The sequence below is a fragment of the Leucopleurus acutus genome (assembly GCF_964270905.1).
Source record: "Leucopleurus acutus genome assembly, chromosome: 14".
In the NCBI taxonomy this organism is placed as follows: Eukaryota; Metazoa; Chordata; class Mammalia; order Artiodactyla; family Delphinidae; genus Leucopleurus; species Leucopleurus acutus.
In genome coordinates, this window is record NC_139156.1 from 7418137 (window position 1) to 7653769 (window position 235633).

The window sequence follows — 235633 nt, forward strand, 5'->3', positions numbered from 1 at the left end:
TCCACTTACTGTACATGATTATACATGATTCCTCCGTGGAAAAACCTCTTTGCAGCAGAAAACGCAATATGATAATGTTGCAGGCTTCCCTGGTGGTGCAGTGGTTAAGAATCCACCTGCCAATGCAGGGGACACAGGTTCGAGGCCTGATCCGGGAAGATCCCACATGCCACGGAGCAACTAAGCCCATGCGCCACAACTACTGAGCCCACATGCCTAGAGCCTGTGATCCGCAACAAGAGAAGCCACCGCACTGCAATGAAGAGTAGCCCCCGCTCGCTGCAACTAGAGAAAGCCCGCGCACAGCAACGAAGACCCATCACAGCCAAAAAAAAAAAAAAAAATGATAATGTTGCCTGATCCATTCTTGTGCATAAATGCCACTGTTTTGTGGAATATAGGATCCTCCTGTGACCCCCATTGAGGCCAACCCAACCGCAAACCTGCCCGGGACAAAATCTGACGGAAGGGCAAAGTATGGGTGTTAAGGCATCAGACAGAATACAGCTTGCTTGACTTACACAAGTCCTGGTCTGTTCTAGGACAGTCTTGCCTGGATGGGTAAGAATTTATGCTCATAGTAACAAGATCATATAGATTAAGACATTGTCACAAAACTTCAACAAGATATCCCCATAAAGTAGACTTGCTGAGTTATGAGAGAATTGTTGAAATTCTACTGAGTCTTTTTAAGAAGTTTGGAGACAACAACTATCTGAAATAACCTCATCTGTGTTATTCTCTGGACCCAGACAAGTCTGTAAGAGGCAACAATATGAGGTGGAAACGACGCGGACTTTGGAGTCAAACAGACCTGAGTTTAAATTCTGCTCTGCCGCATAGCTATCCTCTGAGTCCCAGTTTCCTCGTCTGAGAAAGGTAATATTTCCCTGGCAGTTACCTGAAGATTCACTGAGATAAGAGGTGACGAGCCCTGGCAATAATCCCAAGTTGGTTTCCTTGCTTTGCGTTTCACTTAATTCAGATGTTTGTTGAGGAATTATTCTATGTCGGACACTGTGCTAAGTGCTGGCTGTGCAGGGACAAAAACAAAAGCCTGTCTCTGCATCAGGGGGCTTGCAGTCTAGTGGGGGACAGTACTTAATCTGGGGTCTCCATACCCTCTAGGGGTCTGTGAACTTAGATAGGAAAAACTACGTCTTTATTTCCACTAACTTTTAACTGAAATATAGCATTTACATCAATTATCAACAAAGTCAACAAACCGCAGAAGTATTAACAGACCTGGTGGCTTTGGCACCCACAGAAATCACAGATTTATTAGAACACATTACAGTTGTAGCTATCTCAAAATATGGCTTATCTTCATCATGCCTACAAAATCATTGTGGCCGTTAGACCTGCCACTAAGTTGTTATTTCATGTGTTATTTTGAAAGTACTTAAATGAATATTATAGATTTTTAAATATTTTGAGAACTATATTTCAATTTAATTGGTGTCCTTATAATCTCATTCATTTTATGCACTTAAAAAATTATTCCAAAGCGACTACAACACACACACAAAGATTGAGACCCTAATCTAATTAGTGGAAGGTTGGATTTTGTTCATTTCTCAGGACAAAAAGGCAAATTTCATGTAAGAAAATCAGATTACTAATGTTGCAATACAGAACACAGGGTAGCAAGTGATGCAATTCCCTTGGAAAGTAGGAATGGGAAATAAGGGTGCGTTTTGCAGGTAAATATGATTAGCTGAGCAAGGAGAGAAGAAGAAAAGAGGCAGGAGGTAGTGGGAAAGATGGGTGACTCAGTGAGAGAGAAAATGTCTCAACTAGGAAACCCTGAAAAAGTGAAAAGTAGGGCTGATACCCAGTCAACCCCAAGTATTCTTTAAACCTAACCCCATGTGAACAACCTCAAAAGGGATATTTACTCCATTTATTGTTTTTAATAAATACACCTCTTCCCATTTCAGTGCTGACAAGGTGACACCTCCACTACTACCCCCAACACACGCACATACACCCACACACACATACACAAACTCTCACACACAGGAAAAAAAACATTCTGACCTAGTTTCTAATACTTTACTACATGTCTTATTATATAATGCTCATGGAATTGAAAATATTCTGCCTTTTTGCCAAACACTAAAATGATAAATAACCCACAAAGTTAGGAAGGCCACAATACTTTTCATTCCTTTCCTTCCAGTCATTTCAGAGACACATAGTCTAAAAATATTTCAAAATATTTGAAAGTATTCATGTCATTCAGGTATTTCTCAAGTTAATTAGAGTGATTCATGCAAATGATTTCATTTGCTTCAAAAACAATATGTAAATTCTAACTGTGGACCAAAGACAGTAATCTGTGTGGTAGCTTCAAACCTGGGATAAAACCATTAAGTTCACAATATTTTGTTACCTTCAATGTGGAAGATTTATAGTAGCTATAAATTTATTTTTTTAATTTTTATTTAATTTTTATTTATTTATTTTTGGCTGCATAGGGTCTTCGTTGCTGCGCACAGGCTTTCTCTAGTTGCAGTGAGCAGGGGCTACTCTATGTCGCAGAGTAGCTTCTCATTGTGGTGGCTTCTCTTGTTGCAGAGCACGGGCTCTAGGCGCATGGGCTCAGTAGTTGTGGTGCACGGGCTTAGTTGCTCCGCGGCATGTGAGATCTTCCCGGACCAGGAGTCAAACCCGTGTCCCCTGTATTGGCAGGCAGATTCTTAATCACTGCACCACCAGGGAAGTCCCAAGCTATAAATTTAAAACATGCAAATTAAATGTTAAGAGAGGGCTGACCAGACAGAAATGTAGTTTTATGACCAATACAAAATTATTCAGTTGTTCCACACAAGGAGTAAAGCATGAATTGTGTAACTAATGAACTCATTAGCTGCCAGGATTCATACATTACCTGGAGTTTTAACAGCTTTAGCAATGAACAGAAGATACCACCTCTGTATTTTAGATATCCTGACTGTGTGATTCACTAGGGTATCCTGAGCACTTAGAATGTCCCTTGACACATACAGGTGCTCAAGAAATATTTATTGAATGAATTAATTAACTTAGCTTTCTTGATTTTATACTTCAGGATCTTTTCAACCATCATTATTCTAGTTCAATAACCTAATGCATTTAAATTTTGTTCAAGAACTAAGAATAGTTTGATACTTCCTTTTGATTCTTTTTCTTTTGGTTTGTAATTTTTATATATCTTGTGAAGAATTTTAAATGTCAAGTGTTATAAATGAATGCTGATGAAAATCATATCTAACACATTAACTTTTGCATTTAGCAATCTTTAAAAAGAAAATAAGATGTATTTTATGAAATTTTTCCAAGGATTGATGGGCTTCAGAAGATCCATAGATGCCTTGAAATCGTAAAAGAAAATCCTCTGATGGCTTGTACTTTTCTGGAGAGAGGGTCTGTAGCTTTCATCAAGTCTCTAAAGGCATTAATCACCCAAAAAGGTTAAAAACCACTGTTTTAGACTATATATTTTAAGACAACAACAATAATTGGTGTTTTTAGAATCTTTAAATTTTCAAAGCACTTTACTATCCTCTATCTCATTGTATTCTTATCAGTTTTGTCAGGTAGGTGTTACCTCCAATGATTGAAGGGAAAGCCAAGGAACAGAGAAGTTACAGGACTTTCTTTTTAGGAATCAGGACACAGGCTCTCAATGTCAATGTAACCCAGTGACCCTTTCCCCAGGTTTTTCCATCTATCTATCTGGGACCCAGAATACACACAACTTACTGATGTTTCTATAAAAAGATGCGTGGAATAAGCCTAAATATCAATGCCTTCTCTAATTTTATGATTTGTTTTTTCAAGAAGTGGTCTTTGCTAATAGAATTTATCAGAAGATCACAATTTACTGACCTCATCACACTCACAAAATAAGAGTCATCCATCCCAATTATGGGGAAAAAGAGAAATAGCGTAAGTAACCAACTTGAAGCCAAACTCTTTCGGTGATGAACCTGAAAAAAGACTGTGCTCAAAATGAGTGAATTTCTCACCCCACCTTTTAGGATAGGTGATTAGCATCAGCTTCAGAGCACTTTGTTTCAGGAACTTTGCCTGAGTTCTCTTGAAGTGTTAGAGTCAGCACTCAGGAGGGTAATGGGGTAAGGAAGCAAGCAGGTAAGGGAATTAGCAGGCGTCCATGCTCCCTGCAGCACAGGTGGGTCCAGGAAAGAAGATACTGCCAAGATGAGGGCCCACTCGGTACCACATTCATCTGATCCTGGGCCACGGTGGTGAAACCATCACTTGACAAGCCTCTGGGAGTTCTAGCAAGATGTCAGCAGCCCGGCTTGAGAACTGGTTGAATTGTACATATACCTTGCAAAACTGCATCCTTCCTCTTTTACGTTCTGTGAGAATGTAAAAATTTACAACTCTAGTAGTGAAAAACAAACAGCAGGGAGTGCTTAAATGGCCCACAGCCTTGCTGTAAATTCTATTCATGATGAAAACATTTCCAAAAACAAGTCTGAGGCCAAATAACCACTCTCGCCATAGAGGTTGTCATAGGAAGACTTGCATATCGGTGTCCCAGGCAGAAATACATAGCACACACAAATGGGAACATTGCAATTCTTTACACAGGCGTGGGCAGAAGAAAACCAACAAGGATGGCGAAACAGCCCTGAGCTGGCAATAACTGACAGCCATTACCAAATCCTGGAGAGAGAGGAGTTGTTGTAGGGAGGGCCACCTGGCAGGAGCTAGAGAACAAGCCAGAGTAAACATCCTGAGCCCTCTGTCCTCCCTCCAGTCTCTGCCAGGATCTCCCACTGGCCAAACCAAGCTGGCGACCATAGGCTAGGCAGGCACTGAAGCAGTCCCTATAGGTCAGTCTGCCCCAGGGGCACAGAGCAAGGGGATAACAGGTCTGGAGGGACAAATGGAGGTTCTCCAGCCAACAGAAATTCCAGTAGAACAAAAGTAAAAGAATGCATATTTCCAGAGCTTTACTTGGAGGCAACAACTATTGCCGTTTTGAATCCTTTTGCCTAAGTAAAGACTACGCCACCCAAAGATAATGTATTTTGAGAAAATCTGAATTTTCCTTTGTCTACTACAACATGTTTTTATGCCAATAAAAAGGAATTACACTAATCCATTCTATAGCAAAACTCAGAAAAGATGGATGTCAGAGGTGGTACAGAAACATTCCAGTGAAATAATGGAGCATCATCAAGAAAAGTCTTCTTAAAGCGACAGGAAAAAAGTTTAAGTCCATAAACTGATAGGTTATCTCTTTCACAGTGTCTCTTTGGAATGAAGTGGTTTATTACAAAAGGGAAGATTTGTTGGAGCCTAGATTGAATCTAATGCCAGTCATCCTCATACGTTAAACAATTAAACTATATTTCCCCAGCTGGGAGATATAATAGACTTTTCTTTTATGATTTTGTCAGATGGGATAGTTTTGAGTCTGCAAGATTTCCAGCACTGAAATCAGGATTAGAGACAAGGAATCTTTTATATTATTAAGTAGGAAAGAATTATGTTAAGAAGCCAGCTCTAACTCAATGATAAATACATTTCAATAAAGCAGAGAGATTCACAAATGACATGTAGCTTTGTGTTAACACAATATTCCTGAAAGCTTCTCTAATTATAAAGGAAACCCCCCCACACGAATGAAATATTAGCGGTCTAATCCCTGCGTCACCATGCACAAAGGAAAACTGACATCGTAGTGGCCTAGAGTCATTGGAACTGAAACATCACGTTTTTCTTGTGTGGCTGTGCTGGCAGACAACGTCTGTCACCATTAGAAGGAAAGAAATGAATCTTCAAGAGGAAGGCATATTTTTGCTTAAGGGCTCACAAAATAGACCTCCTTTATTTTTTTAAGCAAAAATACATTAGCTTTCCATCAGAAAGCCACTCATACTGTATAAAAAGTGCCTGAGCCGATACTGCATTTTGGCATTTGGTCAACAAGAGGAAGATGTTTTCTTTGTTGGCAATCATTTTCAACAGAAAAAAAAGAAAAAAACATAAGATGTCCACTTGGAAAGATTTTCTTTATAGTGCAGAACTTAAACTCATACCACGACAATCGACCCAGTACTATTATTTTCGTTCTCAAATGCAAGTTTTTAAAAATTATTTTGTCCTATAAAGCACAACAGTGAAATCTTCTTTCATTTGACTGCTTATCTGTGCAATTCCAAAGCAGGTGAAATGGTAGACTATTGAAGTACACACACAAAAATAATAAAGATGACAGAATCTAATTCCCCATTGGAGTTTTTCATCTGAATTTTAAAAAGTTAGGGTGAGAACACCCAAGAATGTAGCTCTTCAAGGCCCTGGGACTTAGGTATTGATTTATTTTCCTGAGAGTTATAGCCTTCATTAACTTAAAAAGAAAATGAAGCTGGTGAGTGTGGCAGAACTTGCTAGAAACTTTCCCCAACATCTATTCTCTTCTCCCTCCCAAGCAACAAAACGTCAGTTTCTAACAAAACTGTTACCCAACTCGATATTTTTATTGATTTTCCAAGTCTCCATTATAGTTGGATGTGGCCATGTGACTAAGTTCCAGCCCATAATGTTATAATGTTATATACGGATAGAACATTATATATATATATATATATATATATATATATATATATATATATATATATATATATATAAAGTGTTGTGAGGGATTTTATGGCAATTTTCCTTAAAAGGCAGGGAATGGGTCATTCTGCTCCTCTATCTTCCTTCCTAGGGTACGGATGTGATGGCTGAATCTCCTATGGCCATCCTGAACCACGAGGTGATTTTGAGGATGGTAGGGCAGAAGGTTGGGAGCCTGAAGCCCTGATGATGGCCTGGAGCCATTACACAGGCCGTGCATGGACTGCCTTACCCCGGACCTCTTGTACATGGGAAAGATACATCTGTCTTATTTCAGCCATTGTTGTTTGGGAATTTTCTTTTTCAAATACCCTGTTAAAGGAACACTTCACTTCCTGGCGTGGAGGCATTGCTTTTTCTTTCTCCTCATCCTGTGGCTTTACATTTTTATTACTTAACACTCTGCTTTTGTGAGAAGAAACCCTGCTGAGCAACCAAAAGAATGAGGGGGAAAATATCATTGCAGGATGATGCTAATCCTCATCGTCAGGAGATGCCAAAGATAACTTGCCCAAGTCTCTAAAAATATGACAGTCAATGAAGTATCTGCTTCAAAGAAAACTGAGTTCCTGAAGATTACAGGGAAAAAAAGGGTTTCTAACCAGCATATTTCTTTTTAATTAATTTATTTATTTTCGGCTGCATTGGGTCTTCATTGCTGCACATGGGCTTTCTCTAATTGTGGCGGGCGGGGGCTACTCTTCGTTAAGGTGTGCGAGTTTCTCATTGTGGTGGCTTCTCTTGCTGCGGAGCACAGGCTCTAGGCGTGCAGGCTCAGTAGTTGTGGCTCGCAGGCTCAGTAGTTGTGGGGCACGGGCTTACTTGCTCCGCAGCATGTGGGATCTTCCCAGGCCAGGACTCGAACCCGTGTCCCCTGCATTGGCAGGCGGATTCTTAACCACTGCACCACCAAGGAAGTCCCAGCATATTTTTAATATGACATTTCCAATGTTTAAAACGACTTTTACTAAAATTGAATGTTATGCAAGCAAATTCTGACTGAAAAGATGGTGTTGCAAAACACTTACAAATCCTTAGGACCCTGATTGGTCCTTAGGTAGTATTTATAAGGAAGAGAACACAGAGTGAAGGACAAGTGTATTACCTAGTCTCTCCCTCCCTCACCTCAGGTGAGGTAACCTGCTCACTTTCCCAAACCCCAGCATCTAAAATTCTAACTAATTCATCCATCCTCTGTCTGTGCCACCCCTACTGACACTTTGTTTCCCTCTTCAATCTCTCTTCTTACCACCTACCACTAACATTCCATACTTTTTTTTTTTTCTTTTGCGGTACGCGGGCCTCTCACTGTTGTGGCCTCTCCCGTTGCGGAGCACAGGCTCCGGACGCACAGGCTCAGTGGCGATGGCTCGCGGGCCCAGCCGCTCCGCGGCATGTGGGATCTTCCCGGACCGAGGCACGAACCCGCGTCCCCTGCATCGGCAGGCAGACTCTCAACCACTGCGCCACCAGGGAAGCCCATATTTTTTTAATTTATGCCTCTTATTAGTTGCCTATGTCCTGTGCCAGATGGTAAGCTCCATGAGGGCAGGGAGCTTTTTTTGTGTTTGTAATCCTTATATGTAGCAGAGTGCCCGGCCCATAGCATTTGCTCAATAAATATACAGTGTACTATAAAAAGGAGGACTATGAAAACAAACCTGCTCTCTAACTGGATTGCAAGTGGATTGTAATCCCCATGGTGGGTAGAACATCTAGGTTCATACAGCTCCAGCCCAGGGAGGCTTCAGCTGCAAAGGGACTTGGTGGCCTGGGTGCTGCCTGGCCTCAGGGTGAGCTTCAGAGAGTGCAGCCGAGGCATCACCAAGGGCCACACACTCAGCAGGTCCCATACTTGGGGTCCAGTGCTCCACGGTTGCTTGCTCTCTTGAATTTATTTCTTAGTAATTTTATCTTTGAATTTCTGTTTTGTAAGTGAAGTTTGATGGGTCAATGGAGCATATGCACCAGGGCATCAGAGCCTGGGTTCACCCAGGCTGTCACCACCCACCACCTCCCTGCCCCCACCCCAGAATGGGGGCTCAGCTGCCCACTCCGGTGCTGCGATGCAGTGACCACAGTTGCCCTTGCTCCAGGAGGCATCCTGGGCACAGGCATCTGGGTGGGTCACGCACACCCATGTGCCAAGTCACCAGGCAAGATCCCAGGCGACACTGGGATATTGCATTCACCCCGCAAATATCCTCAAGTCCGAGAGAACATGACATTAAATAGCAAATAAAGAACACCATGACAGATGGAGAAATCTCAGGTGAAGAAAGAAAAGGCTTTTTTTCTTGCTTTTGAACAAGGATCCCCATATTTTCATGTTACACTGGGTCCCACACCTGACACAGAAATGAAGGAGGCCAAGGAAGAGACTCTACCCCAGGACCTGTGTCCAAGCCTACCTCGCCTTGCTGCAGGAGTGCCAGGTTCTCCTAGATGCCCTTGAGGCACTGCCCACCCCACCCCTGCCTATGTCCACCAAGGGATGCTGAGTACTGGAAACAGAGCCATTAAGCCCTTTCTGGTCCCAGTTTCAAGTCAAGGGACCCCTCCATCACCCATGCCTCAGGTTCACCCTGATGCTCTTTTGAACCAGGCCATGTGTAGATGTAAATGCTTGGAGGCAGTAGTGATCAGGTAACAACAAATTCTCTGGGGATGGGTGCCCTGCTGTGTAATGTTTGCTGATTGCCGTGGTGTGCACATTCCCACCAGGGCCAATGCTGAGCTGCCAATATTTGGTAACCAGTTGGCAAAATTCTAGAAAATGGAACAGTTGGCTCTCATAGGCAAACGCAAGCAGGCCGCTGCGTATTACTGCTTGGAGGGAAGAAGAAAGAGAAATCTCTGTGATTTCATCTGTCATCTGGAACAACAGGAAACACTCAATTCACAGGAAAAACCTGAAGAACCAGAAAATGTGGAAAATATGCTCAAAGTGATTAGGATAATATAAATGAAAGCAAAGAGGAGATATATCACTTAAAAAAAATCAGATTGATAAAAATGTTAATTCTCAAGTTTTGGTGAGACTGGGGGGAATGTCACTTTGTTCAGGCACTTGGCAGATCAATTTGATAGTATTCAGTAAAACTGTAAGTGGATATAAGCCCAGCAGTTCCTCTTGTGGGTAGTTGAGGGCAGTTCCCACGTGTGTACAGGATGTTCCCTGCAGGATTATGATCATGAGCTCCAGGACCCATCCCCAGCTTCAACAATTACCAACTCATGGCCAGTCTTATTTCAATTTTATCCCTATCTGCTTCTCTACTTCCCATATTACTTTGAAGTAAATCCCAGACATCATATCATTTCATCCATAAATATTTCTGTATCTCTGAAAGTTAAAAAACAAAACAAAGAAAAAGCCTGGAGTAGGCTTTTGTTGGGTATGGGGAGAGAAATCCCAGCGGGGTAACCAAGGAAGGGCAGATAAAAAGGCAAACGTACTTTTATGAGCCCTCTGGAGTCTGGTTAGTTTAAAAGTAATGTTTCAAGTGCGTTCCCCGAGGAAATTGTCCCTGTTCCCTACCAGAAACAGCAGGCTGAAGGGACAGCCTTCTGGTGCTTGGCAGATTTTGAGGTCAAATTGAATCTGTACTAGCTAATCAGCTTACTGGATAATAAACTAAGAACTGACATTGGCATCATACTTACAAAAATCTCCAGTGCAGGGGGTTGGTTCATATTACGCTAGTGGCTCCCTTGAATATTCACTTTATCATCATTATTTAAAAATATGTGCCTGATTAGTTATACCCAGTAAATAAAAATATCAAATGTGTAAATAACCACATGAGAGATCTTTAAAATGACAGTGGCCTTGCTAAATTCACTCTCAGCTCTAAAGTTTTGTCTCAGTGTATTATTTCAGAATGACAAAAAGTCATGCTAATAGCAATGATTTTTCCAGGTTGTTTACCAATATTAATCAAAATAATTCCCCTTTCCAAGTTGCTGCTTTGGTCTGTGCTTTGTAGAAGGACCTTTAGAATTTTGTTTTAATCTGAAAATAAATCGGCCAGAGATTGAAAAGTAGAAAAGGAAAAATAGGAGAGACTTTTACATTTTAAGAGATGCTGTATCAAAATCTTAGTAAAATGCTCTGTACATAGTTTCAGTTAAGGGCTGGAATATGGTTTTATAATTCCTACACACTACAGGTACTTCCCCCAAATTGTTTCCTTACTCACTTTCACTCAGTAAGAATCATTACTCATTAGATTTGACTCATTAGATTTTAAGCAGTAAGCAACTGGCAGGGAGGGCAGAAGAAAGTTAGAAAGTGCAAAAGAACACTGTGATTGATTGGATTTTTTTTTTTTTTCCTGAATTCTGATTAGGACATTCTGAAAGCCCAGGGATCTGGTTAGTTTTTCAGTAACAGTAAGTCAGCACCTCGTGCTGGTACCAGATTGAACCTCCATCTAGTGCAATGGCAAGGCTGAAATGAAAGCCTGGGATGCAACATTGTTAGATGATAAAAATCAGCTACTCTGAGAGCAAGAAGGGCAGAACTGTGGCATCCACATTGACAGAACGAGAGGCATTATCCTCATGGAACTGTCCCAATCATGCCTCCAGCCCTTAACATCGTAACTTTCCTCTTGATAATCTGTGATGCCCACCCCAGTCCTGTAAGTCCACAAACATTCTCTTTATTTTTAAATTTTTTATCTTTCGACCACACCACGCAGCTTGCAGGATCTTAGTTCTCCGACCAGGGAGAACTGGGTCCCCGCAGTGAAAGCTCGGAGTCCTAACGACTGGACCGCCAGGGAATTCCCAACATGCTCTTGATTGATTCATTTAGTTTACTTACAAAGACGTTGTTTCATTTCAAATTTTTAACATGACATTTAAAGCCAGGATAAAAATCATATACTTTATGGAAATAGATGTTTGTCATGTAGCCTGGTTCATCTCTTAGGAGTAGGGAATGGGACTGCTGTTGACTCTCCCTTCACGGTTTCTGCCTGGACAACAGGACAGTGTGATGGTCAAGAGCCTGGGCTCTGGATCACCTAACACCAGCTTATGATATGCAGCCAGACGTTGCATCAAGCAGCCTCTGTTTACTCGTCTGTAAAATGGAATAGTAAGGCACCTACCTTGTAGGGTTGTTGTGAAGACTACATGGGAGAATGCATGTCAGCCTTACCTTAGCAGCATGATGGAGAAGCTAAACACGAGAGGGGCTGTCCCTCAGAGAAGCTGCTTCAATTCCTCTTCAAGCCTAAACTCCACCTCCAACTCCTCTGCCCAAGGGCCAACCAGCCACTTTTCTCTAAGCTTCTTTTATAAAATAAGTGGGTAAGACAAGATCATATATAAATTCCCTTCCAGACATAAAATTCTATCAACTCCTTTTGAAATGATTGACTCACCAGTCCTTTGTTTTTAACAAAACAATATGCAAAATCCTATATCAGAGTCCCTCTTTCCTTACATGAAACCTACACATGGGAAGCCCACTCCAAGGGCTCTAAAATGAATTAACCCAGAAGGGGCTGCTGGATCTCTTGATGAAAAACAGAGTTTCTGTTCATGAAGCCAGGAGGAATCATCCTTTGTTTTATCCAGTGAAAAAGGATTTTTTTCAGGAAATTGCCATCGTGACCTGTGAAAATCCACTTGTTATCAAATGTGGGCGTGGAATGGACAGTTTTCCCAAGAGGCGTAAAGTGGGTAAACCCATGTATCCATCAGCTGTTACTTGTACCACATTTGACTGTTTGCAAAGCATTTTCACAACCATTATCTGACATAGGAAATTCATCCTGAGTAAACCCTTTTCCAGAAACTCAGCTGTCCCGGAGAATATGAGGTCCTCTAGTCCATCAAAGTTGAAGCCCCTCAACTGGGGGTTCCACCAAAAGATGATCACGACAGTTTTTTTTTTTTGGTACGCGGGCCTCTCACTGCTGTGGCCCCTCCCGTTGCGGAGCACAGGCTCCAGATGCGCAGGCTCAGCGGCCATGGCTCACGGGCCCAGATGCTCCGCGGCATGTGGGATCCTCCCGGACCGGGGCACGAACCCGTGTCCCCTGCATCAGCAGGCGGACTCTCAACCACTGCGCCACCAGGGAAGCCCCGATCACGACAGTTTTTTTAATTTGTGATTTTTATTTTTGGCTGCGTTGAGTCTTCGTTGCTGCGCGCGGGCTTTCTCTAGTTGCAGCGACTGGGGGCTACTCTTCGTTCCGGTGCACAGGCTTCTTACTGCGGTGGCTTCTCTTGTTGCAGAGCACGGGCTCTAGGCGAATGGGCTTCAGTAGTTGTGGCTCGCGTGCTCTAGAGCGCAGCCTCAGTAGCTGTGGCGCACGGGCTTAGTTACTCTGCAGCATGTGGGATCCTCCCAGACCAGGGCTCGAACCCGTGTCCTCTGCGTTGGCAGGTGGATTTTTAACCACTGCGCCACCAGGGAAGTCCGATCATGGCAGTTTTTGAGAATGCAATTTCCATCTACATCGTTGAATCTTTTATGTGTGTGTGTGTGTCTGTGTGTGTGTGTGTGTACGTAAGATGCCATATTTCATGGAGTTTAAGATGTGCTTTTTTTCACATTTAATGTCTTTGAATTCGGATGCATCTCGCAATGGAATCTTAGCTTTCTGTCTTAACCCTGTGTATTCGGCTCAATAATGTCCCCCCAAAATTCACATCCATCTGGAAACTAGGAATGTGACTTTATTTGGAAATAAAATATTTGTAGATTCAATCAGTTACGATGCGGTCATACTGTATTAGGATGGCCCTAAAGCCTACATGACTGGTGTCCTTATAAGGAGAAGAGAGGACACAACGAAGACAGAGGAGACACAAGGAAGAAGACCATGTGACAACAGAGGCAGAGATTAGTGCTATGTCTGCAAGCCAAGCAACACCAAGGATCGCAGGCAACCACCAAAGGCTAGGAAGAGGCAAGGACTAGAGCCACTGTAGGAAGCACGGTCCTGCCAGCACCTTGGTTTCCAACTGTCTGCCTCCAGAATAACGAGAGAAGACATTCCTGCTGCGTTAAACCAGTGTGTGGTGATTTGTTACGGAAGCTTTAGGAAACTCATATAGGCTGCAAAGTATGTACACTTATGCATGTATGCACACCCATACACACACACAATATGAACATAGGTTTGGTTGGGTTTCACTTTTTTCCCTCATTTACATGAGAAGGAGGAAATGAAGGAACAGCCTCTGAGCTGCCAGGTGTATGCTGTGTGAGCCGCCCTCGCAGAGGCCAGGCCAGCTCGTGGAACCTCTGCAGCCCCCTGCCATCATCACCCATTTACAGACAAGGAATCTGCACACAGGGAGGCTATGCTGGGCCTGACCACTAGGAGAAGCTGGCACGGAGAAAGTTACGTATCGTGAAACAAAAGGGCATACTAGGCAATCACAACATCCGTCTTCTCCTACAAGGCAAATGGTTAGTGTCCCAGAAATTTTTCTTAAATTCAATTTGTTCACTGCTCTGAAATTGTCTTAAATGATAAACCTTTGCCTCCTCTGCCCCAGCAGTCCGAGGGAAGAGTCAAGAGTGTGGGCAGCAGTAGCAACAGGAACAAACCATCCTTGGATCTGAGCTTCAGACAAAGGCCAAATGCCCCCAGGTCTCTCTTGCTAACAAGATCCCAGGAGCCTGGTTCTCCTGAGGCTGACCCTTCTCCTGCCGGTCAGGGTACCCCTCTCCAGTGCTGTCCTGGTGGCCTTAGGGCACAGCGGTTGCAATCTGTTACTATTTGCATGTGGTTCCTTTTCAAAGAAGGAAGGAGGGAGGGAGGGAGGGAGGAAGGACTTAGCAGGTGGAACCTGGAACCTGGCAGGTGCTCCCTTGTATCTGTCACTCCACTCTCTGCAGGAAACAGAGCTGCTTCTACATCACCAGAGAGGGGTCTTTCCCGGACAGCACCATGTTTACACCCAGGCAAGAAAGGTCCCTTCCATGTGCCTCATACCTGACAAACACACACACAAAGCCCGCGGATAAAGAGCACATGGGTGTTTGGCCACCTGGGGTCCTGTGCTCAGCACTGGAAACACCCACACGCAGGACTAATACTTGTCAAGGCTCAAGGGAAGCTTTTTCCACAATTCTTGCCCTCTGTTCTTGAACAGAAGGTGTCTGTGTCTGATCAATCAGGAGATTTGTGGTTGTGCTGCCACCAACATTGGAGATGGACAGGATTTGGCCTGGGGGAGGTCTTAGGTAAGAGAAGCACAGATTGATCAATTTGCCAAATCCTCAAAAAGCATAATAGATGCTTGCATAGAGAAGCATCATTTTCTGGTAGCTCTATGTGCCTTTTTTTCCTTCCCTTCATGTTCTAATTCACGACTGGAAAATATTCACAGATAAGTATGGTTTTCACAGTAGTTGCACATGGTGGCCAAGGAACACTGTGCAACATTACATGATTCATATTATACTTAAATGTGTCCATAAGTAGGTCTCGATGTAATATGTGTGAAGCATGATGCCAGTTATTTGCTGTGTTACTCTACGGATCTAGATATTGCTTTAAGAGATGGGGAACATTGCAATTCAAGTGATAGTAATCTATATGGTAAAATTCAGTATGTTGTAATATTTCCTGCAATAAAGATAATTTGTCATATATCAGAAGCAAACATTGTAATGGGGTTGTGTATGAAATCCATGGTTCGTTTTTGAATCTAAATATTGCTTTAATAATTTTACTGACAATTCCATTTGCTATCGCTTCAATTGACTGAAGTTTGGCTGAATTGAAATTAATAAGAAAAAACTATCTAAGAATTACAGTGACTCAGTAAAAGTCATCTAATTTGGCATTGCTGTCAACAGGACACAAGTTATGCCAAAATGTTGCCTATAACAACATAAATAGTGACTTTGCCATAATGCAAGAAAGAAAAATAAATATTGGGGTACAAATATAGAATAATTTATGAATTTTATATGCCTTTACTATTTACACAAACATCACCAGCGCATTAACAAAGCACCGAGACATTTACAATAATCATTAAAGTCAGCTGTCTTTGATATTTTGCTATCACAAGTTCACAAATAGATGTATTTTGTTGTTTTCTCATTACGAAGATATCTTCGTCGAGGTAGGAGGATAGAACATATTTTTATGTATCACTTGGGGGATTTGATTAATGATTTGTAAACATTGTGACACATGGCATGTGGGCCTCCATCCCCACTCCCACCCTGGGCCCTGCCTGTGGTTAGGGAGGGCCTGTGTCCAGACCTCCATTCTCAGCACATGTATGACGTGAGTGGTGGACAGCTCCATTCTGAATCATAAGAGCTCTGATGGCATCTCCACTGGAGCCACCCCTTTCTTTGGTCATGAATAGGAAGAGCTAGAAGAACCCAGCCAGGGGGCACAGTGGGTAGAAGCCATTCCCCAGAGGATGCATTTTTTTCTGTTGGTCCCTCTCCTCCCTCTGGGTCTTTGTACAAGTCACTCCAAGGCCCTGGTTACTGGCCCTTAGGCCTTAAGAAAGAGTAGGGCCAGGAGTTGGCTAATGAGAGCTGACCAGAGCTAGGATGAGCATCCTGGAGGGGGTGAGGGTGGCACAGTACCATGGAGGGCCAAAGTGGAGTAAGTGGATGGGGCAAGTCCCTTGGAACGTACTCGGAGCCCTGCCCAAAGCAGATGCTAGGAGGACCTGGCATACCCTTCAAGCCCCAGGGGCACGAGCAAGGGTGTAATGGGTGTGGGGGAGGGGTGTCAAGAGTGGACCTGAGTGGAGAGGCTCCACAAGAGTGCTAACCCCTGACACAGCACTGGGGCCATTTAACTCAAGCTCTGGATGGAACGCTAGGGGGTCCGATCCGCTCAGCAGGGGTGAGGCATCTCATTCAATCACCCTGGACTAGGGGTGAGGTCACTTAATGCAAACGACGAGCTTGTCATCTAAATGCTGCACCACTTCTTCTTCTTTAGGCCTCAGGCTCGGGGTTTAGAATCCTCAGATGCCGTCCCATGTGGTGCAGGATGGGTTGCCAATTGCAACCCCTATATACCAATATAAAGCCACCTAGTTCCACACCCTTGACCATGGCTTTGTGAGCACAGCCAGAGAAGGACGCATGAGGGTGCCGCCAACGTGTCCATACAAGCATGTCTATGACAGGGACTTCCCTGGTGGTCCAGCTGTTAAGACTCCACGCTCCCAACCCAGGTGGCCCGAGTTCGATACTTGGTCAGGGAACTAGATCCCGTATGCCGCAACTATGACCCAGCGCAGCCAAATAAATAAATATTAAAACACACACACACACACACACACACACACGTCTATGACAAGCGGTTGTCCAGTCGGCTTAGAGGTTGGAGAGGGGGTATTTTGTCGTCTAGTACTCCTTTCCTGAGGCTGCTTAGCTGCCCCCTGTCTGAGGGGGAGGTGTGCTGAGCGGGGCTGACAATGGCGTCAAGAGCAGAAGCAGAAGAGCTGGGGGAGCAGAACAAGAGCTTAGCAGGTGGAAATGAGTTCCTGGAGATTTACAGTCACCAGCCCGAAATCCAGAGGGACTTCTCAGCTCACTCTCCAGCGGCAGCAGAGTTTGTAAATGCAATGAATGACCAGGCCAGAAAAGGGCATCGCCCAGCAACTTAGAATTCGGCTGCTTTAATAATTGCTTATATCTCAGTCAATTGACAGAGTCAAGAGGGTGATCAGATTAGGATCTGAAGCTGATACAAACAACCAAATCACAACTTAGATGTCACCGAGCAGCTTAATCAACACGTGACTCAAATCTACGCATAACGTAACACCCTCTCTCTCAGGCACCAGGGAAATAGCAGGATTTCATCATTTACAAGCCATTTCCAGCTCCATGGCAACCCAGATTACACAACACAGGACGGCAGCTGGAGATTCCAAACCCCGAGCCTGAGGCCTAAAGAAGAAGCGGCCGCAGCATTTGGATGACGAGCTCGTTCACTGAAAGATGAAAATTAAGAATTTAAGACACAAAGGCTTGATAAATAATTGTCTTGACAATTCTCTCTCATGTATTCTAGAAGAGGAGACAAAAGGGAACTAACTCTGGTCTCCATTTTGACCAACAGGAGGGACTAACCAGTGGCAGAGAAGAAATAGCAGCATCATGCATGTGCGAGAGAGGTCCCTTCAGGGTGGCCGAAGATACAAAGTCACGACCCAGATGTGAATCCTGGACCCTTAAGAAAGTGGCTTTCAGGCTCCCCTGGTGGCGCAGTGGTTGAGAACCTGCCGGCTAATGCAGGGGACACAGGTTCAAGCCCTGGTCTGGGAAGATCCCGCATGCCGCGGAGCAACTAAGCCCGTGAGCCACAACTACTGAGCCTGCGCGTCTGGAGCCTGTGCTCCACAAAAAGAGAGGCCGCGATAGTGAGAGGCCCGCGCACCGCGATGAAGAGTGGCCCCTGCTTGCCGGCAACTAGAGAAAGCCCTCGCACAGAAACGAAGACCCAACACAGCCAAAAATAAATAAATAAATAAATAAATAAATTAAAAGAAAGTGACTTTCAAAAGGTGTAGAGAAGGGACTTCTCTGGTGGCGCAGTGGTTAAGACTCTGTGCTCCCAATGCAGGGGGCCTGGGTTTGATCCCTGGGCAGGGACCTAGATCCCATATGCGTGCCGCAACTAAGGAACTGGCTTGCCTCAACTAAGGAGCCCTCGAGCTGCAGCTAAGGAGCCCAGCTGCCAGAACTAAGACCCAACGCAACCAAATAAGTAAATAAATAATTTTTTTTTTTAAAGGTGTAGAGAAAAGGTGCATGTGTCTCCAAGGTCTGGAAAATTCTGACTCTGCTCTTACATCATCCTCATGAGGAATGGTGGAGTCCAGCAGCAACAAGGCCACACTGGGACTTAAGGATGAGAGCCGTTGCCAGGAGGAGGGGGGCCAAGGAGGTCAGAGGGGTTGTGACATGGCCCTATGTGCCTGGGCCACATCAGTCTTGGGCCACCACGGGGCAGAGGGAAACTGCAGCAGTCCGACTCCGAGCTGCCAGCTGGAAGATGCCCACTCCCCAGATCATCTCTCTTCCTCGGCCCTGGGTGGCTCATGCCTTTCCCTTGCAGCTACTGCCTCTGCCTTCCCCTTCTCTGCCGGTGACTTGGTGACCTTGAACTTGTGCTTCCTGGATCCCTCCAGGCTGTGGCTCTTTGAGGCTCTGGCTTCTGCTGTTCTCACTATTGTGGGTCCCAGGGGTTACAGAAGGGTTTGCCAAGACGATTGTATACGGCCCTGTATAAGGCAGCAGGCAGAGGAGCCTGTCGTGCTGAGAGAGGCAACAGAGACATACATAGAGAAGGTGACCCAAGGCAATGTTATCACTACCGTGACTGTGTTTTCCAGTGTGTCTGTGATTGTAAAGCTTGACCCCGTGGGATTGGCACACTAATGACTCCAATCCTGTCCGTACATGAGGCTCAGGCTCTCTCAATAAAGCCCTGCTGCTTCCCTCTTGTCTGCCCACGGCACTGCTACAACCTCCACCCCCGATGTTTAGACCTCATCTGGTTCTTTGAATTTGCCCCATTGTCTCTCTTGCTGGCCTCTTCTGGCATTGGAAAGATTATCTGGCTTTCCGCTGTGACATTTCCCTACCATCCTGCCTTTCAGATTGCTTTTTGGGGTCCAGGTGGACAGCCCACCGAGCCCTGGCTTCTCAGGGAGCACCCCCTGGTTCTCTAGGAAGAGCAAATCAAACAGAGCTAATATTTATTTCTTACAGAAGACATGGAAAATACAGGAAGGAATAAAGAAAAAAATTAAAATCACCCATATACCCCAAACCAAGAGAGCTAATCACAGATAACATTTTAAAGAATTGCCAGAAATATATAATTTGAATATATCATTACTGAATTCGGTGTATATGTATGTGTGCATATTTAAGTATATATATATATATATATACACATATATTCTTTACTAACATTTATCATTCTCCCTCTGTAATTATATATGTATATGTGAGTGTGCACACAACATCACATAGCATACAAATTCTTAGAAGACGTTTTATTAAATAACTATATAAGATTCTGTTTTATAAACATACTGTAAGCTAGCTGTTCCCCTGCTGCTGGACTTTGGTCGTTTCTGAATGCTGCCACGTGTAGGAAGAAAGAACATCTACGTCCTCTCCCGTGTTCTTGCCTCAACAGCGCAGGAGGGTGCCCCCCACCCCGAGCTCTCCCTCCACTCCCGGCACCTCCACAGGGAGACCAAGTGGCTAATCCCGCCACCAGATTTTGACCCTAACCTGGATGAGCGTTTTACTAATGGTCAGGGTTACCATGCCTCCCAAGTGGGCAATTCCTCTTTCACAGCCTGGTTCAAACATAGGGGGTCATCTTGCCTGTGCTGCCCCACCCCGTCCCCTGATGGAAAGACACCAGCAACTGTCATCTATGTAGTAGCGGCGAGAGTGGACACCAAGTCGGTTCTACCTTATCGTTCTGCACAGCGTGCCTGAGCCTGCAGAGCTCCGCACCTGGATTTGACATAGTGGGAAGGAAGAGGCCTCCTCCGCCGCAGGTCTAGACAAGATATTAGCAGAAAGCTCTGCTTTGGGGTTACGGGCTGACTCCCTAGGGTAGTTATTTAATAAGATGGTGAATGCATGGAGAGACCGGCAGCACCCGCCGCCCCCGGCTGGCAGCCCTTCCCGGCGCATCCTCTCTCTGGGGGTGGGGTGGGCGGGCGGTGGTGGCAGGACAAGCTGGCCGAGCCAGCTGGCCCCTCTCTTCGCTGCTGCTGTGATGCATCCCATTCCTTCCTCTAGAATGTGGGGACACTTGTCACTCACCAACCTCACTTCCTAGACAGAAAAATCTGTACAAGCACATGCGACTACGTATCGATCAACGGCTGAGAATCACTTGCTAGAATGCGTCCCAGAAAGAGGCTTTGTTTTGGTGTTGCTGTTGAGGTTATTTTAATAGCTGGATAAATAAAACGCAGAGGAAAGTGGCCCAAAGTGGAGATTGCACATAAGCTTCTGTGACTACAGAATTCTGTTCTCAGCAGCAAGGGAGGGGAAGGAGTCAAGTGGGCAAAGCTGAGTGGGAGACCTGTCCCACAGGTCCAGCTGGACGGGAGGGCTGGCTGGAAGTGGCCAGGAAGCTTTGTGCCAGGACTTCCTGGAGCAGGGAGCTGCAGTGAGGCCCTGCTGGGCCTGTCCCAGGACTGAGGTGGCAAGTGGAAGTGCTCTGTCTGTGCTGAAACCTCACTGGACAGTCCTGGGTCAGGCCTGGTATACAGCAGGTGCTGGAGAATTCTTTGAGCCCCACATTAACATTACTTTTCAGACAAGAGAAATTTCTGTACTATGTGTTGTTTCTAAGAAACTTCATACAATCACTATGACGACAAAGCAAGACTTTTTTTCGACACTCAACATGAATTTTGAAGCAAGAGCGTTAAAAATTCAGCAGTGTTGGGATAATATTTTACAACTCAGGGGGCAAACTTTATGTTTTAAAATTCTGCTAGGTTTGCCATATAAGCATAGAAGAAGAATCGGGACATCATTTTATTCAGTTCTTCATTAAATAAGTAAAAGAGGGACTTCCCTGGTGGCGCAGTGGTTAAGACTCCCCACTCCCAATGCAGGGGGCTCAGGTTCGATCCCTGGTTGGGGAACTAGATCCCACATGCCTGCCGCAACTAAGAGTTCGCATGCCACAACTAAGGAGCCTGTGAGCCACAACTAAGGAGACTGTGAGCCACAACTAAGGAGCCTGCCTGCTGCAACTAAGACGTGATGCAACTAAATAAATAAATAAATATTTTTTTAAAAAACAAGTAAAAGATATTAGAAGCACTTGTGGGTTGAGATGGTGGATTGAACTCATGCATCTAACTTCACTTCCTCCTGAAATATACAATGAAATGATGAAACAAACACAAAAATAGAAACGAACAAGGACAGAGGGAACCAGAGAGGAAAATACCAACAACATTTTGGAAACTGGAAATCACATGAACTGGTGGTAACTGATTAGGAGACCCAGGAAAGTCAGTTCCTACACCAGCAGTGAGGAAAGCTGGGAGACCTTGGTTTACATTGCAGAACCTTGAAAAGACACAGGAGCTGGCAACACCCAGGGCTCCCTTGTACACTCAGTCACAAAACTACAGGTCACCATGGATGAATAAAGTGTGGTACAACCAGACAATGGAATATTATTCGGCACTAATAAGAAATGAGCTCTCAAGCCCTGAAAAGACTTGGAGGAAACTTAAATGCATATTACTAAGTGAAAGAAGCCAGTCTGACAAGGCCACATACTGTATGGTTCCAACTAATGTGACATCCTGGAAAAGGCAAAACTATGGAGGCATTAAAAAGATCAGTGGTTGCCCAGGGTTGTGAGGGAGGGTAAGAATGAAAATGGGGCACACAGGAGATTTTTAGAGTGGTGAAACTACTCTGAATGATACTGTAATTGTGGAGACGTGTCATGACACATTTGTTCCACCCCACAGAATGCACAACACTAAGAGTGAACCCTGACATAAACTATGGACTTTGGTTGATATGGACTTTGGCTGATGTGTCAGTGCTGGTTCATTGATTGTAATGAATGTACCACACTGCTGCAGGGTTGTTGATGGTGAGGAAGGGTAGGGAGGGGAGAGAGGGAGCAGGGAGGAGAGGTTTATCGGAAACTGTACTTTTTTCTCAGGTTTTCTGTGAACCTAAGACTGATCTAAAAAATAAAGTGTATTAGTTTAAAAAAATGCTATAATATGTTCTATTTAAGCAGTCCTTTCCCCACTTTGAATGTCCTCCTAGTATTTTTATGGTTTTAATTTTTACACGGTAATCTTTTAGGAATTTATTTTGGTTAATAGAAATCAGAACAGTGATTCTGTAAGGGATTCTGTAAGGGAGAGGGGAGGGGCAGGAGATCAGCTAGAAAGGGGCAGTAAGAATTTACTAGGATGATGGAAATGTATACACATCTTCTAGGGTGGTGGATATACACCTTTATAAAAATTTATCAAGGGGCTTCCCTGGTGGCGCAGTGGTTGAGGGTCCGCCTGCCGATGCAGGGGACACGGGTTCGTGCCCCGGTCTGGGAAGATCCCATATGCCATGGAGCGGCTGGGCCTGTGGGGCATGGCCACTGGGCCTGCGCATCCGGAGCCTGTGCTCCGCAGGGGGAGAGGCCACAGCAATGAGAGGCCCACGTACCGCAAAAAAACCCCAAGAAAACAAAACAAAACAAAACAAATTTATCAAGCTGTACATTTAAAATCTATGCATTTTATTTTATGTAAATTATACTTTAAAAATTACGTTAAAGACGTTTCATAGGTTTAGAAGATAAAATTGAAATAATTTTCTAGAAAGTCAAGTAAAAGACAAAGAAATAAAGCCTAGTCAAAAAAGGATTGGTAAATCAGAGGACCAGTCCAAGAGGTACCACTTACAAATAACACAGGTTCCCCCAGAAAAAGAGAAGCAAGAAGATAAAGGGGACAGAATCACCAGATAAATAATTTAAGAAAAATTTCCTGAAAATATTCTATATATGCATTGTAAATCTTGACTTTTTACTTAACTTCACTGCGTGGGGATCATCCCTAATGTCAGTACTTACAAACCTGCCTCATTATAACCACCACGTGGTGTTCCCTTATGGGAGAGCTCATAATTACTAACGGTCTTCTAATGGCTGTCAGTTTTGCAGCTTCCAATCTTTTGACATTATAAGCAATGTTGCTAATACCATCCTTGTACCTTCATAATTTCCTATGTAAGAGTGTATCTCTAGGAGAAATTCCTGGAAGTGAAATTGCTCAGCCTAAGGATATATGCACTTTAATTCTAATTGGTGTTGCCAGACTGCCCTCCCTAGAAGTGGTACAATCCCACCTTGATATGAGCACCATTTCCCTTAATCTCACTATTATCCTGTATGTTAGCTTTTTCATCTTAGTCAGTCTAATTGGTGAAAAACACTATATCCCACTGTATTTTAATTTTCATTTCCAAATTGAAGTTTTTAAAAGGTGTTTAATATTTGGAAACAACATGAGCAATAAACTAATTAATATTGGATTATAATCCAAAGAATGAAATAAATAGCCATGAGTCCATATGGATAGAAATGACTAACGGGATAAGTAAATACGTGGGAGAGAAGTGACCGCAATTCCTTACAGAAGAATCCCAGTTAATCAATGTAGAAGGAATGGGAGACTGGTGATAGACGACCACCATGAAAACATCAGAGTAACAACTGCTGCAGGCAAAATTCATTCATGGATGTTAAAATTGGTGGGTAAAAGTTTAAGAGCAGGGGGCTTCCCTGGTGGCGCAGTGGTTGAGAGTCCGCCTGCCGATGCAGGGGACACGGGTTCGTGCCCCGGTCCGGGAAGATCCCACATGCCGCAGAGCAGCTGGGCCCGTGAGCCGTGGCCGCTGAGCCTGCGCGTCTGGAGCCTGTGCTCCGCAACGGGAGAGGCCGCAACAGTGAGAGGCCCGCGTACCGCAAAAAAAAGAGGTGATTAAATTAAAATAAGGTTATTAGCATGGGCCCTAATACAATCTGACTGGTATCCTCATAAGAAGAGATTAGGGCACGCAGATGCATGCACACAGGAATAACCATGTGAGGACACAGCAAGAAGGTGGCCATCTGCAAGCCAAGGAGAGAGGCCTCAGAAGAAACCCGCACTGCCAGCATGTTGATCGTGGACTGGTAGCCTCCAGAACTGTGAGCAAACAGATTTCTGCTGTGGAGCCCGCAGTGCGTGGCATTTGGTCTGGGCGGGCCTAGGGGACCAAGACACCGTCAAAGCCTCCTCTCCGGCCCCTCTTGGTGCTGATCACTGAGGGCTCCTCCCTGTCTAGCGACCTCCCCGTCATCCTTCCAATAAATCTCTGCAAGTCTGACCCGGTCCTGGGTCTGCTTCTGGTGTCTGGCACAACCTGGCTCAGGTGCTACCCACATTTTGGGGAGGTCGGGGAGCGAGGTAGTGCCTGGCACACAGTGGGTCCTCTGTGTGGTCTGCCACATAGAGGGGATTCTGGTCCAGCAGGGCAGGGAGGGGGTCCACGATGTTCCTCTGCAGCCGGAGGGGAGCCCAGATCCTTCCTCTCCTGCTGAGGCAATGCCACCCAGGAAGGAGCAGGAAAGCCCCGATTCGGGGAGTTCTCCTTCCCTCAGCCCAGGACTTGCCCCAGCAGTAGGGCAAGGGCAGCAGTTCCAGATCGGGGAAGGGCCTCAGGGGAGTCTCTGAAACGTGGGCAAACCGGGGCCAGGGTGGTGGCTCTGTGATCCAGGTGCCTCAGCCGCCCCAGCCTTGGCCGACACAGGGACAGAAGCCACACCCCCAGCAGCACCTCCCGCCTGCCTTTGAGGTGGCCCTGCGGGGATGTTCTGCCCCCGCCAGGCTGCCTGAGCGGGGCCTCACCCCACCCGCCGGCCGCGACCCCGAAGCCTCGGGGGGCTGGTCCCCAAGCAGGAAGGCGCTGCCGTGGGTGAGCCATGATCAGCCGACTGCAGTGCTGGCTCAGGGCTTCTCCGAGCTGCCATTGGGAGAGAAAGGTGGCGAAGCAGAGGCCTCTCCCAGCGGGGGTCAGAGGCGCTGCTCTCAAGAGGGCGGGGCGGGCAGGCGGGGCGAGGTCTGAGGGGATTTAATGGAAGCGAGAAGGAAGGAGGACGGGAGGAGGAAGGAGGGAGGGCGGAAACGCTGACAAATCGTCTGCTCTTTACAGGTTATAAAACGCTTTCCCACACGTTCGCTTTTTGATCTCACAAGCACCCCATGAAGAAGGCAGATAATTATCCCTGTTTAGCAGGTGGGAAGCTGAGGCTCTGCGGCGAAAGGTTTGGCAGCCTGTGCGGATCACACGGCCTCACCTCAGCCTTCGGACTCGGGCCTCTGGCCTGTCCTGGCTCTGACCTGGCCTCTGTCACCCATACCCCGCCCCCCACCCCACGCTGGCTTTTCCCACCGCTGTGGGCTCGCCGGGAGCCCCTAGCCCCCACTGTCCACGTTCACCGGCCTTGCTTCAGAACCTTCGTGTTCTGGGCTGGCCCCAGCTTTACAGAGGAGCCCGGACACCGTGGGCGCTGAGGCAGCTCTGAGCAACAGCGATTTGCTCCCAGCATCCCGCAGACCCCTTCCGGGGGACTGCGGTTTCCAGGGCTGTGGCCCAACGTCTCACCCTGGCCATTCGTTCAGTCGTTCCTCTCGAGTTCTCACTGTGCACCAGGCATTTTGCTTGGCCCTCGGAACCTGTGGTGACCAAGGTCCTGCTGGACAGGAGGAGGGAGCTGGGCCCGCCGCCCAGGACCCAGAGGCAGCACCACACAGTTGCCTCCCCCTGGTCAGCCTTCTCCAGACAGACTGTACCGTCGACCCTTGCACAACACGGGTTTGAACTGCAAGCACCCACTAAGAGGCAGATTTTTTCCAAGAGATATGAAAATTTTCTGGAGATGTGTGACAATTTGAAAAGACTCTGACAAACAGCACTGCCTAGAAATATCAAAAAAAAAAAAAAAAGAAAATATGTGGAATCTAGAAAAATGGTATATACTTTAATTGCCAAGCAGAAATAGAGACGCAGACATAGAGAACAAACGTATGGATACCAAGAGGGAACGGGGTAGGGTGGGAGAAATTGGGAGATGGGGACTGACACATATACACTTTTTTTTATAACTAAAAAAATTTTTTTTTAATTTTTATTTTTTGGCTGGGTTTTCGTTGCTGCGTGCGGGCTTTCTCTAGTTGCGGCGAGCAGGGGCTACTCTTTGTTGCGGTGCGTGGGCTTCTCATCGCGGTGGCCTCTCTTGTTGCGGGGCGTGGGCTCTTGGCGCGTGGGCTTCAGTCGTTGCAGCGTGAGGGCTCAGTAGTTGTGTCTCCCGGGCTCTAGAGCGCAAGCTCGGTAGTTGTGGTGCACGGGCTTAGTTGCTTCACAGAATGTGGGATCTTCCCAGACCAGGACTCGAACTCGTGTCCCCAGCATTGGCAGGCAGATTCTTAACCACTGCGCCACCAGGGAAGTCCTATATACACTATTGATACTATGTATAAAATAGACAACTGATGGGAACATACTGTATAGCACAGGGAACTGGACTTAATGCACTGTAGTGTTCTAAATGGAGGGGATATATGTATATGTGTGGCTGATTCATTTTGCAGTGCAGTAGAAGCTAACGCAACATTGTAAAGCAACTATACTCCAATAAAAATAAATTTAAAAAAATAAAGAAAAAGTTAGACATGTCATGAATGCATAAAATACATGTAGATACTAGTCTATCCTTACATAGGCATAAGGTAGGTGACATTTGATATAAGATTAATATTGTGTTAGTTTTCTTACTGCATTATAACTTGACTTTCCAAGAATTACCTTATCATGCAATATGCCTCTCTTGTAATTGGAGAAACTGTTTACCAGCCTATTGTCTCAAATAAGTAGTTTTTTAAAAAATGTCACAATGTTTCCAATAGTGTATTATGAATATCACTGTAATACTGTATGCTGTAAAAATTTTGTAACAATTCATTCGTTAGTGTATAGTCTAGGCTACCATGAAGCAATCATATTGCTGCATCTTCATTATCAATGCAGGAATCGTTGTACCTCTAAATAAGTATGAATTTCTTTTTCACAGTATCTTTTCATTTTTGAGGTCTAGTATTAGTAACATGTATATCATCTACCGTGTTTTGTGTCATATAAGATGATATTTTGATGTAGGTACTGACAGAGAATCCATCTGATAGACAGATGACATAAATTTACGGTGTCGATAAATACACTACAGTGCTGCAAATGTATTTTCTCCTCCTCATGATTTTCTTAATATTCTCCTTTCTCTAGCTTACTTTATTGTAAGAATACAGTATATAATATATGTAACATACAAAATATGTGTTAATCGGCTGTTTATGCTATCAGTAAGATTTCAACAGCGTGCTATTAGTTAAGTTTGGGAGAGTTCAAAGTTATATGTGGATTTTCGACTGCAGGGGTGGGGGAAGGATCAGTGCCCCTAAGCCCTGCATTTTTCTTTTCTTTTTTTCTTAATTATTTTGTTTTTGGCTGCTTTGGGTCTTGGTTGCTGTGCATGGGCTTTCTCTGGTTGCGGCGCGCAGAGGCTACTCTTCGTTGTGGTTCGCGGGCTTCTCATTGCGGTGGCCTCTCTCGTTGTGGAGCATGGGCTCCAGGCGCATGGGCTTCAGTAGTTGTGGCACGCCAGCTCGGTAGTTGTGGCTCACAGGCTCCAGAGCGCAGGTTCAGTAGTCGTGGCTCACGGGCTTAGTTGCTCCGCAGCATGTGGAATCTTCCCAGACCAGGGCTCGAACCCGTGTCCTCTGCCTTGGCAGGAGGATTCTTAACCACTGCACCACCAGGGAAGTCCCTAATTGATATAATTTTTTAACCAACTAATCATACCGCATTTGTTTCGTTTGCTGGTATTCTTAAGGAAGTGTCCATAAAGTCCTGGGCTTTTATTTAGCAATTTTTAAAAGCTTCATTTATCAAAATGACACATGTCTGTTATAAAAAAATAAAGAAACATTCCAAGAAAAATGTGGAAATTATCCAAAATTCCATACCCAGTGATAACCTCAATGATCATTTTGGCAAATATCTTTGGTTTGCACAAACCCAGTTATTTTTTAATTGACTTTATTATATTTTTAGTGAATTATTTTTTGAATTGGCTATATAGTCACAAGGTTCAAAATCAAATTTCAAAATATGCAAAAGGATATATGTGTAAAAACTGAAAAGTGCCTCTTCGCTAATAATCGATCTTGCTGCTTTTCTGTAAATATGTAAATATGCTTAGTTCTTTAGAAAGGTGGGACCATATTCCATGGTACAGAGGTTCCATAATTTATTTAATGCATCCTGGCTGAAGGACATTTTGTAGAAGTAGTTACACTACTCTCACTCTGTGAAAGTACACAGCCCATGAGGAGCTCTCCAAAGTACACGACCGAGACCTTTGCTTTTAAACTTTCCTGAAAGGGAAGCTCTCCCTGTCCACTTTCAGTCCCCCTTTGCTTCATCAAGCCTGGCTTCGTGCATTTTAGTGAAATGCCATCTTTTGTAGGACCTTGATACCTGCTTTCGAATTTAGTACAATGTTTGAGAAATAAGTTGACAAGAAAGAAAAGTGCAGGTCTACACATTTCAAAGGGTTTTTTTTTCTCTCAACGTCTTGCCTCCCCATGAGGTCAAGACCCTTACAGTGTAAGTCCCAGTGAGCAGCCTCTCACTGGCCTTACAGACGGTAAGACACACACTTGCATCTTGCAAGCTCATGACAAGTTGGATGGGGAAAAATCCAGTTGGGCCTGGGTGTGCCTGAAATTGTTCAGACATCTAGCACCTTAGTAATGATCTTTTCCGGAATGTTGGCTTCCCTGGTTCAAAAGAGCAAATCACTGGCATGTGTGTTGTGGTTTTGCCCTTTCTTTGCCACCCCCTTCCCCGAAGCAGCAATCTTGTCTGTTTCCTTGACTAAATATTTCTTCCTGTCTTCCTCAAGGGCACACGTGTCCACACACATTTGTATTTGCGGGCCACTCCTATGCCCAGGCTGGATTGATTGGGGTTTGGAAAGATCCAATAAAAAAAAATAATGTGCACATCAAAGATTCCTTGAACTTTCTGGAGCTGATGGAAGAGCTGAAGGGGCCTTGGATAACAGATACGGCCTCCTGTGTGGCTGGCACAGGAGAGGTGCCCTAAAGCCCATGTGTAGGACCAAGGGCAGGGATAGAGCTGAGCAACAAGTGCCCGGCTGAGAGACAGGAGATGACAGCTACTCATCCATGGCTGCTGACACTGGTGATGTGCCCACGCTCCCATCACTCACGTTTTCCACCCACACAGCGGACGCTTTCCAGAACAATCTCTTCCAGAGTCACGGGAGAAGGACAGCTCATGGGTGATCCACCCATTTCAGAAGGAACTGGGTGTTCAGGGAATTAGTCATTGCACCCCTTTTAGGAAGGTGGTAAAACAGAAGTCGGGGGACACCTGGGCCTCGGGAGGGCCCAGCGCGCTGCTTCGGGGAAGGCCGCTTCCCAGCTTGGTTCACCTTGTATTTCTCGGGGCGGCCCCATGACTTGGATTGAACGACAGAGCGGTTAAGGCCACAGGCTTGGAGCCAAGCTGCCCGAGTCAGCTGCCTGACTCCACCCTCCACTTAGAAGTCCTATAGCCTAAATTCACGCCAGTTACCTAATCTCTTGGTTTCCTTAGCTGTACAGAGAGCTAATGATAGTAGCTGCCTCCTAGGCTGTTCTGAGTGTTAAATGAGAAAACCACGTGCAGCCGGTGTCCAGCTCTCCATAAGGGCTTGACAGATGTCAGCAGTGGTTATCATCCCGAGAGCACCACCAGGGACTGGCCAGACCTGTCATCATCACAGTATGCCAGGCATAAGGGAGCAAGAGATCTCAGGTCAGGTGTGTGCTGTGCAGCCCAGGGCACTGCTGCTGTCCCTCCAGACGCAGAACGTCAGAGCCAGAGGGCCTTGGCGGTCAGCTGGCCAGGAGTTCAGAAGAGACTGAAGAACTTAAAAGGCCAACAGACCCAGAAGCTCTCCAGGTGCCCCTGATGGGTGGCCAGGCTTGTGGACAGCAAAGCTAGTTCAATCGCCTCCCTTCACAGCTGGGGGACTGGAGACTCAGGGTGGGGAAGTAGCCAGTCCAAGGTCCTGCAGCCAATCAGTGGCCAGGCTGGGGCTGTGATCTGGTCCTCAGAGCCCTCAGTTCTCTCCTTTCCCACAGGGGTCCCTGCAGCCATGAGGCCACATGGGAAAACCAATCAGGATGCCTCATGTTCTTTGAAGCATTTTTTCTTAACCCAAAAGAAAGACAAGTGCATTCCCTGCCAATATACTTAAACACTTTCCTTTCAAAGAAAGCAGACTCCATGATGTTCAGATGTACCTGAATCTGAGTGGGAGGCTTCATCTCACTAGTGGACAGAGGATCCGCTGGTGGGTGGGCTGTGGAGAGACCTGTTTAATTTAGAGAACCCTTTCTCTGCAAATCAGGTTGTGTACTCAGCTGTCTGTTTAAGAATTCACTCTTTTCAGAAGATAAATTTCAGTCTGTCGTTTTGAAAGGGAGCATCTGGGCATCAAATGACCACCATTATCTTTTAATGGCAGACATGTGTTAATGAATATGTAAACGTCCAGAGGTGAGGCTGGGAAAGCTTGGCCGCCACTGGGCAGGATTTTGTAGAAACATTTTTTGCGTGAGGACCAGATGGTGTTTGGGCTTCCAGAGACTACGGGTCAGAGGAGCAGTCTTCACTCCTCTCTCCTCAGCCTCCGGGGGGCAGCCTCAGGGAGGGGGCTCATTATCCAACTTCTGTGCTCGTGGGCCTCCTGGGGAGGGGTGTTAAGGGGACACACGCAGGCCTCCATGTTGGGATGATTCCTTCCCCCGTGGCCTCAGCCAAGTGGACCTCGCTTTCATCACCACGGAGCGTGGATGATGCCACCGGTGTGATGTGTAAAGTGTCCAGAGCCTGGCAGACAGTGGGCGTGCCGTGGGTGACAGTGACTATGGTCACCCAGGCCTGGACTCCACCCACCGGCCTGAGCTGGTTTGGGCCGAGGTGCTGGCTCACTGCCATGCTGTGCTCTAAAAAGGGAATGTAGGGCTTCCCTGGTGGCGCAGTGGTTGAGAGTCCGCCTGCCGATGCAGGGGACGCGGGTTCGTGCCCCGGTCCGGGAAGATCCCACATGCCGCAGAGCGGCTGGGCCTGTGAGCCATGGCCGCTGAGCCTGCGCGTCCAGAGGCTGTGCTCCGCAGCGGGAGAGGCCACAGCGGTGAGAGGCCCGCGTACCGCAAAAAAAAAAAAAAGGGAATGTAGTCAGGCCACACCGCATTGTGCCCAGGGCAGGAAATGGAGCCTCTTGGCCGCCCTGTCATTACCAGTCCAGGAACTCCTCCCAGGCCTGAACCGAGGTGCCCTGGGGCCCCTCCTGCCTCAGTGGGCTCACAGATGGATGGCTGTGCAGACTGCTTGTTACAATCACCAGGTGAGCTCTTTAACTCTACCAGTGGCCCCAGTTCAGACCAGTTAGATGAGAGCCCCAGCAGTGGGGCCTGGGTGTTGATACTGCTAACACTGCCCAGGGGATTATAAAGTGTAGCCAGGGTGGAGAACCACTGATAGAACTGATAGTTTGACTCACAGATCCAAGGCCAATGGTGTTCAGGTGTGAATTCGGCACAGCTGAGCCAACTAGCCCCATCCCTGCCATGGGGCCAAGTTACAGGCTGTTACACTAAGGCAGGACTTCAAAGCCCAGCCAGCAGGACCTGCCCTGCTACCCTAGTCTGGACGAGGTGGGACACTTGCCCGGGTGTCTATTGAGGTCAGAGGTCGAGCATAGCCCGGGCTGTGATCCTGGTGGGGCTGCCTTGCACATGCCCACAGGCTGCCCCGAAAGGGTTGCGGTCCAACAGCACACCTACCTATGGTCTGGGAAGGGCAGCCCATTGCGGGATGGGCCCAGCCTCTTTCTGGCATCTGGGCCAGCCAGGCAGCAGCCTTACCCCTTCCAGATCCTTGGTGGTTTGCAAAATGCTAAGGACTGAGGTTCAGTGATTGGAACAATAACAACTTCATTACCATCTGTTTCTTGAGGACTGCTCCAGGTTAGTCCTACTTCACATGCATTAGCCAAATTCTAATCCCCACAGCATCCCAGTGGGGAAGGGGGTATGGTCCCAGTTTCACAGATAAAGAAGAAAGTTTGGTAACTAGCTCAAGGTCTTACCAAGAGTAAGCTTGCTACCTGGAATTCACTCCCTCGTCTGATGGGCCCAATTGCCCCTGATCCTTCCGCCAAACCACCCTGCCCCCCTGCTCCCAGGCGGGCCTGAGACTGCGGGGTAGGCAAGCCCATTGCCCAGACTTGCATCTTGTCAGTACATGTCAAGCTGGGGTTCAGGCTCCTCACATTTCATTCTTTCAGCCGCCTGTAGCAAAGCTCGGTTTAAGAGACTGTCAGAGAATTCTGCTTCCAGCTATAAGGCATTAGCGTTTTCTCCACTGAGAACAACTAGAAAAACTGGGTAAAATTCTCTCTCTCTCTCTCCAGGTACATATGGCTTCATCAGACAATTCTTTCAAACAATTTAGGAAAAAGTAATTCCAGTCTTACACAAACTCTTCCAGAAAATAGAAATAAATGGAACACTGCCCAACTCATCTTGTAAACTCAACATAACCTTGATTTCAAAACCAGATAAGGACTTACAAGAAAGGAAAATTACAAGTGAATCTCCTGCATGAATGCTGATGCAAAATCCCTTAGCAAACTATTAGCAAATTAAATCCAGTGATATATGAAAAGGATAATACCACACAAGAAAGTTTATTCTACAAACGATTGTTTTAGCATTCAAAAAAATCAATGTATTTTACTATCACATTTAATAAGGGTTAAAATCATATGCTTTTGATCAAATCCAATATTCATTCATAGTAATAAAAAGAAACTCTCAGAAAACTAGGAAAGAAGATTACAGAAAGGTAACAAAACTTCCTTAATCTGATAGAATATCTGCAAAAAAGCTTCTTACTAAATGTGAAATATTGAAAGCTTTCTCCCTGAGATCAGGAATGAGACAGGATGTGTCGTATCAACACTTCTATTTAACATTATATGGAGGTACCAGCAAGGACAAAAGGTCAAAAGAGGAGTAGCAGGTATAAAGAATGGAAGGGAAGAAATAAGGCTGTCATTATCCATAGGAAACATGATTGTATGCATAGAACATCAAAATAATTTGTAGTTAAACTCTTAGAATTAAATGATTTAGCATGATTGCTGAGTACAAGGTCAATAGCACCAAAAATTAATTGTATTTCAATATACTACTGACAAATCAGTAAAAAATGAAGTTTATAACTATTAATATTTATAATATTATATGTGTGCTTGCACACACCTCCCACACACACACACTTGAACACACACCCCCCCCATTAAATGCCTTGGAATAAAACTAATGAAAGATATGAGAGATCTCTACACAAAACACAAGTCAGTATTGCAAGAAATTAATAAAGCCTTAAATAAATGGACAGATATATCTGGTTTATGGATTAGAAGACTCAATATTGTAAAGATGTCAATCCTTCCCAATTGATCTATGGAGTCAATGCAATTGAAATCCCAGGAAGATTATTTGGGGAATGTGGAAATTGACAAATTGATTCTGAAGTTTGTATGGAAATGCAAAGCGCCAAGAATGGCCAAGAACAAAGCTTGAAGATTTACACTGCCAGATATCAGTAGTTATTATATACTTACATTACAGTAAATAGGTCACTGGAACAAAAGAATTCAGAAACAGACCTGCATTTGATTCATGACAAATGTGACAATGGGGTGCTATGGGGGAAAGGATTATCTTTCATAACTGGTGCTGAGTCAACTGGATATTCATAGAGAAAAGACAAATCTTGACCCTCAGGTCATATAACATACAAAAATTTTGACCCTTATTTCACAACATAGGCAAAAATCAAAATATGAAAAGACAATAAAGCTTCTAGAAAAAAAACTCAGCAGAAAATTTTCACGACATTGTAACAGGTTAAGATTTCTTGAGAATTCCCTGGCAGTCCAGTGGTTAGGAATCTGCGCTTTCACTGCCGAGGCCCGGGTTCAATCCCTGGTGGGAGAACTAAGATCCTGCAAGTCATGTGACACAGCCAAAAATGAAAAAAAAATACTTCTTAAACCAAATGCAAAAAGCCTTAACCATAAAGGAAAACAATTGGTAAGTTATATTAGATGAAAAATTTAAATTTCTATTCAGCAAAAAACAACTTTAAGAGAATAAAAAAAGATAAGCCATTGAACTGGGAAAAGAATATCTTTTGGGCTACATATATATGAGTATATGCATACATACAACACACATAGATATGCACATACACACATATATATTTTTATTACTGTCCAGAATATATATGAACTCTTACAAAGAAAAAGGCAGGGATTTCCCTGGTGGTGTAATTGGGGTTTTTTTGTTTTTTTAAATAATATTCTTTTTTCTTTAAACCCCACATTTGTTTACTTATTTATTTTTGGCTGTGTTGGGTCTTCGTTTCTGTGCGAGGGCTTTCTCTACTTGTGGCAAGCGGGGGCCACTCTTCATCGCGGTGCGCGGGCCTCTCACTATCGTGACCTCTCTTGTTGCGGAGCACAGGCTCCAGACGCGCAGGCTCAGTAGTTGTGGCTCACAGGCCTAGTTGCCCTGCGGCATGTGGGATCCTCCCAGACCAGGGCTCGAACCCGTGTCCCCTGCATTAGCAGGCAGATTCTCAACCACTGCACCACCAGGGAAGCTCAGGTGGCATAATTGTTAAGAATCCACCTGCCAGTGGATTCTCCGCAACAAGAGAAGCCACCGCAATGAGAAGCCCATGCACCCCAATGAAGGGTAGCCCCTGCTCGCTGCAACTAGAGAAAGCCCATGCACAGAAACGAAGACCCAATGCAGCCAAAAATAAATTTAAAAATCTATTTTAAAAAAGTGTTTCTGTATCTATTGAATGATCATGTATTTCAAGTATTTTTTTTAAAAAAAGAAAAAGGAAAAAGCAGACAACATAACAGAAAAATGAGCTCAAAAAAAACTTCACAAAAGAAGTTATTCAAATGGCCAATAAACACAGAGAAAAGTGCTCAACATCTCTAGTTTGCAGGCAAGTGGAACTTCAAACCACAGTGATTGCCACTCACACTAACCACAATGGCTAAAACATGTTACACTGACTATACCAGGTGTGGGTAAGGATGGAGCTCCTGCAACTATTATATCCGGCTATTGGGAGTATGAATTGGGGTGACAACAATGGAAAAGTGTTGGCTGTATCTACCAAAGCTGAACAATTACACACCGTATGACCAGCAATGCACTCAGATATGTACCCAAAAGAAACATAGACATAGGTTTAGCAAAACACATGATGAAAATATTCCGACCTGCGTTATTTGCTGCCCCACTCCCAGAAAAGTCTCAAACACCCATCCACAGTTAGACAATCGCTGCCCTCAACAACATGGATGAATCTCACAAACATAATGTTGAGTGAAAAAAGCAGACACGTTTGTAAACAGGCAAAATTAATTTGTGGTGAGTGTCTTAGCTTGGGCTGCTATTAAAGAATGCCATAGACTGGGGGATTTATAAACAACAGAAATGTATTCCTCACAGTTCTGGATCCTGACATCTGAGATCAGGGCTCTGCTGAGGATCCTCTTCCTGGTCTGCAAGATCTCTCCTGTCTGCTCATATAAAGACCCTAATTCCATCGTGAGCTTTCCACCCTTATGACCTAATCTAATCCTAATGCCTCTTAAAGAGCCCACCTCCAAATACCATCTCACTGGGGATTAGCGTCTCAACATATGAGTTTTGAGAGGACACAAATATTCAGTCTACAACAATGAGAAGTCAGGGGAGTGGGAGTAATATGGAGAGGGGACATGAAGGGGTGTTCTAAGGCACATTTTCTTAATTGAGATAAAATTGACATATAACATTATATTAGTTTCAGCTGTACACATCATGATTCGATATATGTATATGTATATTGGGAAATGATCACCACAATCTGAGTACTTCTTGACCTTTGTGCTGATTTCATAGGTACGTTTGCTTTGTCAAATATTCAACAATCTATGCATTTATAATTGTGTCCTTTTCTGTATATATGTTACGCTTTGATTAAAAATTTAGTCAAACAGGGCTTCCCCGGCGGCGCAGTGGTTGAGAGTCCGCCTGCCGATGCCGGGGACATGGGTTCGTGCCCCGGTCCGGGAAGGTCCCACATGCCGCAGAGCGGCTGGGCCCGTGAGCCATGGCCGCTGAGCCTGCGCGTCTGGAGCCTGTGCTCCGCAACAGGAGAGACCACAACAGTGAGAGGCCCGCGTACCGCAAAAAAAAAAAAAAAAAAAATTTAGTTAAACAATAGAGAAGGGAAGGGGAAAGTGTGAGGGGAGTGTAGAATAGAAAAAGAGGGAGGGAGGGAGGAGAGAAGATGCCACATCCTCCCCAAGGAAATGGGGCTGACAGTTGGTCCCGCCAGGTCTCCAGGAGCCCAGAGCACAATTTCCCAGCATTGGCTGTGGCGAAGCGCGCTCAGGCTGGATTTGGTAGGGAACAGATGGCTAGAGAAAGGCGCCAGCGATCTTGCGCCATCCTCCTCCTCCTGAGGGCTTGGATGTCACGCAGCCTCAGTCATCACTCTGTGCCCACTCTCCCTAGGTGGGTGGAGATTTGAGTGCCAAACTCTGGATAAAGAACAGGGATTAATTTGATCCTCCACCTGGGTACCTCTGAGCGGGCAGGCCTAGGGAATGGGGAGGCGGGGTGTGTGCGTGGCCTGCGATCTGGCTGACCTCCACCTTGGTTCCACTCTAACAGTCTGAGCTGGGGCAGGGGAGGGTGTGTGAGGATCAGGAAAGGGGTCGCTGAGATTGCAGCTGCCCAGGAGAGGTCTCCTGACCCCTGCCCGGCTCTGGCCAGGACACCACAAGGGGCATTGCCGGCTGAGCCAAAGACAGCCAAGCCTCCTGAGCTGGGTGCCAAGCTCCACAGAGGCTCCAGAGTGAATGCTCCAGCCTGTTCTTTGTTTCCTTCTATCTGGGACATATGTTGCCCGAGATGATCCCTACTGGGCTGACGTTCTGAGTCTGCGATGGTCTGGAGCAGACCAGCTGAAGGAGAAGGCAGGAGGCCTGGGCTCTGGTTCTTTTACTGGCTTTGTGGCCGGGGGCACATCACAAGGCTGCCCTTGCCTCGGTTCCCTCCACATAATGGGTGAGCGTCCCGTGCCGCCCATTATGGTAGCCACTGATCACATAGCATGTGGCTATTTAAATCTAGATTCAAATTAGTTAAAATTGAATAAAATGAAAAACTCAGTTTTTCCACCGTGATAGCCCACAACGTGGCTAGTGGCTACTGTATTGGACAATGCAGGTGTAGAACATTTTCATCATTACAGAAAGTTATAGGGGGCAGGGCTGGGCTAGACCAATCTGTGGTTTCATGACCTTTTTATTACCCAAAGACCACTGTAGTCAACAGATACACTGAGGAGGAGGCAACCAGAGCCCCCAAGGCTCTTCACATCTCACAGTGGCTCCCAGGCTCTTGCATGGGGCCCCATCTGTGGGAAAGCTCCCAGCACCAGTGTTTGCTGTTCTATTAGCTATAAAACTGTGTGTCTGGGATGAAGACGTAATTTGAGACAATAGTAGCCACAGGTTCTCAGTTTTGGCTTCTTTCCAGGCTTTGTTTTCAGGACTTCATGTACTCTATTTCACTTAATCCTCACAAAAACCCTATGAAAGGTATTACCCTTCATCTCCACCTACAGATGAGGCTCAGAGGCGTTGAATAACTTGCCCTAGGGCACACCATTAAGGAATTCAAACACCAGGAGATCCTGATTCCAAAGATGACCTCATAGCGCTGTTTTAAGCCACTTTCCAGGCCTAGCAGATGTGGCCAGAAAGGCCCTGCCGTCACTGCTCCATGGAGGTGGGGGGTCTCCATCACCAGCGGACAGGGAGCAAGTTGGTGCAGAAAGCCTCAGTGCTTCCCTGAGACAGCTGGTGCGCTGGGGGAGGGGGCTCAGGAGAGAAGCCGGGACTGAATGGATGGGGAATCCTTCCAGCTGGACCAGAGCTGATGGCCTGGACAGGTGGCGGGGGAGCGGGGAAGGGGCGTGGGTGGTGCAGAGATAGTGCCTCCGCTCTGAAAGGAACGAGAAAGTAGGGGTCACTCCTAGAGAGGAGCACGCGGCAGGTGAGGTGGCCCTGATTATTTGGAGGACGCTGACTGGTGTGAGGCGTCTCATGGAGGCCAGGACTGCTCTATTCACTCTTCTCCCACCCCACCCCCAGTGGACTTCTCACTTTGGTTTTTCTTTAACCTGAGGTCACTCTTCATCCAGGTATGTTCGTTTCTTCTCATTTATACAGCCTACAAGTGAATACATTCAACCTAGAGTTTTACTAGCCCTGACTTGCCCAGGATGCAATCAGGTTTGCCGATTTTGCCCCCAGGAGGGTCAGGCTGTTAAAGCAGGCTGGGAAGATCACGAGGGGTTTGTCGGGCTGGTGATCCTGCAAAATCACCAGCTCTTAAAATGCCATTTGGATCCTTGAGTTCAGTTTAGAGACTAGTGGTCGGGTGACCAGTCATCTTGAGGAGTTTCCACCATGTGAGAATTTCAGTGCTAAAACTGAGAAGTCCCTGGCATGCCAGGATGAGTCAGTCAATTAGTGGCTTCTCTCCAGGAAACTCACCTTCTCTTTTAAAGGCTGCTGGTCCCGTGGGACTTCAGCCCCTGATGTCACTCTGAGAATTGTCAGTGATGGGAGCTTTGGCTTGGCATGCAGGCTGTACTGCCAGAAACGTCCATGCCATCAATGTACGTGAAAATGCTCACTTGGGAGCTTGGAACCTTTCAGTCAAAAATGAGCAGTTGTTGAAACAGGAGGGGAAGGGTGGCATCGCCAGCCACGGAGCAAGCCAACCGGCCAAGGCTCACGCCCACCCGGTCAGAACTGGAGGGACGATTCTGGGGCAAAAAGAGCCAAGGGCCAGAGTACTGTTTATTCTCGGGCAGCCGAGAGGCAGACACACTCCTCTTGGCCTCCTGCTGGGCCTCACGTGTTCAAAGCCACCTTCTTCAGGAAGACACAAGCCTCACCCTTCTGCCTCCCCCAGGTAGCAGGGGACATGCTGTCACCTCCCGTCTCACACTGGACAAAGTGGAATGGGGGATTCGACCTGGGCAAAGATCAGGATTTGGGTTGCAGCTTCCCATTTATTTGTAATGCAAATAATACCCCAAGATATGTGCAATGGGCACCTGAAAGGATGATCGACATCACGTGTCACTAGGGAAATGCAAGTCAAAACTGTAGTGGAGGGACTTCCCTTGTGGTGCAGTGGTTAACAATCCGCCTGCCAATGCAGGGGACACGGGTTCAAGCCCTGATCCGGGAAGATCCCACATGCCGCGGAGCAACTAAGCCCGTGCACCACAACTACTGAGCCTGCGGTCTAGAGCCCGTGCTCCACATCAAGAGGATCCACCACAAGGAGAAGCTCGTGCACCACAATGAAGAGTAGTCCCCGCTCACCACAACTAGAGAAACCCCACGTGAAACAACGAAGACCCAATGCAGCCAAAAATAAATTAATTAATTAAAATAAATAAATAAAATTAATTTTTTTTAAAAAGAGAATAAGTTAATAGATTAAAAAAAAAAACATTGGAGGAAACTTAAACATATGTTACTAACTGAAAGAAGCCAGTCTGAAAACGCTACAAAGTGTATGATTCCAACTATGTGACATTCTGAAAAAGGTAAAACTATAGAGACAGTAGGGAGATCAGTGGACACATTACTGATTGCTCAGGCAGAGCACAGAGGGTTTTTAGGGCAGTGAAACTACTCTGTATGATACTGTAATAGTGGATACATGTTGTTATACATTTATCAAAGCCCATAGGATGTACAACACCACGAGTAAACCCTAAGGTAAACTACGGGCTCCGGATGAAAATGATGTGTTAACATAGGTTCATCGATTGTAAGAAATGTACCACTTTGGGGGACTTCCCTGGTGGCACAGTGGTTAAGAATCAGCCTGCCAATGCAGGGGACACAGGTTCAAGCCCTGGTCCGGGAAGATCCCACACGCCACAGAGCAACTAAGCCGTGTACCAGAACTACTGAGCCTGCGCTCTAGAGCCCATGAGCCACAACTACTGAGCCCACGAGCCACAACTACTGAAGCGCACACACCTAGAGCCCGTGCTCCCCAACAAGAGAAGTCACCGCAATTAGAAGCCCGCACAACGCAACGAAGAGTAGCCCCCGCTCGCCGCAACCAGAGAAAGCCCATGTGCAGCAACGAAGACCCAACGCGGCCATAAATAAATAAATGAATAAAATTAAAAAAATAAAGAAAGGTACCTCTTTGGTGCGGGATATTGATAGCGGGGGAGGTTATGCATGTATAGGAGCAGGGGGCCTGTGGAAACTGTATTTTCCACTCAGTTTTATTGTGAACCTAAAACTGCTCTCAAAAATAAAGTTTGTTAATTAAAAAATAAAATAAAATAAAACAACTGCTGGACACCCACTGAGCAAACAAGCCATTTTCCTGTCTCCTAGGCTTTGTACATGCCACCCCTCCCCTCTTGTTGGCCTGGAAATCTCCTCTCCCAACTTTCAAGCCTTGCCTGGATGTACTTCCTCCCAAAAGCCTTTCCTGACCCACCTTTGTGCTATTCCCATACTTTGAAGATGTGTTTATTATTTCACATATCGCACTGTATTCTGATAATTGATTTCACAGCCATTGTCTCGTGTGCTCACCCTCAGGGCCTAGACTAATGCCCAATGCACTGGAGTCCCTCAGGGTTTGTCTGCGGGTGTCCTAAACCATGCTGCCTCTCCCTAGACACTTGGAAGATCTTCTGAAACCTCCCTCTGCACCCCCTCCCCATCCCAATTATTCACTGATTTATCCTTTACATTCCTACCAATAATTAACCAAGTGACTAACGTTTATTTACCACGCGGGTTTTGGGGGGCCTGTGATAGGTGCTTTTTGGAATTCTAGACCGGAAACTCCTTGAAAGTTGTGTATCAGCAAGGGTTCTATAGTCGCAAGGAATAAAAACTAACCTTTTCTAACTTCGGCAAGAAGTCAGGATTTCCTGGGAGGCTTCAGGGCCAGGCTGGGCAGGAACTAGGACATCTCCGGGGATCTCGGGAGAAGCAACACCTTGAGGCCTCTCTCCAGCTACAGCCACCAGGTGACTTAGCTCCAGCCACCTTCCAACTCTGCATGTCTCCTCCCAAGATTCAAATTTCTAGACTGGCCTAGCTTCGGTCACATGCCCATCACCGTGACCGGGGTGACTGGGGGCTCAGGGTCCTCTGAGAGCCCTTCTAGAACCACATGGAAGGGGAGTTAGGGCCTTCCACTAACACAGAGAGCATGAATTGTGCACTTAACACATCCTGACAGCAGGTGCTCAAGTGTTCGTGATGAATGAATGTGTGAATGCAGGAACTTGCCTCCAAGGAGACACACCATCTTCCCAACCCATGCCAGGCTGGCCTAGGACTATCTCCTTCCGAAGATAGCGCAGGACCTGCCCTGCTGAGGAGGGCCCGGTGTGTTGGATCCACTGGGTTAGCAGGTCCACAGGGCCTGGAGGGGCAGCTCAGACCCAGATGCTTGCAGGCATGGCCAGGATAGGAAAGCCCAGACTTAGACACAAGATCAAGCCAGAGGAGGAGCCAGATTCTGTAATCCACCAGATTCTGTGCTCTGTGAGAGTCCACTCAGTAGTGGAATACTGAGAACAAGTAGATTTAAGAACATTGACTTCAACTGAAATCTTCTAGGAAGATGGATTCATCAAAGCTTGGTGGTAATGGGACCTCAGAAGTTATCTACTGCCACCCCTTACTTTTACAGGTCAGGAAACTGAGATCCAGGGAGGTGTAGTGTTTTGTTCAAGGTCATAGCATATTCATGCAGGTCTCTTCCATCACAGTTCAAGGCTCTTTATACTGTGCAGCCATGGCCCTCTGGGGTGATGATGGGATCTGGGGACCCTTTTCCTTGGTCATCTAGATGTCAACTGGCTTGTTCCATTTGGGGTCCACTTTATTCCACTCTTCCTGCCTTTTTGGTCCATAGAACCTGGATGGTGGCAATTCTTCAGTGCTGATGGGGTGAACTGCACCATGCCTCATGAGATTTCCTCACCTTTATCAAATGTTCAACATTAACACCCAGGCCCGTTCCCACCTGCATCAGCTAGCTATTGCTGCTTAAGAAATCATTCCAAAAAGGTAGTAGCTTATAACAACAACATTTTATTTAGCTCACAGTCTGCAGGTTGGCAATTTAGGCTGGGCTCAGCTGATCCATTCTTCTGGTCCTGGCTCAGCTCCCTCATTTATCAGCAGTCAGCTTTGGGACGGATAGGCAGGCCTGCTATCTTGGCTGGGCTCTCTCACATGTTTTGGGGTCAACTGATTGTAGATCTCGTCTAGGATGGTTTTGACTTGGACTACTGGACTGTCCTCCATAATGTCTCTCATGATCCAGCAGACCTTCCTGGGCCTGTTCACATGGTGGAGGAAAGGATGAAGAGGGCCAGCAGAAGCCCTCAGGCCTCTGTTACATTCTATTGGCCAAAGCAAATCATAAAGCCAGCTCTGGGGAGTTCCCTGGCCGTCCAATGGTTAGGGTTTGGCGCTTTCACTGCTGTGGGCCCAGAGTTTGATCCCTGGTCGGGGAACTAAGATCTCACAAGCCACATGGTGTGGCCAATAAATAAATAAATAAATAAACAAATAAAAGTCAGCTCAGATTCAAGAAGCAGGGAAATAGACTCCACCTATTAATGGGAGGAGTTATGTATTACTGCAAAACTCATTGCAAAACATTATTTATAATTGCCAAAAAGCGGAAGCAACCCAAATGTCCACCAACTGATGAATGGATAAACAAAATGTGGTATATCCATATAATATAATATTATTGGTCATAGACAGTAAAGAAGAATGAATATATGCTACAACATGTATGAACCTTGAAATATGATTAGTGAAAGAAGCCAGACACAAAAGACCACATTTTGTATAATTCCATTTATATGATATGTCCAGTGTAGGCAGATCTATAGGGACAGAAAGTAGATTAGTGGTTTCCTGGGGCTGGGATAAGGGGGGGAATGGAGTTTCTTTTTAGGGGTGATGAAAATGGTACAAAACTAGATAGTGATGCAGGTGCATAACTGTGAATACACTAGTAACCACTGAATTGTACAATTTTAAAGGGAGAATTTTATGATATGTGAATTATATCTCAATAAAGCTATTAGTTAAAAAGTAAACAAGTGGAAAAAAAACTTGTTGCAAAACAAATCTACCAAAATAAGAAAATACCGTTTTGGAACATTTATAAATGAAGGAAATAAAGTTGTAATCCTTATTGATGAACCTTCATCTTTTATGTATAGAAATATCTTGATAGTTTAACTAAAAGTGAAATTTAAGACTTCGGTGATATTTAATGGTTTTCCTTGTCCTCCTGTAACAATATTTGAAGTAGCATTTTAAGCTTTATTGTTGGTACTCAAGAAAAATTATTCCACTGAGAAGACTTTACAAGTAAACATGATTGATTTTGTGTGGATAGTGTCCATGTAATGCTAGTAAGAAGGTCTAAAGTTCTGGCCAAAGATTAGAAGATTTTCTGGATGTTTTGATACTTAATGGATATATTCAATTATCTTGTGAATGATGCATTAAAAGATGTAAATCAATTAAATAACTTTAAATCTCTTCTTTAAAAAGCATTTATTTACTACTACATCAAATAAATATCAGATAAAATTAAATAATATATCTTACAAGCTGAGAACCTAAAAATGGAAAATCAGAAGAATAGTTGTATCTCAGTGAGGTGTTAGAGCTACAAAAGTAGTTTGGAAATTGAACTGAGCCTTCAATATTATCTTTAATAGAAATTATAAAATCGTAGTAGCTAATATTTAGAAAATGAAAACACTTAAAGAGACTTTAGTAAATGGCATTCTAACAGAGATGTCAGTACTTTCTTTAGTTCTACAAGAAAGACATGTTTTGGTTCTTGAAGCTGATAAAATAATAAAAGTGATTGAGCATATAAAACTGATAATGGACACCATGAAAAGGAGCAGAAAGTATTAGAAAAACAAAGAAATATGATATACCTTATGAAAAAACAAAGTGGCAATTCCTAGGAAAAAAACCTATTTATCTAATAAATTACATGAGAACATGTTTGCTGTTTTATGATGAAAGTAAATAAACATAGTAAACTTTGATGTCTTTTCATTTATTTGATCCTGAAATTAGGCCAGCTGACATTTGCAAAGCTCTGTAGATGTTGAGTAAACAAAAATTAATAAAATTTAGCCACCTTATATGACATTCTAACAAAATATTTTCAAGATAGTTGATAATAGAGAAATTGGCTATATAAAAACCTTTCTACGATAAAAGCTAGAAAAATTCCATACGTAAATGCTTTGGGTTTAGCTGAGAGAAATTCCAGTGTCCAGAGCGAGCTGTTGACAATAAAAGTGATTCTCTACCTAGACTGTGTCACTCGATGCTGTTGGTTTAATGAGAAAGCGGTTGGAAAAGTTTGATGTAATTCCTGAGTCAGATCATGGCCCAGACAGGGGGCGCCATTTAGCTAGTGACAGCTGTGCTGAACAAAAGATCACACTAACAGTGTCTAAATATCAAAAAATAATTTGGAAATTCTTAGAATAATGGGGTGAATTATTTATATGACAATATGTACCCTTTCATTTTATATATATGAAATATATATATTTTTAGGTTATCTCAAGAATAAAAGAAATATATTAATTTTTAATTTCTATGTTAATTTATATTCCATATCAGTCATTGAATATTTTTAATATCATCCTGCCTGTGAAACAGTGAAGTAGAAATCAGCCCTGTTTTATTTTTATTTTCCCCCAGCTTTTTGTTATGTAAATTTTCAAACACACAGAAGAGTAGAAAGAATAGTACAATGAACACCTAGATTCAGCAGTTGTTAACATTTGCCATATTGTCTTTCTCTGTATATGTGGTTTCTGAGCCATTTGAATGCGAGCTGTAGACGTCATGACTTTTCACCCCAAACATACAGCCTGTATTTCCTAAAATCCAGGCGATTCTCTCACATAACAATAATATAATTATTGTGCCTAAGAAAACTCACTAGAATTATCTTTCTTTTTAAGAGTTGGCCATCTCTCTTTTTAAAAATATTTATTTATTTATTATTTATTTGGTTGCGCTGGGTCTTAGTTCTGGCAGGCAGGCTCCTTAGTCGTGGCATGCGAACTCTTAGTTGCGGCATGCATGCGGGATCTAGTTCCCTGACCAGGGGTCGAGCCCAGGCCCCCTGCATTGGAAGCATGGAGTCTTAACCAATGTGCCACCAGGGAATTCCCAATAATTTTCTAATATCATCTAACCTAGTCCTTATTCAAATTTCCCCTAATGTACAGTTTTTTAATTTAATTTTTATTTTATATTGGAGTGTAGTTGATTTACAATGTTGTCTTAAGTTTCAGGTGTACAGCAAAGGGATTCAGTTATACATATACATATATCCATTCTTTTCAGATTCTTATCCTATATAGGTTATTACAGAGTATTGAGTAGAGTTTCCCGTGCTATACAGTAGGTCCTTGTTGATTATCTATTTTATATATAGTTGTGTGTATATGTTCATCCCAAGCTCCTAATTTATCCCTCCTGCCTCCCCACGTTTCCCCTTTGGTAAACATAAGTTTGTTTTTGAAGTCTGTGAGCCGGTCCTAACGCATAGTTTTTTTCAAAGTCAAAGCCAATCAAGCTTGTTGCATTTCTATAATCTCTTTTAGTCAGAACGGTCCCTGTACTTTTTCCTCCCCCATGACAATGACTTTTTGAAGACATTAGGCCAGTTATCTCATAGAATGTCCCATGTTCTGGATTTGTCTGATTGTTTGGTCATGATATTGTTTACCTTGTCCTTGTCTATTTCTTGTAAACTGGAAGTTAGGCTTAAAGACTTGATTAGATTCAGGTTAGAAAATGGGTAAAAATACTTCACAGTGCACTCATAATGGCATCACATCAGAAGGCCCATGATGTCATTCTGTGTCCCTGTTAGTGATGCTAAGACTGATCACTTGATTAAGGGGTGACAGTGAGATCTTGCCACTGTAAACAGAGATTTTGGAGACATCCAAGGGCATTGGAACATGGACAAAGCAATAGATAATACAAAGGAATTATTCATTTCATTAGGGGTGATAATGGGGTTGTGGTTGTATAAGGAAATGTCCTTAGTTTTCAGATATACACACAGAAGTATTTAAAAATAGGCAAAAGGCTGGGATGTCGGGACTTCCCTGGTGGTCCAGTGGGTAAGACTCCACACTCCCAATGCAGGGGGCCCTGGTCGGGGAACTATATCCTGCGCGCATGCCACAACTGAGAGTTCACATGCCGCAACTAAGAAGTCCACATGCCGCAACTAAGAAGTCCACATGCCGCAGCAAAGACCCAGGGCAGCCAAATTAATAAATAAATTTTTTTTTTAAAAAAAGAAAGAAAATCATCATTAAAAAAAAAGGCTGGGATGTTGGAGGTATATTTTAAAAGAACGTAGCAATAATTTTTTAAAGGAAAAGAGGTAGATTAAGCAAAGGTGTCAAACTGATAATCCTTGAAGATAGGGGAGGAAAAAGAATGGTTCTTCATATTAATTTCTTTACTTTTGTGTATCTTTAAAAACTTTCACATTAAAAAAATAGAGAGGAAAAAAAGAATGAGTGAATGATTTGGAGATGGTGAAGTCAAACACAGCTGGACCCTGAATACGCATTGGCAACTAGCCCAAACCCAAACCCCATGGATCACTGATTGTGACCTTGGTCACTGTCAAATTTTTTTCTTGCTCTCACAGAATACCAATCACATGCCAAGGCAGCCAACTTTATAAAACAGATCAGAATATTTTCATCCCTTTTTTAAAGGGTAAAATATCTTTCACCAATCTTACCTTTCTAGGGTTCACTCATACTTGTTTGCCCAAGTGAAAGGTCACAGATTGTTCTCCAAAAATGGCCAGAGGGTGAAGTTGAAAACAACGGCTGTTTCTAAGTGGCAGATCTTGCTCTTTGAACAGTTCTCTGTCCTATGTCTTGGCACAGAGTGGGTGTCAATAAATATTTGTTGCCTGAATGTTGAATGAAAAGAGGATACAGCTCTGGGAGACACACAAGGCTTTCCCTCACATGTGGTTGGAGAACCCCATCCTGGCCTTGGAAGAAAACCCAATCAGTGGAAGAAACTGTACTCATGGGACTACTTTCCGGGCCCTTCTGGGTTTCTCCAGGGGACTGCATGTAATGCTCTTCGAGATGGCCTTGCCTTCCCAGGGCACTTTACCTAGGAAGACGTCCAAATGGGCTCTGGCCAGCTGTCAGGTAATTGCTTCTTTGATGCTTTACAGTTTACAAAGGCATTTTTATGTTTCTGAGCAATTCCCTCCACCACCCCGCAGGGCAAGCAGCATCACCCTCAAGCCCATTTTACAAATGAGATCACGGAGGTCCTGAGTGGAAATCTGATTCTCCATCTTGCTCAACACTCTACTGAATTTGTGCACACCCTTGTGCGCTGGATAATGGCCCCAACAGGCCTGGGGAGGAAACTGTCTATCAGTAAGTTCTTCATAACAAGAGCAGTTTAAGGAAGTCAAAAATTTTACTCGTAACCTCTCTGGATGATAATCCCTGTCTTCTCGCCTAATTCTTCAGGAAATAGTATATCTATAGGCACCTTTATTTGGGTCCCTCTCTTTTCATTCGACATTCAGGCAACAAATATTTATTGACACCCACTCTGTACCAAGCCTGTGCTGGTGCTAGGAATTCTGAGATGCCTCAGTCCTTTTCCTGCCCTTGAGGGCCTCACGTCCTGCTGGGGCGTCAGACACATGACTGAAAACTCCATACAACGTGCTGAGTGCTATCCCAAGACATGTGCAAGGTGGCAGACAGAGGTTTGAACAAGGTACTCAGATTGCACAGTCTTTCCAGGTGAGTCAGAAAGGTTTCCTGAAGGTGGCGACATCTGAACTGGGCCTTAAACAATGAGTAGGATTGTGACAGATTGAGAAGATGCAGAACTTTTTAAGGATTCACATTGCATAAAATTGGTCTCAACTTTCCATCTCACACGTGCCAGGGATCTACCTTGGACTTACTACAGCCATCCCTCGGTATCCACAGGGGGATGGCTTGGTATCCCCCCAACCCCGCTCCACAGATCCCAAAACCCGAAGATGCTCAAGTCTCTTATATAAAATGGAGGGGGGGGGTATTCGTATATAGCCTACACATATCCTCCTCTGTACTTTAAATCATCTCTAGATTACTCATAATACCTAATACAACATAAAGGCTAAGTAAATAGTTGCCAGTGCATGGCAAATTCAAGTGTTGTCTTTATTTTATTATTATTATTTTTTTGCGGTACGCGGGCCTCTCACTGTTGTGGCCTCTCCCGTTGCGGAGCACAGGCTCCGGACGCGCAGGCTCAGCGGCCATGGCTCACGGGCCCAGCTGCTCCGCGGCATGTGGGACCTTCCCGGACCGGGGCACGAACCCGTGTCCCCCGCATCGGCAGGCGGACTCTCAACCACTGCACCATCAGGGAAGCCCCAAGTGTTGTCTTTTCGAATTTTCTAGAATTTTTTTCTGAATATTTTAAATCCGAGGTTGGTTGAATCCACAGATGCAGAACCCGCAGATGCAGAACCCACAGATATGGAGGGCTGACTGTATTTCTAGAGAAGGGTAATTGCCCCCAAATTTCTCCAACAAACCCACCATCTGAAACTGTCTGAAAGGTGTTTTGGATGACCCACATCTTAGTACAGCTAAACCACAGCTGTTTCTAATCAGTCAAGATAAATGACTAATGGCCCTGAGCTCTATAAAGCAATGCCCACAATTGGTTGGCCACAGCAAACGTCCCAAGCAAGCATATATTTGCTTTGGAATCAAACACCTCACAGGCTCGTTTGTATGTGGATTGGACTATCGGCGGCCTACACCTCCTAACACATAACACAATCTAAGGCTCCTGGAGCAGGAAAGGCACCGTACTAAAGAATAAACATGGGAATTCCCTGGCAGTCCAGTGGTCAGTACTCTGCGCTTTCACTGCTGAGGGTCAGGGTTCAGTCCCTGGTTGGTGAAGTAAGATCTTGTAAGCTGAGTGGAATGGCCAAAAAAAAAAAAGAAAAAAGAGAATAACCACAAGCAGAACACACGAATCCTGCAGAGAGTTACCTGCAAGATCAAGGAAATCATTCTGACATATTAAGACTCCAAAACTCCATCTTGTAGTGAGCACTTATGCCTTAGAGAAATATCATTAGTAATTGCTCCAGTTTTGAATCACTTTCAGTCTCAGAAAGCATTTCTTAAATGCTTCTTGGAAATTTAGGAAATGGATTCTGAACTAAGACAAGTGGAACTGGCTCTAGATTTATTAGAAAAAAGAATCAGTGTCAATGCAAAACAAAGTGTAATCAGTGTCAATGCAAAAACATGGTATCATCTGGAAATAAAAGTTGAATGCAGGGAAGTTAGCAGCATCAACAAGGCTGATCTTACTCTGGCCACAAATCTAAAACATTGAAGTGTGGTGGTGAAGAGATGCAGTCAAGAATGTTTCCAGAATCACCTCTGTAGGGTGGTGTGCATGAAATAATTCATGTAGCCAATGACCCAACATTTCTGAAGTCTTTTATTATACACTTACTGCAGAAATATTAGAAAACGCAATAAGTGAAGGATGGAAGAACTGCCATGATCTAGGGTCAACACTGTTACCACTTTGGTGAATATCCTTCTAGATTGTTTTCTTTCAACAGGAATATTACATAAAAACTTTTCCCCCACAAAAGTCAGATCATACCTTCCATACTATTTGGAAACCTGGCTTTCTTCATTGGGTATCTAGAGGCAATCCTTCCATGTCAAGAAATCTTTTTGATTTCTACCTCAATACACTTAGTAGCTGCAGCCTATATCTTCTGTGGGTGCACCAAAACTTAACCATTCCACTATCATTAGCATTAATTTCTAGTTTTTTTGCTATTGAAAAATGCTGAGATGAACTACCTTTTGCTAAATCTGCACAAACAGAAGGCCACTTCCAAGTTCTACATTCTAGACCATGTGTAGCATACGGCATTCAAGGGCACATCTCCCTGTTGATGTTCCAAAACCTCACTGCTAGAGGGTGCCCCTCCCCCAATCTCCAGGGATCAGAACGAACCCAGAGTAACCCAATTTGGATGGACTCTATGTCCTGACTCCCCTGCCTTATTTAGGACATCACAAAAACCACTGTAAAAAAGAAGGCAGTTAAGCTAAATCCCAGAACTTTCCCCAAATCTGTTTGTCATAAAGTTGAAAAGTAAACATTTTCCATCATTTATTAGCACCACATTTGCAGAACAAGTTGCCTTCAGGCTCCCTGTCCAGCAGAACTAAGGCTTGCCGTGGGAAAGAATGAAGCAGAACCTTGTAACAGAGTGAAGATCTTTTAGTAACTGAGATGAAACCTACAGTCAAGGCAAATCAGACCCAGAACACAATTAATAACCATTACTTCTATTGTATTTAAATTTTATATTCCCCAACTCTTTTCTTACCTCCTTAAAATATGAGTTCACAAGGTGGTCAATTTAAATCTTTTTATTAAAGCAGTTATGGTCATTGCCCCACAGTGTCTAGACTTTTAAATTAGGATTTGAATGTTTGGAGATGAGATTTCTGTTTCTACGTTTTGATCCTTCTCCAGAAAAGCCAATTACAACATGTTAATAAGCATTTCCAGACTTTCAAGTAAGTTAAAAGAATCCAGTCTTCTTTTCTCTAAATTAGTTGGAGGAGACATAGAGTAGAATCCTAAAAGGCTACAATCCCCATTTTAAAATCCTGATGAAAGAAGCCTATCACCTTGGACTCTGGAAGAGATACAGCACTAACCTGGCATGGCCCCCACAGAACCCAGAAGATACTTGTTAGCCAGCAGACACTCATTCTAAGGCGATTCCGAAATTCCAAAGACCCTCTAGGAGCACCAAATTCTATAACATCTCAATCAGTAGGTGATTCGGCTGAGCAGCCTCTTCAAACAAGATCGGTTCTTACATGAAAGGTGCCTTTTGGGAACTAAGGTCCAATTTTCTACTCAACTGATAGTCCTCTGGATAACTTGATATGCAACACATTCTTGAAATCCATAGGAACCTTTTAGTAAATTTTATTCTTGGATTTCCCCCGAAACCAGTCAGATTTAAAAAAAAAATCTGTATGGAGGTGAGTTTTCATGCCTTTTAAAAAACTGTATGATGTCGACTAAGAACAGCTAGAATGAGTAAACTAAGCAAGACCTTGCCGGGTGTTGAGACAGACATTACAACAATAGTACCACGATTAAATAAGTTTTTATTGTCACATTTAACTGCTTTGTCAGATATACATTGTAGGTTTCGGAATGGCATAAAAATAAAAATATTTTCCTGAATGTCAAAATCTGAACAGAGATGGTGATGGCACTTAAAAAAAAATTAAATTCACACTGGTGCTGAAGCCGCTAGAAGGGAGCTGATAAACACTGGAACACATTTGCAGATACAGCGGTCTGCAACATTTCAAATCAAATGGCAGTCGTATAAGGCCAACAAAACTGGAGAGTAGGAAGATACAGACCCCATACAGTAGATATCTGAAGAGTGGCAGTTTTAGCATTTCATTTCCAGTCAGACTAGAGTAAACTTCTCTCCTACAAAATGAAACTGCTTTTCCAGAACCTGGAGCTTAAGCCTCTTTAACAACTTCCTTATTCTGACAGGTTTTAACTAGTCCAAAGGAAAGGCAGCTATAATCCATGGCATTAGCTTCACGGGCTAACCCCGCCATAAATGGGGGGAGGGGGTCTTGTCATTTCCAAACCAGGAGCCTATCATTCTCATGAATGTCTTTAGTGGTTTCACACATTCTGGGCCTAAGACTAGAAAACAAGCAGTAATTAAATAAAAATGTAAGTGCATCCCAACGGAAAGTCTCTACACATTCCACAGCTATCTTCCAAATGTCAACTCAAAAAAGTATGGTTATTCAGACTGAAAATGAATCTTTATTCAATAATCGAAGATTCCCAAACAGTTTATTAAATGTCTTTCTTCCACAAATAAAACTAACACTAGGATTTATCAGAAGATCTAAACGAGTTATTTCCTTACGTATGAACTTGGCTAAATCCACTGTGTCTGGAATCTGTTCATCATAAAACTCAGGTCTGGAACATAACTCCTTTCTGTTATACTGCTGTGTGTCCTTCATTTAAGACTCTAGAACAGAGACCATAAATGTGGCTAGTGCAACATAGCAGTCACTGTAATTCCCCAAAAGAAAAATAAGTAATTTATTTCATGTCATACTTATTTGGATGATTACTTACTGGTAATTAGTATTTCTACATTTTTTTTTAAAGGCAACCATTTTAAGTGACAATACATATCAGGCTAGTAGAAAAAAGTTGAAACAAAGCCCTCTCTTTTGATCTCACAAAGTCATGCAGACAAAAGAAGGTACACGTCTGATTTGTTCCAATCAGGCTTCTTGGAATTATCAAAATTTCTTTTCTGGCAGAGATGAATTTGGCTCATCATAGAAAGAAGGTTCTTTGAAGGTTGCTGCTAAACTAGTTTCCCTTTGAAAAAGTAAATTTCAAGGCATGATAGTGCAAGAGGTAAGGTTTTGATTTATAGAACATTTATAGACTAATTGTGCTTAGTCTCTAATTTCCAATTTATTTTAAAGAACAGAAACTACGTTGATAAGTTTCTCTTTGCCTATATTTACCAGTACATCCATGAATCGCACCAGAATTAGGACAATTTGATTATCTTAATGGTTCTGTCGTGAAACCTGCACACTGAGTCCGCAGGCGAGGACCCGTGGACGTGAGGCTCCTACAAGTTCTGTGCCCAAAAGCGCTTGTCCTGGGGAGTCCAGGGGTCTGAGGAAGAAGTTCTCTCCCAAGATTAAGTCCTCAAAAAAACTCTCTCAATGAGCAATTAACACCGCTAAGTGGAGAGTTTCCTCTGTTTAGTTAAATTGGGGAGGTCTGAGTGTTCCTGGAGCCCCCGTCGGGATGCGTCATGGGTCGAGAATCCCTCGAATGTGAGTATTCGCTATTAGAGGGCTCTGTAGGGTCAATCAAATTTTCGTAATCACTGTCGTCTGATTCCTCAGCACTGTCTCCGGCTGCTCCTTGAGGAGGAGGAGGGTCTGCCCCACTTCCAGGATATTTCAGTCCAGCACTGGTGGAGGCATAACTGGAGGAGCCCACGGCTTGAGGTCGAGGCATAAAGACGCTAGTTTCCATGCGAGAATGGCTCAGAGTACTTTCTTGATTATTTGGGTGAATATCAGAATAAGGGGGAGGAGGATCCGAGGCCTCTGCGTCTCCAAGTGCACTTCTGCCTTCAGCTGCAAACCCAGGATAGGGCATCCGAGGGCTGAACGCAGGGTCCAAACTTTCAGATGACATCTGTCTGCTTATCATTGCCTGTTGCAATCCTGGATGAAAAGAGGAAGAAAACTGTAACACTCTGTATTTTCACAGCTTTGCATTTCAATACGTTAAATGTTCAACCTGATTGTTCTGGAAAATAGCAACAAAGAAGTGAAATTTATTATTACTATGAATTATTTTACATTTGCATAGTATTTCACAATTTACAAAAGATTTTTCTATACATTAAGTCATTTAAGCCTCCAAACAGCTCTCTGAAGTACTACTGTCATCACTAATGTTACTGTTTCCATTACACAGGCAAAGAACCGGAGCTCTGAAAGGTTAAGTGACTTCACTAAGAGAACAGCTAGAAGTGGGGCCCTGATACTCATAACACAGGTCTCTTAATTCCAGATCTGGTGCTGCTTCCCTCACCTGTTGCTTACTGTACTCAGAGACTGGGGGACAGAGGATAAAATCAACAGTCCTCGCCATCCTCGGCAGTCATCTGAACGTTAACTTTTCCTTAACAGGCCTCACGTCAAAAAAAATACTTCTTGACAACAACTTGTCACAATACTCTTAAACATCTCTTTCTCCTTAAAAGTTCAAAGCCCTGGGTTAGGTGCCCAGTTTTCTACATAATAGGCCATAATTTTACTGCATTTTTATGGTGGTAAAACAGAAACAGCCCTACATCTATGAGCCTATGGCCTTTAAATTGTTTTTAAGTACATTTAAAAAATATTATAAAAATGATCTGTACAAAATTTAGAAAAGAAAAACAAAAAATCACCCACAATTCTATCACCCAGATAATACTGTTAAAATTTTGGTGAAAATAGCACAAGATTTGGGGTTAAAAGACAGAAACTTTAGATGTCAGGCACCCCAACTTTTCTGAATTCTAGTTTTATTATTGAGCTTTGTGTGTGTATGTCTGTTTGTTTGACACAGCATGTGGGATCTTAGTTCCCTCACCAGGGATCGAACCTGCACTCCCTGCAGTGGAAGCGCAAAGTCTTAACCATTGGACCGCCAGGAAAGTCCCTGTATACATGTATTTAAAATAGAGCTGAGAGGGCTTCCCTGGTGGTGCAGTGGTTGAGAGTCCGCCTGCCGATGCAGCAGACATGGGTTCGCTCCCCAGTCCGGGAAGATCCCACATGCCGCGGAGCGGCTGGGCCTGTGAGCCATGGCCGCTGAGCCTGCGCATCCGGAGCCTGTGCTCTGCAACAGGAGAGGCCACAACAGTGAGAGGCCCGTGTACCACAAAAAAAAAAAAAAAAAAAAAAAGAGCTGAGATAATATGTTTATACTGTTTTATATCCTAGCATTTTCATATAAGATTATATATTATCTTATGTCATTAAAAATTCGCTTCAATGGCTGTACAATATTCCATTATATAGATATACCAAAATGTATTCAACTATTCTACTGTTGTTTATTCAATTACTGTAACAGGTTGTTTCCGAGATTTTGTAATTATAAAGTTGTGATTAATGCTCTTGTGCAGAAATCCCTGTCTGCATTTCTGATTATTTCTAGAATAATGTAACAGTAGAAATGAATCAGACATCATTTACCTGGAAATATAAATTATATTTTAATTTGTTTACAAATATTCTTATTAAATTAGAAAAGGCTAGTTATACCCTTATCTCTTTTACACTTGATATTATTTGCCATACATTTTATAGATTTTACTTACAAATGTTAAATTTGGTGGCATTCCCTTCTGGAAAAGTCTAAAGACAAGTGAATGCCCTCTTCCAAGCAGCCTAACTTGGAACTTGATGAGTATAGAAGAATGCATGTAATTTGATGTTTAAAACCAGACACTTCCCTGATTCTGAATGGTAAAATTAATAGGAGGCTCACTTCTTTCTTGTTCCTTTTCATTCTTCCTCTGAGTGATTTGTCTTCTTAATTTGTTCACTTCTGCCTGACAAGATTCAACAATTCGCTCACTTTTTTCTACGTCTGCACACACTGCCTGAGGGAAAAATGAAAACAAGAACAATTAGTTTCAAATCCAAGCACAAGGCATTTCATAAAGACAGCATCGATTATAACCCTGGGAAGAGTCCAGACACTTTATCGAGTTAAAAAGCAGACACCTAAGGTAGAACAAAATCATGAAGGTTCCAGAGACCAATACTGTTGTTTTCCACTGAACTGCTTTCTTAATTATGTTAAGATGATTATGCTATTTAGCTTATACATTCTTAAAGAAGAAGGGTAAGAAGGGAAAGAGTTCATCTCTTCCCTTTCTTACTCATCTTTATGGATATGAAAAGGGAATTTCCGATACCAGTCTGGCATACAAGGATGGACAAAAGACAGGAATGAGATACTTTCAACTCTTATTTATAATCAACAATCAAACATCAGATGACACATAGATTTATTTAACAGAAACTACTTATAATTAGGGAAAGTTGAAAAAGAAAATAAGTTTCAAAGTCAAGATTTAATAAAAGGTAAGTATTTGAGACCATATCAATGTAATGTAACCACTCCTATCAGGGCACTGGACGTGATACTGGTGTTTGCAGGGCAGGCCTTAATCAACAGTCAATGAAATGTATGACAGCCAGTTTGAAGTCCATTAGACAGTGCTGATAGCCTGAAAAGAGCATGGTCATGAATTCAGGACACAAAGCTGTTTTTCACCACATGTTCCTTCCATAGCAGAAATACCAGAAACTGCCTGAAAGTGGGCTGGTCACCAGTGAGTGAGGCTGTATTAAGTTCCCTATGCTGCTATGGGTAACCGTGACCCGAATTTGGAGAACTGACACTGGAAACTGCCCGTTGCATGCATTCTTCTTTGCCCCAGGCTGAACTCAGTCTGCCTTCCTCTTTTTCAGCAGCTGCCTTCATTCCTCTCTCTATGCCACGGGGCCTTCCTCCTCAAAGCTAGGCTTTCTCCAGACCCGGAACAGCTTCTTCAGCCCTACCACTCTCCTTGTCCTCAAAGGCTCTTTTGTTCTTAGGGTTTTAGAACAAATTACTCCTAAGAACACTTTGGGGATGATGAAAAGAACGTGGGAAAGTATTCTTAGCACCTAGCTCAGGATCTGGCTTGTAGGAGATGTTTCCATAAATATTTGCTGCATGATTGCCGAGGAATGAACAGGCTCCACTGCATCTTCCCACACAGTGGAGGCAGCTGCGGGCAGAGTGAGTGAACTAGAATTAGGAAGCAGAGCTGTCCTGAGTTACGGGTGCCTTTGGGTGAGTCTCAACTTACAGTACAAGTGATGGGACAGCTGTGTTCTTAGCAATACTTCTTTAAATTCGGAATACATTTCCCCAGGAAAAAAGCTGTCATTAAAGAGGTCATGAGTATTTAAAAGAGTGATATTAATTCTGTACTTCAGAGTTTCCACTGAAGGCACATAATGAGTGAGACCAGCTTTCATAGACTGACATGAGCAACTACTCCATACATCTTATATCACTTTGGGAGAGCACATTCTGATTTTTGGACCACAATTCATTTGTCAGTTGGGAGATTATTAAAAATTAAAGTAGAATTAAAAGATTTGGGCAATATAAATAAGATGAATATAGTAAATAAACAGTTACCTGCACTTTCTCCTGAAGTGCATTATAAACCTGATAAATCGCCCTGATGTCTTTCATTACTCCATCCTTGTCAAAAAAGTCAGTACTAGAAGACAAACAGAAAAAAGATTCACCAAGTGATTAGAACTGCCGTGAACTAGAAGGCACTTTCCCATCACTTCTACCTCTATCTATAACGTAAATGCTACAAGTTCACAGTGACAATGTTTAAGCAATAATGCCCATACCCCTAGAATTACAGGAGAAAGAAAAGAGAATCCATGTTACCGAGACAACTGAAAAATAATAGTGTTATTTTTTCCTAGATCACTCTATATATTTTTCAGTGACCACAGTTAGCTCTCAGAACCTCAGAAATACACATACTCTATCCAAACTTTTGTATCAGTTGCAAAAAAAAAATCGTGGTAAATGATTAAAAAAATAAATATTGATAAAAGTAAACTATCTTTTCAATAAGCATAAGATTTTGATATACAGTAGTGGTGGTCTAGAGAATTACCTTACTGGATTTTTCAATGTTATATCAAACGATGTCACACTTCTCCATAAACATATTGGGTTTTTTTTTAAATATTTATTTATTCATTTATTTATTTATTTGGTTGCATCGGGTCTTTGTTGTGGCACCAGGGATCTTCGTTGTGGTACCAGGGATCTTCGTTGTGGCATGTGAGATCTTTCGTTGCGGACTCTTCATTGTAACGTGCGGGCTCCTTGTTGCGGTGCGCGGGCTTCTCTCTAGTTGTGGCGCGCGGGCTCCAGAGCGCGTGGGCTCTGTAGTTTGCGGCACGCGGGCTCTCCAGTTGAGGCGTGCAAGCTCAGCAGTTGTGGCGCGCGGGCTTAGTTGCCCTGCGGCATGTGGAATCTTAGTTCCCCAACCAGGGATCGAACCCACGTTCCCTGCATTGGAAGGCGGATTCTTTACCACTGGACCTCCAGGGAAGTCCCCATAAACACATTGTTAACAAAAGAAAGGAAAAAACATTCATTTTACCTTTCGACTTACCCATGTTCTTTAATAACTTTGGCATAACTCTGAGAAGTATTTGGCACTGAAGACACTTTATACTCTTGCTGGCTAGTGTTGCCTAGATTGGGAATAGCAAGGGATAGCCTTTGATTATACCTGCAGGGAAGATTGAGAGAGATCATGTTGAAAGCACTGCTCTACTTGAAGAATGGGTCCTGCCAATAGGAGCCTGAGTCTCTGCACTGGGAACTAACTTAAGGTCTCACAGAGAACCTACTTCCACAGACAACCTAGGGTTAGTTGAATTAGCAATTTTTTCCCTTCCCTTAAAGTAGAAACTCAATTGTAAACTCCTCAAGGGCAGAGGTGACGTCTTATACATCTTTTGCCTCTCCGCAGCAACTGACAGAGTGCTGAGGAGGTTTTAAGTGCTCAAGAACCTGATTAATTAATGAAATCTTGCAAATGGCTATTTAACAATTAATAATTATTTTCACTGATATTGATCTAATTTATTCTACTACAAGTGAAATTCTGGAGGGAACCCTTTCTGTTGTTTACAGACACACACCATGATCATATGATTTTTTTTTTTTTCTTGCTTTAGCAAGTTCACAATGCAGAACCCTCATTAACCAGTAGGTGGATCAATTTTACAATTTTGTCTTTGAAATCTGTGTTTTAAAATTACAGTCAGACTTACAGTGCAATAAAACTGTATTTCTACAAAATGGATTATGGAGAAGCAAATGATGATTTCTAGCTGTTTATTCCTATATGAATTGATGCATAATTAATGTCTTGCTAATGCTTCTTGATTCAAAAACAATTTTAATTTATATAACTAACTGAAAGGAAAATACCTTCTCTAACCACAAAGAAAACTAGCTAAAGGAGAGTTATAAACACTTTTCTTTAAAGATGCTATAAAATGCATATTTTCAAAGTCATAAATCTCAATTACTTGTATCAACATCTTTCCTATTTATGCGAGGCTGGTGGGAACGCTTTATTTACCTCCGATTTGGTCTAAAGAGAACATATTCTAAAGCATGAGTGGAATTGTTGGCGGTGGAGATGAAGCTGAAGAGAAGGAAGACGAGGTCAGGCACCCCAAGGATGCGGGTGAGCTGCTTATGAATAACCTGCTCTCTGTACGACATCTGCTGCTGTGTGTTTCGCCGGAATCTGTACCACCCAATAACTTTCTGCAACAAAAACAGAAGAAAAAAAGTATTAAAAGTTGCATGAAATCTTACAAATTTAATTCTGAATGCATCCACACAAATGCTTGTACACAAATGTTCACAGCAGATTTATGCACAATAGCTCAAAACTGAAAACAACCGAATTGTCCATCAGCAGGTCAACGGCTAAATAAACTGTGGTGTATCCACACACTGGAATCCTACTCAGTAAGAAAAAGGAACAAACTACCAACAAATACAACACAGATGAATTCCAAAATAATTAGGCTGAGTGAAAGACGCCAGACCCAAATTATAATAGCATATGCTATTATTAAATAATAATAATAATAGCATATGCTATAGGATTCCATTTCATATAAAATTCTAGAAAATAAAAAGTAATCTATAGTGACATAAAGCAGATCAGTGGGTGACCTGGGAGGGGTGAGAAGGAGGGATCAGAAAAGGGCATGAGGAGACTTTTGCAGTGATAGGTATGTTCATCATCTTATTTTGATAATGGTTTCATGCATGTATACATATATCAAAACTTATCAAAGTATATGCTCTAAATATACAGTTTATTACATGTCAATTATACCTCAATACAACAATTTAAAAAGTTTAGCTTTGTCAGTTTTGACTACACTGTAACTTAAATTGGTAAGTGAATTAAACTTATAGGCTCTTTGGAAGCATATTCTTCATAATGTGATCTGCTGGACATCTGGGAGACACATGGCCTAAGAGACATCTGGCAGCTCCCTAAAATGCTCCTGGGCCCCACCCAAACCTGGAGAATCACAACCTCTAAGGGTAGACCCAGGAACCTGAATTTAAGATAAGTTCTTAAGTTTTTTCTTATGCATACTACAGTTTGAAAATCTCTGTTGTAGAGACAATTAAGTTAATTCTTTATAAGAATAATCATCTTCATAAGCTTCTTTTTAAAAAACAAACTCTTGGGCTTCCCTGGTGGCGCAGTGGTTGACGGTCGGCCTGCCGATGCAGGGGACACGGGTTCGTGCCCTGGTCCGGGAAGATCCCACATGCTGCGGAGCGGCTGGGCCCGTAAGCCATGGCCGCTGAGCCTGCGCATCCGGAGCCTGTGCTCTGCAGCGGGAGAGGCCGCAACGGTGAGAGGCCCGCGTACCGCAAAAAAAAAAAAAACCAAACTCTTTGAGTGAAAATCCTGTTTTGAGAAATCAAAGTAATTTAAAATTGTTAGTGTCATATTAAAACTAACAGTAAATTTAGATTATGTTTTGGCACTTTCATAAACGAAGGAAGTCAACCAACCTTTACTGAGCCCCTGCTCCAGACCTTCAGCTAGCTACGTTACAAATATTTTCACTAACTATCACAACAACCCTGGGAGGTGAGTAAAGTTTTCTGCACTGAGCTCGTATCACATGCAAGGAACTACAGGCAGCAAAGAAATAGTTCCTGCCCTTAAGGAGTACCGCTCAAAATAAAGCATAATTCCAATTATATTAAAGCAATTAATTCTGATATTCTTTAAATATAAAGAAAACCCAAACACTTCTGACAGTGCAAATCTTATAAAAGAGATGTTTTGTCCAAAGTCACAGAGCTAATGAGTGACAGCCAAGATCTGGAACCTCTTTGCCTGTCTTTTTCCACTGTACTACACTAACTTTAAAATTCCACATTATTCACACAATGTTGCTCATAAAAGAGTGAAAAGTAGTTTTCCTTAAAAAAAAAAAAGTGGGTAACAAAAATTATCAACTGGCTAGAGCTACTAACGCCAAAGAGCATGGCACATTTCACTCTGAGTCTCGGCACTCTGTATTTAATGTAGGACTAGCTTCTCTGCAGGACTCGGGTGCATCTCACACACCCCTGCATTCCTGCAGAGGCCTAAGCAGTGCTCAGCCATGGATTCTTCTTATGAAATACTCGCTGACTAAAGAATCTTGCAAGTGGCTACTGGATGGGTACTAATGCTTTTCACTTATACTGACTGTAATTGTTTTATTCCATTTGTATTTTCAGAGAAGCGGGAAGCCTTATACATTTATTTTGGATATCAACTTATTCATTTGATATTTGCTAAAAAGATAACCCCCTTCATCCTGATCAATGAAAGATGACACGCCAAAATAATTCACATTGGCGACGTCTACAGTTCTACCTTTTAGAGCTAACAAGCTGGTTGCAATGCTGTTAAGAAATGAGGTCACTGATGTGGAAGAGAACACTATGTTTGGGCCATGATAAAAAATAATGAATATCTTTCACTAAAACCTTATCTCTGCTAAAGTTTCAGACAATATTTCACAAAGACTCTCCTCTCTACTCTCTGTGCTAGACATTCACTTACATCTTCTGGATCCAAAGCAATTATCTCCAATACTGGGCACACTTGTCATCTTTAAGTTCTGTTCTTTTTGGCCTTACGATGATATTAAGACAACAGTTATGTTTATCATTATCTATTTCGGAGCAGGTGCTTTCAAGAAGGCAGAAGTCCTCCTCTCACTTGCTTTCTTGGTCTGAGCCCAAAACCTGAGACTGGTCAAAACTTTGCAAATACAATATGGATTCTGCCAGAGCAGTAACTGAGCACACCAACGCAACCTTGCTGCACCTATTGGGGGATTTTTCGTACCAAAAACATTAGCCTCTATCTTAAACCCAACCTTTTTTTTTTTTTTTTTTTTAATGTTTTAGCAATGTTGTGGAGTTTCTATATTTAGAGGCACACTTTTTTTAGTAAACATATTTCTATGTATTTTATACATTAATTGCTATTGTGACAAAAATCTTTATTAGCTTGTGTTTTCTAATGGGTAATTTTAGGACCCATTAGGGAACTTTTAAAATTATTACGTACTTATTTTATATGAGTTCAACTTACTGAACTTGCGTCCAATTCTTAGGATTTTTCTTTCTTTCATTTTTTATTTGGCCTCCCTGCACAACTTGTGGGATTTTAGTTCCCCAACCAGGGACTGAACCCAGCTGGGCCTTCAGGGTCCTCGGCAGTGAGAGCACAGAGTCCCAACCACTGGATCACCAGGGAACTCCCAGGGTTTTTCAATTATACATTAGGTTTGAAGCCTGCCTAGCAAAGAGTCAGTTTTTGAAACAGTTCCATCAGCACTTTCTTGAAGAGCTGATATTAATTAAAAATATTTTTTGTATGTCAGATACTGTTTAAGGTACATATGTATTTTTAAGCCTAACTTTTAAATGTACCTTTGTAACTACTACTGTAACCCTTTTGAGGTGAAGATATAACTTTGTACCATTTCTGGAGGAAAAAAAAAAATCAAACTAGAGTCAACTCTAAAGATTTTCAGTCTAAACATTATGTATCATCTTGTTTTGGGGCTATAAATTTGGATTTTTGAAAAAAAATCCTTAAAGAGTTTATATTATGTATAAGGTGCCATAGGAAATACAATGAACATAAAATATGGTCCCTGCCTTTAACAAATTCCATGGAAAATAAAACATAATTTCCAAGTAAATTGAAGCAACAAATTCCTGTCTTTAATTGCAAAAGAAAATACAAACATCAGTTTTAGCACAAAGTTCTACAAAATCAAAACTGAAGATCAGCTTTTTTCGGAATCTTGGCCCCAGGAAAAGCGAAGTTAACTCCGGTTAACAACCTATGATTGGTCTTCTGTGTCTCAAAACAGCAAATCCAATTTTACTTATTTATTTATTTATTTGTTTGTTTGTTTTTATTTTTAAAAATACATGATTATATTTTAATACACAACCAAAATACAAAACAGCATAGTAAATTAGCAAATCCAATTTTAAAACCCCCAAATTAATTTGGAAATGTGTCCCTATTTGCTACTGAAAAAACTACATGGTAGAGCTCCTTTCTTTATTTATTTTCAATGTAAAATACAATTTAAAAAACCTTATCACATAAAGTCTCCCTTCCTCAGCAGCATCTCTGCTCCCTTTCTCAAAGTAACTACTTTTAGGTTTGGTTGGCTTCCTTCCAGATCTTTTTCTGTACATTTAAACATTCAAACTTTTGTTTTTATAAAAAACAGGCTCAAATTATTTCATTTAACTTCGAGATCTTTCTATGTCATTCATGAGAACCTCCCTCATTCTTTTTAATGGCTGCTTCATATCCCATAGCATGGAGGTACCAACATAATTTACTTAACCATTCCTCCTGGTGGACCCTTAGATTGCTTTCAAAATTCTCACTATTAAGCAAAGATACAACAAACATCTTCGTATGCTGGATTAAAAGGCCAAACTGCTGCGTTTAAACCTTGGCGCCAACATTTCCTGCTCGCAACCTTAAGTAAGTTATTTACCTTTAGTTGTCTCAACTATAAAATGGGGGTGATGATAACAGCCTCACAGCGCTGTTACAAGGATTAAATGTGTCAGTACATGGAAAGTGCTTAGAATACTGCCTGGCACAGAGTTAAAATGTTCAATAACGCCAGCTTTTCATACCTTTGTGCCTAGATGCTTTTGTTTACTTGGGCCAGATTCCTAGAGGTGGAACTCCATATTTAAAATTCTGTTATTGCGAAACTCTCCCCCTAAATGTCTATATCAACTTACATTCCCACCAACTACAGCTTCCCCATTTCCCACCATCTTGCCAACACTGGATATTAGCAATCCTTTTATACTTCTGCCAATTGGATGGACAAAAACCCAGCATTACGTGCTTCAATTTGTATTTCCTAATTGAGAATGAACAACTTTCCATTTACTTCTTGGACATTTGTGGATTTCTTTTTTCTTTTGTGAATTTCCTGTTTATATTCTTTATTCATTTTTTTCAGTTTAAATTTTTTTCATCTATTAAAAAAATTTCTTGGTAATTTAATATATAGTGAGTGCTCTAGGCAACTGTGCTTCAATAGGAATTTTCAGGGAATAAATTTTAGTTTTAGAAAGTGTAATAAAGCTTCATTATCTAAAATACGAAAATAAATGGAATGAGGAAGTAAGGTGGTGGCTGGGGGATGAATATGGACTGCTAAGAGATCCCAGAATGTATGCTTCAGGCAAGTCACTGAAAATGGGGGAGCTGGACCGTGATGCCTGTGGTGCTCTAACCCACTTTCCCACTTGGGCAGGGGACTGTGTTAGACTCTCTGCTAATACCGAGCACTTCCTGAGTTTGTTATCACCCTCAAAACCACTGCCCTTTTTTCAGACCTATCCCTCACACTTCCCATTTTTCCTGTGATCTTACCTGCTTTCCTTTCTGCCTGTACATCCAACAGTGGTACTGAGAGAGTCCATACATTGGAAAGGCTGTTGATCTACTCTTACTGTTATTTCTTTTTTTTTAAATTTATTTATTTTTTATTTTAGGCTGCGTTGGGTCTTCGCTGCTGGGCGTGGGCTCTCTCTAGTTGCGGCGAGCAGGGGCCACTCCTCATTGCGGTGCGCGGGCCTCTCACTGCCGTGGCCTCTCTTGCTGCGGAGCACGGGCTCCAGGCACGTGGGCCTCAGCAGTTGTGGATAGCGGGCCCCAGAGTGCAGGCTCAGTAGTTGTGGCGCACGGGCTTAGTTGCTCCGCGGCATGTGGGATCCTCCCGGACCAGGGCTCGAACCCATGTCCCCTGCATTGGCAGGCGGACTCTTAACCACTGCACCACCACGGAAGCCCTGCACTCTTATTTCTGACGCCCTTCTTCAGACACTTTAGGAATCCCACACTGATTATTTTTATGCACAGGTAATCTTTTTAAAGCTTTTTTTTAAAAAATAATACATACTTCTAAACAAAGGTATTTTGTTTTCTGTTTGATAAGTTGAAAGATTTCATTGGTACTTTTTTCCCTCAAGTGATGGTTTAGTGACCAATCTGTTTTCTGGAATTAATATACCAAGGTAAAAAAGTAAACCCCATACATGGTACAGTAAATTATAAATGAGACCATCAGACAGTGCTGCAGCAATAAAGCTTTGATTCATTTTCAATTTTGTTCAGACTTGCTTACCATGTATACACATTCAGAACATCATATGCATATGCTGACAGAAATGATAAACACATGACCTTTTAGAAAAACATCTATGTTCACTGTTAATTGAACTTGAAGGAGTAACATATCTAAAGATGTTTGACTGCAATTTGTATTGTTAAAAAATATTTTCCCTCATTATAAAATTAATGTATGTGTATTAAATGTTGGCAAAATTATTTTTTAAATTACATAATGGGAAGATAGAACCACCCAGAATCAACTCAACTATTGTCAACTTTCTAGATTATAGTTAATGTTCTTTTTCTTCTTCTGACTTTTGCATAATGGAATCACTCTAAATATCCAAATTTTGTTCTATTGATATACTGTAAATATCGTGTCACATTTGCAATTTACCTTTAAAATCTACTCAACAGAATTCTTATATATTAACATCAAATCTCATTGTTTCATTTTACATTCATTTCTGGTTTTAAGTTTGGGTGATAAGGATTGATTTCCAAATCAGACTGGGTGACAAATAGAACATACCTTTCTCCGATCTTTAAGAATCCTGTCCAAGCTCTCTTCATTAACTTTGCTTGCATAGTCATAAAAACTGTTTTTTTTTAAGAGAAAAAATATTTTATTAAAATCACATAGTATTTTGACATGAATATGCTTAGTAACATGTCTATGGGTCATCTAACCCTAAAAGTTGGTAATAAAGATACAATTGCTTGTCTGCAATAGGTATATAAAGAGAAAACAATCTAAATGCTTTACTGATATATCTTTTGCATCAAAGACTACTCAAGAGACTGCAACATTCAAAGTGTATTACTTCCATAAGTGGGAGGAGCTGATAGCAAGTAATTATAAAATGTGTGGTTTCAAATGGCTGTGACATCTTTTTCTTGTTTCTAAGTATCAATTACCTTTGGGAAAAAAAAAGACACAGCAGCTCATTTTCTGAGAAATGAAGAAAGGAAATGAGTATTTGCTGAATCCTTAATAAGACACTCAGCTGCATGCTTCCTTGTGTTAATTCATTTCATCCTTGCCTCAATGCTGGGAGATAAGTACCAGTTCAGCCCAACAAGTCAACATGTTTTTTGTTTTTTAAAAAAAATTAATTTATTTATTATTTTTGGCTGCGTTGGGTCTTCGTTGCTGTGCGTGGACTTTCTCTAGTTGTGGCGAATGGGGGCTACTCTTTGTTGTGGTGTGTGGGCTTCTCACTGTGGTGCCTTCTCTTGTTTCGGAGCACAGGCTCTAGGCACACAGGCTTCAGTAGTTGTGGCACGCGGGCTCAGTAGTTGTGGAACATGGTCTTAGTTGCTCCACGGCATGTGGGATCTTCAAGGACCAGGGATCGAACCCGTGTCCCCTGCATTGGCAAGCGGATTCTTAACCACTGCACCACTAGGGAAGTCCCAGTCAACATGTTTTATTCCCATTTTTCTAGATAAAGCTAATGAGGTTAAATGACTTGCCCCAAATTACAGAACTGGTAGATGGAAGAGTTGGGATTTGAAGCGAGGTCTGACCAGCTTCAAACTGAATGCACTCACCCTTAAACGAGACCAATCTGACCTGAATCCCATGATGAGCAGTCCAGGCAAAATGATGTGTGGGCTTTTCTACCCCTGGTCATGGTTTTAGGCATGCCACCCTCCTCCCCTCCTCCTACCACCATAAGCCCAGGCCTATAAGGCAGGAAGGAGTTCAAGTTATAGTAAAAACGCTGAACTGTGAGTCAGGAGATACCAGCTCCAGCTCCGTTCTGCTTCTCACTGTATGATCTTGGGCAAGTCACTTTAACCTACCTGGCCACCATTTCCTTTTTGCAAAATAAAGATTTTGGAGTAGACAGATGATTTCTAAGATTTCTATCAGTTCTAAGAATTATGAGTCTATGATTTAAATTATGAGTCTACGTTCTGTTACTACTTTGCTGACAGTGGTTTAAGGAAATCTCAGAAGGGCAGGGCAGGGCACACCTAGCAAAGCTTTAGATGGTCAGGGCCAAACAGGACCCATTCTGACCCAGACAGAGGTTGTGTGTGGACCAGGGCCTGAATCATTTCATTTGCTCTGAGATTCTTTTCAAATGAACTGCTGGTTCCTTGTCTTGCTTCCTGCTCCTCTTTCAGTTATGTGTAAATCTAAGAGATGAGGTTCTCAGCTACTTTGAGGCTTAGTTCACAGGTAACAATCCTCTGAAATAATGGGCAAGTGTGCGCGGGAGGGGTGGGGGTAAGGTGGGTGGTGAACATGGTGCAAGTCCCCATGGGTTCTTGGGTGCAAGGGGGCTGGGTGTTTGGGTCAGCTGAGAATGGGAGCGGGGTCAGGGTGAAAGCTGCAGGGAACACACAGCAGGAACAGCCAGGCACAAAGGGTGGGCAGGTGTTAAAGAAGGAAGTGCTGACCAAGAACGCCGAATCCGGCTAGTATGAGCAGCAATGCAAGGAAAGTATTGGCCTGGCTCTTGGGAAAGTAGAAGAATAGGGCCTCAGGGAGTTTTACGAAACACAGAGTGGAGCTCATCATACCTGCCATCAGGCGGAAGGGTTTGGGGCTGAGAAAGCAGACAGAGGCCTGGACTGCGGTTTGGGGAACAGAAGTCCGGTGTGTGGGAGATGCTGGCCCCTTTCTCCCTCACCTTGGCCTCCGTCAGTCTCTCTGTCCTTTTCTTTCTCCCTCTGAACATCTCTCCTCCTGTCTTTTTCTCTTTCTGTCCTTTAGTTGGTAATAATATTCAACTGGTGTATATTAAACACAAAAAAGTAGGTTTTACGTTCCCTTTCCTTACATTTTAAAGTTGAACACTGAACACTTTTTATCCCTCTTAACAACACCAATTATTTTATCTATATGCAATCCTTGGTTAACTTCCTTCTCTACGGATGAAGAGCCCTTGCTAGAGGGGCTGGCATAAAGGCTTCCATTCTAAACCACTGAGGCCAAGATTTATACTGTCTCCTTTCCCCTCTTCCTAACTTAACACAGTGCCACACACACACCTGGCACTCAAAAAATAAGTGAATATGGATGCCCTCAGTTATAACTTTACAGCCATAATCACATACAGGTCTAAATTCACTAGTTTTCAATCAGTTAATCTTTTATTAAGGACAAAAAGCTACAAAGAAGGATGTGGCTTACCTAAAAAGTTTTGAACAAGGCTGATGGTTGTGGATTTCTGTAATTAGAAAGAGGAAATACATCTCAGTTAATCATGTAAGATACAGACAACTATAAAACAGTTCAGGATTTAAAAAAAATTTTTAACCAAAATCTCAGACAATAAAAAGACAGTTTTCCTCTCCCGAACAGTGTGTACACTAGTGAGGGCAGTATGTCTTTTTAACACTGAAACCCAGGCACACATTCTCAGGACAAAGTAGACTGGTGAATGAAAGTTCTGGGTCCATTTGTCCAGGTGTGATGAGCACACATCTGAAAGCTTTTATTTAGGAACAGGCAGCTATTGTGTGCCCTCATTCAATCTTACCTATTTAAACAAAGCCTAAGAGGAAAAAGGAATCAATGCCTGGAAGCATTTGATCAAGGTGGGTAAGAGCTGTGAGGACAGCTTGGGGAAAGGAAGGCCTTACCACCCTACTATCAGTAACCTACTAACAACGCAGGACAACTGGGCCAGGTGTTTTGAAGGGGAAGGGCAGAAACTCTGAAAGTATATTAACCCTTTCAAAGATTTTCAGTACCAAGGGAAACAGTCATTTATAAGGCAGATCCAAACGGCTTCCTAAAAGATTGCGGCGATTAATCATAGAGAACAATTTCTTCAAGCTCATCAGGGGGCTTAGGGTCTGGGTTGCTTTATAAGACCATGGGACTAATTAACCACTCAATTCTATTAACAACATGCTCCTGGACAGGGAATCATCACCTGCTGCTTATAAAGCCACAGCCACAGAGTTCCAGTCTGCAATTTTAACTCAATTAATATGAAACCACAACCTTGAAGGACACCAGGCTATGCCCATTAGCTTCTGTACTGATGTGAGTGCTGCCAAAACACAGACAGAGATGCCAGTACTTCCACAGGAATGAAAAGCTCATTTGCCTAGTATAACTGTCGACATAGTGATGCAAATAAGAAAACCTCATCTAGAAATATTTCCTTCTTTTATCACCAAAAATGACACGGTATACCACCAGAAGTTATTTCAGAGATACTGTTAGTAATTAGAATATGGAATGTCTGTAGTAAAAATGTCAACTAGAGTTCAGGGAAAAGAAAAAAAAAAAAACTCTTCTACCTTAAAGGAAAGAATATTTTGTTCAAGAAAATCCCTGGAGTAAATTCTGAACTCTGAATATACATTCCTGTCATCAATCCACCCCAGCAGACTTCTCTCATGATTTGCAACGTGGATTAGAAGCATGTTGAAGATATGCTCTAGACATCATGTGGTATTTTCTAAAGGAAGTGAAGGCTTTCTCTTACAAGATTTTGCAATACCTAACTAAGCACTCCGTGGAGAAAACAAGGGGATGCTCTCAAACACAATAAGGTGCAGATTGGAAAGAAGCTGGCGGGCACAATAGCTGATAGATAGACTTCTGAAAGCAGCGGGAGGCAGGGCAGGCTTGCCTCGGATTCTAGAGTCTCTGAAGCCTCCAGAGCTCATCCATGCAGTGGACCCCTCTTCACGTACGCATGGCGTCTCTGCCCGCATTTCTGTAAAAGTCCCCACTGGGACGTACTGCTGTGCTTGCCTAGCTTCCTGTCTCTGCTTCTCCTGCTGGTGGGTGAGCTGAACAGCTCCTGTCCTTCCCCCTTCCGTTCTTTCCAGTAACTGCTGCTGCATCACCTTATTAATTAAGGGAGCTCCCTGTTGCTGTCTCCTGACCGCTCCCAGCACTAAGAGCGGACGACTCCGCTTCAAGTGAGTGAGCACAGGTTTAAAAATGAATATGTATTCAATACAAGTGTTTAAAATGTGATATTCCATATAAAGTCCTCCTTATTGTGTAGAGTCAAGGAAAGGTGTCTGTGTGTGGATTCAGACATTTTCAACAAATAAGAAATTTGGTCAATTTATTTTATTTAAAATATCTTATTCTGGTGGTTAAACTGTGCCAGAAAATTTCTTCACACTAGTGGTATGGAATACTTCTCATGGCACATTACCTAATGTTTTGCCTTTCAATCCAGGTTTTCCAGAGTCTTTGGTTTACATTTTCTAATATGTATTTATTTTTAAAAGAAAAATATTACAATGATAATAATACATTTAAGATAATACTAGCAAATACTCTGTTCATGAGATCCGTGACTATTTCAAACAACGAATTGAATGTAGCTAATAAATTAAACATTATACAGCAAAAGAAGGTTGTCATGGCACTGTATTAACTGGGACTCTCTGTTGGTTCTTCTCCATATCTACAGTACCATGGAAACTGGTATTTACTGCAAGAACCGGAAGGTGTATGAATCAAAGATACAGTACACTACGCTGGAGAATTTTAGTTACTTTCCCATTCTATTTCTTTAAAGATAAATAAACAGCCAGAACATTCATCAGAAATGCTACTTTTGTGGTCACGCCAGGCAAGAGAGCTCTTTCTTGCACGGTTTTCTGTCAGGTCTATCTGGCAAACCTGCATATACCACATTAGTTTTGAAAACCCAAGCACAAACAATGAATAATTGCACAGATGGCCAATGAAACCAAGTTCTCTATTTTAGGATTTTAAAGAGTTAAGCAAAACAAAACACAAAAATAAACCGTCAGTGAAAGAACAGCCATGCAGCAGTATATCAGGTATTTTTTCAGCAAGTCAGTATATTGTGGGGAGGGGGCTTGTCTGGCTCTTGAGGAAACAGCTGTCTCGTTTCCCTCCAATCCCAACCACCTCAGTCCTCACCCCGCCTCCCAGCCCAGGTACTAGACGGCTAGGAGAACAGGCTGAAGTTGATGATTTGGTCTCAACATAACCTAACCTCCCAGCAGTACTTCAAACCACAAACCACTCACCTTCACACAGGCTGTATTTTAGTCACACAGAAACAGGCCAGGCTCTCTGTAAGTTTCATGCACTCCCTGCACTGGGATCCCCTGAATGTACCCTAAGTTTACCTCCCGTATGGTGTCTTTACTGATTTAACCCACTAGCAGTGGGTTTTTTTTTTTCCCCCAACTCATGAGATTTTCTTTGTTCCTTCCTGACAGCACTCGTCCTGCACCCTCTGGTATTTCTGTACGCTCGTCTTATCCTCCCCACAGCCCTGGAAGGCAGGGATGCATTGGACATTTCTCTCATTGCCCAGCACAATGCCTCTCACAGGGACGTTCTTCAATAATTGTTGGCTGCATAAATGAATAAAATGACCCCCGCTCTGCTTTGAGTATCAGGATATGCTTTTAGGTGAAGTGCTCGAGGTGCCGCTGAAAGGACTACAATCCTTCTTTATCAAAAGGAGACTGCTCCAAAGAGGGCGGGTGACCTACAAATGCTCCTTCGTTTGCCCCAGCAATCGCCCCCAAATCGACTGTTTGGCTTACTTCTCAGAGGCTGTGTAGGTTTAACAAATATCTCCTGTAAACAAGTGTAAACATCTTTGCCGGATCCCTCCAGGAAGGACCAGCACGACACGTGCTTTCATTATAGTGTGAGGTGATGCCCACAATGGGCAGAGCCCGAGGTGCAAACTCGAGGATCACTGTGGTTGTGAAGAGACTATCACGTGTAATTCCACACAGCCATTCATAGGTCAGACCAGTCAGTGGGTGAGGGATGGCTTCACAGGATACCTGAACCTATAGCTACACACTGTGAGTTTACACTGACTTATAAAAACATTTCACATCACTTACTAGTGCAAATAATTGGCATTGTGACTTCAGTGCTTTTCTATGTACTCTTTTAATATACCATTAGGTTAAAATCAGTTAAAGGGCCAAAGAACAAAACAAGCAGCATATATACAAGAAGAGTATTTCTAAGGTCCGTGATAAACTCACTCACCAATGACTTGCAGAAGTTCTGTGCTGCTGATTTGGGAGTCGCTGATGCTAAAGGTTTCCTCTTGTCTTACCTCTCCCAGCAAAAATCCTTCCTGAAAGCAATGGAAGAAAATAGCTGCAGCTAAAAATCAAAGGGATTTTTACTGGAATTAAGAGGAATCGAGGACATTGTTATTTTTTATAATAACTTTAACAATAATCCAAATAAGTCTGCCATGTAAACTACTAATCCACAAACCAACAAGTAAGACTAAAGCAATTTGAGATTTGGCTATTAACTGGATTGTTCGAAAAAAGGATTTCCTGACAAGATGAAATATTATTTTAATCCCTTCCCCTAAAACCCTGTTTTTTTTGAAGTGAAAATAAGGAGAGTGAATTCATCACCTAAATCCTACTAAGTGTAAGAACCAATGTTAAAAAAGCTCAGGAAGCAGAAATATTCCAAGGTTGTTTTCTTGAAACAGCATGTAATTTATTCCATTGTTTTAAAAACATTGCTAATGGGGGCTTCCCTGGTGGCGCAGTGGTTAAGAATCTGCCTGCCCATGCAGAGGACACGGGTTCGAGCCCTGGTCCGGGAGGATCCCACATGCCGCGGAGCAACGAAGCCCGTGCGCCACAACTACTGAAGCCTGTGCACCTAGAGCCCGTGCTCCGCGACAAGAGAAGCCACCGCAATGAGAAGCCCGCGCACCACAATGAAGAGTAGCCCCACTCACCGCAACTAGAGAAAGCCCACGTGCAGCAACGAAGACCCAACGCAGCCAAAAATAAATTTTAAAAAAAACACACAAAAAAACATTGCTAATGATAAAAGTATAAAGAAGTTGACACAATGCACAACCTAACCGCTCCTGTACGGGCTGGCATGGGAAATGAGCATTCCAGCAAATAAATTTAACATTACATGAAAGTTTTTCTTTAATAAATGCTGAGGTAAATTTATTTACACCTTTGGAGAACATATACCACCATCATCAATTCTGGATTACTCAGCATATAACCTACTGTTTTTGAGCACTTGCTGTAGTGTTCAGCACAAGCACAGCTGGAGAACATACACTCTAAATGTCAAAATAACTTCCCTGTAGGTGGTGAACTAATAGGCTGTCCCAGACTCCCCCTCCCCAGTCATCCACATGGCTTGCTCCTTCCCTCCATTCTACTCTTCACTCAAATAGCGCCTCATCCGAGAGGCCTTCCCTGGCTAGTGGAACAGAATCAGAGTCTGCCAGACACTGTTCCCTTTACCCTGCATCCTTTTTCTTCTTAGTCTCCTTACTATCTGCCATATTTCATATTTATATGTATTAACAAATGCCTGCTCCTACTAAAATATAAGCTCCACGAGAGCAGGGACTCTGTGCTTGTTGACTATGTATCTCAACACCACGTACAGTGCCCAGAACACAGGAGGTGCTCAATAAATGCTGCTTGAATACATTTGATGAAACAATGTCCTTTCCATTCTAGGTTGACCCTTCTAATCAATTAAAGAAGCTTCCTAGTTTAAAAACATTCCCAGGGGACTTCCCTCATGGTCCAGTGGTTGAGAATACACCTTCCAATGCAGGGGACACGGGTTTGATCCCTGGTCAGGGAACTAAGATCCCGCATGCCGCAGGGCAGCAAAGCCCACGTGCTGCAACTCCTGAGCCCGTGCACCACAACTAGAGAGCCCACGCTGCAACTACAGAGCCCACAAGGTCTGGAGACCATGTGCCACAACTAGAGAGAGAAAACCCGCATGCCACAACTAGAGAGACGCCTGCGCGCCACAACAAAAAGTCCCGGGTGCTGCAACTAAGACCCAACGCAGCCAAAAATAAATAAATAAATATTAAAAAAAAAATCCCAGTTGGAATCTGTGGAGGTGAGGAGGGAGAAACAGATGTTTTTCAGCATAGCTTTTGTATTGGATAAGGTGAGTGGAGTGTCCTAAAATCCCAAATCATCATGTACAGGGCATCTCTCAAACTTTAGTAATATACACACCCCTCTTTCAAAAAAAAACCTCTCTCAGAGCTAGAGTCCATGACTACTAATCTGGAAAACACAGACTAAAGAAGCTTGTTTTATCCTATGAAAGTCTTTCAGTTATGAGTTCTTATTACAAAAAACAAGCTTTGTCTTTGTAACAAGTTAAAAACTTTTTTCTTTAATCAAAGTGGAAAATACAATTTAAAATTCCTACACAACTTTAGACTTTAAGAACATATCTACAGATTCCTAGCAAATAAAAATGCAGGACATGCAGTTAAGTTTGAATTTCAGATAAACAATGGATAATTTTTATGTAATAAATGCGATATACTTATACTAAAATATTATTTACTATTTATCTGAAATTCAGATTTAACTGGGTGCCCTATATTTTATCTGGCAATCCTACCACAGGCCTCCGTTTGAAAAAGTCAACAGTGACATCAAGACATTCTAAAGCCGAGTATAACATGAATGCCTATTTATCTACTGGTCTGGATTATCTGAGCCACTGTTACCTTATAACAGTAGGCAAATTATACTGTGTGGGCTAAACCCAGCCTAACGCCTGATACTGTATGGCTTACAAGCTTAGAATAAGTTTCTACACTTTTAAATTGTTGAAAAAAAATAGAAAATAGGAATATTTCATGACATGTGAAAATTATACGAAATTCAGATCTCAGTGTACATAAGTAAAGTTTTATTGGAAACAGTCATCCTAATTTACTTATTGTCTATGGCTCCTTTCTCCCTACAACAGCAGAGCTGAGTAGTTGCTACAGAGACCACATGGCTCATGAAGCCTAAAATATTTACTGTCTGGCCCTTTACAGAAAAAGTCTGTTAACTCCAACTCTATTGAAATGAGTGGTTTTAAACTAATTTCTTGCCAGGGCAAAACAAGAACATACTACAAAAACAAATTCTTGGTTCTTCAACTTTAAAATATATGAAATTGAAATTACTTTAAAGTATTCCACTTATATAATTGTGGCAAGGTTAATATAAGCAGGTATCCTCGTATAAGACACAAGTTGCAAACCATTGTCACTGGTGAAAATTTCTGTGAAGTCTAGCACCATGCCTGGCATAGCACAGATATTACAGAGATAGCTCTTGAAATATATTAATAACAATCTAAGTAACACGGCCGTCTCATTGCAGTTTGTAAAGAAACTATCCACTTTTCAACAGGTTTCTTATTCTTCCAGTAATTTTGCCTTATACATAAACTGTGATATTACTAGGCACTCCAAGGTCTAGAGAGGTTAAGAAGCATTATTGTGAACCATATTTAATACTTCCACAGGACACTAGAAGTGCCACAAACTACCTTTACATGGAACTGCATTACATTATTAAATATCTGTCTGCAATATCAAAGGTGTTAGTGTCCAGAGACAGGAGCTGCCTCTGGAGAAACCCGTGTTGTGTATACTCCTATCCTTAATCCCTACTATCAAACTGAAGCGAGGAACGGCACAATAATTTAATGCCATTCAATTTAATGGAACCACCTCTACATGAAATCAGTTTTTATTAATGGAAGCAAGGAGTGCAGAAGTGAAACCAAGTCCAGTTCCTTCTTCTGCAGTGTATCATTTTGCTTTGTGATGACTACACAACCACAACAGCCCCCCCACTACGTTTATTTAATGAACTTCAATAATTCACTACTAAAATCACTTAAAACAATCCCTCAATTTGGTGGGCAAGTACTTAAAGATAAAAATTATCTAGTTTCATAAAGAATTTCCATCCAGAGGCCAGTGACATTAAAAATGCATTTCCGATCATTCATACGTAGGCCTGTCACTTCCCTATTTCACTGCGACTAGTTCCGTGGTCTTAGAACCTTCGCCAAGGAACTGAACATGCAACTTCAAGGCAAAGAGACCCTACACCTAACACTCCTGGTTACATCCCCATTTTCCATCGAGGAGAAGAAAACACACGATCGTATCTAACAAGTACGAATAGTGACAGCCACGGTTTCCCTCGTCGCAGCCCACAACAACCTGTCAGACCAGCGGGCGCGGCTGGGTGTCTGCGCTCCTAGACTAAAGCCGGGTCTCTCGGCTCCTTCCCGACCCCAGACTCCCCTCGCAAGTCTAGAAGCCTGACTCTCAGGGAGGGGCAGGCGCTCGGTTTCCACTAAGCGACTCCTGACACTGTCGGTGGCCGGCCGGGAAAGCTCTGCCAAACGGGAGACTGCCGTCCCGGGACGGCCAGGCGGCGGAAGGCACCGAGCGAGGGGGCCCATCTCGGGGGCGAAGGGCCCCGGGCAGCAGGAGTTCGCTGGCGGCGGGAGCCTCCCGGGTCATCAGTTAATCGGGCCAGCCCGGGGGGGCGAGCCGCAAGTGATCGCAGCTTGGCCGCAGGCGTCGGCCTGAGACCAAGGCTGGAGGCCCCAGCAGCCGCGGCGGGGGGCCCAGCACCTACGTGGTCGGCGTTGCTGTTGGCGCTGTGGAAACACACAGCGCTGAAGGTGTAGCCCGAAATGGAAGCCGCCATGATGGAAATCTCCAACTCCCCCATCATGCCCCGCGGAGGGCACAGAGCCTTCCGGTCGGCCCCGCCCCTTGGCATCCTGGGAAATGGAGTCTTCAGTGGGTGAGGCCAAGGGCTCTGTGCGCCGGGGAGCGAGGGCTGAGAAGTGCAGGTTTACGCGATCAGAACCGACCCAAGCACTGTATCCTCCCCGTGGGTCTCGTGCTCTGCGCATCCCAGACACTGCCTCTTCTGTATAGCTCTTGGTAGTTCCCCAAACCGTTTTTTCTCTTTACAAACGAAACTTTTAGCATTAAAAGCCAGCATTTGCCACGCTCAAGGATAAAAGAGGCAGTTGATTCGTGCAACTGTACGGTTTTGTGTTTGACCTAGAAGTAACATGATGTGATTTCAATTTTCACATGACCACTCTGGCTGCAATGTCCAAAATATATTGCCGGGGAAGGGAAGCTATCACAATAATCCAGACGCTGGATGACAATGGTTTGAAGTGAGATGGTGGTAGCGCTGGAGGTTAAGAAGCAACTGGATTCTGGGTACAAGGGAAGACAAATTTAATGAAAAATCATGGAAAGAAGATTTTAAAAAATCAACATAAATAATAGTGAAAATGAACTACAACTAACCTCAGGGAAGGAACTAACCTTTCTAATCATTATTCTTCAATTTGTTCAATCTTCCAGATTCAAAACTGGGATTTTAATCTGTCAGAAAGCTCCTTCTACCACACTTTTTCCAAACTCAGCAAACAGAACGGTTTCTTGACAGTTGCACAGGCCAACAACATTGGAATATTCTTGATGCTCCCTTTGATCGGTCAGCAGTTTTCAAAATATATCCAGAATCCTACAACTCACCATCAGCATACCCATCACAGTGGTCCAAGCTATCATCATCTCTCTCCCAGATCATTGTAACAGCCCCTAACTCAAGGGGTCTGAACTGGAGGCAATTCTGCCCCACAGGTCATTTGGCAAAAATGAGACATTTTTGGATGTCACAACTGGGGGTGGGGGTAGGGTGCCACTGGTATTTAATGGTCAGAGGCCAACGAAGCTGCTAAACATCCTACAATGCATAGGACAGCCCTTCACAGCAAAGAATTATCCCCCCCAAATGTCAATGGAATGAGGTTGAGAAACCCTGTGTTCCCACTTCTGCTTTTAACCCTTTCCCTGCCAAATCTGTTCACAACATACCAGCCAAAATTGTCACGCCAAAACTTAAATTTTTTTTTTTTTTTTTTGCGGTACGCGGGCCTCTCACTGCTGTGGCCTCTCCCGTCGTGGAGCACAGGCTCCGGATGCGCAGGCTCAGCGGCCATGGCTCACGGGCCCAGCCGCTCCGCGGCATGTGGGATCTTCCCGGACCGGGGCATGAACCCGTGTCCCCTGCATCGGCAGGCGGACTCTCAACCACTGCGCCACCAGGGGAGCCCCCCAAAACTTAAATTTAAATCATGTTGCTTCTTGGTCAAATCCCAAACCTTACAATGATCTGACTCCTTCATTTCCTGCTGCTGTCCCATTTGTTCACTCTGCTACAGCTATACTAGTCTTTTTTCTGCTTCCTGGATACCCCTATCTCATTCTACCTCAGGGGCTTTGCACTCACTCTTCCCTTTGCCTGAAATGCTCTTCTCCCAGAAAGCTGCAAGGTTTACTCTATTATCTCTGCTCTAGATATGGTGATGTGTGACCCAGATCTCCCCTTGCACGACTGATTGCATTATTTTCCCAGCTGCTGGGGAGGTTGTCAGGTGACAGCCCTCTCCTGGAATTATCCTTCATGGAAGAGTCTCATCACCCAAGGTCAATCCTCCTTTTCTGGGCAAACAAGCATTCAATGCTTGGTCAATGTAGATGAATAGAGTCCATCCTTCAGTCCAACCTGAAAATTTCAAAGGATCATCCCAGCTTCACAGTGCCCTGTCAGGGGAGAGGGTGTTAACTGAGGCTCGGTCGTAATGGTACCCCAGCCTGACTACTTCCTCTGTCCAACCCTGCTTCTCTCTTCCCCGATAGGTGGTGATCTTGAGAGCACTCCCTAATAAACTTCTGCCATGTTCATCTCAGTCTTACACTCTGCTTCCCTAGGGATACCACCTGTGACAAACTCTTTTAGGTTTTCACTCAGTGCCACCCTCTCAGAGAATCCTTCCCTTCTAACCCTAACCAGAATTGCCTGGAACTTGACCATTGTTTTGCCAATTGGGGAGCATTTGAGAACTCCTGAAAGCAGTTTCAGAGAAGTTATAGGTGAGCAGGGTTCCAGGCTGCAGGGATTGGCAGAATGAGAGGGAGACAGGCAACCCAGAATACCCTCAGAGCCTCCCTCCTGCCTTGTGGAACGAGCACCTGGTGGAAGGGACTGTGTTCCTTGGCACATTCCACCTTCTCCCTGGTGATGGGCAGCTCTGCTTGGATCGAGCGTCTCCATTCCCCCCCACCAAGAATCTGTTGCCCTGGGAGATCAGAGGTGGTGCCCCATTCAGCCTTCAGGACTAAACACCCAGAGTAATCCTGGAGCCAGAGAAGGAACTCTGTATAAACCATGGGTTTTTTCCAGGGCTCCATACCAACAACTGTTTATAGCATTCAGCAAACACAGCAAAAACATCTTAAGTGTTGGCAAGACATCAGATTGAAGACGGCCTTGTCTTTCATGGGTGCTTCTGAATTAGAACCTAAAACTTTTTAAGACCCACTCGGTCACATTCAAGCTTACTCTCTTGTGCATCGAGTCTAGAAAAAATCAAAACAACCATTCGCTCAGGGCAGCACTAATTGGCCGTGGCATCTGGTGGTTTTATTACTCTGTAATAAGGTTACTTACGCACTTTCTTGAGTTCTTAATCCCTATACACATAGATTCCCATCTGCCTTTTACCATATTCTGTCACCAGTGGTTGCCTGAAGATCTTGGAACGTCTTGCATCAGAGGAGATGCACATGCGGTCTTAATCGGAATTTCTGTGAGCTGGAAAGGCAAATGTTGACGCCACTTAGCTCCAGGGACTTGTTATTGGGCTTCTGTCTGCCATGTCAACAGAAAAGTGGCCTAGGAAACATGTGTTTTGGTTGGAAGGCAGCCTTGCTAAGAGCCTTTGAGATTCTTGCCTAGGGCATTGGACTACCAGTATTTCATTGCTGCTACAGAAGTCCCCCCAGACATTTGGCCCATAAGATCTCTGGCATTATGCTGCAGAACTTCCAGCATCAGTCCCACCAAGAGGTGGATGAATCTCAGATTCACTGGTTGGGAGCATTCTATTACCAGCGAGCTGCAGGTGAGGAAATTGAAGCACACAGAGGTTAGGAGTCTTGGATAGGGCCAGGCGCCTGGTTAGGGGCAGAGCTGAGACAGGCATCTTGACTTTCACTTAGACCTTTCTTCTCACTTAGCACTCTGATACCCGTGATTGGCTTACTTGGGAGGGCGGGGAGGAGGGCGGGGGGAGGCGGGTGTCGTAAGGCATTCATTTCACTGGGCATAAATTCCCTCGTCCACCAGTGACGTCAAGTCAGAAGAGGCCAGAGTGCTATTTGCAAGGCGGAATGCCAGCCGCAAATGAAATTAGCCTTGGGCAGGAAAGCCAAATAATGCGATGGACTGTCCCACTCATTTCTCAGATCTGCCCACGACGTGGAGAGATGAGGTGATTTGTACATTTGGGTTGAGCAGTGTCGGCTTAGGTATTTAGTGTGGCTCCCCCACCGCCAGCCTTTTTCCAAAATGCAATACCTTGAACAGTCCCTTAGGAACAGCAGTCCCCAAATATAGTGGTGCTTAGGCGGGCACCTCGAAGAAGGGGGTGCATCTGACGCTGGTTGGAGGGAGAGTGGGGACCGAGGCGAGGCCCCGCCCCGCCCACTCTGGGCTTTGGGATCCGGGGCTCTGGACCAGGGTGGCTGCAGAAAAAGCGCAGGACTGCGGACCCCCACCGGGGCCGGGAGCAGTAGAGAGGGCCGACTCCCGCCTCCTAGAGGCGCCAGCCCGCCCGTCCGCTCTGCCCGCGCCACGTCTCTATGGCGGCCCCAAAGGCCCTCCGGGGTAAGGAGCGCGATGAGCGAGGGCGCGGACGACGACGGCGGCGCTGGGGCCGCGGCGCGGTCTCGAGGGGGCAGTCCCCGAGGGGATGGCTTCGCCCCGTCTGCGCTGGGCACCCGAGAGCAGTGAGTGTGGCGCAGGGCAGGGGAGGGTGAGCGGCGCTGCCCGGACTGGGCCGCAGGAGGGGATGGAGAGATGGGGCCTAGGCGGCCCCGGAAGATGGGGAGAGCTTAGGGGGCGTGACGGGAGGAAGCCTAAAGGGCCGCCTTGGACGAGGGTCCGGGGGCGGGGGTCGTAGGGATGGAATCCCGAGGGACTACACTGGCGGCTGTAAATAGGCTTTTCAAGGGGTTGACGTCTAAGGGGCCCGTGGGGTGAAAGTGGGCGGGGCTGACGAATACGGCTGGTGGGCGAGGGTAGGAGGCCGGAGGAGAACTGCTCGGCTAGGAAGCTGAAAAGGTTAAGGGGACGAGGGCAGGGACGTGGAAGCTGGAAGGGGTGGGAGTGGGGGGGGATGGTGTAAGGAGGGAGCGAGGAGATAGTGGGCATCTTGGAGTAGGAGAAAACGGTCTGACCTAAGCAGACGCTCAGCACTTATTTAATGGATTAATGGATGAATGAATGACTGTGGGGAAAGGTAAGAATGAGAGGTAACTTGGAGGGGGAGAAGGGCTTCTATAGACATGAAATAGGAAGAGACGGCAATTGATGGAGGAGGAGTCCTTAAAAGGAGTGAGAGTAAGTCTTAAAACTTAACCTTTAAGCGGAGCTTATTTTTGGCGAATTCCATTGTGAGTAACCACCTAATTGGTAGAAAATTCTTGTGTCTTTACATTTTAGACTGAAAAGTGCTGTAATGACACTATGCCTTTACAGTCAAGTTTTGGATTTGTGTTTGGGACTTAGGGATCCTTGGACAGATACGTCTTTGTATTTTTTAAGCTAAAACATACACCGTTTTAAATGTCAGGCATTGTTGTAAGTGCTTTACATGTATAAACTTATTTCTTTCATTCTTTTAACACAAGGATGTTAAAAGATTGAGCGGTGTGCACTTGTCAACACTAATAATGTTTTAAATTTCTGTCATAACTATCCCAGTAATGTATTAGAAATATACCTTTAATTCATAATACAGTTTAATTGAATAATTTGCTTTGCATTTGATTATTCATATAGTTGGGATGCTGTCTATGAGAGAGAACTGCAAACTTTCCAAGAATATGGAGATACAGGAGAAATCTGGTAAGTTAGAAAAAGTAGTGGGATTATGATCCAGAAGATTGTGTAGGTGTGTGTGTGTCTTTTAAGTGCTTATCCCAGAGAAACCCTAGAAATCTTGGGAACCTTGGACTGATTCTGGCTTTGGTGGGTAGATTGAAAGAATCTGTCTCTTTTCTCTTTTAATGGCCCAGATTTAAATTTGATGACAGTATTAGGAAATAACCCTTATTTTATAACTGTCCTTTTTCAATAAGCAATGCACTTTTGAGCCACCAACTTGTACAAGTGTTAATGCTGATGTAGAGAAACATTAATAAGTAACATACCAACCTTATCTATTCTGTTCTATTCTTGGGGGTGTTTTCTTCTAAATAATAGTATAGATGAAGATTAAGCAGTTACAGATGTTATTTCTTACTTTCAAAAAAGACTTAATTGAGCAAACTGAATAAGCTGCTTGAGTGTAATGTAGTTGTAACCTTTGTTCTCTATCCCTCTGTTATTTGATTAACTGATTCTCTGTTTCTAATAGGTTTGGAGAAGAGAGTATGACTCGACTAATAAGGTGGATGCAGAAACACAAGATTCCATTGGATGCTTCAGTGCTTGATATTGGAACTGGAAATGGTGTTTTCCTGGTTGAACTTGTTGGTACTATTAGTATTCATGTGTTAGAACCAAATTTAAAAATGAAATTAAGAAAAAAATCTTGCAATTGAGGATACTAGCTATCTAAATCCAAAGTAGTAAAGCAGTCGTACCACTTACCTTGAGAAGTCACATGGTACAAAAGGGAGGCTGCATGGGCTGTGAGAAAGCACTAAGTGAGAAGCCAGGGGATCTGAGTCCTAGTCTTGGCCCTTCTTGCTATTGTCTCAACCTTGAGCAAGCCACTTTTTTTTCTGGACTTCAGTTCTTTCCTAAAGATTTTGACTAGGTGATTTCTGTTGGTTTCTTCTAGCTCAAAACTCTGGAAATCTGTATGTATAAAAGGATGATGATTTTTTTTACATTTCCAGTAGGACATACATCCCTTTTCTTAGGTGAGCATATGGTTTTTGAAGAGTGTTTTGCATATGCTTTGAAAAGAGCATTTTGTCCATGGAACTGAGTTTTGGTACAGGTTCTACTACTAGCTAAACCATCACCGTTAATGCCTGTAGTGTATCATTGCTCTGCCGAGTGCTGTGGAGGAGGTGTAAGACTTAGGCTTCATCCTAGATGGTTTTACTGTTTCAGCTTGTAAGGTTATATACGTAACAGTGAAACTTGCTAAGTGACTACCACCTGTCAAGCCTTGTGGTAGGCACTGGCAGTATGAAAATTTAGACCTTGTGCTTGAGTTGTTCACAGTACAATAGAGGATAGACTGACATAGACATAAATAGCTAATGCTGTAGCTTGATGTATGCAATAATAGATATACTGAGTATAGGAAAGGGAGTGATTTGGGGAAGAGGGATAAGAAGGGTCTTGGAGGAGCTAATATCCAACTTGGGTGGAAATTGTGTTGAGTGTGGGTAGAGTGTAAAGAGGGAGAGAATTTCAAGACGTGGAAACATTATCTAAAGGCATGAAGGTTCTGGCCCTATAAATAATTTGGTAAATTAGAATATAAAGTGTATGTGTGAGATAGACAGAGATGAGGTTTAGATTAAAGGTAGGAGCCATATCATATGCCATGCCTAAGAGCTTAGATTTTACTCTTAGTCTATGGGGAGCCGTTAAAATGTTTGAAGCAGTGAAATGTGATTAGAAAAAATTGTAATAAATTTTTTTGAAACGAGGTGCAGCATAACTACATTAAAGTGCGCAAACCAAAAGAGTATGGCTCAATGAATTATTACAAAGTGAACACACCTATCACCCTAATCAAGAAACAGAATATTACAGACTCTAGAAGCCCCCCTTAAACTCCCTGATAATCCTCTAAATTGCTCCTCCTTCCTCTCTAAAGGCAACTACAAGGAGTTTTAACATCATTGATTAATTTGTCTGTTTTGGATATAAACGGAAGCCTTCAGTGTGTTCTTTCTGGTGTCTTTCAGTCAACATTCTGTGAGATTCACTCAACTTGTACATAGCAGTTCATTCGTTTTTGTTGCTGTATATGAATCCTTTGTACAATTATACCACAATTTTATTTATTCACTCTGTTGTTTACCTGTAGATACTTTCGGATTCTAACAGCTCACTCGTAGAGGTTAATGATTTATCCTTTTAGACTAATAGTTTAACTATAGATTCTTTTATATTTTCTACATATATAATTAGGCAAACTATAAATAATGATAGTTTTATTTCTTCCTTTCCAATCCTTTGTAACTTTTCCCCCCTTATTACACTGTTTGGGACTTTTGGGAGAATGTTGAAAAGAAGTGGTGACAGAAGGCATCCTTGTCTTTTTCGCCCTTTTCAGAGAATACGTTCAGTGTTTCACTGTTAGGTATGATGTTATCTTGTAAGTTAGTTTTGTAGATAACTCTGTTATCAGACTTCAGATTTGCTAACGGTGTGTGTTGTTGTTGATTAAATGTTTTTCTCCTTTGCTAACGGTGTGTGTTGTTGTTGATTAAATGTTTTTCCTGTATCTGTTGAGGTAACCATATGAATTTTTTCCTTTATTCATGTAGGTGAATTACATTGATCATTTTCAAATGTTAAGTGCATTTCTGGGATAAACCCAACTTATATATATATATTACTGGATTCACTTTGTTAATATTTTGTTTAGGATTTTTGCAACTTTGTCCATGAGGGAGATTGTCCTGTAATTTTCCTTTCTTGTAGTGTCCTTGTCAGGGTTTGGTATCAAGTTATGCTGACATCATTAAACGAGAATCTATTTTTTGAAAGAGTTTGTTGACAATTGCTTTTTCTTCCTTAAATGTTTGGTAGAATTCACTGGTGAAGCTACCTAGATGTGGAGTCGCTTTGGGAAGTTTTTTTCTTTTTTAATGTGAACTTACTGAATAAAGTATAACATCCGTGTAGAAAAGTGAATAGGTCATAAATGTACAGCTTTTACAAAATGAATAATTGTGTGTAACTCACCAACCTGATCAACAAAGAAAACATTATTAACACCATAGAAGAAGCCCCCTTGTGTCCCCTCCCACTCATTCCCTCCTAAAGGTAATGATTATTTTGACTTCTGTCATCATAAGTTAGGCTATTTTTCATGTCAGCTGTACTGGTTTCTCATTGTGGTTTTAATTAGCATTTTCCTAATGACTTTGATTACCTTTTCATGTGCTCATTTGCCATCTGTATATCTGGTGAAATGTGTGTTCAAATCTTTGGCCTATTTTTAAATGGGGTTGCCTGTTTACTTATTAAGATTTGAGGATTCTTTATGTATTGTGGATATAAGTTCCTTGTCAGGTATGTGATATGCAAATGTTTTCTCTCATTTGTTCGCTTGTTGTTTTTCATTCTCTTTAACAATATCTTCTGAAGAGCAGAAATTCATTTTTATGAAGTCAAATTTATTAATTTTTTCGTATGTGGATCGTGCTTTTGTTGTCATATTAAAGAACTCTTTGCCTAACTTAAGGTCACATAGGTCTTCTAGGTTTTCTTCTAAAAGTTTTAAATTTTTACATTTAGATCTATTATTTGTTTTGAATTAATTTTTGTAGAAGGTTTGAGATACTGGTTGGGGTTAATTTTTTTTGGTATGTGAATGTTGAATTGTTCCATCCGTCATTTGTTGAAAAGATTATCCTTTTTCCATTTCATTGAGTTTTGCCTCTTGTTGACTTGATGTGAGTAGTATCTTTGGGTATGCACTTTTTTGATATGGTTTCTTTTGCTGAGCATGGCTTTGTTAGGTTTACCCATGGTCTTTCATATTGTGTGTAGCACTAGAGTGCTTCATTTCATTGTGGTTAGTACTGTACTATATGAAAATACCACAATTTATTTATTGATTTATTCATTCATTTTATTCCTTCATCCTCCTGTTGATAGTCATTTGACTCATTTCCAGCACTGTGTTATTATGAATACTGCCAGACAGTTTTCCAAATTGGTTGCACTAGTTTGCACTCCTACTGGCAGTGTGTGAGAATTCTAGTAGCTCCACATCCTTGCCAACACCTGCTCTTGTCAGCTTATCCAATTTCAGTGATTCTGGTAGGTGTGTAGTGGTATCTTGCGGTTTTATTCTCATTTCCCTGATGACTAAGGATATTGAGCATATCTTCATATGCTGTCTATTTGGCTGTTCTTTTTTGTGAAACGCCTATTCAAGCTTTCGCTTATTTAAAGATTGGGTTGCCTTTCTTTTATTGATTTGTAGGAGTTTTTTTTATATATTCTGTGTATATAACCTTTGTATCTGGTGTGTCGCTTGTCTCTTCACTTTTGTAATAGTATCTTTTTTTTTTTTTTTTGTGGTACGCGGGCCTCTCACTGCTGTGGCCTCTCCTGTTGCGGAGCACAGGCTCCGGATGTGCAGGCTCAGCGGCCATGCCTCACGGGCCCAGCTGCTCCGCGGCATGTGGGATCTTCCCGGACCGGGACATGAACCCGTGTCCCCTGCAAAGGCAGGCGGACTCTCAACCACTGCGCCACCAGGGAAGCCCTGTAATAGTACCTTTTAAAAAAATTTTTATTTATTTATTTGGCTGCGCCAGGTCTTAGTTGCAGCACGCAGGATATTTCTTGTCGCGTTTCCTTGTGTCATGCGGGATCTTTTTAGTTGCGGCATGAGGGATCTAGTTCCCTGACCAGGAATCGAACCCAGGCCCCCTGCATTGGGAGCTTGGAATCTTAACCGCTGGACCACCAGGGAAGTCCCTGTAATAGTGTCTTTTGATGAACAGAAGTTCTTTAATTTTACTAAAGTTTAATATAGCATTTAAAAATGGTTAGTGCTTTTGAATATTGTGTAGTAAATCTGCCTACCCAGAGTCAAAATGATATTTTCCTATATGATTTTCTAGAAACTTTGTTCTTTTCCTTTTCACATTTAGGTCCCAATTAATTGCTGTGTATGTTGTGAGGCAGAGTCAAGGTTTATTTTTTTTTTTACCTATGAATATTCAGATAACCCAGCACCACTTATTGAAATGTCTGCTCTTTCCCCCACTGCACTGTAGGGGTGCCTCTGTCATAAGTCCAGTAATAGTATGTGTTTGGGTCTGTTTCTGGATCCTCTGTTCTATTCCTTTGGGTCTGTTTGTTTATCCTTATGCCAATGCCAAATTGTCCTAATTACTGGACAGGTCTCCCCATTTGGTTAATGTAAGTTCTCCGACTTTGATAGCTTTTCCATTGTTGTCTTGTATGTTGTTAGTTAGCTCTTTGCATATTTATTTAAATTTTAGAATCATCACTTTTCAGGAAAAAACAAAACCCACCCTGGGATTTTGATTAGGATTGTATTGAATTTATGGATCAGTTTGAGGAGGATTTACATGTTTATAGTATCGAGTGAATCCATGAACATGATGTATTCCTCCATTTATTTAGTTCTTAATTTTCTCTCAGTAGTATTTTGTCTGTATAGAGATTTTCTGTACAGAGATCTTATATATTGGGTTGGCCAAAAAGTTTGCTCGGTTAATGAATACATTGTTCAATAAAGTTCTTGGTGAAAATGAAAAATGTGTCTTATTTTTACTTAAAACCAAACAGGGACTTCCCTGGTGGCTCAGTGGTTAAGAATCCACCTGCCAGTGCAGGGGACATGGGTTCGAGCCCTGGTCTGGAAAGATCCCACATGCCACGGAGCAACTAAGCCTGCGCGCCACAACTGCTGAGCCTGCGCGCCACAACTACTGAAGCCCGCGCGCCTAGAGCCCGTGCTCCGCAACAAGAGAAGCCACCTCAATGAGAAGCCCGCGCACCACAACGAAGAGTAGCCCCTGCCCACCGCAACTAGAGAAAGCCCGCACACAGCAATGAAGACCCAACGCAGCCAAAAATAAATTAAAAAATATATTTAAAAAACCCCCAAATAACCAGAACAACTTTTTGGCCAACCAGTAGTTTTCCTTGGTTGATTCCTAGATTTTTTTGTTGTTGTGACTATTATTGTTATGCTTTTAAATTTTATTTTCTAATAGTTTATTGCTGCTATGTATAAGTACAACAGATTTTTATATTGATCTTGTATCCAGTAAGTCACACATTAATTCTAATTATTTATTTATAGATTCTTTTGGATTTTCTATAAAGACTGTAATGTCATGTGTAAATAGTAGTTGAATTTCTTCTATTCCATTCTTAATATTTTGTTTATTAAAATGCTGTGCAGTCTCTAGGTCAACATTGAATAGAAATTGTGAAGGCAGATAGCCTTCTAACACTGCCTATTAGAAGAGGAAAGCTTCTAATATTTCACTGTTAAATATGATGTTAGCTCTAGGTTTTTACAGGTAGTCATCCAGATTGAGGCTGCTCCTTTATATTCTAGTTTGTTAAGAGTTTTTAATCATAATGGTTGGGTTGTTGAACTCGATCAGTTGCTTTCTTTAATATTCATTGATATGATCAGATGATTTTTCTTCTTGATTCTGTTAGAGTTGAACTGATTGATTTTGGTGGGGATCCTCAATTTAAAAAATTTTTTTATTTATTTGTTTTTGGCTGCATTGGGTCTTCGTTGCTGTGTGCGGGCTTTCTCTAGTTGCGGTGAGCGGGGGCTACTTTTTGTTATGGTGTGCGGGCTTCTCATTGAGGTGGCTTGTCTTGTTGCAGAGCATGGGCTCTAGGTGCGTGGGCTTCAGTAGTTGTGGCACGCAGGCTCAGTAGTTGTGGCTCACGGGCTCTAGAGCGCAGGCTCAGTAGTTGTGGTGCATGGGCTTAGTTGCTCTGCGGCATGTAGGATCTTCCTGGACCAGGGCTCGAACCCGTGTCCCCTGCATTGGCAGGCGGACTCTCAACCACTGCGCCACCAGGGAAGCCCAGTTTTTTTTTTAATTGACATTTTTATTGAGATAATTGTAGTGATTGTTCAATGTTATAACAAATTTCCATTCCTGAAGTAAACCAAGTTTGATTGTGATGTATTATCCTTTTCATATATTGTTGGATTTGATTTGGTAGTATTCTACTTAGGAATTATATAGCTTCATGAGAGAGATTAGCCAGTAATTTCCCTTACTTGCAATTTTATTTTTAAAAATATTTATTTACTTTATTTTTGGCTGCATAGGGTCTTAGTTGCGGCATGCGGGATCTTTCGTTGAGGCATGCGGGCTGTCCAGTTGTGCTTACTTGCAATTTTAATGTAAAGTTTTTGTATCAAGGTTATGCTGGTCTGATAAAATGAGATGAGACTTGTCTCTGTTTTTATTTTTTTCAGAGGATTTTTGTAAGATTAGTTTTGTGGGCTTCCCTGGTGGCGCAGTGGTTGAGAGTCCGCCTGCCGATGCAGGGGACGCGGGTTCGTGCCCCAGTCCGGGAGGATCCCACATGCCGCGGAGCCGCTGGGCCTGTGAGCCATGGCCGCTGAGCCTGCGCGTCCGGAGCCTGTGCTCCGCAACGGGAGAGGCCACAACAGTGAGAGGCCCGCGTACCGCAAAAAAAAAAAAAAAAAAAAAAAAAAAAGATTAGTTTTGTTTCTTTCTTAAATGTTTGGAAGAATTCATGGTGACATCCTCTGGATGCTATCTTGATGAGTGTAGCTTTTTAGTAAATCTTAAAAGTTGGGTAGTGTGAGTCTCTCAACTTTATTCTTTTTCAAATGTTGTATTGGCCATTCTAGTTTCTTTACCTTTCCAAATAAATTTAAAAATTAGTTTGTAAATATCTACAAAAGAATCCATGTTGAAAATTTCATTGAAATTGAGCTAAATCTGTGATTTGAGGAGAATCGACATCTTTACTATCTTGAGTCTTCCAGTTTATGAACGTAGTGTCTCTCTTCATTCCTTTAGGTCTTCCTGGATTTCTTTCCTCAGCATTTTTTGGTTTTCATTCAGCATGCAGATCATGTGCATATTTTTTAGACTTATACCTATATATTTGTTTTTGGAGTATTTAAAATGGTATTGCTTTTTGAAATTCAGTTTCCAATTATTTATTGCTAGAAATATGGTTGATTTTTGTGTTGCCTTTGTATCCTGTAATCTTGCATATTATTAGTTCTAGGAGGTTTAAGTGGATTTTCTGGGATTTTCTATGTAGACAGTCATGCCATTTGTGAGTGGGGACAGTTTTATTTCATTCTTTCCAATATGCATGCCTTTTTTTTTCTTGCCTGATTACACTACCTAGGCCTTCCAATACGGTATTGACTAGGACTGGTGATGGCACATTCCTGCCTTGTTCCCATCTTAGGGGGAAAGTCTTCAGGTTTTCACCATTAAGGATGATGTTAGCTGCAGGATTTTATTAGATGCCCTTTATCAGGTTGAAGAAGTTCCCTTGTATTTTTAGGATGTATTTCTTGAATTTCGTTAAAAAAATAATAAAATAAAAATTTTTTTGTATTAGTGAATATAATCATGAGGTGTTTTTTCTTTAGACTGTTAATATGGTGGATTATATTAATTGATTTTCAGATATTGAACCAGTATTGCACTTGTGGAATAAGCCCCTTTGGTCATAATGTATAATTCTGTTTCTGTATTGCTAGATTCAATTTGTTGAGAACTTTTAAATCTGTATTTTTTTTAAGCTTTTTTTTGGGGACTTCCCTGGTGGTGCAGTGGATAAGACTCTGCACTCCTAGTACAAGGGGACCCGGGTTGGATCCCTGGTCAGGGAACTAGATCCCTCATGCATGCCACAACTAAGAGTTCGCATGCCACAACTAAGGAGCCTGCCTGCCGCAACTAAGATCTGGCACAACCAAATAAATAAATTTTAAAAAGAGATTTTTTTGATGTGGACCATTTTTAAAGTCTCTATTGAATTTGTTACAGTGTTGTTTCTGTTTTATGTTTTGGTTTTTTGGCCACTAGGCATGTGGGATCTTAGCTCGACCAGGAATTGAATCCATACCCCCTTCATTGGAAGGTGAAGTCTTAACCACTGGACTGCCAGGGAATTCCCTACATCTGTATTATTGAGGGATATTGGTCTGCAGTTTCCCTGCAGTCCTGTATTATCTTTATTTGGTTTTGGTCTCAGGGCATTGATGGCCTTATAAAATGAGTGGGGAAGAATTCCCTCCTTTTTAAATTTTTTAAGATATTGTGTAGCACTAGTGTTATTTCTTCTTGAGTGTTTGGTAGAATTTGCAATTAAACCATTTAACCCGGAGATTTCTTTTCTGAAGGTTTAAAATATGAATAAAATTTCTTTAATAGTCACAGTCCTATTTAGGTTATTTATTTCATTTGAGTGAGTTTGCGTGGTTTGTGGTTTTTGAGGAATTAGTCCATTGTGAATTTGTGTGTATAGAGTTCTGCACAGTATTCTCTTATTATCCTTTTAAAGTCTGTTGGGTCTGTATTGAAATCCTCTTGTTCATTCCTAATGTTGGTAACTTGTGTCTTCTCTCTCTTTTTCTTTGATAGTGATGCTAGAGATTCATTTTTTCTATCTTTTATAAAAAGTTGCTTTTGTTTTCATTGACTTTCTCTATTGCTTTTATGTTTCAGTTTCAATGGGTTCTGCTCTTAATTTTATTATTTTTTCATTCTTTTTGCTTTTAATTTATTCTTGCTCTTTTTTTCTAGCTTCTTAAGGTAGAAGCTTAGATTATTGATTTGGAACTTTCCTTCTTTTCTCATGTAAACATTTAATGATATAAGTGCTATAAATTTTTCTGTAGGTGCTCCTGCACCATACAAATTTTGATATGCTGTATTTTTATTTTCTTCTTTTTTTTTGGCTGTGCCGTGAGTCTTGCGGGATCTTAGTTCCCCAACCAGGGATTGAACCCGGGCCCCTGGCTGTGAAAAGTGTGGAGTCCTAACCACTGGACCACCAGGGAATTCTCTAATTTTCTTCTTTGATCCAGATTATTTAGAATTCTGTTGTTTAATTTCCACATGTTGTGGATTTTTCTCTTTCTGCTTTTGACTTCTAGTCTAATTCGATTATGTCAGAGAACATACTTTGTATGATTTAAATTCTTTTAAATGTGTTACTTTGTTTTATGATCCAGGATATATCCATCTTGGTGAATGTTTCATGTGCACTTGAAAAAAATGTGTATTCTGCTGTTACTGGATAGAGTATTCTGTATATGTTAACTAGACTTATGGTGTTTGATGGTGTTGTTCATTTCTATACCTTTACTGATTTTCTATCTATTAGTGCTATTAATTATGGAAATAGTAATGTTGAAGTGTCTGACCGTATTGGTAGATTTGTCTATTTTAACTTTTATTTCTGTCAGTTTTTGCTACATGTATTTTCAGACTCTGTTGTTCAGAGGTTACACATTTAGGATTTTATGTGTTTGTGTATTGATGAATTGACCCATTTATTGTGTAATGTTCCTCTTTAACATAGGTAGTTTGCTTTACTTTGATTTTACTTTGATGCTAATAATAAAGCCACTCCAGCTTTTTAAAAAAATTGCGATATAATCCACATACCATAAAATCTACCCTTTGAAAGTGGCCTTTAGTATATTCACAAATTTGTACAACCATCGCTACTATTTTAATTCCTGAAGATTTTCGTCACCCCAAGAAGAAACGCTATATTCATTATCGTTCACTCCTTATTCCCCATTCCCTTCAACCCCTGGCAACCACTAATCTACATTCTGTGTCTGTGGATTTGTCTATTCTGGGCATTTCATATAGATGGAATCATCAATATGTAGTCTTTTGTGTCTGGCTTCTTTCATTTAACATAATCTCAAAGTTCATCCATACTGTAGCATGTATCAATACTTTTTCCTCTTGTCCAATTAATATTCTGTTGGATGGGTTTACCACATTTTGTTTATCCACTTGCCAGCTGATGGACATTTAAGTTGTTTGTGCTTTTCGGCTATTATGAAAAATGCTGCTGTGAAAATTCATGTATAAGTTTTTATATGGACATATATTTTCATTTCTCTTGGGTGTATACCCAGGTTCATATGGTTACTCTATATTTAACCTTTTGAGAAATTGCTAGACTGTTTTCACAGTGGCTACACCATTATACACTTCCATGTGCACTGTATGTGAGTTCCAGTTTTTCCATATTCTCACCAACGCTTTTTATTATCCTTTTGATTGTAACCATCCTTGTGGGTGTGAAGTTCAACTTTTTAAAATGAGTTTTTGCTTTTTTTTTTTTGTGGTACGCAGGCCAAAATGAGTTTTTGCATGGTATATCCTTTTCTATTCTTTCTCTTTGAACCAACCTATATCATTATATTTGAAGTGAGTTTCTTGTAGCCAGCATATAGTTGGGTCATGTTTTTTTATCCTTTCTAATAATCTCTATCCTTTAATTTGTATATTTAGAACATTTGGATTTAGGTCTACCATTTTATTATTTCTTTTCTCTTTGTTACCTCTGTTTTTTCATTCTTCCCTTTCTCCTTTCCTGCTTATTTTGCTTTATTTGGACATTTCTTAGTATTCCATTTTAATTAGATATATCTAGTTGTATAAATGTCTTTGTATAGTTTCTTTAGTGGTTGCTGTAATGACTATATCTTTTTGGCTTTTTTAGTGGTTGCTGTACGATTATAATATACATACTTTATTTACACAATCTACTTAGAATCACTGTTTTACCGTTCCATGTGGTATGTGAAAACCTTAACCACCTGTGAGTTTTTTAATCTTCCCTTCTTTATATTGCAGTTGTCTTAAATATTACCTTTACATTGAAAATCCTGTAGGATAATGGTATAATGTTTCCTTTCAAAGGAGAATAGTAGTTAATTATGTTAACACAGATATTTACTTTTGCAGCTTTTTTCTTCATTCCTGATCTTCCAAGTTTGTTTGTTTGTTTGTTTTGGTATTATTTACCTTCTGTCTAAAGAACTTCCTTCAGGAATGATTTTAGAGCAGCTTTCCTGGCAAGAAATTTTCTTTGTGTTTCTTCACCTGAGAATGTCTTTATCTCATCTTCATTCCTGAGGGATGTTTTTGCTGAATATAGAATTCTGAATTAACTGTTCTTTCAGTACTTTAAAAATGTTGTGTGACCTCCATAGTTTTTGATGAGAAATCTGCAGTCATCTGAATTGTTGTGTTCCTGTAAGTAATGCATCAGTTTTCTAGATGCTTTCAAGATTTTTTCCATTGTCTTTTAGTTTTTACCAGTTTAATTATGATGTACTGCTGCTTGGATTTATTTCTCCTTATTCTGTTTGGGGTTCACTGAGCTTTTTGAATTTGAGAACTTAAGTCTTTTGCCAAATTTGGGATGTTTTCAATTTTTTTTTTCCTCTGAATCACATTCTCCTTTCCTTTTGAGAGTCTGTAAACATCAACGTTAAGCCTCTTTGTATTGTCCCACAGGTCCCTGAAGCTTTAGGACCTGTTCATTCTTTTCTGATTATTTTTCTCTGTTGATTAGATTTGATAACTAGTATTGATTTGTCTTCAAGTTCACTGACTTTTCTTCTGTCATTTCCATTCTGTTATTGAGTCCACATATTGCAGTTGGCTGATAGTCTCCGAAGGCTCTTTTAAGTTCTCCCTACACTTTTTCTTTATGTAACTTGGTGATTTATTTGTTGTAGAAGGTAGTTTATTAGTCCCAAATGATTTACCACAGTGTGGACTTTCTAATTGCATCTCTGTAGTATTATTTAACATGTTTTCTGTCCCCTGTGTTTTCTGTAGGTTGGAAGTTAAATCTAGAATAAGGGTCAGCAAACTATAGTTTATGAGTCAAATCTAGGCTTCCCCTGTTTTTATAAATATTTCTTGGAATACAGCTTTGTCTGTAGCTGCTTATGTGCTACAGTAGTAGAGTTGAGTAGTTGTGACAGGGATTGTATGACTGGAAAAGTGTAAAATATTTATGCTCTGTTCCTTTAAAGAAAAAGTTTCTTTACCTCTGATCCATAGATTTTTATCAAATTCAGTTTTTTTAAAACAAGTAAATTTAATAGGTGGTCATGTATATTTGCCTATGTGACACATAATGTTTAGTTTTCTGTATTTTTGTCATGCTGACAGTCATTGCTTGTATTCGGTGCTTTTTCAGCGACCACCTACATTTTTGATGGATACACACACACACACACACACACACACACACACACATACTTTTTTGTTTTTTTTGCTGGGATATAATTTTAGATTGGCATTTTCCTTTTGTTGTTTTCTGGCTTCCATTCTTTATGACTTATTGCCAGCCGTCAGTCTTACTGTTGGTATTTTGCAGGTAATCTGTCGCATTGTATCCCCCACCCCACTCCCTGAATGCTTTTGAGATCTTTCTGATTTTGGTTTTCATCAGATATATTATACTATTTGTATATAATATAAATTATATGTTTTATCAGATATATATTATACTGTACTATCTTTGTTTTTATCATGCCTTGAGTTTATAGTGCTTCTTGAATCTGTGGCTTGGGATCCTTTTTCAAAATTAGAAAGTTCTCAGTCATATGTCATTTTCTCTTCTGCCCTATTTTTATTTCCTCTTTTTCTAGGACTTCTATTATATATATTTAGATATTATACTCTGTGCCATATTATGTCTTTTATGTTCTTTCCTGTTTTTAATTTTGCATCCTTCTGTCATTCTGTGCTTAAAGTGGTATTCTGACTTTTCTTCCACTTCACTATTTTGTGTGTGTGTCCAATCTCCTATCAAGCCCATCCTTGAGTATCTTAATTTAATCATTGCATTTTAAAATTCTCTTATTTGTATGTTTGTTTGTTATAGTTTTCAGTTCTCTGTCACAATTCTCCAAATTGTCATTTATTTCAGTTTTTTAAATATGTTTCTGATCATTCTTTTATTTGATTCTCCTGTGGGTCTTTTTCTAATGTAAGTTTTTTCCCTTTGGTTTTTGGTCATTTATTATTTCCTTGAATGTCTGCTTATTTCTCACTGAGTGCCAGAAATTGAATGTGAAAATTGTTGGCAGTAGTTTGAGGATGATTGTTCTAGAAACTTAAAACATCTACATATGATTTTTATAAATTCTAAGGGAAGAATAAACAGGCTTGGAGAAGAAGGAACTGGTAAGAGTCAATTAATAGAATCATCCTGCATTCTAGGTCTGATAAATGAGGGAAACTGGGAGAAAATGAAGATCTTGAAGAATATGGATTGAGATCACTAAAAGAATAGGAGGTTGGCATCAAAGAAGGGATATTAGACCTTAAGACTAAAAATAAAAATGATCAAAGGGAGCAAAATGCCCTGCGGAAAATGATTGTTGTGTTAATTGAGTTTAGATTAGGAATCAGTCACTTAAGGTTGAAAAGTCTAAATAAGTCTTAAATGGATGGTGTTGGAGTAGGTTAAGTAGTTTTGAAGGAAGTAACCATTTAGTAAATGGTGAAGAGCTGGAAGAGAATTTCAGGCTACACTCTACTCTGCAACTTCTGTTCTTCTTCAAATTTCCTTTGATATTTTCTTTAGTCTGATTGGTCTTACAATGTTCAGCATAGTTAGAGGTGAAGACCAGAGGCCATCATGCTTCTGCCTCAGGCTCCACACACCCTTAGATGGGTTAATATCGTTAGTAAACAGCTGGACTGCAGGTTTAGTCTCAAACCTCTTAAGTCCAGTGAGCTTTCTTTAATTCTTTGGGGGTATTAATACCTGCCCAATTTATCTCACAGGTTTTTTGTAAAGGTCTATTGGAATGTATGAAATATTTCAAAAACAAAAAATACTATACAAATGTAAGATGGTTAATGATCACATGGTTGGTGGAGAATTGCATGATTTATAAGTACACTGAAGGAAAATTTTTAAAAGCAAGAACTTATTACATACGCATTTAATTTATTCATGTAACTTAATTGTGTTAAGTAAAATCTATGACAGATTTTTGTGTGAATTAAAGCATATCAGCATTAGAAGTTAATACTACATTTTTCTGCTTTAGGGCCGAAATACACATATATTCTCGTTGTCTTTAAGAAAATGAATTTCCTTTTGAGAAAGAAATCAAATATTATAAAAGAATAAATTGTCACATTATATAAATTTAAACTTTTAGTTTCTATTTAGATTCTACAATAAAATTTAAATATTTTAGATTATTGGATAGTATATGTCATTTGATATATTAAAAAAATAAAACAGCCCCAGTCCTAAAGGAATAATATAATTCATAGGTAAAACAGTATTTAAAACTTCTGAAAACTAAAGTATAATATTATTTCTCTGTCCCTAGGCAAAATTTGGTTTCTCTAATATTACTGGAATTGATTACTCTCCCTCTGCAATACAGCTTTCTGGAAATATTATAGAGAAAGAAGGTTTATCTAACATTAAGTTGAAGGTAACTATTATTTATATTACTGTAACTGTTATTTTTATTTGTAATAAGTTATAAAGTTTAAATGTTTCTGAAGTATATTAATTTGCTGACATCTTTGAGCTCATAAATTAAGGGTCAATCATAAATAATCCAAAATGATACTTTTTAAGTGACAGTATTAAAATTTTCAGTCTAGTCAGTTTGGGAAAATTATTTTCTCCTCTTCCTTGTGTGCAAGTATGTTTATTTTTCTCTCGCTCTTTTTTTTTTTTTTGCAAATACACACAAATAATAGCTGACTTTGGATTAACTAGATCAAAAAGTTGTAAATGCCTAAAGTAGTATAATGCCACTAAAGATTACTCAATTTATGTTTTGCCCTCTGATCTGTGAGGAGATGATGACTCTTTTTTTTTTTTTTGCCATACGCGGGCCTCTCACTGTTGTGGCCTCTCCCATTGCGGAGCACGGGCTCCGGACGCGCAGGCTCAGCGGCCATGACTCACGGGCCCAGCCGCTCCGCGGCATGTGGGATCTTCCCGGACCGGGGCACGAACCTGTGTCCCCTGCATCGGCAGGTGGACTCTCAACCACTGCGCCACCAGGGAAGCCCGAGATGATGACGCTTGCATTTATATTTTTATCCCAGGCTTCTCCTTTGAGCTCTAGAATTATATAAACACTGCTTATTCTATAGTTCCACTTGGATAGCTAAAAGTCTCTTAATTGGTCCAAAATGAAACTCTTGGTTTCTTCCTTAAACTTCTCACGCACCTCCCATCCCCTACCCAGCTCTTTCCTTTAAATCCTGTAACAGGGAATTCCCTGGCAGTCCAGTGGTTAGGGCTTGGCGCTTTTACTACTGTGGTCCGGGTTCACTCCCCGGTTGGAGAACTAGGATCCTGAAAGCCGCAAGATGCCAACAACAACTATAGCCAATTTTGTTGGTTTTATCTTCAGAGTATATCAGGAATGTGATCATTTCTTGATATTTCCACTGCTACCTCCCAGATCTAAGCCACCATCATTTCTTACTTAGATGACTGTAGTAGCCTCTTACTTAGCCTTCCTGTTTCCACTCTTGCCGCCCTGCTGTCCATTTCCACAGGGTACCCAGAGTTAGTTTTTAAAATATAAATCAGCTTGTGTCACTTCCTTGCTCACAAGCCTCCAAGGGCTTCCCCGTTGCATTCAGAATGGGATCTGAACGCCCACCCAGCCTTACAAAGCCCCTCGTTTCTTACCTCTTTCCTTCTTTATCACCAGTACTCCAGTAACACTGGCTTTCTTTCTGCTCCTGATACATGTCAGCCCTGTTTTTCTCCAGTCTTTATACCTGCTGCTCTCTCTCTAGTATGTTCTTACCCCAGATCTCAGTTTGTTTGGCTCATTCTCAGCATTCTGATCTCTGCTCAAGTATCGCCTTCTTAAAGAGGTCTTGCCTGACTACCTTTTCCAAAACATTTCTCTTCCCAGTCACTCACTGTCTTCATTATTCTTTTTTTTCTTCATAGCACTTTATCTGAAATAATTTGGTTAGCTTATTTACTGTTTGCCTTTCCTGTTAGAGAACATGAGATATATTCTCATACAGGGACCTTTTTTGCTTTGTTTGCAGTTACAGTCCCAGGGCCTGAAAAGTTCCTGCGTGTAATAGGTGTCTATGAAATATCTGTTGAATAAATGAATACTTTTTTTATAAATTAATTTTTTTATTTATTCATTTATTTATTTTTGGCTGTGTTGGGTCTTCGTGGCTGCGCGCGGGCTTTCTCTAGTTGCAGTGAGCGGGGGCTACTCTTTGTTGCAGTGCACGGGCTTCTCACTGTGGTGGCTTTTCGTTGTGGAGCATGGGCTGTAGGCATGTGGGCTTCAGTAGCTGTGGCTCGCGTGGGCTCTAGAGCACAGGCTCAGTAGTTGTGGCGCATGGGCTTAGTTGCTCCACAGCATGTGGGATCCTCCTGGACCAGGGCTCGAACCCAGGTCCCCTGCATTGGTAGGCAGATTCTTAACCACTGCGCCACCAGGGAAGTCCCACTAAATGAATACTTTTATATAGGCATTTAGGATAGGAACTTCTCCAAACTTCGCTCTTAAGAGTGGTAGTCATTGTTTTGCTTCAGGTGTAATGAATACTTTGATGTGAGGCAGGGGCAGGAAACCTATGTTCAAATGTATGTAAACATGCAATACACATTTTCAAGTCAAACAATAAGAGTTTCAGATAATACACTATTTATGATTATTTTAAGTTTATATGAATAATCACGAGCTAATTGCTTAATTACTTTTTCAAAGCAGCTTTTCAGAATTAAGTTTGTTGGCAAATTCTTTTGAATATTTTATGAAGTTGAGGCAGATCACTATTTCAAATGCTTCTAAAGTATCAGTAAGTTATTGAAGTTATTGAAAATGAGTGAGATGCTGATACATGACTTTCAAAATCTGAAGTGCATGATATTTATAAAGTTAAGTAATTGCAGCTTAAACAGTCCTTTAATTTCTTAAGCTTTGTGCCATTCATTGTATCCATTAGTTGCTTTGTAAACTGCTGAGTCAAGGCAAAAGAACTTTTGATTTACCATGTTTACCTCAGGTCATACGGCTAGTAATGTCAGCTAAAATCATCTTATTTCAAGTGCCTTGTTTGAGTTCCAGATATTTTTTTGTCATTTAAAAAATATTTCAAATATTCTTTTTTTCGACAGAAATAACTTTTTCATAAACGAGGCTTGTGAGCCCCATTTATGTGCTGGTATTATTAGGCAATACACCTGGCTTTGATTTGTTTCCAAATTTGTAGAGATTTGGAATGTCCAGGAAACACTGTCAGTCTTGCTTACTAATCTTAGCTTTAATGATCTTGGAATGAAGCACATAAAAGTTAGCTATAAAGTTGCAAATGTTTATTATATGTAAAATGCCATCATAAGTAATTGCTCTTTTTATCTGTAACTTTTTACAGATTGTTACTTAAATTCAGTAAATATTGTGTGTGAATTGTTCTCACATAGACATTGATTTTTAATATAGGTAGAAGACTTTTTGAATCCTTCCACAAAACTTTCTGGATTTCATATTTGTATTGACAAAGGGACTTTTGATGCCATAAGCCTTAATCCTGAAAATGCAATTGAAAAGAGGAAGCAATATGTGAAATCTCTCTCCAGGGTGTTGAAAGTGAAAGGCTTTTTTCTAATAACTTCATGTAATTGGACCAAGGAAGAGTTGCTAAATGAATTCAGTGAAGGTAAATGGCTGTTACGTTGTTTAAATGTGTTCTTACCTCAGGTTTAATGCACTTAAATAGGTTTTTTTTTTCCCATGGTGTTATAGTATTTTACTTTTCTATTTGTGGGGGTCGCCTGCTTTTCTTCTTTGTTAATAACCATGGTAGTACTTTTAACTGTATATGCAAAGAGCAAAGAAATAATATTGGTTGAGATCCAGAGTCCTTTGTAAAATTTTCCAAAAAATCCTGGCAGTTAAGTATTAAAATTTATGAGCCTGTAAAAATTAAGTTCTTTGTTTAAGCTATATAATCTGTTACTTAGGGAATCAAGCAAAGAAAGTGCATATATTGTGTTTCTGACTTCAGTGTACTGATATACTGGTAATTAGTAATAACAGTAATAATGCAGATGGTAGTAGTGTTTTTTAAAGTCTTGTATGAGAGTTTTCATTTTATAGATACTTTGTCTTGCCTAGTGGTCATTTAGATATTTAGGATTTTTCTTCTTGTTTTCAGTGTATATTCTTTTTTTAACATTGCACAGAAACAAAATGTAGGGACTTAGAAGAATTAGTACCTATTAATTCTTGAGGAAATCTCTACTTTTTGCAAGATTTTGGTGCCAAGACAGGATCCTTTTTTGCCCCATTAGCAAAGTATAATTAGTGCTGTGTCTACTAAATGGGGATCTTGTAAGAATCGAGAACCTTTAATCCATACACAAATATTTTGAGCTCTTTGGAAGACTGTTTCTTGTATGGTTTTAAGGATTATTTCACCTGTCACTTTACACATGCAGTGCACAGGACTTCTTGGGAAAGTACGTTGAGAATCTGTAGCTATATATTTGCTTGTTTTTTCCTTAGACTCCATTTCAGATTAGTATTGTTTTTTTTAAAGGAGTGGGAAGAATTTTCAGGATGGAGTATTAATAAGTGATATGGTACTAAGTTTGTGGTTAAATTTTGAACCTCAGTTGTCACAAGCTAATGGGAAATGAATTTATAACCGTATTGCAAGCGCTTTATCTCAGAGTTTGTTTTCTTTTTGGTAGTAAGGGAATAGGCAGTAGGAGGGAGAACACTTAACACATGTCCTTTTGTGTGCATTCGATGGCTTTGGCAGCTTATATAATGTAAAACTTGAAGTGTTTGAGGCTTGAAATGTGAGCTTCATTACTGTTGCCTCTGGAAAACAAGAATTATGTGATTTATTGTCTTTTATTTCATGTCATTAATTTTATTATCTTCTATGTTAAATTTGTTTCCTTTAGAACTATTGAGGCCCCGTATCAATAGTCTTTCTTCTTGAAGCTTGACAGTTTTAATAAATGCTCAAAGTTACACTGTGTAGGGCAAGTTCCTTTCCTGGTTTTTAAATACAGGTGTTCTCTTTTATCCCTGGAACCACCAGACAAAAACATATTTGTCTGTCTTTCATAATGAGGAACAGACTTTAGCCTTGTAAAGAGTGATTAAAAATGTGTCTGTGTCTGAGAACTACTGAATAAATTCTTTAACTTCTGTTCAGTTTTAGAGCTTAATGCAGAATTTAAATAAGTGAAATGTTACAACAGGAAATGTTAAAGAAATAATTATATACAATTGAAGATATTTTTCTAGGCATGCTTCTCTTAGAAAATGTTTTTTGGAGTTAGATAGATACAGGACACTAACAGAACACACTGCCATGCATCACTGCCAAGGGCCTTGTCACTAGCTTTTAAGATTGACTTCCATGGTCCCTTTTGCATAGAATAAAGATTGCTTCACTAATTTTTTTAAGGTTCTTTGCTTCTTTCCTAATTTGAAATGTAAATGTTCATAAAGCTATTGAAATGAATTTTTCTTTTGTAGCCTTATTTATATAAATATTTTGTGTTGCCGTTTGTTTTGGTGAGGATTACTTAATCATTTGGCAGACACTAGGATATTCTAATTTGATGTCCAAGGAACTTGACTTTCTTACAACTAGTGAATTAAAAAAAACCCACAAACCTATCTTACTGAAAAAGTAATCAGATTCATTATGAAAAAATTTTTAAAATATCAGTAACCCCAACACATAAGCATATAGATTAAAATAATTAAAATTTGTTATCTATCTCTGGTGTACAACCACTTTGTATTGTTGATAATACATCACCATTTTGATGTATTATCTACTGAAATATAAAACTTAAATTCTGTAGGGTTAGTCCAGGGAGTTAAAAGATTAGTCCTAGAAAATTCACCCAGACAGCTCCATTTTCTCTTGAGAATTTTTATTACGAAATATTTTAAGCATATGTAAAATTTCAGAAAACAAATATGGGTGTGTACCCATCACAGTGGCTCCATTTTTTAGCATTAAAATGTATCGTATTACTTAAAAGTCCTGGCCTTCTTTGGAAAAGTTTTCTTATGATCAGTTTTTAATGAGTATGTTAATATTTAGTTATTTGTTAAGATTTGGTGAAGCTTGATTAAGAATATGAATTATGAAGCAAAGTATAAAAAAACCAGTTGATCCATTGAAGCATTTTTTTCTGTTTACAAGTGTTATTTGAGCTTTAGCTCAAGACATGGAAACTTAGAAAATGCAGACACCTTCTCCCCCAAAAGAAAAAGAATTCTCCCAAACTGATAGTTGCATCACTGAGAGAAAACCATGGTTAACTAAGAGTTAACCAACCTTCCACCCTTATTCGTCTTATTTTTTGAAAACAGAATAATAAAACATTAAATTTCCATTTTGTTTTATAGGCTAGGAGAACACCACATATTCTTATTTTAATCTTCACAAAATCACTGTAAGTTAGATAGGGGCAGTGATACCTGTAACCTCCTTGCATAGAAATTGAGGATTCTGGTTAAGGTAAATTGACCTTAATCTAGTAACCTTTCACCTAGTAAGTGGTAGAGCTGGGACTTGAACCCAGGACTTTTGAATACATGTTAAGTTAAAAAAAAAAAAAAGAAATCACCCTGTGCTGCTTTGAAATTTACTACTTCCTTACCTTCCCAAGTTCAGTTCAGTTTGGGTCTTGATCTTTGGTTACAAACTCTTTTTTTATTGTGGTAAAATATATATAACATAAAATTTACTATTTAGCCATTTTTAAGTTTATAGTTCTGTGGCATTAAGTACATTCTTACTGTTGTGCAACCATTGCCACCATCCGTCTCCAGGACTTTTTCATTTTTATTTCCATGTTACTTATCTTCTCTGTATTAAGTGCTTTTATATATCTGATTTGGATTAATTGACTTACTGCATATAAAGCACTCAAAACAGTGCCGGATACATGGTAAGACCTCAACACATGGTAATCTGCTTCCTACAACTAGATGGTAAAGGAGGCCACTGGAGATGCAGAGTTGAAGGGATGATAAACAGGGATGATAAACAGGATGGATGGAAAGTGTCTTTTTTCCGGTTTGATTTTGTCTGTTACTTGTTCATTTCAAAATGTTTTTGGGTGTATACACATATACACCTATAGTATATAGGATAGAAGATCATAAAGTGAAATTTAGTCACAATTTAGAGTTTGGAATCACGTAATTTTGTAAAAGGTTGACAAGTACATTGTTAATACAAATATCCCTTAACTGTGGGATTCAGTCCCTAATAAAAGTATTTTGCTTCTGTCTGGCAGGATTTGAACTTTTTGAAGAGCTGCGGACACCCAGGTTCAGCTTTGGAGGCAGATCTGGAAACAGTGTAGCAGCATTGGTTTTCCAAAAAACGTGAGACTTTTCATTGGACAAATTCAGTTAGCTTTTTTAAAGAAGCTCTACATCAAAGTAAACCTGATACAGAAAATGCAAGTGCAAATAAATGTTTAGTAAGTACACAGGATACACATGTTGAATACATAAAATGGGTTGGTAAAAAAAATCATGAGCATGGAAGTAGTTCGGTTTTAGAGATCAACCAAGAATAATTAAAATTTTTCTTTTGTATTTGAGATGTAAATATTTTTCTTTCTGATTTAAAAAAATTTCCTGTAACTGCTAAACAGTTAAAAACTTTAAAGCAGTAAATGGATTTACAGATAGTATGTATTCTTGATTTTTGTGCCTTGGTAAAGGTGAATTGAATATAGCTATTTATGAGGATATGACCAAGCTATTCCAGGGCCAGAATAATAAGCCAAACGACTTTCTTAATGTTTTATTAGACTATTATAAAACATAGTAAGTATGATATTTTGAGTTGAATAGTGGTTTTTTAAAAAAATTATTTAATACCTGAGAAAATCCCCCAGCCCTTACGTGTATAATTAAACAAAATCAGATAAATGTATCAGTTGATCAAGAAATATTTATTGAGCTTGTATTTTGTGGCTGATGATCTTCTACACACTGTGAGGGATAAATAGTAGAAGGAAAGGCAACTAAGAGATACTGTTATATGCTGGCACTAGGTTAAGTTGTATTATCTTCCTAAGTCGTTGAATTCCCTCAATATCTTCTCGAGGCATGTATTACTTATTCTTGTTTCTACATATCAGATAGCTAGTACAGGATAGAGCCAGGATTCTTCTCTGGGTCTGATTATAAAACTTGTTCTCTTCCTCTAGCGTATTTGCCTCCCAGGTCTAAGTCTCTGCCTTTATGGCATTTACAGTTCAGTTGGGGAACTAGGACTCGTACATCGAAAATTCTGTTAGAGAAGTTGGGCAGTTATTTTTAGGAGATCTGCACCTCCCTGTTAGTGACTGTTGATCAGTGGACTGTGAGAATAGTGAGTCATCCTTCATTACTTTTCACCATTTCCCTACTTGTCTTAAAAGACTTATGTCATCAAGAACTGAACTGTGTCATTCCTCTGTGAGAGGTGGTGTAAGGTTTATATATATACACCCTCAGGGATACAGGGACAAAGGTGTTCTAGTTAGGGGCTGATAAGCAAGAGGAACAGTTTATTTATGAACGTTTTTGAAGAGAAAGTTTTATTAATCCTTAGTGCCATTTTGTATTTGGGCTAATAGTTTAATATTGGAGTCACAATATGAGTTTTTAAAAAGTGATAATAATTTTTATGATTTTCAGCTTTGGGGGCTTGTTGGCTTACAAAACAAACAGAATTTTTGTTTGGCAAATGTTATCCTAGTACTGAGCAAGTCTAGCATTACAACCTTTTCTTTTCATTTTTGTTACGGGGAGGGGTGGGGGGACAGGGGGAGGAGAAGGGTGGTTTGATTTAGATCAACATTAATCAACCATTAAGATTACTGTCTGCCTTGCACAAGATAACTGAAGACATTTACATAAACTTTCAACACAAATAACATTTTTGGAAAAGCTTTAATTTTTAACATGTAAAAAGTGAGAAATTACTTTAAAATATCTGTGATTTAAACGTGTAAAATTGTGTTGATTTTATAAACTAGACATGGGATCTTAAACCATAGAATCAGTGTTTTATAATTTATTGAGATTTTGTCTTTGTTGTTTTTCACATTAATATTTCTTGATTTTAAATATGTAATAGTATATAAGTACTTTTTTAGAATTCTGAGTTGTTAGGTATATGCTATTTTAAAGCATCGATGGAACAAAATAGGCCTTCTGTGCAACCAGATTGAGACATTGGGTTGGATTCACTGAGAGCTTGGAGGGGGCCTTTGTTGAAAAGCTCCGTGAGTCACTATTGTGGGGGGGTATGTGTGTTCCACTTGCAAAAATGTAGGACGTTTGGGGGGGAATCATGGAGCTGTTGATACAGTTAGGAACAGGGAGTTGTCATCTCTTCTTATCAGTTTAATCCTGCTGGAAATCAGCCTCTCAGAGATTGAAATCAGGACAAATGGAAGGTCCAAAAATGCTAACAATAAATTATTAGTATTTTCAAGTAATATCACACTTTAAAACCCAGGCCAGTTAATGTCCCCAAGTTACTGAAACAAGTCATAAATACATTATTATTAAACTTAGTTTTGTTAGGTCATATGAATATGTGGGTAACTGTGAAAGAAATTATGCAATTATAAAAGGGAGCAGTAAGTTATGTAGTGAATGCTGTTTTATTTGGATAAGAAGTTGGAATTGTAATTTTATTACATCAAAAGACACCCTTATTTTGAGGAAACTTGTTTGAAATGCAAACGAGACTTCTCTGTGGAGCCTGCACAGAATTGTTGCTTTTCATGATGATGTTATTGCTGCATAACAGGCCACTTCTGTGTGTATAGGAAGTGTGTGTGCAAGTCCAAAGGGATTGGAGGCCTGAATGGGTGCGTTACACCAATTAACAAATAGAAAGTTTTCGGAACATTTTGTTTCAAGCCAGGTGCACAAGTTCGAGTTGCTTTTTGGGACTGGCATTTATGTATTTGAGAATCAAACCTGACACTACTCTTGGCAGCTTGACTAAAGCCATTTTACAATAAGTACAAACTGTCCTTGAATGATTTTTTCCCTTTGTAGTAGCAACGAGTTTGCCTTTCTTCATCTGTGATTATGTGTGCAATTTTCTGGCTATTTTGGGGGAGGAAGGGAGGTAAACATATATGAAAGATTTTTATTTTTGGTATGAATAATGTGTTTCAACTCACTTATTATTTATTTTTAAATTTCCATGATACTGTAATGTATTACTATATGTTGACCTTCATTCACATTCATCTAGAGTATAATAGAAACCTTAAAGTACCTATATGAGTTATTAAGTTTTATATGGCTTTGAAATAATTTTTCTTAAATTGATATGCAAAGAAATAGAGTATCCCTGCCTATGTGAATAGACTTTGATTTATGTTGTCTTAAATAATTTTATTTTATATATTTGTATGTGTGTGTGTGTGCGTCTGGTAGCCTATAATGAAAATATATGTAAATGTGAAAAATTAGTTGCTTTCCAGATCAGCATTCTGCCACTGTGGGGAGACCTGGGTTTGATTTCCTATTTTTTACACTGTGAGCTAGAATGTATGTGCTCCAGAGACAGCCTTCTGCTTTGAGAGCAAGAGACCAAATGTCTTGTGTTCGCTGTAGTAACCTCTTTAGTTCATTGTGTTTGTGTGTGTCAGGGGGGCGGGTGTTGATGGGGTCTGAAAGGAGTCTTGTCTAGTACACTTCACTGGAAGGAGGCTGCCTATGACCTAGAGTTTGACTGTGGGAGATGAGGAGCGTGGTAGGTTGAAGGACAATTGCATAGTGGGAAAAAAATTAGGAAACCCTGTCATTTCTCTTAGCTAGGCAGAAAACAGAGATGTCCTTAAAGAAGGGGGAGCGCATGAGCATGTTTTATTAACAGTTAATGTAAGAAAATTAATGCTAATTTATTCTTCATACATACCATGCAATTTGTTAGAAAAGTAAAAGAATAGTTTGAAATTCTTTGGTCAATTGATGGATTCCTATGTTAGTGGCATAGAAATGAAACTCAACATTAAGCAGACAAATACCCAAGCCCACGGGCTACATAAATTCTGAATAAAACCAGCTCTACAATGGAACTCTGAAAAGCAAGGGGTAAGAAGCCTAATGAATGATTGAATATGACCTTAGCAAAATCCCTGGAGTGTTGTTGAAAGATCATTCATTTCCAGCTTAGATGTCAAGATGGGCTCCAGTAACCAGAAGAAAAAAGAGAGCTTGAGTCGGTACTTACTGAGTTTTAAAAATCTTTACAACACAGTGCATTAGACTAATCATTAAAAGGGCTTCTCTAACAGCTCAGCATTTTGAGCTGTCACTGTACGGACCTGTGGTTTAGGCCCAGGGAAACCAAATTAAAAAGATAGGAATAATTCTCAAGACATGAATGTATCAGTATCCTGCTTTTATGGAGCAGAACTTCAAAAACTGGGATGTAGAGGCTGGCAGAATGCACTTTTGTCATGCTGATACCATTGTAAGAAAGACTTACAACCAAGAGATAATTGTGCCTTAAAGTATTTGCAAATTACTTGCCTAGTTTATTGGAGGAAGATATAAAAAAACAAATCTACTTTTTTCATTTTTAAGTGACCCTTCATGAAGAAATGATAAATTCTTCTATATTATATTTTTAAATGTGTATTGTTATTACTGCATCAGGAAATGGTGTGTTAGTGAGTGAGCTTTATTGTGCATGCTATCCAGAAGCTTTATAAGAAAAGCGAATCTAACATACTTGTTTTCCCAAATACCTAAAAATTTACACATGAGCCAGCAATTAGCATGTTCTGGATTTTATCTGAGGAGCTTAGAAAGAAATAATGAAATACTCTGAATAAGGGGACCATGAAGTGTACTTATCACTCTTCATTAACATAGTTACAGATGAAGCAGTTTATCATTATGTGATCACAGCAGAATAGAAGTGCTATTGGAATAGTTGTAGTTCCCTTGCTATTGCCTTCCTTGCTGCTTCAAAGATGAGGGAGTAGTCAGGATGAAGAGGCTAAATGCAGAAGAGAGTGGGTGCTGCCAGTTCGCATTTTTCTCCTAACCCCTCCTCTAATATGAAAATGTCAGTCCTTTGTTCCCATCTAATTTTAGTACATCCTGGCTAAAAAAATGTTAGGATGATTTCCAGCCATGGAACTTGGAGGGGTGGGGTGGGAGAGGGGAAGAGTAGAGGAAAGAGCAGTTTACATTCCATATCCGTCTGCCTTTCTGTGACAGCATCTAGCCCCTACTCTGTTGATTTTCGTGGTGAAATAAATTTAGATGCACTGGAGCAGCACTAATTAGGTTTTCCTTCCATGTCCTTAACAAGAAGTCTAGTTGGAGTCTGAATGGGGAAAATCATAATATGGTATTTAATAAAACATACTGGGCTGAATTAAAGAGCTGTTTGCAAGTTTTGGAAGAAAGGCCTGAAATTGTGAGTGAAAACTACATGTTGTGTGGTTTATAAATAGAACCTTTGTGATTCAGTGAAACTGCTTTTATGCTATGTCTTGAATGAGAATAATATTTGTTGATTTTTGAGAATCAGCCATAAGCAAGTCAGAGCTGTTTATTCCCTCTGGAATATACTTCCATAATATATTCCATATACTGAACCTCACTATGAAATAAGCCTCACCTTTCCAAAAGTTTGTTCATTTTAGTGAGCTAAGATTTCCTCGTGGAATCTTTATATGATAAAGACATTACATAGCCAGAATTGAGAGATCATTTTGTTAAGTGCAGTTGAATAATGACTTAATTTGCAACAAGTGCAGTATCAGATTATTTTCTGAACTTGAAATTTATTTTGGTTCATTTTATAATACCAGATAATTTATCTTTAAAATGTTAATAGAATAAATATCAGAGAGAAGTGATTTTTTTAAAATATTAAACTTTGGAGAAAAAAATGATTGGAACCTAGGCAAGTCACTTTCCTTTTCTGGGCTTCAGTTTTTCTCTCTGTGAAACAAGGGTGTTCAGTAGGTGATATTTAAAGTTCTTTTCTACCCCCGTGTTAGTCAGCTTGGGCTGCCATTGGCTCGGTGGCTCAAACAGAAATTCATTTTTCATTGTCTGAAGACTGGGAATTCCAAGTTCAAGGTGCTGATGAGGTAGGTTTCATTCTGAGGTCTCTTCTCTTGGCTTGTAGGCAGATGGATGCCATCTCCCTATATGTTCACATGTTCTCTTTGTGCGTGCTTGTGAGGAGAGAGTGAGCAAACTCCCTCGTGTCTCTAATTAGGGCACTAATCCCATCATGAGGACCCCACCCTCATGACTTCATCTAACCCTAATTACTTCCCAAAGGCCGTATCTCTAAATACTATTTCTTTGGGTGCTAGGGCTTCAACATAAATTTCTAGGGGGCACATTCAGTCCATAATAACAGCTGAAATTGATCTGAGGTTTAGAGAAAGCTCACAAAATAGATTTCCACTATACATGGGGCGTTTAAATACTCCATTAGTTAAATATCAATTGTTAGGTCACTTTCTGATTCTTTTAAACCAAACTATCTATTCATGTATATGAAAAGATATGTGTACACATAATAAAACATTTGAAGCAATCACATGATTGTTTTTCAGTCTAAAAATGTCTTTGTGCATTCATTGGTAAACTTTAGATTTGAGTATTGATTGCCTCTGATATATGTTTGATAATTCAGTTTGTATTCGTTTGACCACAGAGTTGTTTTATCTGAGAAACTCAGAAATTTACATCTAATTTTTTAGTCCCACCTTAATTTTATATAAAATTATGATAACCTGAAGAATCTCCCTAATTTGATTCTTCCCTACCCCAGACACACACACTACCACTACGCACTCACAGATGACCTTATTTACCACTTGAAAGGCCCATGGCTTTGAGATTTCTACCTTCTCATGCTATACAGAGTGTAGTACATGGGTCTTTCCTTCTTATGCCTTCTACCTCTTTGGGCTACTGTCAGTCTGTCCTAAAATTGCTTACCCCCTCAATGAAAATGAAGTATCAATATTTTAAATGCGCTGGCAAAGTGCCTAATGTATAGTAGATACTTATTTCAAGTTGGTTTCCCTTTAGTCCATTTCTTTGAAGCAGTTTGATATAGTGGAGAGAGAAGCAGTTGTGTAGACTCTACAGAATAGGGTTGTGAATATTAAATGAGAAAAATAAATGTAAATCATCTTAGCATGATTCTTAGCGCACACCAGTGCCAAATAAATATTCTTTTCTCCAAGGAAACCTTCCCATCAGAGCCAATATATTGAATTGTTCAGGATTTTAACCCTCAGTGCCACTGAGTTAATGTATTCAGTCCCATTGTAAGGCATTTGTATTTCAGGAGTGATTAGATGAGTGAAGAGAGGCAAATGAGTGGTAGATAAGTAAGAGGGAAGGTTTGGAATAGGTGGGCCTTTCAGAATGTCTTAAGAAATCATACTGTATAGCTGCTGTTTCTTTAGTCTCTAGATAGGGCTGATGCTGAAAGCACCTTTTTATTTAGTTAAGGAATGAAGGCTAGATATCCTAATTCTGGATTTTCAAGAAATGTCCTTTATGATGTGTTTCAGCAGACTCTAAGAATACCCTTCAGGTTTAAGATCATTATCTGTTTTAGAGGTAGTTATTTAGTAATAAATGTAGGTATGATGGGGAAAATGTTAATGTGGATGCATTTGAATTGAAAACAAATGGTCAAGGATAGGGTGCACCTTCCTTCTTAGGTCTGAACACCAAGGCATTGTTTCCAGTGACAACTAACAAGGGACCTGAGAACAGATCCCCCAAATGACCATGCCTCAGGTTCACTGAGTTGTTGAGTTGGGTTTGGGTTTTTTACTATGCATTTAGGAAGCTGCGGGCTAAGATTTTATCATTGATTTCCACCTTGCATCATCTAGATTTGATTTCTTTGATCAGTGAGTCACGTTTGTTTTCCTTGCTGTAAGTTGAGTTAACAGTACCATTCACAGTGGCATTTTAAAGTTTGATGTTGGGCAATACTTTAAGTAGTTTATCTGATTTGACCTTGGTTTATGTTGGAACTGACAGTATAGTATGTAAAGTACAGTGAATCAGTTGTTTATGCTAGTGTAGAAGACACTTGGTTTTCAGATTTGTTTATTTATTTAACCTTTTTATTGGTGGTTAAATGAATATCTCAATGCTTAGAGTGCTTACTATTACTATAGAAATGCTGGCCAGAGCAGTGTCACTTTCTCTAGTTAACCTCAAAGAGTTTAAATCTTTGAACCATTTAAAAAAAGTTCTACAGAGATGAGGTCAATACGATATGATGTACGTCATAAGGATAGAACATAATCAAAGCTTCGCTACTTTATTATTATATTTTTAATAAATTTATTTATTTATTTTTGGCTGCATTGGGTCTTTGTTGCTGTGCACAGGCTTTCTCTAGTTGCAGTGAGTGGGGGCTACTCTTCATTGCGGTGCGCAGGCTCCTCATTGCAGTGGCTTCTCTCGTTGCAGAGCACGGGCTCTAGGCGCGCAGGCTTCAGTAGTTGTGGCATGTGAGCTCAGTAGTTGTGGCTCACGGGCTCTAGAGCTCAGGCTCAGTAGTTGTGGCGCAGAGGCTTGGTTTCTTCGCGGCATGTGGGATCTTCGCAGACCAGGGATCAAACCCGTGTCCCCTGCATTGGCAGGTGGATTCTTAACCACTGCGCCACCAGGGAAGCCCAAAGCTTCGCTACCTTTAATTAGCTAGTTTAACATTACAAGGGGTGAATAACTTGTTTTTTTAAAAAATTTATTTATTTGGGTGTGTCAGGTCTTAGTTGCAGCACATGGGATCTTCACCGAGGCAAGCGGGATCTTTCGTTTTGGTGCACGGGCTTCTCTGTAGTTGTGGCATGTGGGATCCAGAGCGTGCGGGCTCAGGAGTTGCAGTGCACGGGCTGTCTACTTGCGGCGCACAGGCTTAGTTGCCCCGCAGCCCCATGGCATATGGGGTCTTAGTTCCCCGACCAGGATTCGAACCCACGTCCCCTGCATTGGAAGGCGGATTCTTAACCACTGGACCACCAGGAAAGTCCCTGAATAACTTGGTTTTGATCAAGGTGTTTCTTGTTTTGTTTCTAGGTGAAAATTAAAAGATGTAAAGTGATATTTAAAATAGCATGCCAGCTTCTCATTCATATCAATTCTTTTCTGTTTCAAGTCAGCTGCAGGTTATGCTAGGACAAAATAGGCAAGGCTGGTCCTTCTTAAAAACAGTAATGGGTATGATAAAACAAAATATCTTTGCTTTCGGTTAATATAGAAGATTGACAAAGTGACGAGAAGAGTGAAGAAATTCACAGGCTAATGTAAAATGTGGGGCAAATGTGCTTTTCATACTGCTCCCAGGGATATTCTACCAATGGAGCCAGGGACTAATTTTTTTTCTTGATATTTTAAATCCAAAGGATTCAGTCTTCAGATTGGGTATTTAAACTCTATGAAATCACAAGCTGTATCTTTCAGTTTCCTCTTACCTACTGAAAATGAAATTCACTCATTTTCATTTTTCTGGGTAATAGGCAGGATAGCGGTAGCTTTGAGCGTATCACTAGGGATGAGTTAAAAATAGATTTTTCTTGAGGCAGTGACTTATATGGCAGGTAGTTGATAGAAAAATAAAGTTAAATTTTGGGGTTAATATCTCAAATACTAAATCTGAATTCCACTAAAGAATATATGAGAAGGGACTTCCCTGATGGCGCAGTGGTTAAGAATCCGCCTGCCAGTGCAGGGGACACGGGTTTGATCCCTGGTCCGGGAAGATCCCACATACTGCGGAGCAACTAAGCCCGGGCGCCACAACTACTGAGCCTGAGCTCTAGAGCCCGCGAGCCACAACTACTGAGCCCACGTGCCACAACTACTGAAGCCCACGCGCCTAGAGCCCGTGCTCCGCAACAAGAGAAGCCACCGCGATAAGAAGCCTATGCACTGCAATGAAGAGTAGCTCCCGCTCGCCGCAACTAGAGAAAGCCTGCATGCAGCAACAAAGACCCAACGCAGCCAAAAAAAAAAAGAATATATGAGAAAAAAAATCATTTGAAGATGATAACATAAACATTTAGTCTGAGTGTGCTGTTGAAATATTTTCTATATTAAATTCAATGTATAGCAGTATGAAAATGCTGTGACTTGTTTTTAGCTGTGTTTTTGGTGGAGTAACTGAGGCAAACTAGATTATAGGTGACTAACCATGCTATAGTGATACTAGTTAGATCAGCTAAGATCATAAATAGATCAGGGAAAGGCCAGGAATTGATTCTGGTTTTGAATCTTAGTATTAAAATAGTAAAAATAGGTTTGGGAAGTTTTACATATGTCAGTAACTTTGAATGTAGATTTACTTTGTTATATTTATTTTTGCTTATTTCCCATGCATAAACTTTTCAGTGTCTCTTTTTTCATGCTTGAGTTTTCTTTTAGCACATAACACTAATAGCTACTATTAACTTTGCAAAGAAAAAATAATATCAAATTGAAATAAGTTTTAACTGTTGCTCTGTTCTTTTTAGCTTACTTTACTCAGAGCTCTTCCATCCAGTGAGTTGCAAGCGTGACATTTGCTGTGTTTTCAGCACCTGCCAACTTGGAAACCAGGGTTTGTGCTCAGGACTTAGGCTTACAACCCAGACTTTGTGGTGCACAATGCCGTCCCAGCTGGCATGCTTCTTACCTCAATGGTGCTAGACGTTCGGTTACAAAGCTGTGCAGATTCACATGCGCTGATTTCAATAGGCATTCCCCTTCAAGCTGCTTTCAACTCTCATTTTGTATCAAAGGAGTTAGATTGGTATCATTAAATTCACTGCTGTGCTTATTTTTCAATGAAAATAAATTCATTTTATTTATCTCTTGAATCAAAAAATAACTGTCTTCAAGAACCAAAGTACCTCTTTAAAAAGGTGTGTATATATAGATATAGGAGATAGATTTATAGATCTATATCTATATATCTATATCTATATGAGATTCCAGCCTGGGCTGTAACTCATTTTCATTAGTGGAAAGGTTTCAGAACAAAAGACAAAAAGAATAGAAAGGAAAGAACAGAAGGACTAGTGTGTCATAACATGCTTATGTAGGTAGGGCTGTTAGTTGTAGCTGGATCATAGGTGTGGGAACAATTATAGAACTTATTTTTCTGAATAAGCTGCATAAGAAAATTGCCCCCATAGTAGGTTCAGATTTTTGGCTTCCATCAATAACCAAAAAGTTTACATAGTTTTAAAAGAAGTGTATTTCGCTAACTTGTTTGCAGTAGCCAATCCCTTTGAAAATGTTTCAGGTGAACTTCGTGATGTCTATCTTCCCATCATCTATTATAAGCAATTTTAAAAGGTTCTCCTTTAAAAAAGATCTTTTCATATGTAGAAAGGACAGTGTGAAATGTGAATGACTGGCTTTTAATACAGCAGTTGTGACAAAGAGGCAGTGGCTTTTGGAAGCTGAATAAAGGGGTTAATGCACATGCATCTGCATACTGCTGTTGGGTCCAATGTATAACACGTTCGGTGTCTGTTTCACTCACGTTGTTAGTCTAAAAAGAATGTTATTCTCAGAGACAAACCAGTTTATCATTTTTTAGTGGTGAGCTCTTTTTACAATCATAGGTACAGATAAATTTGATGGGAGAAACTGAGCAATACTGACTGGTACTTGCTCAGACTTCAAAGCTCAGCTCCTTGGTGTTTGAACATCATATTTATCTGGTTCTGAAGGCACAAAAATAAAACACCCACTAACTACCAAGGACATTTCTTAGTGCATGTCAAAACCCAATCTTTACCCTCCTCTGCACAAATGTGCTTAGGTGAATACTTTTATTAGCTTGCTGATACAAGTTATAGTTGGTTACACCCTTTCTTAATAACATACACTCTTATTGCCTCCTGTTGCTTAAGAGCTTTAAACTTGGAATGGGGGAACCGTCTAGCATAGAATGCTACTCAGCTTGTATCTCCCAGGCAGTGTTGAGTGGACATATCACACATACCATACAGACAGGCATTCCTTCTTTTGGTAGTTCTGCTTTGCGGGGAGCCGGGAGCCAGAAGAGCCAGTATCGCCGTGCTTTCTCCCTAGGATCCCTATATTGGTCTTGGAGTGAGATTGTATGTAATCCCTAGGCTGTTCTATGGCTTAACCAGGTTAGTGTTGGTTGATGATAATGGAAAAGTTACAGGTGATCATTTTTGGATTATTTATGGATTTATTCCTAAATTGGCCTATGAATTTGCATATTGGTGTCTGGTTGTGCTCTAAATCTGGTTTTGATTTGGTTTTGACCTTTGAGGACTGAACAAAGGTAGACAGCTTAGCCCCCCACCCTTCCTCCGACTGCAGTTTACATAGTTTTAAGTCCAGAGTTTGACTGAGTTTGTATTTACTCTTTTGAATTGAGCAACTCTAATATACAAACATTTGGGTAGGATTTTTTATAATAAAGAACTATGTAGTATAGCCGTAAAAAGTGGTGTGTGTTATATCTATAGGACTTTATTACATGATGTGGGAAGGCCTATAGTATGGAAGGTTAGTGGCACAGGCCTTAATGTATATTTTTAGTCTTTGGACATTCAAATTAAGTATATGAGAAATAGCTATTCATTGGTTAGTAGCAGAACTCTTGAAGCAGATAGTTTAATTCTCTACACTTTTAAGAAAGCCTCAGAACCAGAAAAACAGGCTGCTTTAGGTTAGAAAGGAGGCGGTACAGCAAAGGACCTTGCCATAACCACAGTCCTTGGAGTTTTGTGAGACTAAAATCATCCTGAAAGCAGCAAGAATAATGGTTGCAATAATTGTTTCCAGGTTTGGGACCCCTGAATTTTGTTTTTTAAGTTGACCTGATGAACTAGTAATTGCAGGAATAAACTGAATGCTTACCAGCAGGAGTCACTCTAGGCCTCCTAATAAAAAGTAAATTAAACTATATCCTTAAAGCTCTCGAAGGCTGAGGTGACGCTGTGATAAGATGGCATTAGGGCAGTGTAGCAGCATTCTCAAATGATCCCTTATGCCTTGCTTTGTTCAATCTAGGAAGACTTGGTTCTTGCTCCTTTCAGAATTGGCCCTTGATACATTTTTGTTAAAGCAGTGTTTATGGATAAAGATAGCAGTACCTTACTATTCTGCATATTAGCTCACTTTGGCTTTCTTAGGATGAATTGATCATACCCCACATCATCTACTTGAATGAATACTCACATCCTTCTTCTGTTTGTTGTCCATCCTACAGTAGAAATCTCTAGAGTTAGCTGTAGTTAGTGTGAAAGGAGATGTTAGCTCGTGGTTTTCTGAAAAAGAATGGGTCCAGCGTGATGAGAAACTGAAATATTTTAGCAATAGCCATGAAATATAATAGTTTCCCAAGTGTACACAAGCTCAAGAAGTTAATTGTTCATTTATGTTTGATACTGGGATTGAAACATTGGATTAAAACCAATTAAATGTTCCTAGAAGCAGCAGAAAAAGTTTCCTGATTTATGAATAGAACCATTCAGATGGCGCAGACACAATCCATGTAAAGTAATGAGGTGTTTTGTTTTTTTGGCAAAGGAGAACACAAAACAGGCAAAGGGAGTTCTTTTCAAAAACCTTCTCTTTAAAAAAATCTCTTTTTGGATACATGGTTAATAAAATAACATACACCAGTAGGAAGGAGTAATGGGAAATCTAGGGCTTCACTTCACAAGGAAAACAATCCCCCTCCCCCAGGTGAGCAGCACAATGAAAATACTCTGCTTATTCTATCAGGGTTACATTCCTGAACTTAAGTCAACATCCTAAGTTACAGAACTAAACATGCTCTGCTTCTGCTTAGCAACCACAAATCCTTCCTTCACCGGTTGCATGTATTTTGGATGTGGCTTCTGAAGTACACTTTCCTTTATTTCGATCAGCACCCCGAATTAGGAAAGTAGCGATTTATTTTCCGAAAGTGTGACAACACTAACACGGTCCCCCCTCCCCTACCGCCCAGCACGCCCTGAAATCGTTTCCTTAAAACCTCAAAAACCCAACAACCCGGAAGCTGGACGTCTTAAGTCCACGCGGCCCGGGGTTTTTATCCCGGCTCGTGCGGGGGGCGGGGGGAGACGGCCCCGGGGTCTCTGGCTCGGGGCCCGGGCAGCAGTGGTGGTGGCGGCGGTGCGGCCGGGGGCCGGGGCCACTTCCCGCGTTCCGGGGCCTTGCAGGCGCGAGCTCGGCGAGCGGCGCGCGGCTCGGCTCGCAGGACGCCCTTTAGCCCCGCCGGCGGCGCGCCGCGACCCCCCCCACTCCCCGCCCACCGGCGGCTGCGCGCACTGCACACTCGCCCGCCGCCGCACGCTGCCCGGCTCCTGCACGCCGCCGCGCTGAGCGCCCGGGCCCGCGACGCCGCCCGCAGAGCGCCGGACCCAGCGACACGCAGCCGCGGTCGGGCTGCCCCGCGGCGGCGGCGGGCGCGGGCGGCCTGGCCGGGGCCGGTTAAAGGGACGAGTTGCAAACAGTTCAGGAAGTGACAAGTCGATTTCCTCCTCCCTGGGAGCCGCTCGGTACAAAGCGCTCGGCGCCGGCAGAAGAGCGTGCGCGCGGCGGACGAGCCGCGGGCAGCCTGGACGACTTGGCGAGCGCCGGCGGCAACGGCGCGGGGTCCGCTCTCGGAGCGTCCCGCCGCGCACAGTAAGCGACCCCGGACCGGGCGGCGGCGTTGGCGACCGGGGGGCCGGTCCCGAGCGGAGGTCCCTGCCGTGTGCGCCCCAGCCGCCGGCTGTAGGGAGCCCGGCTCGCGTGTGTGCTGGCCTTGACCTTTTTTATTTTTATGTTGCTGATTTCCTTTTTGTCCGCCTTGTTTCGCGTTGGGTCGGGTGGTTTCTCGGGGCGCTGAGTGTCGCCGCTGGTGCATGCGTGAGACTTGTCAGAGCGCAGCCAGGGGAACGAGCCAGCCCGGCCCCTGCGGAAAAGTCTGCGCTTCCCGGGGCGGGCGCGGGGACTGCTGCGCCCGGGGGTGTCCTCCTCTCCACGTCTCAACTTGAGCCCTGGCTGCGGCAGCGGCGAAGGCGCCGAGCCCCGGGACCCGGGCGTCCCGGCTCACCCCGGAGTTCCCGCATCGTTTGCAGACAACTCTTTTGTTCGCGGAAGTTTGCGTCCGCCACCCCGGGATGCGGGCACGCAGCGGCGGGCTCCCCGGCGGCTGGACCGGCCGGGGAGGTCACGTAGGGGGTGAGAGGGCGTTCTGTCCCGGGCAGGGGAAGCCTCCGGGGTCGCCGCGGCGGGGACTTGCGGAATGGGGGCTGGGGGGGGTGCAGGGGGGCCGTGCCGGAGTGGCTTTTGCACATGGCGAGAAGGGCCGTCCGGCACGGGCACACTGGTCGAGTCACATTTTTGCCAGTCCTTGATTTCCAAGCCCGTGGGAGTCGTCTTCGCCGCTCGGGCTTTCTCTTGGTGGGGCGGGGACGAAGAAGGGGAGGATGCCCAGAGTCCCGGGGAGGGCCCTCGGTTTGCATTGCCCGAAATGCCTTCTCCGGCACCCCCCGGTTCCCTACCCCCGCCTGCAGACTTGGGGAACAATGCTCGTGGCTCAGGACAAGGCGGCGGAGCACCAGCGAGTCTCGAGAGCCGGTTTGCTCGCGTCCCTCGCCCCCGGACGCCCCCTGAAGCCAGGCTGCCTCCATCTGACCGCCCGGGTTCATTAACACGTACTGTACTTCGTACGATGGTGAACAAAGAACAGCTCTTTGCGGCATTTGATGAATGGGATTCTGCCTCCTATAGGCCACACTCTGAGTCTTCCATTCGTTACAGCATCCGGACTCGGTGGTGTTGGGCAAGTGGCCCCCGCGGTGGGCTGCATTCCGGGCCCCGGACCTGGGCAGGGCATTTGTGCCGATGCCGCCTCCGCCACGCTCGTCTTGCCGGAGCGGGTGCAGATGGAGCCAGGCTGACGGTTGTTCAACAGGAACAAATGTTTGTTGAATTGTTGCATGGTGGAGACAAGGGACTGTTTTCTATTGACTGCTGCAGGAGTTGGAATGGCATTGTTTATTGGCCTGGGAAGCCAGGCAAGCGTCTTGTGCTGCTTACAACATATTAGCAGACTTCCAAATGACATACTAGCATATGTGTTCCCAGCAGTTCCCACCGGCTGGAAGGGGATCCCTTCTTTCTCCAGATCCTGGACTCTGGGTTAAAATATGCCATCAGGTTTGAGGACTTGGAAAGGAATGGAGTTAGTAGACTGGGTGAAACTCACTGTTCCTGACTTCGCCAGGTTTTGGTTTCATTTTAATTTATCCACTTAACAGTAACTTGTCTCAGTTACAGTTTTGATACTGAATTGCAGATCTGTAGTGTGGTTTTTTTTTTTGTTTTCTTTTCCTCCCTTTTTCCTTAGCTATGGACAACTAGATAAACAGAAAACAGCCTCTTGTCCCAGTTGATAGGCCCACGTTAGTGGGAGAAGGTTTGGGTCTTAAGTTCAGGATTGGTAGCCCTTGACGTTGTGTCTGTACTTGGCAAGGGTCTGGATGCTGCCAGCCATGGTACAGACCTAGGAGCCTGCTGATTCACCTCCCGGGATGCTGTTCCAGGCCAGAAAATGAAGGAGAGGCCTGTGGCAGGTCTGTTTCTTTCTCCCAAATGCCCCTCCAGAGAACAAGGCGGTTTTAAGACCAGTTCAGATAATTTGCCCAAGGACTTCTTTTCCCCTGAGGTGATTATTGCTGTGCAATTGTTTTAACATCGAAGACAAGTTTTAAATAAAAGCTAGCAGTATAGTTGCTACAGAAATGGACTTGAATGTTCTAAGGCCGGCAGGACAAATAGAGCATTCCACTGTTTTGATTGATGATATTTTTAGTCAGTTTCTCCCTTCTGTTTTGAACTTAGGGTATGCTGCGTGTAGTAGCATTTTGGAAGTTCATAAAGTTTTTTGAGGAAGAAGAGCTTTAAGATACCTTCTTGTAATCATGGTGGCAACACTTAACTGACATTTTATCGGAAGCCCTGTTGTTATTTCTTAGGTTCTTTCCCACCACTCCTTTTAGCCTTTATTCCCTTGCTGATTCCTTCACCATTGCCTGGCCTCTCCATCTCCCTGGTTCTGTAGGAGCCTAGTGGGCTGGGTGTCCTTTAAGTGGGTTCAGGGAGCAGGCGCCTGACCCATGATCGAAGCTCAGGAAAGGCCAGCCAGCTCTCCTCCCCTGCAGGAGGCTGGAGAGGAGGGAGCCTTGTGTAGAATCTGGGAGCTGGCAGCAGAGGACGCTTCGGAGCAATTTGGTATACCTTTGCGTTGCTCTTTGAGGAAGCACACCCTTCTGAGCCACTGCTTGATGCAGTAGGCCCTCAAGACTGAGCCCCGGACACACTGTTGGATTGTTCAGTTGATGTTTCACCCAGTCAGTGTGACTTTTTTGGATTGCACACTGTGTGGAAAACTTTGCTCTTGCCCTAAAAAAAAAAAAGACTGAAATAAGCAGATACTCAGATCAGCACAACCCCCATCATTACCGCCACTACACACACCTCTCTGATGTGTAATAAAAGAAACCTGCAGGCATAATTTGTTATGTAATATGCTGATAATACAAGTTTCGGTTTTAGGTGGAAACCAGATGTGGAGGGGCTCTCTTTAATTGATCCAGCAAGGGAGACACTTTAATAGATTAACTAGCCCTTGTAAACCCCAAAGGTGATTTTTTTTTTTTTTTGACTTGAGGGGAGGGAGAATCCCAAACCCAGAGCTTTTTCGAAGTTTTTGCCTTTCAGCTTCTCGCTGCAGCTGTCCTTTTTGTCAGACTCTTCCTCTCTTGAAAGAACCGGTTTGTTGCCAACATGAAGCACATGGCTGGGTCTGGTGGGGCTCAGCACAGCTTAACTCTGCTGGGCTCCACTCTCCTCGCCTTGTCCAGCTGCTGTCCTGCCCTCCACCCTACAAAACAGGGCCTGGCTGAGGTACTTGGGTGCCGTAAGGAATGTTGACTGGTCTCCCTCAACTCTTTTCTGAAATGTGTGATCATCCAGGGAGAGTTGCTGTTTAAACTTGCCCAATGGATAAACTTTCTGAAATCATTGACTCTCCTTCTCTGATTAATTTGTGTTTGTTTCCTGCCTAACTTTAGAAGGGTTCTTTCTACAGGACTGAGTCACCTTTATTATGGCCCAAGGTCGGGGACTGCACTGTAATAGCTGACCCCATTAACAACAGTTTCATTGCGTGCCGGGATGTGAACTCTGGAAACAAACCTAGAGGCTTAGATATGCTGATGTGCCCTGGAGACTGGCTTAGAAAATTTTTGTTTTAGCGCAGTTTACATTAACATGATTAATGACCTTGCCACTGAAAAGTCTATATTCAAAAGCTATTTACCATTCCCTAGGGTTCTTCTTATGGTGAAGTAATTTTCTTTGCCAAACAACTTTGTTTTAAGGTAACTTCTTCTTTGATGTTTAATCCAAACCTCCTGTGCACACAGTTTTGGATCAAGGTTTGGGCTTCGAAAATTGCGGGTTGTGGTTTTGGTGGTGCCGGTCTTAACCCTCCCGAACTTCTGGTCAGGAGGCATCTGGATTCTTGTCTTAAGAAAGTTCTCTGAGATCCTGAGAAGCAGCAGTTAGTGCTGTGCTGGTTAGGATGGGAGGAAATCTTCCAGAGGAAACTTGGCTTCAGGGTGTCTTGGAGGAGGGATACAGGGAGGCTGGAGCAGAGGACAAGTTTTTTTTTTTTTCCCCCTTGCAGTGACTGGAGATACTTGAGCGTTTTCAGAAAACAGAGACGTCTTTGCTGCAGCTGCCTTCTCCTCCTCCTGCTTTTTCCTCATCTTCTTCTTGTTCCTTTTTTTGTTAAGTGTGGGTTGATTGAGAGGGGGAAATGCTGATGGGTGGGTCTGAAAGCAGCCTTTAGGAACCCAAGAAAATAAAAACACATTTGAAGGACTCGGGAAGATTTTGCATTTCAAAGGGTCTACCTTGTAGAATTTCACATCACGTCAGGGGTTACGGAGAAGTGTGACAGGCACCCTGCTTCTTTACAGTTCTCCTCTCCTGCTGCGGGGGCTGCATGGGAAGCTGCCTTTTGCAGGGGGGATGGGGGCAGCCTGGCCAGACTGTGCAGGAATATCACGGAAACAGCAGCTCCCCTTAGGTATCTGTAGTCCCTGGAGGGACTTCTTCCACTGGGCCCATCTCAGGAGGCGAAAGCAAATCATGTCGGTAAACAGCCCATTTGACCCCAGAATGCAGGAGCAGGCCAACTCCTGGCCGTTCTCGCTCTCCCTTGAAACAAAGAAACAGATTCTCCTCCTGTAGTGATATAGTGTGGTTCCCAAGATCCAGGCCTGTAAAAAGTTGGGTGCAGCAGGATTTAGCTGAAGTGGGTGTGGATTATTCAAAGAATAATAGCAGTGCCCACTGGTTGTTGAAGGGTCACCCTTGGCCAGGGGCTTTGTATACACTGTCTCTAATTCTCAAAGAAGTCCTGCAGTTACAGCTGAAGAAACTGAGGCTCAGAGAGGCCAAGTAACTGGCCCAGGGCCACACAGCGGGAAGGCTGAGCATCTGGTAGCTCTATTCCGGTCTGTCTGGCTTCAGAGCCTGCTTGCTCTCCATACACTGTGCTATGGGTTGGTGTGTTCATAAGACAGAGGCACTGGGTTCTGTTTTATCTCGAAGCATAAATTTTGTTTAGTCTTGTTAACACCACAGGGAAACTCAGAAATTTTAACTGCCTTTTTTCCTTGCTCCTGTTTCCTACAGCCTTTTTTTGTTTTCTTTGAAGGAGTAATTGGATTCTGTATCTACCATAGGACCAAAGACAGTGCCTCAGTTGGGAAGACTGAAATGTTTTGCTTCATCCTCACAAAAGACAGGTTCATAAGAAAATAATATATGCCCAGTGACCTTCTGGGGGAAATGGGAAATAAATCTGACAGCCCACTAGAAGCATCACATTTATGCAGATCCCATTTTCCATTCAAAGAGATTGTTAAAAGGGTTTCCAGCTTTTTTTTTTTTTTTTGCATTTGTAAGTTAGATGTCTCATAGTAAATCATTTGGTGGTCCTTGCCACCTCAGGTTTGTACGATATCACATTTTGTGTACATGCCTAAAGTCATCAAATAACTGAACACAACTGTACGTCCTCCAGCGTGTGGGCACTTGGTATGCCCCAGCCAGGGCTGGGCAGAGGCCCTGCATGCTGTCTCAGACAGATGGCTCGTGCAGGTTGGTCGTGGTTTGTGTGTGGCGGTGGGGTAGGTATCCCCACATCTCCAGCAGGGGCTACCTGGCTGGGTCTGCCGGCCTTTCTGCTCCTAGAGAGTTCGTGGGAGAGGGCTGGGAGCCCCTGTCACCAAGTTTCTAGACTTTACAGCAGTGTTCCTCCACCTTGGCTGCATACTAGAATCACCTGGGGAAGTTTAAAAAAAAAAATCTGGATGCCCAGACAGCATCCAGGACCAATTACATCAGAATCTTGGAGCGAAGGGATGGGACTCAGTGTTGGTACTTTTAAAGCTTCTGAGTTGATTCTGTTGTGCATCTAAGACTGAGGAACGAGGGCTGGAATTGACCCCACGTATACCTCTCTTCCCTTAGCAGGGATTAGGGACCTTCCTGTTCAGGAGTGGAATAAACCTATTGGAATTTTCCGCTGCTGCCATGTCTCAGTGAAGGAGAATCTGAAAGGTACCCATCCCTGGGCCAAGTGCCTCTGCAGACATCATCCAGGTAGCTCCTGTTTCTGCTGGGCCAGGCGTTGGGTGCGCTTCCCCACACAGGATTCGGTACAGCCCCTCTGAGCCACCTCCTTTCTGGAACGAAGAGGGCAGGTTTTATTCAATCTGTTGTCTCAGGGTAGTTCTCATGCAGGCCGTGCATCCCCACCATCCTGCTAGTCTTTTCAGCTTCTTGTTCCTTCTGGAGGTTTGGCACATAGTATCCCTCTGGAGCTCAGGGGTGGGAAGATGCACTTTGGGTTCAGGGTGTATCTTGGTGATTCTCAGTAAGCCGTTGGTCCGTTTCACCCTGGTTTGCAGTGAGTGTCATGCTGTCAGCCACCTGGCTGTACCTGACTGCTGGGAACCTGTCCTTCTACATGCTTGGGATTACGTTTCATAGAATTATTTTAGGATGACCAGGGGCTGGGAGAGCAGGAGCTACTGTGGCCTGCTTTTACAGAATGTAAGATTACAGAATGTAAGATTACAGAAGGGAAATCCCACACCGAGAGATGAGGTGACTTTCCCAAGGTCATGTGGGCCAGGGCACAGAGGGACCAGAACCTGCGTCTCCTGGGTGCCCTGCTCAAGTGCTGCATTCTCTCCTGCGAGACTCTGGGACACATTCTTTTTTTTTTTTTTTTTTAATTTATTCATTTTTGGCTGCGTTGGGTGTTGGTTGCTGCACACAGGCTTTTTCTCTAGTTGTGGCGAGCGGGGGCCACTCTTCATTGAGGTGTGCAGGCTTCTCATTGCGGTGGCCTCTCTAGTTGCGGAGCACGGGCTCTAGATGCGTGGGCTTCAGTAGTTGTGGCACATGGGCTCCGTAGTTGTGGCTCGTGGGCTCTAGAGCGCAGGCTCAGTAGCTGTGGTGCATGGGCCTAGTTGCTCTGCGGCTTGTGGGATCCTCCCGGACCAGGGCTCAAACCCGTGTCCCCTGCCTTGGCAGGCGGGCTCTTAACCGCTGCGCCACCAGGGAAGTCCCGGGACACATTCTTGCAGGACAGCACACTGTAGCAGACCCACAGGCAGCATGGTCACTGTCCAGAGGTCTTCAGCCTAGTGAAACATGCCCTCCGAAGCTCTTGGTTGACTTTGACAGTCCATCCCATTTTTCACTTCCTCCCCTGATGCGTGTGCAGCAGGCATCCCTTCAGTTACTGAACGTGTAGCCTCGTGAAACTTGCAGCCGGGGAAACTGAGTCCTGTTGGGAAGTGTTGAAACCTTGAGCTTGATGAAAAGGCCTTTTTGGTCGCCTTGGCAAAGGTTTGTCCATCTGCTCTTCTGCGCATTGGTGGTGGTGGGTAAATAAGGGCTCTTTCTCCTCCGCTCGGAGTTGGGTTTGGGCCTAATGAGGTGGGGAGGAGGGGGATTGTTCTTCCTGCATTCATTTAGCAGACACTGATTGGGCACCTGCTGGGTGTCCCTCGCCGAGCTGGCCACTTTACTTCATTAGTTCATTGAATCCTCAGCACGAGCCCATGGCTGAGGAACTCGCTCCGCCTCTTGCTGAAAATGCCGCTGCTCAGAGAAATTCCTCGCCTCTGGTGGGCGGGACAGTGGCATTTTAGCTCTTTGTGGCGGGCCTCCGTACGCTCCCTCTTGGTCCAGCGGCTGCCCCGGGCCAGTGGAGGTGCGCTTCCTGCCATGAGCAGGGGGCATCATCCAGGGGGTGGTCCCCGGCGATTACGGACCGGGGACCACGCTGCCACTTCCAGGAGGGGCTGGGGTGGCCACGTGGCAGAGCCTGCTTGGGGGGGCCTGAGGGGACCCAGGGAGCAGTGTCTGTCCGGAGCCCCCTGTGTCCTGGCAGTGGGAGCAGGGCGTTGCGGGAGGAGGTTGCTCACCCCACGGAGGCCACCCTCCTTCCCAGCTGCCCTCTGGCTGAAGTGCCCTGATGGACACAGCCCAGTTGGGAGAGGCCTCCGCCGTGCCTGGAATTCCCCTTGCTCTGGCCTTCATGTTGGCCGGGGGCCTGGGAGTGGAGGGACGTTCCATGTGCCGCCTGCGAGCAGCCTCTGCATGTTCGGAGGTGGAAGGACACCGTCCTCGGCAGCCAGCCGCCTCTGCGCTCTGGGTGAGGAGAGGGGGCCGGGGGTGTCTGTGGTTCTGAGACTCCAGACGGGGTGTGGAATGCAGGGGCCCCCCTCTGTGGCGTGGTCCTGGGAGTCCCCCTCCCCCGAAGGCCCCGGAGCAGTCAGACAGTGGGATTCCCCAGGGGGAAAGCAGCGGGCACACGACTGCTCACTTGCTGGACCCAGTTTGCTCTGTGACCCTCGCGGCCTCAGGTTTCTCATCTTGCTGGCCTTGCCTCCCAGTGGTTTCGGGAGGATTGGGTGAGAGCCTGTCCGAGAAGCCCCTGGCGAAGGTGCGGTGCCGCCGGTGGGACGGGAGCTGGACTGGGTGGGCAGAAGTTCTGCCAGGCGGTCCAGGGCGGGCTGCGTGTCAGCAAGAGAAGAACATGCACGGGGGAACTCTGGGCGGAGAGGAGGTGAAACCCTGGTCTGTGTCGCTTACTGCGAGGGCAGCATTCAGCTGTGGCATCAGTGCCTAGGTTCGAATCCCAGGTCTGCCCTCTGTCTGCTCTTAGGCCGTTGACTGCCTCTCCCACCTGGCTTCCCTCCTCTGGAGTATGGCCGTGCCGACAGCACCCAGCCCGTGGGTTGCGGGCACTAAGTGAGGCCGTGGCTGCTGGGAACACTTGGAGCCCCGCGAATGTTGGTGTGCAGCCCGTGGCCCCAGTGGGTGACAGGATGAGGGACGGAGCAGAGGGAACTTAACTCGAAGCTGGGCTTGGCTGGATAAGGCCAGGTAGAGCCTTTCTTCACCCACATTCTCTGTTCGCAGATGGGATTTTGGGGGGAAGAAGGGTTGAGAGTACATGTTACAATTCAGTTTGCATTGTGTCTCTTAACAAGAGTTAAGGTGAGTGAAATCTTTTAAGCTTTCTCTTTAGGAAACAAAATCTCTGTTTACCAAAAGTGATTTAATTTGGTCCTAAACATAGAAGATTTAAATGCAAGTGTCATGATGCGGCCCTGGAATCTTGGCTCTGCTCTCACCAACTTCTGTGAATGGGTTCTTTGGAAACCTCAGTGGCTGCACACCTATCTGGACTGAGAGTGGGAGGCCCATTTACCTTGAGATTCTTTTTAGACTCTCCGCAGCTGATGTCTTTCTTTCATCTTGATGCTTCTTTTAAGTTGGTGAGCTTCCTTTCACAGCTGTGGCCCGCATCCTCTTGGTGCAGGTTGCGTGGTCGCAGCTGTGGCCCTTGCCCCCAGCCTGGCCACCTTTCACCGACTACTGGGGTCTGATTATGCTGTCTCTGGATCCCCCTGCCACCTGAACGTGGTGGCAGTTTCTCCAGGAGCAAGAGCTCATCTAAGCTCCATGAAAACTTTTTTTTTTTTTTTTTTTTTTTTTTTGCGGTACTCGGGCCTCTCACCGCTGTGGCCTCTCCTGTTGCAGAGCACAGGCTCCGGACGCGCAGGCTCAGCGGCCATGGCTCACGGGACCAGCCACTCCGCGGCATGTGGGATCTTCCCGGACCGGGGCACGAACCCGTGTCCCCTGCATCGGCAGGCGGACGCTCAACCGCTGCGCCACCAGGGAAGCCCCTCCATGAAAGCTTTTGAAACGAGTCCTTGACTGGGATGATGGAGGGAAAGGCCATCCCCTCCTTGGTGGGCGTAGATCTCCACTCCCCGTGTCTTCTAAGTGTCACCCCTTGTCAGCCCCAGCCTGGCATCCTATGGGGTGAGCGGGGTGGACAGTCTTGGCCCGAGAGATTGCTGCTGTACTTTGGGCAGCTTTGCGGGAGAGCCTTTTGAACAGGGGTGCGAAGACTATTATTCGCTAGGTTCTGGGCAGGTGCCCTCAGAGGCTGGTTCAGCTGGTTGGGAGCTCTTTAGAGAGCTCTCCCCAGAGGACCCACCAAGGTGTCTGGCCTTGGGTGGCCTTGACACAGACCCTCTTCCCGGACATCATGAAGCTTGGCGACCGAGGGGCTGTGTGAGGGAGGTGACCAAGGCGCCTGGACTGCCTCTGCTCTTGGCGGATGTGACAGAACTCATCTTCCTTACCCTCTGTACCTCTTCGGACGTGTCGCTGTTTCTGTGGTGACCACGGAACACTCTGCCGTGCTGATGGTGCCCCAGGCACAATCCAGTTCACATCTAGCAAACGCCTACCATACGTGTCAGGCCCTGAGGAATTCGCACATGAGTAAACCAAATCCGCCTTTGAGGAGCTCCTCGGCTTGTGTCGTGAACACTCAGACTGCAGTTGTTTTTATCCACTTCCTACCACGTGCTGTGTGTAGTAAGTGTAGCGGAGGTGTGGGTCCACAGGGTTCTGGTGAGTCCACAGTCCTGTGGGAGTGACGGAGGGTCATTTAAACCAAGCTGAAGGGAGGAGGGCTGAGAAGGCTTCCTGAGGCCTGAAGAATGAGCGGGAGTTTAGACGGACGCAGAATTGGGAGGAGGAGGTGTCCCAGACCAGGGAGCAGTGCGCTCAGGGGCACCGGAGACTGCCTCGGGTGGTGGAGGATAGCCTAGGCTCGAGGGCAGGAAGCGCACTGCTGGGCTGGCAGCCAAGCTGGTCGAGGTCAGGACAGCAGCGGGCGCCAGACGGAGGAGTCCCGACTTTATCGCCCGAGGGCTGGGAGCTGGGGAGCACATGCTGATACTTGCCCTTGGGGAGTGGCACTGCGGACAGGGTTGGAGCAGACACCGGGAGACCACAGAGTGACCCAGGAGAGAGGGGCAAACCAGGGCAGGGCGAGGGCTGAAGGGGGTAGCGGTTGGTTGGTTGGTCACCAGTTGGATGCTGGTGAGGAAGCCGGAGGAGAAGGGAACGGCCTTCTCCAGCGGCCCTCACTAGGGGCCCCCTTCCAGGGAGACTGCTCAGGGGCCCCATCCTTTTGACCTTGGAGTGACCTCCTTGGAGGGCACTAGACTAGCGCCCTACACACGGAATTTTCATCAAGTGTCATCTACTTGGCCAGAGGCATGTGGTCTGTGTTTATTTTAGTTGAAGCTCTTGCTTTCAGTGGGGGCACTTGGGATTCCCAAGAACTTCCAAAATTCCTTGCCTGTGCCTGCACTGGAACTAAAGGAATCAAAACGAACAAAACCTTCTGGCATTGGATGAGTTGGAAAAGTCTGATTCAGTGTAAACCTACTTTTTTTTCCCCCACCTCTTAAAGGAAAAGAAAGTGACCATGTTGGTGTGATTGAAAAAGGAGTCTGGGTGCCCTTTGGGCTCTGTCTTAGCGTGTTCTCGCTGGTGATCTCAGAGGGTGGGGGAGTCGCTGACACAAACACGCGAGACCGTTCTGCCTGGGTCACCTGACTCCTGGCGCTCCTGGGGACTCCGCACCCTCAGATGCCAGCCAGGATTCCAGGCCCCGGTGGCTGTGGGGCGTGTGATGTGGGCCCAAAGGACAATAGTGAAGGAAAATAGTGAACCCACGGAGATGGGCTGCCCACGTCAGCTTTCGGGGTGTCTTTTCCGAGCCCTATGGGGGTTTTGCTCATCAGCATTTAGTCTTGAGGAGAGAAGTAGGTAAGTGAGCTGCAAGTGGCCGTAAGTTTGGCAGTCAGCCTCCTGTTGATCTGATTCCTAGGGCGGTTAGCAAACACCCTCACCTGTTAGAAAAGTAAGAGAGAGGTGAGGCCTGGCTGAGGCTAAGCCTGGAGTGGAAGAGCTGTGCCCGTCAGGTGCCTGGGCTGCTGGCTGAGGTGTGTAGTGGATGCTCTGTCTACAGGTGAATGGGTTCTAATTTGCTTTTTAAGAAAAAAATCAGGTTTTTAAACTTTTGTAAGGTTCGGGCACGTCCTTGAGTGTTGCAGAAAAGACCCCAGGATATCTCTGCTCTAGGACGTGGCACAGAGCCCTCCGCTTGGCCACGGAGGAGCAGGGCCAGCGTGGCACCTGCTCTGTGTGGGCCTGAGGAGCTCCTGGCCTGCTAGCATCCTCCTCGGCTTAGAACGTGTGTGAAGATGCCTGGCCAGCCCTTTCCCTGCGCTTGTGAGAGAAAGGCTGAGCCGGCCTCTTCTGCACAGTTTCTGGGCGGGTCTGTGGGGAGACCAGGTGAGGTCCCTCATGGAAGGCCGTGAGCGTCATGACCAGGCTTCCGGTGCTCTGGGGAACGGGGGCCTGATTTTCAGCCCCTCTCCATGGCAGGAGGAGAGAGCCGGGGCCCAGGGGCCCGCCCCCATCCAGCTGACTGCCCGTCTCCGATTTGGCCTCTGTTCGGGGTTTTGGCCCCATGCCCTGGTTGTTGCAGTTAAGCCAACATGGTGGGCACAGCCGATGGTGTCTTACTTAGGGCCCTTGGGGAAGAAGATGGCGATCCTGAGCGCCGTCTCCTCTGCTCGGGAATGGTCCTGGCTGACTCTGCTGAGGAGATGGGGGAGCAGACCTCGGCGCCTCGTTCTCCTCGGGAGGAAGCCGGGAGGAAGGTGGAAGCCAGCACCGCGTCCGTATCTGAGCTGGGCCTGCTCACGTCAGCTCGTGCAGTTCTCTAAGGAATCGCAGAGAGCGTCTCTGTGTGACCCCATCAGCAGGGTAGGGATAGCGTTTTTCAACTTTGGAGGACTTGTGGGGAGGCGGGGCTGTGAAGGGCGACAGCCAGATCTTCACATGGACCTGCAGCACCCGAACCTCATTCTGACCCTGCCCACCTTGTGAGGGTGTTCCCATGGTGTACTGGTAATTGACAGCCTTAGATGAGGGGTCTCTGGTGGTGACAGGGGCCCCAGAACAGTGGACAGAACAGGAACCAGTAGAGCACGACATCGTAGAGCCCTCAGGAAGTCATTGACTTTGTTTTTTTTAACAATTTCCTTTGTAAAGGATGCGAGCCTCTTACAGTACAAGGTGGTTCACGTGAGCCCAGTCAAGCGGAACCTTGAGCAGAACTCATGTCAGCTGGAAAAGAGGAAGGGAGACCAGGGCAAGGAACCAGGAAATGGGCGCCCTGGGTTCTAGTCCTGCCACTTCATTGTCTTTGACTTTGAACCAGCCACTTCTCTGTAGGCTGGGGGTATTAGTGTCCACTTCACAGGAAAGGGAGGAAGCAGTGGGATATTTTTAAGTCAGAGCACCCAGTACGTATCCAGTTTCCATTCACCCTCAAGGGCTTTTTGAACGCCCATCTGTGTTGGCCCTGTGCTAAGTGTGTTACCAGCTTCCCATTGAATTCTTATAACCACCCGGAGAAGTGGGTACTATGTTCCCTTTTTCTAGATGAAGAAATTGAGGTTTAATAAGATAAAGATGCCCAAGATCACCCAGCTGCTGGGCAGTCGTCCTGGGATTTGAACTTCAGCCCTGTACTCTAGATCAGGGTTGGCACACTAAGCCCACAGGCCAAATCTGGCCCATGGCTTGTTCCTGTAAATAAAGTTTTATTGGCACACAGCCACACTCATTTGTGTACGTGGTGTCTGTGGCTGCCTTTGTGCTGCCACAGCAGAGCTGAGCAGTGGTGACAGACCATATGGTCTACAAAGCTTAAGATATTTACTGTCTGGCCTTTTACAGAAAAAAAATGTGCTGACCCCGTCCCTATAAGGATGCTCTGTACTCCAGACCTGTGCTGTTCAATATGGTAGCCGCTAGCCACATGTAACTGCTTGAATTTTTTTCCAGATTTATTGAGGGATAATTGACACAATTGTGATTATTTAAATTTAAAATAGGATGGAATAGAAAGTTCAGTTCTTCACTTGCATTAGCCACTCGTCACGTGCTCAGTAGCCACGTGCAGCTTTTCACTGTCAGGTTGGACGGCACAGATATAAAACTTAGCATCACAGAAAGTTCCGGGGGGCAGAGGTGTGCTAGACTCTCAGTGTGTGGAAAATCCAAATCTGAGGGAAGCACAAGTGTAGAGGAGGCATTCCAGTGAAAGAAAGGACACCGACTTTCCTGGCCCCAGAGCACAGAATGGATAATGAGTCCGTTGACTCAGAGGTGATGGGAAATGTGTGACATGACAGAGGGGGCCTGGGCCTGGAGTGAAGAAGCTGCCCCACACCTTCCATGTGACCGTGGGCAAGCCAGCCACACCGTGCAGGCCATGGTCGCCAACTGCAGGTGACCAGTTGCTACCTGAGGACCCCCTCAGCCCTGCTACCCTCCAGCCTGTGACCCCAGCTCCTGACTCACCTGGACCCGCGGCCGCATCAGCTCTGCTGCACCCAGCACTCCCCCTTCCCACCCCGTGTGTGCGTGCGCATGTGTGGGTGTGTACGCGCGCCAGGCCCTGCGGACAGCCACAGAAATCCAAACTTCCCTGTATTCAGATCGTGCTCTGTTCTGGGTCATCTGGACCCGATGGGTTGTACCACTGTTCCTACTGTGCTGGGGTGGGAACATTTTTGTTTTGATGATGTGGCCATGTTTTCCATGGGCGACAGATAAGGAACTACTTTATTCATTCAGAATGGTGGCTACTGTGCAGCATGAGGAAGGAAGACAAGTTCCAGGCCCCTCTGCCAGCCAGCATCACGTGGCTTTCTCCTTAAAATGACATCAGCTGCAACACTGGGACAGTCTGTTGACCAGCTGGGAGCTGGGCTGAACTGTAGCTCGTGTCTTGCTTCGTTCCCATGTTACCTAATAGGAGTCTCTTTGGAAGCTATAATTAGAGGTGGAGTCGTTTTGAGGTGTGAAGGCAAATGTGGAGAACATAGATTTGAACTCTGTTCATTGGGCCTGACTGTAAGTAATGCATCGGTGCTGGAACCATCTCCTTGCCACAGGTGCGCGCTGATAGACTCTGAGTGTGGAGAAAAGCGTGGTTGTATACCGCTGGGCTGTCCTGGCCCCGGGCTAGCTGCATTAATGAGATGCTGCATTTTGTCAGGAGTCCAGTCCATTCCTGCTCTTGGGAACGGCTAGACCTCTCCATGTTGGGTTTACATGGGTCCAGTCTGCACGAATCTTCCCGGCTTAGACAGTGCACACTCCCTTTACAGTCAGGATGGAAACTTTTCCAAAATGCAAGCCTAAGATATCAGGCGGAGCTTTCAGGACCTTGGGCAAGAGTGAAAAAGGGAGAAAACCAGATAAGTCTGGTGCATTTAGCCATAGAACAGTTGCATGAAAGAAGTGCTTGGTAAGGAGGAAGTTGGAATTAAGAGGATGCACACAGAGAGGTTTTTTTTTTTTTTTTCGCTCTTGCTTTAAAAAGGGAAAGAATAGCCCTGGAAGCCCAGACTTGATTGTGCGCCCCCCTCTGACACTCTTCTTGCCTTTAGCCAGCCACTCACAATGGTCTCCTGGGTCTGCCTTCTGTAGCCGGTGGGGACCTGAGAGCACGGCAGATTGGGCTGTGCGCAGAATTGCTCACTGCTGTCTCAACACCCAGAAAAGGGGATACGTTGCATGTGCCTGGAAAGAACCCTGGCACAAAGAAGTTTACGGTGGAAGTTGTTTATTACTTAGAAAGCTGGTGTTTGTTGAGCACCTGCTATGTGCCAAGCACTGTGCCTGTATTTCATCTGATCATCATACAGTCGGCTGTTGGATAATGAGCTCCGCCCCACCGGGAGGAACTGGGCTCCTGGCATATCCCTGAGAGGACAGGTCCTAACAGGCTAGAGCCTGGCTTAGACCCCAGTTCATCTCCTCCATACCCGGCGTTACCCCCATCATGGACCATGCTGCCATTTGAAAGAGGAATCTTTTCCTTCTCTGGATGGGCTCCCTACTCGCATTTTTATCGTGGCCTGTGGGCAGAGAAGTAGGTTGCTCTGCGGGTTGACATTTAAGAAAACCTACTTCGTGGAGCTTTCCTTTGACTGTGTTGTTATGGTACAAGAAGTCTTCGTTTGTCCAGGGCTGTTATGAAATAAAAGGCAGGAAACCCCCCTCTCATTTCTATATCTTGCACAGATGTCATCAAAACAGAATCCTGTGTTCTGTGCAGGAGTTGTGATGGAGGAAGCATCTGTTCTGTTCACGATGACCCGACCAAAGCCAGCCATCTGTAGGCGTCAGAGATCCAGAATCGTCTCTTCCATCTGCTGGGTTTACTTGGATTTGTTTAAAGAATTTGGCATGGAAACGCCTTCCTTCCCCGATCCCCCATTGTGGGCGAGGTCTGAAGGGAGCTCTCCTGGTGAGGACAGGCGCAGGTCCCAGGCCCTCCTCTGCCCCCAGTGGTGCCGCAGCTCGCCCACCTCTGCAGGCGTGTGCGTGGGAAGGCAGGCCTCCATTGTCCGGGATCGGGAGTATCGTGGTGCTGCTTTGATGTGCTCAGGATTTCAGACAGTCTGCGCTTTCTAGCCCTTTTTAGGCCTTCCTCTAGCTCGGAAGGAGCCAGGAGTGATGCAGACGGATATGCGTGACTGTGGGGTGCTCAGCATGGGCGAATCCACAGGGCCCTTCAAACCAAGGTGTAATGCAGTTGTCTGGGCAATTTCAGAGCTTGAATAATCAGTGTCCGTTAGACCAGAGGTTGTGCTCTCGTGGTCTGGGGGCCAGATGTGGTCCTTGGGCAAGATTTGTTTGGCCCCCATGATGCTTTATGCATTTTTGCATGTATTGACAACATTTAAAAAGTGGGATTGTACAAAGAAGTCTAGATTTTCAGCTTTTCCTGACACATCAGATCTTTCATATTATCCTGGGCCCGCTTTCCCCTGCAGCCGCACAGTGTTAGCCGTCCACCCTCCCCGGGCCACGTCCCTGGCTCTGCGTCACAGTTTCCACCCAGCGCGTTTCACTCGTTTCTGTTCCCTGCTTGGCTCTAGAAGGCATTTGAGTTGGAGATCTCTGGAGTGGACAAGACGTTCAGAAGGTAGATTCAGGTTTTCTGGTCCCCGAGGTTGTATGGTGCAAGGCGGGGCTGTGGTGGAAATGCACCTTGCACAGGGTCACTCCCTCCGTTATCCGGCCGGTTGTTCCACCTGCAAGGAAACTGACAGAGATGAGCCGGGCTCAGGGCAGGGGAAGTGCTTCGTTCATCTGCGTGGAGCTTTCCCCTCGCTGTTCCCGATGTAACCCCTGATGCGGCTCGGGGTCAGCTCCTCGAACAAGGTGCCTGACTCTTTGGAAGCCGGTCTCCACCCCAGAGTTCATTCCGGTTGCCCTGCGATGCCAGGTGACTTGGGGATCCTTTTTGTCCCCCAGCCCCGCTAAAGTCACTCAGGTGCTTTACCCAGTTTCATCTTCTTAGTCCAAAAGTGCTTCCATGATTTTAACAGATGCTGCGAGATTTTTTCTTTTTAAACAAAGATTTAATCTCTAAATTATCTTGACAGGCAGTCTAGCGGCCACATATCAAGTAGATAACTTATGCTGGTGGTTGAAAGAGAACAATGTCTTAGGGTGAATGAGAACACGCTTCTCAGAGCCTCTTAGCTTATTCTTTCCGACAGAGACTCGGTGAAGCAAGTGGAAGTAAAGAGCCTCCCAATGGCGATTTATATTCTTTCAGGAATTGAGTTTTTCTTCCCAGATTCCTCCAAATATTTAACATCGTCACTCCTTTCGTTTACTTTTTTCCTCAACCCCATTTTTTCCTCCTCTTGTGGCAAATATTCTGCAAACAATTTTTTCTTCTTCTTCTGATTCTCACACATTTCACTACACTGTCAACCTTTGGGCTTCTTAGTGTCATTCTGGGTTGTTGGCTGAATTTGAGAAATGTGGGCCACAAGTCCCACTGCCTGAAAGCCCTCCTGGCCCCCGGACCTGCAGCAGAAATGTGGCATCCTCACCTGCTTCCTCATCCCCTCCCAGCCAGTCCATTCCATGCCTGGGAGCTTTGTCCGCCCCCTGATTCCACTGGGCTGAGACTCCTGAGAAGGACCCCGAAGGTCCCGCCCCACTGGTGTTCTTGAGTGCATTCTAGGGGGTGCTGGGAACTCCTTAAGGACAAGCACTGGGTCATCTTTATCTAGGTCCCCGCGTCCTGGCCTAGACGAAGGGCTGGGGGTGGGGCCTAGGGCTTCCACCCAATTCTGACCTCATCGTCTTTTGCAAGAGACTTAACCTCGATGGACCCCAGTGTTTTCATCTGCAGAATTGTCCCCCCAAGTATCAGGGTTCTAAGTACCAAATCCACTAAAACATTGGTTTTCAAACTTTCGGGGGCACCAGACTCACCTGGAGGGCTTGTTAAAACACTGATTGCCGGACTCCACCCACAGAGTCTCTGCTTCAGTCAGTGTGGGGTGGAGAGTGAAACTGTGCATCTCTAACAGGCTCCCAGGTGAGGCTGCTAGCCGCTGGTTCCGGGACCACACTTTGAGAACCACTGCACTGGAACCACATCGTTGAAGCAGGCGCCAAACGCTCCAGTGTTTCCCCCGGCAAGGGTTTGGGTCCCAGCCGGTGACTCGAATGCCTGCCCTGCGTATGAGCCTGCTCTCCCTTTTTACTTCCTGCTGTGCAGAGGTACATGCTTACAAAGCTTTGCATCTTATCACCTGGGAAACTGGACCCTAGATGTCCAAAGATGTTTCATTTTCCAGTTGCTATGGACCGAATGTCTGTATCCCCCCCAAATTTGTGTGTTGAAACCTAAAGCCCAAAGTGATGGTATTAGGAGGTGGGGCCTTTGGGAAGGTGACCAAGTCATGAAGTTGGAGCCCTCGCGAATGGGATTAGACCCTTACAAAAGGGACCCCAGAGAGAGAGGCCTCAGACCTTCTGCCATGTGAGGATGCATGAGAAGATGACCATCAATGAAGAAGAGCCTGTCGGCTCTGAGTCTGTTGGTGCCATGATCTCGGACTTCCCAGTCTCCTGAACCTCAAGAAATAAATGTTGTTTATGAGCTACCCAGTTGATGGTATTCTGTTGCAGCAGCCCCAGCAGAGTAAGACACCAACCATTTTTATGGAAGCTGTTTATCTTTAGACTCTCACTGTAATAGTTGGAGAAACATTTATTTCCTACCTTTAGGTAATTCTTTTTTCTAACCCACTCTCTGCCCCTGCCCCCAACCCCCTTAATCTGGACCCTGGATACCAGAGGAGGCAACATTGATGATTTTGCGTTTTAAACTTTGGTTTCCCACATAGGTTTATTTTACCCATTCTCATCAGAGAAAGGCCGCACTTGGCTGAGCTAACATCTGGCATGGGGGTGCTGGGTAACCCTGCCTCCTCCTGGGCAGCTTGTTCCTTCATGTTGCTCGACTTGCCAGGTATCAGTCCTGAGGCTGAGGTGCCCTTTGACTCAGGTGTCCTGAAATGCGTGTCCGCATGTAGTGATGGGAACTGGGGCACCAACCATGCCCAGAATCAAGTGCTCTATCCCTTCTTTCTCTTACCTGCCAACAGATGAGCCCAGCTTGGGCTTCTGGAAGTGAAAGAGCTCTTGTTACAACTGGGCACCTGAGGCCCAGAGCCCGGAAGTGATGTGCCCGCGTCCGTACAGCGTCAGCTGGAGGCTGTACGGATCTGAGCTGTCAGTGGTAGTTGCCTGCCTGCGAAGATTGATTGCATCTCATTTTTGGTTTTCAGTTGTCCAGAGTGAATCTGAAATCACTGCCTCTCTCCTGTCTTTAGCCTAGGATGGAATAGCTGGGAGGCGACGGCAGTCAGCAATGTTGCTTCGCTTTGCAGTTTTGTTTTGTAAAGGAGTGTCCCCCCTTCCACTCCCACTCCTCAAAAACTAGGGGACAATAAAGCAGTCATGGTTTTGAATGAAGCGTTTCTGTGCTGTTTTTCTGACTCCTTTCGTTACCCTGTCCTCTGCCGCCCCCAGACCCAGTCCCCGGCAGCTGAAGCACATCGGCCCTTGTGCTTTCATAGCCATGCAAACACGTGGTGAGCGCGTGCTCGGCACATGCCTTGATCACATATTTGTAGCTCGGGAGTCCGAGACGATCGTGACATTCTCATGTGGGGCTGGACGTGGCCACTCCCCCTTCCCAAGGGAGGACACAATTGCTGTATTGTCTGTCGGCATTCTGGGCTAGCGGTGTGGGTCAGCGCCGGGGCTGATGGTGCACTGGGAGATGGAAATAACTGTCCTGCGGCTGTGTACCTTGATGCCGCCGTTTTGTGAAGGGGGGTGGTTTCTGATCCCCTGTGAGGATCCCCTGGGTCGCCTGGCTCCGTTCGGCTGAGTAAAGCACCTGCTCGTGCCCCTTATGGCTCAGCTTGTTGGCCTGGTGCTCTCAACGGCACAAGGCAGAGCAGGACAGGTGTGGCGGGGCAGACCCCCAAGAGCTAGAGGGGAGCCGGGCGAGGTGGGGCCGGGCCAGGAGTGGGGAGGCTGGTGCCGCTGAGGCTGCCCTGGATGGCGGAGCCCCCCCATCCCCCCGCCGCCCAAGGCCTTGTGAGGGGCGCGGGCATGAGCCGGACACGTGCCCGACTGGGCGGCGCGGGGCTGCTTCTACCCGAATCTGGGAAGGGGCCTCACCTCCTGGCTCCCCAGCTCCCTGGGGTGCTGGACGCGTCACTGATGGGCTTCCTCTGAGGAGCCCCTTGCTCTGTCTCCGGCTGTTGAACTCCTATCTGCCCGCAAAGTCCGACACTCATGCCACCTTCTCTAGGACCCCTCCCCAGACCTTTACCTCCCTGCTTGGGTCACAGCTCACTCCTGTCCCGTAGCCTGCATCCCCCCCGGCACTCGTCGTGCCTTGCGGTAAACCTGTTTGAACACTTGGTTTGTGTGAACTTGGTTGGTACACTTACCTGCCTTCTTGCCTCAGCCCCTGGTACAGCCAGCCCGGGGGGTGTTGGACTTGGGTTGGGGCTCTCGTACCATGAGGAAATGACGAGAGAAACACAGCTCAGGGTGTGCACAGGATCTGCCTGTTGATTTAAAGTCCCTCAGAGAAGATGCCCTTCGTTCAGGAGCACGGCATCACGTGCACGTTTGACTTCTCCCGGATAATCTTGCCCCTCGACCCCATCGTGCTCACCGTGCAGGCCCCCCCTCCTTCTCAGGAGACGCTGGCCTGTAGGGGTGCTGCCTCCCAGCAAGCCCTGAGGGCAGCCAGGTGCTTTCTCCTAAAGGCCGAACTTGGGAAACAAAACTATAGGGAACACCCTGGGCCGAGATTTTCCTGGGATTGGGAGTGCGAAGGGCCGGCCACCTGCCCGCCCGCCTGCCCAAGCAAGGAGCCTCTGATGAGTATTTGCAAGTTTCCAGGAGGTGAGCGGTATCAGACAGAGTGATTTTGTGCCAACCACAGGTTCTGCTTGTGCTCTGCTGCTGTGGAACCCAGACAGCTTTGAGCCCAGCCCCTCCGTGGACCAGGAGGTGTAATGCTTCGAATTAGTGTTAACACAATTTTGATAGCTGTAGGAAACCCCACAAACAAGAGGTTTCAATAGCTTTTGGCATCAGGAAAGTTGAGAACTGACTTAATGTAGTGAATGTGTTCTTTGGTTCAGCAAACATTCCCTGAGAGCTGTTCTTTGTGCCAGGTCCTGGGACTCCGGGGACCGTGGTTGGGCTCGTGCCCTCCCGAAGGCTGCAGTCAATGGGGCAGGCGGACACACTGCCAGTTCATTTCATGCTCCTTTGGTTCGTACTCTGCAGTTTGGGCGAGGCCTTCCTGGAGGAGGAGGCACCTGAGGGGAGTCTAAAAGCTGAGAGTAGTTAGCTCAGCTGGAGGCTGAAGAGGCTGAGAGGGGAGCCGGGGGAAGCAGGGAGCAAGTTCTAGCCAGAGGGCCCAGTGTGAGCGAAGGTCTGGACACGTGGGACAGTGTGGGGTGTTTGGGGAGCTATAAGCAGCTCTGTGTGTGAAAATTAGTCTTTAAGAATAGGCAGTATATGCGCTTGTTACAAACTCAGCTGTGAAAAGTAACTCTCCCCCCATCCCTGTCCCTCATATATACCTCTGCTTCTGTCTCTGGAAGAACTCCTGTCGCCTTTTTCTTTGTTCTCCCAGAGAGATTCCATTGATGCACAAGTATGTATATATATATATATACAATTTTGATTTTTAAAAATTTAGATATTTTTTGCATAGGTCGTACCTTCAAAATTCAAAATGTACAAAATGGTATTCCTTGAAGAGTCTCCTCTCCCCTTTGTTCTCAGCAACCCACTTCCTCTCCCTGAAGACTCTTGATATTAAGTTTCTTCTGTATTATTGTTACATTTATTTAGTTTTACCCAAATAGGAGCTTACTGTGTCCACTGTGTGTCTTTGCTCTTTCACTTAACGCTCGACTGGAAGATGGTTTCCTGTTGGCGCCTATCAGGCCTTTTGAAAAGCTGCATTTTGTCCTTTGCGTGGATGTCGGGACATTTGTTTATCCTGTCCTTACTGTTAGGCAGTTAAGTTGCTTTCTGTCCTATCTGTGCTGAAGGCGCATATTTTTTTTTGCACCCAAGCAGGCTTATCTGTAGGGCAGGTTAACTTGGCATCTGAGGGTCCTGAGGTTCAGGAGGAGAGCCGCCAGGATGGCAGTAGAATGGCACAGGGACATTGGACCAGTTTATATTTTGCTTCCTCGCTCTAGAAGTTGCCCTGTTCCTCTTTGTGGAAGGCAAGTGACTTTTGAATTGGGTTCTGCTGAGAATTTGGGGGAGAAACTGTTTCATTCTGGTGCTGCCTCCCATCACTGACCCCTCTAAGAAAGCGGACCCCCTGTGGGCTCATGAAACACCACTCACCCAGGGGTGTGGTCAGCATTGCTCGGAGGGACTGCTCCTTGGGCACCTGTGCCAGACTCTGACCCTCCTACCACTCACAGCGGCCAGGCAAGGCCAGACCAGGGGCCTGCAGAGCAGCTTTGCCAGCCCTGTCTGCTGGGGCCTGGTGGACGTGGATGCCACTTCCAGGCACTTGCCAGGCTTTGTGCTTCATGAACATCATGGCTCTAGCAAATGTTTTGTCGATTTATTCATAATTGATGTATCAATTCATAAAAGAATCTGCCCGGGAAGAACACCCACCACGGACTGGGAGGAGGAGATCCTAGCATGGCTTTGCACCCACCCCATCAAGGTTGCGATGCTCTTTTTTTTTTTTTTTTTTTTTTTTTGCGGTACGTGGGCCTCTGGACGCGCAGGCTCAGAGGCCATGGCTTACGGGCCCAGCTACTCCGCGGCATGTGGGATCTTCCCGGACCGATGCCGACCGCATCGGCAGGCGGACTCTTAACCACTGCGCCACCAGGGAAGCCCTGCGGTGCTCATTTTTGAACCGTAGAAGGCCCTGTTATGATATCGTGTAATTTGTCTTTTAAAATGTACTCTGCCTCTTAGTGCATTTTATTTTACTTTTCATTTCACTCATGCATCAGTTAATAATTTTTACTTCCTTGGGCAGAGGGCCTGTGACTTACATATGCTTTTGTGCACAACTCCTGTCCTATCAGGCTTTTCAGGGAGGACAGCCTGCTGTTAACTATTCACCTAGCACACCTGAAACTTGGTTTTGGTGTCTAAATGCTGGGCCCTGACCAGTACCTGTTACATTTCATCCATTCTCATCTTGTCCCCTTATTCAGTCTGACAGCTTTTTTTTTTTTAACTTTATTATCGTTATTGTTAACTCTGAGAACGTTGATGATTTATGCCCGCCCCCCCTGGGCTTACTCCTGGTCGAGGAGGCTGGTGTTACCCGTTTCAGATGTAGCCTTCCTGCTCTCGCACGTCTGGTAACTCCTCCAGATGAGGCTCCTTCCGGGTGAGGCTCCTTCCAGGCGAGGCGAAGGCCAGCTCGCTGGTGGGTGTGGGAGGTGCTCCGAGGCCTAGCTGTAGAGTTTTGCTGCTGACTTAGTGAAATGAGCGTCCTGAGGGCAGGACAAGCTGGCACCAAAACTCGGTTCCGATGGTTCCCCTAGAGGACGATGAGAATAACACAACAGTTACAGCGGCCGCGGGCACATTTGCTGCTTTTTCAGGTACTTTGGGATATGTTGTGGACAAACAGCGGAGTGAACCTCTGTTTCTTCCGGGGCCTGGGCCATTTCTGATGACGATGATCTGCTCACCTCTGGAAGGTAAAACTCTCTGAGGGTGTTTTGAGTCTCACTTAGAGCTGTCAAGATTACCACCCCCCCCACCCCACCAAGGCTCTGGAAGAGTTCAGCAGGGCTTGAATCTGGTTGGCCATATTGTTTCCTCTTTAACCCCCTCGAGGTCTTTGCTCTGAGCCCTGGAGGCCGGGGTTGTCATATCCAGGATGCTTAGAGGAAGTGGAGATGGGTTTGCAAATGAGGCGCCCCTCCCTTCTCCTGCCCGCACACTCTGCCAGAAGGTAAAGCAGGAGCTCAAGACCCACACGCAGCTGCGCCCAGGCTCCTTCTGTTCGGTCCCTGAACAGTGCTAAGTAATTCAGAGCGCATCTCTGGGCTTTGCTTTGAATTAGGACCTCAGGGCAGCCCTTCTTACAGGAGCCTCTTTCTCCTCCTAAAGAGTCAACAGTCTGGTGCTGTTGAGGTCCTTCTGCAGGCAGATGGCCGTTGTTACACATAGAATGGCTCCCTCGCCACCGTGCTGCAGCTGATGTCAGAGTCATCTTAGTAGAGTTTGTCCCGCCCTTCAGAAGCCCCCTGGGAGGCACCAGAGAGATGGCTTTGGGAATTTGACTGAGAGGTGCCCCGGAGCTCAAGGGTACCTGTCGTTATGACGGACCTGTCTGGCAGTCTCTCTGAAGAGTTTTGTTTTGGCAGATGACAGCGTTCTTGACCGTGCGGTGCAGCTGGCCGTGTGGGGGGCAGGGGAGAAGGCGGAAGCCTCAGTGTAGATTGGTTAGCCCGGCTGATTAATTTCTATACCAGACCCTGTAAAATCGGTCGGATCAGGAGGGTGAAGTCTTGGTCTGCGAGGTGAGGTCAGGGTGTGACCTCCAAGTGGGTGGCAGATGGGGAACCTGGTTCTCGTGTCCCTCATAGTTCTTACAGAGCTCCTGGTCCCCTCCTGCGTCACCGCCCGTGTTTCAGTGTGATGCTTGTGTCACCGTGTGAGGCCACCAGCCCCTAGGTCCCTGAGATGAAGAGAGGCTGCCTCCCAGCTGTGTCCCCGGTGCCAGCTGCTGGGAGGCTCCATTTGCTCTGTGCAGCGGCCCGGGGCTTCTGTGAGGGCAGTGCTGGTGTGTGGCCGGGCAGGAACGGGGACGCTCCCCCTGCCCGAGGGGCTCCTGGGACCACACTGGCATGAAGCGTGCGTGCAGCCTGGGTGAGGGTAGGTCATCCCGCAGGAGGGAGAGAACGTTGCTGTCTCTGGGCCCTAAAGTCCATAAACATTTTGCAAAGGAGGGGGCTGTTTTTGTAGCAGGAGGTAGGAGATGAAGGTGTGAAAACCGGTAAGTGACTAACTTCCTCGCCTTCCAAGAAGCTCCTTAATTCTGAATGTTGTTAATGTCACTGAAAGACACCAAGGTACCCTGGTGTGCTTAAGGACTGAGTTTGGAGAATGCACCTGTGCAAGCCTCCCCACTCGTGCCTGTAGGTACGTAAGAGAGGGGGGCAACCCCACCTCCCGGTTACCTGCCCCGAAGGAATATGAAGGTGGCTTCCCACTCTCCACTCGGCCGTATGGAAGGCCACGGCTGAGGCTCATGATGGCGGCCAGTGAGAATTTGGCCTTTGCTGTTGTCCGGTCTCCTGCGACCTTGAACACTGGAGGTCCGGTCTGGGCAGGACCGGGAAGGCCAGCGGACACACGGCCACCAGAGCAGTGGCTGCAGGACGGGCATCATCGGCCCTTCCCACCTTCTCGCAGCTCGCGCAGCCCCTTCCGTGACTGAGTCTCCTGCTCCCTCGGGTTCCCGTTTGCATGTCACAGGTGAGGAAACTGAGGCTCATAGAGGCAGTGTGACCTGGCTGAGCCACACAGCTGATGCGTGGCTGCCCGTGGATGCTCGCTTGGCAGAAACAGAGCCCGTCTGAGCCGGTCTTCCATTCGTCAGGTGAGGGGTCTGAGGCCAGACAGGGGAAGTGACTTGGCAGACGGGCCAGAGCTGCTCGGTGGCAGAGGCAGGGCCAGAACCCGTGTGTCCCAAGTCCTGCTGTCTTCACACAGGCCACACTGCCTCTTGTTTGGGCTTCTCTATTTTTGTTCTTCTTTAATTTTTTTTTAACCCCTCATCTCTTTTGGTTTCAAATCATGGTTTGATTAAATTCACTGTACTTGTAAATAGGTCTGACTGAAGAAGGGGTCATGGTCGTCTTAGGCTATAAGTGGCTTAACATTTCAGTAGATTATCTCTGGGGCCCCTGCTGTGTCTCACCGTCCCCTGTTCTCTCCCCTTCTCTCCCTCATCCTGGTCTGGAGGACAAGGCGGTGTCTAGTCTGTGCTCCCTCAGTAAGTACTGGTTCTTCTCCCCCCCACCCCTCATTTCCCTCCTTTTGAGTTTGCTCTGCAGATCCTAGTCCATAGGACGCTCTTCTCTTGTAGGGTTTGGCAGGTTAAAAGGACTTGAATGGTAGCGAGAACTGCAGGGCTGCATATAGGAAACTTGCCTGTCAGTTAGTTCTCATTGATGAATGAGCTCTTGACACGTCATGCATGCAGTTGGCTTGAGTTTCAAGAAGCAACACAGGCTGCCTCGTTCCCATGTTCACATTTGTTTTGGCTCTGGGTCTCAACACTTTCATGTCCCTGAATAATGTTCTTCCTCCCCCTCCTCTTGAAATGTTATTTGCTTAAAAACACAGCAAATCCCTACAACACTGGGAGAGTGACTGTGTAAAGTCCCAGAGAACAGACTCCCAGTTTGGTTCAACAGCTCATTTACTGTTTTATTTTGTTTCCCCTCCATTAAGACAGTCTCATAAGGGAGCCTGGGCCACTTTGTTCAGCCCAGGGCACAGGGTGGGTCCCTTTCCAGCCAGGTAATGTGACTGCCAGTCCTTTCCTGAGTGTGGGCCTTCGGTGGCCTTTGATTACCTGAAGGTCTAGTCCAGGGAATGTATATTCACCCCAGTCACTGAAGAAAACACTTCCAAGGACACACCTTACTCTGGGGCGAGGAATCAGGGGTGGGGTAAGCATGCTGTCTCTAAGGACGGCAGATGCTTTATTCTTGCAGCAAGAAAGTGTTGCACAGCCCCCCCTGAGAGTCTGATGCAGCCGCATGTCAGCTGTGTGGTTTAGCCAGGTTGCACTGCCTCTCTGAGCCCAGTTTCCTCACGTGTCACGTGCAGACAGGAAGCCGGGTGAACATGAGACTCAGTAATGGATTTGATTGTCCAGCAGCTACATCTCCCAGCGAGGTGCTCAGAGGAGTCACAAGCATGTTCCGTTCCCCTGCCCAGCCACCCATGCTGTAGCTGTGAAGACGTGGTCTGTGTTAGCTAGTTCGCACGTGCTGAGTAAGGGCCTACTCTCTGCTCGAACTGTGCTCACCGAAGGACTCACCTCAGTACCCCTGGTCCCTCTTCAGGTGCCCCACTCTGCAGACCTTTCCTTCCTGAACTTCCCACTCGCGGGGGCAGAACAAGGCTTCCTTCTTACAGATCACAAAGCTCAGCAAAGTTCCATCACTCGCCCAGGGTGCCACAGCTCATCCAGGATTGAGCTGGAGGGGAAGTGTGACTTCCGGGCCTCGAGTTCAGTGCTCGTCCCCAGGTGTGTTGTTGACTCAGGTTCCTGCTGTGACAGGCTCTGTGCTGAGACCAGAGGAGGCCTGAGGCAGGGCCACACCCAGACAACATGTGTGGAGGGCGGGCTCCCCGTGAACACCCTGGAAATGGGCTTGGGGAGAAGGACGGGAGTTGGGGGGGAGCTCTGGGGGAGGGGCAGCAGAGCCCCAGGGAGAGGGGGGCCTATGGACACAGATCTTGGCTGATGTAGTGAGGAGCCAGCACCATCCCCCAGGCCTGGGGGCACCTGGCTTTCCCGGAAGGCACTTCACCTCTGCACGGCACCCGGGACGGCTGCCCCTCCATGTGGTTAGGGATGGGAATCAGTGCCTTTATGTTTCACCCCTACCCTCTCACTTCCCCACTCCCTGCCTCAGTGGAACGCCTAGTGCCAGTTCATCATTAAGTCCAGAAGGTTGAGGTGTGGCCTGGGGCACCACAGGAAGAGCTTATAGGGAAGAGGTGTCTTGCAAACCCAGCATCTGTGCTTCAGCTTTTGGTCAGTTTGAGAAATCAAATACTTACGGGATAATTAGGACACAGTTTACGGATCCTGGAGTAGAAGTCTTGGTGGTTCAAAGACTTTGGAATTCAGCAGATGTGGCTTGAGTCCTGTTTCACCCTTTACAACTGGGTGACCTTGGGCCTGGACCTCAGCTTGTCCCTCTGTAAAACGGAATAACAGTAGTGCCCACTCGTAGGGCTCCTCTGAGGATACAGTAAGCCTGGGGCCTGGCACTGCTGCAGTGGCTGTTCTTATTTTATTCATGCACTGTTAAAAGGTAGACTCCGTGTCACCTGTTATTTCCACAGATACAGACCAGGAAGGTACTAGGAAAATGGTGAACAAAAACGTATTTTTTTTTCTGGCTATTGCCTCTATTGTGGAGTTTCCTTAAATCAGTAATGTTTGGTATCAAACATGTCCTTGGTGTTAAAGTATTGACTTAAGAGGTTTCATCTGTCTCTCTTTTTCTGTCGGTGTATTGCAGGCGGTGAAGGCATAGCTGTCTTTGATCAGTTATTTTTCAGGAGGACCTGAAGACTTGGGAACCTGGGCCGAGGGAATTAGTTTAAATGTTCCACTGCCGTCTGGGAAACACATTCTCCGGGCATGTTCTCTTATTGAAACTCCAGACTCTCTTTCCAATGTCAACTCGGTCTGAGAAAGTACGGGCTGTTGATAAAGTTCCTAGGCAGCTTTTAACTTGTATCCTTTAAACTCAGATGCCTTAGCAGCAAGCAGAAGGCATCCCCGGACAGATTTACTTCCCTGCTCTTGGCAGATGTGAGCCTTGACTGCGACCAGAGGATTCTTCTGCCTGCTCCACCCTTCCATGGGTTTGTCACAGGATCTGGCAGAAGGCAGCATGACCCTCTGAAAGATGCCCTTCCCCACATGTTCATAAATTTGCTTCTAGATCCTGCCCACAGATTGCTTTTGTCACACCAACAGCTGAAGTTACGAAAGTTTAAAAGTGCATGCAGCCTTCCCAAAGACCTTGTAGAATTGCTGTTTTTCTCCCATTTCCTTTGCTTAATGGGAGGGGGAAGTGGAAGCTCTGAAAGGAATGACTTGCTTGGGCCATCAGGAAAATCACTGTCAGCGGCCAAGGTTATGTTTAGGTTTTGCTCTGAGTCCTGTGTTGGGGTGGTGAGATATTCTTCTGCTATAAAACCAACTTGTACAAGTAGTAAACACAGGATAAGGATATTAAAAGAAGGAAGCGTTTAATTGGGCGAGTTCCAGCGTGGTCAGTTTCTTTTCTTTAAAGGGTGGCTCTTCAAAATGCATGACAGAAACGTTTGGTAGACTCCTGTAATCTTCTGAAGAGTTATATAGACTCTTAGAGTTTGCAAAACTTTTTTGCATATATAAAGGCGTTCAGCGCGCACCGGGCAGGGTTCCCATTTGCCAGAAGCCGAGAGTCTCAACCACAGTGATATCAGACAGCTGGGTTCGAGGGTTGCAGATGCCCAAAGGCCCATTGAAGACTGCAGAACAAAAGCAAGAAAGTTTCATGTTAGGAAGGACCCGTGTGAGAAAGTAAAGTTGCCCCCTGTCCCTGCGGTGTCCTGAGGAGACAGACCTGGATTCAGATCTCACCCTCACCCCTGCTAGCTGTAGGATCTTGGGCAAATGCTTGATTCATTTTCCTGGAGCCTTGGTCTTCTCATCTGGAAAATGGGAATACTGTTAATAGCAATGCCTGTTCACAGGAATTCGAGAGATGAAATTGAGAGGAGCCCAGCCCATAGTTGGTCCTCAGGGAGGCGGGGGCTGGGAGTGCAGCTGGGAGGGGGCGGAGGGGGCTCTGGGGCCAGGGTGCCACGGGGCTGGGTTGAGGCCTCTCACTAACCGCGGGCAGTGTCGCTTGGTGCCCGCTGACCATCCATGTGTACCCTGGGGAGTGGGCACCGGTGTCGGGGGCCTTCTCTGTGCTGCGCTCTTTTATACACATTTTCTTACCTGACTCTTCCAGCAGCCCCCAGAGCAAAGGTGTTCTCACTTTCATTTTAAAGATGAGGAAACTGAAGTTAAGGGGCTTGGGAGGTGAGGGGGAGGCTGCCCAGTCCCTTAGCACGCCTCCTTGCCTCACGCTGCATCGGATCCCCTACAGGCAGTGGCTGCCACGTGGCCTTCTTTAAAAAGAATTTTATGTGTATATGCAGTACAGTTCACTCTTTGGTGTTTACTTCTGTGAGTTTTGGCAAATGCATAGACGGAGTGGGCTTTTTAAATTTAAAATTTTGATGTAAGAAAAAAATTATTTTCTGTTTCACTTTGTAGCTCTATGAGATGATGGATGTTCACGAAACTTATTGAGATCATTGTTTCATGATGTATGTAAGTCAGATCATAATGTTGCACACCTGAAACTTACACAAGGCTGTATGTCCATCATATCTCAAAAAAACTGGAAGAAAAAACATTTTTAACTTTTGAGATCATTGTAAATCCACGGGTAGTTGTAAGAAATCATAGAAATCCTGTGTACCATTTACTCAGTTTTCCCCAGCAGTAACATGTTGCAAAACTATAGTACAAGTCACAAGCAGGAAATTGACACCCATGCGATACAGTCGAGATACAGAGCATTTCCATCCCAAGGATCCCTGCCGGTGTCTTTTCATAACCACCCCCGGCTCCCTCACCCCCATCCCAAGCGCCCGTTCAAATGCCCAGCAACTACTAATCTAGTCTTCATTTCTGTAATTTTGTCATTTCAAGAATGTTATGTAAATGGAGTCATGCAGTAATTAGCCTTCGGGGACTGGGATTTTTCACTCAGCATGATTCCCTGGAGATTCGTCCAGGTAGATCTCAATAGTTCGTCCCTTTTTAGTGCTGAGGAGGGTTCCATGGGATGCTGTTCCACCATTTGTTTAGCTAGTCGCCCGTTGAAGGACATCTGGGTGGTTTTCTGGTTTTGGCTGTTGTGCATAAAGCTGTTGCGAACAATCATGTGCAGGGTTTTGTGTGAACACAAGCTTGCATTTCTCCAGGATAAGTGCCAAGGAGTGCACTTGCTGGGTTGCGTGGTAGTTGCTCGATAGGGCTTTGAAGGATGCATCTGGTATGGAGAGGCAGGTAGGGGTGGGGGCTTTGCTGCAGGTGGACACCAGTGGGAAGCACAGCCCGGGAGCTCACCCCTGATACCCTAGGTGAGTTGATTCATCTGTCTGTACACTGTTACTACTTACATCTGTTGTGTATTGATATATAAAGTGCCTGGTACACAGTAGGTGCTCAGTAGATAGAAGCTGTTCTTAACATGGGTTAAGAGAAGACCCACCAGGCCAGAGCAGGATCTGTGCCCCAGAGGTGATCTCAGGAGGCCTTTCCCTTGCCCCTGTGGGCACTGGGGCACCTCCTTTTTACCTTGGGCAGAGCTGTGCACCCAGTCGTCCCTCAAAGGCCGAGTTCCTGGCTTCTCCCTGAGAAGTAACTGGCCCCGTCCTCAGACTGGGCTCCGAGTCTCTGGACGGGCACTGGCATTCCCCAGTGAGCTTGGCCAGGCCCATGCCATGGATCAAAGGAATCCCAGGGAATTCCAGATTGTGCCAGGCTCTGATGGTCTGGATTTGCCTCACAGGGTCTGAGAATGTGCCCGGATCATTTCAGATGTTGCTACGATTTAGCCGGATTCCAGAAACGTGTGGAGCTCTTGCTGTAGTCAAGACACCGACCTGGGTGCTGCAAAGGGTTCAAAAAAAATCATTCTCTTTCAGCAGATCAACCCAGCCAACTCCAGCTCCTTTGGGAGCATCCTATGGCCGCATGATAAAGTCTGGCACTCGGAGCCTTTGGTCTGGAGTGACTCTGTCTTTCCAGCCCCTTGTCCTGCTGCTGCCCCCTCTCCACGTGCCCTGTGTGCTTGCCAGTAGTTGTGCTCACTGCCCCCTGCCTGCCCCCGCCTGTACAGGCCAGGCTGCCATCCTACGCTCACGCTTCCCCCTTCCCAGGTGCCTCTTCCCTTCATGTTGAAATCTTGCCTGTTTTCTTTTTGATCAGAAAGGCGTTATATGCACTGGATGAAATCCTCAAATAGCACGTGTCCGTGTGTAAGGCTATACACTCAAAGTGCCTTCTCCCACTCCAGGGCCGCATGGTTATGGGACCATGCTGTACTCCTCTTCTTGCTGTTTCCATTTACAGTGTTATCTTAGAGAGCGCTTCGTATCTGAACCATTAAAACTGCCTCATTAACACTGCAGTAGAGCTGACATGGTATTTGTTTACATAGCTACACTGTGATTTCTGTTACCAGTCACCTGCTGATGGCCGTCTGGGTTGTCCCCACTCCTGGGCTCTTCCAGGCAGTGCTGCATGTCATTGGTCCTTGTGCAAAGGGGTCTGTTCATGACTCAGCCCCAGGGACCCCCTCCTCCATCTGCCTTCCGTAGCTGTGGTACCTGTGTTCACAGTACTGTCTTTCCACAACTCCTGAAGACAGGGCTCGTGCAGGACCTTCCTCCTCCTTCCAGTGCCTGCCGTGTTTACTGACTGCCCAGTTTCCAGGAGCATATGGTGCTCTGGTATTCACCAGTCATGCTGCCTCTGTGCGACCTGGCCTTTTGTAGGGGCTCCAGTGGGAGCAGAGCCGCGAGAGCTGGGACACCTGCACCGCTTCCTCCATCCAGCTTCGTGCTTGGTACACAGCGGCTGCATCGGATGGGCTAACGTGTTTCCGTGGCGATAAGACTTCTACAGCATCGTTCTTACTGGCCGCCTACTGTTTCACCAGAGGCATGGGCCATAATACAGCCAGTTCCCCCCCCCTTTTTTAAAATATTTATTTATTTATTTTTATTTTTGGCTACGTTGGGTCTTCGTTGCTGCACGCGGGCTTTCTCTAGTTGTTGCGAGCGGGGGCTACTCTTCGTTGTGGTGTGCGGGCTTCTCATTGCGGTGGCTTCTTGTTGCAGAGCACAGACTCTAGGCGCGTAAGCTTCAGTAGTTGTGGCTCGTGGGCTCTAGAGTGCAGGCTCAGTTGTAGCACACGGGTTTTGTTGCTCCGTGGCACGTGGGATCTTCCTGGACCAGGGCTCAAACCCTTGTCCCCTGCATTGGCAGGAGGATTTGTAACCACTCTGCCACCCAGGAAGCCCAGCTAGTCTCCTCTTGATGGAATTTAGCTTTGAAAAGTTTTGATGGAATTTCCCTTTTAAAAAAATTTGAGAGGACAGATGCTTGGGTGTCCATTGCTGAGAAAAGATCGGGAGTCACAGGCTCCCCCATGAAACTAGTGGCAGTAGCTACTTGTATATTGAGTTCTTCAAATGAGCTAGGGCTTCTCACCGAGCAAGCCAAGCTCTCTTTTCTTATGATACAGAGTCATCTTCTGAGGCAGGCACTGTTGTCCCTATTGTATGGAAAGGCAAACCAAGGCTCAGAGACTAAGTAACTTGGCAAAGGTCACTCAGACGATACATTTCAACAGCTGGGATTCCAGCTCAGGTGTGCTTGGCTCAGGACCTGAGCTTGTAACCAGCGAACCCTCCTGCCTTGTTAGGGAAGAAGGGAATGGGGAGGGTGGGTCACCCCTGGGCCTGGGGTGATGGCTGGCGGCTCCAGAACTGAATCGAGGTTGCACCTAGAGAGAAGACGGCCTCCATCAGGCGTCGTCTCCGTCTCTTGAAGGGAGAGTCCACAGCACCACTCCGGGCACTCCCCTGCTCACGTGGCCCGCCCTGCTCCCACGCCAAGCGTCCAGGAGGCTGGCTGGCATCCCTGGCTCGGCTTTCTGGCCAGACTCGGAGGAGTGATCTGAAATTCTTTGCTGGGGCAGATCATACTTGGTCAGAACGTTTCACTTCTAGATTGATGTGGCTTTGGAACTCTGCATCAGGTCTCCCAGTGTGACCTGGGAGCCTGGAGACTCCACCGGCCCTCTCTCCTGAACAGTCAGTCCTTTGAAAATGTATTGATTTCCCTCCTTCCCTTCCCTGCTTTTGCACTTTGGATGAACCTTGTTTTCGAAGAACAGTAGAAGGTAATTTTCCTGTGCTCGCCAGCTGGCCCGTAATTGAGCAATTTCAATAACACCCACTGTAAAGTCTAATCGAAGTAAACAGGAAAATATGATTTACAATCTGGACGGCAAGTAAATACCAGGGTGCAATTAATTTTTACACAGAGCAGCAGATTCTAAAACATTTTCCTGCACTGACCAGTTTTATTTTAATTACAGATTAGGAGCTGTTGTTATTGGTACTTTTTACTTTTTGATGGAACCTGATGATCTTCAGGTTCCTCGGACCTCTGTGACTTCCTCTGAAGGTGTAACCACGGAGGGGTGGGATGGAAATAGGATCAGAGAAATCAATTTGTAAGGAGCGATTTTCCCAACCTGGACTGAAGGCTGCACTCTTTGGGCTTTTGCTTGGTGAGAGATGAGGGTGGGTCGGGGAGATGCTCCGGGCTGTGTAGAGCGATGATGAGAGAGGGTCCCCTCACTGCTGGGAGCTCAGAGGGGTGAGTGCAGGCCAGGACTTGGTTTGGCTCATTCTGAGGAAGGGGACGGAGGCACCCCGTGTTGCAAATGTGTCATTTCGGAATCGTGGTGCTTCCAAGGATGGGAAGTATGTACCTTTAAATGGACCCTCCTAGTTCTTCCAGTGGTTTCCTTCAGACCTGGGCAGAGAACAGGAGCCACCTTGTGGCTGCAGGGTCGGCCCATGTCTGACCTCAGCCGACCTTGGGCTGTCTGTAGGGCTAGCTCAGTGTAGGAGGTCACATGGCTTGAGTGCACTTCGGGGACAGCAGTCTGTGAGCAGCCCAGACCCCGAGATCTGTCTTAAAGGTGCCACAAGGCTGAGCTGGGTCACTGTTATGCCCACCAGGTGTTGGCTTTAGGGACACCCTAAGGCTGGCCTGGAGGTGGGTGAGGACTCCGGGAAGGCCATTCCGGCCTTCGTGGCCCCCGCCAGGTTACCTCTCCTGCAGCGGAGAGGCGGTTCTATTCCCCAGCAGGGTCCCAGCGTGCAGGGGAGGGCGCGGCTCTCTCGGGGCCCTGGTCTGCCCCAGTCCTGAATCCCTTTGCATTTCTTTTATCTTTCCAGGGAGTTGACCACACTTGGCCATTTCGTGGAAGAGCCCCACCCTGAGGGTGAGCAGCCAATGGGGAGCTGTTTCTGCTGACATCGTCATCCGGGGGGTGCCCAGGAGGTCGCCTCTGCCCAAGTCTGCCCACCCGAAGATGGCTCGTGCCCACCCTGGGCTGGCGCCCAGTGCCTGAGGTCCTTACCATGGTGATGATCCTAAGTCAAAGCCTCGACAAGCAGGGAGCTGACCCCGTAGCGTGCAGGACCTTCATCCCTGAGCTGGTAAGGACCTGGTGGCCTGGCTTCTCTGGTGACCCTTTTGAGGCCCGATATCCAGGTGGGGCTGTGGACTGAGGAAGAGGCCTTAGCAGATGTGCCCAGAGGGCCCGCGAGCAGAGCCCTGGGAGCCGTGGCAGGAGGGGCAGTGGAGCAGAGTCACCCAGAGCCCGGCTTCGCCCTCACAAGAAGGCAGTAGCCAGCCCAGATCTGAGTCCTCTGGCGAGCGGGGAGGGCAGGCCAGCACCCTGGTAAATAATGCCAAGCGTGCTTCTGCCGCCCCTGCCGGGCTGAGCCCCATATTCCTTCTGGTCTCCACCCGGTCAGGGAGGTAGTTTCCAGAAGGCGGGGTGGTCAGTGCGAGCGAGAGCTGCCGCCTCAGCAATGTCCAGAGTTGGGGGCGGTGGAGAAAGAAGGCGCGGCCTGGCGGCCAAGGTGGTGGGCCTGGTGGCGGCCGCCCCCCGCAAGGGTTGTCCTCGGACCAAGTGGCCCGGTGAGCCTGGCCAGAGAGGCAGACAGCCGTCCTTCTTAGGCCGCGAACAAAACGGCCTCCTCACCCTCCTTCTATAGCCCTAATTCCTCAGAAGTGGGTGGGCTGCTCCCCTGCAGGGGGAGCTGAAAGCAGTCCCGCTCGGGCATAAACACTCTTGTGGGGGGTTTTGCACGTGGGTACGTCCCAGGGATTCTGCTGCTTCTGTGGTCAGGGATGGGGGCACTGTCCGGGGTCATGTCACCCAGCGCCCCTCCTGGCGCCCTTCACAGCCCCTCGTGAGACCCCACGCTAGCACCTAGTGGGCTTTCTCCCCCAATCTTACCCCACCACCCAGGTCGAGAGCAGGCAGGTGGGTCTTAGGTCCTCATAAGAGCTTGTGAAAGCCACCAAGACCTGTGTCCACTCCTCAGGCCTTCACGGAAGCACCTTGGGCTGAAGGAATTCCGTAAGACAAGTCGGGTCTCTGCCCATCACTCCTTCCTTTCCAACTTGTGTTGAATATATATCTGTCAGTAGATTCCCTCTCATCATCCCCACTGCTGCTGCTCTGGTCCTTCCTGCATACTCTCTCATCTGGATTCTTTTGGGAACTGGCCCCCGCTCTGGCTCCTGTAGCCTGTTTGCATTACCCAGCAGCCAGAGGGAATGCAAGTCAGACCGTCCCACCTCTGCTCAGAGCCTTCCACAGGCTTCCCGTCTCAGGCTGAGCAAACACCAGACTCCTGCTGGGATGTATGAGGTCCGGTGTACTCTGGCCTCCGTGACCGCTGTGCTCTCTCTCCGCTGCTCTCCGCCACTGACTCTGTTCAAGCCACGCCGGCCTCCCTGCTCTACATGCCTCAGGACTTGTGCACTTCTTCCCTGGCCTGGAACGCTCCCCATTAGCAGGACTCTCTCCCTCCCTCCTTTTCTTTGGCCACTTGACCTAAAATCTAATTCCACTACCTCCCCTACCTCCTTACCCCCATGTACTGCCTGTCCCCGTTTCCCTGTCCTTTTCTTTCCAAGCTGCTTAACCACTTTTCTGACATCTTGATCTCGTTCACTGAATGACTCCTGCCCCAGAGTGTGAGCTTCACAAGGCAAAGGACCTTTGTCACTCTCGCTCCTTGCCGAACACCCAGTGCCTGACCCTGGGACCTAGTGCGTGGCAGGTGTTCAGGGGATATTTTGGAGCGAGCGAATGCGGGTCCCTGTAGCCCAGCTTCTCAGCTCGTCATCGTTCAGTCCCTTCTCTGCTGCTCAAGTTCATGGCTGAGGGGGTGCAGGTATGAGTTGCTCTGTTTTCTGTGGTTGGTGGGTGTTTTCCCGCTGAAATTAAAGCACTCGTGTAGAGTAGCTCTGACCAAAAAGCAACAGCTCTCAGGGTGAGGGCCTCCTGGAGGGCCCAAGGGAGGCCCCATCTGGCTCCAGCTGTGCTGTTTGCCTCAGTTGCCGCCGCTGAACTTGGTTCCATCTGGGGGTGGGCCTGCCTGGGCTTGGCCGTGGAGCTGGGTCCAGGGCCCGTGGGCCCGTGGTCAGCTGAGCCGGTCTTCAAAGAGACAGGGCCTGAGCCCTCGCCAGGAGGAGTGCGGCCTCCCAGCCCCAGCCAGGGAAGGAAAACTAATCTTCTCAGAAAAAAAAAAGGAGAGAAAGCCAAGGGAAGCAAATGGCCATTGAAGGGGGCTAGGTGGCTTCACAGGTCGGGGTCTGGCCTTTCTTCCCACACCCCTCCCCTTCTTGGAAAGTCATCGCCTTCTGTGTTCCTTCTCTTCTTGCCTCCCCTGGACTTCCGGATGGGCAGCCCAGCTATGGGCAGCAGCCACCTTCGGAGAGCGGCCTTCTCCTGTGTCAGTTGGTGGGTGCATCACAGGTTGTCAGCCCGTTACAGATCTGGCCTGGTTCTGCTCTCATGGTGCAGGTGGAAGCACGATGAAGGCAAGCAGGAGGATGGGAGCGTAGTCTGTGTGGGGCCTGCGGAGTTGCCGTCACCCCTGCCTCTCCTGGAGCCTCCCCCAACCTGTTGAGGGGTGGGGACTCGTCCATCTCTACCTGCTATACAGGCAGGAAACAGAGAGCCCAGGGGACGGAGGGCCCAGGTCACACAGCTGGCGAGCAGGGTGCCAGGACGCAGGCTTCAAGTTCAGGCCCTGTTCACCCACCAAGGCCCTCACGCCCGCCCCTACCCGGCTCCTGAGGCTGTGGTCCTGGAATCCGCTAGGCCTTGGGGAGAGACACGGCTGTAAACAACCAAAGAAAGACCCTAAATAAGACCAGCCTAGTGATGACATCCACAGAATGTAAGATAAACCGATTAGAATTTGCTCTGAACAGCCAGCAAGTTTGAGAGGAAGATGGGGGTTTTGCTTCAGCTTCCTAACCGGGTAACATCATCCTCATGTAAATACCATCAAGATAATAACAGGAAAGATGGAAAAGCTTTTCTCTTTTGTTTTCTAATCAGACTAAGACGGTAACAGAAGTTGGGGGTTCAGATTAAAAAAGAAATCATGAATCACCACAGGCCGCTTTGGAATTAGGGAAGTGAGAGGCCCCGCAGTGAGGACAGAGCCTAAAACTGCAGGTGAAGGTCCCCTGGGGGCTTGGAAACACTTGGGAGAGGAGAGGCTTGGGCCCCCCTGGGCCCTGGCCGCCCCTCCCTGCCTGCTGAAGGTCCCCGTCATGGTTCTCTTGTTCTCCTTTCCCTAAAAGCTAAATGCTGGTGACAACGTGACTGCCCCTACTCCCGAGAGAGGTGGGCAGACAGAAAGGGGACTGGCAAGCACTCAGTATGCCTTCCCCCGGGGGGACGGGGGTGGGGTGGGGGAGTGCAGTGACTCGGTTCCCCTTTCCCCCACTACGAGCCGCCGCCTTCCTTTCCCCTGTGAGCAGCTCTTCCTCTGAGTGTGCTAACATTAGCTGCTGCCGCTGGAAGGCCGCCCGGACATCTGACCTCGGGGCTGCGTTCCCCCAGCTCTGTCCCGCCCGCCCACGCTCCGGCCAAGGGCCTGTTCTCCCTCCTCCCCAGCCAGGCCCAGCCTCCTCTCCCCGGCGAGCCTCCCAGCCTCTCTCAAGTCTGGAGACCAGCGGGAGCTGGGGTGCACTGCTCCCGGGAGGGCGGGGGGCGGGGGCCGGAGCGAGGCTCCAGGCCGCCTCACTTTGCTCAGCCTCAAGGTATTTCCGGCCACAACAGACACCCGTTTTGGGAGCAGGTCCTTCCTTCCACGCTTGTCAGATTAGGATGCCGAGGCTAAGTGACTTGCCTGGCAGAAGAGTTCAGTGACTACGTCCGGCCTGGCACCCAGCTGCCTGGGCACCCAGGGTCTTCATCTTCCCGCGCACCCGGAGTCGGCACTGGGCCCGACGGCCCCGGCCAGGGTCCCTGGCCGGAATCCAGAAGCGCACAGAGCCCGAGGCAGTTCCCGGCCCCTCCCCCCACCCCCGCATCCCGGGCGAGCGGGGGCACCAGGGCCCGCCCTGCCGTGGCTAACCCTGCAGCCTGGGGAGCCGGGCTGCCTGCCCTGTCTCCATCGGCGCCTTCGAGGGCCTTCACCTAAGGGCGCCTCTCCCTCCTCAGCTTCTCTTCCTCCTCGGACCTGGCTCTGCCTCCTGCGTCCTACTGCCAAGGTCTCACCCTGTTCCCTTCCAGAGGCTGGGGTGCCCCACTTGTTCCCCTCAAGTGCGTGAGCGTGGGCCTGTTCTGCGTGGCCCTGTGGTTCCCTGTAGCGCCGCATCAGGAGAAGGAAAAGTGATGTGATTGCTTTAGGCAGCAGTCTACAGAAGAAGGTTATGAAGAAGCAGGATGATGGCCAGAGACGAGCTCGGCTGTTTTCTGTCTGAGCTAGTTCCTCATTAAATAATGGCCTGAGCTGTGTCTTTATTTAAGTCAGGATTTCTTGCGTTACTTAGTCAGACAGATGGCCCCTGGAGCCTCAGTTTGATTTCCAGCTTTTGCCTTTCCTATGGAAGATCTGATTCCAAAACGTTCTCTGGTGATCCAAGGAGTCTCCCTCCCAGACACCAAGCTCTGCCCTGGGGGAGGCTCAGGAACAGAGGCTCTGGAGTAGGAGAAATACCCCGGGGAGCCGTGCTTATTGTTCTGTTGCCCTGCAGACCCCAGCCAGGGCTTGGACGTGCACTTGTGTGCGAATGCTGAGTGTCTTGTGAAACCTCAGATGGTGAGAGTTTCCCCTGAGGCCTGTTGGCCTCACCACATCGTCCACGTAGTGATTGGCTCATCCTTCCCACTGGGAGTGCAGAGGGCTCAAAGGGTCAGGGAGGCTGGCTGCAGAATGGCACAAACCAGTGGGAATAGAGCAGCCCTGGACAACTTGGTGCCCAGTGGGAACCTCGCCGTTGGGCCCAGGGAAACTGGCCAGCAGTCAGAGTGTGCCTGGGGCCTAACACCCTGGGAAGCTGTTGACTACGTGATGTTCTGGCCTGCCCACGGCCAGCCCGGCTCACGGACGGGACTCAGAAAGCCCTAGGGGGAAGTAGTTAGCTCATGACTATTTCAGGCCTTATGTTTGACCCTAAAATTGCTGCTGTCCTATCAGTCAGCATTTCTCCATAATTATTTTGATGGAATTTGTCTACACACACAGGCCAGTGTGAATTGAGTGTCATGAAGAGGATGAAGGAAAAGAAAGAGGAAAAAGCTGCATTTCAGGTGGGGTGGGAGGGTGGGGGGACTACACTGCACTATACATAGTTTGGCAGGTTTTCTTACGTCTTTTTAGTTAAGCAGGTTTAACTTGTAAATTATATTTCCTCCTGGCACTAGAAGCCTCTGCGCAAACATCACTTTGAGCAGTTGCATGGTATTCCTTCAAGTAACTGAGCCACGGCCCACTTCACCGTTAGCCTCGTGAAGTCCGGCATGGAATTGGCCAGGGTTCCTCAGTTGTAAGCAACTGAGACTGTCTCCCACTGACTTAAACCAGAAGAGAATTCCCTGGAGCGATTGAGAGAAGTATGGGAGAGGAGTTGGTGAATGAAGCCCCAGAAAGCCCCAGCTTTCGGCCGGGATGGGGGGGAGGCCGCCAGGGAGGCCACGTCACGGGAACCAGCCACAGAGCGAAAACCCTGAGGCGGCAGCGAGCTGGGCCGGTCCCGAGCTGCGTGAGTGAGGCTGGGATGGACGGAGGTTTGGCTCTGGTGGGCTGCGGAGAGGGGGGGCGCAGCCGTGTTTCATCCCGGTTGCCGTGGGGAGTGGTTGGAGGGTTGTGAGCAGAGCAGCCACGTGGCCTGGTCCCCGTGGGTCTGTGTGGAGGATGGAGGATGGAGGACGGGCCGGGGCGCAGGGTGGGGACCAGGTCGGGGGTTCGTTTGGTCCCTCGGCGGAGGCTCGAGCCGGGTGGCGTGGGGCATGAGAAGCAGTCGTTCCGAGCGTGTGTTCTCCAGCCTGGCGAGCGCGTCTGCGGCAAACACGGATAGGTCCTCGCTAAGTGAATGAATGAGTGAGTGAGTGAGGGCGGGGGAGCCCTGCGCGCTGGCCCGGTGGCTCCCGTCCCTGGCCACAGACCCTCCCAGCATCTCTGGCGCCCACTCACCGGCCCCCATTCCTGGGAGGGCTCCCAGCTGCCCCTCTGTCTGGAGCACGGCGGCTTGGCGGGGAGGAGGGGCCGGTGAGCAGTGCCCCCCTGACTGTCAGCAGTCAGTTTGCTTCCCGCCGTGTCTGTAAACCCAGGCCTTCCTCGGTGGCCCCAGTGCAGCGACACGCGGCCCCTGTGCCTCGCGCCCTCCTGCTTGCCCTGGCCCGGTCCTGGTTTGGGCGTCTGTGGGCTCCCAGCCTGGGTGGCTGCCCTCGCCACCAGGCGCGGCGGTGGGGTGGGGAGGGGCGGGGTCTGTGCTTCCCGGAGGGTGTCTACTTTGTGCTGGGGCTCCTGCAGCATCGGGGCCGCTTCCCTCGAACAGCCAAGCCTGTGGCACCAGCCAGGCCCAGCTTCTCTCTCTCTGAACCTTCTCTGGGCCGTGGGGCCTGTCTGGCTTCCGCAGGTGGCGCTGCCCGGAGGCAGGGCTCTGAGTGTCTGTCACCTGCTCTCCCTTCAGTGACTTTGGTGTGAGCTGGGAGGGAGGCAGAGGCAGCCGTCTGTAACTGTTTCCAGATATTTCCCCGGGAGGACTCCAGGAGGGGGACCTATCCTGAACACATAAGGTTGTTTTAAACCCAAGAAGGGGGACTGGAGGAGGGCGGCCCTGCCCGCCTTCCCCCCCGGCCCGTTAAGTTCCTTCTGGTCCTTTAGAAGCAGCTTTGTTTGCCCCCCCGGAAGCCAGCCCTGACCTCCAGCACCCCAGCACCCACGGCCTGACCCATCTCCCTCCAGTCCCACTCTCTGTAGCTCAGGGGTTTGTGTGACTGTGGCATCTGTGACGTGTGAGCTTCCTTAGGGCTGAGGCGGGCGTCCTTCACCTCCGTGTTCCAGACTGGTCAGGACGGACCCTTGATAACCTGATGGATGAGCACATTGCTGACCAAGGGCAAAGGTCCCTGACTCGGGCAGCTGAGGACAGGGGTGGGGCAGCTGCTGCCAGACAGTGGCTACCCTCTTATCTGGGTGGGCCGGGTGTTCCTGGTCAGCACCCCGTCCTCCTTCCAGGCCTGAAAGAGCCAGGGCCTGGCTCTCTGCCCACTTCTTGGACTGGTAGCCTTGTGCGTCCCTGTCACTTGGGGCTCCTCTCAGAAGCTAGAGCCCTCTGTGACCGCTGACCCCTCTGGAGCCGAGAGCTTCTTTCACCATCGCACGCTCAACCCCAGCACAGCCTGCACGTAACGAGTTACCGGTACATACTTGCTGAATGAGTGGAGGAAGGAAGGAAGGCAGGAATGAGTGAGACCCTTCTTCCCGGGGCCCCGACGGGCATAGATGGTGTCCTCCTCATCAGAGGTCAGAACAGGCCTCTTGACCTGGGCCTCGGCCAGCACAAGGAGCCCCTGGAATGGTCCACGCTCGGGTTGCTGTGTAGCCGTGGAGCAGGTGCCTGGGCTTGGGGTTCTTCTAGGCCTCACTGGCTTTTCACCCGATGATCATAGTGTTCAGCTGAGGCTAGGTGTGGGGTTAGAGAGCAGATGCGCAGTGTTCACGTTAGACAGGGACACCACTGTGGAAATGCGGTGCCGAGGAGGCCAAAGCGGTAGCTGTGTGTTGAGGCCAAACATAACCTTTGAGTTTCTGTTTCAGTTCGTCAGGATGCCTCGGGGGGCCTCCTGGCTGCCCAGCAGCCTGCAGAGCCAGGGCCACACTCCTGAGCTTTACCCGTTGCTTCTTCACAGAGACGGAAGAGGTGTTCTCCTTGTGTCTCGAAGGGAGGGCTCTGGAGGTGGCCCTTCACTCAAGGTTCTTCCTGTCACCATGGACAGGAAGAGGTCCCCTGTCCTCCTAGCCTGGGTTGTGGGGAGGCCTGTCTCCAGCTCAGCTGGGTGAACCGTTCACATCACAGCTCCTTCTGCACCCTCCTCCATATCACTGACATGGAAAAATCCCCTAGTGTCAGAAGTCACGGGTCTCTCTTGTGTGTTTTTAAAGCCCATTAACTTGATGGACTCCATAACTCACCGAAGGCTCCGGACAGAGAGCCCAGACCTAATTACGGGCAGATGTCTCTTTTAATACTTTTTTTTCTCCTTTCCCTAATCTGACATTACCCCTTTAATTGTGACTTTAGCAAGGGATCAGTGCAGGGTCATGTGCAAACGTGCTTCTTATGACTTGAAGAGTGATAGCTTTTCTGGTTGTTTTCAGCACACGCCAAAGAAGATGAGTCAAGGACCGACACTTTTCTCTTGTGGAATTATGGGTGAGTAACCAAGGTGGCTGTGAACGGTCAGTCCTTCTCTAGCCCTTCCACCAGGGCCTGAGTGCTCCAGGTGAGACGCTAAAAGCACTTGCGGGACACAGGCACAAGGAGCAGCCGTGGGGACTCTCTTCTGTGTGTTTGAACTGTTCCGGTCTCAGCTGTGCTCGAGTGGTGCAGGGGCTGCTGCGGCTGACTGAGGGGCCGGGTGCTGGTGTGTGGTTTACGAATCTAATCTCCAACAGTGATACTGAGAGTTTCTGTCTGATTATTAAAGTAATCATGTTCATTTTATTTTAATTCAGAAAATGCACCATAGTGTAACGTATAAAATAAAAATCTCTCACAGCCCCAACACACAGTTACAACTACTGTTAATATTTTGGTGTAGTTTATGTCCATTGCATTTTTTACATAGCCAAGTCCATGACGAACATGCGACTGTACAAAATTATTTACAAAATGTTTTTTCCGCTTTTTTCGCTTAGTAATAATTACCACCGTTTCCCCGCAGCGCTACAGTTGCCCATTCCATGCACTTTAATGAGGCTGTGGTACTGCATTGTGTGGATGATTCAAAATGTGTTTAACGATGTAACTGTTTCTTGGTAGTTGGGTAGAAGGACCGTTCTGTTTTCTGTTTAACGGTGACTCAGTGTCTGAATCTTGCTCTACCTTTTGGATTGTTCCTTAGGATCGTTCCCAGGTATGGAGTAGAGTGGCTGGAGAGCGGGAACATTTTCATTTTTAAGGCTCTTGCTTCCTATTTCTGACATGCTTTCCAGAAAGGTTGCCTCGGTACCCTGTTCCCACGCGAGTGTTAATTACCGTTTGTATAAGGGGGCCAAAAAGAGGACTGTATTGACTGCATTGATCTCTCTCTGCTCCGGTTGGTCGGGCAGTCTCTCCTTGCGCACTCTCCCCTGGGCTCCTGCCCCCTGCGGAGACACCTCGCCAGATGAGTTTCTGTAAACCAGGCTTCCACGGTGGGTCCTCTCTTTCGGGTTTCAAGTTTGTCTCCGCAGGACTATGTAAAGTCTCCGTTGCCTTTTGTCTCGGCCCTTTGCCTCTGGGCACGGCGGTTTCTTCTTAGACTCAGTTCCCGTAGGTGGGTGATGGGGGTGGTGCTAGGGGTGGTGCTGGGGGTGTCACAGTGAGCATGGCACTGTGCCACACGCCTCACATGCAGGACCTCCTGGACTCTGCAGCTGCTTCAGGGGGCGGGCAGGAGCGCCCACTCACATCTGGGGAAACTGAGGCCTCATGAGGTGGGTAGAGTTGGACCCGGAGTGGGTGAGGATTGTTTTCTTCTCACTCATGAGCCACAGCTCTATGGCAGAGCCCCGGGTGGCCCTCTTGGTGCTGCCGCCCAGAGGAAGTGGAAACAGGGAGCTTACCTGGCCTTGGTTTACCCGTGTGACACACTTCTGAGGCTGTCCCCACATGGGGCTCGACTGAACACCTCGGTGATGGTTAACGGCTTGCGACAAACCTCAGCGACCCATCCACGTGGCCCAGAAGCCTGCCTCATTGCCTGCTTCCTGGTCAGACTCACAGTTGAGCTGTGGCTGGGCTGCCTTCCTCTGTCGTGTCCAGGAAGGAGAGAGGGGCTCCTGGGCACGCCAACCCCTCAGCCCAGCCAGGACGTCAGCTCTGAATTGGGCCAGACTAGTGACCTGGACTGTGGAGATGTTGGTCTTTATATCAAGGCCGTGTCGTGCGTCGGGCTTCCTTGGCCTTTGCTACAAGTGCGTCCGAATAAGTTGGAGCTCCTGTGGGTTCGTGATGGTGGTGTTGGCACTCGCATAGTCACTCTGAACTATTTACCTTTTCTAAGCCTCAGTTTTCTCATCTGTAAAATGGCTGTTAGGACAGCACGTGCCTCGTTGGGCGCGCCTCGAGCACTCTGAGACATTTGTAAGGAAGTTGGCACAGCGTGAGCTCCATACACAATAGGTGGAGAAGGCTGAGGCCTAAAGTGAGAATCCTGCTCCTGCAGGGGGCCTCCATGCCCAAAGGGACTGCCTTGGTCTCCTTGGGGAGGGGGTGTGAGTGAGAGTCGCCCTTGCAGGGGAAGATGCTCAGGCCCAGGGACCAAGGCAGAGGCGTGTGGGGAGAGGCCTTTTCCCAGATTCCCAGCAGAGCTGGTCTGAGCCCGCAGAGCCCAGAGGCCTGCTTTTCGCTGGCGGGCGTGGGGGGGGGGGGCCCATCTCTGGCCGGGGTTTCCAGGATGGCCTGTGCCGCTGCTCCTCCGGGCTCTTGTTGCCGGGTGGCTCTTCAGGAAGGGCTTTGCAGTGCTCCCCTCGCCCTCGGGCTCTTCCCTTCCGTGGGGTCTGTCCCCCTCCTGCTCTGCTGGCTGGCACTAGGGCACTGCCAGGCAGTGGAGGGGCAGTGGGGCAGCCACTCTGTGGGGTCTGCACAGTTACCCCCACCCTCTCCTCAGTTTCTCTCTCTCCCACATGCTCATCTTTCTGTTCTCAGCCCCTTCTTGGTTCGGGAGACCCCAACCCACCTGACAGCACGCACTACCAGGGCTTTTAGAAAAGTTCACCACAGTTCGTTTCAGTGGCTTGTTCTGGTAGGTATTTATTGAATACCTACTCTGTGTCAGGCGCTTGGGGCGGGGATAGAGCGAATCAGCCCCTGCCCTCAAGGGGGTTTCTATCTGGCGGAGGAGGAAGGCCAGGGAGCAGTGGATTCCCTTGGATTAGGCCGACTTCCACGATTCGCGCCTGAAGCGGGCCCTTGGCACTGTAGGCGGGTAGCGCGTCTTCCTGAGCCTCACTTTCCCCATCGGGTACGTGGCAGGTGTTTGTGGGATTTAAAGAGACGGTGGCACCCAGGAGGTGCCGGCTCAGCCCCTCCCACCTCCATCCCTTTCCTGCACTTGCTGAGGCGGGAAAGTCAGTGGTCCAAGGCCTTCCAGGCGGTGTGCTCGTGGAGACTCCGGTGGCTGCTCCAGCCAGTGAACCTGGGACTCGAGGTGTGGCCTCGCCCTGTGACCTGAGTAGCAGTGAGACTTCATCCTAGCTGTGCCTGCTTTTCCGTAGCAGGGAAGAGGACACCCAGTGGGTCGAGCCAGACTTTTCCAGAGGGTTTTGGGCCCTTCCTGGGATGGTCAATGCTCAGCAAAGATAACACATCATAGCACTGGGACTTCCCTGGTGGTGCAGCGGTTAAGAATCCGCCGGCCAATGCAGGGGACATGGGTTCGAGCCCTGGTCGGGGAAGATCCCACATGCCACGGAGCAACTGAGCCCGTGCCCCACAACTACTGAGCCTGCGCTCTAGAGCCTGCAAGCCACAACTACTGAGTCCACGCGCCACAACTGCCAAAGCCTGTGCACTCAAGGGCCCACGTGCGGCAACTACTGTGCCCCTGAGCCACAGCTACTGAGTCCACGCGCCTAGAGCCCATGCTCTGCAACAAGAGAAGCCACTGCAATGAGAAGCCCGTGTACCACAAAGAAGAGTAGCCCCTGCTTGCTGTAACTAGAGAAAGCCTGTGAACAGCAATGAAGACCCAATGCAGCCAAAAAAAAAGAAAGAAAATCATAGTATTATAATCACCAAACCCCCCTGCCTGTCTCCTGAAGAAAAAGGACTCATGTTCTGGCCCTGATCAGTGGAATTCTCCCGTAAGAGCTGGGGACAGCTTGGCCCTGTGACTCGGGGCATTTCCCTCCTAAGCCCCCATGCAAGAGTCCTAGCTGGACACCAGGATGAGTTAGAGTTTCATAATGTTCTTAAGAAAAACCAGGCAAGTGTATTCGGGTAGGGAGTGCCTGTTTGCTTCCTCTTAAAAAACCACCCTTGCAAGTAACTCAGCCTCCTCTGCACCCACTGAGATAAAATGCTTTACTAATATAATTGGCCCTCACAACAATGTTTTGTTTTGAAGTACTTCATGCTCAGTTACTGTGAGCTGGATTACAGGCCCCTCCCCAACTTTGTCCGCCCTGCCCCCGCCCCTTGTCCCAAGTTTGGGGACTTCATACAAAGAAGTGGTTTTGTGCTTTTCCAAAGTGGGGCTGTGGGGGGACAGAGGCAGTGTGAAGTGTGGATGAGAGAAGCAGGGCAGAGTGGAGCCAGGCCACTGGCAGGCCGGGGCTGGGTGCCCATCATCAGGCTGCCCGCCTAGCCTGGTTACCTCAGGGCCCCTTCTAGCAGAGACGGTGCTGTGCCTCTTGGTTTCTTTTCTCACCTCCCAGACCGTCCTCAGCACACCTGTGCTGAACTGGAATTTCCTCTGTAACCAGCTTCTCTGGGGAAGAGCCATGTCTGCCCGGTTATTGCGTTCTTGACACAGGAAACCTTGGTCAGGTGGCAGTTTCATGGGTGTGGCCCGCCCACTGGTTAGCTGGCCTGAGCGGCGAGCCAGCCCCCATTCCTGGCCATGATTTCTAGTGGGTGTGGACAGGGGCCTGGCTGCTCCCAAGAGAACCTTTCAGTGCTGGGGAAGGCGGGGGCTGCCCGGGCAGCCTCAGCGCGCGGCTCCCTCCCTCCGGCTCCTCCAGCGTTTGCCGTGGGAGATGCTTCTTCACGCTAACCCAGGGTCACACGTGTACTAGTTGAATCTCTTTTGGTGAAACAGGGCAAGTGGCGGTGGGGGGTGGTGAGAGGGGCCTCCACTCACCACCCTCGCCTTGGCTAATTGCACCCCTTGAATGAGTTCCGTGTTGCAGGGACACTGGACACTACACACTCCATTTTCCTCCTCGCTCAGGCCAGGAGAAGACCGGAAATCAAATAACGTGAGAAAGTGCATGAGACACCAATTATCCAAAAGGCCACTGGGAAAAGTTGTGTAAATACAAGTCAGTGGACAGAAAACAAAACAATTCAGATGCTAAAAAAAAAAAAGAAAATTGGGCGGAAACCCATAATTACTTCAGGAGTTATGGTAATAAATTATTTATTAATGTAAATTACTTCACAGGCAAAGAACATAGAGGAAACTTGAGCAGAAGGATCATACATGATGTATAAAAAGGAATTGTAAAAATATCATAGCAGCCCCGCTTGTGCCACTCCGGTTCACGTTTGCAGCATTTTAATTATAAGCCCTTATTTTCTTTGTTTAATTACATGGCTGTTAAAGTCTGCTCTGTGCATAAAAGGGTTTCTCCCTGGGGCACCCTCTGTACTAATTTCTACAGGGTAAATCATTTGGCTGTGTTGAGCTGTGCAGGTTGAAAAGATATCACTTCGAGATTTGGTAGCTTTTGGTCTTTTCACTCCACCACTGTTTGTCACTGAAAGTGGGATGTGATTGCACCGTGCAGGAAAAAGCCAGCATTCAGAGACTGAGCATTTCAGGTTTCCGAGAACAAACACACACATGACTGAAACAAAATGAACAACAGTGATAACAAAGCCAGAATTTCTGGTCTCTGTGGCTTTTTCCGTCTCTCAGAGATGGCCATGCTGCATATCATCGCTGGACCAGGGTCTCCTATAAGAAACTGATTATTAACCAAAATAGGCTAGTATATCCATATACAAAAGTGCATATGCATGATTTTTTTTTTGGCCGCGTTAGGTCTTCATTGCTGCGTGCGGGCTCTAGAGCGCAGGCTCAGTAGTTGTGGCGCACGGGCTTAGTTGCTCCACGGCATGTGGGATCTTCCCAGACCAAGGCTTGAACCCGTGTCCCCTGCATTGGCAGGTGGATTCTTAACCACTGCGCCACCGGGGAAGCCCCCATGCATGATTTTTAAAAACTTACTTTTAATGACTATTTTTATTTATTGTGGTCATGGGTGTGATCTTTCCATCTCTAAAATAGTGTAAGGTTTGTCCATACGGAGTGCTTTCAGTTTTTCCTTGCACCATTTATTTGTTTCAGACAGTGTTTCTGGAATAATGTATAGAATGGAAGTAGGTGCAAAGTGTAGTTGGCACGTGATGGCTGTTTACAGTGAAAAGGGAGCCTCCCAGGCTGCCTTCTCACCCGTGCTGGTCTGACATGGGCTGGAGAGGGGCCCCAGAGTTGCCAGAGGACAGGGGCTGGCAGCTGCCGGACCGGCCTTGGGCACCCTCAGTGTGGTGCATCGCCAGGTTGCCTTCCACGTGCAGAAATGGTCGTTAGGAGGCAGCCTGGCCCAACTGCAAGAGCACGGCCGCTGTTTGCTGGCTGTGTGTCCATAGGTGAGACGTGATGCTGTCTTGAAGTTCAGTTTCCCCACCAGTCACACGGGGAGCGCTGTGGCACCCCACAAGACGAGTATTGTGCTTGGGATATGTGCTCACGCTTTTCCCCAACTTCAGCAAGGATCCCAATGGGGTGTCAGTTAATTAACAGTGAATGTGAATTTATCGACAGTTTCCTGAAAAGTTCTGCCAGCTGTCAGTTTTCTGTCTGTATAATGGCGCCCAGCTTTGCTGCACACATCGGTTTAGAGATGAATCGCAGGCAGCACGCTGTGTGCACACCCACAGCCGGGGTGGGAATCTGACGGAGAGGGATGAAACCAGCCTTTCTGTCTCTTCAGAGTTTTTGTTGCCATTAGCTTTTCCCAGCATATTTCTAGAGGTCGGGGATGGAGCAGGAGGTCCATTCAGAGCTGAAAGGGGCCGTCACAGGGCCCTAGTCCGCACTTCCTCCTACAGATTGGGAGGCTGAGGCCCGCGCTCCCAGTGGCCAGTCTGGGGGGTTTTATTTGCACCTCTGTACTGTCTGGGGGTCCCACTGGGCCTCTTTTTGTGAGAGCAAAGACTTCCCAGAAGCAGTGGCAGCTGCCGTGCACCACCCCAACCTGGCTGGTGATGGCAGGGCCCCCGGTAGCCACTCCGAACCCACCAGCCTCTCGGGCATGTCCCAGCGCCCCTTGAGCCAGCCTTCCACTTGGTGGGACCAGTGGAGCGTTAGTTATCTCCAGCCATCCTTGTCCCTTGTCCTCAGGCCTTGGCCGAGGAGCTTGGCATCCTGTGCTGTTGTTGTCCCTGAGCCCAAAACGCCGCTGACATTTTATGATTTATTGCAGGTGAGGGGGCACAACCAGAGGCTGAAGCTTAGGTGGGCAGAGCCCAGGAACCTTTTCTTTCTGACACAGCTCTGAATTGAGTCTTCATTCTGGTGATACAGGGAAAGAGGCGCACCCGTGGGCCGGGGCCTCTAAAAGTTCATTTAAAAGTAGATGCCGCCATTGACAGATAGCTCATGTCATTGCCCTTTATGTCTTTCCACCTGTGTTCTTTTCATAAGACCGGTTTAATAAAGCTGGTTTCAGAGAGACACCTCAATTCTCTTGAGTTTCCCCTTGAAAGGGTTGGTGAGCTTCTACCCCCAAATCAAGCATAGAGTCCTTGCAGCCCTGAGACCAAGTTAGCACAGCCCAACCCACAGGGCAGGGCAGGGCAGGGCAGGAGACTGGTGTCAGCACAATAGACAGGTGTGAAATCCAGGAATGAGTCAGCCGACCTTGATCTGACTGAGGCCTGCTGCCCCAGCCTGGGCGGCGGCAAGAACCTTCTGTACCTCGGATCTGTGCTTCAGGTGTTTAACCTTTTCTAGAAACCACATTCTGCTGTGGTTATGTCACCATAAGGCAGCCTCTAAACACAGGATAAAGATATCCAAGGCTGTAAATCTCTTCTGTCTTTTGAACGCAAGAAGGCCTGTAGTCCACTCAGAACCTGGGCCCCTGGGAATCTCCCTTCAAGTTTAAGGGCAGAAATGGAAACAAGAACATCTGAGGTCAGATGCTATTTGTGTTCCTCCGGGTGTTTTCTTTCTTTGAGCTCTGGATCTGTGCACGCAGCAGCCTTCTGCTCTCCTTAGTCATGGGGTGGTTTCAGGACCAAAGCCTGTGATGCGGCTGGGGGATCTGAGCTCCCGTCCCCACGTGTGTGCCCGTCGGCCTCGGGGAGTGTCCGGCTCAGTCGTGGCGCCTCAGCTTGGACAGACACCGTGGAGGCCACCTAGTCAGGCCATCTGCGAGAGAGCTAGATGCTTACGTGGCTCGTGTGTTTTGCGTAGTTTGCCCCACATCCGTAGGAGGAGCGCCGTGTGCGCTTATGCCGCTCCTGTGTGCGACCTCAGCCTTGTGAGGGCAAGCTCGGCAGGGAAGTGAAGGAACTGGAGCTGCCCCTGAGGGTTGAAGGCAGGGGTCTCGCCGAGAGCCTGAGTGGCCGGTGCCTGTGTCCCGGGGCTGTGCCCCATCTGCTGGAGGCGTGGTGCCGGGAACCTCCCTGAGAAGCTCTAGGCCACGGTGTGTCTCGGCGGGAGGGGGGCTCACGCTATCCCCTTCACGTGAATGGTGGGCCTCTCGGGCCTTTCCCACTGGCCCTCCATCCAGAACGTGCTGTGCAGCTCGGGGTCCCCACCCCCTCCTGTGAAAAGGGACCTTGAGGAACTTGAAGGGCAGAGTCACCCTTCTCCGTAATTCTACCTTCTGTTGTTGGCCCCAAACAAAACAAACACCAGAACACCAGTGTTCAGTGACGTTCTAAATGCAGATTTTTGGAGACTGGGATGGTCAGCCCTGCAGAAGCTTCCTGGTGTGTCTGGATGGTCTGACTGGACTGCCGCAGAGGTGTTTGAGAACCCAGGCCCCTGTGTAGCCTGCAGTCCGGAGCAGCGGTTCTCAACAACTTCGTGTTAAAATAACCTGGGGAGTTTATTAAAATGCAGGCTTCTACCCCTAGAGATTCTGTGTATCAGAACCCGGGCCTGTGAATCTGCATTTTAACAGCCCAGAGGATGCCCCTGCAGGTGGTCCTGAAACCACACTTTGAGACATCCTCGTGCAGAGCGTCCAGGTTCCCGTTCCAACCAGACCCCACAGAGATGGGTCCCCGGTTGCAGCAGGGCCGAGGCTCCACTGCCCGAGCCTCCTGCGGTGTGGTCACAATCACGGCTGCCGTCTCGAGAGCCTGTTCCGTCCTCGCAGGCCCTGTGCGAGGCAACTGTTAGCTCTCAGAATAGCTCTGCAGGGTGGTTATCACCACTCCCCTCGTTTTATAGATGAAGAAACTGAGGCTCTGAGAGATTAATTAAGTCCCTTGCAGAGCTGAGGCTCGAACCCAAGTCCACACCCTTCCCACCGCACCAAGTGAGCCCTGCTCAGTGGAATCCCCACGTCCACGGCCACTGTCACCTCTGGAAGAGTTATAGTTGTTTGTGCAGAAGTGGTATTGAATGGAGGGGCGGGGGTGTCCGGTATCCTCTCCTTGGAGCCGAACCGAGGCCTTTTGTACACCATGACGTTGGGCCTAATGCTCAGGGCGGTTTGCCATGAAAAATTAGCTTCTATTCCTGTTTCTTTTGTCTGGTGACCTGACCCAACAAATCGGCTTCTGTTCCCTGAGCGAAGGGGGAAAACACAAGGGCTAAACATAGCCTCGATTGTTTTTACTTTTCTTATATTTTACTTCTTGAAGCGATAAAGATAGAAACAATTAAAATATTATCTGCTCCGCAGACAGAACAAGTGGCCACCTGGCTGGTGTTGACACACAGTAGCAGTGCTCGGTGTCGGGCAGGGCTTCGTGTTTTCAAAGTATCTTAGCTATTGCGGTGCCAGCCAGGGCCCTGGCTAGTTCATACACAACCATCCCTGGCCGCGGTGGGGTGGGGAGTTCAAGGCACAGCCCAGGTTGGACCTGCCTGGCCAAGGAACGGTTACCTGTGCCAGGGACAGAGGATAAGCGAGACCAAGTGAACACCATGGTCTGCTCTGTAGCTTTTATCTGCTCTTCGTCATACCCTCCTTCTTCCACCCACCACCGGCTGAGGTCTGCTGTGTGCCAAGCTGTGTACTGGGCACAGGAGAGTCATGCTGGGACTGTGCTCCAGAACTTCTAGCTCAATAGATGACGTAGACACGTAAACAGATCATTAAAGTTCAGTTAATGTGAGCCATGTGATTGAAAGTCTAGGCAAAGAGCTGCAGGTGCCCGAGGGCTTGTATGAGAGGGCGTATCTGCAGAGGAGGTGATGTTTGAGTTGGCTCTGCAATGGGAAGTAAGAGACTGGTGCAGGTCTCTGCAAAGGTGTGAAAACATGGAAGAACTCACGTGGGAGGGGAAGCTGCAGGTCCATGGCGGTCGGTAGTGCTGTACCTGCATTTAACCGGTGGATTGAGTTGAGAACTGACTCTTTTACTCCTCCCTACGACAAAGACATCTATGTATTAAGGTCAATAGAGGCTTACTCTTCAGAACAGAGACAGGTAGTTCCTGTAGGCAGGTAGGAGCACGCGAGAGTTAGCCATCCAACCCCAGTTCCCACTGGGGATTTGATAGTTAAACCGCAAAACAAGTTGAATGCACACCCCTCTGCACAGAGATGTCACCTGTGCTCATTCCTGCAGTCGATTGATTAAAACTTTAGTTTTATGTACTCTTCAGGGCTTTGTACACAAAACCAGGAGGAGTGGGCTTTATGGGCTGTTTCAGGGGTTTTCAAGGATGATCTTGGCTCTCCCTGACTCTTGTCTGACTTCTGCTGTCACAGGAAGTCCGGCGTGCCTGGTAGCACAGGGCCTACTGGGGAGACCACGAGTAGACGGGGCCCATGACATGTGTGGGCCTCAGAAAGTTCTCTGGGGGCAGAAAGGAAATGGGACTGGAGTAGGGAGGCCCGAGTCAGGAAGCACCAAGATCACAAGGTAGCCACTGGAGAGACAGGACGTTCATGCTTAACTGGCTCCCACTTGCCCTTTGTCTCACGATCTCCCTATAGATGGGGAAAACTCCAGGGCAGTGAAAGAAAAATGCAACAGAAAGTGGTATCTTCTGAGGATAGGACCAATCTCTTTTAAATTTCCCAGGTTTCCCAAGGCCTGGGACAGGGACCGTCTCCCGTGGGCTCTAGGCTCCTTAAGTTGGGGCCACTGTGGCGCCATCTTGGGGGCCCTCACTGCCCTCGGTGTGGTCCTTGGTTCCTTCCTCATCGACCACATTTGTGGCCCATGTGGCACCTCAATGCCTTGTCCCAAAAGGGGAGTCGGTGGCGAGCGTTGTTTGATGGGAACTTCCTAAAAGACCAAAGGAGCAAACGCAGAGGCGGGTGGGGTCCTAGGCCCTGGTCCTCCACGCATTTGTCCTTATAGAAAACGTAGAAGCTCCAGGGAGACAAAAATGAGAAAAATCAGCCAGCTCTCTGCCAGTCAACCGTGAACATTTTCGTTTATTTCCTTTCTATCTTCCCATATATATAACATAGGTATTTTACTAAATAGGAATCACGCCGTCTCTGCAGTTTTGTATCCTTTCTTTACGCTTAGTATTGCATCATTAACATTTCTCCACATCATTAATATTCTTTGAAACTGATTTTTTCATGCTCCATGGTATTCCTCGGTACTTTATTTAACTAGCCCCCTACTATAGGACGTTTTAGGTGTGTTTACCATTTTGCCATCACTCATATCATTTTGAAGAACATCGTCATACATAAATCTTCACTTGTTTCTGAGGATAACTTTTCTTCTTCTAAACCAGAGATGGTCGTGACTCAGTCAAGGTTAGTCTGTATTTTTTAAAATTTGACTCTAGTATTAGTTTACTGAACTTTCGACTGCTGACAAATGTCAAATTGAAACTCTTTTAAAAGAATGGTGAGGGACTTCCCTGGCGGTCCAGTGCGTAAGATTCTGTGCTCCCGCTGCAGGGGGCGCGGGTTTGATCCCTGGTTGGGGAACTAAGATCCCACGTACTGCACGGTGTGGCCAAAAAAAAAAAAAAAAAAAAAAAGAATGGTGAATATTTGAGGAGGGGTAGGTAGTGAGGACCTGTTTTGAACAACATAAATGCTATTTGCAAAAAGATAATTTTTGGTAATGATTTGTCAGTTTTTAGTAATGATTAAGTTACAGGAACACTTATCGAGACTTGCCGCGTATCAGGGCCCAGGCAGATTTCAGGGATGAGATGAACTGGACGTTTAACGTCAGTCCTGCTTTGTTCCCAGCTGGCCTAACTTGGCAGATCTCTCTCCTGTCTCTCCAGCTTCTAAGGCCCTCCTGTGGGAACAGCCTCTGGACGATTCCTTCCATGTCCCCTGTCCAGGGTCCCAGCGCCTCAGGCTCTGCGTCTTATGGGTGCACAGGGTGCCCTGGAGGAAGGAGCGTCACATTTAGCCCTGATTTGGCTTTTCCTTTGGCTCGTGAAGCTCCCTTTGGGCCTCACTGGTCATTCCCTTTGAACCTGTCCAGTAGTTGCTGCTTGTGGCACTCAGCATGGAGTGAGTCCCTCAGGTGTGTCTCTCGGGGCCCTTTGAGAAGTGGCCACTGGTAGAGAAGATGGTCCTACAGTCCTTGCTGCCTGGAGCAAGGACGTCACAATTTTCTGAGTGATGCCTCATCCTGAACGACTAGTAAACTCCTTGAGGGCAGGGCCAAGGTCAGACTGCCTTGTGGTTCCCTCAGTGCTGCAGTGTAGCGAAAAGAGCAAAGGGCTTTGGGTTGGGTCAGCCTGGGCTTGCATCTCGTTACTTGTTAGGTGTGTGGCTTGGGGCCACTTACTCAACCCCCCCAAGCCTGGGTCTCCCCATCTGGGCAGCAGTGGTAGCCGTGCAGGGCACTGTGCCGGGTTACACCACCCACGGTGGATGCGCAGTAACTGATTGCAGTGCTGAGAATCAGTGTGTGTGAAATAGCTGCTGAAAGTCATTTCAGATTTTACTTCTCTCCTTCTACTGACTGACTCGGTCATACTTTTCTCCATATTCACATTTGCACAGGTTGTAAATATGTGTAGATTAGAAAAACATAGAAATATGGTAGCATGTTTGACCCCTGGCAGCACAGCGTATTTCTTAACTTTGCTTTTGTATTGTGAACTTGAATACAAGAACTGTGTCAAGGTTGTTCTCCTAAAATTCTCAGCACAGTGCCTGATTCCATAGTAGAAAAATAACAAATAGTTCTTGAATATTTCTCTAAAGTAAGGGTTCAAGTGCAAAAGTCCGCATTTCCTAGCAGGGTTAGCTTGTTTATCCGTGCATTCATGGAGAGACCCGAATGTGTAAGTTGAAATTGTACCCTTACGTCTCTGCAGCCCGAGACTTACTTCTATAGATTTTAGCCACTTTGTCCTCGATTTCAGCCAGAGAGCAAGTGAACACAAGGAAAGTCCTCAGTGACTGGCAGCTAATGCTGGTTGTGGAACATTTTGGTGGAGGGGATGTAAATCCATGAAATACCCAGTTTCTATTGTCGGCAAGTGTTTTGAAGATGGAGTTCAGATGCACTAACCTGGCAGCACCTCCAGCCCCTCTGAAGTTCTGATAGACTCATCTTTGGTTGTGGTCTTCCCACCAGGGCGTCGAGTCCCAGCCCCAGAGCAGCAGAGCCCTAAGATGGGACGTAACAGACACGTTGCCCCCACTCTGCTGCCGGCCAGGGCAGGGGTGAGGCAAGTCAGTTTCCCTTCTAGAAAATGAGAAGCCTTTGGGGTGAACAGTAGTGCTTTGGACTTTCCTGGGAGGCAGTACGGTATGTTGGAAAGGAAACCGTCTCAGGAGTCCTGGGGGCTGCCTGGATCCTAGACCTTGCCCTGCTTCTGACTCAGCACCGTGGGACTCATGTCCCCTCTCTGAGCCTCAGTTTCTCATCTGTAAAGCGAGGTTGGACTGGATGGCTTTTAAGGGCCTTTCTGGCTCTAACATCCTGTTTAAGACGGGTTCTTGGTGAGGAGATAGAGGGCTGGCGCGAAGGCCTTCTCCAATCCTGTTTCTCTTTGTCATTTACGAACCAGAAAATGACAGATGGCGAGACCTGGACAGGAAGTACCCTCTTCAGGTCGACCAGCCAAGCGCCGGCATCTGGGAGCGCCTGCCCGACAAGTGTCAGGACCGCGCTCTGTGGCGCCGGGAGGCCGCGACTGCCTGCGCGGTCACCAACCTGATCAAAGACCTCAGCCTCAGTGACCACAGCGGGAACCCCTCAGCGCCCCCCAGCAAGCGCCAGTGCCGGTCGCTGTCATTCTCCGACGAGATGTCCAGCTGCCGAACATCGTGGAGGCCCTTGGGGTCCAAAGTCTGGACTCCTGTTGAAAAGAGGCGCTGTTACAGCGGGGGCAGCGTCCAGCGCTACTCCAACGGCTTCAGCACCATGCAGAGGAGCTCCAGCTTCAGCCTCCCGTCCCGCGCCAACGTGCTCTCCTCGCCCTACGACCAGGCGGGACTTCACCACCGATCTGGCGGTCAGCCCTGCCAGGGGACGCCGGGCTCGGCCACCTGCAGACAGGCAGGCGACATCTGGGGCCCCGACCCGAGCCCCATGGGCGGGGCCCGACTGGACATGCAACGGTCCCTCTCCTGCTCGCACGAGCAGTTCTCCTTTGCGGAGTACTGTCCCCCCTCAGCCAGCAGCACCCCTGCCTCGACGCCGGAGCTGGCCAGACGCTCCAGTGGGCTCTCCCGCAGCCGCTCCCAGCCGTGTGTCCTTAACGACAAGAAGGTCGGCGTTAAGCGGCGTCGCCCCGAGGAGGCACAGGAGCAGAGGCCCTCCCTGGACCTGGCAAAGATGGCGCAGGTAAGAGCCCCAGAAGGTGCTGGAAGATGCTGCAGAAGCACCCAGGTGCTCATCGGAGCCTCCACGGCTCCTGGCCCGTCCCGGGCAACTGCAGGGTGCCAGTGTCAGAAATGCCCAGGAAGTGGGTTAATTTCCTCATTTTAAAAATTCTGTACAGTGAAAGATGAAATCAAGCCCCCCTTTTTTTGTTTTTAAACATCTATTTCTTTCCATTTAAAATCAGAAATGCTCTTTCCCTCTGCACACGTGCTAGCGGTACAGGAGCAGACAGATGGCGAGAGGCGGGGCATCGGGCAGTCCAGCGTCACCAGACACTGGTGGTCCCCCTCCTGGTACTTCTCTGGAGCCTCTCCCAGGGGCCCAGCCCTGCAGCCGCCGTAGGAACTGCTGGCACAGGCCGGGATTCAGTGTCACTCAGATCATGTTGATCCTGAGATCAGGGCCGTGGGTGTTAGTTTTAAAGAACGAGAAATGGGGGGAGGCGCTTATTCTTTTGATTCAACTGCCAACAGTGTGAGACCATCCAGAAATTGTGATCACTCTGCTCTGTGCCACCTGTGTAATCATCCTTGCTGTTCGCTGTAGGCGAGGCCTCTGGCCACACACCCCTGTCGCTTGTGCTTTATCCTCTGAGTCTCAGAGCCCTGCCTCGTGCTAACACCGATCTTGGGTATGGGTTTGAATGAGATGAACTTGGAGTTAAGACACCATCATCAGGACAGCCTCCAAGCCTGAGGGCTGCCTGCGTTTGGTTCTCACTGTGGAGTCCCAAGGATCAGAGCGTGACAGTGAGGCCCAGGGAGCAGGCTTGGTCCTTGTGACCACCTGTCCACTCGAGGACAGATGGATGTGGTGGGTAGAACGCGGCACTCTAGCTTCTGTGTCCAGGGGTTCCTCGGGTGCTCAGAGCCACGGTTTGAGCATTATCTTTTCTAGTCTTGTTATGTGAGCATCTGTCACGGCTGGGCTTGAGGGAGTGGGGACTAGCTTGGCGCTGAGAGGTTGGCCTCGCTCGTGAGCGTACGGCCACGTCTGTGCAGGCAGGCTTGTCGTGTCCACCCCTTCCCAGGCGGGCACCACTGCCTTCCTTCAGTGGCCAGTGCTGCTTTTTCAGCCGGGCCTCCTTTCATTTCAGAATGAAAATACAGCTTCTGTTTATGGCGTTTCCTTCTCCTCTAGTTCTCCCTCCAAGCCTAGAGGTCCCCCCAAAAGAAGAGGGGCAGGTATCTCTGGTCTAGACCACCCACCTGACCCCTGAGTCCAGCCTTTCTGGCCACCTTTGTCCAAGAGCCCAGGCCCTGCCTTCATGGTCAGTTTCCCTTCCTCCCAGCGCCTCTCCAGGGGTGTCCAAGCTAGACAACGATCAAACACATTCATTCAAGTTGGACAGGCAGGTGGAATTTTCCTTCCTGGAGAAATGTAAATAGGTAATAAAAAGGCTGGAAAGGTAACAGATTTAGGTGACTGCTGAAGGAAACCCAGAGCCCTGAGTTGTGGGTATGATAAATGGCTTCAGTTAAATTTTCAATGCTGAGCTTATTTTATTAGCTAATAAGCTAGATAGGTAATAAAAACAACGTACAGGTGTAATTGTATTTTACTAGCCACAAGTTGGAATAACACCACTGGCATCACTGGAGACATTGCCCGTCCTCACTTGGGTAGAAACCATTTGCAGATATTTTGCCCCGTGGGACTGTGCCCAGGTGTATGGGCTGCTTCACTGGCTCCAGGCAGCCCTCCAATGTCCTGAGGAGTCTGCCCTCATTCTGCCTGTCTTTCCCCAGCCAAGGCCTGGAGAGGGCAGGGTCCCGGGGAAAGCAGAGGAGAGGCCCCTGGGAAACGTGTGGGCCGAGGGGCTGCGACCAGAGCCCTGGGGATGGATGGGCCCTGAGCTGCCCCCCACCAAGCCTCTAGACCCAGCCAGCCCTCTTCCCCTGGGGCGCCGCCTGCTTCAGCTCCCCCACCAGGTGATTCATGGCCTCGGGAGGTGGGCCTTCCTCCTCCCGGAGCCTTGAAAGCCAGGCCTAGGGCCACCTCTATGCATTTGAAGAGCCCTGGATGCAGCCTGGAGCATGTAGGACCCTGCAGCCGGCACCCTGTGAGCGGTGTTGTTGCTGGGCAGGAGGGTGCGGGGGTGGGGGGGTGTGGGGGGTGGGGGGAACCTGCTCGCAGCCAGGCAGCAGTTGGTGCAGGACTTACTGCCCCCAGACCCTGGCCTCCGCGTGCTCTTACCCACATCTTTAGCTGCCGGGAAGCGAGCGGGTCTGCACGTCGGTGGGAAGGCCGGCTTGTGCCGAGGGTCAGTGCTTCTCTCTGTGTCCTGCTACCCTTTCCCGCAGCCGGATCGCAGACTCTCTCGTGGGTCTTTTGATCTTGCTTTATACGTTCGCCTCCCTGGCAGGAGGGGTTCCGCGTGAGCATCATTGTCAAGGAGCCCCTGTGTGCGTGGGCTCTGGGCCCAGGTGCATGAGAGACTCGTTGAAGGTACAGAGTGAGTGCATTGCGGTCAGACCTTTGGAGCAACGGGCAACTCTGATAAACCCCGGCCACCAGAGGCGCTGACCGGGGCTGGGACCTCCCTGGGGTCTGTGTGAGCACCAGCAGTGCCCAGAGCAAGGATGGTAGCCAGAGCCTCTCCAGGCTGCCACAGAAAAGGGGCCGGGGAGGGACCCCGGGAGAGTCAGGCGGGCAGGAGAGACCAAACGCCCTGAGGTCCTCGTGCACACAGGGAGGCCCTGGGGTGGGCACCGCTCTGAGGTACGGGCTCTGAGCTAGAAGCTGAGGCCTTGAGAGGTAGATGTGACCTTGGGCTGTGTCCCTCCCAGCCCCTTCTGAGGAAACAGACCCTTCCGGAACACGGTGTTCACGGGGCATTGACAAATCAGAAGGCCTCAGAGATGGGGCAGGAGGCTGGCAGCCCTGGGCAAATTGCTTAACATCTCTGTGCAGCAGATAATACCGGCACTGCCACCACCACCAACATAGGACTGTTGGGAGGAATAGGGGAAGTCACATATGTGCGCATGTGTGTGTGTGTGTGTATGCTGTGTAAATGTGTCAGTGTGTGTGCACATGTATGTATGTGTGTAGCTGTGTATGGATGTCTGTGTATAAATGTGTGTATCTGTGATATCTTTTGATACACTTATGAGTCTTTATCTACACACACGTCACCTGCATGTGGGCCCAGGGAGCTCTGGCAGATGCTGGTGGTTGTGATGGCAGGGCTTGGGCGGGAAGGCGTAGGCTTGCTCTGGGCATCTCCAGAGGCAGAACTGGGCCTAGAGGGTGACGTTCTGAAGACTCCCCTTTTCTTATCTGACGTCTCCTTCCTTCTGATTTTACCCCCCCTTCTCTGTCCTTGCCACTTATTTCTTCTTGCTGGTCCCTGTTCTTGCCTCATCCTTCTCTTTTGAAAATGGGAAGGAGGCCTGCCCTGCAGCCCTGCGCAGCCTGCGGTAAACTCCATGTTTTGGAGCTGGGGGTTGTGAAATGGGGAGAGAATCAGAATCGCCACCTGCCAGAGGAGGCTGGCATGTGTGAGCGTTCTTGTCTCATGTCTGTCACCCGTGGTACCAGGATGGAAGGGACCCCAGGAGCCCACCCGACGCCCCTGCAGGTGCCCTGCCCTCCTAGCCAGGTCTCCGGGCACAGCTCCCAGCTGGCAGCAGCGGTGGCTCTTGTCCTTCGCAGCAGTGGGGGAGGGGGTTGGTGAGAATTGCGTTCAGATTGTCTTCGCTTCTTAAAGCCTGAGTGCCGGGCTCTCAGGCAGGGAGCTGGGTCCTGAGTGAGGGAGGGAGACTGTAGAGAGGAGGCCCCCTCGGGGAGGGATGGCGCAAGGACCTGGCCCCGAAAGGCCCTCCCTCCCTGTAACCGTGACTGCAGCCACCCGTTCCACCGAGCCAGATGCTCAAAGGTGGCCCGGGGGTCAGTCTTGCCTCGTGCGCGCCAGGGCTGGTCCTACTGCCCTCCCCACGCAGCTTTCCTCACGTGGTCTGTTGAGGCGCCTTCCGCCTGGTGTTTTATGTGAAGCTGCAGCCTCCTCTTTGCAGAGTGACAGCGTGCGCCATTGAGGGCAGGGCCCAGCCTGAGCCTGTGAGTTGTTTATTAGCGGGACTTGTGCTGACATTATTTATTACTGCTTTTTTGAGACCTGGTTTGACCACCAAGCATTGGTTGACTCCCGGTGAGACCTGGGCTGTGCGTGGCCATTTAGACGTGGATCGCATGTGTGTGAGCAAAGATTTCAGCAAAAAAGCAACAGTCAAGGATTACCCGCTGAACGCCATGCCCGGGGTGTCATAGGCCCTGCTGTATTTTTAACTCCAAGCTGGTCAGCTTGAAAGAGCAACAAATTGTATTTCTCAGCAGTGCTTCCAACAGAAGGGAGACGTTTGTGAGGAGGGGTCAGGATGCTGGAACAGAGGTTTGATTGATTGCAGCTGCCCACACACTGAGCCCCCGAAGCTCCCAGAGCAGGCCTCAGAACAGGCAGCAACTGTTGTGTTAGCAGATGTTGGAGGGGCCGGTGAAAGCTGGCCGGGGGCAGTTTGGGGTAGGAAAGAAGCATGAGGTAGAAACTACGCTGAGAGCCGTGGTCTGCGGACGAGTCCAGGAGAGGAGGTTGGCCAGGGCCGCGTGGGCTCTGAAAGGTGAGGGGTTGGTGGGGGAAGTCGGCGGAGGGCTTCTCGCAGACACTCATCGGTAACTCGTGCCTCTTTGCTGGCAGGGTCGTCCCTGGGTGAGGCCCCCCTCTGGTCAGCCTCCCGCTCTGGCCTGTGTGCTGGTGGGGCCTGCCTTTAACGAGGGGTGGCCCTCGCACCACTGGCCGCGCTCCGGCAGCCCTGGCAGCTGCAGGCCAGCTGTGCTTTCTCTTGGCTCAGTCCTGGGCTCAGGCCTGGCTTGCCTGAGCCTCTGTGGCCTTCTGTCCCCTCTGCCAGCGGCCAGCCACCTCACTGGCTCCAGTTTCCTGCCCCTTTGCACCCTTAGCATCCTTCCTGCTGGCCTGGGGAACTGTGCTGACAGCAAGCAGAGGAGTTCAGAGGTGGGTCGCCCTTCACAGCACAGAATGCGGATGGGTGTTAAGATCTTTGAGGAATAGTCATGGAAAGCCCTGGGATTCCAACTGGGATGACATAAATGCTAAATAAAAGTAAAGGCAAAACCACTGTGGGCACATGGGAGTAGTTGCTTCCTGTGAGGAAACAGGATGGGCTTGAACAAAGGAAGAGAGCCTTTAAGACCCAGGCCATCAGAGCAGTGGATGCCAAGGGTGGCAGCTCCTTCCATGCTCTTGACAGACATTGCTGGTCAGTTGCGGTGGTCCTTCTGGTTGAACTCAGAGGACGTCTAGAATCTTCCCCTCCGTGACCTTGGTGGCCACTACTAAGTGATCCGCCACCTCTGCTCTTGTTCACCCCTCACTCGAGAGTCCGGGACAGTTGGTGACTTGCGCAAAGCCACGCGGCTCCTGAGGAGGCTGGGAAGACTGGGTTCAGTGCTCCTCCTGTGCTGTGATCTGCCCCCAGGTGCCCCTTCCAGGTAGCTGACACTCGCGGGACACAGAGGGCGGCGTAGAGGAGAAAGTGTGAGCTCTGGTGTCAGGTGGGGCTCAGTTCCCCATTCTGCTGCTGTTCTGAGCTGTGTGCCCTTGGGCAGGTCACCCTCTGTAAGCCTCCATGTTCTCGTCTGTAAAATGGGAATGACAGTTCCTGTTTCTCATGGGCGTGGGCAGGACTCACGTGGCGTGCATCCAGCCAGGGACGATGCTTTCGCGTCAGAGCCGCACCCTGCGGCCTATCTCATGGGCTCCAGCGGCCAGCTGGGCTTGCTGCTTCTGGCACAGGGGTGTCATGATCCTGCAGCCGTGGAGCAGGGCAGGGCCGGGGCGGGAGAATAGTTTCAGCTCTCTCTAGTCCTTCCTTCCTCTCAGAAACACCACAGAACCCCTGATGGGGGTCTCATAATTTGAGGAAACCCCTATTCAGACCCCTGGATCCTTCCTTGTGTCCCAGGCACAGCCACCAGGTTGCATAAGCAATCTGCTTAAGGTCACTCGGATCAGGGCCGAGTGTTGACACAATAGCTTTGATCTCCTGGGGAAAAGAAAAATAGAAGGAGTTCAACTGGGGACATGCCAGGGAGGCAGCTTTTAACGCCACTTGGTGATTTTCCATGCTTTAATTGAGAGCCTCTCTGAGCCGAAGGGTGCTTGAGGCAACAGAGCTCTGGGGGTGCCCAGGGCTTTCTGGATGGGGCCGCTGCTTCATAACCCAGGTGCCCAGGTGGGAGCCCCTCCAGCTCCCCGCATGAGCTTGGGGCACCTGCGACTGGCTAGGCCCTGCTCTCCTGTGCCAGACATGGAGGCAGGAGGCGGACGCCCTGCCCCAGGAGCCCACAGCCTGTGGGCCTGTGGGAGGCGCATCTGAGGACATCTCCGGCCCTGCTTTGTGCAGAACGTCTGGAAAACGTCTACTATGTTGTGTTGGATGTTTCCAAGGCAAGTCCCCACGCATGGTGGTTCCGCGTCCCTGCTGAAGTCTTGTGTTGGGCGGCAGAGTGAATGGCCAGGAACTCGGTGTGGCTGTCAGTGCCCTGTCCACCTGCTGTGTGCATTGGGCATCTGTGGTCCCCGGTAGCATTTAAAAGAGGCCAGGCTTCCAGAGTGTTCTCACAGTGCCTTAGAATCGTGTGACCATGGAAATAAGCCCTGAGGCGGCCCTGGAAGAGTGCAGGTGGGGTGGCTACGGGGGCTTGCACGAGTATGTGCGCCAAGGTCGGAGTCAGGAGGGGGCTGGGAGGAGCCCCGTGTGGCTGGAGCAGAGCGGATGATGGGGGCAGGGGACCCGAGTGCAGGGCCTTCTCTGTAGGTCCTCTGAAGATGTTTGTCTTTTATTCTGAGCGCAGGGGGAAGCGTCCGAGAGTTTTAAGCAGGGGAGTGACAGCCCCGCCCTCACGCTCCTGGCTGCGGGGAGCAGCATGGACTGAGGGGTGGGGGAGGCAGGGAGCTGTTGGCAGATAGGACCGTGGGCTACACCAGGGCAGGGGCCACACTGATTCCTGTTAGGGGCTGAAATGTTCTGGAGGCGCGACCAACAGGCCCAGCCAGGGCGTTGATCTTGTCATTAGCTTCCAAGTCACAGACCTCACTGGGCCGAGAATCAGTCACCCTGATCCCCAGAGGTAACTGTCTTTAAGCTGTCGTGTTTAGAGTTTGCTGATCATAGGTCCTTTTTGTTATCTCACCTGCAGCCCTCACTTTGGCTGTATTTCTTCATGATCTGTTCTCAGTAGAAGTGAAGTATAGCTGGTCACCATGATTCGTTTTGTTTCCACAAGTGTCCTTGAGCCCATCCCGCCCCCAAACCCTTATGTATCAGTGCTTTGCCGGCCCAGGCTGCCCTTTCCCACCCTGAGGAAACTGATTCCTACCCTTTCTCGTCACGCCTGCCTCCAAGCCTCCGACTCCTTTGCTGAAGCTTCTCCATCCTTGTCCCCTTGAAACTGGGTCCCCTATTCTGGACTTGGCTGGAGAATGTGGGGCAGCTCAGGGCCGCAGGAGGATGCTCTCCCAGCTCTGAAGGCTTGTCACGCTGGGTCGCGTCGAAGCTGTGCCGCATCTGGTCTGTTTACATCAGCTGAGGCAGAGTCTCTTTAAAATGAGGGGCCTGCAGTGGCCTTTGTGAATCCACTAACAGAGCGCAGTGACCTCAGCCCAGCCTGGAAGGATGCAGGGCAAGGGGCCGCTTGAGAGAAACCCGGAAGGATTTCAGCACTCCCTGTCTTATCCCTGCGTCCTTACTGGGGCTGGCGGGATAACGCCTCCCCGGAAGGAGCTCCAAGCCCTCGGTGAGCCTGTGGGTCTGCCCCTGGGAGGGCCGGAGACAGGGAAGCACGGAGCGGGGTCGCTGAGAACGGACGTGTGACTGATTATGAGCCGGGCCTGAGGTGATGCGCCTGCCGCCTACCTGTGCTTTTATCCTGTACAGGCCGCTGGCTTTCGTGGGGACCCGCACAGGGTGAAATTATGCCCGTTTTGCCTTTTGTAACATAGTCCTCCGTTGTCCCAGGCGTGGCATCGACATAGAATCCCCGTTGACGTGAGCCATTTATCTGTAAAATTTTTGTGGAATCAGCCGTCCTGAATTCCTGGCCTTTTTCTTGCAGCTTCAGGCCACAGTTGAGAACTAAAGAAAGCAAATGCCATGCAGGAGGGCCAGCCAGCCCTTTGCCACGTCCCCAAGCCGGCAGGAACTTGGTTTGACTGGACTCGGAGTGGGTGTTAATTGCCTATTTATGGCGAGAAGATTAACAAGGCCTCCTTTGAAAGTTGGGCGTAGTAGAACTCTTGGATAATTCCTTTTGGGGAGGGCGAGGGGTGGCTTTTTTTTCTGCCTTGGAGAACAAAAGAAATGGTTGGTTCTAAAATATAAGGCAACCACCAGAAGCTTCATTTGTGAGCAGTAGCAGTGAGCTCACATCATAATATGTCACTGAGGCCACCAGGCTCAGAGCCTTCCCTGAAACAGCGCAGGGGCCTGTAACGCGTTTCATCTTGGTGGAGAGGGTGGTGCCCGTGCCGCAGCGGTTCCCTTGACAGAGCCCGTGAGTGGAGAGTGGGGCCGGCTGCCTGGGTTAGCCAGGGCCTTCCTGGCGGGGCCAGAAACCAGCCCGTGTGTCCAGAGAGGTCGCTGTGGACGGTTGTTGACCAGGTTCCTGAAGAACCGAGAAGCCGAGGCGTGAACGCCGGGTATCACGGAGGCGGCTACTGCCGGCAGCTGCTCCCACCCGGGAAGAGGCTGCCCTTTGGAAGGCCCGGCAGCTGGGAGTCCACAGGCCCGTGGGGCTGAGGAGAGGGAGGGCGAAGAAGTTGGCTCTGTGGATGCTGGAAAAGCCGCAGACTGGCAGCAAGTGCTGTGAATGGACCAAACTGCTCCCGCGGGCGAGGAGCGGGGCTGGGGGGCAGTGACGCGGGAAGCTGACAGGACGATGCCCGGCCGTGCCCCCTCCTCCAGGCCTCCCATGGACATAGCCTTGCAGTGGGCAGATGGCAGAGCCCTGGCTCCAGAGCAGAGTGCAGAGCGGGAGTGGCCTGGAGCCGAGACGATGGGCAGCTCCGGGCTCTGAGCTGACCCTTGCCACCTGGGGGAACCCCTGCCCTCCCACCTCCACACAGCTCCCGCGTCCTAGGCCCTGGCCGTGGGCCGCGCTGTGCAGACCGAGGCGAGCCCGCTGCTCTCGGTGCCATCTGGTGTCCTGGGCCAGGATGCTAGGGGCCCGCTCCACTCTCCTCTCCACTCCCCACCACCTCGTCTGCGCTCAGAGGTACTTCCCTGGTGACTGCTGGGTGGCACTCACGCAGGCCCGGAGGTATTTCTGCAAGACACACACAATCGCCACTACTTTCTAGAAAGGGGGGATAATAAGCAAGCAGACCACGGACCAGATAATTTCCGACGGCGATTTGTGTGCCATAAGGAAACTAGAGCAGGCTGGTGTGGTTTGTAACGCCGGGCGGGGGACAGGAGATGGAGGTGGCCGGCTTCAGATTGGAGGGATAGAGAGGCCTCCCTGAGGGGGATGCGTTCAGCTGCCACATCTTCACACATCAGCCTCGCTCAGGCCCTGGGGAGCGGGGTCCTAACTCCTAACAGTACCAGCCTGTGTTTGCAGCCCGGTTGGGAGGGAATTGGTTGTTCTGGGCACCCCTCCAGGGTGCCGTCTCCCTCATCCACCCTGGGAGGGCTCCTCCCCTCCCCCTTCAGGGGGAAAAATTGAGTGTGGGCTGCCTGCTCGCTTGCCGAGTGACAGAGCAGTGACAGGAGCCCCAGCCACTCTTCAGCCGCCCACGGCCTGTGGGCCACGGCCTCTCTAGAGGGCCCCTGCTGTGGTGGGTCCTGCCACCACTGGGGAACCATGGGCCTGGGCGAGGCTGGGACTAGGCTTCGGGTTTCCTGAAGGTCAGGTGGAGGTGGTGACATTCTCACCACAGACTGCTTTGGCCCAGGGCCTCGGGACGTTGTCAGGAAGCATGACTATTATTTATCATATCCACTAGGCCCATACACTGATGAAGTAGCTTCGAAATTCTAATATCAGACCATCTAACAGACTCATCCTCCCAGCCCCTGGGCAGGCTTTGCATTTCTTGAGCTGTGAGTTTTCTGGTTGGTAAACCAGGGCACTGGAGGCTTGAAGAGGTCCCGTGTTTCGGCACCAGGGCCTCCCTAGGAAGGTGTTTCCGCTCTGCCCAAGCAGTGCGGCCCAGCTGTCCCGTTCCAGGTCCTTCCATAGTACGAGGCTGGAGCACAAGGGAGACTGGCCCTGCAGTCTGGCTCTGCCATACCGAGGGGAGGCGCCCAGAAAATGTCAGTTATGTCCTGCAGGTGGACACCTCACAGTCTGTAATAATCCTCTTAGCCCCCAAAGCAGAGCCTTCGTTACCCGTTTTTGTGATTTGCCAGAAGATCTCTTCAGCCCTTGGCTGCTGCCATCCGCCTCATCCCCAGAGTGGCTCGTCTTGTGGGAGGGAAGGGGGTTGCAGCCAGTCCTGCACTTGCCCGAGCCCAGGGCCTGCTCGGCCTCCCCTCTGACCCCCAGCCAGGCTGTTCTGGGCGCAGCCCTCGGGCACTCGTCTCCCTTCCCTCCTGGAGTCCTGCTCTCCCTCTGAAATGGTGGGCACACCTGGACATAGGGAAAAGAGACATGAGAAATGGGCCTTCTGTGTCCCACAAGGAGAAGTCCTAGCAAACCCCTTACTGAGCTGACTTGGCAAACAAGGCGCAAGGGGGCGTTGAGGGTTTGCTGTGCCAGTGGCTCAGCCAGGCCGGGGCTGTGATCACACTCACACGAGGGGCTCTTCTCACCCTATCACCCCAAATTTCCTGTCTGCCCCTGTCTCACGTGGGTTCCCTGGGAAGATACTGAGACCAGGGGAGGGCCCTCGTGGGCCATCTGGGTGGTCTCCCTCGTCATGCCGTTCTGTCGTGGAGCATCACGTGTCCCCTGTGGAAGGACGGATCTTGCCTGGGACTCAGTGCCATGGTCCAGTCTTGCAGAGGGTCCTAACTGCATTCCAGCTCTGGGCCAGCGCACCCTCCCGTAGCCCCTTGATAGCAGGGACCAGCTTTAAACAAGTCTAATCCACCTAGAGGGATTCCATCTCACTTTAATCTGGAACAGCCTTGGACAATGGAATTTTCCAAGAATTGGTGGCAAATAAAAATGGGAACAAGTATGCAGGCTGGGGACCAGCGGCAGAAAAGACCCTTTTTCGTCGCGCTCAGAAACGGCCAGGAGAGGAGCGGCACGATGCAGTGGGTTGGGGGCGAGCATTTTAGCAGACGTGGGCCGATGGTGCAGCATTAAGTATTTGGCAAGAGAAGGGAGATGGCATCTGCACTGGTGTGATGTTAGTTGTCCCTCGGCAGAGACACCAGAGCTTCAGCGTGACGCATGTGGGGAAGCTGTGAGCAAATACCCCCGCCCGCGTCTGCCCCTCACCTAGGATGGCAGGAGAGGAAGGGCGGGTTCTGGGCTCCGGGGCCAGTTGGGCCTGGCGTGGAGTGTTGGTGTACCACTCGCCAGCCAGGTGGCCCTGGGCAAGTCACTGTCCCGCTCTGGGCCCTCGTGTCCTCTTCTGTGTGATGTGGGGTTTGAGCTTGTGGGAGCGCCTGCAGCAGGCCTGGTGCACAGACGCCCTCAGGAAATGTTGGCCCTGGGATCAGTGTCGTCACCACTGTCATCGTTATTATTTCTTTGACTTATTACTTCTTGTGGCCTTGAAGTCATTGTCACTAGCTGGATGGGCAGCCCAGTGAAGGAAGCAGCAGGCCGCCTAGCCCGCCGCCTGGAGGCCTGAGAGGGGCCGGGAGGCTGGAGCGGAGGATGGGGCCGCAGGGCCTCAGAGGGCAGCCTGTGACTGCACAGGTGGAGTGAGAGGCAGCAGCTGTGGGGCTGCTGACTGCTGGCCAGTGGGGTGGGAGCGGGTTTGCAGAGGAGACTCACCATCGAATTTTCTCCTCAGAATAGCCCTGTGAGGTCGACGCATCTTATCCAGTTTAAGGGCCGTAACTGAGTCTCAGCTCCGTGCAGCAGAAACAGAATAGGAGCCACAGATATTATTTTAAATCTTCTAGTAGCCACAGTTAAAAAGAAGAAAGGAACAGGTAAAATTAATTTAATAATATATTTTATTTAACCCAGTATATCCAAAACAGTGTCATTTCAGCGTGCAGTCGATAGGAATCAGTCGTTGGTGGAGATGTGTGCTTTTCTTTCCTTTTTCTAACACCGAGTTTCCAAGCTCAGGATGTGTGTCACGTTTACAGTACATCTCAACTCGGACTGGCCGCTTGTCCAGTGCTCAGCGGCCACAGGTGGAAGGCGGCTCCTGTAGTGGACCGTGCATTTGCTCAAGGCCACACCAAAGTAGGTGGCCGAGCCGTCAGCCTCCGGAGCTCATGGCCTGGGTAGGCAGGAAGGCTTTGGGATGGGGACGTGAGGGATGCGACTGGGACTCAGCCGTGGTTTAAGGGGCTCGGCTCTGCCACCCACTCAGAAACCCTGTCCTTCGCGAGGCCCCAGGCACCCGCTGGTAAAGGAAGGGCTGGCAAGAGGCCCTGCTCTGACGTGCAAGTTCCCTGGGGCTGTGCTCTCTCTACCAGGGGACCGGGAGCCACGGAGCATTCGGGTGCTCGAGGTACCGCTCCATCATGGACCAGGGACATCATAGGCTCCCCTGCTGTGCCCCCTGTGGAGCAGGTCTGTGAGGAGGGGGAGATCCTGCCTTCTTCTCCGAGGCGTTTTTTCTGTTGGAGTTATCGTGCCTGTGCAGCCCCGCTCGGTCTGATACGTGGCCAGGGCAGAGCTGGGGGAGAGGTGGGGAACGGCAGCAGATGGGGCCTGATGGGCTGGCCAGGCGGGCCCTTCCCGTGGGGTCCGGGTGGGAATGCCAAGGTAGGCTTTGCGGTGCCACCCGCCCTGGGTCACGTCTCTGTGCTGCCGTCCTGCTCTCTGATGACCGGGCTGCGGATTTGCTCCCCCGCCCCCCGAGCACGGCACGAGCCAGGCTCTGCACAGCTGACCAGCTCTAGGCCTGTCCCTGGGGGCGGGCTGCACAGCCGCCAGCACTCAAGCAGCGGGTGCAAGGGCAGGTGGGAAATGGCCCAGGGGTAGAATGTGGTTCCCGAGCAGTCCTGTCCCTGGAGCTTGGCAGCCTCCTGACCACAGTTTTCCTGGAAATTGTATTTGTGGTTCTAGTTTGCACCCCCTGCCAGGAAGGACTTACAGGAAGGTGGGGTCTACAGTTTCAGCAGCCTGGGAACTTCAGACACGGCCCCGCCCTCCATGGGAACCTTCTGGGCCCTCCGACTCCAAGCAGCAACAACCCTGTGAGCTGGTTCAAATCAGCATGCATTGACTGAATGCCAGCTGTGTACGAGTGCCTGGACCAGGGGCTCAGGGGAGACCAGCATGCTTAAGACCCCGGCCTTGCCTTTAAGGAGTTTGCAGGCTGCAGAGGGGTCGGGTGGGAGCAGCTGTAGCCAGCTGCAGCCAGCTGCGAGCTGGTGAGGTAGCCGTGTCCTCTGAGGGTTTGGATTCAAGTTCTGGACCCATCCCTTCATTCAGCCATCACTTACCAAGCACCTGCTGTGTGTCGGGTCCCTGTAGGCTCCAGGGGTGCGGCAGTAGACAGGACACTCGGCCCCAACCTTCTGGAGGTCACAGCATCAAACACATCATCACGTGGAAACCCGGAGAGTATGACCAGCATTCGCAGCTCTTCCCTCTGAGCCTTGGTCTTTTTAAAGACCTGTTAAATAGGGTCCATAGTGGCTGTTGCCGGAGTTACATAAGATGATGACTGCAGGACAGACACTCACTGGCAGTTGGTACGCTCACGGGAGCGCTCCGGGAATCAGCAGTAGGAACCAGGGGCACGTGGCGGGTTCACCGTGACGTGTGCAGGGCTCAGCTCCTTGGAAAGGGACAGGTGCTCTCTGGTGGGCCCAGGCGTGGTGCCCCAGCTGCCACTCAGGCTGCGCCTCAGCTGGAGTGGAGAGGAGAGACATGGCACAGAGATGCTCCCCAGACCGGAAACCAGCCCGTTTGGCTGGAGCAATGGTTGGGATGGAGCGTGGAGGGGCTCGAGAGCCGTCCGGAGAGTTGGGACCTTATTCTGTGTGCCGTGGGGAGCCAAGGATAGTTTTGAACAGGATGGTGGGGTTTTGAACCCCAGTTGGGCTGGAGGTAGGTTTGCAGGGGGCCCCCCACCCCCAGGACAGAGAGAGAAGGCTGTGCCCATGTATTCGGTGGCCCTCGGTGGAGAAGGGGGGCTGAAGGAGTCCCACCCATGCAGGCTGAGCTGCTTGGGCCCAGAGCCTTCAGGGAATTCCTTGCCTGGTTCCTGTAGGCCTGAGGGTCAAGGGCCTGGTGCAGAAGCGGGGGCAGCTGGCTGAGTTGACCTCTGCGAGGCCACTCAGGTGAGTTCTTCCTCTCCCCCACTAGACACGGAAGTTCATCAGGGGAAGAGGAAGATGACCAAGTTTGTCCTTAGGGAAATGAACTGAGTCAGAAAGGGCTTCCTTTTCCTCCTAGGAGCCCAGAAGGCCAGCGGTAACACCCCTGAGCAGAGCAAGTGAGGCAGCGGGGCCTTCTGCCTTGGTTTGGGTCACCTGCCTAGTCGTTCTCCTGCCCACACTGACCCTTCTCCCCAGGAATGAGGACAGCCTGGTTCATGTGGAGAACCTTTAGCCGGAGCCCTGCACCTCGTGTGGCCTGGGCCCCACCCCTGGAAACTTTGGTCAACACATAAATGATAAGATCTCTTGCCATGTGCGACAGCGTGCTTGCACTGTGCCTATGTGTCCCCGTGCTCCACTGCGCCCTGTGGACCAGGGATGAGTCTTGCGTTCACGTAGTTACATGTTGTCTTGATTACAGTCCCAGAAAGTGAGAATTGCTGTTCCCATTTTGCAGAAGAAGAAACTGAGGTTCCGAGTGGCAGCCAGGCTCACAAAGCTGGGTGTGGCAAGGCTGTGCGATCCGGGCTTGTTGCATTCCTCGTCAGGGGGCCAGGCAGGGCTCGGGGCACCAGGCCCATGCCATCATCTCAGGTGTCCGCAGTGGGGGGTCAGGGCCAGCGGAGGCCAGAGTCAGGAGCTGAGGGTTGGCTAGGAGTGAGCCTTCCCTCCTTGGCTGTGGTGGGCCCTTGGTGGGACACGTCGGCCCTGGGCACCTGGGGCTCTGTTTGAGCACAATACAGTGGCCAGGCTCAGGAGTCAGTACCCAGTCTTGGGGTGGCAGCTGGGATCTCACATGACATCTCCAGGGAAGCCTGATCTGGTCCCCGCTGTGCCAGCTGTTGGAGCTGTCTAGACGGTCTAAGGTGACAGTTGTCACCATTCTCGATGAAGTAGGATCAAATTGAATTATTACCGAAATCTGAAACTTAAGATCGAAGTGGTGGCACTGAGCAAGTGCCCAAGCTGGGGCACCAGTGGTGGCCTTGATGACGCCCAGGGACCTACACACAGAGCCCTGGGCTTCTGAAGCAGCGCCTGAGGCTCAGCATGAGGGGCTGGCGTGGAGGAAAAGAAGGGCCCCTCCCTCCACGGACCTTCCTGACTGCCCGGGCCCTAGAGAGACCCTGCAGTGCAGGCTGGTGGCCACGAGGCTTGTCCCAGAGCTGGCCAGTGGGGAGAAGGCAGGACACAGGCAGAGTGTGGTCCTCACCCCAGCTTTCAGAATCCCTGCTGAGCCTCTTTGGAGTCCGGGCGTCCAGAGCAGCTGGATCCGCCTCTGTTCCAGTCTGCTGGCGCCTTCTCTTCTTCCTTGAGGTGTTAGGTGGGACAGAGGGCAGCCGTGAGCCCCTCTGCGCCTGGGCCTCCCCTGACCCTCAGCCCTTGAGCCTGTGCCAGGAGGGGCTGTAGGGTCCACCCTTGTGACAGATCAGGACCCCAGGGGACGGAGACCTGTTGAGTTCTGTATGGGATGTGACGTAATATTTTATAATAATAGATGTAATATTCTAATTAGAGCTCCACCAAGTGGACCCCTGGGGCCTCCCAAGTGGGCTTCAGCGGTGCTCTGCAATTATGGCCAGTGCCTTCCAGGAGTGGTGACAGCCGTCCCCTCAAACCGTGTGGATCAGGGTCAGCAAACCACCATTATGCGTTTTTGCAAATAAAGTCTGAATGGCACACAGCCACGCCGGTTTCTTACTATTGCCTGTGGCTGCTTTCATGTTCCAAGAAAGACCGCATGGTTCTCAAAGCCAAAAATGTTTACTCTCTGGCCCTTCAAGAGAATTTTACCAGCCCCTAATGTAGATGACCCAGTGCCTCAGTTTCCCCATTGGGAAAGCAACTGGAATTCGTTTGGCAATTTCTCAAGGAGAGCAAGTCCTAGAAAGGGCCCAGCACCATGATCCCAGCAGTCATGTCACGTGGGCCACCCGATTGTCTCAGGCTCTGCTGGGTCCACACTCGGCCCCTGCGCAGCCCTTTCCCGTGCTCCTCAAGTGGAAACTAAGAAGGAGGTGCTGGGAATTCCCTGGCGGTCCAGTGGTTAGGACTCTGCGCTTTCACTACCAAGGGCCCTCGTTCAATCCCTGGTTGGGGAACTAAGATCCTGCAAGCCACGTGGCCAAAAAAACAAAACAAAACAAAAAAGCAGGAGGCGCTGGCAAGGGAGCTTCAGAGAGGAGCTGCGGGAGCTGGTGAGCTCTGGCTGACTGGGGCGCTGGCGTCAGAACAAGTCGTTCCTCCTGTGTCAGCGCACAAAATCACGACTCCTTCTTAAAAATGAAAAGGCTGCGTTCTCCCAGCAGCCTTGCTCTGGAAGCGTTGGCCGGGTTGCGTGTGCACTCCCAGCGCTCCCGTCTTTCCCAGGCTGCCCTTCTGTCGCTGCCATGCTTGGAGAGTGTGGACCAAAGTGAGGCTTGTTCATTTCCTCCTGCTTTCACTCCCTCCCTCGATTTTCTCCCGTCCCTCGAAGAATTTTGGTGAGGCTGTTCCGCCCAGGATGGTAGAACAAAACTCAGATGCAGACAGCAGAGGTTCTCGTCACTCAAGACAAACGCCTAGAAAGTTCACCCTGGTGGGGATCCAGAAATCTCTCTGCTGGCCAGATGTGTTCTGGCCCCCGAGGCAGACAACCAACTCGGAAGTTGCTAGAGGATATTAACTTTGTGGTAATAGAACTTGGCCCGGGGAGGTGGTTTTGGAACAGTATTGTGAAAATAAGGGTGGGAAGGTTGGCTCTGACGTTTAAGAGCCTCAGACGGCCGCGGTTCCTAGCCTGCGCTCCGCCTCAGACTCAGTCAACAGAGGCCGGCCTATCCCAGGGCCGAGGCGCCCCACGCCTGAGAAATCCACAGGCAACCGGAGCCAGGAGGCTGCGGCCAGGGCCGGAGCGCCTTCGGGGACCAGGAATGTGGTAGGAAAGTTCTTAGTACAACCAGGAGCCACTTCCACCATCACTGTTGGCGTCAGCCTTGCTGTGAAGCCGTCAAGGAGAAGATGAGGCCTGGAGGAGGGTGAGAAGATGTGCGTCTCCCTTAAAGAAGCTGCTCCCTGCAGGCCTCTCGTCCCCACCTTGTCCACAGGGGCGGCCGTGCAGTGGGCGACTCCGCTCGCACTTGAAGGGTATCCGTGGCTGAGAAGCAGGAAGACCGGGGTTGGGGTGCGGGGCCACGATTTTCCAGAGAAGTGTTCAGCTTCACAGACCGTACAAAGTCTGTAAGTCTTAGCAACCTAAGCTACGCTCCCACCGTGTATAGGATGCTGGGGGTGAGTGTGTGGGCATCAGACGGCCCCCGCCTGGGAGAGACAGACATCTCAGCAGTTAGCTGGGATGAGGCACGTGTTCAACTGACGACCCAGGAACATTCTGGGGCCCCTGGGAGGCACTGGGTGATGATAATGAAATTGCAGGCCCTTCACCGACCCTCGCTGTGCTCCGGGCACCTCTCGAAATGCCGTCCGTGTATGAGCTCACCTAACGCATCAGCCCCGGGAGACAGGTGCTGCTAGCTCACACCGCGTTACAGCTGCGGGCACGGAAGCAAAGGCTTGATGAGTAACTTGCCACAGAGCCAGGCCCTGGCGGGGGTGGGATCTGAGCCCAGGTGGTTTGGCTGGGCGTGTGTGCTGAGCCAGCGCGCGCAGACTCAGGAGGTGCAGGGAGCGGGCTCTGAAGGCTGGAGGTGTCCTGGGCGCAGCCAGGGAGCGAGTGCAGAGGGGAGGGACGCAGCCCTGGAGCCCCGCTGCAGGCAGCCTGCGCCTCTCGCCTCCCTGCCCCGTAGCCCTGCCGCTGGCCCACTCTTGGGGCCTCGCGTGCACCTTCGTGCCTCTCTCCTGAGGTAGGCTGCGTGGACCCTCGTCCTGCCGGGCTTGTGCAGAAGGGTTTCAAAGGTCCCGCACGGTTGAGCAGGTCTCGCTGAGGCGCGCTTCTCAGAGCCTGAACATACGTGCCCGCGTGGGGCCGACCCTCTGTAGAGGGTAACACCATCAGCGTGTTATCAGGGCCGGGCCTGTGGCAGTGGGCAGGAGGGGACCCGCTGACATCTGTTCTGGGATCTGTGGCCCAGGACCCTTGCAGAGGTGACCCCAGGCTTCTGGTCCTGAGACCTCCTGGGGTGGCACGGTGCTGGGTAGCACAGAAGATGGCCAGGTCTCCGTGCTTGTCCCGTAGGAGCCCCATCTCTAAACACACCAGTGTTTTCTGCAGTTTACTATCCGGCAAAGCTCTCTCCCCTGGCTCCCGCCAGCCTGCCCCTTTCCCCTGCACTGGACAGTCTGAGGATGAGGGCAGGGATTGACCTGGTTCTTCGCCCGTGGGAGAGAAGTCACCAGTCATGGCCAAGACACCTCCGGAGTGCGCCCTGCCAGTCCTGTGCTCTGTATCATTTGTGATTAGAGTGGCAGCTGCTTTCAGTGGCCTGGTAGAAAAGGGGGCAGGGAGACAGGAGCCCGCAAGTCTGCCAGGAGGCTGTGGAGCAGGCTGGCTGAGAGCAAGGCCTTTGGAAGCAGGCAGAGCTGGGTGCGGCTCTGGCTGTGGGACCCTGAGCCTCAGTTTCCTCATCTGTAAAATAGGTATGATGATAGGGAGTTAGATGATGTCTGTCCCACTTTGAGGACATAATGGCACGTAACAGTCAATTCATGGCATACAGCAATATTCTTGTTGGAATGGGGATAAACACTTGCATATCAACTCAGGTAATTTCCAGATTCATTATTTATTGTTTCTTCTGGTTACAAAGTTAATGCATACATGTAAAAGATTTGAAGTTCGGAAGGTAAAAAAATTACAGTTCAGAAATGTAAAAACACAGAGAGTGAAATTCCTCTGACATCCACCCGCAGGTATACCGTCACTGAGTGTTTGGTGTAGATCCTTGCAGTCTTTTTTCTAAACAGCTGTAACACTGACTGGAGACCCTTGACGCCCCTTCCAGCCCAGGAGTCCATTGATTCCACAGGTTCTCATATACCATGTGGGGAATGATGACAAGAAATAATGAAAGAAATACCACTTATTAAGACAGGAAATATATGAGGCTAGTACTGGTTTTTCATTCTATCCAATAAGAGAAGCAGACATGGTTTAAAAAAAAAGGCGACCACAAAATTCTTGACCCTGTGCAAAATGGAATGGAATTCTTTTGGGTTGTTCGGTCCAACCTCTGTGGTGAACGTGTTGATTCTCTTGTACCGTGAGTTTGTGATGATGCTGTTCTCCCTTCGGCATCACAGAACGCTCTCCATCAGCTTGGACACCACGCCTCATGGGATTTAATCAATCCCGTCATCCATTCTGGGGGCTCGTTGGCCTGAGTGCAGGAGCTGAGCTGGCCTGGCTGCCCCGAGCATAACTTGGCCAGATGTTTCCAGCCCATCCAAGCTCAAGAATCATTTCCAGTGTGAGCCCAGTACCGCGGACTTGGAGCGGGGCTGCCGACGGGGCAGGGCCCTGCTGCTGTTTCGGTTTTGTTCTTTACGAATAGCTTGCACATGAGTCCGGGGAGCTGGTTTGACCGTGTAATTTTCTCTAAGTGAACCATTCCATTTTAGGGCCGCGGTGCCCAGGAACGCCTGCACACCCACCACAGCGTGCTCCCCGGAGCCCCCGGCCCTTGCGCTCATTCAGGACATGCTTGTTTGTGGGGCCTCTTTTGCTTCCACGCTGGCCCAGTAGAGCCAGGGTGTGCGTCTGATGTGAGAAAACCCAGAAGTGCCGCCTCCGTCGTGTCTGCTTCTCTGGGTCTCGGGCTGGTTTGTTCCCACGTAGGATCCATGTTCAAGGGTATCTCTCTCACCATCCGCTCAATCCAGCACCTCTCTCTGGGGACCTGTTGTATGCTGGTCAGCGTGCTGGTGCTGCAGAGTAGGAAGAATAGAAGCGGGACCCCATTCCCTTCAGATGGATCCCATTCATTCCAGGACCGTTGCTGTTCGCTGTGTACCTACTATCTGCCGGCCCTGCTCTCAGCACTGAGCCTACAGCATGGGGCAGGTGGCCCTGTTCTCCAGAAGCTTCCCCTCGTGTGGGCAGTCAGCAGGGGTGAAGAAACCACATCATAGTCAGTGCTCAGAAGCCCAGAAGCACGGGTAGCAGGGCAGAGATGATGGGCAGAGAAGCAGAAGGGCTTTCCGTGGGGAGGCGGCCTGAGCGACCCCAGCGGCTGGCTGTGTGGGCAGTAGCTGATGGGGCTGCGGCCGGGGGTGGCTCGCACCTGGCCCAGCCCCAGCTCTGCCGCCAAGTGGTGCCCTGGCTGGCGATGGCTCATGACCTGGAGGGCCAGGTGCCCCCACGGAGGGGCTGTCTCCGAGAATCCCAGCGCTGGCTGGTTCTCGCCATTCCCCTTTCCTCAGCATCTGCTGTCCCATGGTGTTGGCCTCAAAGTGCACGGGAGGGGAAATGTGTCAAGTCCACGGAGCCCCTGGTTTTCCTGTTGCCATCCAAGAGGTCTGTGAGTTTTGGGCTCCCCTCCAGCCCAGCGGGTCTTGCCCCAAACGCTGAACTCAGAATGGGCTGTCTGCCGTGTGGGAGGGGGCGTCATCATGGGATGGTCGTTGGGTGTGGGTGGGAGATGGGGGCTGACTGTGCCCTTGAGCTTCTCAACAGCCCTGTCACCTAAATGTGGCAGGACACAGTGGCCTGTCTGGCTGGGAGTGTCCGGTGTGGCATTGAAGTTATGAATGGGCTGCTGGACTAAGGGACTGGGGAAGCAGTCCCAGGCCCTGGAGCTCAGATTCCATGTCACCCTCCGTGACCATGGGATTTCCCAGAAGCCTGTGACCTATGTGCCTTGGGCTCATGTAACCTGGGCTCTGTTTTGGGACCTGTGGCTCATGTCAGTCTTGACTGTTGTCAGAGTGATCTCTGTGCCCTTCCCGTGTGTCTTGCTTTTAAAAGAAGCCAGGGTGATCCGGTGTGAACCTGCCCTCGGGGCTTCTCGGGCCAAACGTAGATGGGTGGGTAGGCGCACAGGGCTCCTACAAAGTGGCTGGCTCGCAGACCCAGGACCTCCAGAGCGGAGAGCATCGCGTCAGGGCCACCTGCCGCCCCACCCAAAATGCGGTGCCTCGTCAGCCCTGACCATGCCGGTAACGGAAGGGAGCGAGCTCCTGCCATCGCTCCTGTGCCGGGTTGGGAAGGGCACTCCTGCACGTAACAGGGTGGGCTTTCTTCCCCGGGCATGTGCTGCACCGCCCCGGCCCTGGAGGGGGGCCTCGAGGAGATGAATCAGGGAGAGTCTGCCTTCCAGTAACTCACTTCTGTTTGTTCCGCTCTAAGTGGAAAATGAGCCCTCGCCACCCTGCCGCCCCGGCCGCCATCCTTACGGCTGCCGGGAACCAGAAGCCCTGTCTGCACGAGCATCCCTTCCTTCCCATCGTCCCTGTGTGGCAGCCGATCGGAGATGCCCCTCTCCCAGAGACCAGGTTCCACTGCAGTCCTGTTGTGTCCCAGTGTGGAGGGAACATCAGTGCTCAGACCCAGGGGTTGGGAGGGCCAGGCGGGCCCAAGGCTTCAGGTCCTTTGTTCTAAGATCTTTTTCTGAGCACCTTAGTGTTGGGTACCAGGCACAGCATTGAGCTCACAGCGTGTTTTTATCATTTAATGCTTTGTAATTATTTCCTTTGGTAATGATACGAGCCTTTTTATTTAGGATTACACCCAAGAGTTTCCATCCTTTCCAAATAAGGAAGATGTGGCAGCCTAGCTGGTGCCTGGTGTCCTGTGGGTTCTTTTTTTTTCTTTTAATTATTTATTTATTTATTTATTATTGTTGGCTGTGTTGGGTCTTCATTTCTGTGCGAGGGCTTTCTCTAGTTGCGGCAAGCGGGGGCCATTCTTCATCGCGGTGTGCGGGCCTCACTTGTCGCAGCCTCTCTTGTTGCGGAGCACAGGCTCCAGACGCGCGGGCTCAGCGGCCATGGCTCACGGGCCCAGTTGCTCTGCGGCATGTGGGATCCTCCCAGACCAGGGGTCGAACCCGTGTCCCCTGCATCGGCAGGCAGATTCTCAACCACTGGGCCAGCAGGGAAGCCCCTCCTGTGGCTTCTTTAATGGTTCTGAGCATCCATCCTTCCTGAGTCCACAGAGTGACCTGGCAGGCTTCAGCCTGGGAAGGGTGCTGACTGGAACCACCAGAAGCCTGCCAGGGGGAACCCCGCCCCTGTGGTTTGCCACCTGAGCCTCTGGCCAGTGCTGGTTAATGTAAAAACATAAGCTGGAGAATCCAACTGGCACCAGCCCTGAACTGGACGACAGGTGTTCCAGACCTGGCCTGATGTGGACCCCTCCCATCCAACCAGCACATTAGAGTCACAAAGTACGTTCGCACGCCTTGCCTGTTTCTTCCTGATGGGACCCCTCTGAGATGGACTCTGCTCGCCCAGCTTACAGATGAGGAGAGTGAGGCTCAGGTGGAGGGGCTGCCCAAGGCCACACAGGGAGGACGTGGCTGCAGAGAGGACCTTGAGCGCCCAGGTCTGCCTGTCTCCTAGCCTGATGCCACCACCCCACTGGGACCCTAGCGACGGACCAGCAGCCCATCCCTCCTTGGCCGTTGGCAGAACCGCTTGAAAGTAGAGGGCGGAGAGGGAGGCCTGGCTGCCGGGACCCCTGGCAGCGCCCATCTGCTTTTGGCTCCGTAGATGCCCCTGTTTAGAGGGCATCAGAGGCCCCAAGCAGGGCCCTTCTTGCCGTACCCAGCCTTCCTGGTGCAGAGGAAGCCAGCCGCCCCGGCCGCAGGTACAGCTCTTCCCGAAATCTAGAAGACATCACTTCCTGGCCTTGAGTGTGGGGCTTCCTCAGAGAAACTCATCAAAGCCTGTGTGAGCTAGAAGGGGGCTCCACTCCCCAAAGTGGGCATAGAAATCATCGACCTAAGTAGTTTCGAGGAGCAAAGCAGGACAGTGTTTGGGGTACTTGAGGTGCAGACAGGCAGCCCCCAAGGCTCCTTTTAGCTGAGTTCTCTGCAGGGCCCCGGGGGGACCTGATTGGAAAGTGCTGTCCTGGCCTCAAGGGCACGTGGCTCTTCCCTCTTAGGGCTGTCGTCAGTCTGCTCGTGGCCAGGGCACTGGGCGCCCCAGGGGGGATGAGCCCTTCTGTCTGCAGACCCTTGAAGTATTTGGTTGGTGGAGCCCATGCGTACGTAGGGCATCTGAGCCTGTGTGCAGCCGTGGGCTGGGAGGAGACAGGCGGGGCCTGTGTCCTGGGGACTCGGCTGTGAGTCTCAGCTGGAAAGAGCATGTGTCCTTCCAGAGCCTTCCTCTGGGAGTCCTGCTGCTCCCACGCTGAAGGACTTGGGGCCCGGAGCTGGGAATCAGCAGCTCTAGCCCTGCGCCACCGTGCTTCGCCGTGGCCCTGGGAACACACACCCCTCTTTCCCACTAGCACTAGACTCCTGGTGTTAACCCTGGCGTGTCGGCACCCGGAGACACCAAACCTCGCTCGCCGCCTTCAGTCCCTTAACTGCAGGTGAAGCCGCTGAGGCCCAGGGGAGGGAAGCGGCTGTGCCGCAGTCACCCAGCAGCTTGTCACCAGGGCTGGCAGGCTGGGACCAGATTTGAGGGCGGCTTTGGGCCAGGCGCCTTCTGAGAACTCTCCAGAGCCCATGGCAGAGAGGGCATGGCCACAGCCTCTGCCACTGGGCAGCAGTGTGCACAGGGCGCGTCCTCGTGCCGCCCAGGGCCCCCGGGGCTGGATGCGGACGTGCTGTGTGAGTGATGAACCCTCTAAGCACTGTTATGGCTCAGACCTACTGAGTAGAAACATTCGGGAAGTGGATGCTTTTCCCCTCTGTAGGGACAAACTTGGGTAAGTCTCAGAACCTAAATGGAAAAGAGGCCTGGAAATGAAGAAACTGGGGAAAGTGTTCCAACCTTAGGAAAAGTTCTCATTCTTACCGTATTTTGATGAGTCTGAATTGTGCTGGGTTTGCAATTCCCAGCCATGTCCTTTGGGAGGAGGATCCTGGAGGGTAGGGACCTGTCTTGCTGGTCCCTGAGCCCCTGGAGCTCAGGACAGCACCCGGCACACAGTGGGGGCTTCACGGATGGGGGTGAATAAAGGAGCCAGTGAGTGAAGGCTCCCTGGGTTGAGAATGGCCCCCAGGCTTAGGTCATCCTGATGCTGGGTTTGGCACATTGTGAGTTCGGTCGGCAGGGGCCGCTTGAGGGACTGTGGGTCGGTGTTGGAGGAGCTGGGTCGCGGGGTCTGCTGACCAGGGGCCGGAGCCACGTGTCCACGGCGGGACTCACCAGCTGGCTCTGTGGCCTCGCTTCTCCAGAGCGGTCATGCCCCAGGGCAGGAAGTCAGCTAGCTGACTGCGCCGCACTGCCCAGAGGAAGAAGCCAGGGAGCTGGGAGGCCAGTAGAGGAGGCAGCGGGAGAGTGGGGTGCTCAGTCTGGGCCCCGGGGCCTGTTTGGGGGCCTGTGCTGTTGTTCAGCAGCTGGACTTCTGTCGAGGTACTTGTGGGTTAGGAGCAAGCCTGGGCCGCAGCCGTGGTCTTGTTCTTCTCCCCTCGGCCACCCTCCTCAGCTCCACCCCTGCCTGTCCCGTGCAGCGTGGAGGCTGCAGCAGACCCAGCAGGACTGCAGGCAGCGCCCTCTGGCAGCTCTGCCCTCAAGCCTCCTGCCCTTCAGTGCCCGAGGGAGATGGAGTTTGGGGCTCTGAGCCGGGCGCTTGGGCCTTGACTCCTGGTTTCAGGCTGACCGAGGCCATCAGAGGCTCCGGATGTGGGCTGAGGGGCGACCTTGTCTCCTCTCCCTGTGGTGCAGCAGCAGAAGCCGGCTGGGCAGGACAGAGCCTTTGCTTGGCCTACATGCCTGGCCCTGGCCTCTCCACCGCCCTGCCTCGCGGCCTCCTTCGCTGCTGTGGCTTTGGCTTTGGGGCGGGAAGCGGCCTCTGAAGGGAGGTTGGGGAGCCCTCGGGGAAGGGAGGCGCACGCAGCCCAGCAGCGCCCCTCAGCGCCCTCCCAGCCCGCAGCAGTCCCCACTGTCCTTCCTTCCTTGGCGCTCAGTGCTGAGGGCGGGAGAGGGCTCAGAGTCTGGAGCACACAAGGTCCACTCTAGGATGAGCCTTTTCCTTTCAGGTAAGCCTCCCCCTCTTAAAACAAACACCAACGGCTAAGGGAGGTTAGCTTGACTGGGGGATTGGGGACATTTATACTGGGGAGATAGAGGCTGGAAACTGGTTATCAGTAGAAGCAATGGTTTCTTATCTGGAATAGGTCCCTTGGGGAGGCATGACGTAGAGAAGGAGCAATGCCTTGGGTATTGAGTGGACTGGTGTTTGAATCCTGGCCTCACCACTCTAGCCAGGTCACCACTCTGAGCCTCAGGTTCTTCGTTTGGCAAACGGGGTTGATAACTTACTTCACAGGGTTGGTGTGAAGATCACACACCAGAGGGTATGGAGTGGGCCAAAGGGTGTAGAGCATCTAACACATCCGGCCACACTGGGGGTGCTCAACAAATGGTAGCTACTGTCATCAGTATCACCACCATCGTTGTTACTGTCGTCACCACCACTAACGTCATCACCATCTCCATCACGACTGCTACCATCATCACCTTCAGTATCACCTCTGTCATCATCTCCACCATCAGCTTCTTCATCATCGTCTAGCACACAGAGTCCAATGAGAACACTTAGAAGATTGTCTCATGCCTAGCTCTCTGAAGCTAAGTGGAATACACCTGTCCTCTCTTGTGTACTGCAGTGTGACCTGGGCTTCCGCCTCTTCCAGAAGGCTCTTTCACCTTTGGCCTCTTCCAACTGGTAGAAAGTTCCTCCTTGTAGGGAAAGGTCTTCTTAGTTGCTGGCTTCTTAGCACTTACTCTGGGAGCAAGCCAGAGCCTACAGTATCTTAAAATTATCCTGTACTTAATTCTATTGCTAAGAATAAAATATTCTGGCTCCATTAGGGAGAAAAGTCGTCTGGTAGATAATTATGTCATCTGTGCGTGTCACCAAATCATCTTGTTATGACTTTAGCTCTTAATGCTATAAATACCTCAGTAGGTGACTAGAGATCTGAGCACACGGCGGAGAGGGAGGTAGCCCGGGGAGAGGCCTGGGGGTCAGCCCCACCTCTGTCGTTCACTAGCTGCACGATCCTGGGCAGGTTACTTCTTTGGGCCTCAGGGGTTTTTTTGGATTGATTTTGGTTTTGGTTTGTTTTTCCTGAAAAATGGGGCTAACGATACCTGCCTTGTGGAGGCAGCGTGAGGACTGGAGATACACAGCATCGTTTGTGGGACGAATATACATCCAGTAAGTGTTCGTTGCTTTTGGAGCCTGAAGGAATGGGAGGGATGAAGTGCACAGTTCCCAGCACGTGCCGGGGAGAGCACGATGCCGTCAGGCCACGTTTGGGGGTGTGGGGGGCAGCTCTCTGGTCCTGAATCCTGCCGTCTTCCAGTTGGGCGCCGCTCACAGCAGGCGTCCTGCACACAGTTGTGCGAACACGGACCCAGGCTTAAACTGTGGAAGTTTGTTTAGAACTGGCATTGTCCACGTCTGTGCAGTTGTTGGGGTTTGGCAGTGCCCTGTGGTGTGCTGTGGAGCAGAAGTATGTTGGGAGAGAGCTGCTGACTCCCGTGGAGGCGGGGCTGCCGGGACTGCACGTCCTGCTTCCCACCGCTGCCTTTGATGCCTGGGCCAGCGTGCCGGGCAGCGCCCTCTCCACCCGTCCCCCTATCTTGGTTGGTCAGGTGGGTGGTCAGAGGGTGCCAGGCCAGTCCAGGAACAACGTGGGAGCCTCTGCCGAGGTCGGTGTGCTGGTGTCTCCTGAGACGACAGTGTTTTCCTCTAGGGCGACAACATGAGAACTTCCAGTAATCAGGGCTGGATTCCTCGCTCCCGGTTTTGAGGATGAAGAGATGCCGAAGGTGTTAGCTGGCACCCATAATTCTCAGGGCTTGAAGCGACCTTCATCTAATCCCGTCATTGCGCGTCTGGGGAAACTGAGGCCCAGAGAGGGGAGGCCCTTTGCGCAGGGTCACACAGTGAGTCAGTTGGCGACAGGGCGGCGACTAGCCCCTGGCCCTCTAGCACTCTGTCGCCTGCCCTGCCTGCTTGGCACCTTCCCCAGCAGGCCTGCAGCTGTTCCTGCAAGTTGGCAGGACGGGGCTCTCCTCTCCCACTGGTCTCCTTCTGCCGCCCTGGCCCACACCCTGTGCCTCCAAGGGCCTCTCTCGTGGCAGGCGCTTTCCACCGGCCTCCGGTGACGCTGCACATTCCTCAAGGGCTGGGATGCTGCCCTCTCTTCCCAGGGCAGCTTCCCACGATTGCTAATCCCGGCCAGGCTCTTAGTGGCAAGAGGAGCCCTGAGCAGGCAGGGCGGGCACCCAAGCTCTGGCGGTGCGACTTTCAGCTCTGGGACCTCGGGCAATACGAGCCTCTCTACGCCTGCTTGCTCATCTGCACGGTGAGGATGAGAGGCGCACTTCGGGGCTCGCTGCTGCTTGGGGTGCAGTCGAGGGCTCTGCCGCCGCTGTTTCAGTGGGTTCTCTTTTCCAAAGCCTCGTGACAATTATCCTTGAGGTCTCGCGATCGTGCCGCCAGGTGAGCTGGCCAGAGACCACTATTGCCATTTCACAGATGGGGAGATGGAGGTGTTAAGGGGGGATGGGGATGGTTGATGACTCCACAGCAGGTGGTGTGGAGCCCAGCCAGGACCCAGCAGGCTGGTGCTCATCCACCCTCCCCCTGGTACCCACTGCCCCAGGCTTTCCTCTCCATGGACAGTGTGGGCTCATGGCTGCTGGGCACGCTGGTCTGTGGGCAGCCGTGCCCATCCATCCCTCTCACACGCGGGGGTTTCCTGCAAACGTTTCCAGAGCCTTCAGTATCTGCTTTCCAGAAGCTTCGATGCCCCCGGCCACCCCAGAGAGAGGGCCTTCTCAAGGAGGGGGAGTGTGCCATTTTGCCCTGCAGAGGCAAGTGGATTGCAGCATCTGAGGGAAAACCGACAAGGCAGGAGTCCGGGGGGTGGCAGCCGGCTCACAGGCACGTCCCGTGCATTTCCTGTTGATGCTCTCTCACCCACACCCACTTCCTCTCCATCCCTCGCCCCACCCTGATGCCCTGCTGGCAAGTAGCTGAGTGCAGCTACCAATGCACTCGGGATTGGCCTCCCTGGCAGTCCGGGTGCTGCAGGGAACCCTGACCCCAGTACGGTCCCATCAGAGTCCAAAAGCTCTTTGCTCTGCGTCTCTCGGGAGGCGCAGCCGGGTGCCGGGGCTCTGCCACACCCCAGCTGGGACACCGGGCACGTACCCTCGGTCCACGACAGTGTGTGGGGACACGCTCATCCTCTCACAGCCGGCTCGGGAGTCAGGACCCAGCACCTGGTGGGCCCTCAGCAGGCTGCCTTCCCTCCCTTCTCTTGCCTGTCCATCCGAAGGGCACCCCGTGAATCTGGGGCCTCAAGGCGGACAAATCAGCATCCAGCTTGAGGCCTTGAAGCACTGGATTGTCGCGGTGCGGGTCTGGGAGTAGGAGAAACGGCCGAGGCCTGGGGGCCTGGACAGCTGCTTGGAGGGGGGACCTGCAGTGGCTTTCTGCCAGCCATTCATTCCCGTCACTGGGGCTCAGATTCCCCATTTCTAATAGTAAAGTCGAGTCTCTCAGGGAAGTGTACGTTAAATGAAATGGTATCCCAGCCAAGTGCTCAGCAAACGCTGGCCCGAGCCCTGGCCCCGAGCCCCCTTCAGCAGCCTCAGCCCTTCCCGACTGGACTCCTCAGAGGCCGGGCTGGTCTCCTCCTGCTCTGGGCCCCCAGGTGGGGCCCGGTGCCTGCCAGATGGGCCGTGTCACCCTGTCACGGCCCCTGGGGCTGATTCCAAGGGTGCCTGGGCACCTTGCATCCCGGGGATGGGGCCTCCCTTTAGACCCAGAGAGCACGGCGTCTGTGCTTTCACACGTTGGCTCTTCGCTTGTCACAGGCCCTCCTCCTGCAGTGGGGAAAAGACTCCCGCAGATCTCCCCAAACCCCTGGGCGTCCACCGTGCCTGCTTCCGCCTTCTGTAAGCATATGAGTCACCCCAGTATTGCAGGCTGACGACTCAGAAGGAAGGGAAGTCGGAGTTCACATGAGGGGGGTGGATGCAGACTGGTCTCGCTGTAGCAGGAGGAGACTTGGGGAAAAGAGCCATAGAGAGGGACTAACCATCGCCACCTGGGCTGGAGGGAAGGGATGTTGAGTCACCATAAACGCCTGCGTCCATGGCGAGCCCAACTTTATGCCTTCTGCCCTTGGCCTGAGGTCCCAAAGGCAGGCCCAGGGCTGGGAGGAAAGGAGCCGAGGAAGGACACGGACTTGGCGGCATGACGGTGGGAGAGCCCGGCTTTGGGGTAGCCAGTCAGAAAGGTTCCGTTCGTTCTAGGATTCCTTCTCCGCTTGGCTGGAGAGTTGCGTGTTTTTCCTCCCCTGTCCTGTCAGGCACGGGAGACCTGGGGAAGATGTTTGAACCTGTTGCAGGGCCATTGTCAGCACTGAAGCCGCAGTGGGAACACTCTTTCAGGCACCGAGCAAATGCCTAAGAGAAGGAAAACTGAGCTTCCAGAACAGGCAGAAACACTGTGCTGTTGAGACAGGGCAGTTTCTCAGCTCCGGCTGCATTACGTCTGGGACTGGAGGGAGAGGAGCTGCCCTGCACTGGAGAATCCCTGCCTCTACCCGCAGCTGCCCCAAGTTCCCCCTCCCCCAGGTCATGACAGTCACCTAGAGGCGACACTGTGTAGGTGAGGCTACAGACTGGAATGAGAGAAAGATCTTGACCTCCCTGGGGGCTGCCGCCCCTGGGGCCCTGTTACACGTCTGGCCTCAGACAGGAAATCTTATTCTTCGGAACTGGGCAGTGGCAAAGGAGAGGTGCCTTCTCAGTGCCATGCAGGCCGGGTGGGGCTGGGCGGCGGGACACCCTGTCACCTGAAGACACAGGCAGCGCGGGGCCTGCGCCCCGAGACGGTTTAGTTTTGTTAGTTTTGCTCTCCCCATCCCCGGGGAGAGACCCCAGGAGCTACGAAGGATGGCGACACTGTCTGATGGCTTCTTGGCCCACTGCTCCTGCTGGCTCCCAGGCGGTGCCAGGGTCTCTCCTGATCCCCTCCAGGGAGGCCAGGCAAACAGGCATTTTGCCAGACAGCCGCCAGCAGTGTGTGCCACTGCTTTTCATCAGAAAAGGCGCCTGAGTCCCCTGCCAAAGCCCAGAGCCATCTCCCCCATTAATCAGTATTTCAGGGTTCTCGGGAAGATCTTAGCAACTGCCTGGCATGAGCCCGACTTGATTTACCATCACCTGTCTGCCCTCAGAGCTGGCCCCGTCCTCTGCCCCTCCTGGGAGCGAGACTGGAGAGCACACTGCCACACCAGGGCCACCCCTGGCCTCAGAGCCTGTCTCAGGAGCTAAGACTGCATCTCTCAGCAGGGACTGAGGAGGCACTGGCTTGGAATTAGTGTTATTTTTATTATAATTCTCAATGCTCAATTTCTTTTAAACTTGAAAGAGAAAAAGGAAGCTGGACCATATTCCCTTGAGGGAGATGTTGAGCACTGGAGAGGTGAGGCCACAGAGCCGCATTGCGCGGAGGTGTCCAGGGAGCCCTGGGCTGGCCGTCTCTTTCTGCACGGAGGGCTCGGCCCAGCTCCTTGCAGGGCCACAGCGCGCCCTGGGGCTCCCCTGGTGAGACCCAAGCCTGGTCCTTGTTCTGTTGCCACCCCTGAGGCAGGGGACCACTGCTGGGGTCCTTGCCTCGCAGGGCTGGCCTCTTCTCCCACCCACGCGGCTCCTTTTCCTCTCATTCGAGGAAGAAAGTGAGGGGCAGGCCCCATGGGTTCCGGGTACGGCGGGAGCCACCTTCACCCCACTCAGGGGCAGATGCTCCAGGCTGTGTCGGGTCCCACGGCAGAGGGGCCGCACACACCATCCCCTCTGTCTCCCGGCCTCCCGACCAGGGGAGGCTCTGACTGGAAAGGCCGGCCCAGGCTACCTTCCTCTGCGTCCCTCCCCTTTTCCCATCAGGGCCGCCTGCCCTCTCAGGTCAAATTCTTGGGCCTCTCGGAGCTCTCCAGATGCCCCCTCCCACCGCCATCTGGGAAACCGGCATCCGCAGCTTCTCTGAGCAGCCCAGGGAGGTCACCTCTGGCCTCCCTGTGCGGCAGCAACCTTTGAGCGGTGCCTTTCTGAGACGTTCTTGGGGGAGGACCTCGTTCAGTAGCTCAGATACCCGGGTAATTTGGAGAAGGGCTGCTGAATGCCGCGTAGGTCAGCTGGAATTAACGTGCACTTTGTTCAAAGAACAGAGTTGCCACCCACATCTTCATCCACTGCTGGGCTAGGAGCTGTCCTGGAATTCTAAAGGGCACTGGAGGCGGGGGTGGGGCAGGGGGCACGGAGGACCCTCTGTCCCATTTCTGGGGGTTCTGACTTGCCCCCATGGAGCCAAAGCTCCTGGGTTTGCTGGCAGAGCTTCTGAGGGGTGGTGGCCCGTTGGTAGTGCTGTGGTTCGTGGTCGCAATGCTGGCTGTCCCTGGGTGAGGCTGTGTGTATGCCACACACTGTGCTAGCCCAGCAGCTCTGCAAGGGCCCTTTCACTGTCACCGCTTTCCAGTTGAAACAGGCCCAGAGGGGCAGAGGGGCTGAGCCTTGGATAAACGGCTAGAAAGTGGCGAGGCCTGGGCCCCATCTTCCCCAGACTACGACTGTCTCCATAGTCAGTGACCCCTGGCTGGCCAGCTTGCTGTCCGCTGGGCGTCCTGGAGCAGGCACGGGATGGTGAATTTATCCCAGAGGCACGTCAGCCCTGTAGCACGGCTGTGAAAGCTGCAGACCGGCCCAGTCCCACCCACACCAGGTTTGCCCTGTCTTCCTGAGCAGGTTTGGGGGCCTCTGGCACACGCAGGGAATGCTGGAACGTTCCAGAGACCCCAGGGGCCAGGCTCTTCTGGGGACTGATGCTGGAGTGGGCCCTTTCCTTCCAGAGGCCCTCTGCCTCTGAGGATGGGGTGACGGTCTGAAGGGGACCCATCCTCCCAGACTGCTAGCCGTCCCCGGAAGAGTCCAGCATTCACAGTCAGGCCTTGTCTTCTGAGGCCTCCGTCTTCACTCCTCCCCAGGAGCAGCCTGGGAGGGACTGTGCTTTTAATTAGCCTAGTTTGGGAATGGAAGCTCTAAAGCCCTGGGAGGTGAATGCCCCTGCCTTGCTTTTGGAATCTGCTGCCAGTGGACACAATGTAGCTGTAGGAATGAAAACGAGGAAGAGAAAGGCCCATCGGCTTGGGTTTTTAATTGGCACCATCCTCCCGGCCCTGCGCCCGCCCGCCAGCCCTCCCGGGGCTCTGTTTGGGCGGCCAGGCCCGGGCTTCAAGTGATGGAGCCTTTCACAGCTTCAGACTGATTTAAGTGGCCCTGTATGGGTTCCCGCAGCCCTCGCTGAAAGAGCACGGCACCATCGCCACGCTGATAAACCCTGGGAAATTGATCACCACCTGCGAGTGGTGAATAGCAGTAAGTACTGGGAGCCCTGCAGAGCGCCTGGGCCTCCCGTGGCCTCCCGTGGCTCCGGGGTCCTACGGGAGAGAAAGGATATTTCTAAAGTTGCAATTAATTTTTTCCCCCAATCGGTTGGAAGTTGCTCTCTTGTTTTCAGCTGGGTGAGTGGGGTGCTTAGTTCTGTGCGTCTCCGTTAACCTGAGCGCTCCGACCATTGATGTCTCTCCCTCGAGAGACAGAGTGCGGCTTTCTTTCTCATTGGCCAGTCGAGGAACGGACTTTTTTGTTTGTGTTTTGTGTGTGTGTGTGTGTGTGTGTCTCTCTCTCTCTCTCTCCCTCTCTCTCTCTTTCTCTAAGATCAGTGAGAAAAAAGTGAGAAAAAAGGCATATGTGAGTGATTCTGCCTCGACAGGTCCCACAATACCTTCAGGAATGTCAATTTTTCTTGCTTTCATGAAAACACCATGAGGTCTCACTTAGAGGGGACAATGCCGGAGATGAAAGAGGGAGACAGCGCGAGGGAAGGCGGGAAGTAGAAAAGCAGTTCTGCCGACTGCCCGAGCGCTTTGTGCTGCACCTTAAGGGAGTTCTGTTCTGGGTTCTCCGATCCTGCCGGAACAATTTGGGGGAAAATTCGTAGCTCATACTTAGTTTTGGAGTGAGAACCCATTGTAAGTGCAGGGGAGAGAGAAGGCTGCCCTCCTCCCAGGTTTCTGTGAGTGTGTGTATGTGTGGGTGGGTGTGTTTGGGGGGCTGCTGACCCACAGGGCCTCAGGGCCCTTGTTCCCTTTGGGGACTTTGCGACCACAGGGCGTCAGCCTGGCTGCTGTCGCGCTGCAGGGGACGCCTGCAAGCCTGCTGGGCTGCCAGTGTGGGGCCACTACCCCAGGCTGGTTCTCCTGCAGAGAGGACGTGCCAGGCTTGAGAAGGTGGCATCTGGGGCTGTCTGCGCTCTGCCAGGCAGCCCTTCTGTCGCGGCAGAATCACTCTGCCCGTCCACCCCCCCCGCCCCGCCCCTTGAAGCTGGCCTGCTTTGGCCACAACAGCCAGGAGAGGCACTGGCACGAGAGGGGGACCCGTCACTGTGGATTTGTCCACAAGTGTGGCTCCGGCTTTCATCGCCTCTCATCTGGAGTCCCAGCCTCATTAAGATCTCCTGACCTGCTTGCGCGGCCGATTGCTAACAAGCCCAGGGAGCGTCAGTGTCCTCGAGGTGGACAGAAGAAGGACTGCTCTCTGCCCTGAGCCCACTCGGAGCAACCCCTGGCTGCGGCTGCAGTGACCCGCCAGGAGGGCCTCCATGGCTCATTTTCCCTCCAGGTTTGCAGGGCAGTGTGTGTGTGCACATGAGCACGTTGCACACACGTGTGCATGCCTGTGTGCCTGTGCCATTTTGTGCAGAGCGTGGCCTGAGGTTCCCACTCTCACTCGGTGACCTTGGCAGGCTCCTCGGGCCTCAGTTTCCTCATCTGTACAGTAGGAGCCCTGACACTTGCCTCCTAGGGGTTCTGGAGGAACCTGCACATGGTAGGCGCCCAGGTCAGGGGGGTATGTTATCAGCTCTCTTTTTCATAATAAGACCCGCCTATCTGCTTGGAAGACAGAGCGTGGAGAAGGGGCCCTCTTCCTGTGGTCCGAGGGGCAGCGACCCAGCCTGCCGGCGGTGGGCCGGCTCTGGGGCTGCTTTTCTCCTAAGGGCCTGGTGGTGGCTCCCATGGGGATTTTAGAACCTTCTCTCCCGAGGCTCCCCTTTCTGAGTGGACCCGGGCTTCAGCTGATGACACACAGAGTCTGGCGGCTCCTTTTTGTGGTAGCCACTTGCAGATGGAAAGTGAAGGACTTCCTCATGGGTTCTATGCGTTTTCCAAATCATCAGACACTTTTACAAGAGAGAAGTAGGCTCATTCCCTGGCTTGGGCTCAGCCAGTGATGGTCTGAAGCTAGAGGCTGGGGCCCAGGCCCGGAAGCTGGTCTCCTGGTGGTGGGCACCTCATTTGCCATCTCGGCACCATCACAGCTCGCCTCACCCGTCTGGATGAGGACGGCCACGAAGGGGTCGGAGTCAGATTGACCACGTGATCGTCGGACATTGTCGGAACTGCAGCACCTTGAAGTGATTGCAAGATGGCGGAGCTGTGTGTGTCTATGTGTGCGGTGTGCATGCACACACACGTGAACTAATTTACATCTAAGGGGAAGAAGGGAGCAGGGGCCGAGCTGGGACCCTTGGGAAGATGCCAGGTTCTGTGTGCACCCAGGCGCTGTCGCTGGCCCCTGGCTGGTTCCTCTTGTGGGTCTGCCTCCTTGGCACTTTCAGCATTTCCCCTGACACGTCATCACCTGGGGTGACTCCAGGCAGCAGTTATACACTTGTGGCCTTTGCCCCTTTCTCCCATCTGGCTGAGGGCCTGGCCCGTGTGGGGCCAGGCTGGGCACACCCTCCCTCTGGCCCCTGGCGGGGCTGCTGCCTTGCTGGTGTGTGCACCAGGGAGGCCGCGTCCTTTCCCGCTGCCTCTCCTTCCGGCACTCGGGCCCTAGGTCTCAGGGTCAGACTGCCGGGGTTCATATCCTCCCCACTTACTCCCTGTGTGGCCTTGGCAAGTTCCTGAGCCTCCAGTGACAGGAGTGCCCCCGTCCCCATTCGGGGGTGTCATGTGGGTTCAGTGGGATAACCCCGAGAAGCTCAGGGAACATGCTTAGTAGACGTTAGTTCTACGACCATCAGAGGCTCCACGGCTGCTAGGACATGAGAACCCCCAGAAATGCCTTGACTTCGTTCCTGGGACAAGGCAGGATTCCAGGGAATGACAGGTGGAATTTACAGTAGCGCAACCTTGTGGGTCGGTTTTCTCTTTATGTGAAGAAATGTCTGGATGGAAGAATGATTTAGGGCTTCTCCGGGCCCTGCACATTCCTCGGGGCCATCTCGGAGCCCTTGCTGTCATAAGGGCCTTTGGCTTTTGTAGTTGGGAATTCTCACCAAGTAGTAGGCAAGCCTTGCTGGGGGTACCTGGGGGGTAGAAATTAGGTTGGGTTTCCACCCCGGATTCAGGCGTTTCTGGCAGCCACGAGGTGCAGAGTGACGGGTAAGGGCACAGACAGAGCCGGGGTTGAGCCTGGCCCACCCCCGGCCCCGTGGGACTTTGCCCAGTTACCTGGGTCTCTCTGCCTGTACGCAGAGGTGCTGGCAGAGCCCGCCTCTCAGGATTAGATGACGAGATAATGGAGCGAGAGGTTCACCCAGCTTGGCCCCGGGCATCCACCTCAGGTGTATTCACTTGGCAAGTGACTGCGAGGGCTTCTAGATGCCTCGAGATGCCAGTGCCATATTTGCATGTCCTGTCAAGCACTTAAACAGTAACGAACAAAAGGGAAAAAATAGCAAAGGAAAAAAATAAGCCTGTCGGGAAATTCGGTTATGTTGAGGTGTGTCCCTGGGAAAGTCAAAGAAACAGGGACCCACCCTGGCCAGCCCTTCCGGAGCCTGCGGTCAGGCCTCCAAGTGGGAAGTGCATTCTGTCAGCACACTGAGGCCCTGAGCTGGGTCTTCCACGAGGTAGGCATCGTGATTCCATCACGCCTCTAAGTGGCAATGGCTTATCCAGACTCACTCAGAGCAGCACACACTCGGCTCCTGTGTCTGTCTGGTGGCACAGGGCGTGATGCTCCGGGCCACACCTGTGCCGCTCAGGACGTGCCCTGCACAGCCTCTTTGGCATCTCCAGTGCGCTTTGTGAAAATGTCTCCCAGGGACTTCCCTGGCGGTCCAGTGGCTAAGACTCCGCGCTCCCAATGCAGGGGGCCTGGGTTCGATCCCTGGTCCGGGAACTAGATCCGGCATGCCGCAACTAAGAGCCCGCATGCCACAACTAAGACCAGGTAAAGACGAATAAATAAATATATTTTTTTAAAAGTCTCCTGGGGGCTTCCCTGGTGGCGCAGTGGTTGAGAGTCCGCCTGCCGATGCAGGGGACACGGGTTCGTGCTCCGGTCCGGGAAGATCCCACATGCCGCGGAGCGGCTGGGCCCGTGAGCCATGGCCGCTGAGCCTGCACGTCCGGAGCCTGTGCTCCGCGACGGGAGAGGCCACAACAGTGAGAGGCCCACGTACTGCAAAAAAAAAAAAATAGTCTCCTGGGTGCCTGCTCCTGGCCTGGAATCTGGATCTCCTGCTGGGCTGGGCTTGTCCTGGTCCTGGTGGAGAATGCCGAGCCTGCTCCCCCTACCCCTCAGCCCAAGAGCCCCTGCACTAGGGGTTCCCTGACAGGGTTTCCCTGGGCAGCAGAGACTGAGGAGTCTTGGGCTGGGGGCCACAAGCATCCAGAGAACTTCACGAGCACCATGCAAGCTCCCAGGTCTTTGCAACCTCCCTGACTCCCATGGTTGTCCCCTGTCGTCCCTCACTGCAGCTTGGAGGAGCCGGGCTCCAAGGGGGATGAGACCTCAGGTCACCCCTGGGGCTCTGGACAGAGCTGGGACTCCATCCAGGGATCCTGGGCCTCTGCTAGGCCCCTGTCCTGCTGCAGTGACGGATTTGGCTGGAGAGACGTGACTTAGACGGGTGAGAGGACAGGCCATCCCAGGAAAAGTGCCTGGTGGGCAAGAGTCCGGCGTGAGCCCCCCACCCTGTTCTGTAACTGAGTGTCCGGGCTGCCCCAGGTGAGATCGAGCCTCAGGAGAGGCAGTCCTCTAATGGGGCCTCCGGGGCTCGGGACCACCAGAGCCCCACATGGTGTCCCTGCCACTCAGCCCTGGCTCTGCAGGAGGGACAGCCGAGCCCACAGAGGTGGAATGTGCCCAGGAATGTCCTGCCACACCCGCTGCCAGCGGGCACGTCCGTGGCCACCTGCCCTGCCCAGGCACGCTGGGACACGCTGGCGGGGCCCAGCTGCCCCTCCTCACCCCCGCAGAACTGTGGTGTCCAGGACAGGCCAGTGCGGCCTCTGTTTTCCCCAGCACACCTGGGATTTCTGCTCTCACGGGTCACTTCCGCTTGGGACAGCTGTGGGTGAAGGGCTCTCCCTCTGTGTCTTCTGCCTGAGCCCCTCAGGGCAGGGCCGGCCCTCCTCCTCCGTCTTGGTGCAGCTGGACACTGTAATGTGGTGTGGAGATCCCGCTGAGCCGGGCCCTGTTATGATCTCATTTCAGCCCCGTTACAGCCCCACAAGGGCAGTTTTATTTCTCCATTTTACAGATGGAGAAAGAGAAACTCAGGTTGCACAAGGAGGCCGAGGGAACACGTAGTGGCAGACGCAGGATTCCACCCCAAATGGATCACCATTTCCAACTCTTCATTCAGCCACCCAACCCCGTTCCTCCAGGCATCAGAGGTGCGGCCAGCAGACTTCTTCCCTGGCCGAGCCCTCCAGAACCCTGCCAGCCAGCCTGTGCAGCAGGGAGGCTCCGGGAGGGCTTTGTAGGGGCGGGGAGGGTGTTTTAGCTGGGCTGTGAGGGGAGAGAGACTTATCGAGGGGGTGATAGTCCTGGCTGAGGGAGGGCACCCCCAGGAGAGCTTAGTGCGTCCAGGGAGCCTGCGTGGGCAGGGAGGGCGCAGGCAGGGCAGGGCAGGGACAGCCAGGCTCATGCAGGACTAACAACTCCCTCGTTGTGTACGTGGACCCAGGACTTTCCTAGGCCACACCCAGGACATGACAGGCTGGAGCCTGGAGCCAGGTGACCACACCCCCTCAGGGGTGTCCTGGATACCACACTGCCCTTGGGGCTTGCCTGTCGTCTCCCACCTTCTGCTTGAGGCTGCTGCGGGGTCCTTGGGGACCACCCTGTCTCAGGACAGAGGACAGATGGAGGCCGTGAGGGGAGCAGGGTTTGCCTGAGGCCCTGGAGCTGCACCCAGACCCTGTGTTTGATGTCCCAGCGGGGCTCGCTCTCCCACGTGGGCCCAGTGCCTCCCTGGGGGAGCCGTCGCCCTTGGACCCTGACCTTGGACCAAGTCACAGAGCAAGGGAGTGGGGCTTGTGGCTTGTGACGTGGCCAGCTTTGTAGCCAATGAGGAGCCCCTGTGGTTTGGCAGGGGAACCCCCCTTGATGCCGTGGAAGTGAGGGCAGCCAGACATTGTGTACTGGCCCTCTGGGGCCTCGTCCCAGTGGCCCTGCCGTATCCCTCTCAGCGGACCTGGACAGACCAGGGTGCCCTGTGGGTGGTCCAGTCGGTGGGGACAGGCCCCTTCGCTTGGGGCCTCCAGCCCGTCCCTGTTCCCCAAGTCTGCCCTCCCAGTCTGGCTACGTCCTCAGGCTCTGAGCGCGAGTGCTGTCTGGGACCGGCTAGGGTCCTGGCTCCCAGGAGCCGAGGGGTGCTGGGATTATCCTAAGACGGTTGGTGTAGGCTCTCTTGGCCTTGGGTTTGCCTGGAGTTCAGCCTGATTGTGGCAAGTTTTACTTGGATTTTCCAGTATTTGGTCTTGGGAGACGGCCGAGGTTCCAGACAGCAGACATGGGGACGTCGTGCATTTCTTTCTCCTCTCTGGCCCTCTGGCCTGGGCCGGTTAGCTGGGAATCAGTGCCAAGTGGCCGTTGCTGTGAAGCCCACTCCTCCAGTGCCACTGATGTCAACGTGGACGCAGGAGCCAGTGGTGTGGGTTGGATCCCGGCTATGCAGGTGGCCTCTGGGCCCTGCTCGGACACGGTCCTCCCTGAAGTCAGGGGCCAGGGGCCTGGAGGTGCAGAGCTTGGAAGGGGTGGAAGCAAACCAGAGAGGGTGGGAGTGAGGCCAGGGCACCTGGTGGTCCTTTCCAGCGGGAGGGGAGCACTTTGTCCATGGAGAGGGTCAGTCTGTAAGGGGCCTGGGGACTGGGGGCTGTAGGGGTTTTCCGTGCTGAGGCCTGTTGGAGCAGAGAAATCAGTCGTGTTTCCACAGTGTTTGCCTGCCTTTCTTTATGATTTATATTTTATCGTTAAGGAGGGGAGAAAAGATCCTCCCCTCCCCACTCCCGTACCAAATAGAAAGGAAATCCAGCTGAATCTGACACTTTGAGCTTATTCTCTGCTTTTCGTGTGTTCACCAGGTGTGGAAATAACGCTGACAGGTGGAAGTGGGGACTCTGTGTCCACACGCACCACAACTGCAGACACCTGGCCCACACGCCCGTCCTCGGCACCGAGCCTCTCGCAGACACGCGGGGGCCGTTCCCCCAGACCGTTTCTGACAAACAAGCAGCCACCTTGCCCTGCCTTGGGGCAGGGCCGGGCAGCGGCTCTGAATGGCGGGCACCGGCCCATTTGGGCAAGGTGGGTGCGGTCCAGGAGACGGGCCTTGTTTGGGGAAAGCTGGGGTTTTGGGTGCAAAGCAGCCCCGGCCCCGCCTTGGGTCACCCACAAGGCCCGGCAGTGTTCTCCCATGGAGCGAGGAGCCCAGGCCAGCCTCCACCAGGCAGGCGGGGAGCCCTGCAAACCTTTAGAACAGCGAGATGTTTCCCAGGGATTTCCCCCTGCCTGTGTTTATGAGCCCGCCTACCAGCCCCGGGAAAAGGCCCGAACAGCCGACTGCCCACAGGCAGATGTCTGGCACATGTGTGGCCTGTTTGCCGTTCAAGGGTTGGCCCTGCCTGATGTTTTCACGTCTTGTGCTCGTGTGTAACTCAGATTTAATTTGGTGATTATTAAATGCAGGAACCCGGTAGAGGGGTTTTTTTTTGTCTGCAGTTTTGCAAAGTGCCATTTGTTTTTGTGATGCATAAGCCTTGTTCCTGCCAAAAGGAGAAAAGGAAAGTCAAAAAGGACTTTGGTGGAGAAACATTACAATGATTTTAATATGGAGATGGTGTGGGAGGGGGACTTCTTTTTTTCGAAATCTGAGTGACCATTTCAGTAAGAGTTTTTGGCCTGTGAGTCATCCTCTTCATTCCTAACTTAGAGTGTCCTTTCCTTTTAAAATAAACACACACACATATTTTTTGATAGTACATTCACATGTTCAAAAATTAAAACAGTACACAGGGAAAGTGTAGCTCCCATCCCTCCCATCCCCCGTGGCCTCAGGTTAACTCCTTATTCGTTTCCTGTGATCCTTCTAGAAATCCTTTATAAAAATACAAGCAAATAAGAAGGTTCTTCTTTTATTCTCCTTTCATATACGAAAGATAGCATGCTAACGTCTAGTTTTCTGAAACTGGCTGCCTTAAATAATAGACCCTGGAAGTGTTTCTGTGTCAGAGCCGAGCCGCTGCCGCCTTTTTTCCGGCACCGGGAGGGTCTGTTGTGTGGACGTGCCCACTTTCATTCCCAGGCCCCGGCTGCGGACTCCCAAGCCGGGGGCAGCCCTCTCAGCTGTGAACTGTGTTGCCTGTGGGTCCTTTCAGACTTGCAGGTGTACCCTCTGTGGGCACATCCTGCCACTAGGGTGGCGGGTTGCAGGTTGTACGCACTTGTCGTCTTGGAGGATATTGCCCAGGTGACACTGAGGAGGCCCCACACCACCGACGGGTGCCTCAGGCGGTCCGTTTCCCCACCGCCGCCTCAACAGATTCTGGTCAGATGTGGATTTTGCCAACCGGATAGGTGAAAGATGGTTTCTCTGTGTCATCTTAGTTAGCATTTTTCTAATCAGTTGAGCATCTTATAGTTAAAGGTCATTCATATGTCCTCTGCTGTATTCATTTGCCCTTAAAAAAAACTGAGGTGTCGCTCTTTTTCTCGATTCTATATTAGATTAGTTTTTGCCTTGCTATGAGTTGCAAATGTTTATTTCTAATTTGTTCTTTGTGTTTTGACTTTGCTTTTGGCGTTCTTCAACAGCTTTATAATTCACATGCTATGCAATTCACCCATTTAAAGCAAACAATTTTCGTGGTTTTTAGTATGTTCACGGAATTGTGCAATCATCACCACAGTCAATTTTGGAATATTTTCATCATCCCCCCCAAAAAACCTCATACCCATTGCCAGTCACTATTCACCCTTAGCCACCCCAGCCTCAGGCAGCCACTAATCTACTTTCTGTCTCTCTGGATCTGCCTGTCCTGGGTATTTCATATAAATGGAGTCATACAGTAATGTGGTCTCTCGTTGACTGGCTTCTTTCACTGAGCAGCGTAATGTTTTCAGGGTTCTTCCATGTTGTAGCATGTGTCAGTAACTCCATTCCTTTTTTTTTTATTTTATTTTATATTTTTGGTGCCATTGGGTCTTTGTTGCTGCGCGTGGGCTTTCTTTAGTTGTGGCGAGCGGGGGCTACCCTTCTTTGCAGTACGCGTGCTTCTCACTGCGGTGGCTTCTCTTGTTGCGGAACATGGGCTCTAGGCGTACGGGCCTCAGTAGTTGTGGCACACGGGCTCAGTAGTTGTGGCTCACGGGCTCTAGAGCTCAGGCTCAGTAGTTGTGGCGCACGGGCCCAGTTGCTCCGCGGCCTGTGGGATCTTCCTGGACCAGGAATTGAACCTGTGTCCCCTGCATTGGCAGGAGGCTTCTTAACCACTGCGCCACCAAGGAAGTCCCTGCATTCCTTTTTATGGCCGAAAAATATTCCTGCCACATTTTATTTATCCATTTGCTAATTGGTAGACATTTGGGTTGTTCCCTCTTTTTGGATATTACGAATAATACTGCCGTGAACGTTCATGTGCATGTTTTTGTATGGGCATGTGTTTTCATTTCTCTTGGGTACATACCTAGGGGTGGAATTGCTGGGTCCTGTGGTAACTCTGTGTTTAACGTTTTGAGAAACTGCCAGTCTGTTCTCCAAAGCGACTGCACAATTTTACAATTCCACCAGTGCTTTTAGCGTTTTTTGACGTGTATACATTTTTTATCAAATTTATTAATTCTTTCTTTTATGGCTCTGAATGTTGGATTTTAGAAAGGCTATAAAGGAATTCTGTGTTTCCTCCTAGTGTTTTATGATTTTATGTTGCAGTATTCGGTCTATGTGGAGCTTATCCTGTATGTGGTATGGATATGGAGACAACATGTTTTTTTCTTTTTTTGCGGTACGCGGTCCTCTCACTGTTGTGGCCTCTCCCGTTGCGGAGCACAGGCTCTGGACACACAGGTTCGGCGGCCATGGCTCACGGGCCCAGCCGCTCCGGGGCATGTGGGATCTTCCCGGACCGGGGCACGAACCCATGTCCCCTGCATCGGCAGGCGGACTCTCCACCACTGCGCCACCAGGGAAGCCCTTTTTTTCTTTTTTAATATGTCTACCCACTGGTCTCCCTACGAGCTATTGAAAATTCCATCTTTTTGTGTCTGCTTTGAGATTCCACCTTTATCATATGCTAACCTGGGGCTATTTCAGAACGTTCTCTTCTATTTCATTAGTCTCTGTGTGTCCTCATATAGTAGTGTACTCCTAATTTTGAGGCTTTGTAGTATGTTTTAGCATCTGGTAAGACTAGTCTCTCCTAATTGTTCTTCGCAGAGGCTTCCTGATTTTTCTCACCTGTTTATTTTTCCAATGAAAACTTGAGAATCAGCTTGTCTTGAGATGGGGGAGGGCTGCTGTAGACGTTGTAGATTGGGATTGTGTTAGACTTCTGAATTAACTTGGGGAGAATTCACACCTTTTTGAGGTTGAGTCTTCCTGTCCACAGACAGGATGTCTCTCTATTTGTTCAAGCCCACATTTGTGTTCTGTAAGGTTTTCTTCCTATCTCTTTTCTCTCTCTCTTATATTTTTATTCCTAGAGATTTCACCTTTCGTGTTGCTGGCATGTCTTCTGGCTCCTTTGAAAGCAGGTTTTGGTTGAAGAGGACAGTGGGTTTGACCATCTAGAGTATAGATTCTGTTCCCAAAGCCGAGCCCCTGACCCCTCGGCTGTGCAGCACTGTCCATGGAGAGCCCCGGGCCCCCACCTTAGCCTGAGCACGGCGGGGTGGGCGCAGGGGGAGGAGGGAGCTCAGGTTAGCCAAGCGCCTCCTTGGCCTCCTACATGGTCTCCTACATGGTCTCAATGCAATTAACCCTCCAAACAATCCTGTGACTTCATTTGGGGCTCATATTAGCCTCATTGTCCAAATGAGAAACTGAGGCTGAGAAATTTCAGGACTTCCCAGGGCCCCCAGAGGGCCAGGCTTCCAGCCCAGGCTTGTCCAGCCCCTTCTAGGCCACTGTCCTGCCTAAGGATCGAACGTTCTCCTGAGCTCGACCCGAAAGTCAAGAGGAATGGTTGCACGTCAACCAGCTGGGGGATTTGGGGCAAGTCTCCTCCCTTCTCTCGGCCTCCGTCTGCCTATTTGCAGATACGGCTGTTAGACTGATTGGCGATTTGCCCGTTTTCCCAAAAAGCATGCCCTTTCTCTGGAAGCCAATATCCGAACAGAGAATGGAGGGCTGGGCTGAGAGGGTCCCAGTACTCTGCAGTCCTGTCTCCCTGTGCCTTGACATGGCCCTTGGAGCACCCAGCTCCAGCCAGCTGAACAAAACCCAGGGCCCGCCGTCCCCTCTGGGGCCTTGGAGCCACCTTCAGTGCCCCCAGTCCTGGTGCAGAAGCCACCCCCAGGATCCCCATGCGTCCCGGCAGTGCGTTAGCCTTGGTCCCCCCGCCAGTGCCCTGTGTGTTTTGGAAAGGTCCCTCGACTTCTGTCAGGCAGAGAATTCCCTCCACGGCAAGCTGAGAGCGAGGTGTTCTTACAAGCCCTGCCCTGAGTGTGTGCTGGCCAGGATGCACGCTGCAGAAAGAAAATGTTTGTTTTCTAACTGTGAGCTTGCCGGGAGGCCCCTTGCCATTCATCGGCTTCCGCACCTTCTGTGTCCAGACGGGCCATCTGCCACCTGGGGCCTGGTGCAGAAACAGCGTTTGCCACAATGTGGCCTGGGCAGAGGGGGGCTCCAGACCACGGGGTTGGCCACCATTCAGAGCACATGCCCACAGCGTCCCGGGACCTTAGGGCTGTGTGGACACACAGTCCAGCTCCCGGGGCTAACCCAGCGGGTCCTTCCTTCCCACCCCACCGGGCTGCACTAGCACCCTCTGTGAGCCGGCCCCTGAGCCAGGCGGTGGGGTGCGGGGTCGGGGCCACAGGGGACCAGCAGGGGACACCTGGGCTCAGGCTTGCTTCTGCAGGGGATGACGTTCCTGCAGGGGTCTAGTGGATGAGGAGACGCCTGCCAGGTGACGGGTGCTCAGGAAACAGTTGTGGCCTCTGCAGCAGTGAGCTGAGGGAAAAGGCCCAGGAAGGCAGGGGCTTCCTAGTAACTGCCAGGGCCATCCTTCCACCCCTCAGATACGTCCTGCCCTCCCCTGGCTGTTTGATTCTAGAACTTGTGATCTGGGAAGAACCTCAGGTGTCCAGTGCCAAGTCCGAGGTGCTCCCTGGGCCCCAGAGGCTCCTCCCTTCAGGCAACTTCATTTTCTGCTTTCAGGCCCCGGCGACCCAGCTTCCCTATCTGGGTTGTAAGTGGCCGGCGTTGCCCTTCTTCCTGAGGTAGGGAAGCAGTCCAGGCTTAAAAGGGCTGCATCGTGTGGGGTCCAAAGGTAATGAGCATGTCACAGAAACGGGCTGGGCCTGACACAGAGCCGAGTGAGCAGGAAGTGGAGCTGGGCGGGGCCTGAGCACGGTGATGGGATGCCGGGAGCGAGGGGCCAGCTGTGCGCGCTACCCTCGGCCACCTCCAGCACCTGCCTGACACCCGCCACCAGACCCGCAGCTCCGAGCCGGGGCAGCCCACCACCTGACCCCTTGGGCTCTGGGGCTTCCTATGAGAGACAGTCCAGCCTTCATGGGAAACTCCGATTTACCAAAGATGGATTAAAGATAGGCCCCAAATAAGCCGGTGCCTTTTTCTCTTTCCTGAGATAGTTTAAAAAACAAAACAAAACCGCCACCCCAGGAAACCACATACCTCACCGCCCTGGTTGTCTCTGTGCCGGCTTCCAGCACAAGTGAGGCTTAGAAAATTTCCAGGCCCCTTGCCACTCTCATGGCCTGGCGTTTTCTTGATACTTGGAGAATTCTGCTCTCATGAAAGTGTCTGCTTGGGGGAGGAAATGCCTCCGCTTAGCCAGGGCCCTAGCCCAGCAGCTTGCAGCAGAGTGGCTGCAAGGCTCCAGGAGCCTGGGCCAGGCGCGGACCCGGTCTGCTCGTTCTCCCTGGCTGGTTGGGCTTGTTTATACCCCTCTGTCTAGAGGGATCTGAGGTGGTTCCCTAAAAATCAGTAACACAGAGAGATCCATGAATTGGATTACAAAGAGGGAGACAGCATTAGAAAGAGGAGAAGCGAATGAGCCAGCCTCGAAGGATGGTGCCAGAGGAGGGGAGCTGGGGGACTCTGTCACACCTCTTGTCTGAGAAGGGCAAGCACACGTGTGCCTTGGGGAGACGTGTTCTGTCCCAGCACAATGCTGAGAAGAAGTTTCACGTGGGCACGACGATGAGGCCCCGGGCTGAGCAAGGAGAGGTCCCCAGCAACCACTGATCCCCAGTAAACGCAAGGCAGGCTGGTTCTGACAGGTGGACTCCTGACGGGATCTGACGGTCAGCCTCTGAGCGGCATCTGGCGTTCCTGTTCTGGAAGGAACAGCAGTACCGATGAGCAGTTGACAACAGAGCGCTTTCACCTCCCGTCTTAGATCGGTTCCTTGGAAGCAGAGCTTCAGCCGGGAATCGGGTCCCAGAGATTAGGAGGCCCTTGGGAGAAACCTGTAGGAAGTGAGGGAGCAGACAGGCCAGGGAAGGAGCCCTCAGCCTAACCCAGGGGGGCCCAGCAGTGTGAAGAGCACCTGGGATTTGACCCCCCAGGCCCAGGTCAGCTCCAGAACCCGTATCGGCCAGTCCCCGGCTGTGGGTTGCCCCGGGAGGAAGGGGCAGGGGAGCTGTGCCAGGCGCTGGGGAACGGGCTTCCACGGGTGGGGCCCCAGCAGCCCCGCTTCACATCCATTTTCTCGTGGGACCCTTGCAATGGCCCAGGGAGGCAGCCAGGCCAGTGACGACTGTTCATTTCCCAAATGAGGCGACTCTTGTCAGTGGAAGAGCCAGTCTTGGGCGAGTTCCTCCGACCCCAGACCCTGCGTCCTGCGCTCCTCCCCTGGGCCACGCGCACCATGCTCCCGAGGCTTTCCCGGTTCAAGGGCAGGATGGGGCCCAGGGAGACGGGAGTGAGGAAAACAGCCTGTCCTCCTGAGGGCAAGACGACCAGGAGAAAGGGGGCTGCCGCTGCCTGCTCTCGGCCACGGCACCCCAGTCTGCCTTGCCCTTGGCCCCGGGCTGCCTGCCCCAGGCTGGCACTTGGGGAGGGGACGGAGCTCATGGCCCAAGGCTCGGCAGGGTGGGTGGTGGCCGGAGTGCACAGAAGGACGGGGCCGAGTCCGTTAAGTTAATGTGAGGTTCCCGAGGGGGGATTTGGTTTTCAGATTGCAGCTCAAGGCAGAGGTGCCCTCAGCTGGCGAGGGGCTGCGTCCTCCTCGGCCTCTTCACAGTGTGGGCGCTTGGGGCTGGGTGTGGACGGCGGGTGTGGACGGGAGCCAGGCCCGGCCCTCGGGGTGCTCTCACTACCCGGGTCTGGTGGGCCTCTGTCTGCAATGACGGCTGCACAGAGTTCCAGCGGGGCTGAACCCAGGGCCTGGCCAGGGGCCTGCCACCCAGAAGGAGGGGATGGGAGCAGATATCTGCACAGAAGGGCTGTGCAGAGAAGGGGCCGTTGCTTCTGACTTGGGGAGGCTGGGTGGGTGGGCTGAGACACTGCTGCCTGTACCTGAGGCCTGGCAGTTCTGATGGAAGCAACTTGACTTTCAGGGGCTCCATTCCAAAGTCGCTCCAGACTCTAGGACTGGGGTGCTGAGCAGTGTCTCCAGCCACTAGCCTGAGGCCAATGGATGGTCCTGAGATTTGCTACCTGGTCAGGCTCGTGCCCAAGTAGGCGGCCCATCCCTGGGTCAGGGCCGGGTCTGGCATAGGGGGGACTGCCTGTCCCAAAGCAGCCATCTCACCCTGGAAAGATGTTCACACAGTGCTTTGAACTTGTTCGAAGCTTTGCAGCTTTGCCCAGACGTTTTTGAGGGCACACAGGCCTCCAGGCCTCCAACAGGCCTGTGCAGCATTCTTGCATGGGAGCTGGGCTTTGGGGAGCGCGAGCCACCAGGAGAGGCTGGGCGGGACCCTGCCCCCAGGGCCGCGCCCTGGATGCCAACACAGGATGGGCCCTCCTGGGATGGAGCCTGGGCAGGACACACACACTGCCCCTTTGTGCAGGTCACATTCCTCCCCGGCAGGTGGGGCGTGCCACCGGCTGGGACATTCAGCAGGTTTTCACTGTGGCTGAAACAGCTGAGTTTTGAGTCAACAACGTTTTCAACGTGACACTGGCTTTGTAGCCAAGGGGTAGGTGCCTTTGAGGACTGTCAGAGGGTGGGGTTCAGTGGCATCCTGGGGTTTGCTTGTGACAAACATTCACCAACCAAACCTTGCAGCTTCTTGCCCTGCTGCAAAGCAAAAAGGACCCAGTTATTCCAGACTTTCAGAACGGGGGTCGCCCGGGTGCCCTTCGCCCAGCCCTTATTTGTCAGGTGGGCCAAGGCTGGAAGGTCTTGTCTGAAGCCATCAGGCCTGTGTGTGGCGGAACCCAGGACTGTAACAGCCTCTCTGGCCTCAGCCCTCGCCAGGGCATGCTTGAGGCAAAAGCGGCGTCTCTGAAAGGCCCCCGCAAGCTGGGGTCCCCAGCACCCTGCTGCTGGCTGGCTGCAGTTTAACATGACTAGTGCCCAGACACACGCCGTCACGTTTGCCGTGAAGTCAGGCACCCGCCTGCACCTTAGTTAACGCATGTTCGTGGGGCTGAGGGCATCAGGGTCTCGGCATCCCCTGTGACCCATTCACAGCACGTTGGGTTTACGCTGGGCGTATTGTTTGTAACGGGTCACACTGCCATTCGCGGAAATTCCTTACACACCGCTGCTTCTGTAGGCCCGGGCTGAGCCATCCTCCCTCTTCCTTGTCTCTCTACCCAGTTCTCCTTTCGTCCTGGCTCAGGTCTAGGCCACTCAGGAGAGTGGCTGGGAGGCAGAAGGGGGCCCAGGGACCCTCCCGGTGCAGGCATCTGGGGCCTCTGCCCACACACAGCGTTAGGTTTGTGTTCTGACCTGAGGACACGGAGGCTCTTGGGGGCCGTTTTGCACGAGGACCTGCGTCCGGCCCTCTGCTGTGGCAGCGGAGGGAACATGCCCTGTGAGGCCCGGGGCCTCAGCGAGCCCCACGTGGCCCAGGAGGGGCACCGCGAGGGTCCCCAGTCTGGCTCCCACCACGACCTGGGCCAGCATCTCAGGTCTGATTGGTGGCCCAGCCCTTCTTTCCTCAATCCCAGAGCCCCCCACTCCGCCAGTACCCCAGCGTCCCTTTCTCAGTTAATCGAAGGATTCCAAGACGAGCAAACCCATCAGAGCGGTTTCCGCCGTGGCGCCGGCGGGGACGGTGAGCGCGCGCGGCAGGTCCGGCCACTTCCCTCTAGAGAGGGTGCCTTTCGTCTTCCATCCGCCAAGCCTGGTGCAGCAGCTTGCTCGCTGTGACAGCCGGTGGTCACCTTTATTTCAAAGTGACATACGGACACTGCCGCCTGTGAAAGGACGGGGGCCCTCAGAACAGGCCTGTGACCTTGGCATTGGCAGACGTGCGGTGCTCCCCACGCCCCCAAGTCCCCAGCGTGTGCAGGGAGGAAGCCAGAGCCCGGACTCCCTCCTGCTGCCTTCGACACACGTCTCTCCTGTCTCGTCCCGAGAAGGCACAGCATTGCTGCTGGTCCTGTTGGGGACCGGTGGGGCTGGGCCGTGGGCACCCTCGTCTGCATAGCCCTCCGTCCTGACTCTGCTCAGCTGGGAGAGCTGTTGTGTAGCTGAACCCGTGGGTGCGTTGTGCCGGGCCTGCCCCCTTTTGTGAGTGGGTGGCCCCAAGCGCCCTTGGGCCGCGTTCAAGCTCTGCCCGCCACGGGCAGGCCCTAGGCTGCCTCCTCCAGGCTGGCCCCTTGCAGAGGCAGAGCCTACGGGTGCAGAGCCCTGGGCAGCCACATTCTCTCACCGGGGCCTCAAAGGGCCCTGTGGGACAGGCAGGGACCATCACTCGCCTCTTACAGATGAGGCAGCTGAGGCCTAGGGAGGCTGAGGGGTGTCTCCGCGGCCCCCAGCTGTGAGCCTGGCCCCCTCCCCAGCAGGGCTGCAGCATCCGTCACCTGAGTGCCTGTTGAGAGCACAGGAGCCCAGGGCTCACGTGGAAACCGGCCCCCTGGGTGGCTGTGATGTGCACCACGTGGATGTCAAGCCAACCCTCCTGGCCCATGTCCCCTCCTATCACGGCGACAGGGTGGCATGGGCACCGTGCCCCCTTTGTGCAGCAGTGCGGCCTGGCGGTGTTTCCGTTTGCGTCAGTAAATCCACTCCTGCCGTGTTCTTCTAATGGCTAAAGAGGCTTCCCTTGTCTGAAAAGACATGCTTTATGGAACCCTTATCGCAGGGAATCTGGGTCACTTTCTTCTTTTCAATTTAACAGCGTGATGAGGAATGTTCATGTCACTGAATTTCTGCATGCGTCCGGATTGTTTTCTTCAGATAAAAATTCTAGAAGTGAAATTGTCTGAGAAGTGTTCAGATCCGTTTTCAGAAAGGTTGTGTGTGAAGGGCTCTGGGCATGCCCCTGCTCCCCCCACCCCACCGCAGTGCCCCCAGAACTGGTTGTTAGCAAGCTCGTCCTCTTTGCCAATTTGCAGATGAATAACTGCACCTCGCTTTTTCTTTATTAACATGGTGTTCACCGGCCAGGGGTATTTCTTCATACGTTATCCTTGTCCTTGTCCAGGTCGGGGAAGCGGCCGGGACTTGGGTGGTCTTCTGCTGCCCGGCGGGCCCACCAGCAGATAGCCCCAGGGGCCTGGGCCTGGCTGGCTGGGGCGTGCGGGCCTTCGGTTCCAGGAACGTGACCCTGAGTGACGTGTGTGTCTGTCTCCCCCACAGAACTGTCAGACCTTCAGCAGCCTCAGCTGCCTGAGCGCGGGGACGGAGGACCGTGGCCCTCACAGCCCCTTCGCCCTCCACGTCAGCAGCACCAGGTCCTGGACCGCCTTGCTCTCGGCCTCCGGCACGGGGGGCAGGACCCCCGCCGGGACCCCGATCCCCGAGCCTCTGCCCCCGTCCCTGGACGACCACCCCGCCTGCCAGGAGGAGCCGTGCTGCGAGGAGGCGGGTGGCTGCGCCCTCGGCGAGGGCTGTGGTGGGCGTGGGGAGCCGGGCACGGCCTGGCGGGACCACGGGGCTGTCTGCAATAGCCCCTGCTCCCTGGACGGCGAGCTGGACATTGAGCAGATAGAGAACAACTGAGAGGCCCCGGCTGGCGGCAGGGCGGGCAGGGCAGGGGGTGCGCTAGAATCCATAGGCCTCCCGCCACCTCTCCCCCCACCCCTCTCCCGCCGGGCGCCGGGCAGGGCCCCCGGGGGAGCCCCACGCCTGGGCCTGATCAGCGCTTCCTGGAAGGTCTCGGGGCCCAGGAGCGAGCCCACCACCTCCCCAGACGCCGTCCCGCCCTCGGGGTCCTGGCCCAGCACCGGCCGCCTGGCCGGGCCCGCGGTGCAGGGTCTCAGCCTTTCACCAGCACCGCACCCACGCTCCGTGGAGCTACCACGGTCGGAAGAGAAGCTTCTTGGTTTCGGTCTCCTTCCCCCTCTTTCCTGTGGGATGTCGGCGCAAGCGTCCCACCGTCCCCGCTGGGCAGTCCCGTGGCGCTGCGGCAGGGCTGGCCCGCTCTGTGTGCTTCCGCCCGGGCTCGGGTCCCTCCGCTGGGGTCACGGCCCTTCTCGGCCTCCTGCTCAGGTTCAGTGGGGGGGGAGCTGGCCCACAGCGCCCTCCCTCCCTCAGTCGTATTCCGTGCCTTCTCTCCCAGGCCTCCCACCTGGGGCCTGGGCGGGGTCGGGAGACGCTTCCTTCCGTGGTGACACCAGAACCGTTTAGCCTTAATGCCAAGTGCGGGGCACAGCAGCCCTGGGCTGCCGGGCGGCCTCCACATCTGGACTCTCAGGGTCCAGGGAACAACTCGGGGCGCTCGTTAGAGGCCGTCTAGCTGGGGAGACGTTTGGTGGCTCTGTTGGCCGCAAAGGCAGAGCCACGAGCCCCTCCTGCGGCGTGGACGGCCTGGCCCGGGCTCCTGCCGCTCTGGGGGCCGCTCTGGCAGGGTCGGCAGCTGGCAGCCACTCTCCGTGACCAACCTGTCATGGAGTGTCAGGCGAGTGGAGCGATGTCACCGTAAAAGGGCGACCTCTTGAAAACGTCCTCAGGAAGCAGGACTTCTGTGCAGGCGCACAGCCCCAGGCCCTGCGCTCGTTTCAGGACGGAGGGCGTCTGCTGGCCGCTCTGGGGCCCCGCAGCCTTCACGCGCAGGCTCATTGTCGGTGGGCCGGGGAGCAGAGGGTGGCGAGTGCCTCTCCCCGCCGCAGGCATAGAGCGAGACGCGCGCGTACCCTCCCCGGCTCCGGGCCCCCCAGTCCCCCGCCCCCCGGGGTTGCCGAGGAGCCCCACCCCGCGACGTCTCCCTCCCAGACAGCTCCTCTCCAGCCCCGCTTGCACACATGCCCCCTGGGCTCTGCTGCCTCGGAATCTGGCTTTTAGCAGCTTGGCGCCTTCCTCAGACGATAGCAGTTGGGTCGGCTTGTGAGCGAGTGGCTCTTTTTCCCGTGAGGCTAAACACATCTGTGCGTTCTCTGGAGCTCGCAGCCGCGACAGAGGCTCTCTCGGAGTCACATTGCCCCTGCTCATCTGTTCACGGCGGATGCCTCACCGCTGCAGGTCGAGTACAAGTGGCTCTCACTTTCTTTCCACTGAGGAGAGAGACAATGTGTGGGAAACTTTACTTAAACCTTTACTTTCTTACATCAGAAGCGAGGGGGCTCAAGTTCTCGTTTATACTTGGCTTTTCTTAGAACTCAGCCCTAAGATGCTTGCAGAAAACCCCAACTCCGTGGCCCCCCAAGATTGTGCTGAAAGCCTCAGGTTGTAGAGCGTAACGGGTGTGCGGGCGCTGGGCAGGTCCCTCCAAAGGCACGTTCCCCTGGGGAGCCGGACGAGGCAGCCGGCGGCTCTGGGTGGGGAAGGACGTCTCACCGGACCCCTGCTTGGTGGCCCGTCGTCTTAGAGCTGATCCAGGGGAGGCTGGGGCAGCTGTTCGGTGGCGTCCAGCGACCAACGTATGAATTCACAGAGTGCGTGCTGGCGCCTCTCGGCCTCAGAAAGCCTGGGGTGGGAGGTGTTGACACCTGGCCGCACCAAGAGTGGCCATAGAGGGCGCATGCAGGACAGCAGTCCTTCCTGGGGAAGGACAAGCAGGATCCCGCCTCCCTCACCCACCGACAGGGGCGAGACTCAGCCAGGATGGGCCTCTCCTCGGGGCCGGGAGGGAGGGCACATGGCAGTGGGTGGGTGTCACGGGCCTGTGGCGCAGGGGACGCCCTTGGACCCTGCCGGTCACCTCCCCCCTTCCCAGGCCTGGTGGCAGGGAAGGACAAGCAGTGGCCCTATCGTCCCCACCTCCCCGCAGGCTGGTCCTGTCAACCCAAAAGGCAGAAGGGATCCCAGCCCAAGGCAGGGTTTGGCCCTTTCCAGCCACCTCAGGCCTCTCTTGGCTGTTCTGCCCCAACCGAAGCTCCTCGCCAAAGCCCACGACAGCAGCAGGGAGGGGAGAGGATGGCCAGTGACCCCTCTCAGAGAAAGAGACGGCCTTCCGGTGGCTTCATGTCGGTCTTAATTGAAGGCAGCAGACCTCATCTAGAAGGTGCTGCCACACCGCCAGAGGCCATCTGTGCTCTGCTCCTCTGGCACCGGGAATTTGGTCTTGGAGGGAGGCTGCCTCTGACCCCAGCGGGCTGCCCCTGGGGGGCAGCAGGCGGCCTGGTGGGCTCCCCGCAAGCCTCACTTCTGCTGGGGCCCTGCCTCTTGCAGCCCATGAACTCCTGCCTCTGAGGAAGTTCAGAGCCGGGAGGGAGGGCGGTGCCAGGCCGTCCGCCGGCCCCGGGGGCCCTGAAGGACTAGAACGGGGTCGTGGGGGGGGGGAGGGGGGGCTTCCTGTCCCGGGGCATCCCTGCTCACTCCAGAGGGAGCGCCTGCTAGAGCCGCTGGACTAACGGGCTGCTGCCTGTGAGGGCCGGGCCGGGGGCCGGGGCCACAGCCTCGCCGTTTACATTACCGCAAACCCTCTTGCCTTACGGTGGAGGCCGGGGTCCAGCCCAGGGCCCACAGGCAGACACGACATCCAGGCCACAGGAGAGCTTGTTCTGATCATGCATATGAATTTTCATTCTCAGAAAGCCTTACTTTTCAGAAAAATTTTTGTAGCAGGAAAGTCTTGTGAATTTGTACGCGGAAAGAAAATTTAAATAAAGGAGAAGTCCACCTTAGAAAAAAAACAAACCCAACATCCAAATGGGTCTCCAGGCAGGGTTGGCGTGTTCGTTTCCGCGCTCTGGCTGGCACTGCCGGGGGCCTCAGCGCAAGCCCTGGGTGCCCCACCGCGGGCTCAAGTCGCGTGTGCTCTGGCCTCGGGGCCGGTCACCCGAACGATGACCGCTTCAGGCCCCGCGGCCTGGGGCGCGAGCGGTACCCCCCCACCCCGGCGCTGGGGCGGCAGCCCAGCCAGGGCGGTGCCTCCGCGTAGGCAGTTGTGCCGCGTCTTGCCACGGCCACACAGTTGGCCCGACCCCTCCCATTGGTGCCAGAAAAAACCATTCCTCTTGAAAAAGATTTAAAAAAAAAAAAAAAGAAATCCCAGACCGCAGCGGAGATCTTGTAGCCTAGGTAGGATAGTCTGACCTTCTAGCATAGTCTCTTTGGCAAAGAAATTGTGTTTCAGTGCGGGGGTGGGCGATGCCCCGGGGCGCGGGGACGGCGAGTCGGCGGTTTCTCGGGCCGTGTGCGCTTTCCCAGCTGTACCTCGTGGGCACTGGGGAGCCTCAGGAAGTGTGGCGGCCAGGACGGGCAGTGTTGGGCCAGGCCCCTGCCCGGGGCGAAGCGCTGGGTGCAGAGGCGCTGGGTCTGTCCCCCACCTCCACCCACCGCAGCCTGTCCTCCGCACGGGCCGCGACTGTCTTGCACTAGAGCCGCTCTAGTCTCTCAGGAATTTGCTTGTTACTTTTACTGTGTAAATAAAGCTTCCTGGTTCAATACCCAGCTGCCGGGAGCCGGCTGTGTGCTTTCTGTTGGGTGTGGCAGATCGGAGGGTCCCCCCTCTGCCTTTGGGACCCTTCGCTCTGGACTGGCGTGGGCAGAGCCTGGGCCCTTCTATCCCCTCCGAGCCTCAGGGTCAGGTCTGCAAGACGGGGCGAGTGGACATCTCAGAGCTGTCGAGAGGCTCAGGTGCAGGAGGCTGTGCGCGACCACGCTGGGGGTGCTGTGATCGCGGGGGCCCCCAGCACCGGGACGGTTAGTGCCTGTGTGTTCCGGATGGAGATGCCTGCCATGCAAGGCCACGCAGCAGTTGCTCCAGGATGCACTGCTGCAGGGCGCCTGGCCTGGAGCCCTGTGGGCCTGCGGGGCCCCCTGCCCACCAGGGTGGGGGCGTAGGCTGGGACCCCACGCTCCTCGGAGGGCAGCACGGCTCAGATCTGTGCTGCTCGGGCCGAGGGGTCGCCAGCACTCACAGCTCAGCTCAGAGTGGGCTCCAGGGCACACGGTCCCTGTGCCTGGCCCCCAAGTCAGGGACCCCTTGCTAACCAAGCTCAGGAGACCAGGATGTTTGCCGCCTCGAGGACAGGCTTAGGGAGGCTTCTGTCATTTCTATAACCCAAGGTTGGCCCACATCATCTGACCGCAGAGGTTCTGCCTGGAGATCTGTTAGGTCCTGAGGGGATGCACCCCGTCCAGACTGTTCTTGTTTTCTCTTTAGCAGCCGTTCCTTCTTCAAACAAAATGGTCCATGAACGTCTAGTTTACGAAGCAGGTGAAGCAAGGCTGCTGTGACAGAAGCTGGGGGTGTGAGGTGCAGCCTTGCAGCCCCAAAGCCCAGGGGCCCCGGGACCCAGCCTCACGCCCCCCATGACTGGCAGGGGAGGCTTCCACAGAGTGGCCCCGGATGGACCTACAGCCCTAATAGCTCCTTGCCTGCCCCGCTCAGGTGACAACCCTGGCTGTGCTCGGGTCTGGACCTGGGGCTGGCGCCGGCCCTTCTGTCAGGGCCTGGCCCGGGTGGAGCCTTATCTCCCTGGCTCAGCTCACCCAGTGGTGCCTCCCCTGTGGCAGGGGGAGGACACCGTCTTGGGCACAGGCTCTGGGGCTCACTGGGCAGCAGCTCAAATGCCCTGCCGTTGGGTCCAGCTGCAGGTCTCTGGGCCTGGCCCCGCTGTGGACCGCCTGCAGCTGACACGGGCCACCAGGACATACGATGACTCCAGGCAGCCTCCTCATATGCAGACAGGGCTTATAACACTCTTGGGGCTTAAATGAGAGAATCAACACAAAAAACCCCCCAGTACCACACTAGACAGACAGTCCGGTCCAGACTGTGTTAAAACATTTATCTCCACGTGGAAAGAGGGGTGAAAGGAAATGCGTCCAGATACTAACAGTGGTCAGGCTCTGAGTGACTCCTTTGTAAACTTTTCTGTTCATGTTCCTATAGTAACATATTGCTTTTATAATCTTATTTAAAAAAATCAAAACTTAAGAAAAAATGAGATGATACAAAGTGTCCAGTTTGTTTCTCATCTAAAGCGGGACAGTTCTGAGCGGGAAGGCGGGACCTAGTGGATACTCAGGCTGGGTGGAGGTGGCACCGTGAGCGCCCAGCAGGCGCCCACGCGTGTCCTTCCCAGCGTCCCCACCCCTGTGCCCCTTCCTCCTGCCGCTGCCCGCCCGCTCCCCCGAGAGGCGCAGGCGTGGCCCAGCGGGTAGGCCGGGCCTTTGCAGGGACCTCGTTCACCTGATCTGAGGAGAGAAGCGCCGCAGCTGTCTGGGCCCCATGGTGGGCACACACCTGCCGGCGAAGACTCGGACCCCTCAGCCTGGCTCCCAGCTCCCGGCAGGGCAGCGAGAGGATGGTGTGGATGCCCTCCTGGTGCCACGCCCCTCTCCTCTCCCGTGCGAGTTTGGCTGGAGCCGCCATTGCCCTGCCCCAGGGTCAGCCTGGGACTTTCTTGGGACCCGGATCCAGCCAGGCCTGGATTTGGAAGCCTCATAGATGATAAACTCCTGCTGGATTAACCCAGTTTGAATCGGGTTTTCACACAGGGCTGGTACCATGTGGACGCTTGAGTTGGGAGATCTGGGGGTAGGTGAGGCCCTTGTGCCCCCGTCCTGCCCTCTCCTTTGCCCCACCCGTCCCTCCCCCTTCCAGCAGCTCTGCTGGGTGGCCCCAGAGCCTGGAGTGTTTGCTGGCCCTGTGGCAGATCTGGGGCGCATCTCCTGACCACAGACAGGTCCTCAGGCCACTGCCAGCTCTGAACTCCAGCCCTACCTGTGGCCTGTGGCTCCGTCTATCTCTGGCCCGAGAACTGTCCTGCTTGGGGGTGGGGAAGGAGGGTGGGCATCAGGCCAGGGCCCGACAGCTGGAAGGACCCAGGGGTGAGGCAGGTCATCCTCACTTCTGGGCAGCCCCCGGCGCCGCAGCAGGAGAGGGGTCAGCATCCCCAGTGGGGCGACGGGGCACCCTGGCCTGGCCGGGCCGGGCCTGGTCCCCGGCAGGGCTCAGGGAAGGATGGGATAGCTGAGGTTCGGGGGTACATGGCGTCCCCAGAGTAGGGCTGGACCTCAATCCCGAGGCACATTTCATCTCCACTGGGAGGATGCCAAGGTGCTCCTCGCCTGGAAAGACAGCCACCGGGGCCACCGCAGGTCATCCCTTGTGGAGGGATCGTGGAAGGGACTAGAAAGGGCATGGGATGCAGGGTCAGACCTTGATTTGAGCCTCGGCTCTATCCTTGCCAGCCGTCAGCCCGTAGGCAAGTCAGTTTCCCTGCACCTCAGTTTCCTTACCTGTAAAATGGGGAGATGACAGTGTCCACTTCACAGAACCCACAGCTCGGGGGGGGGGGGGCAGCGTGTTCTCCACCCAAAGCAGGGGTCTGCGTCTGCTGCCCCTGAGTCCCTCTCCGTCCTCACTCCTGGGCAGCAGCTCGCAAGGGGAGGCTCCACTTGTCCATGGAGAGCGGGACCCCCCCAGCCTCCTTCCTCCAGAACCATACTGCCCTGCCTGCAAGCCCCTGCTGAGGACAGCAGGCAAGGGCAGCCCACGAAAAAGGAAAGAAAGAAAAGAGGGAACAAACCCAACAGAAGGCTGCAGGCCCGTCCCCGCACAGTCGCCTTCCGAGCCCTGGTGCCTGCTGCCCACACTGCGCTGGTCACCTAACGAGCTGGAATTAGGGGACTCCGTCCAGGGGCAGGCCATCTGCATATCTGCCAGCTAACAGGCCAAACGCCCCTCCTCCCCTGCAAGCCAGTGACCCGAGCCTGGCCGGTGGCCTCATCTTGCTGAAGAGACTCAGCTACCACCGTTTCTTCCTAATCCTGATTTAATGGTGGCCGGCCTGGCGGGCAAGGCCTGGGGACCGCACAGACCCCCGCCGGCCCTGCTCCCGTGC

At 48.8% G+C, this 235633-nt stretch overlaps 3 protein-coding genes across 6 annotated transcripts; 2 read left to right on the top strand and 1 right to left on the bottom strand.

Moving 5' to 3' along the window:
* Window positions 1–51836: 51836 nt before the first annotated feature.
* On the bottom strand, window positions 51837–77172 carry ABRAXAS2 (abraxas 2, BRISC complex subunit). Of its 2 annotated transcripts, XM_082854259.1 has the most exons (10): window positions 77059–77136; window positions 72629–72748; window positions 68792–68828; window positions 68179–68388; window positions 66176–66242; window positions 59509–59699; window positions 58528–58647; window positions 57519–57603; window positions 55806–55920; window positions 51837–53983 (listed from the first exon to the last, which is right to left on the bottom strand). In XM_082854259.1, the coding sequence occupies exons 4-10, from the start codon at window positions 68334–68336 to the stop codon at window positions 53514–53516; spliced, it is 1206 nt and encodes a 401-aa protein (XP_082710385.1). In that variant the 5' UTR covers window positions 68337–68388; window positions 68792–68828; window positions 72629–72748; window positions 77059–77136; the 3' UTR covers window positions 51837–53513. The 2 variants fall into 2 exon arrangements, with proteins under 2 accessions (XP_082710385.1, XP_082710384.1); XM_082854258.1 differs by lacking the exon at window positions 68179–68388 and having other exon boundaries at window positions 72629–72719; window positions 77059–77172.
* Window positions 77173–81179: 4007 nt separating this feature from the next.
* EEF1AKMT2 (EEF1A lysine methyltransferase 2) lies at window positions 81180–154281 on the top strand. 3 transcript variants are annotated; one of them, XM_082853991.1, is made up of 7 exons: window positions 81180–81302; window positions 82357–82422; window positions 82934–83048; window positions 97637–97744; window positions 100757–100973; window positions 104596–104686; window positions 154124–154281. In XM_082853991.1, the coding sequence occupies exons 1-7, from the start codon at window positions 81193–81195 to the stop codon at window positions 154200–154202; spliced, it is 786 nt and encodes a 261-aa protein (XP_082710117.1). In that variant the 5' UTR covers window positions 81180–81192; the 3' UTR covers window positions 154203–154281. The 3 variants fall into 3 exon arrangements, with proteins under 3 accessions (XP_082710117.1, XP_082710119.1, XP_082710118.1); XM_082853992.1 differs by lacking the exon at window positions 81180–81302 and having other exon boundaries at window positions 82383–82422; window positions 82934–83052; XM_082853993.1 differs by lacking the exons at window positions 100757–100973; window positions 154124–154281 and having other exon boundaries at window positions 104596–104768.
* Window positions 154281–228398, top strand: FAM53B (family with sequence similarity 53 member B; the record flags this gene model as incomplete). Its single annotated transcript, XM_082853989.1, has 4 exons — window positions 154281–154387; window positions 162596–162650; window positions 176352–177130; window positions 228036–228398. Exons 1-4 carry the CDS (start codon window positions 154310–154312, stop codon window positions 228396–228398), a joined length of 1275 nt encoding a protein of 424 aa, XP_082710115.1. The 5' UTR covers window positions 154281–154309.
* Window positions 228399–235633: the final 7235 nt, after the last annotated feature.

Coding starts and splice junctions, on each gene's coding strand:
- ABRAXAS2 (XM_082854258.1), bottom strand. CDS start 77,157: ATGATGGGGGAGTTGGAGATTTCCATCATGGCGGCTTCCATTTCGGGC. Junction 72,720..77,058: donor CCAACAGCAACGCCGACCAC/GTAGGTGCTGGG, acceptor CATTGCTTTCAG/GAAGGATTTTTGCTGGGAGA. Junction 53,984..55,805: donor TGAAAAGGAACAAGAAAGAA/GTGAGCCTCCTA, acceptor CTTTTCATCCAG/GATTGCAACAGGCAATGATA.
- EEF1AKMT2 (XM_082853991.1), top strand. CDS start 81,193: ATGAGCGAGGGCGCGGACGACGACGGCGGCGCTGGGGCCGCGGCGCGG. Junction 83,049..97,636: donor GTGTTTTCCTGGTTGAACTT/GTTGGTACTATT, acceptor CTCTGTCCCTAG/GCAAAATTTGGTTTCTCTAA. Junction 97,745..100,756: donor TATCTAACATTAAGTTGAAG/GTAACTATTATT, acceptor TTTTTAATATAG/GTAGAAGACTTTTTGAATCC.